Below are 255,068 nucleotides of genomic sequence, written 5' to 3'. Positions count from 1 at the left end.
ATTTAAGAAGCCTTAATAAAATTAAGTAGAAAATAAAGAACAAGAGGTCATTGAATGGGAGATACATGCTGCTCTTTCCTGTAACTGTACCTGCTTCATTCAGCGCCCTGATGATTCTTCTGACTACACATGAAATAGGAGAGTCCAAAATTGACAGTGAGGGGATGGTGCTGGAGCCCTGGCTTGCCCAATGATACAGAAGTCCCTTAGCTGCTCTCGACTTTTAAAATGGTTCGGCATGATGCCTTGACCTGAAGCTAATTCTGATGATACGGAAGTAGAAATGCCACATTCCTAGCGTTTGTCACCTACAACTTAAGTATCACAGGGAACACCTTGGGGAAATATCATTTCAGAATATGATGCCTTGGGCTGGCCCTGTGGTGTACTGGGTTAAGCCACTGCTCGTCAGCGTCTCATATGGACACAGGTTTGAATCTTGGTTGCTCCACTTCCAAGCCAGCTAAATGGTGCTAATGCACACGGGAAAGCAGTAGAAAATGGCTCAGGTGCTTGGGCCTCTGCACCCAGGTAGGAGACCCAGGTGAATCACTTGGCTCCTGATTTTGGCCTGACCCACCCCTGACCAGTGCAGCCATTTGGGGAATGAACCAATGGATGGAAAATCTCTCTCTTTCTCTCCTCTCCCCTTGTCTCCAACTCTCTCGTGGATTCGGACTTTTTTTTTTTTTTTTTTTTTTTTTTTTTTTTTACAGGCTGAGTTAGTAAGAGAGAGACAGAGAGAAAGGGCTTCCTTTTTCCATTGGTTCACCCCCCCAAATGGCTGCTACGGCTGGCGTGATGTGGCCGGCACGCCATGCCTATCCAAAGCCAGGAGCCAGGTGCTTCCTCCTGGTCTCCCATGTGGGTGCAAGGCCCAAGCACTTGGGCCATCCTCCACTGCCCTCCCGGGCCACAGCAGAGAGCTGGCCTGGAAGAGGAGCAGCTGGGACGGAATCTGGCGCCCCAACCGGGACTAGAACCCCGGGTGCCAGCGCTGCAGTCAGAGGATTAGCCTAGTGAGCCGTGGTGCCAGCCTGATTCTGACTTTTAAATGAATAAATAAATTTTAACAACAGCAGAAAAGAATATTACACCTCAACATCACAAGGACCACAGTATTTGCTTTTGGTGCAAGCTTTGTGGTGCCTCTTGGAATGTTCACCCCCTCTCACACAGACACACACAGAAACCAGTACATTTTATTTCCAGTTTCCTGCTAATGCATTTGGGAAGGCAATAGATGGTAGCCAAGTCCTTGGAACCCTGTCAACTTTGTGGAAGATCATTATGGAGAGCCTGGCCTTTATGGCCATTTGGGGAGTGAACCAGTGGATTGAAGATCTCTCTCTTTTTCTCTCTCCTGGTCTCCCGGTCTTCCTCTCTCATTGATTCTGACTTTCAAATAAATAAATAAATAAATAGATTTTAACAACAGCAAACAATGAATATTACCTCTCAACTACACATGGGCCACAATATTTGCTTCTGGGGCAAGCATTGTGGTGCCACTTGGAATGCCCACACACACAAACACACACACACACAAACAAACCAGTACTTTTTTCTGATCCAGTTTCTTGCTGTTGCATCCTTGGAAGGCAGTAGATGGTGGCCTATGTTCTAGGACCTTGTCACCCTTGTGGGAGACCAGTATGGAGATCCTGGCCTTTATGGCCATTTGGGGAGTGAACCAGCGGAGGGAAGATGTGTCTGTCTCTCACGCTCACTGTCTTTCAAATGAACAAATATTTAAATTAAAGAAGAGGCCAGCGCCGCGGCTCAATAGGCTAATCCTCCGCCTGCAGCGCCGCCGACACACTGGGTTCGGGGTGCCGGATTCTGTCCCGGTTGCCCCTCTTCCAGGCCAGCTCTCTGCTATAGCCCAGGAGTGCAGTGGAGGATGGCCCAAGTCCTGCACTGGCATGGGAGACCAGGAGAAGCACCTGGCTCCTGGCTTCGGATCAGCGCGGTGCGCCGGCTGCAGCGCCGGCCGCGGCAGCCATTGGAGGGTGAACCAACGGCAAAAAGGAAGACCTTTCTCTCTGTCTCTCTCTCTCTCACACTGCCCACTCTGCCTGTCAAGAAATTAATTGATTAATTAATTAAAAAAGAAAGAAAATAGGGTCCAGCTCTTCAGTACAGGGTGTTAAGCCACTGCCTGCAATACTGGCATCCCATATCGCAGCACCAGTTCAAGTCCTGGCTGCTGTGCTTCTGATCCAGCTCCTTGCTCGACAACTCAGAAAGCAATGGAAGATACGCAAGTGCTGGGACCCCTGCCATCCAACAGGGAGACCCAGATGGAGCTCTGAGTGCCTGACTGTGGGCTGCCCAGCCCTGAGCATTTCAGCCATTGAGGAGTGGACCAGCACGCAGAAGGAATTTCCCTCCCTCCCTCTCTCTCTGTCTCGCTCCTCTCTCTTTCTGCTTTTCAAATAAATATCATCAAAAACATGCCAAAAGCTGTATGTTTTTGAAAAATAAACAGTTTTTAGAAAGTTGACTGCTGGGGCTGGCACTGTGGCATAGCGAGTAAAGCCATTGTCTGTGGCGCCAGCGTCCTCTATGGGCAGAAGTTCAATTCTGGCCGCCCAATTTCCAATGCAGCTCTCTGCTAGGGCCTGGGAAAGCAGTAGAAGATGGCCCAAGTGCTTGGGTCCCTGCACTCATGTGAAAGACCCAGAAGAAGCTCAAGGCACCTGGCTTCGGATCAGTGGAGCTCTGGCCATGTGGCCATTTGGGGAGTGAACCAACGGATTGAAGACCTCTCTCTCCCTTTCTGCCTCTGCCTCTCTGTAACTCTGCCTTTCAAACAAATAAATTTTTTTATAAACAATTTAGAGTGAGAATGAGAGAGGGAGGAGGAAGACAGGTTGGAGTGTGGGCAGGAGGGAGGGAACTATAACAAGGTTCCTAAATCTGTGTATATGAAATACATGAACTTGTAAAACGTAAATAAAATTGAAAAAAGGGAAGAAAAATTATTGTTTCCAGCCCTTGTCTATAGTGTTGAGGAACAGAGGTTTTCTCCTTCTTACTTTTTGTTGGATTCCTTATTTAGTGGGGTGCTAAGCTTGTGATTATAAAATTAACTGAAAAATGTCATTATACACATTAAATGAAAAAGTTAAGAAAGGAGGATGGATGCCGGCTCTGTGGCACAGTTTGTTAATCCTCTGCCTGTGGCCCCTTAACCCATATGGGCGCCGGTTCTAGTCCCTACTGCCCCACTTCCAATGCAGCTCTCTGCTGTGGCCTGGGAAAGCAGTAGAAGATGGCCCAACTGCTTGGGCCCCTGTACCCACGTGGGAGACCAGAGAGAAGCACCTGGCTCCTGGCTTCGGATCGGTGCAGCTCTGGCCGTTGTGGCTGTCTAGGGAGTGAACCAACAGAAGGAAGACCTTTCTCTCTGTCTCTCCCTCTCACTGTCTGTAACTCTACCTCTCAAATAAATAAATAAAATCTTTAAAAAATAAACAGGAGGATGAATGGTGGGAGTGTGGGCGGGAGGGAGGGTTGGGTAGAAGTATCACTATTCCTCTAAATCTGTATATATAAAACATGTGAAATCTGTTTCCTTTATATAAATAAAAAATCAACAAAGTAGAGGGTGCTGGCACCGTGGCTTAGCAGGTAAAGCTGCTGCCTGTGATGCTGGCATTCCACAGGACACTGGTTCCAGTCAGGGCTGCTCTACCCCCAATCCAGCTCCCTGCTGATGCGCCTGGGCAAGCAGCAGAAGATGGCCCACATGCTTGAGCCCCTGCACCCACGTAGGAGGCCAGGATGCAGCTCCTGGCTCCTGCTTACGCCTGGCCTGAACCTAGCCATTGTGGCCATTTGGGAATGAACCAAGGGCTGGAAAATCTCTCTCTCTCTCTCTCTCTCTCTCTCTCTCTTTGTTATTATGCCTTTCAAATAAATAAAATAATAATAACAGTTTTTAGAAAGTTGACTGCTCCAGTGTGGCAGGCACTGTCCTTGGGCCTTTTAGGTCTGACTTTGTTAATCTCACTGTGAGAAGCGGTAAGGTTAGCAGGCAGTGAGCAAACACTCCTGGGGGACTCAGGAACCAGGTGTTTATGAAACCTGCCATTGCTGACTGGACAAAAATCATTGCCCCAAGAAAAGGAGAAGATTGATAGGGAGCACAATGGCTCACAGCCCCAGGTAACCGTGTGAGGACCTAGGCTCTGGCGTCACACCAGAACCCAGCACAGAGCTGAGGTCTCAGTGCCCAGCAACTGAGCAGACAGGCACCACCTGCCTTCCCTGGCCAGGTCGGCAAAGGCTCTCAGCCGTCACAGCTCACAAGGGTTGACATGGTAGCATTTGTTATCTGGTCAGGATCCTTGACTGCTGCACAACAGACATAGGAAAACAAAACGGACCCCTGACGAGCAAACTCTGTAGCAGAACTGATCGATTGACATGCACGCCTTATGGAAGCTCCCAACACTAGACCTGGGTGGACCCCTCCCTTGGTACCCCTCCTGGCAGGCAGGAGTCTCCATCTCTCAACAAAACTTTCACTTTGCTCACTGTGCTCTCTTAGTGTCCCTCGTATAAGTCTTTATCACCGTGAGACAAAGAACCAACTAACTCCAAGTTCCTGTCACATCCCTGGTGACTCTGATCATTATCAGAAGAGTGAGTAAGTGGACCGCTTCTACCTCTGCATTTTGGAAACCTCACTCTCCTTCATAGTCATTTTCTTTTCTTCTTTTTTTAAAGTAAGATTTTATTTATTTATTAAAAGGCAGAGGCTGGGAGACAGGGGTCATCCATCCACTGGTTTATTCCCCAGGTGGCTGCAATGGCCAGAGCTGTGCCGACCCGAAGCCAGGAGCAAGGAGCTCCATCTGGGACTTCCCCATGGGTGCAGGGGTCCAAGGACTTCGGCCGTCTTCTGCTTTCCCAGGCCAGAGCAGAGAGCTGGAATGGAAGCAGAGTAGCCAGGACTCCAACTGGTGCCGATATGGGATGCCGGCGCTGCAGGTGGAGTCTTTACCAGCCACGCCCCAGCGCCGGCCCCCATAGTCATTTTTCTTTAAGTATACCAGGCCCTGTCAACCAGTTAAAAGTGATTTCATGATTCTCACTGGGAAAAATTACTATCTTTCCCCTTCCTCTGCTTATTTAAGTCTTGGTAGCAAGGTCCATTGCCCTCTCTCCAAACATCGGATATTAGTTGCGGCTCTTTAATAAAAGCTCACTTCCAAATTCAGGCATATACGGGGCTGGCACTGTGGCGCAGCAGGTTAACACCCTGGTCTGAAGCGCCAGCATCCCATAAGGGCACTGGCTGTTGCGGCCAATTGAGGAGTGAACCATCGGATGGAAGACCTCTCTCTCTCTCTCTCTCTCTCTGCCTATCCTCTTACTGTGAATTCTGCCTTTCAAATAAATAAATAAGTCTTTTTAAAAATTCCGGCATATAAAATATGGCTCAAAGCTAGGGGTCACAAGACAACTGTTTCTATTCACTGAAGCCAGGAGGGTGATGCCAACAGGGCACCTGGTGCTGTTCCCAGTCCCTCAGACCTGGTGTTAGGAATCCCCAGACCACAAGCAAGGATGGTCTGAGCATGCGTATTAGCTCCTGTGGCCTCCTCCCTCACTATAGTGTTCAGGGCTCATCTGGTCCCACAGGTTGGAGCTTTGAGAGATGTTTCAAACTTAGGAGAAATAAAATCTTTGGGACACCATACAAAAAGAGTGATTTATTTTGAAAGTCAGAGTTACAGAGAGAAGGAGAGACAGAGATCTTCCATCTGCAGCTTTACTTCCCAGATGGCCGCAACAGCCAGTACTGGACCAAGCCGAAACCAGGAGCCAGGAGCTTCTTTTGGGTCTCCCTGAATGGTGGCAGCGGCCTAGGTACGGTCACCTTCCACTGCTTTCCCAGGCCACTAGCAGGGCTCTGGATCGGAAGTGGAGCTGCTGCGACTTGAATCAGCACCCATATGGGACACTGGTGTCACAAGTGGCCTAACCACTATGCCACAATGCTGGCCCCAATACCTTTGTTTTTAGTCTCTCATTACAGATGGGGAAATGTCATCTATAGCTGGCACCCCTTTGGGGTGCATTCTCAACTATTGGGATTCTTTTGACCCCCAGAACCTAAAGAAAAAACATCTTGCCTTTTCTTTTTTTTTTTTTTTTTGGTTGACAGTTTATTAAATACACTACATTTGTACCTTATTCTGTAGTTTTTTAAATTGTTCACACAGGGACTTAGTAAAAACAGACTTTATAGAAAATCATCCGCAAAACTCAAATGAAAATAAGAACGTACACACTGCACACGTACTAGATAAACGGAATTGACAGAACTTATTTCAAACTGTACAGGCGATCATGAAGTACTGACCATGGAATACAAGTTGGTTTGGTTTTCTTAAATCTTACACCAAACCACGACTTCAGAAGTGTTAATGTTGAAATGTGGACGCAAAAATGCCTAACAAAACTGTTTAATAGTGTTTGAGAAACAAGACCAAAAGTACTGTTTTTCTTTTATAGATTCTTTTCTAAATCCATTCTCTATGTACTCTCCATCCCATTCTGAGAATTAGGTGCAGATTGATGAGGCCAAAACTCAATTCTTTCTTAAAAAAAAACAACTTGAGCCTATTTACAAAACATGCAAAGGGAGCATTTTAAGTGTTACTGCAGAACTGCATGAAAGTGTGCACAGCTCAGTGACAGAATAGAATATACCTTTACTTCTACAAGTGCAGGTCCTTCCCACCTGTTTTCTAGAAGAAATACATTTCCAGGGCCTGGACTATAAAACGGCATACAATGCAAAGACAGAAACAAAGAAGTTTGTAAATCCTTTATATTTCCAGCTGTTGAGACATATTTTTGAGAGCTAAGGTTACCTCTAGCGGCGAAACCAGAGCCAACTATTAAGCAGCCAGAATGCTACAGTAATTGAATACATGACCATTTCTCTTTTAGCACGTTCTTTGTTTTCCTCTTCTAGAAGTTGTAGACGTCTATTTAGTTTGATAATCTGTCGTCTTAATGAAGCTGCATCTACAACAGTCATGTCTTCCGATGTTCCTTCAATGGTTGTATCTATGTTTGAAATGCCATACCTGACGTTGTCATGATGAGGATTAGAAGTGGCGGCAGCAGACCACCACGCAACACAGGTATGGAATCGTTCTGACCAGCTGTCCATTTTGGCGAACGGCATTTTCACTCATAGAGCGTTCTCGTTTTAGCCTGCCAACTGCACGGATTTCTTCATTTTGAGGGGTGGCAGGAGGTCTTTCTAAATCCAGAAAATCAAGTGGCCTTTCACTTAGCGTAAGTACACGGGGTGGTGTTTTTAGTGCCAGAGGTTTAAAGGGAGTTGACTGGATAAGGTCAAGATCTGCTGGTCTTGAAAAGGAAACATCTTCATTATTTCCTGCTACAACGATCCTTTCTGGAACCTGCATTATCACACTAGCATTTGGAGCTCCTTCTTGGAATCCCTGTTCCAGGTCAGCATTTGGTGGTGCTACTTTTAATTTTTCTGGGACCCTCATTCGCTGACTAATACCTTTGGTATATTCCATCTCATACTGAATTCGACTGATTTCTGCCATCTCAGCAGCAGTGGGAGAGGGAAATGCTGCCCCAGTCACTAAACGTGTACCAATGACTGCTTGCTATTTGGCACTATCTGCTTCTGTGCTTCATATTAACTCCTTAACTTGCTTCAATGTTCATATGCTGGTTAGAGCCACTTTTGTCCCCCTGGGCCCGCTGGAGGTCCCCGCACAGGGCCGCCGCCCGCCGGCTCCCGGGGCGCTCTCACAGGCCGTTGGCCGAGCGCACTGAGACGCCCGGGCAAAGCACCCGCGGAGCGGCCAGCGCCGAGCCCGGAGAAACATTTTGCCTTTTCTGTCCCACTAACTAGCCTGGTTGCAAACTAGAGGGTGGAGAGAGCTGGCCTCCTGAAGAATCTAGACATTTCACCCTGCCTCTGTCTCCACTTTCTGTGGTGATATGTTGTCGTCTCTGATCATTCCCCAAAGTTTAACTTAGAAATCCACTACCACAGAGCAGGCCCTGTGGCGCAGCGGGTAAAGCCGCTGCCTGCAGTGCCAGCATCACATATGGGCACCAGTTCACCTGGGTACTCTACTTCCTTTTGAGCTCTCTGCCCTGGCCTGGGAAAGCAGTCGAAGATGGCCCTTGGACCCCTGCACCTGTGAGGGAGACTTGGAAGAAGCTCCTGGCTCCCGGGTTTGGATTAGTCCATCTCCTGCTGTTGGGGCAAACTGGGGAGTGAAACAGCGGATGGAAGTTCTCTTTCTCCCTGCCTCTGCCTCTCTGTAACTCTGCCTTTCAAATAAATAAATCTTTTTTTCTTTTTTTTTAAAGAAATCCATTATCTGTTGTAGAGCTGACCTCTTGTGCTTGTAGAAGGGCCTGAAAGGTCCACTCTCCCCTGCACCTCAGCTGCAGCCTCTGTGGCTGGTTTATAACAATCTCACGCCTGATGAAGCCGGGATCATATGCTTCATGATAATCTGGTTACATTTTGGGGTCAAAGGAACTTCTTCCTTTGATCTAAGTAAGTAAGTAAATAAATAAATAAATAACTCACTGCCTTAAAAAACTTGCTTTGGACCTTCCCAGACTTGTTTTGTAGTTTGTTGAAACAGGTCTGGCCAGATGAGGATGAGTGACCAGAGACCCGTTTTTATAACCTGTATGATGTATTATGCAAAATTAAAAAAAAAACCCTAGTTTTTAAATCTATGAGAAAAAACATTAGTGCATTACTGCGACACTGCCTGGCCACCGTCCTCGCTGAGGTCAAATGAAGTTGGTCACTTACAGAGCTCTGGTTTATGTCAGTGTTTCCCAGCTTACAGTTGTTTTATTAAGAAAACAAGGTGGGAAGGTGGGGAAATTCTGTGTATACAAGCCTATGCTGTGACACCAAAGTGAGCTAATGCAGAGGGGTTCAAAACAGCATTGATCCGGGGCCAGTGCTGTGGCAATGCAGGTGAGGCCACTGCCTGTAGTGCCGGCATCCTGCATGGTCGCTGGTTCGAGTCCTGGCTGTTCCATTTCCTACCCAGCTCTCTGCTTGGCCTGAGAAGGCAGTGGAAGATGGCCCAGGTGCTTGGGCCCCTGCACCTACCTGGGAGACCCGAAGGAAGCTCCTGGCTCCTGGCTTCAGATAGGCCCAGCTCCGGCCTCTATGGCCATCTGGGAAGTGATCCAGCGGATGGAAGATCTCTCTCTACCTCTGCCTCTCTGTAACTCTGCCTTTCAAATAAATAAATCATTAAAAAATATAAAAATAAATTTTAAAATAATAAAAATTCAGGTAACACTGTAATGGTTATTGTGTTCTATGTATTAAGTACAAAGAGCTAGCCTATAGAGTTTTATTTGACAGGAAAATGATTGAAAGTGAGAGCTCTGTCTAATATGTCAGTCTCCTAAGGCATCTATATATAATGGCTAAGTATAAAATGGGTAGAGGTAAAAGAGATAATGCCACTTGCTACATTCCCAGGCACATTGATAAATGTCTCTAAATGCATACTTAAGTTATAGCAACTTAAATTCTATGGGAAAAGGACTACTTGGATTTATTAGCAAGCATGTTTTTTCAAAAGATTACTTTATTTATTTGAAAGGCAGAGTTCCAGAAAGGTAGATGCAGAGAGAGACAAAGAGAGAGAGATTTTCCATCCGCTGGTTCACTCCGTAATTGGCCACAACAGCTGTGCCCATTTGAAGTCAGGAGCCAGGATCTAGGAGCCAGGAGCCAGGAACTTCTTCCAGGTCACCCACACGGTGCTGGGGCCCAAGCACATGGGCCATCTTCCACTGCCTTCCCAGGCTATAGCAGAGAGCTGGATCAGAAGTGGAGTAGCTGGGACTTGAACCAGTGCCCATATGGGATGCCGGCACTGCAGGTGGCTGTTTTACTTGCTATGCCACTGTGCCGGCCCCAAGCAACATGTTTTTATAAATTGTCCATGTATGACAATAATTCAAGACTACTTAAAAACAATTAAAGGCTTAAGGAAGTTGCAAAGGTTTGAATCAGTCACAAAAGGTTTGAGAAAAATAAATCTGAAGGAGTATGTGTAATAATATATATTTTTTTCTTTTGACAGGCAGAGTGGATAGTGAGAGAGAGACAGAGAGAAAGGTCTTCCTTTTTGCCGTTGGTTCACCCTCCAATGGCCGCTGTGGCCGGCGCATCTCGCTGATCTGAAGCCAGGAGCCAGGTGCTTCTCCTGGTCTCCCATGCGGGTGCAGGGCCCAAGGACTTGGGCCATCCTCCACTGCCTTCCCGGGCCATAGCAGAGAGCTGGCCTGGAAGAGGGGCAACCGGGACAGAATCCGGCGCCCCGACCGGGACTAGAACCCAGTGTGCCGGCGCCACAAGGCAGAGGATTAGCCTGTTAAGCCACATTGCCGGCCATGTGTAATAATATTGACTACAGGGGCCAGCACTGTGGTGCAGCAGGCTAAAGCCCTGGCCTAAAGCGCCAGCATCCCATAAGGGCGCCGATTCTAGTCCCGGCTGCTCCTCTTCCCATCCAGCTCTCTGCTATGGCCTGGGAAAGCAGTAGAAGATGGCCCAAGACCTTGGGCCCCTGCACCCATGTGGGAGACCCAGAAGAAGCTCCTGGCTCCTGGCTTTGGATCGGCACAGCTCTGGCCGTTGCGGCCAACTGGGGAGTGAACGAGCAGATGGAAGACCTCTCTATCTCTACCTCTCTCTGTAACTCTGTCTTTCAAATAAATAAAATAAATCTTTAAAAAAACAATATTGACTATAAGTTTTTAAATACTATTAGCAGGGTTTTCAAAAACTTAACATTAATATAAAGGTACACTGATGTAAGATTAAAACCTCTGTCAAAATAATGAGGTATTTGCTGTAAGCTCTTTTATGCGCTGACATTGTTAAATTGTTTCAAATCAATGCGATGATTTTGTGCATTTTTTAAAGATTTTATGTATTTATTCGAGAGGTTGAATTATAAACAGTGAGAGGGAGAGACAGAGAAAGTTCTCCATTCTTTGGTTCACTACCCAAATAGCCACAACGTCCGGAGCTGAGCTGATCCAAAGCAAGGAGCCAGGAGCTTCCTCCGGGTCTCCCTCGAGAGTGCAGGGGCCCAAGGACTTGGGCCATTTTCTGCCTTCCCAGGTCACAATAGAGTGCTGGATTGGAAGTGGAGCAGCCGGGACTAGAACCGGTGCCCATAAGGGGTGCCAGCGCCACAGGTGGAGGATTAACCTGCTGCGCCACAGTGCTGGCCTCATGAACTAACTCTTAACAAGGAGACACAAAGTTAGTGTTTTATTAAGATAATCTTGGGGCCGGTGCTGCGGCATAGTGGGTAAAGCTGCTGCCTGCAGTGCCGGCATCCCATATGGGCGCAGTCCAAGAACCAGCTGCTCCACTTCTCATCCAGCTCTCTGCTATGGGGCCCCTGCACCCACGTGGGAGACCCAGAAGGAGCTCCTGACTCCTTGCTTTGGATCAGCGCAGCTCCTGTCATTGTGGCCAACTGGGGAGTGAACCAGCAGATGGAAGGCCCCTCTCTCTCTGCCTCTCCTTCTCTCTCTGTAACTCTATCAAATAAATAAATAAATCTTTTAAAAATCAAGATAATCTTTTATGTTCTCTATTGTTTTATCTTTTTTATGATTGTTGAAGAGAGTGGAGTCATTTTTTTAAAGACTTATTTATTTATTTGAAAGGGGGAGAGAGAGAGAGAGAGAGAGAGCTCTTCCATTTGCTAATTCACTCCCCAAATGGCTTCTCTGGCTGGGGTTAGGCCAGGCCATAGCCAGGAGCCAGGATCTTCCTCCAGGTCTCATGTGAGTGAAGAGTCCCAAGCACTTGAGCCATGTTCCACTGCTTTCTCAGGCACACTAGCAGGGAGCTGGATTGGTAGGAGAGCAGCCAGGACTCGAACCTGTGCCCATATGAGATAGTGGCACTACAGGTGGAGGCTTAACCCTCTATGCCATAGCACTGGCCCGAAAAGAGTGGAGTTTAAGAGTTAAAATGGTGGGGCCGGTGCTGTGGCATAGTGAGTAAAGCTGCCTCCTGCAGTGCCTGCATCCCTTATGGGCACCGGTTCAAGTCCTGGCTGCTCCGCTTCTGATCCAGCTCTCTGCTGTGGCCTGGGAAAGCAGCAGAAGATGGCCCAAGTGCTTGGGCCCCTGCACTCACGTGGGAGACCTGGAAGAAGCTCCTGGCTCCTGGGTCAGATGGGTCCAGTTCCAGCTGTTGCAGCCATTTGGGGAGTGAACCAGTGGGTGGAAGACCTCTTTCCCTCTCTGCCTCTACCTTTCAAATAAATAAATAAACCTTAAAAATAAAAACGTTAAAATTGTTTCTGAGGGGCCAGCTCTGTGACTTGTGGGTAAAAAGCTGCTGCCTACGGTGCCGGCATTCCATATGGGTACCAGTTCAAGTCCCGGCTGCTCTACCTCTGATCGAGCGCCCTGCTAATGGCCTGGGAAAGCAGCACAAGATGGCCCATGTTTTTGGCTCCTGGACCCACGTGGGAGACCCAGGTGAAGTTCCTGGCTCCTGGCTTCAGCATGGCCCAGCCTGGACCAGTGCGGTCATTTGGGGAGGGAACCTCCTGATGGCAGATCTCCTCTCCTCTCTTCTCCTCTCCTCTGCTTTCTTCTCCTCTGCTCTCCTCTCCTCTCCTCTCCTCTGTTTTTCCCTCTCAGTAATTCTGTCTTTAATAAAATTAATAAATCTTTAAAAAATTGTTTTGAATATGTACTTATTCTATTGACATAAATGTCCAAAAGTTATAACACTCTAATGATCTTATTTAATTCTTACCAATCATTATGATTATCTATCTATCGATAGATAGATAGATAGATAGATATACATAAAATACCCAGCTGCCTACAAGGTACAAATGTTTATAAAAAGGGAAAAGTGTCTAAAATCCTTCAAGTGCTTTCTTTTTTTTTTTTTTTTAAATTTTTTTTATTTTTTTTTTTTTGACAGGCAGAGTGGATAGTGAGAGAGAGAGACAGAGAGAAAGGTCTTCCTTTTTGCCATTGGTTCACCCTCCAATGGCCGCTGCAGCCAGCGCATCTCGCTGATCCGAAGCCAGGAGCCAGGTGCTTCTCCTGGTCTCCCATGCAGGTGCAGGGTTCAAGCACTTGGGCCATCCTCCACTGCCTTCCTGGGCCATAGCAGAGAGCTGGCCTGGAAGAGGGGCAACCGGGAAAGGATCGGTACCCCGACCGGGACTAGAACCCGGTGTGCCGGCGCCGCAAGGCAGAGGATTAGCCTGTTGAGCCACGGCGCCGGCCTCCTTCAAGTGCTTTCTAAAGTAATGTGTGGAGTGAACATAAGTGCCTCTTCTTGTCAATTAGTGAGGTTATACTTTATCATTTTAATCATGATTATTCAAAATGTTTTTTGTCAACCGCAGTTTTGTGTACCTTAAAATCACTTGCAATCAGATTGATGGAGAAAGACACTAACAAATGTTCTTTTTTTAAAAAAAAAATTATTTGGAATACAGAGTTATAGAGAAGCAGAGGGAGGGAGGGAGGGAGGGAGGGAGAGAGAGAGAGAGAGAGAGAGAGAGAGAGAGAGAGAGAGATCTTCCGTTCACTGGTTCACTCCTCAGATAGCCACAATGACCAGCACTGGGCCAGAAGCCAGGAGTGAGGGGCTCCATCTAGGTCTCCTATGTGGGTGGTAGGGGCCCAAAACTTTGTCCATTTTCTGATGCTTTCCCTGGGTCATTAGCAGGGAGCTGGATCAGGAATAGGACAGCTGGGACACGAATCTGCACTTATATGAGATACGGGCATCGATGAGGCAGCCTAACCTGCTACACCAAAACACTGCCCCACTCATTTAGACTCTTATTTTTTATTTTCATTTTTAAAATATGTATTTACTTATTTGAAAGTCAGAGAGTTGGGGCCAGCGCCGTGGCTCACTTGGCTAATCCTCCACCTGTGGCACCGGCATCCCATTGGGCGCTGGGTTCTAGGCTGGGCTGTTCCTCTTCCAGTCCAGCTCTCTGCTGTGGCCCGGGAGTGCAGTGGAGGATGGCCCAAGTGTTTGGGTTCCTGCACCTGCATGGGAGACCAGGAGGAAGCACCTGGCTCCTGGCTTCAGATCGGCTTGCTCTGGCCGTAGTGGCCATTTGGGGGGTGAACCAACGGAAGGAAGACCTTTCTCTCTCTCTCACTGTCTAACTCTGCCTGTCACATTAAAAAAAAAAAAAAGGCAGAGAGTTATGGATAGAAGAGGCAGAAAGAGAGAATGAGATAGACGTCTTCCAGCCGCTGGTTTGCTCCCCAAAAGACGCAACAGCTGGAGCTGGGCCAATCCAAAGCCCAGAGCCAGGAGCTTCTTCCAGGTCTCCCATGTGGAGGGGTCAAAGGACTTGAGCCATCTTCTGCTGCTTTCTCTGGCACATTAACACAAATTGGATCAGAAGTGGAGCAGCTGGGACTTCAACCAGCGCCCTACAGTGCCAGCTTTCCCAGTGCACTACAGCTGCTTTTAAATGTAATTGCTAATTGTTTCAAGCTGGCTAACCTTGAGAGCTTTCTACATTTGGTTACTGGGTAACCCTGTTCATTATTTTTAACAGCAAACTTGATTTGTTCTATTCTTATTGGCTTTACTATGTTTCCCTGTTTGAACTTTGTCCTTACTGCCTGTCAGAATGTTCTAGAAACACAATTCCCAGCAAAGTGATGCTGTGCTGGCACTTGGACAAGACAACTGGTGCCTAAAGAACAGATAGAGCTAAGCTTAAGAATGGCCTTGAAGTACAGTTGCCTAGGGATCACTTCTTTTAAAGAACTTTATTTATTTGAAAGGTAGAGTTACAGACAGAGAGGAGAGACACAGAGAGATCATCCATCTGCTGGTTCATAGCCAGAAGGCTACAACAGCCAGGGCTGGACCTGGCCAAAGGCAGGAGCCAGGAGCTTCATCCAGGTCTCCATCTGAGGCTCACATAGGATGCTGGCGATGCAGGTAGTGGATTAACCTACAAAGCCACAACAGAAGCCCATAGATTTATTGGGGCCAGTGCTGTGGCATGTTGGTAAAGCTGTCACCTATGGTACCAGTTCAAGTCCTGGCTGCTCCACTCCAATCCAGCTCCCTGCTAATGCACCTGGGAGAGTAGTGGGGCATGGTCCAAGTGCTTCGGCCCCTGCACCCATGTGGAGGACCCCAAAGAAGTTCCTGGCTCCTGGTTTCTGCCTGGCCCAGTTCTGGCTGTTACGGCCATTTGGGGAGTGAACCAGAAGATGGAAGACCTCTCTCTGTCAATCTATGGCTCTCCCTCACTCTGTGTGTCACTCTGCCTTTCTAACAAATACATACATTTTTAAAAATAATAGATTTACTTATTCACAAAACAGAGTGACAGAGAGAGGGAGAAAGATCTTCCATGAGGTGGTTCACTTCCCTAATGGATGCAACAGTTGAGCCTGGACCAGGCAGAAGCCAGGAGCCAAGAACTCCATCCGGGTCTCTCTCATGGATGGCAGGTGCTCAGCCACCTGGCCGATCATCTGCTGCATCCCAGGCATTACTAGCAGGGAGCTGGCTGGGACCTGGAGTAGCAAGGACTAGAACTGTGGCTCCAATATGGATGCAGACGTGCTAAGCACTTAGTCCACTTGGTTTAGCCCACTGGGCCATAAGGCCCATCCCTTCTTCTTTGACTTTGAGAAGTTTTGTGCCCTAGCTTTTCCATATTCTGACTTCCAGAGTGTATCTGTATGTGCAATTCCCAAAATTCTCTATTTTCTTCAACATTCAGTGAAAGTTGATTGGGCATTGGGGTACGAATCAACAATTAAAATATTGGGGCTAGCGCTGTGGTATAGGTGGTAAAGCTGCCGCTGCAGTGCCAGCATCCCATATGGGCGCTGGTTCCAGTTCTGGCTGCTCCACTTCCAATCCAGCTCTCTGCTATGATCTGGCAAAGCAGTGGGTGAAGGCCCAAGTCCTTATGCCCCTGCACCAGTGTGGGAGACGTGGAGGAAGTGGCCCAGCTCCAGCTGTTGCAGCCATTTAAGGTTTGAGCCAGTGGGTGGAAGACCTCTCTCTCTCTCTCTCTCTCTCTCTCTTTCTCTCTCTCTCTCCCTCTCTCTCTATTCCTCTGCCTTTCAAATAAATAAATCTTTAAAAAAACAAAAATAAAAAGTGCTTTAAGTAATATTGACACTAGTGCTTGTTTTACTGTCGTTTTAAAAATGATTTACTTGTTTGAAAGGCTGAGTTACAGAGAGACAGAAAAAGAGAGAGGTTCCATCTGCTGGCTCAGTCCCACATAGACCACAATGGCTGGTGCTGGGCCAGGCCAAAGCCATGAGCAAGGAGCCAAGATCATTAGGAGCCGTGGTGGAGGCAGTGACGTCGGGGTAGCAGAGGGAATCTGAGCAGGCAGAGGGGCATCAGGAGCAACATGATAGGCGTGGAGAGTATCTGGGGTGGGCATTGTGGCACAGCAGGCCACGCCAGCTCTCTACATCCCACCGCTCAGGGCAGGTCTTGCAGGGTCTTGCAGGTCTTGCAAGACAAGCTGGTCTTGCAGCCTAGCCACTCATGTACCCTTGAAGGCAGAGCAGTCCACCGCTCAGGGAGGGTCACCATCTTTGACTGAGTGGAGGGACTCACATGGAATGGTGAGGAAAGGAGGGGACACACACCTAGCCAGCCAGATCAGCGGAGTCAACACTGAGGACCGATGGGTGACAGACATGGCTGCCCCCTCGCCATGGCCCCCCACGGGCCTGTTTGATTCCTGGGGCTGTCTGATCCAGCCACCTTCTAATCCACCTGGGAAGCAATAAATGATGACCTAAGTGCTTGAGTCCCTGTCACCCAAGTGGGAGAGCTGGATGGAGTCTCTGTTCCTGTCTTAGGTCTGGCCCACCCTGGCCGTCCAAGGCACTAGGGGAATGAACGAGTAGATGGGAGAACTTTGTCTCTCGCTCACCCTCTCTGACTGCTCTGCCTTCCAAATAAAGAAATCTTTAAAAATAAGCTACCTTCCCGGATTCCAATCACCTGGTTCTTCAAACATCAGCCCACGGAAGGCAGGTGGCTATGGTAGAAAAGCAGTAGTAGAGGATCAAGTATATTGCTCTCAGACCTTGCTGGTCACTCTCAGAAAGATGGAGAAAAGGGTACCGCAAGAACAGGACATTCACTTTCTTAAAAGTGAGATAAGTGGAAAGGAACAGGGCTTGGAGCTCAAAGACAAGCTGGGGCTGGGTCGGTAGGGAGCCAGGATTGGCGGTCACCCCTCTAGGTGGTCTCTGCGCCTGTCCCCAGGGGATCCCGTGCAGCTCGGCCCCTCGCCTTCTGCTAGGGGACGTTTCCTGAGCGGGGCGCAGTGGGGGCAGGGGCGGAATCCTCGCCCCATGCTGCCCGCCCACCCGTGTCAGCCAGGGAGAGGGCACCGCGGAGGAGCAGGGGCCAGGTCCGCAGTCGGCTCCCGGGACAGCTGGTGGATGCAGACCCGCTCCCTGCCACAGGTCCACAGGGGCCGAGGGCCTGGAGGCGGCAGGGAGACGACCGCCATGGAAGACAGGGGCTCCAGGTCCCTGCTCCAGGGCGGCCCCGCCTCCCGCCCCCGGCTCCCTGCGTCCCAGTCACTCAGGCCTGGCCTTCTTTGCCCTATTGTTGGCTGGGCCAGGAATCCTCTGGTCGGGCAGGCAGGCAGGCGGGACAGTCCTGTCGTTATAATTAGAACACTCCTCAACAAACAAGGACTCCACCCCAGGCACCAACCCCAACCCCAACCCCACCCCTACCCTGGGATATCAGGCTGAGTCAGAACTCAACATTAGCATCCAGAAGGTTCTGTGAACCGTGTGCCAGCCCTGCCAAGGCCCGGGGCTGTGCCTGGTTTCTCCCGATTCTGCCTGCCAGCCTCTTCTGTAGGGAGGTGGGGGCTGGGCTAGGAGAAGCTGGAAGGGGGAGGGGGAGCCTGGGGGGGGGGCACACACCCAGGGGCTCAGGATGCTCATCTGGCCTGGCCTTTACTCCCGCCCCCTTCCTCTGTGTCTGTGCCTATGAAGGTAGCTTGGTGGGTATTATAGATAGCAGCCTGGGAGTGTAGGAGCTGAAAAGGATGAAGATTGGTAAAGAAAGTGATTTTTTACAAGGAACCGAGGCAACAAGGTCTGAAAGCTGAGCAGCCATTGCACCTGAAGTCACAGCTTTTCCTCTAGGAACTGCGAGATGGGCTTCACCCCTCTCCCTGGGGCTGCTCGGAGGAGTCCCCCCCCCCCCCATACACCAAGGGGGCACTTAGGTCGATAGCGCTGTTCCGCTCAGCTCCTGGGAGGATTTTCAGGAGCTGCAAGTCCAGAAAAGCCCCATCCACCATTCCCAGAAGATGAGAGAGGGAAGAAACAGGGACTCATTCGCACGCCCATGGGATCTGCAGTCTGTACGCACGGGCTCTCAGGGCTCTCCTAAGATGCCGCCCGACCACAGGTGTACTCCGCAGCAACCGTGAACATGCTCACGTTACTTAAGTGGCCAGGGCTGGCCAGGCCTATCCCAGGAGTTAGAAGCTCTATCTGGGTCTCCCACGTGGGTGGCAGGGCCCATGTACTTGAACTACCTTCCACCCTTATCCCAGGTGCATTAGCAGGGACCTGGATCAGAAGCTGAGCAGCCAGGAACCAAACAGGCGCTCACAAGAATGCCAGCATTCAGGCTGCTATGCCACAAACCAGGCCCATGTTTTTCTCCTTTTAAAGAATAAAACAAGCAAGTTAGTGAGCCGGTAAAACAGCACAAGGACGTGTGTGTCTATCACTGTGCTGGACTTACCTATCACCTGGGTGTCAAATCAGGTGCAGAACACCTTTGTTCTGCAGTGCTCAGCTGTGAGAATAAAAAGGTTGGACTGAATGGCCTGTGCCTAAAGATAATTTTTTAGATTCTGAGGACAATAATGCCATCGTCCTCGGGTGGTCCCAGCCTTGTGTCACAGCAGTAAGAATGACTAGGATGACGGCGGGGCCTGGGGGAGGCACAGATTATGGCCTAGCCGGTTAAACCACCATCTGAGATGCTGGCATCCCATATGGGCGCCAATTCAAGACCCAGCTGCTCCACTTCTAATCCAACTCCCTGTGATGACCTGGGAAAAGTATCAGAAGACGGCCCAAGTGCCTGGGCCCCTGCACCCACGTGGGAGACCTGGAAGAAGCTTCTGGCTCCTGGCTTCAGCCTGGCCCAGCCCTGGCCATTTCAGTGATTTGGGGGAGTGAACCACTGGATGGAAGATCTCTCTTTCCAGCTATCCCTCTCTCTCTATCTCTGTAACTTTGCTTTTCAAATAAAATAAATAAATCTTTTTTTAAAAATGGAATGACGGGGATGTCAGATGTGAGGTGTGACTCCCCCCCCAAAAAAAGGGGGAGGGGGGAGAGAGAGACGGAGTAAATTTCCTAGAGCATACTCTGAACAGGCAATATGGCACTGTCCTGTTAATTCCTGACGTCACCATCCTGGGAAACAGACATGAATTCTGCTTTGAGGTAAGCAGACGGAGACTGGCGTGTTTAGTGTGCAAGTTCTTGACTGGAAGAAGAGAAGCACAATGGCTTCAGAAGGAAGCAGAGTGCAGATGCAAACCCGGGCCTCGCACAGGTTTGTCCTTGCTGCTGGTACGGCCAGGGCTCCCACCTCACTGCAGCTTTTGCAATTTAGTTGTTCAGAAGGCAGCCTGCAGGCTTCATATTTTAACTCTTTTGCTTTCTTCTGGATAGGCTTAGAAATTTACCAGTTTTAAAATGAATAGAATCAGGGGCCATGTTGTGCTGTAGTGGGCTAAGCTGGCATCTCATATGGGCACCGGTTCAAGTCCAGGCTGCTCCTCTTCGATTTAGCTCCCTGCTATGGCCTGGGAAAGCATAGAAGATGGCCCAAGTGCTTGGGCCCCTGTATCCACGTGGGAGATCCTGAAGAATCTCCTGGCTCCTGGCTTCGGATCAACGCAGCTCCAGCTTTTTTGGCCATTTGGAGAGTGAACGAGAAGATGGAAGACCTCTCTCTCTGTCTCTCCTTCTCTCTCTGTGTTAATTTCAAATAAATGAATATATCTTTAAAAAATAAAAATAAAATGAATAGAATTAGGGCCGGCACTGTGACTTATTCGTTAAAGCCACTGCCTGCATTGCCGACATCCCATATGGGTGCCAGTTCTAGTCCCATTTACTCCACTTCCAATCCAGCTCTCTGCTAATGCACCTGGGGATGCAGTATAAGACGACCCAAGTCCTTGGGCCCCTGCAACCATGTGGGATATTCGGAAGAAGCTCCTGGCTCCTGGTTGGAATTGGCACAGCTCCAGCCATTGCGGCCAATTGGGGAGTGAACCATCAGATGGAAGATCTCTCTCTCTCTCTCTCTCTCTCTGCCTCTCCTTTAATCTCGGTATAACTCTTTCAGTAAATATAATAAATCTTTTAAAAATAAAAAATAAAACGAATAGAATGGAGAGGGAAACAGTATTGTTTGAGAAACTATTAAAAAAAAGGGGTGGGTGGGAGAAATAACGACCCTCTAACCCCAGGCCGAGGAAGGCTGCCTTCCCTGAGCTCACTCTGTGGAGACACTGTTCTTGCCTCCACACTCTGTCCACTCCCCGCTCCACTTTATTCGTTTGTTTCTTGTGTCTTTGTTTTAATTAGCAGGGAGCGAGATTGGAAGTGGAGCAGCCAAGACTCCAACTGGTGCCCATATGGATACTTTTTTTTAAAGATTTATTTATTTATTTATTTATTTGGAAGTCAGAGTTACGCAGAGAGGAGGGGCGGCAGAGAGGTGGGGGGTGTCTTCCATCTGCTGGTTCACTCCCCAGTTGCCCACAATGGCCAGAGCTGTGCCAATCCTCAGCCAGGAGCCAAGACTTCTAGGTCTCCCATGCAAGTGCAGGGGCCCAAGGATTTGGGTCATCTTCTACTGCCTTCCCAGGCCATAGCAGAGAGCTGGATGGCAAGTAGAACAGCCAGGAATCAAACCGGCGCACTTATGGAATGCTGGCAGCAGTTTTACCCACAGGGCCACAGCACAGGCCCCAGAGGATACTTTTTTTTTTTTTTTTTTTTTTTTTATTTGACAGGCAGAGTGGATAGTGAGAGAGAGACACAGAGAAAGGTCTTCCTTTTGCCATTGGTTCACCCTCCAATGGCCGCCACGGTAGAGTGCTGCGGCTGGTGCACCGCGCTTTTCTGATGGCAGGAGCCAGGTGCTTATCCTGGTCTGCCATGGCGTGCAGAGCCCAAATACTTGGGCCATCATCCACTGCACTCCCGGGCCACAGCAGAGAGCTGGCCTGGAAGAGGGGCAACCGGGACAGGATCGGTGCCCCGACCGGGACTAGAACCTGGTGTGCCGGCGCCGCAAGGCAGATGCTTAGCCTGTTGAGCCACGGCGCCGGCCCCCACAGGATACTTCTTCGCAGTGCCTGATAGCCCTCCAGCGTAGGAGAGCTGAGCTTCATTCCTTCCAACTATCACACCCAACAAAATTCTCATTCCATAATAACCAAATTAATTTCTCCCTGGGGTTCTCGTTGTCACCCTATATAGCAACCAAATCTGTCACTGGGCTTGTGCAGTGGGAACCCCTCAGTCTAAAAGGCAAAATCCAGACGACCCTCCTCCTGTCAAGAATAGGCGCAGAATATGTTCTATAGATGAGTGGCTTTCCAGGCCCAGCCGTGCAGAGAAACTACACAAACGTTAGGGTGGTAACAGTACTCAGATGCGTGGCCACAGTGTGTGACGACGGTCTGGTTCCCAGAGGACTCGCCCAGTGCAGGTTTTATGCCACCAGAGCAGTAGCAGCAGCAGCAGCAGGAGCAGAGCCTCATCGCCACACCTGCCTGCCAGGCAGCGGAGATGCGCTGGGTGCCGTTGGCTTTCAGACCAGCAGCGCAGTCTTCTAAACTGCAGGTGTGTGGAGCAGAGCGCAGAGAATTCAGAAGTGCCGGTGCTGGGGCTGATGGCCAGACTGCTCCCAGAGGGGGGGTCAGACTAAGGGTCTCCCAAGTGCTGACACGTGGCATTGCCAGTGAACAGGGGGGAATCCGCAGCCAGAGTCTGCATGGAGAAACGGAAAATTCCTCAGGCGTCACCCGTCTGTTAGAAGGTGATTCCCTGGGGAGCTGTGCCCTCGTCAAAGCACTGCCTGTCTGCTCCAGGGTGCCTGCACACACAGCAGAGGTATTTCTTGCAACATAGATAAGATCAGCAAATGAAGGAACACTAATAGAATACCATGGGTCCCACGAAGCAGTGTTCTCATGGTGGGCATGAGACACACAGGGAGAGAGAAAGTGTGTGTGTGCGAGTTTGAAAACGCCAAGGGGGAGAGCAGGCCTCCTGCGTCAAAAACTGCCCCCTCCCACTGTGCACAGACAGGCGGGTGCGGGACAGGTGTGTTTCTCAGGGGGCGAACTCAGCGCTATTATTTTAATGTCTTCAGGGGCCGAACAAGGAATCTTGCCTCCCATTAAAAGATGAAAGACAAAAGGGCAAAGCCCGTGACCAATGTAATTGTGGCTAAAACATGAAGGAGGTGCGGGGATGCAGGATAAAACCTCAGGGGATGAATTCAGTGCGGCCACACCTGAGGCTCTGCAGGAGACAGAGCTAGCATCTGGCGTCAGCCCCTTCAGCCTCACCCTGGCGGTTCCCTTCACCATTGCCCCTGCCAACAGCTGTGGTGCGTGGTTGGTGCTGTTAGGAAGCCGGAGCGGTCCGCCCCACGCTGCGAGCTCACCACTCTGCTACACTTGTCCTGAAAGTGGCTCACAGCTTAGGGCCCCGCAGGGACTCGCTGATCGAACTGGGACGACAGTTCAGAACCATGGTCCCAATCACCAAGCAGAGTGAAGCAGGAATTGAGGAGCAGGCAGAAAGGGGGAGGGGCTAACCGGACCCACGCTGAGGGGCGGGGGGGCGTGAAAGAACGCAAGAAACTCCCAAAGCCTTAAGTCTCCAGCATCCTGTGGAATTTTTTTTTTTCTCCTAACCTCCGGTCCAGTCCCAGGCAATGGGGAGCTACTGACACAGCGCTGCCCTCCCCCACCTCAGCGCTCCTCGACCTCCGACAGAGCCGCCCCCGCATCCTAACACCTGCTGTTCACGGGGTCCCGGGTCTTTTCTACTCCAGCATCCTGGCCCGACATTCCACACTGAAGTGAAAAACTGTCCGAAATTACACTGCACCGGTCCCTCCGGTTCCCACTTTAAAACTACGAGGAGAGCGCTCCGCGGGCAGGGGCCGGGTGCGGAGGGAGGGGCAGTGCGCCCCTCGGGCAGCGCCCCCCATCCGGACCCCGGGAAGGAGACCCGAAGGCGCCCCTTCCCCGACGCCCCCCACCCACAACGGGCCCTCAGAGCGTCCACAGCTCGCCGAGCGCCGTCTCCTGCGGGGAAGTCCCGCAGCCTCTGCGCTCTGGGAGTCCGCGCACCCGCGGAGCCCTCAGTCCCCCCTTAAACCACGGAACCGGTGTCAGGGCCGCAGCCGCAGCCGCCCCGCAGTTCCCGCGTTAACACTAAGAGGCCCGGGCACGGCCGCCACGCAGGCGGAGCCCACGGCCGCCTCCCGCCCCGCCGCGGCTCCCCCGCCCCGGGGCTCCGGGCCGCTCCAGCGACTCCCAGAAGCGTCTGGAAAGTTCCGCGGAGGGCGGGCGCCCCGGTCTCTAACGGGTGCCCGGGAGCCCGAGGGCGGGGCGCGAGCCGAACCCCCTGGAAGATTCCAGACCGGCGGCCGCCCCGAGCTCGCCGATTGGCCGAGGCGGCGGCAGGCGGGGCGCGGCCGCGACGGATAAAGGCGGCTGCGGGCGCCGGGGCGAACGGCAGAACCCGGGCGGCCCCCGACCGCGGCTGACTGCAGCGCACACGACCGCGACCCTGCTCGGCGGCCGGACCCCCAGGACCCCCAGCGCCAAGCCCGCGGCCCCGCAGCCTCCCAGGCCCACTCTGCGCGGCGCCGTCCGCCTCCAGCTCCCGGCAAGGACCCGGCTCGCAGCCGCCTTCCTCGCCCGCCGCCCCCAGACCCTCGGCTCGGTGCGCGGCCGAGAGCGCGCGGCAGCGCCATGGCCAAAGGCACGGCGATCGGCATCGACCTGGGCACGACCTACTCGTGCGTGGGCGTGTTCCAGCACGGCAAGGTGGAGATCATCGCCAACGACCAGGGCAACCGCACGACGCCCAGCTACGTGGCCTTCACCGACACGGAGCGGCTGATCGGCGACGCGGCCAAGAACCAGGTGGCGCTGAACCCGCAGAACACCGTGTTCGACGCGAAGCGGCTGATCGGCCGCAAGTTCGGCGACCCGGTGGTGCAGGCCGACATGAAGCACTGGCCGTTCCAGGTGGTGAGCGAGGGCGACAAGCCCAAGGTGCAGGTGAGCTACAAGGGCGAGAGCAAGGCGTTCTACCCGGAGGAGATCTCGTCCATGGTGCTGAGCAAGATGAAGGAGATCGCCGAGGCGTACCTGGGCCAGCCGGTGAGCAACGCGGTGATCACGGTGCCGGCCTACTTCAACGACTCGCAGCGGCAGGCCACGAAGGACGCGGGGGTGATCGCGGGGCTGAACGTGCTGCGCATCATCAACGAGCCCACGGCGGCCGCCATCGCCTACGGGCTGGACCGCAGCGGCAAGGGCGAGCGCAACGTGCTCATCTTCGACCTGGGCGGGGGCACGTTCGACGTGTCGGTGCTGACGATCGACGACGGCATCTTCGAGGTGAAGGCCACGGCGGGCGACACGCACCTGGGCGGCGAGGACTTCGACAACCGGCTGGTGGGCCACTTCGTGGAGGAGTTCAAGCGGAAGCACAAGAAGGACCTGAGCGGGAACAAGCGCGCGGTGCGGCGGCTGCGCACGGCGTGCGAGCGCGCCAAGAGGACCCTGTCGTCCAGCACGCAGGCCAACCTGGAGATCGACTCGCTGTTCGAGGGCATCGACTTCTACACGTCCATCACCAGGGCGCGGTTCGAGGAGCTGTGCTCGGACCTGTTCCGCGGCACGCTGGAGCCCGTGGAGAAGGCGCTGCGCGACGCCAAGCTGGACAAGGCGCAGATCCACGACGTGGTGCTGGTGGGCGGCTCCACGCGCATCCCCAAGGTGCAGAAGCTGCTGCAGGACTTCTTCCACGGGCGCGACCTCAACAAGAGCATCAACCCGGACGAGGCGGTGGCCTACGGGGCGGCGGTGCAGGCGGCCATCCTGATGGGCGACCAGTCGGAGAAGGTGCAGGACCTGCTGCTGCTCGACGTGGCGCCGCTGTCACTGGGGCTGGAGACGGCGGGCGGCGTGATGACGCCGCTGATCAAGCGCAACTCCACCATCCCCACCAAGCAGACGCAGGTGTTCACCACCTACTCGGACAACCAGCCCGGCGTGCTGATCCAGGTGTACGAGGGCGAGCGGGCCATGACGCGCGACAACAACCTGCTGGGGCGCTTCGAGCTCAGCGGCATCCCGCCGGCGCCGCGCGGCGTGCCGCAGATCGAGGTCACCTTCGACATCGACGCCAACGGCATCCTGCACGTCACGGCCACCGACAAGAGCACGGGCAAGGCCAACAAGATCACCATCACCAACGACAAGGGCCGCCTGAGCAAGGAGCAGATCGAGCGCATGGTGCAGGAGGCCGAGAAGTACAAGGCCGAGGACGAGGTGCAGCGCGAGCGCGTGGCGGCCAAGAACGCGCTCGAGTCCTACGCCTTCCACGTGAAGAGCGCCGTGGAGGACGACGGGCTCAAGGGCAAGATCAGCGAGGCGGACAAGCGGCGGGTGCTGGACAAGTGCCAGGAGGTCATCTCCTGGCTGGACGCCAACACCCTGGCCGACAAGGACGAGTTCGAGCACAAGCGGAAGGAGCTGGAGCAGGTGTGCAACCCGGTCATCAGCGGGCTCTACCAGGGTGCGGGCGGCCCCGGGGCCGGGGCCGGCGGGGGCTTCGGGGCTGCGGGCGCCAGGGGCGGCCCTGGGTCCGGGCCCACCATCGAGGAGGTCGATTAGGGGCCCTTGGTGGGTTCCCCACGTTTATTTTGAGAGGTGGCTGCGACTCCGGCCTTTCCGTTCCCTTGTATGCTGTTCTGCCTCAGCTCTGAGCTCCATGTGTTCTTCGCTACTGGGACTAGATTTCTCCTGTGCTGCTGAACTTACTGTGTCCAGTTTTATATGCAGAGACGGTGTATAGTCATATTTTTTGCATATTTGTACTAATGAAGCCAATTTCATTTGTTACTTGAAGGAAAATAAACCTCCATAAAATTTGAATGGTGTCTTGCTGGTGTCTTTATTTTATGTGGTCAGAAGGTGGTGACCAGTTAACTTATGGTGTGTGAAGCTGAAGGCCTCCTGCCTCAGGTCAGGACAGGGATCTGGACAAGTTAGGTTATGCTGCACTGTGATCCCTTTGTGGAAAACGTTAGCTGTTTGTGTGGGGAGGGAGGGAAACCCAACAACCCTTCTGTTCTGATTAGATTTGCCTAGTTGGGTTGACTGAAGGTGGATGTGCAGGTTGGAGGCATGTAAAAATGCCCTCCATACGAATTGGGTGGGTTTTCCTCTAGACATGGGCAAGTAGAAGAGTCAGTGGAGTCATGTTTCTCATTCCTGTAACTGTAGCTGATGGGTTAGAACCTTGATAACTGATCTGATTCAACATGAAGTAGAAAGAATGTCTGAAATTGGCAATGAAGAAATGAGGGCTCAAGCCCAATTATGAAGTGCCTGAACCACTGGATACCTAGTTCTTGTTTTAAAAATTGTTTGGTCTGATGCCTTGTTGTAAAATTAATTCTGGATGTATGCTGAAGTAGAAATATCATACACCTAGAAGTTGTCACCTACAATTTATGTACACCTTAGGAACACATCTCTTTAGAATATGAATCCTCAGCTGGCGCCACAGCTCCATAGGCTAATCCTCCGCCTGCGGCGCCGACACACCGGGTTCTAGTCCTGGTCAGGGTGCTGGATTCTGTCTCGGTTGCTCCTCTTCCAGTCCAGCTCTCTGCTATGCCCCAGGAGTGCAGTGGAAGATGGCCCAAGTCCTTGGGCCCTGCACCCACATGGGAGACCAGGAGAAGCATCTGGCTCCTGGCTTCGGATCAGCGCAGTGCGCTGGCCGCAGCGTGCCAGCCTCGTCGGCCATTGGAGGGTAAACCAACAGCAAAAAGGAAGACCTTTCTCTTTGTCTGTCTCTCTCTCACTAGCCACTCTGCCTGTCCAAAAAAAAATAATAAAAATTAAAAAAAAGAATATGATGCCTCAACAGCAAGGATTGTGCAGTTTGTGATGCTTGGCTGTCATACACACACACACACACACACACTTCCCAGAACTTCTGCTTCTTATCCAACTGCCTGCTAATGCATCCTTGGAGTCAGGGTTTTTTGGCCCAAATACTTGAGTCCCTGGCACCCAAAGAGGGAGACCAGGATGTAATTCCTAGCTCCTGGCTTCAGCCTGGGCAGACCTGGTTATTGTGGCATTTGCTCAGTGAACCAATGGATGTAAGTTAGCACATCTTCATCTCACTCTCTGTTATTCTGCCTTTCAAATAAATAACACTGTAAAAAAAGACTCCAGCATTTTACACAAGGGTTAAGCCATTGCCTGCAGGTCAGGCATCCCATATCACAGCACTAGTTGGAGTCCTGACTGCTCTTCTTCTGATCCAGCTCCTCGCTAATTTGCTTAGGAAAGCACCCAAAGATAGTCCAAGTGCTTGAGCCCCTGGCACCCACATGGGAGATCCTGATGGAACTCCAAGCTCCTGACTTTGGTATGGACCAGCCCTAGCCATTGCAGCCATTTGGGGAGTGAATCAGCAAATGGCAAATCTCTCTTTGTCTCTACCTCTCTGTCTCTGACACTCAACCTCTCAAGTAAATAAAATCTTAAGACATGTCAAAGGTATATATTTTAAAATTTTTAAAAAACATTTTAAAAGTTTGCACCAATGACAGGCAACAGGCAGTGTACTTGAGCCTGTTATGTGTTACTTTATTAATCCTCAGTATACCACACCTCCTTATATACTGCTCTCACAGGTGAATATACAGGGAGACTTAAAATTATTAGCTTAACTGAAGGCACTAAAAGTTAGAAAACAAACAAAACAAAACAAAAACCCACTGCTTATCCAACTCAGAATTTCTTGGAAGCTTTTTCCAAGTTCATAGGTTTTGTTGTGCATGCCTGGTAGTACATTATATTTCTTTTTTAAAAAATTTTTTATTTACTTATTTGAGAGGCAGAGTTACAGAGAGGCAAAGGCAAAGAGAGAGAGAGAGAGAGAGAGGGACATCTTCCAGCCTCTGGTTGAATCCCCAAATGGCTGCAACATCCAGAGCTGGGCCGATCCGAAGCCAGGAGCTTTCTCTGGGTCTCCTACACAGCTGCAGGGGACCAAGCACTTGGGTCATCTTCCTCTGCTTCCCCAGGCCACAGCAGAGAACTGGATTGAAAGTGGAGCATACAGGACTCGAATCTGCACCCACATAGGATGCCAGCACTGCAGACAGCAGTCTCACTTGTTACACCACAGCACGGGCCCCAGTACATTATATTTCTATCCTAGATTTTAACATCCAGTTATCTCTTTTGCCTATATTCTGCATAGTACTAAAAATGATGCCAAATAATAGTGATAATAAAAATTCAGCACAAACATTTGTTAATTTAGAAGAAATCCAAAATCCTGAACCAGTAAGAACTACACACAGACCTCCCGCCCATGTAATTCTTCACATTTTTAAAGTAAGAGTTTTGGGGTCTGGTGCTGTGTAAAGCTGCCACCTGCAGTGCTGGCATCCCATATTGGGCACTCATTTGAGTCCCAGCTGCTCCACTTCTGATCCAGCTCCCTGATAATGTGCCTGGGAAGGCATTGGAGGATGGCCCAAGTCCTTGGGCCCCTGCACCCATGTGGGCGATCTGGAAGAAGCTCCTGGCTCCTGGCTTTGGATAGGCCCAGCTCTGGTCATTTGGGGAGTGAACCAAAGATTTTCTCTCTCTCTCTCTTTCTCTCTCTCTCTCTCTCTTCCCCACCCCTGTCTAATAAATTAATTATTTAAAGGCTGAGTTACAGAGAGGCAGAGGCAGAGAGAGAGAGAGGTATTCTATCCGCTGGTTCACTCCCCAAATGGCTGCAATGGTCAGAGCAGGACCGATCCAAGGCCAGGAGCTGGACCGATCTGAAGCCAGGAGCCAGAAACTTCTTCCAGGTCTCCCATGAGGATTTTCAGTGAAGCAGCCAGGACTTGAACCGGCACCCATATAGGATGCTGGCACCGCAGGTGGAGGCTTAGCCCACTACGCCACAGCACCGGCCGCTTCTCCTATGGTTTGAAACAAATGGCATCACATCTCCACCTCCTGGCAGGTGGCCATGGTGATAAGGCTCTAAATCTTGGTGCTGCTGGGGTGGCAGAAAAAGATCTACTGGAAATGTCCTCCACGAATCAGACAGTCCTCTACACATAGTTGATCTACATTTTGTGTAAAGTTTCTCTCTTTGGCTTGGCCTGGAAATCCACCATCGATCTTCTATTTCTTCACAAGCAGAGGGTCATCTGAATTTTGTCTTTTAGACTGGATGCTTCCCAAGGCAGAAGCCCAGTGGCAGGTTTGATTACCCTCTAGGGTGACTGTAAGAACCCCAACAGCATTTTAATTAGATTATTACAGAAATAGATTTTTATTAGGTTTGGTGTATGGAAGGAATGAAGCTCATCGTTCATAAGCTGTGTGGGCTGTCAACTACATTTTTTAAAAATTTATTCATATGTATTTGAAAGGCAGAGTTACAGGGGGGTGGGGAGAGAGAGATCTTCTGTCTGTTGGTTCACTCTGCAAATAGCCACAAGTGCCAACGCTGGGCCAGGCCAAAGCCAAGAACATGGACTCTATCTGGGTCTTCCATGTGGGTGCAGGGGCCCAAGCACCCGGGCCATCTTTCATTGCTTTCCCAGGTGCATTGGCAGGGAGGGAGATCAGAAGTGGGGCAGCCAGGACTCAGGATGCAGCTTAACCCATTGCACCACAATGCTGGCCCCATGTCAAGTAGTTTTTTTCCCTAAATATTTGTTTATTTATTTGAAAGGCAGAGTTACAGAGAGGCAGAGAGAGAGACGGGGGGGGGGGCAGAGAGAGAGAGAGAGGTCTTCCATCTGCTGGTTCACTTCCCAGATGGCTACAACAGTCAGAGCTGCGCCAATCTGAAGCTAGGAGCCAGGAGCTTCTTCTGGGTCTCCCATGCAGATGCAGGGGCCCAAGGACCTGGGCCGTACTCTACTGCTTTCCCAGGCCACAGCAGAGAGCTGGATGAAAAGTGGAGCATTTGGGACTTGAATCGGCACCCATATAGGATGCTGACACTGTGGGTGGTGGCTTTACCCACTAAGGCACAGCGCCGGCCCCAACTCTATTAGTTTTTTTAAAAATTATTTATTTATTTATTTGAAAATCAGAGTTACACAGAGAGAGGAAGAGTCAGAGAGAGAAAGAGATATTCCATCTGCTCATTCACCACCACCCCATCCCCTCAATGGCCGCAGTGGCCAAGGCTGGGCCAGGTGGAAACCAGGAGTCAGGAGCTTCTCCCAGATCTCCCATGTGGGTGCAGGGGGTACAAGCACTTGAGTCATCTTCTTCTTCTTCTTCTTTTTTGCATTTTAAGTTTTTATTTAGCGAAAAAGATGCATAGGAGAGTGAGAGCTTTATCTGAGAGAGAGAGAGGGGTAAATTTGGGTTCATACTGAGTACCAGGAACCAGCCACATGGAGGAGCATCTAGGCCAGGAAGCCTGGGGTGGGTAGCCCAAAGCCACATGCCCTGGGGGTGCAGGTGAGCCTTCTTCTTGCTGCTTTCCCAGGCACATTAACAGGAACTGGATCAGAAGTGGAGCAGCTAGGGTTGCTCCACTTGGGATGCTGGCATTGCAGGTTGCGGCTTACCCTCTGTGCCACAGGCTGGCCACACACCCCAGTTATTCTTATTGCGGTGCATAAAAGGTTGGGGATTTAGAGTCAGAGCTGCAGTGCAGCAGGTTAAGTCACTGCCTGCAATGCCAGCATTCCGTGTGAATGCCTGTTTCAGTCCTGGCTTGCTCCACTTCTGATGCACCTTCCTGCTAATGCACCTGGGGATGCAGAGGAAGATGGCCCAATTGGTTGGGCCCCTGCCACCCACATGGGAGACTCAGATGGAATTCCAGGAAACTAGTTTGTGCCTCGTCCAGACCCGGCTGTTGTGGCCATTTGGGGAGTGAACCATCACTCTTTTTCTCTCCCCTCCCCCCAACTCTGACTTTCAAGCAAATAACTAAATCTTTTAAAAAGAAAAGGTTGGAGACCACTACCAGGAGCATAGAATTACCTTCAGCTGAACCTAAAAACTGTTGTAAGATCTTTAGGAGGCCATTCAGCCCAACCTTTCCATTTTCAAAGATGAGCATCAAGGATCAAAGAGGTTCTGAGGGGCTGGCACTGTGGCGTAGCTGGTAAAGCCACCATTTGCAGTGCCAGCATCCCACTGGGCACCAATTTGAGACCCAGCTACTCCACTTCCGATCCAGCTCTCTGCTATGGCCTGGGAAAGCAGTGGAAGATGGCTGAGGCCCTTGGGCCCCTGCACCCATGTGGGAGTCCTGGATGAATCTCCTGGCTCCTGGCTTTGGATTGGCACAGCTCTGGCCTTTGCAGCCAATTGGGGAATGAACCAGCAGATGGAAGACCTCTCTCTCACTCTCTCTCTCTCTCTTTCTCTCTCTCCCTCTCTGCCTCTCCTTCTCTCTCTATAATTCTGACTTTCAAAGTAAATAAATATATTTTTTTTTAAAGAGAGAGGTTCTGAAGCTTGATCAGGCCACCCAGATGACAGGTAAGCACAGGTTCAGTGAGGGGACCTACGTGTCCTCGCACTGTTTCACAGGCTCCCTAACCTGAGTGTTTCATTCTCTAAAAGGAGGAAAACAGGGACTGGGGTTGTGGCTCAGCTCCCATATGAGCACCATTGCAGTCCTGGCTGGTCTGCTTCTGAGCCAGCACCCTGCCAGTGCATCTCGGAAGGCAGCAGAAAACAGCCCAGAAGCTGACCATGTGGCACAGCAGGTTAAGCTGATGCCTGCAAGGGCAGGCATCCCGTATGGATACTGGTTCAAGTCTTGACTGCTCTACTTCTGATCCAGCCCTCTGCTAATGCACCTGGGAAAGCAGTGGAAGATGGCCCAAGTGCGTGGGTCCTGCCATCCACAGGGGAGACCTGGAAGAAGCTGCTGGCTCCTGACTTTGGTGTGGCCCAGTCCTGCCACTGCAGGCTTTTGGGGGAGAACCAGCTGATTGAAGATCTATTTCTCTCTTCTCTCTAAAACTGCCTAATAAAAAAGAAGAAAAAAAGTACCTGGGTGTGTGGGCCAGCCGCACCAGTCGAATGGAACCAGAGGGAGGGAGAGGGACCTAAAAGAGAGACAAGCGATCGCAGAGAATGGAGCCAAGACAACAAGGCTGATCAAGGCTCGTTTATATGTCTCGGTGGTATTTATACATTACCAGCACAAAGAAGCACAAAAGATAACAACACACGTAAGGAACTTATCAGGGCCTCCAGTGGCACAAATAATTTTAACAGAGCGTTCTTGATTATCATCCTCCTTCAGGATGGGAGTATGTGACTTTCTTATCCCCAGAACTCCACAAGCCAAGACTGGCCTTGATTTGTCCAAAGGCTGCCTACACCTGGGCCCTGCCACCCCCATGGGAGACTTGGATGAAGCTCCAGGCTCCTGGCTTCCACTTGGCCAAGGCCTCGTCCAGCTATGTCCATTGCAGCCATTTGGGGAGCAAACAGTGGATGAAAGTTCTCTCTTTTGCCGCTGTCTTTCCTACTCTTTTTATAAATCAGTAAATCTTTAGGAATAAATAAATAAGAGGAGGCAAACAAATGGACACAGAGGAAGGGGGCGGGAGTAAAGGCCAGGCCAGTGGAGCATCCTGAGCACCTAGGGTATGTGCCCCCCTAGGCTCCCTCCTCCCCACCTCCAGCTTCTCCTAGCCCAGCCCCCACCTCCCTACAGAACAGGCTGCTGCAGCCCCGGGCCTTGGCAAGGCTGGCACACGGTTCACAGAACCTTCTAGGTGCTAATGTTGAGTCCTGACTCAGCCTGATATCCCAGGGTAGGGGTGGGGTTGGGGTTGGGGTTGGTGCCTGGGGTGGAGTCTTTGTTTGTTGAGGAGTGTTCTAATTATAACGACAGGACTGTCCCGCCCACTCCTGGCACAGCCAACAATAGGGCAAAGCAGCCCAAGCCTGAGCGACTGGGACACAGGGGCCGGGGCGGGAGGCGGGGCCGCCGCGGAGCTGAGAGCATTTCCCAAGGGTTTTGCAAACCGAATTCAGGGAGGACTCGGACCCCAGAAAGCTTTGGGGCTCCTGAGCCCGATGAGGCGGGTAGCGGGGCGCGAGGAGGGAAGCCCCCGCGCCCGCAGCGAGCGCGCACCCTGCAGGATGGGAGCGGTGACCTGCAGCCCGCGCCTTCCGCGGGCTGCCGCCTCCCTGCCGCCTCCAGGCCCTCGGCACCTATGGACCTGTGGCTGGGAGCGGCTCTGCATCCCCGGGCTGCCCGGAAGCCGACTGTGGACCTGCCCCCTGCTCCCCCGCGGTGCCCTCTCCCTGGCCGACACGGGTGGGCGGGCAGCGCGGGGCGAGGATTCCGCCCCTGCTCCCACTGCGCCCCGCTCAGGAAACGTCCGTTTGGGTAGCGGTGCTAGGAGAAGGCGAGGGCCCGAGCTGCACGGGATCCCCCGGGGACAGGCGCAGAGACCACCCAGAGGGGTGACCGCCAATCCCGGCTCCCCACCGACCCAGCCCCAGCTTGTCTTTGAGCTCCAAGCTCTGTTTCTTTCCACTTCTCTCACTGTTAAGAAAGTGACCTTCGTGTTGTTCCGGTATCGTTTTCTCCATCTTTTTGAGGGTGACCAGCAACGTCTTGAAGCATATTCGTTACTAATAAAGCACTATTCTGGGCCCTATACAACTGATTTACTACAGTAGCCTCCTGGCTTCCGGGGGCTGTGGGAGTCGCGCCCCAGGTTGCGCTCTCCGCAGACTGGGCATTGGCTCTTGGCCGAAGCTCAGTTCGCGGGTTCCGCGTGTCGTGTTCATCTGTGGTTCCCGCGCGCCGTGGGTCGTCGTAGCCAATCCCCGAGCCGGGTGGCCACGCTACTATTCCAGGCGGTTCCCTCTCGCGTCAGTCGGGCTCCCAGGAACCAGAGACCACAGGGCGGGCCCTGGGACTCCACACCGGATTCCACAGGAGCCCCTGGCGGGGGGTGGCGGGGGACAGCGGTTGTGGACTCGGTCTCCCGCCAGCCTCCCCCTGCGAAGCGCACAGCGGCATGGCTGGGCACGGGCGCCTTCGGAGCAGGCCGGCGGCCGGCGGCGGGGTGGGGACGGGTGATGACGCCCTGAGGCGGGGTTTAGGCGGAGCGCTGAGGCAGCCTCCTCTATTCACGTTACAATGGGGGCGCTGCCTTTGACCTCATGGCCATTTTGGAGTCAGTGTAACTTGACTGGATCTGGCTCAAAAGTTGTAGAGCCGGGCGGGGTGGGGGGTGGGGGGACGCCACCTGAGCAGTTTGGATGTTTTGGGAGCCACCACTCACAGGGGCTCCATAACTTGAAATTTCCAAACTGGATCGAAGACGGAGAGACACTCGGTGAGCCGGGAGGGGCTGATTGGAATGGGATGGGAATGGTTAAGGCTTAGTAAGTCCTTGTTGGAAAAATTAATGACAATTTTGCTATTTGGGTTTAAGTCTGAGGTGTGGGGGTGTTGCCAATCAGGGAATGGAGGTCCTTTTTTATTTTTTAAAAAGATGTGTTTATTTATTTGAAAGGCAGCATTACAAAGAGAGATGGAGAGACAAAGAAAGAGAAAGAGATCTCTCTTCTGGTTCACTCCCCAAATGGCTGCAACACTTGGGACTGGGCCGGTCTGACGCCAGGAGTTTGCGTCGGGTCTCCCACATGCGTACAGGGGCCCAAGTACTTGGGCCATCCTCCGCTGCTTTCCCAAGAGCATTAACAGGGAGCTGGATCATAAGTGGAGCAGTCAGGACATGAACCAGCACCCAGATGGGATGCCCAGCTTCTCTGGCGACACCTTAACCCTCTCTCTACACCACAACTCCAGCCCCTGGAGGTCGTTTTTGGGGAAAAAAATTTATTAATTTTATTTGAAAGGCAGAGTGACAGAGAGAGGGACAGAGGGAGATAGAGCGAGCAAGCGAGAGCACTGGCATCCTCTGGTTCGCTCCCAAAATGCAGGCAGGTAGCCAGAAGCTCCACACAATCTCCTCCGTGGGTGACAGGAACCCAAGCTCTTGGGCCATCATTCCCTAGCTTTCCAGGTGCATTAGCAGGAAGCTGGATCTGAAGCCAAGGAGCTAGAACTCCAATGGGCTTTCTGAAATGGAATGTGGGGGCCCCAAGTACTACCTTATCCAGCTGAGCCACAATGCCCACTCCTACAAGGGTCCCTGTAAAGAACTCCAGGGTGACTCGGAGCTGCAAGAAACCAGGAGAGGACATGGGAAGATCCTAACCTCCCCTCCTGTTTTTTGTTTTTTTTTTTTTTTAAAGATGTATTTATTTATTTGAAAGGCAGAGTTACAGAGAGGCAGCGGCAAGGCAGAGGCAGAGAGAGAGAGAGGTCTTCCATCCACTGGTTCACTCCCCAAATAGCTACAATGGCTGGAGCTTGACCAATCTGAAACTAGGTGTCAGGAGATTCTTCTGGGTCTCCCACGAAGGTGCAGGGGCCCAAGTACCTGGGCCATCTTCTACCACTTTCCCAGGCCATAGCAGCGAGTAGTAGTGGAGCAGCCGGGACTCGAACCAGTGCCCATATGGGATGCTGGCATTGAAGGCAGCAGTTTTACCTGATATGCCACAGTGCCAGCACCCCCTCTTATTCTTTTTTTAAAAAGATTTATGTATTTGGGGCTGGTGCTGTGGCGCAACAGGGTTAAAGCCCTGACCTGAAGCGCCGGCATCCCATATGGGCACCAGTTCTAGTTCCAGCTGCTCCTCTTCCGATCCAGCTCTCTGCTGTGGCCTGGGATAGCAGTAGAAGATGGCCCAAGGCACCCATGTGGGAGACCCAGAGGAAACTCTTGGTTCCTGGCTTCGGATTTGTGCAGCTCCAGCCATTGCAGCCATCTGGGGAGTGAACCAGCAGATGGAAGACCTCTCTCTCTCTCTCTCTCTCTCTACATCTCTTTCTCCTCTCTGTGTAACTCTGACTTTCAAGTAAATAAATCAATCTTTTAAAAAAAAAATTATGGGGGCTGGTGCTGTGGCTCACTTGGTTAATCCTCCACCTGCAGTGCCAGTATCCCATATGGGTGCCGGGTTCTAGTCCCGTTTGCTCCTCTTCCAGTCCAGCTCTCTGCTGTGACCCAGAAAAGCAGTGAGGATGGCCCAAGTGCTTGGGCCCTGCACCCGCATGGGAGACCAGGATGAAGCACCCAGCTCCTGGCTTCAGATCGGCATAGCTCCGGCCATAGCAGCCATTTGGGGAGTGAACCAATGGAATGAAGACCTTTCTCTCTGTCTGTCTCTCTCTCTCTCACTGTCTAACTCTGTCAGAAAAAAATTATTTATTTATTTATTTATTTGAGAGAGAGAGAGAGAGAGATATTCCATCCACTGGTTCATTTCCCATGTGGGTAAAACAGATGGGCCCAGGCTGAAGCCAGGAGCCAGAAACTCGATCTTAGGTCTCCTACACGGGTGGCAGGAACTCAAATACTTGAGCCAGGTGCCAGTGTTGTGGTGTAGCAAGTCAAGCTATAGCCTCCAACACCAATATCCCATATGAGTGCTCGTTCAAGGCTCAGCTGCTCCACTTCCGATCTAGTTACCTGCTATTGTGCTTGGGAAAGCAGTGGCCCAAGGGCTTAGGCCTAGACCAGCCCTGACCATTTGTGGCCATTTGAAGAGTGAATCAGAAGACAGAAGACTGATATCTCTCTCTCTCTCTCTCTCTCTCTCTCTCTCTCTTTCTCTTTCTCTCTCTCTCTGTAAATCTACTTTTGAAATAAATAAAAATAAAGCTTTTTTTAAAGATTTATTTATTTATTTGAAAGTCAGAGTTACAGAGAGAGAGAGAGAGGTCTTCCATCCGAAGGTTTACTCACCAATTAGCCACAACAGCTGGAGCTGCGCCAATCCAAAGCCAGGAGCCAGGAACTTCTTCCAGGTCTCCCACGTGGGTGCAGAGGCCCAAGGACTTGGGCTATCTTCTACTGCTTTCCCAGGCCATAGCAGAGAGCTGGATCAGAAGTGGAGCAGCTGAGTCTCAAACCAGCGCCTGTATGGGATGCCGGCACTTCAGGCCAGGGCGTTAACCTACTGCACCACAGCGCTGGCTCCAAAATAAATTGTGTGTGTGTGTGTGTGTGTGTGTGAGAGAGAGAGAGAGAGAGAGAGAGAGAGAACCTAAGCCATCATAGGCTGCTTCCTAGGAGCATCAATAGGGCGATAATGGATCAAGAAGCCAAGTAGCCTGAACACTAACCATCACTCCTATATGGGAAGTGGGCATCCCAAGTGACACCTTCGCCCGCTGTGCCACAACAACTATGCCTTCAACCATTTCTTAATTTGTTATTGGCTCCAGAAAACTACAGGGTTCTTATTCCAGAAGAAGATAGAGAAACTGCCTGTAGTGCCTCACCTTTGTGGAGAACACTTGGGAGGGTTTGCTTGGATAACAGCTGCCATCTTCAGACTGGTCTGAATTCTCTCCCTATGAATACCAGGAACTGAAGAAGGCATTGGAACCGTAGTGTCTCGAGGAGATTAGAATGTAAAATAATCTTAGTTCAGCAGGAGGATAGGGTTCCACAATAAAATATATCGCAGACACAGGAGCAGGGTCATTGAATCGGGCTCCATGAGAAATTGAATACAATATTGCACCCACTTCCCTTCCACTCGCTTTGGGATTCTGTTGTGAAATCCAGACTCTTCATCTATATAACCCTGTTCTTAGCAGTACTGCTCACAGTAGCCAATAGGGTGGAAGCCACCCAGGTTTCCATTCATGGATGAATAAGCAGAATGTATATAAATATAATAAATATTATTTAGCCTTAAGAAGAAGCTGTGGGGTGGGCGTCGTTGCTCAGCTGATTAAGCATCTGTGGTGGGGGGGTGCCCACACCCAGGTAAGAGTGCCAGTTCAAGACTCAGCTACCTGTCTCTGATCCAGCTTTTTGCTAATTCACCTGGGAAAGCAGCACATCATCACCCAGGTACTTGGGCTCCTGCTACCCGTGTGGGAAACCCAGATAGGGTTCCCAGCTCCTGGCTTCAGTTTGGCCAGCCTTGGCTGTTGTGTGCATTTCGGGAGTGAATCAGTGGATGGAAGATCTCTCTTTCTCTCTACCTTTCAAATAAACAGATAAAAATTTTTTTTTAAAAAGATTTATTTAAAAAGATTTATTTATTTATTTGAAAGTCAGAGTTACATAGAGAGAGAAGGAGAGGCAGAGAGAGAAAGAGAGATCTTCCATCTGCTGGTTCACTCCCCAGATGGCCACAAGGGCCGGAGTTGCGCCAATCTGAAGCCAGGATCCAGAAGCCAGGAGCTTCTTCCGGGTCTCCCACATGAGTACAGGGGCCCAAGGACTTGGGCCATCTTCTACTGCTTTCCCAGGCCATAGCAGAGAGCTGGATCGGAAGTGGAGCAGCTGGGATGTGAACCGGCACCCATATGGGATGCCGGCACTGCAGGCGACGGCTTTACCCACTTTGCCACAGTGCCAGCTCCAGATAAATCTTTTAAAAAGAATGTTATGATACATTCTAATACCTGGATGAAATTTGAGAATGTTATACTGAGTGAAATTAAGCCAGGTCACAAGAGAACAAATATGTATAATTCCATTTATAAGAGGTACTAAGAGCAGTCACATTCATAGAGACAGAGGAATGGTGGTTTCCAGGGACGGGTCGGGGAGTTGGTGTTTAATGGATATAAAGTTTCAGTTTTGCAAGATGAAGAAAGTTCTGGAGATAAGTTGGACACCACTGTGATTGAACTTTGTACTTAAAAATGGCTAAGATGATAGTGGGCACTTGGCTCAGCATTGAGACGCTGGGAAGCCTGCATCCCGTATCAGAGTGCCTGGGTTTCACTCCTGGTTCAGCTTCCTCCTAATGTGCATCCTGGGAGGCAGCAGGTGATGGTTCAAGCACTTGCTTCCCTGCCACCCATATGGGAGACCTGGATGAAGTTCTGGGCTCCTGATTTTGGCCTGGCCCAATCAGGGCTCTCGTGGGCATTTCAGGAGTGAACCACTGGATGGAAGATCTCTCTCTGCCTGTCCCTCAGCCTTTCAAACAAATAAATAACTAAAATTCATTTTAAAAATTTAGGGAGTACTCTGCTAAAACAGTAACTCTTTTACTCCCACAGGGCTCGGAAAACCATGACTACTGCCAAGGGAATGGCCATAGGCATCGACCTGGGCACGACCTACTCGTGCGTGGGCGTGTTCCAGCACGGCAAGGTGGAGATCATCGCCAACGACCAGGGCAACCGCACGACGCCCAGCTACGTGGCCTTCACCGACACGGAGCGGCTGATCGGCGACGCGGCCAAGAACCAGGTAGCCATGAATCCCCAGAACACTGTCTTTGATGCCAAACGTCTAATTGGCAGGAAATTTAATGATCCTGTTGTGCAATCAGATATGAAGCTTTGGCCTTTTCAAGTGATCAATGAAGGGGGCAAGCCCAAGGTGCTGGTTTCCTATAAAGGGGAACAGAAAGCGTTCTACCCAGAAGAAATCTCTTCGATGGTGCTGACCAAGATGAAGGAGACTGCTGAGGCTTTTTTGGGCCACCCTGTCACCAATGCTGTGATCACGGTGCCGGCCTATTTCAACGACTCTCAACGCCAGGCCACCAAGGACGCAGGTGTGATTGCGGGGCTCAATGTGCTAAGAATCATCAATGAACCCACAGCTGCTGCCATTGCCTATGGTTTAGACAAAGCTGGTCAGGGCGAGCGACACGTCCTGATCTTCGACCTGGGCGGGGGCACGTTCGACGTGTCGGTGCTGACGATCGACGACGGCATCTTCGAGGTGAAGGCCACGGCCGGCGACACGCACCTGGGCGGCGAGGACTTCGACAACCGGCTGGTGGGCCACTTCGTGGAGGAGTTCAAGAGGAAACACAAGAAAGACATCAGTCAGAACAAGCGCGCGGTGCGGCGGCTGCGCACGGCGTGCGAGCGCGCCAAGAGGACCCTGTCGTCCAGCACGCAGGCCAACCTGGAGATCGATTCACTTTATGAGGGCATTGACTTCTACACGTCCATCACCAGGGCCCGGTTCGAAGAGTTGTGTGCAGACTTGTTTAGGGGTACCCTGGAGCCCGTGGAAAAAGCTCTTCGGGATGCCAAGATGGATAAGGCCAAAATCCATGACATTGTTTTAGTTGGGGGCTCCACGCGCATCCCCAAGGTGCAGAGACTGCTTCAGGACTACTTTAATGGCCGCGACCTCAACAAGAGCATCAACCCAGATGAAGCAGTAGCATATGGAGCTGCAGTGCAGGCAGCCATCCTGATGGGTGACAAGTCTGAAAAGGTACAGGACCTGCTTTTATTGGATGTGGCCCCACTGTCGCTGGGGCTGGAGACGGCGGGCGGCGTGATGACCGTCCTGATCAAGCGCAACTCCACCATCCCCACCAAGCAGACACAGGTGTTCACCACGTACTCGGACAACCAGCCCGGCGTGCTGATCCAGGTGTACGAGGGCGAGCGGGCCATGACGCGCGACAACAACCTGCTGGGGCGCTTCGAGCTGACCGGCATCCCTCCAGCCCCCAGAGGAGTTCCTCAAATCGAGGTGACCTTTGACATCGATGCCAACGGTATTCTGAATGTCACGGCCATGGACAAGAGCACGGGCAAGGCCAACAAGATCACCATCACCAACGACAAGGGCCGCCTGAGCAAGGAGGAGATCGAGCGCATGGTGCAGGAGGCCGAGAAGTACAAGGCCGAGGACGAGCGGCAGAGGGAGAAGATCGCAGCCAAGAACGCGCTGGAGTCCTACGCCTTCAACATGAAGAGCGCCGTGAGTGATGAAAGCTTGAAGGGCAAGATCAGCGAGGCTGATAAAAAGAAAATACTGGATAAATGCAATCAGGTCCTTGCATGGCTGGAGGCCAATCAACTGGCTGAGAAAGAAGAGTTTGATCATAAAAGAAAGGAATTGGAGCAGGTGTGCAACCCCATCATCACAAAACTCTACCAAGGAGGCTGCACTGGGCCTTCCTGTGCACCGGGGTACGCTGGAAGGCCTGCTACAGGTCCCACCATTGAAGAAGTGGATTAATCTTCTCTGAAACTGGATGGTTCTAGGGTGCCTCTTGGCGAATTTTCTTCCCCTCATCTTCAAACATTGTTGTGATTTTTTTTAATTGGACCTGAAATCAAGTTACCACCTCTTTGGGAGTCTCATATACTATCCTTTCACACTCCAATCTTCTGTTTTCTGACTCTGGAATGGACTCTTAGGAAAACCAGGCCCCTCTTTGAACCATTAATGAATTTTAGATGTCTGTTATTTATTTCTGGCCACCTTGACTTTCTTTTTCCTGTGTGGATGGTTATTTGTCACTCAGTAAATTTGCTCCCAAAGTAAATTACCTCTGCTATCTTTAAGCTATGAGTGTACCTTTGAAAGTAAGGAGAAAGAGTTCATGGAGAGAGTATGTGTTCTCTGATTGTGAGTGATTAAACTGGTACGGGCAAAATAAGTTGCATTTCCATGAGCTTATTGGTTAAAACATGTAATTTTTAAAAAAAAGATATATGTATTTATTTGAAAGGCAAAGTTACAGAGAGACAGATGCAGAGAGAAAGAGAGGCCTTTCATCCACTGATTCACTCCTCAAATGACTGCAACGGTCAGAACGGGGCTGATCTGAAGCCAGGAGCCAGGAGCTTCTTCCAGGTCTCCCACACGAGTGCAGGGGCCCAAGGACTTGGGCCATCTTCTACTTTCCCAGGTCACAGCAGAGAGCTGGATCGGAAGTGGAGCAGCCAGGACTCAAACCAGCACCCATATGCAATGCCAACACTGCGGGTGGCAGCTTTACCCACTACGCCATAGCATTGGCTCCAATATGTAATTTTTTAAAAAAAAGATTTATTCATTCATTTGAAAGGCAGAGTGACAGGAAGATGGATCTTGTATCTGCTAATTCCCTCCTCCAAATACCCACAACAGCATGGCTAGGCCAGCTGTTAGTTGGTATCCTGGAACTCCATCCAGGTCTCCCTCATGGGTAGTGGGGACCCAAGAACTTCAGCCATAGCAAGGTGTGCACCAGCGGGAAGCTGGATTGGAAGTAGAGCAGCTGGGAATCAAACCAGAAACTCTGATATGAGATGTTGGCGCCCAAGTGGTAGATCAACCTCAATGCTGCCCTATAAATAATTTTTGACCCTCAGGCATCTTTAACCCAGATGAAGTGGTTGCAAACTATACTTGCTGCTTAGAACCAGTTTTGGGCAGGTTTAGGTGTTTAAAATTCAGGGGCAAAACCAAGCCTGCTTAATATTCTGATGCTACCTATAGGTGTTACCTATATATAGGTGGGGGTCCAGGAGCTCTGTGTTCTGAGTCCATTTTTGCATCCAGAAAATATTTTAACAAACTCCTGACAAATGGGTACTTTTAATATGTGAGATGAAACATGAAGGATTTATGGTCTTACTCTGTGAAAAAAAAATATTCCCATGTATTATGTCATAATACTGCATGTTTATAAATACCTGGGGATCATGAGTACGGGAGACATGTTAAATGTGCCTTTGTGTCTCTGTGTTTGAATGGTAATGTTTAGAATTGAAATATTAAAATGAGATTTTTCAAAAATATTTATTTATTTATTTATTTAACTTGAATGGTAGAGTGAGAGAAAGAGAGAAAGCTTCCATCTGCAGATTTACTCCCCAGATGGTAACAACTGTCAGGGTGGCAGCCGAGCAGAAACCAGGGCTCTGGAACCCCACTGGGGTCAGAGCCCCAAGCACTTGGGCCATGATCTGATGCCTTCCCTGGCACATTAATGGGGAGCTGGACTAGAGGTGGAGCAGCCAGGACTCCAGGACGTCTGCTGATATACAAGCAGCGACCAGCTGCACCGCGATGCTCTGGCGAATGGGTCATCTCCATCCCAAGCCACAGTCTGTTTAGCTGTATTCAGTTTTTACTGGATAGGCCCAAGCAACAGAGTGTAAGAAATGTGGAGACTGAGGTTCGGTCTTCGAGGAAAAAAATCTATTGGGAACCTTTTATAACATCAAGATCCATGTTCAGGCTACCCTTGACCTTAGGGACTCACTATTTAACTTATCAAAGTGCAACATAGAAAAATGCACAAATTATAATGAATTTTCACCAACTCCCCAACAGTCCTCAATAAGAAGTGTGCGTAGGATGTGAACAAATTACGTTCCGGATGGCCGTCGGAGTTAAAAAAAACACAAAAAGCGTTGCCACTACAAGCGCCCGACATCTCCGAACCCGCGGGCCTCCACTCCGGCCCGCGCCTGCGCAGTAGGAGCCGTCCACCCCCGGAGGAAGTCCAACGGCAGAAGCCCCGCCCCTTTCCCGGCGGCCTCGTCCCCGCGCTCCCGCTCACCGGCCCTCCAGGAGCCACGAGCCACGAGCCCTTCGCGCGCTCCCCTTGCCTCCCCGGAGTTCTCCGCGCGCCTGCGCGACCGCGCCCCGCCCCACGCGCGGGCTCGTGTTCCGGTACCCGCCCGGCCTCCGGCCCGCGGCACCCGGCCCGCTCCCGCCCCGGCTGGTCTGCAGCCCTCGGCGCCAGCACCATGGTGGGTACCGTGACGTCACAAGTGGGCGCCCTCGGGGGACCCTGGCCTTGTGGGCCATTTAGGGCGTAGAGGGAGGTCCGAGCTTGGCGCCGCTGGGCTGGAGTTTGGTCCGAGGCTTTTCCCTCCATCCTTAGTTCCTGCGCCTCGGGTTCGGAGAGCGAGTGGGTTTCTCCGCCGCAGGAGGAAAACCCTCAGCAACTCCCAGAGACGGTCGGCGGGGACTGCGGGACACGGAAAAGCTGGATCCCTGGGAGCATTTCCCTGCCGCAGACCGGGCTTCGGGGGGCGTGGGTGGGGTAATCTGCCTTCTGCCGGAGGCGGGGACCGCGACCCCGGGAGAGGTGGCCGGGCATGGTAACGGGTGCAGGGCAGGTCTCTGGGACTTTACGCGAGGGGCCCAGTGGAGCGTGAGGAGTCGTTTGGGCTCCAGCCCTTGGCTCTGTAAAATGAGCATGTGTTGTGAAGTTTTGGGAACTTTGGGGCGGGGCATCCCTACGCCAAAATTTGCTCATACTGGCCTGGGATACCGCTCCCCACCGGGGTCCCTTCCCATGTGATGGTTTTCCCCCTCTTGCCCAATAGCTCTTCTACTCCTTCTTCAAGTCCCTTGTGGGCAAGGATGTGGTCGTGGAACTCAAGAATGATTTGAGGTAGGTGTCTGGGTGGGTGTGCCCGCGCCCTGGGGCCTCTTCAGTTTGAACTGGTGTTTGAAGGCTGGACATGGTGGGAGAGAGACAGAATACAGATTAGCCGGGGAGGTGAGCTGTGTGTGTCGCACACCTGTGTCACGTGAATGAAATGTGTTGAGAAGGAAGCTATTCTGAATAGCGTAGGTGGCATGATCTGCCTTTTGTTGGTGTAAAGAATGAAGAGTAGACGAATGCAGTCCCTTTTGTCTCACCTTGTTTTACATCTCTGGCCCCCTTATAGCATGGGCTGCTAATCATCTTTCAGGTCCTGGATTAAATGCTGTATCCTTGAAGAGACACTTCCTGGTACTTCCGACCGAGAAACCCCTCCATCCTAGTCTCTATTTTGTTCCTAGTGGGTGCTTCTCCAATTGTGGTTTAATAGAAATGTGTTTTCTGCTTGTGGCTTCTTTTTCTTTTTTTTTTTTATTTAAAAAATTTTTTTGATAGGCAGAGTGGACAGTGAGAGAAAGAGAGAAAGGTCTTCCTTTTCCGTTGGTTCACCCCCCTCCCAATGGCCGCTGCGGCCGGCGCACCCCGCTGATCCGAAGCCAGGAACCAGGTGCTTCTCCTGGTCTCCCATGGGGTGCAGGGCCCAAGCACTTGGGCCATCCTCCAGTGCCTTCCCGGGCCACAGCAGAGAGCTGGACTGGAAGAGGAGCAACCAGGACAGAATCCGGCACCCCGACTGTGACCAGAACCCGGTGTGCCGGCGCCGCAGGTGGAGGATTAGCCTATTGAGCAGCGGCACTGGCCTATGGCTTATTTTTCAAACAGGGCCACGACTATGCTTAAGGTTGCCACTGTGTACCTAATGCCCAGTATAGACCAGGTATATAGTAGGTGCTTAATGAAAGAAAGAAACTTCCTATCCACTAAGTACTGTTCTGAATACTTTGTTAATTCATATAATTCTTATAACACTGTTGTGTGATATACCCTATTTTTAAATACATATTTTTGAGGATTTGTTTATTTGAGAGGCAGAATTACCAGGGTGGGGGGTGTGGGAGAGAAATAGAGAGATTCACTCCCCAAATGGCCACAATGGCTAGAGCTGGGCGGATCTGAAACCAGCAGCCAGGAGTTGCTTCTGGGTCTCCCACATGGGTGCAGGGACCCAAGCACTTGGACCACCCTCCACCGCTTTCCCAGGCCATTAGCAGGGAGCTGGATTGGAAGTGAAGCAGCTAGGACTCAAACTGGTGCCCATATGGGATGCTGGCACCACAGGCGGAGGCTTAACCTAGTATCCCATAATGCCAGCCCCCTACCCTGTTTTTAAAGTTGTTATTATTTACTGATTTTTGTTTATTTGAAAGAGAGACAGATCTCCCATCTGCTGCTTCACCCCTTAAATACTTGCAACAGCCAGGGCTTAGTGGGCCAGGTCAAACCAGGAACTTGAAACTCAAGCCAGGTTTCCCACAAGGGCGGCAGGAGCCCAGCTTGAGCCACCACCTGCCTCCCAGGGTGTGCATTCACAGGAAGCTGGATCAGAAGCAGAGGCGCTGGACAGGCACCCTGATAGGCAGTTGTCCCAAGTGGCATCTGAGCCTCAGTGTCAGATGCCGCCTGCCCACAGCACACACATATCCTGTTGTTGCTGTTTTATACATCAAGAAACAAAGCTTACATAGGCTAAGAAACTTGCTCTCATCTACAAAACCAGTAAATGACACAGCCAGAACTGAAGTCTATTGCTGTCTGGCTTTTTTTTAATTAAAAAAAAAACAGGATCATACTCTCTTTGTTGTTGTGAACCCTGCTTTTTTTTTTTTTTTTTTTAAGGATTTATTTATTCATATTTGAGAGGCAGAGATACAGAGACAAGTGGAGAGGTGGAGAGAGAGAGAGCTTCCATCCACTAATTCACTCCCCAAATGGCTGCAATGGCCAGGGCTGGACCAGGCCTAAGCCAGGAGCTGGGAACTTTTTCTCCCACCTGGGCACTGAGGCCCAAGCACTTGGACCATCTTCTGCTGCTTTCCCAGGTGCATTAGCAGAGAGCTGGATTGGAGTGGAGCAGCCAGGACTTGAACTGGTACCCATAAGGGATGCCGGCACTGCAGGTGGAGGTCTAGCCTTCTAGACCACGGCACCAGCTCCAAAACTTGCTTTTCACATCACGGTATACTCTGGATATTTTCTATGTCAATGAACTTGATCTTTAGCATTTTTTTCAATTTTTTTTTTTTTTTTTTTTTTTTTGAGAGACAGATTCTTCATCTACTGGTGCCTCTATGCCTGTTCCAGGATTCAAAGCTGGGAACTGGGAACTCAATCCAGGTTTCCTGTGTGGGTGGCAGGGACCCAATTACTTGAGCTGCTTCTCAGAGTGTGTATTAGCAGAAAGCTTGAATCCGGAATGGAGCTGGGACTCAAGCCTGGGCACTTGGATGTCAGATGTGGGCATCTTAACCACAAGGCCAAATACCTACCCATGAGTGGCATCCGTGTTGGATGATGAACTAATTTAATCCAGACCCTGCTGTTGGTCACTTGGGCTATTTCCAATCATTTGTTTTTTCAAAAATGTCTTGAACATCCTCTATACATTTTTATCCTGATTTTTTTAATCCTTAAAATGGAATGCACGTTTAAAATGCTAACACTTTTTACACTATTATCTTCTGGAAAGATTGGGTCAATAAATGATTTCCTCAACAGTGTCTTCCACATTCCTATGTAAGAGTTTCTCGGGGAAGCACAGACATGGCAGAGAATGGTGGGGACAGGGCCTTGCCTTTGAGGACAGAGCTCCCATTTATGGCGCTGGCAGTGACATGGATGGCATATGGGTTGGGGCCACATTGTGAGTCGAGTGTGGAAACCAAAACCAGCCTTAGGCAGTTCTGTAAGATGACCCGTGTTTGATTTTTCTTCTTTCCTTCCTGGGCTTTCCAAATGGCAAGCCTAACTTGTGTTATAATCTGAGGCCCCAAAGCAGTGGAGCTGTCCAGTAGGTTGAGAGAAAAGGCTTTGCTTTCATGCTTGTTTTCAGACCTGAAGTGACACTGCTGAATGCAATTCCTGGGAGCTGTTTCACTCCTCCAGATGGCGGGGTGCTGTCAGAGATTTTTCAGCAGCCCGGGATGTGAGACAGCAGGTCTCATACTGGACCTCAGAGACAGAGACTTTTACAACAGAAATGCTGAAGCTATTTCTGGCAGGATATGGACATCTTGAAGACTGCCATTTATTAAGATCATTTAAAAAAATTTTTTTTAAAAATAATATAGAAAGCAATAAAAGAGCAATTGTTCTTTTTCTTGAATTTTTATGTATTACAAAGAGAGCTTCCATCTGCTGGTTCACTTCCAATGGTCATTGACAGCCTGGGAACTCAATCCAGGTCCCCCATGTGGGTGATAGGACCCCATTTATTTGAGACATCACCACTGTCTTCCAGGGTCCACATTAGCACGAAGCTAGAGTTGGGAGCCAGAGGCGGGTATTGAACCCAGGCACCTCACTGCGGGATGTGGGCATCTTAGCTGACGACAGCTAGGCTAACCACCTGCCCCAAAGAGCAGTTATTCTCCTAGGGGAAGAAAACCTATCGGCAACCTTTAGTGTAGCACACACGCACACACACACACAGACCATTATCCTGTTTCCTCCTTTGTTGTGTAATCCACACATCAGTGTTCTAAGGAACTTGGGATCTAGCAGAGGCATGCGTGAGGATTAAAATCCAGGTGGCCAGATGGGAGGCTGGCCTGGGCTGAAACGTGAAGTAGGACCTTGGTTTGTAGACAGCAAATTGGAGAGGGGCCAGCATTGTGCTGCAGTAGATTGAGTCACTGCCCGCACCACCCACAGCTCTGCTTCTGAGCCTGCTCCCTGCTGATGTGCCAGGGAAAACAGCAGAGGATGCCCAAGTACTTGGGCCCTGCTACTCACCTGGGAGACCCTGATGGAGTTCTGGGCTCCTAGTTTCTGCCTGGCTGTTGCAGCCAGTTGGGGAGTGAACCAGCTGATGGAAGATCTCTTTCTCTTGGTCTCTTCCCTCTCTGTCACTATGCCTTTCAAGTAAATTTTTCTTTAAAAAAAAAAAAAAAAGTCAAACTATAAAGAGAATTACAGAAATGTTCACAATTAGCACACCATGGGCTTTCACAGGACAAGGAGAGTAAAGTAGTACATCTCATACATTGGATTTGAGGTTGTTAAAATGTTGAAGACATGGACACTAGTTGGGAGAGGCATATGGTTTGGAGCACTGGTATTCTGATAATCTTCCTCATTAACATCTCAGGCTGGAGAACTGGGGAGGGGTGAGGCCGTCACTCATGCCTGCATCATTAAGAGCAGTGCCAGCTCCCTTTATCTACATACAGGACTCTGGTTCAAAGTGTTAATGTTTGAAAATAGCTGATAGTTCTGGGAGTCAGGCAGCTCTAGACTGAAGTCCCTGTTTATTTTTATTTTTTTAAGATTTATTTATTTGAAAGAGTTACAAAGAGGCAGAGGCCGAAAGAGAGGTCTTCAATCTGCTGGTTCACTCCCCAGTTGTTCGCAATGGCCGGAGCTGGGCTGATCCAAAGCCAGGAGCCAGAAGCTTCTTCCAAGTCTCCCATGCTGGTACAGAGGCCCAAGCACTTGGGCCATCCTTTGCTGCTTTTCCAGGCACGTGAGCAGAGAGCTGGATCGGAAGTAGAGCAACCAGGACTTGAACTGGTGCTCATATGGGATGCCAGCACTGCAGGCGGTGATTTTACTTGCTACACCACAGTGCCCCCTCATCCCCGTTTGTTCTAAACTTTGCCTAGGTACATAACTTCTCTGAGCCTCTAGGTGGTAGTATCTCCCTTGTGAGAGGCCTGTAAAAATGACAGGTGTGGAATGGGAATGTAGCTCACAAGCAGTAGCCATGAAGAATGGGTAGGTTTAGGGAGAGACAATGTGGGATCAAAAATAACTAAGCATTCTGGTGATTCTGTCTTTTCTACTCTAGGGCTTAGGAATGCCCGCTTTTCTGGCTTCCTCAAGTCCTTGACCACCCTGAACCATGTTCTCATCCCAGCTGTGAAGTCACCTCTGTATTGATTTGGGTACAAACTAATGTGGTTCTTCCCCTCCCTCTGCCCTTGACAGCATCTGTGGAACCCTCCATTCTGTGGATCAGGTGAGATACAGCAAGGGCTCCCAGTTGGTCCTGGGGAGAGGGGAGGGGGAGCTGAAGGGCTAGACAGTGCCATCTTGTCTCCAGGGTTAATGATGGTGGTTCATCTTCCTCTCCTAGTATCTCAACATCAAACTAACTGACATCAGTGTCACAGACCCTGAGAAATACCCTCACATGGTGAGTTGGGTTGGTGGAGAGGAAACACCTCCAAAGCAGGAGGCCCTGGGTGGATAGAGGACGTTGTAAAGGTGTTCTCACATGTGTCTGTCTTTGTCTAGCTGTCAGTGAAGAACTGCTTCATCCGGGGCTCCGTGGTGCGCTATGTACAGTTACCAGCAGATGAGGTTGACACACAGTTGCTACAGGATGCAGCCAGGAAGGAAGCCCTGCAGCAGAAGCAGTGATGGGGACCCCCCTCCCCCGCCCTCCTCCACTGGTGATCCATAGCCTGTGGCCCTGCCCGGACCATTCCCCACCGTACTTGAAGTGTTTTTTCTTATAATGATGGCTTTTTTTTTTTTTTTAAGGGGATGAGTAGACAAGAGGAATAGTGGGGAGCAGCTCTTCTGTGTTGAGAAGGGGAACACAGAAGGCTGGGAAACTAAAACCTTCCCAGTCCCCAGCACCTGCCTTTCTCACTCTTTCCCTGGAAATGGCAGGAGAGTCTCCCGGGTCTTCCCAGGAGAGCCTGGGATTCATTATGGGGATGGAAGGAGTCTGTCCCGCATCGGGAATAAAAGATGTGCAAAGCTGAGTTCTGGTTCCGTGTGTGTTTTCAGCAGAATACTGAGGTGATGGAAAGGGTGATGAAGTCATCCAAGCCCTGTCCCAGTCCAGCCGCTCGCCCTCCCAGCATTTTCTGTCCCCGTGTTCCCTGGATAAAACAGTTAATACCTCAGCCGCGCCAGCCCCCAGCTTCATGTTTACCCTCTGGCCCTTTGCGTATGTTGCACTGACTACTAGATTGCGTGCTGCCCTTCTTTTTTTTCTTTTTATTTATTTGAAAGGCAGAGTGACACAGATACAGGGATCTCCTGTTCACTGGTTCCATCTCAAATGAACAACAGCCAGGGCTGAGCCATGGCAAAACCAGAACTCAGAACTCCCATCTGGGGGACCAGCGCTGGGGCCTAGTGGGTAAAAGTCTGCCCATCTCATATGGGCGCTGGTTCAAGTCCCAGCTGCTCCACTTTGAATCCAGCTCCCTGCTATGGCCTGGAAAAGTAGGGGAGGATGGCCGAGGCCCATGGGCCCCTGAATCTACGTGGGAGACCCGGAAGAAGCTCCTGGGTCTTTGCTTTGGACCTGCTCAACCCTGGCCATTGCGGCTATTTAGGGAGTAAACCAGCAGATGGAAGATCTCTATCTCTCCCTCTAACTCTATTCTTCGAATAAATGAATCTTTAAAAAAAAAAAAAAAATGGGTCTCCCACGTGGGTCGCAGTGACCACTTGCTACTTGCCACCATGCACACTGGCAGGAAGCTAGAATTTGAATCAGAACCTGGACTTGAATTCAGACACTCCAATACGGAATGCAGGATGTGGGCGCCCCATGTGGTGTCTTAGCCTCCAGGCTCCAGGCCAAGCGTCCACCCCAGCCCTTCCATTAATTTGGCAACGTGAGATTCCAAAATGCATTTCACGTCGCCGTATTTCTGCTTTAATCCAGCCAACGCAGTACACACTTTCTCCGGGTATCTCGAAGATACCAACAAGTGACTTAGCTTGTGCCGTGGAGTGGTGACTGGGGATTAAGAAACTTATCCACTGTGCAACAGCGTCCAGTAGACGATTTCCAATATGCGACGCAGACGCGAACTCTTCCCCGCTCAGAAACAGCGGAAGCCCTGCAGCGTGACTCTGGTCGATGTGCAAATGAGGCTCCTTCCGTACTTAACGCCGGCTCTGGCCGCTCCCTCCGCGGCCGGTTCGCCGCTGCCCGCTGGGCGCCGCCCTCGCGGCCCGGCCCGAGGACCCGCGCGGGGTGCCCGCGGCGGCGCCTGACGGGAGCGCCGTCCCGGGGGGGCGTCCTCGCGCCCCGCGCCCCGCGCCCCGCGCTCCGTGCCGTTCCTCGGGAGCGCGGCGCGCGGCGCGTCCTCCGGGGCAGGGGCGGGCAGCGCGGGGCGGCGCGCGCACACGCAGGCGGGGCGCGGCCGCCCCCGCCAGGACCGGCGGGCCCGGAAACGCTCGCTGTCACAAAGGGGGGAACACGTGGGCGCCGACTGCCGGGCCGGCGGTCGCAGGGAGCCGGGGTCGCCTAGAGAGCCGCCCACCGTCTCCGAGGCCCGCCCGACTTCTCCGCCCCGGCCTCCCGGTTGGGGAGGGGGATTCCCGGCCCTGCCCGACCACCTCCCTCCAGTACGTACACGCGGCGCGAACCCGCGTCCACCGGACGCCGAACCACTACTGCGAACCCCCGCGCTCCCGGAGACCCCTGCGATCCTGGGGAGACCTCCGCCCCCTCTTCCCCCAGGCGGGGTCTCCTTGTCACTGTGAGAGCTAGCCCCTGGGCTCCCGGTCCTGGGCGTCTCGGGCGCCTGCGGCAAAGGAGCCCCCCGAGGGCCCCCTCTCCCTTCAGCATAGGGTCCCCTGCGTCCCTCAATCTACCCCCTCTCTCTTTCTCCCAGGTTTCGCCATCTCGTCTGGGAGCCGCATAACCATGTCCATCCTTTACGTCTCCCCTCACCCCGATGCTTTCCCCAGCCTCCGGGCCCTCATAGCTGCTCGCTATGGGGAGGCTGGAGAGGGGCCGGGATGGGGAGGAGCCCACCCCCGAATCTGTCTGCAGCCGCCCCCAACCAGTAGGACGCCCTTTCCCCCACCCCGCCTGCCTGCCCTGGAGCAGGGGCCCGGTGGGCTGTGGGTGTGGGGGGCCACAGCTGTGTCTCAGCTGCTGTGGCCAGCGGGCCTCGGGGGCTCTGGGGGCAGCCGGGCAGCTGTCCTCGTCCAACAGTGGGTCAGCTACGCCGACACGGAGCTAATACCGGCTGCCTGTGGGGCTACGCTGCCCGCCTTGGGACTGCGAAGCCCAGCTCAGGACCCCCAGGTGAGTGGGGAGGAGAGAGGAGGTCGAGGGGGAAATTGGAGATGGTTGTAATAGAGGCATCAGATACGGAAAAACGTTGATCAAGTCCCAGATTGTCACTGAGTGTGGTAGCCTTGGGCTGGCTTCTTAAACTCTGAGCCGGTTGCCTGATGTAATACCAGCCTCGCTGAGTTAATGCGATTAAAGGATGTGTCTGAGCACACAGTCCCGTGCCAGGCAGCTTCGAAGTTTCCAGGTAAAAGTTTGGTGAGTTGGATGAGAATAGATAGTGGTTACTGGGACTTGAGAGAAGCCTGGGTGAGGGAGAGGTGGCGGCTGCTGGAAGGAGATAAAGGAGAAATTAAATGAGGAGGAAGGGAGAGGAAAAACCCTACCGGCTATGTCTGTAAGTCCTTCCAGAGCAGGGCTGTGCCTACCTGCAGCTCCGCCTCCTGCCGCCGCAGTGTCTAGCACGTGGCAGGCCCGTGGTGTTTCTCGAATGAATGAATTTGTGACACAGACCCTGGCGTCATCGCCCTGTCTAAAAGAGTCTCTCTTTCCTAGAATTTCTTGTTCCCATCAGCCTGCTGTGTGTTTCTTTGTAAGAGTTGAGAAAGAGGGCTGTGTACTAGGTAGTTGCTCATGTATGGTCCTCCCTGTAAGATCGCAGGCAGGGCTCGGCCTGTCCACGTGGTCGCCTCATTCCGCAGACAGGCGCTGTATAAGAATTAAGCCCTGGACCTGGTGACTACTTTGCTGCCTCAGAGGATCTTTAACTTCTGTGCTTACTGTATCGCCCTGGCACATAGTACGTGTTCAATAGAGATTTGCTGGATCCGTCAGAAGTATTGATATGAGTGTGTGAGCGAAGGAGAGACTGACCTCAGAGGTGGTGATCTGCAGGAGTGGGTGTGGAGGGAGGCCTACCGGATCAGGTTGGGGGGTGGGCCAGGCCTGTCTCATCCCCTTCCCCTTCCCACAGGCTGCCCTGGGAGCCCTGGGCAGGGCCTTGAGCCCCTTGGAGGAGTGGCTCCGTCTGCACACCTACCTGGCTGGGGAGGCCCCCACGCTGGCTGACCTGGCGGCTGTCACAGCCCTGCTGCTGCCTTTCCGATATGTGAGTCGCTGGGGCCTGGGGAGGAACGGAGAGCCCCTCTCTGACCTTGCCGTAGGGTGGCTGAGATGGTGGTCACTCCCCGTGTTAGGTCCTGGACCCCTCGGCCCGCCAGATCTGGGGTAACGTGACCCGCTGGTTCCTCACGTGCATCCAGCAGCCAGAATTCCGCGCCGTGTTGGGAGAAGTGGTTCTGTACTCGGGGGCCAGGCCCTTCTCTCAGCAGCCAGGTGAGGGAGGACGGATGGGGGCTCCTCTGCGGCCGGGGCCTGCAGCTGCAACAGCCCGCGTGAAAGGCAGTAGCACTGTTACAGAGGGTCCCAGGGGGCTGAGTGTGACCTCCTGCGCCTCTCTCCAGGCCCTGAGGTGGCTGCACCCCCAAAGACAGCTGCTCAGCTCAAGAAAGAGGCAAAGAAGCGGGAGAAGCTAGAAAAATTCCAACAGAAGCAGAAAATGCAGCAGCAGCAGCCCCCGCCAGGGGAGGTGAGAGGCTCAGGGTGCAGCTGGAGGAGGTGGTGCCCGGGAGGGGTGGCTGATGGCCTGGACCTGTCGTATCTTCCCCCCCCTCCCCAACCCCCCCAGCAGAAGAAACCAAAACCGGAGAAGAAGGAGAAACGGGACCCTGGGGTCATCACCTATGACCTCCCAACCCCACCCGGAGAGAAGAAAGGTAACCCCACCCTCCAGCTGCTCCGTCCAAGCTTTTGCCCCTTCTTGCTCCGGCCTTGCGGCCTTGCGCACATCACGCTGCTGGGTGAGGGTTTCCGGCTCGTGATGGGCATGCTAGAAGCCTGTCCCCCTGCGGGCCCCGCCCCTTGCCCCTGCTCTCAGCTGCACACTGAGCCCTCCCCTCCGCCCCACAGACGTCAGTGGCACCATGCCTGACTCGTACAGCCCGCAGTACGTGGAGGCCGCCTGGTACCTTTGGTGGGAGCAACAGGGCTTCTTTAAGCCGGAGTATGGGGTGAGTGGGCGCGGGGCTCAGGGCGGGAGGGGAGGGGCTGGAGGATGCACTGCCTGGGGGCGGGGACTGAGGCCTCAGCGCGCTGTCCTCCGCTCTCAGCGTCCCAGCGTGTCCACGCCCAACCCCCGAGGGGTCTTCATGATGTGCATCCCACCCCCCAACGTGACGGGCTCCCTGCACCTGGGCCACGCGCTCACCAACGCCATCCAGGACTCCCTGACTCGATGGTGAGCTATGCGCGCCTGCCCTCGGGGCTCCCTTCTCTTCCCTGGCCAGACTCCGTGTGAGCTCAGCTCTGCCCCCTTGTGGCGCTTCGCTTCTCTTGCTCATTCCCCTCCTCTCAGTCCAGTAATCAAGGAATCCATCCAACACCCCCTTACAGATTCTCTCCTCCCTCTCCTTCTACTAAAAAATTAACAGATATTTATTTTATTTGAAAGGCAGAGAACCAGAGAAAGAGACAATGCCCTCCACAGCTGGGGCCCGGGTCAGGCCAAAACCAGGAGCTGGGAACTCCATCAGGGTCTCCCACAGGGGTGGCAGGGATCCAAGTACTTGAGCCCTCAGCTGCTGCCTCCCTGGTTGCACATTAGCAGGAAGCTGGGATCGAGAACAGAGCCAGGACTTGAACCCAGGCCCGGATGCTCCAAGTGGCACCTTCACTGCTACGCCAAATACGTGCCTCTGAAAAAATAGCAGTGTAACGAGAAATCTGTGGATGTGTCTTGTAAGAAACTGAGATTCAGGGCTCGTCGACCACTCCTGTAGGCTGATTCCCCCCACATTAGCCTTTGTTAGCACCTTGCTGTGTGTCTTTCTGTTTGCTCACATGTATGTATACCCATCGAAATTTAGCCTTCCTTTTCTTAAAAGACCAAGACCTCTGCCCCAGGGGGCCAGTGTTGCAAAACAGGTGAAGCCACTGCCTGTGATGCCGGCATCCCATATTGGAGTACCAGTTCTAGGCCTGGCTGGTGCTCCCTGTCAGATCCAACTCCCTGCCAACAAGCCTACGAAAGCAATGGAAGGTGGCACAAGTCCTGCACCCATGTAGGAGACCCCAGTGGAGTTCCTGGCTCCTGGTTTTGGCCAGGTCCTACCTTGGCTGTTGTGGCCACTTATAGAACTCTGTCTCCTCTCTCTCTCTCTCCTTCTCTCTCTCTCTCTCTCTCTGTCTCTCTGTCATTCTGATGCCCTGGCTTTCAAAGAAAGAAAGAAAAGCGAAATCCTCTACCCAAATTAGGTACTTGGAATGGGGGAGGGAGGTTTAGTTTTCTTTTTTTTTTTTAAGATTTATTTATTTATTTGAAAGAGTTACACAGAGAGAGGAGAGGCAGAGAGAGAGAGAGAGAGGTCTTTCATCCGTTGGTTCACTCCCCAAATGGCTGCAACAGCCAGATCTGTGCCAATCTGAAGCCAGGAGCCAGGAGCCTCCTCCAGGTCTCCCACACGGGTTCAGGGGCCCAAGGACTTGGGCCATCCTCTACTGCTTTCCCAGGCCATAGCAGACCTGGATCAGAAGTGGAGCAGCAGGGACACGAACTGGTGCCCTATGGGAGGCAGGCACTGTAGGCAGCTATGCCACAGTGCCAGCCCCTGGTTTTCTTTTTCTAACAGAAGGGACTCCTATCGTCGGCCCATTTTCTATTGATTCTTTGTTTTTCTTTTTTAATTGGTTTATTGGAGTGGTCATCACCTGTTCTGGACATTGTTTGTTGGCTTATATACATTTTCTCCTGCTGTTGGATTGTGTATTTTTGAATGTTTCTCCCTTTTATTGTTTTTTTTCTTACTGTTAATATTTTCATTAGTAACAACTGCAAAATCCAAATATTCTAGGTAACTCATTTGTTTTAAAAATTTTTTGTTTATTGCTTTTAATTTTATCTTACTTGAAAGGTAGAGAGACAGAAAAAGGTCTGTCCACTGGTTCACTTCCCAGATGCCTGCAACAGCCAGAGCTGGGCCAGCCTGAAGCCAGAAGCCTGCAACTCCATGTGGGTCTCCCACGTTAGAGGCAGGGCCAAGTACTTGAGCCAACATCTGCCTCCCTGGATGACATGAGCAGGAGGTTGGATCAGCAGGAAGCGGGATCAGAAGCAGAGTAGACAGAACATCCCTCCCTCCTCCCCTCTTTTCTTTCTCTTCCTTCCTTCCCTCTATCTTTCTCTCTCTCTCTCTTTTTTTTTTTTGACAGGCAGAGTTAGACAGTAAGAGAGAGACAGAGAGAAAGGTCTTCCTTCCGTTGTTTCACTCTCCAAATGGCCACTACGGCCAACGCACTGTGCCGATCCAAAGCCAGGGCCAGGTGCTTCCTCCTGGTCTCCCATGCAGGTGCAGGGCCTAAGCACTTGGGCCATGCTCCACTACACTCCCGGGCCACAGCAGAGAGCTGGCCTGGAAGAGGAGCAACCAGGACAGAATCCGGCACCCCAACCAGGACTAAATCGGGGTGCCGGCGCCGCAGGCGGAGGATTAGCCCAGTGAGCCGCGGTGTGGCCTCTCTCTTTTTTTTTAAAGATTTATTTACTTACTTGAAAGTCAGAATTACACAGAGAAAGGAAGAGAGGCAGAGAGAGGGAGAGAGAGGTCTTCCATCTGCTGGCTCCCTCCCCAATTGGCTGCAATGGCCAGAACTGGGCCAATCTGAAGCCAGGAGCCAGGAGCTTCTTCTGGATCTCCCATGTGGGTGCAGGGGCCCAAGGACTTGGGCCATCTTCTTCTTTCCCAGGCCATAGCAGCACCTCTGTCTCTTTAAGATTTATTTGTTTGAAAGGCAGCCCAGCGCACTGTCTGATCTCCCGTGCCCCCACAGGCACCGCATGCGCGGGGAGACCACGCTGTGGAACCCTGGCTGTGACCATGCAGGCATTGCCACGCAGGTGGTGGTGGAGAAGAAGCTGTGGCGAGAGCGGGGCCTGAGCCGGCACCAACTGGGCCGCGAGGCCTTTCTGCAGGAGGTCTGGAAGTGGAAGGAGGAGTGAGTACACGGCCCTGCCGCCCTGCCCCTCACCAGGAAAGACCGCAGGGTCGGACCCTCCTCCGGAGAGGGCCAGTGAGCCCCACCCTGCCCCATCAGCTGCCCTCCCCCCCAGTGCTGAGCCCTGCTCGTCTCCACCTGCAGGAAAGGCGACCGCATTTACCACCAGCTGAAGAAGCTCGGCAGCTCCTTGGATTGGGACCGAGCCTGCTTCACCATGGACCCTGTGCGTGGGAGGCGCCTCGGGGCTGGGGTGGGGGGCGCCAAGGCCCTGCTGCAGGAAAAGAGCCCACTCACTGACGGCGCTGGCGCTGGGCCCCCCATGGCAGGTTCTCTAGAGTCCCCGGCCCTGCTCCAGGAGCGGCCGAAGGCTCCTGACAACTCGCCGTCCTGCCTCCCTCACCCATGGGGCCTGAACTCCGTAGTGTTCCGCTCTAGCCCAGTAACTTCCCTGCCGTCTTGGGCATCATCAGATTGCCCTTGAACTTCCGGGGCAGGCATTGGGCCTTGTGGTTAAGACAGCCCTTCAGATGCTGGCGTCCCATAGCAGGCGTGCAGCTGGGGATCCCTGCTGCTCTGTGTCCCATCCAGCTCCCTGCCCTTGTACCTGGGAAGCAGCAGAGGATGGCCCAAGTCCCCGAGTCTCTGCCACCCACATGGGAGACCTGGATGGAGTTCCTGGCTCCTGGCTTAGCTTGGCCAAACCCCAGCTGTTGTGGGCATCTGGGAAGTGAAGTAGCCGATGGAAGGTCTCTCTCTATCTCTCTGCCTTTCAAATAAAGTAATTAAAAAGAAGAAGAAAAGTGCTTCTCCCCTCAGGGGGTCTGGCTGACCGGGGGATTCTGGAAGGCCAGGCCTCAGCGGGCCCTGCTGCCTTGGGTGTCTGTGCAGCTCCAGGCACCCACCCCCAGCCTGCTCACTTCCCCTCCCCCCCAGAAACTCTGCGAAGCTGTGACGGAGGCTTTCGTTCGGCTTCACGAGGAAGGAGTCATCTACCGCAGCACCCGGCTTGTCAACTGGTCCTGCACCCTGAACTCGGCCATCTCCGACATTGAGGTGCTCGCGCCCCACGGGCCTCCCCGGCCTCCACCGCATGCCGCCACCCGGCCCCTAGCCCCGGCCCCTTTCCTGAATGCCCCTCTTGCAGGTGGACAAGAAGGAGCTGACGGGTCGCACCCTGCTCCCCGTGCCTGGCTATAAGGAGAAGGTGGAGTTCGGGGTCCTTGTGTCCTTTGCCTACAAGGTCCAAGGCTCAGGTGGGAACCAGGGGCGCCAGGATCCTGGGCTGAGTGAGACGGGGGCACAGGCAGGGGCCAGGGCTGAGACCACAAGGCCTTCTGTCACCCCAGACAGTGACGAAGAGGTGGTGGTGGCGACGACTCGGATCGAGACGATGCTGGGCGATGTGGCTGTGGCTGTGCACCCTGAAGATTCCAGATACCAGGTGGGGGTGTGGGGACTGGGGTCCTCCGCTGAGAAGAAGCTCCGCTAGAAGCTCCTCCTCTGGGTCCTTTCCCGGCCCTGGCGTTGGAGCCATCCGTGGCCACTGCGGGAGTTTGGGTGTGGGGACGGTCAGGGCCCTGGGCGGGGAGGGGGCTCGGGCCCGCCCTCACGCAGTCTTGGTTGACCTCTGGCCCCAGCACCTGAAGGGGAAGAGCGTGAGGCACCCGTTCCTGTCACGGAGCCTGCCCATCGTCTTCGATGACTTTGTGGACATGGCGTTTGGCACAGGTGCGGAGCCCCGCGGGGCAGACCCCAGCCGTCCGGGCTGGCTCCCAGGGGGCTGTACAGGGAAGTGGGGCCGGGGAGGTGACCTTGGCACGTGGACGCCCCAGGTGCGGTGAAGATAACCCCTGCCCACGACCAGAATGACTACGAGGTGGGGCAGCGGCACGGGCTGGAGGCCATCAGCATCATGGACTCCCGAGGGGCCCTGGTCAACGTGCCCCCGCCTTTCCTGGTGAGACCCCTGAGGGGTGGGGCCGGGCCGAGGGAGATGCGGGTACCCAGGCGTTGCGTGACGGGCTTCCCGCCCGCCCAGGGCCTGCCCAGGTTTGAGGCCAGGAAGGCAGTGCTGGCTGCGCTGAAGGAGCAGGGACTGTTCCGTGGCGTCCAGGACAACCCCATGGTGGTGCCGCTTTGCAAGTGAGGCGCGGGGCTGGGAGGGCGGGTGGGGGGCAGCGTAGGGTGCTCGCCACTAAGCCTCCCTCTCCACTGCCCGCAGCCGCTCCAAGGACGTGGTGGAGCCTCTGCTGCGGCCACAGTGGTACGTGCGCTGCGGGGAGATGGCCCAGGCTGCCAGCGCTGCCGTGACCCGGGGTGACCTCCGCATCCTGCCCGAGGCCCATCAGCGGACGTGGCACGCCTGGATGGACAACATCCGGTGCGCGGGGCCCCTCGGTGGGCAGAGGGTGGCTGGGGAGGGCCCGGCGAGGCGCAGGCCTCCCTGATCCCCCCCCTCCTAGGGACTGGTGCATTTCCCGGCAGCTGTGGTGGGGCCACCGCATCCCGGCCTACTTCGTCACCGTCCATGACCCTGCGGTGCCCCCTGGGGAGGTGAGGCCCAGAGATGTCTGGGGGGCTGTGGGGTGGAGTGTCCCTGTCTGGGGAACAGGCAGGGCAAGTCAGACCCTCTCCATCTGTGGCAGGACCCCGACGGGCGGTACTGGGTGAGTGGGCGCAGCGAGGCAGAGGCCCGCGAGAAGGCGGCCAAGGAGTTTGGAGTGACGCCTGACAAGATCAGTCTGCAGCAAGGCAAGGCGGGGCCGGGGGCGGGCGGGGAGCAGAGCTGGGGCGCGGATCCTCGCTGCCCTCCCACTGACCTCTGACCTCCCTCAGATGAGGATGTATTGGACACCTGGTTCTCCTCCGGCCTCTTTCCCTTTTCCATCTTGGGCTGGCCCAACCAGGTGTGTTCCTGCGGCTGGGTGGGGGTTGGGGTCTGGAAGGCAGCCACTGGGCTCCCCTCACAGCCAGTCTCTCCCCAGTCGGAAGACCTGAGTGTGTTCTACCCGGGGACGCTACTGGAAACAGGCCACGACATCCTCTTCTTCTGGGTGGCCCGGATGGTCATGCTCGGCCTAAAGCTCACCGGCAGGCTGCCCTTCAGAGAGGTGTGGAGTCGGCTGAGCCCCAGTGCCCTCCTGTGCCACAGGATGGGGGGTCAGGGGGGCAGGGCGGGGCTGCGGTCCAGCCTGGGCCACCCGAGTGATCCCCGCCTTCTCAGAGGAAGGAGCTGCTGAGGACACGCCATGGGGGTTGGGGGAGGGGATGCAAACAGGTGCAGGCCCCTGGGGTGCGGGGCGCTGAGGCTGAGGGAGGGGACTCGGCCTCACCGGCTTCGATCCCCACCCCACAGGTCTACCTCCACGCCATCGTTCGAGACGCCCATGGCCGGAAGATGAGCAAGTCTCTCGGCAACGTCATTGACCCCCTGGACGTCATCCACGGAGTCTCCCTGCAGGTGGGGCTGGGTGCAGGGCCCGCTGAGAAGGCGTAGCTGGCGGTCAAGTGGGCTGCGGCCACGACCGCCTGACCGCTCCCCCTCCGCCCCCAGGGCCTCCATGAGCAGCTGCTGAACAGCAACCTGGATCCCAGCGAGGTGGAGAAGGCTAAGGAAGGGCAGGTAGGCGGCCGGGAGCGAGGGCTGAGCGCGAGCAGAGGGCGGCCCGGCTGGCTGAGGACACGGCCCCTCCTCCTACCCCCTTAGAAGGCGGACTTCCCGGCGGGGATTCCTGAGTGTGGCACCGACGCCCTCCGGTTTGGACTGTGCGCCTACACATCCCAAGGTATGGCCGCCAGAACTGCGGCATAGAGCCCTCTCCACCCGGGCCTCCGCTCGCCGTGGAGGGAGGCAGTGGTGAGGACGCCATTTCGCCCCAACGCAGGCCGCGACATCAACCTGGACGTGAACCGGATTCTGGGCTACCGCCATTTCTGCAACAAGCTCTGGAATGCCACCAAGTTCGCCCTCCGTGGCCTGGGGAAGGATTTTGTGCCCTCGCCCACCTCCCAGGTTGGCGCCGTCCATCCCCACCCCACCCCTGCCACTTGGGTGCAGGGCTGCACATAGCTGAGGGCGCAGACAGACACGGGGCCACAGTTACGGGGGAAGGGCAGGGCGTGTCCCCAAGGTGGCTGGAGGCCTGTTCCTGCGCCCTAGATGCCGTCCCGGCCCCCAGCAGGCTCCTGGCACCAGATTTTCCCATGGTTCCCGCCCCCGGTCGGGTCCAGCTCCTGCCCAGGGCACATGGGCCTCACCCACTGACACAGCCTGTCTCTCCAAGCCCGGGGGCCACGAGAGCCTGGTGGATCGCTGGATCCTCAGCCGGCTGGCGGAAGCCGTGAAACTCAGCAACCATGGTTTCCAGACCTACGACTTCCCAGCTGTCACCACCTCCCAGTATAGCTTCTGGCTCTATGAGCTCTGTGACGTCTACCTGGTGAGGAGGTGCTGCGGGGGAGGGGGCAGCCAGCCGGGCCCCTGCCCAGACCTCGCAGGTACCAGCAGGGCTGGAGGCTAGACCCTGGCCCTGAGGCCTGCGCTGCCCCGCCCCCAGGAGTGCCTGAAGCCCGTCCTGAACGGCGAGGACCAGGCGGCGGCTGAGTGTGCGCGCCAGACCCTCTACACCTGCCTGGACGTTGGCCTGCGGCTGCTGTCACCCTTCATGCCCTTTGTGACCGAGGAGCTGTTCCAGAGGCTGCCCCGACGGGCACCACAGGCCCCCCCCAGCCTCTGCGTCACCCCGTACCCCGAGCCCTCCGAGGTAGGGCTGAGCTCTGGACGGGGGGAGGGGGCTGCCGGCCCTCCACCTGGCCTCTCACCCCCCACTCTGCCCACAGTGCCCCTGGAAGGACCCTGAGGCGGAAGCCGCCCTCGAACTGGCACTCAGCATCACACGAGCTGTGCGGTCCCTGCGTGCCGACTACAACCTCACCCGCATCAGGCCCGACTGTGAGCCTCGGGCCCCCACGGCGCCCCCGCCCCACTGTCGTCTGTCTCCTTGGAGCCAGGCCTCAGCGTCCTCTCTCCCCGACAGGTTTTCTGGAAGTGGCTGACGAGGCCACGGGCACCCTGGCGTCGGCAGTGGCGGGCTACGTGCAGGCACTGGCCAGCGCGGGTGTGGTGGCCGTCCTGGCGCCGGGAGCTCCCACACCACAGGGCTGTGCCGTGGCCCTGGCCTCTGATCGCTGCTCCATCCACCTGCAGCTGCAGGGGCTGGTGGACCCGGCCCGGGAGCTGGGCAAGCTGCAGGCCAAGCGAGGCGAGGCCCAGCGTCAGGCCCAGCGGCTGCAGGAGCGCCGGGCCACCCCAGGCTACTCTGTCAAGGTGCCCCTTGAAGTCCAGGAGGCAGACGAAGCCAAGGTGTGTGGTGTGGCGAGGTGTCTCCCGCGCCGTCGGCTCCCTGCAGCATCAAGGCCTGCGCCTGAGGCTGGACAGCGCCCAGGCCTGGCTGAGGAATTCCCTGGACAGTGCAGGGCTCAAGGCCTTGAGCTGGGATCTCATAGTTCCGTCCCCTTACACATGCAGCCGGGAGTGGGGGCCCAGCCCGGGGTTGCACAGGTTGGAGATGAGGCAGACCTAGAATAGAATGAGATGAGCCACTGCCCAGCTGAACCGCCTGTGCCCACCCAGCTGCCCCAGGTCGGAGACCCCCCCCATGCCTGCCTGGGCTCCAGACCCATGTGCAGTCAGGGAGCCCCAGGTCTGGCACCTCCTGCAGCTGCAGCCACAGAGCTGGCCCGGGGGTGGCGGGCTCGGCTCGCCGTGTCCTCCGGGAGACCCTCTGCCTCCTGGGACCCCTCCAAGGAACCGCAGTGGGGTAGACTGTGCACACAAAGGGGAACAGTACCCAGGCTGCGAGCTGGCCTTGGTGGAGGTGGTTCCCCGCACGAGGCTCTCAAGCCCTCAGGGCGCACAGTGTTCGCACCCTTGACAAATGCAGGCTCAGTGACTCGCCCCAGAGCACCAGAGCAGTGGGGGGTGCACGTGGCTCTGAGGCCCCTCTGTCTGAGGACTGACCGCTCTGGGGGAGAAATGCAAGACCCAAGAGGCTGGGCCATGGTGGGAGAGAGCAGGTGCCGCTGGCGAGGCTAGAGAGAATGGGGTGGGGCGGGGCGGGGAGTGGCAAGGTGGCTACCACCTCCCCGCCCCCTAACTGCCTGCCTCCCGTGGTCCTCAGAGTCTTTCAGCTTTGGCCCTCACCCTCCTGAGTGCCAGGGTCTCTTCTCAGACCTGGGTCTTCACCTCCCTCCCCTTTCTCCACGCCAGCTCCAGCAGACAGAAGCAGAGCTCAGGAAGGTGGACGAGGCCATCACCCTGTTTCAGAAGATGCTGTGACCTGCCTGGCCTCAACCCACGACCCCCCAGTGGTGCGCCATGGGGATGGCAGCAATAAAATATTTTGCCACAGAGTCGTCTTTCGTCTGTGTATAGGCGGTGGACAGGCGGTGGGGCTGGGCTGGGTTCCTGAAACCTCAAGCTGCCTAATCTGAGCAAGCGGTCGGTCGGCCGAGGGCTAGAAGCCAGGCGCTGGGTCCCAGTGGGCAGAGGGGCACGTCTGGCTGGGTCCGTCCCTGGCGCCGTGCCAAGCCTGAGTCATGCTGCTCGCTCCCTCCCTCCCTCCTCCCCAGCTCGCCTCCCTCACCTCCGCACTGCGGCCGCGGGAGACCCGCCCTGGCACCGCTGTTGCCTGTGGCCCTGGGCAGGCATGAGCAGAGGGGCTGGGGCTCCCTGTCCTGCCTTGCTGCCGGCAGGGCCTCCCCCTGCACTGAAGCCCGGTTAATTATAACTCTGACCTCAGTGCCCTGTGACGCCAGGCTGGGGCCGGCCCTGCCCAGGACACCCAGCAACCAGGTAGGGGAGAGGCCTGAGAGCAACTTGGACTTCCTGTGTGTGGGGGGTGCCTGTGGGGCAGGGCTGTGAACTCTGCCAGGAAGGGGCGGTGGGCTGGGAAGGCAGGCCCTGGGGCGGGACCTCGCACGCCTCCTCTGGCAGGTGTTTGTCCTGGTTGTCCAGATGAGGCCCTCAGGTTGCCTGGGTGACTGAGGGGGCAGCACGGAAGCTGGGCTGGAGGAGATGAGACATTCAAGTGGCAGGAAGGGGCCAGAGCAGGTGCCCGTGGAGACAGCCACGCCTGCCCTGGAAGCGGCTGCTGCTTCCTCGTCCTTGGAGAGCTTTCTGTCTCCCAGATCCATGTCTCAGCCATGCTCCCCGGAAAGGCGCCCCTGTCCCACCTGGGCCCCTCGGGGCTGCTGCTGCTGCAGCTGCTGCTGTCCCCCACGGCTGCCTTCTTCCCCAACATCTGGAGCCTCCTGGCCGCGCCCGGCTCATTCACCCACCAGGACCTGACCGAGGAGGCTGCGCTCAACGTCACCCTACAGCTCTTCCTGGAGCAGCCGCCCCCGGGCAGGCCTCCCGTTCGTCTTGAGGATTTCCTGGTGAGCACCCCTGGGTTCCCATTCCCTGGGCCCCCTACCCTCTGAGGGCCCTGGATGTCAAGGGAAGGGCTGCCCACCTCCCCGCTGCAGCCCTGGGCCTGAAATTAAGAGTCCTCCTCCTCAGAAAGGTCTGGGGCCACCCCGCCCTTCGAGGGCCCAGCACCCTGCATGCACCCACACCCAGCCTTGGGTGCCAGTCGCCGAGGGCCTTCCCTGGAGCCCCTGTGTCACCCACCCATCTCCCCAGGGCCGAACCCTCCTCGCCGATGACCTTTTTGCTGCCTACTTTGGACCTGGGGCTCCTTCCCGGCGGTTCCGAGCAGCCTTAGGCGAGGTGGCTCGTGCCAACGCAGCCCAGGACTTCCTGCCAACTTCCAGGAACGACCCTGACCTGCACTTTGATGCCGAGAGGCTGGGCCAGGGACGCACTCGCCTTGTGGGAGCTCTGCGGGAGACCCTGGCGGCAGCCAGAGCCCTGGACTATGCCCTGGCTCGCCAGCGCCTTGGGGCCGCGCTCCACGCCCTGCAGGTGAGAGCCGCGTCGGGGCCTGCACGGCCAAGTCTCCCTCTCCTGGATGGAGGCTGGCTCGGCAGTGCCTTCTGAACCATGCCTCCCCTGCCCTCGAAAGGATCCAGGCCCCGTGCTAGCCCCCCACTTCCAAACTGGCTGAGGCACGGAAGCCGCAGAGAAGCAAGGGTCAGAGAGGGAGCTGTGAGGCGGGAGAGGTGAGGGCAGTGGCACGTCGTGGCCTTTGGCCGAGATGGGGTGGGGGGGTGCTGGGGCGGGTCCCACCTGGGCTTCTGAGCGATGGAGAGAGAGCAGTGGAAAGTTGGGGTGGCTGACGGCAGCAATGAGGGGAACCCCGAGGAGTGGGCCACCAGGGCTGGAGTCGTGGGAGCACTCAGCATGGCGCCTCGTTTCCCTCCTCTGCCCCCCCCCCTCCCCGGGCACCAGGATTTCTACAGTCACAGCAACTGGGTGGAACTGGGGGAGCAGCAGCCACACCCTCACCTCCTCTGGCCGTGGCGGGAGCTGCAGAGCCTGGCCCAAGGTACGGCCATGTCCCTGGGGCAGGGGGCCCCTCAGTCTGCTCAGCCCCCGTGTCACATCCTGAGGTCTCTTGAGAGGTGACCTCACTTCGGCTCCGAAGGCACCTTGAGGGCCTCGGGTCCCCAGACCGCAGGCCGGCCTTTGATCTGGCTTCCTCCCCGAGCTGGCTCCCGCAGGGTTTCCTCTTCCTCCCAACTGAACTATGACCCGGAAGCTGCTTCCCCCATTACAAATTCACTTCCTGTCTCCAGAGGGCATGACCCCCGCAGGCCTGGTCCCCCGACTTCCTGGGCTCTTTAACACTATCCCAGTGTGTCCAAGCCTCAGTCTTGCTGCCAGCCCAGGAACTCCAGGATCGAGCTCAGAAAGCACAGGTGGCCATGGTACCTCCGGGCTTTATCTTGTTCCGGGTGCGAGGAAAAGCGGAAGGAGTCTGGGTGACGGGGCAGAGGCGGGGTGGCAGAACCTTGCATTTTAGCCCCTGCCCTCTCTTGCCAGTGGGTGATCCTACGTGCTCTGACTGCGAGGAGCTGAGCTGTCCTGGGAACTTGCTGGGCGCCACACACCTCACCTCCGGCTACTTTGGAACTGATCCCCCCAAACCTCCAGGTACCAGATGGGAAAGTTCCCCAGAAATCAGAAGGGAAAGCCACGGCGTTTGATCACGTGCAGGCGTTCAGTCCCCTCGGCCCTTGTCCCGTTTGCTATGGCGTCACTTACTAGAACAAGGCGATGCCAGGAGTGCGGCAGGGGCATGACGGCCCCCGGGGAGACCACAGTCATTCGGGACGGGAGGCGCTTCTTGCTCAGCTGTTAGGATTGCTCTGTTGCCTGTGGGCAGCTTGGCGGGGGGGGGGGGGGGGGGGACTGGCTAGAGGAATCTGGGGACCCACTCCATGCTGTGGAGGGGTCTGTGGGTCCACCCCATGCTGTAGAGGGATCTGGGAGTCCACCCTGTGCTGTGGAGGGATCTGATGATCTAGCACATGCTGTGGGGAGACCTGGGGATTCACCCTGTGCTGCAGAGGGGTGTGGGAATCCACCTTGTGCCACAGAGGGATCTGGGGATCCACCCTGTGCTGTGGAGGGATCTGGAGATCCACTGTGCCCTGAGGAGGGATCTGGGGATTCACTCTGCTGTGGCAACTGACCCCTGCAGCTTTACTGTCGAGCTGCCCTCCACAAAGTGTCACCGCTCCCTGCTGCTCTGCTCAGGGGAGACCAGGTCAGCAGGGCCTCGCTTGCTCAGGAGGCGCTTGGGTTTTGCCCTCCACTTCCCAGACCCCTCTCCCCAACCCAGGCAAGTGTAGCCACGGAGGCCACTTCGACCAGAGCAGCTCACAGCCCCCCCGGGGAGGCATCAACAAAGACAGCACGTCGCCGGGCTTCTCCCCGCACCACACGCTGCACGCGCAGGCAGCACAGCTGGCCCTTCTCGCCTCCATCCAGGCCTTCAGCCTCCTGCGCAGCCGCCTGGGAGACAGCGGTTTCTCCAGGTGACTGGCCACCCGGGGGAGCCGAGAAGCCAGGGGGCTGGCAGAGGGGGCACAGACGCTTCACTGTGTCTCTGGCCCGCTCTCCAGGCTGCTGGACATCACCCCAGCCTCCGGCCTGAGCTTTGTGCTGGACACCACAGGCAGCATGGGTGAAGAGATCAACGCCGCCAAGATCCAGGCTCGCCACATCGCCGAGCGGCGGCGGGGGAGCCCCATGGAGCCGGCACACTACATACTAGTGCCTTTCCACGACCCAGGTAAGTGTGGTCTGACCAGAAGGGCGGAGGGGGCAGAGGCTTCTGGGGAGGAAGGAGGCTGGCCGGGCTCCGCCTCCGTATCGAAATGCGGCTGCTTCCACCGCCCTGAGTGAGCCTCTGCTGGGCTCCCGTGCGCAGGCAGGAAACAAGGCCGCAGGCAGGAAACAAGGCCGCTGCTCCCAGTGTTTCCAGAAGGGCAGCACTCTCCACCAGCTTGCCGCCTGGCCCGCACCCAGGCTCACCCCCTCAGCTTTCTTAGGCTTCTGCGCTAGGAAGTCCTTTTCAGTTCTGTCCTTCCCTGTGAGTTAAAATGAACACGGGGAGCTGTCTGATCCGGGCCTTTGGAGAGCGTCTGAGGTAGCTAGTTGCACTGTCCAAGACTACTTCAAAAAGTCAGGGTGGAGGGGAATGGAATTAACAGTCAAGCTTATTTTGGTGCAAAAGATTTGGAAATCCCTGGAGTTTTTCTTTTCAAATGACACCACTTTGCATGAACTTTTGGAAGATCCCTCATGTTTCTTTCCCAGCTGAATTAGAAGTCAGAAGATCTGGCCTGGGCCCACCAGTCTTACTGGGTGTTCTCAGGCTGGTCATAATCTCTCTGCTTCAATCTCACCATCTGTAAGTGGGTCAGTACCTGCCTTACCTTGCCTGTGTCCCAGAGTTGAACTGATGATCAGATAAAATGCTTCCTGGACTGCGACGTCCCTAACAGTAGGGCTTGAGTCTGTTGTGTCGGCGTAAATCTCACAGTGGCTGCCACTGAATGGCACTTACTATGTGTTTGATGAAGGTATGAATAAGTGAATAATGGAGGTTCGCCCTGCATCAAGGCCCTAAGGTTTACAGACTAGTGCATAGTTCTCCCGGCAAGCCTCTGAGGGTTGTCTTTCCTGATAAGGAAGCAGAGGCCCTGGCTGGTCTTCATGCACACACATGTGCTCAGTAAGGTTCATGCAGTACCACAGGAACTGGCACCATTTTGTTCAGGGAGTGCAGTCTCCCTTTCCCGCTAGGTGCACTAGCCTCACCCTGCCCCAACAAAGGTAAAGAACCATAGAAATAGAAGGGAACGTTGTTCCCCTCACTACTCGTTCCCACTACCCAAGCCCAGCAGGCCTCTCATCTGGGGAGGAGGCCCCAGGTGGGAACGACGGGAGCTCTTACCTCACTGTCGGCCTCCTTTTTCTCTTCCCAGGGTTCGGCCCAGTCTTTACAACCAGTGATCCTGACAGTTTCTGGAAACAGCTCAATGAGATCCACGCTTTAGGGGGTGGAGACGAGCCTGAGATGTGCCTGTCCGCGCTGGAGGTCTGGCCCCTCCCTTCCCCTTCCCTTCCCATCCCTCCCTTTCCTGGCCTATGAGGGGGAGCGTCACCACCAAGGAGCACGTCGCTACCAGGGGGAGCTTCACCACCAGGGGGCGCGTCACCACCAGGGAGCACGTCACTACCAGGGAGAGCTTCACCACCAGGGAGCACGTCACTACCAGGGAGCACGTCACCACCAGGGGGCGCGTCACCACCAGGGAGCACGTCACTACCAGGGGGAGCTTCACCACCCGGGGGCGCGTCACCACCAGGGGGCGCTCCACCCTCGGAGTGCAGTGCCGCCAGCTCCCGCTGGCTCCCGGGACCACCTGCCCTTCTGCTCAGTCCTCTTACCCCTTCCCCGGCCCCCGCCATTTGTCACTCCAGCCCTCTCCCTCCCTGCCAGCTGGCCCTGCTGCACACGCCTCCACTCTCGGACATCTTCGTCTTCACGGACGCCTCCCCCAAGGACGCCTTTCTCACCAACCGGGTGGAGTCGCTGACCCGCGAGCGGCGCTGCAGGGTGAGCACAGCTGACAGGAGAGCCGGGTCAGCCCCAGGGCCGGGGAGACCCTGTGAAACAGTCTGGGGACGAGCGGCCAGCGGCCTCGGCACGGGGCGGGAGAGGCAGACGTGGACTGCACCGTGGTCCGCGAGGGCGGGCCGCGATCCCCTGAGCCGCGCTGACCCAGCCCAGAAAAGAAGCGGGATCCAGTTGTCTGAGACCCAGCGTGGAAGATGGCGACAGCCCTAGGGCAGGGCAGAGGCCGGGGGCTGTGCCGGCGGGCAGAGGGCGGCCGACAGAGCTGACGCTCATCGCCCACTCTGGAGAGAGCCTGAGCCGACGGTCCTCGGGGACGAGTGCGCAGCCCGCGGACCCCCGGACCCCGGCCTCTTCTGGCCGCAGGTGACGTTCCTGGTGACCGAAGACCCGGCGCGGGTGCAGGGTCGAGCTCGCCGTGAGGTCCTGTCCCCTCTGCGCTTTGAGCCCTATGAAGCAGTGGCCCTGGCTTCAGGCGGAGAGGTGATCTTCACCAAGGACCAGCACATTCAGGACGTGGCGGCCATTGTTGAGGAGAGCACAGCGGCGCTGGTGAGGAAGCGCCCCGGGCGGCTGGCGCCCCCTGCTGGGGGCTGCGGGGTGGTGACGCCGCCGCCCGAGACAGGCAATGGCTCCCCGCCCGTGGGGCCGGCCAGAGGGGTGGGAAAGGAAGTGTCTCCTCCTCCGAGAGCCATAGCTGCTCACCTCCCTCGTTGCCCTTCCCTCTCAGTAACCCCCTCCCTCGCCTCCAGCTTTCCACCCTCAGGGCCATGTCTGCGTCATCGCTCTCTCGACTGTCGCCCTTCTGCATGCGTGCTCTCTTTCAGTCTCCTGGCTGTGTCCACACTTCATTCCATGTCTTACCTTCTCCCCCATTTCTTGGTCCCGCCCACCCGCAGGTGACTCTTCCACTGGAACCGCCTGCTGTGGTGCCTGGGAGGCCACTTGTGTTCAGTGTAGACGGGCTGCTCCGGAAAGTCACGGTCAGGATCCATGGGGAGGTCAGCAGCTTCCGGATCAGGAACCCTGAAGGTGCCTGCTTGTGTCTCACAGCGAGGCCAGAGTGGACGCTGCAGGGTGGGGAAGGGGAGGGGACGTCCCCAGGGAGGGAACTGGTTCACGAGACAAGCTCTTACCCCCCCGCACCAGGGGTCTTCCAGAGCCAGGAGGAAGGCACGGGCCCTCTAGGTCACACGCGCCGTTTTGGCCAGTTCTGGATAGTGACCGTGAATGACCCCCCACGGACAGGGGCCTGGGAGATCCAGGTCACGGCTGAGGGCACGCCGCCCCGGGTGCGAGTGCAAGGTGAGGAGGAAGATGTGCCTGGGAAGGGGAGGGGGAGGGGGTCAGTGCAGGCAGCAGGGAGCAGTGCCAGTCCTGGGGGATGGGGGGGTCTCTCACTGCCTTTGCCCTACCCCAGCCCAGACTTCCCTGGACTTCCTCTTCCACTTTGGGATCCCCGTAGAGGACGGGCCCCACCCTGGCCTCTACCCGCTTACCCAGCCGGTGGCAGGTATGTCTGCTCCCTGACCCCTCCCCCACTTCGTGAGTTTTATTCCTGTGTGTGTCCCCGTTACATGTACATGCATGTCTAACTTTGGGTTATAATTTACATGAAGGGCATTGCGTTTAAGATTACAGTGCAGTAGGTTTCACGTGATACACCCGTGTAACCATCACCCAGTTCAAGTGCCAGTTCAGTGCCCCACCCCTCCCTCCAGACCCTGCCCACCAGTAGCCCTGAGGTAACCCCCAACCCAAAAGCCAGCGCGTCTGTGCTCCACTGTGCGAATCTCACGCACTGCCCTCCCGGTCCCAGGCCTGCAGACTCAGCTGCTGGTAGAAGTGACGGGGCTGGGCTCCAGCAGCAATGCTGAGGGCGCTCGGCCACATTTCTCCCACGCGCTCCTTCGAGGGGTCCCCGAGGGCACGGAGCTGGGCAGCGTGCGCTTGGAGCCCGTGGGACCCCCACAGCGAGGGCTCCTGGCGGCCGCACTGCCGCCCACGCTGGCGTCCGCCGCCGGAGCCTTCTCTCTGGAGCTGGTGGGCCAGGACGGAGGGGGCCAGGGCCTGCGCAGGGCTGCCCCCCAGCCCTGCACTGTGGCGCCGGTCCTTTTGGAGGTGAGACAGGGCGGGGCGGGGAGGCGGGCAGGAGACAGCTGGAGCGGCCCCTCCCCTCACGGGCCCTTCTCCGCAGCTCAGTGGGCCCCCCGACCTCTTGGCTCCGGGTAGCAGAGCACCGCTCAGCCTCCGCGTCGCCAGCTTCTCGGGCCCTCAGGATCTAGATCTCAGGACATCTGTCTACCCCAGCTTCGCCCTCACCTCCAATCTCTCCAGGTGAACCCCACTACTCTACGCCCCGCCCTTGAGCCCTCCCGATTGGCCCTCAGAGTCTTCCCTGGGTGTACCCTGACGTCAGTATCCACGGGCCAGGGCTCGGCTGGGAGTGAACGAGTCTGCCTGGGGACGCCTGTGGCTGCAGATCCCAGACTCGGCACCCCCAGACTCCGTGGTGACCGTAACTGCGGCTGCAGTGAGAAGAGATGGCGGCCCAGGGTCCCCGACCCACGCCTTCCTCAGGCTCCTGGTGCAGGCCAGGGCCCCGCAGGTGAGGCGCGCTCCCTCCTGCATGCGGGGCAGGCTGAACTGGGGGCTAGCTCTAGCGCACCCTGACTCTCTCTCCTTCCCGCCAGGACCAGCTCGCTGCCGGGGCCCATTCGGCTGACGCTATCCGCCCCACGGCCACCCCTAGCTTTCATCCCTCCCCTTGGGGGGTTCAGGGCAGCACTGGGGGAGGGATAGCGGACAACCCCTGGTGGGGCACGATCGGAGGGCTGCTGCTCCTGCTAGGAGTGGTCTCCTGGTGACTCCGAAGCCCGGGGAGGGAGGGTCCCCAGCACTGCCCTGTTGCTCGCTAAGGTCCCATGGGCCTCGGGACCTTGCCTCTCGGCTGGGATGGAGATCTCCCCATGCACTTGGCCCTTTTCCTTCTTAAAAACCACAAGACTGGGGGGGAGAGCAATGGATGTTCCCACAATGCACTTTCCCTGACCCTCACAGGAACCAAACCAAAGACATTTTGGGGGAAAGCGGCTGCTTCTCTGTAGCATCTTTATTCCACCCACTTTTTCTGCTCTCCCAGGCTTAGGAAGAGGGGAGGATGTATGGGGAGGTGCCTAGGATTGGGAGTAAGGTAGAAGGGTGCCAGGAAGTGTGATAGAATTGTCTTTATTTTAAAGTCTAGAGCAGCTTCTATTTTATTTTTGTATTTCAAGTTGAAGGACAGTTTCAATAAACACATCTTCTCCCGAGGGCCTTTAAGGAAAGCTCATTCTTGCGCATCGTGTGGGGGCGGGGAGGGCCTGAGACCCCGCGGAGGTGACATGGGAGTTTTCAGGACGCTTCCCACGGAGATGTCTGAACTTCACCGCCCCGCGCCCTGAAGCCGTGCAGCAGAGTAAGGTGGCTCCGGCAATGACTCCTTCACGACCGAGGGACCGGGAGGAGGTTCAGACCCGGGTGGCAGCCCTCCGCCCCCGGGGACAGCGGGGCTGAGCCGTCTGCCCCGCGGACCGGTTGACTCCTCTCTGCTGCCTTGGCCACTCCTGCAGGGGGAGGCAGCGCTGGGCGTCTCTGCTCCTCCCTGTCTTTTCCTCCCCGTCCCCCCTCACCTCACCTGTGGCTGCCCCACGTTCTGCTTCCTTGGCCTTTCCTTCCAGTGCTGGGGGCCGCTGGAACCAGCCCTGTTCAGTGGACGTGGGGACAGCTGGGGACATTCGTTCTTTTCTGTTAAACCAGTGCTGACCTAACAACTCCCTTCCCGGGTCCCACGTCCCAGAAGCCCAACCTGAAAACAATAGACTCACCTTCTCCTGAATCAGATTCTGCAAACAGGTGTTCACTTTTTGAATCTGGGCTAACCGGGAGCCCTCAGGCTCCGAGTGTGAGTCTGTTAGAAAATCCTAAAGGACAAGGTGAAGGCTGGCAACGCCATGGGACCCTGGGGTCCTCTGCCACTCTGTCCCCACACGCTGCTCCTTTCCTCTTTCAGATCCCCTTATCCCAAAACCCTTCCAGGCATGTGCAAAACCCCAGTGCTGCCTACCTCCATCTCTCCATCCTCCTCAAATAGTGCCATGCCCCCTTTCCCCATCCGTTATGGACCCTTCCTCTCCATCCCTGCTCCGATGGAATAATCCAGGCCACTCCCCCACCGGAGGCAGAGATCAAATCCTACCCTGTCCAGCCGCAGGGAATGCAGGGCGGCCTCTCCCAGCCTAACACTGTGGCCTCCTGTCATTCCACTGCCTCCAATTCATAATCCCTGTCCATTAACCCTTCCATTGCCAGAGCAGTCTCCGGCAGTGTCCACACACTCTGGCTCATCCCCCCTTCCCACCCCCATTCGCACCTCACCAAGGGCCCCCAGATGCAGCTGCTGTCGCTGGGCCTCCCTCAGGCGGTCTTCAAACCAGGCCCGGCCTCGCTGCAGCAGCTGCAGCCCCTGCCACAGGGCGTCCTGCTGCCTTTCCAGAGCCCGCATCCTCTGCAGCTGGAGAGACAAGAGGCCGGGGCGGGCTCACTCTCCGATAGGGGCCAGGCCCAGGTCCTTCCCGCACCCCCTGCTGACTGCACTGTCTGGCCTCTGAGTGTCACCCCTGAATGGCCACTGGGGACCTGGAGGGCAAGTGGAAGCAGGGGAAGGTTGACAGGTCCTCAGAATGGGCTGGAAACGTGACCGGTCTAGAAGAGGGAGTCCCCTGGGCCCTCTCACTGGGCGCTGGGCTAGTACTCACCCAAAGGAAGAAGCTCCGGGCGCCTGGATCCTGGCGGCTGGTCTCCAGCGGCAGCAGCAGGACCGTGTAGGGAGCCTGCACCGGGGGCGGCCCACTAGGCCCCCAACTCCCCATGGCTCTGAGGTAGGAAGGGTGGAGGCCACTCCCACTGGTGTAGCGGGGCTGGTCCCTCCCCCTCCCCTTCTGCTTTGTATCCATCTGGCCTCTGGGGCTCCTTCCTGCTGTGCTGTCTGAGGCAGGGGTGAGATTCCCTTGGGACCCTCTAATCTGTGTTTGCTGGGCCTGTCTAAGGGGGCCTGTTCTCGTGAAATCCCCCTGGCCAGAAGCCCAGGGTCTGCCTTCTCCCCAGAGCCTCACTGTATTTTTCACGGCGCAGGGTGGGTCTCTCTGTGGACCCCTGTTCACTGTGGTGGCTGCTCTGTTTCAGTTGACCTAAGGACACAGTGACTTTCTCCAAAACAAACTTTATTCCTAATACAGAATAACTTCTAGGGAAGCAGAGAACTCTGGGTCTGAGGGGGATAAGGAAGCAGCATGGCAGCCCTTGGGTGCTGGGAAGGTGGGGCGGGCAGAGTAAGGCCACCCTGGGGTGCTGGGAAGGTGGGGCGGGCAGAGCAAGGCCACCCTGGGGTGCTGGGAGGTGGGGCGGGCAGAGCAAGGCCGCTCAGAGGATGCTGGCAGCGGCAGGCAGCACTTCCTGACTCATGAAAACATCCAAGTCCAGGCTGGGATCTTCCAAGTCCAGTTTCAGAAACTTATCCACTAACGTCTGGCAGCTGAGGGGGAGAGAGAACGCGGAGCTTTATGGGAGAACGGGCAACGGAGTCCCTGGGCAGAGGGAGCGGCTGTGGCACAGGAAGCCTGGGGCCCTGAAGATCTGGGGACTTCAGGAAGAGAGTGTGGGTCTTTGAAGGCAAAGTGCTGCGGGAGGGGCGGTGCCTGAGTCCCTGTGATGGGGAGAAGATGCCAGAGACAGCAGGCAGGGCCACAGACTCACTTTTTCATTTGGGTCTCCTTTTGCAGCTCCTTGACAGGCGTGATAGGTCTTCCTCTGCGGATCAAGTCGGAGACCTGGGAACAATGAGGAAGGTGGGAGAGGCGGGGGAGGGGGTGTGGAGAGAAGGGGAGACACGAGTTAGAACGTGGCGGGCCCAGACACCCATGCCCCATGAGGAGCAGGGACGATGGAGGGGAGTCCTGAGTGGAGGTGGAGGGGTACTCAGATCTCGGCACCTCCTTGCCACGAGCAACGAGCCTGTCGGGAAGCCCAGCCTGGGCCGCGGTGTGGGAGGCGTGGCTGGCGCTGGCGACACCTTTGCAAACCTGATAGAAGAAGACAAGGTCGTTGCCATCCTCACAGGTCTCCATGGTCTTAAAAGAGAAAGAGGACAGCGTGTCGTCAGTCACCCTGCTCCCTGTCCTAAAACCCTCGACCAGTCCCCGTGGGGAGTGAGCAAAGGGAAGGGACACGGTCCCGTGTTCAGGGAATCCCTGTTCTGGCAGCGGGGCCAATCTCCACCCCCGGGGCAAGCCCTCGGGGCCACGTGGGCTTAAACCCTCACCAAATACTGCACCAGGGGCCCCTGTGGCAGCAGCTGGAGCTGCATGAGGCTCAGAAAGTTGGTGGCTACAAAGATGTGGGGGCACCTGGGTCCCAGCGCCAGCCAGTGTTGCAGCACAGCAGCCAGAAGTGCGAGCCCGTCCACCTGCACAGAGTCCAGGGGTGAGCAGGAGCCCCAGGCCTCCCACACGCCCTCTGCACCTGCCCTGGCCTCTCCCTGGCTCCCACTCTGTTCCTTTTCTGCCCACACAGCCCTCGTTTCTTCCCAGGGCCCAGCCTCGCCCTCATGCTTGGGCACCCCCGTGTTTCCCTCCTTAGCTTCTCCTCTCACCGTGTTGGTTCCCTTTCCGAATTCGTCAATGAGGACCAGAGACCGCTCAGTGGCATTGTTCACTGCTTTCGCCACCTGCTGGGCATGAGGCGGACAAGGGAGAGCTTGGTTGGCCTGCTGGCCTGTGAGTAAGGCTGTTTCTGTTTGTGTCCACCCTCCTGCACTGCGAGTTCCTTCGTGGTGAGGCACACATTTTGTTCATCCTTTCATTGCCACCAATGCCCCGCAGGATGCCAGGGCTCAGCACTGTTGATGCCTTGCCTCCTCCAGTCTCTGACGTGGCTGCGCCCACCCGGGTACAGAGACACACGGAGGAAATGCCTTCCTGTACCAAGCCATTTTCAGGGGTCAAGTTCCTTCCCCAATGTCCCCTCCCCTGACCCCACCTCCTTTTGCTCCCTTTGACCTGGTTGAGGTCGATCATGAAGGTGGAGAGGCCAAGGGAGATGGATTCACAGCTATGAATTCGGGTGAAGATGGCATCCACAGGCCCAATTTCAGCCTCTTCTGCTGGCACAAAGCTGCCCACCAAGGCCATGAATGTGATCAAGCCTACCTGAATAAGAAAGGAGATCGGTGGGGGGTGGGGGGAGCGGTGGTGACAGCAGCGTTAGCATTGTGGCATGGCGGGTTAAGTTGCCACCATCGGAGTGCTGGTTTGGGCCCCGGCTGCTCCACTTCCCATCTAGCTTCTTGCTAATGCACCTAGGAAAGCAGCAGAAACTGGCCAAGGCGCTGGGCCCCTGCCATCCATGTGGCAGACCTGGATGGAGTTCCTGGTTCCTGGCTTCAGCCTGGCTGTTGCGGGCATTTGGGGAGTGAACCAGTCTTTCTGATTCTGCCTTTCAAACAAAAGTTAAAAGAGAGAAGAGACACGGATGGGGCCCGGCAGTGTGGACCGAGGGGAGTGAGGCTGACCCGAGGGCGTAAATAGCAGTTCAAAGACAGACAGTGAAACAGAAGTAGGAAAAGGGGATAGGACACGCAGCTGCCCTCTTCCCCAAATCCTGACCTTAGCGCCTTATATTCACCTTAGACCGGGTAAACAGGGACAGAGGAGTGGACTGAGGCACACTGAGGCACACGTGCCTGTCGGGGTGTGTGTGTGTGTGTGTGAAGGGAATCCAGGCCATGGGAAGGTCCATTAGGGCATGGGCCTTGCTCAGGCACACAGCGAGAAAGTGAGTGGAAAGAGCAGGGCCCCTGGTTGGCTGGCAGGAGGATGGAAAGGTTGGAAATGACGCCAGAGGCCCAGGCTGCAGGACTCCTCCTACCTGCTTGAGGAAAATGCTCTTCCCTGAGGAGTTGGGTCCAGTGATGACCTTGACCCTTTCTTTGTCCCCACCACATTCTACAGAGTTGGGCACGAAGGTTCGGGCACAGAGTTCCATCAGGGGATGTCTGCAGTGGGCAGAGAGACACCTCACATGGCCTACGGGTCCAGACAGATGGACCCCCCAGGAGATGGGGCCCTCATGTCTACACCTCCAGCCCTCTACTCTCACCTGCCATTCTGGATTCGGACCCCATGGAGCAGGGGTGAGTAACGGGGCCTCGAGTAGCCATAGTCCCGGGCAGCACTGGCAAGAGCCAGCAGGACGTCCAAGCGGGAGGCAAGGTCCAACACCCGGCTTAACACAGCAGCTCGCGCTAGCACCTGGCACTGCAGCTGATACATCAGCAGGGTCTCCTGATCTGCTTGGGGTGAGAGCAGAGGCTGGGAGTCAGGAAAGGAAAGGAAAGACAGAGGCCCACAGAGGGAGCTGGGAACAAGTGTACTGATGTGGGCTGAGGCCCCCAGACAGTCAGGGCAGACACGGAGCACGAGTGAGAGCAATGGCGAGCAGGAAGAGGAGGAGCCTGTTGGAAATTCCTCTCAGCTGCCTCCCTGCTCCAGCCTCTGGCTCTCACCCCGGATCTCGCAGTGCAGGTCCCCCAGCAACGTATCCAGCTCCTTGGTTCGGGCGCTACGGTAGTGCAGCTTCTCCTCGGAGAGGAACTGCGGACAAGGGTTCCGAGTGTGCGCCTGGCATCTCTTAGTCCTCCTCTCCTCTCCTGCCTTTCTAACCCCACCCCTGCCCCTCCTCCCTAACCCCTCTCCAGCTGTCTCGGAGCTGGTAAAGCTCCCAAAAGCCACAGAGGAGACATCCCAGTCGGGCACTGCTGATGCAGGGAGGCCTCGCCTCAGCTGCTGGCCCATTTTCCAGCCCCACAGTGGTGGGAGGGTCTTACCATGAAGTCCAGCCCCTCAATCTCAAAGTCACTGGCCTCCACCATGAAAGGCAGGCGGGGAATAGAAAGAAGGAAGCCAATCTGGGGAGAGAAAGAGGAGATAAAGCAGACGGTGAGCCACTGGGCACCTTCTCTCCCTGGAGGAAGCCCAGGGACCCCTCAGGGGCCTCCCTCGGTGCCTACAACCAAAAGGTGCTCATGTTGTTTTTTTCAATCTATCAGGGTGTCCTTCATAAGGCTAATATCTCCTCTAGAAGACTTCTGGGAACCACGCCCCCTCCTGCCCTCACCAGCGGGATGTAGATGACACTGCAGGAAGGAATTCGGGAGTCCAGGTTCTCCAGCTCCTTCCGGGCCACCTCCGTGAGGAAGCTAGGAAGCCCTACCAGCCTTCGTTTTTCTAGGGGGGTAAAGACACACGGATTTCACAAGTCAGGCCCCTGCCCTGACTGCTCTAGTGCCCCCCTCGCCCGCCCGCTGCGGTGACGACCACCTGCCGAGGATGGTGACCTGACAGTGGGTAGCCAGGTGTTCAGACCTGCAGGCCCCGCCACCCGCCCAGTACTCACTCTCATCAATTTCGGGATCTATGTTGGGGAGGACTGTGAAGCGATTTTCAGCAAGACTGCCCTCAAAGTCCACCTGAGGAGGCGAGAAGGCCAGTTTCTCCTTATCCAACGCGGTCTCTCTGTCCTGCCCCTCAGCTCGCCTTGGGCCCCAGCTCTCCCTGCAGCCTCGCTTTAACCCTAAAGCCCCTTCCTTGATGTTCTCCACCGTCCCGTCCCTAAGTCACCCAACTGAGCTCAGCATCTCCCTCGCTGCCTCATCTCCCCACTACAAACCCCAGTCCCTCTCTGTTCGCCAGCCCCATCTGCCTGCCCTGCCCCGCCCCGCCCTGCCCTGCCTCCACAGGTGCTCTGCCTCTTTCCTTCAACTCACCACTTTCCCAATGAGGCTGGCGATATGGTGCAAGTCATCCGAAAATTCTTGGGCAATGTCCCGAAAGAGCTGGATGGACTGGGGCAAGGAGCGGCAGGCATCTCTCAGGCCCAGGGCACTGTACACAGTCTGTAGGAGAAACGCACTGGAGCAGGCAGCCCACACCCAGGCTGGACGGGGCTGAAGGGACAGGAGTGGACTGAGAACAAAGACCAGTAGAGAAAAACAACAAAAACGGAGAGAAGCCTTCAAAGGCAAATAGAAATAGAGAAGAAATCACATCTCCAAGACTCTGTGCCAGGGACTGTGCTAAACACTGCAGCCACAAAGACAACTGAGATACAGGCTATGCCCCAGATGGGCTCACAGAAGACAAGCAGACTTAGAAATAAGGTAGGAGGGGACTGGTGCTGTGGTGGGCACCGCTTCACGTCCCAGCTGCTCCACTTCCAAGCCACTTCCCTGCTGATGTGCATGAGAGAGCAGCTGAAGATGGCCCAAGTGCTTGGGCCCCTGCCATTCACATGGAAGACCCAGATGGAATTCCAGGTTCCTGGCTACAGCCTGGACCCTTGCGGCCATTTGGGGAGTGAACCAGCAGGCAGGAGATGTCTTTCTGGCTCTGTCTCTCACTGTAACTATGCCTTTCAAGTAAATACATAAATCTTTTTTTTTTTTTTTTTTTTTTTTTTTTGACAATCAGAGTGGATAGTGAGAGAGAGACAGAGAGAAAGGTCTTCCTTTTTGCCATTGGTTCACCCTCCAATGGCCGCTGCGGCCGGCGCATCGCGCCAATCCGAAGCCAGGAGCCAGGCGCTTCTCCTGGTCTCCCATGCAGGTGCAGGGCCCAAGGACTTGGGCCATCCTCCACTGCCCTCCCAGGCCATAGCAGACAGCTGGCCTGGAAGAGGGGCAACCGGGACAGAATCCGGCGCCCCAACCGGGACTAGAACCCGGTGTGCCGGCGTTGCAAGGCAGAGGATTAGCCTGTTAAGCCACGGCGCTGGCCTAAATACATAAATCTTAAAAAATCAGGTGGGAGAGGCTTTGATAGATTTGTACAAACTCCCACCAGAGGAGTTGGTGCAGAGGAATAAAAAAGAGAAATAGTTATGAAAGGCAGGGGCAGAGTAATGGAGAGGGAGCAATGATGGCACTGGAGTAAGAGTGGATGACAGGACACGTGGGAGTCACTGAGAGTTAATTCCCTAGGGAGGGGCAGTGCCCTGAGGTGGCCGATGTAACCAGGGAGTGGACTGAAAGCAACGAGACCCAGAACACAGACTAAGTTGTAGAACTGTCTAAAATTACTACTCACCTTCAGAGAATACGCTAGCCTAGGCTGAGAGTATGGGACACCTTTGCAGAGAAAAGGACATGAGTTGGGTCTTGACTGAGGCTATTTCAAAGAAAGGCAGGCATTCTGGGTGAGGGTGAGAGCAGGGGCGAGGGAACCGAGGCAGGAGGAGGGGCGAACTCTTACTGACTGCTTACTCTGGGCCAGATAACTCTGTCCTCTCACGAACCAATGGCAAAAGGAAGACCTTTCTCTCTGTCTCTACTCTGCCTGTCAAAAAAAAAAAAAAAAAAAAAAAAAAAGCCCCAATTTCCAGAAGTGTAACCTGAAGCACAGAGAGCTGACAAAACCCTCAAAGTTTCACAGAGAACACATGGAAGAACTGAGATTTAAACTCAGGTGCCTGGCTTTCCCTACTCTGCTATACGCAGCCAGAGGCCTTCGATGCACAGCCTGGCCTCACTGAAGCACAGGGTAAATGTTAAGAAGCAGTGAGGGCCGGCGCCGTGGCTCAACAGGCTAATCCTCCGCCTAGCGGCACTGGCACCCCAGGTTCTAGTCCCAGTGGGGGCGCCGGATTCTGTCCCAGTTGCCCCTCTTCCAGGCCAGCTCTCTGCTGTGGCCCAGAAGTACAGTGGAGGATGGCCCAAGTGCTTGGGCCCTGCACCCCATGGGAGACCAGGAGAGGCACCTGGCTCCTGCCTTTGGATCAGCAGGTGCACCGACCGCAGCAGACATTGGGGGGTGAACCAACAGCAAAGGAAGACCTTTCTCTCTGTCTCTCTCTCTCACTGTCTACTCTGTCAAAAAAAAAAAAAAAAAAAAAGAAGAAGAAGAAGCAGTGAGGGGCCGGTACTGTGGCATCCGGGAGGGCAGCAGGTGCTAATTCAAGTACTTGGGTCCCAGATTAAGTTCCTGGACGCGGACTGTGTTCCTGGCTCCTAGCTTCAATCTGGCCTAGCTCAGGCTGTCACAGACATTTGAGGGATGAACTAAAGGATGGAAGATCTCTCTCGGTCTGCCTTTCAAATATTTAAAATTAAGTTAACTTTGGGGAGTAAAGGAGCAGATTTCTTTCTGTCTGCCTCTCTGCATTTCAAAAATATGATTAAAAGTCAACCAGGGGCCGGCATTGTGGTGTAGCAGGTAAAGCCACAGCCTGCCATACCAGCATCCCATATGGGCACTGGTTCGAGTCCCAGCTGCTCCACTTCCGATCCAGCTCTCTACCGTGGCCTGGGGAGGCAGTGGAAGATGGCCCAAGTCCTTGGGCTCCAGCACCCACATGGAAAACCCAGAAGAGGCTCCCAGCTCCTGGCTTCAGATCAGCACAGCTCCAGCCATTGTGGCCAATTGGGGAGTGAACCAGCGGATGAAAGACTCTCTCTGCCTCTCCTCCCCTAACTCTGACTTTCAAATAAATCTTTTTTTTTTTAAGTCAACCTATAAGAACTCCCAATAACTAAAGTTTCTGAGCAAAAATAAACAATGATGGCACTGACTGATAACAAAATACAAAAAATATTATGAGATGATTGCTTTATGGTTATGCAGGATATAACATTAGGGGAAGCTGGGTGAAAGGTTAGAACCTTCTGTAAAATTTTTGCAACTCTTCTTTAAGTCTTATGTTGTTACAAAAATTAAAAAGTTGGAGCCGCCACTTGCAGTGCCGGCATCCCATATGGGTGCCGGTTTGAGTCCCGGCTCTCCACTTCCGATCCAGCTCTCTGGCCTGGGAAAGCAATGGAGGATGGCCCACGTGCTTGGGCCCCTGTACCCTCGTGGGAGACCTGGAAGAAGCTCCTAGCTCCTGGCTTCAGATCGGCACAGCTCCAGCTGTTATGGCCATCTGGGGAGTGAACCAGCAGATAGAAGACCTCTCTCTCTCTCTCTGCCTTTCAAATAAATTTTTAAAAAAATAAAGTTAAGGGACTCGCGTTTGTTGCAACAGTCACATGTCAATTGGGATGCCCCCATCCTGTATCAAAGTGCCTAGATTAGTCCTAGCTCCACTTCCAATTCCAGCATCCTGCTATCGCACACCCTGGGAAGAGAAAAATGATGGCTTGAGTGCTTGGCTCTCTGCCACCGAGATGGGAGACCCAGATTGAGTTTCAGGATCCTGGCTCTTACAGATGTCTCTGTTTCTCTCTCTGCCTTTCAAACAAATAAAATGAAAATTTTTAAAAAGCTAAAACAGGAGTAGATGTTTAGACTAGTGATTAAGACATCACTTGGGAGCCCACAATCCCATATTAGAGTGCCTGGATTTGAGTCCTGGCTCCACTCCCAATTCCAGCTTCCTACCAATGTGCACCTCGGGAGGCAGCAGGTGATGGTGCAAGTAGTTAAGTTTCTGCCATCGATGTGGGAGACCTGGATTGGGTTCCCAGCTCTCAGCTTCAGCCCCAGCCCTGTTCCCGTCCTACCCCCGGCTGCTGCAGGCAATTAAGGAGTTCTCTCTGTTGCTATTTTTCCCTCTGTCTCTCTCAAATAAATTTACAAAGTTAAAACAACAGAAGGATATGTCTTTTAAAACTTATTTATTTATTTGAAGGGAGAGGGAGAGAATGAGAGACAGACATAAAGAGTTTTCTTTTTTTGACAGGCAGAGTGGACAGTGAGAGAGAGAGAGAGACAGAGAGAAAGGTCTTCCTTTGCTGTTGGTTCACCCTCCAATGGCCGCCGCAGCTGGCACGCTGCGGCTGGCACACCACACTGATCCGAAGCCAGGAGCCAGGTGCTTCTCCTGGTCTCCCATGGGGTACAGGGTCCAAGCACTTGGGCCATCCTCCACTGCACTCCCAGGCCACAGCAGAGAGCTGGCCTGGAAGAGGGGCAACCGGGACAGAATCCGGCACCCCGACCGGGACTAGAACCTGGGGTGCCGGCGCCGCTAGGCGGAGAATTAGTCTATTGAGCCACGGCGCCGGCCTAAGAGTTTTCATCTACTGGTCCACTCCCCAAATGCCTACAGCAGCCAAGGCTGGGTTGGGGTTGAGGCCAGCAGCTGGGAACTCAGCCCAGTTCTCCCACGTGGGGGGCAGGAATCCAGCTACTTTAGGATCACTGCTGACTCCAGAATCTGCATTAAGAGAAAACTGAAGTTGGAGCGGAAGCAAAGTTTTGAACCCAGGCTCCACTGTGGTACGTGAGCAGGCATCTCAACCAGTTTGCTAAGCCAAACACCAAGGAGAAGAATAAATCTTAAACTTCAGGAAAAAAAAAAAAAAAGGAAAAAGTTGTCTATAAGTGGTAAAAGGAGACTCCGGGATAGAAGTTAGAATTAGTTAAGTATATTTAACTTTGGAACTTTGTAAATATTTTACATAATAATAAAATTAACTTTTTAAAAGCTAAACCAGATGTGGTGGTCGTGGTACAGCAAGTTAAGCTGTCACTTGGCACACCTACATCCCATTCTGGAGTCACAGTTTACTAAGTCCCTACTGTACCACTTCTTTTGTTTTTTAATTTATTTGACAGATAGAGTTAGACAGTGAGAGAGAGAGAGAGAGAGAGAGAGAGAGAGAGAGGTCTTCCTTCCGTTGGTTCACCCCCCAAATGGCCGCCACGGCCAGAGCTATGCCGATCAGAAGCCAGGAGCCAGGTGCTTCCTCCTGGTCTCCCGTGCGGGTGCAGAGCCCAAGCACTTGAGTCATCCTCCACTGCCTTCCCGGGCCACAGCAGAGAGCTAGACTGGAAGAGGAGCAACCGGGACTAGAACCTGGTGCCCATATGGGATGCTGGCGCCTCAGGAGGAGGATTAACCAAGGGAGCCACAGCGCCAGCCCCATACTGTACCACTTCTGACCTAGTCCCCTCCTAATGTATCCTGGGAGGCAGAAGATGGTTCAAGTACTTGGGTCCCTGCCACTCACATGGGAGACTCAGATGGAGTTCTGGGCTCCTGGCTTCTGCCTGGGTCAGCCCTGGCTATTAAAGGCATTTGGGTACTGAACTGATAGATGGAAGGTTTCTCTCTGTGTCTGTCTCTCTTGTACAGCTCTGTCTTTCAAGTAGATGAAAATACATTCCAACAAAGCAATTCCAAAAATATTAAAAATAGAATGCAACAAATGAACATAAATGTATATCCAGGTAGTGATATAGCCACACAAGGAACTATTCGATGTGACTAAAATACAGTGAATGGACTGTCTATCCCTAGTGAGAACAAAAAGAGTTGCTGTGTTCTCCCTAAAAATACCTGACGTGCTTTTCAGTAATCACATAGTTGGTAGTAGTGCTGTTACTGCCTAAATGCTGTGGATGAAGTGTAAAAAAAAAAAAAAAAAGTAAATGAATGATATCCTAATTTTATCATTTCTAGTGTTACTGAGAACTACAGTTTTTAATATGGAAGAAAGGCAATATTGAGCAGGTAAGTAAAAGAAGGGGAAAAAATCCTGTGAATTCGAATTTAAATTGGTGGTATCAGAATCAATGTATCGTGTTTTCTTTCTTTCTTTTTTTTTAAGGAGTCCCTGGCTTGGCGGGGTGGGGAGAGGAAGTCCCTGGATCTGTCCACAGAAAAGACCTGAAAGCAATAAACAAAATACCCTCCAGCGCCCAGACCATAAGGCACTGAAACACCATATCCCTCTAAAAGGTTCCTGGGCTTCTTAGAGAAATATCTGATTCTGGATGAGAACCAGGAGATAGAAATGATGTATCTGGTACACCTCCTCAAACAAGAGAGGAAGCTAATTAAAGTCTACTGGGGTCATGTTTAAAGGACTCAGAAACCAACATAAAGAGGCTCCCATTGGCCAAAGATGGAGTAATTTGAATACTTATAAAGACTAAAAGTGCAACAGACCGAAACACAACTATAAGTCTGTGAGTGTGTAAGCGATACTAAAACAACAGCAAAAACCTCATTGGCTGCCTTGGAGGATGTTAAGGAACTGACTTACTATGTTGATAGCTGGTGAGGGTGAATGAAAAAAAAAAAATCAAGCAATTTTCTGTATTTCCATATGAAGTATGTCACTGGGGAACTAACAGTAGATGAGAGGAAATTTTTTCCTTACAGAAATGTCTGGCCAATAAATGAAGAAGGAATAACAGACCTAGAGTAACATGATCTCTGCAATGCCTAAAGAATGAACAGGCTGGAGTTGGGGTTGTGGCTTAGTGGGTAAAGCTGCCACCTGCAATGCTGGTATCCCAAATGGGTGCTGGTTCATATCCCGGCTCCTCCATTTCTGATGCAGCTCCCTGCTAATGGCCTGGGTACAGCAGCAGAAGACGGCCCAAGTGATTGGGCCCCTGCTACCCACATGGGAGACCTGGAAGAAGCTCCTGGCTCCTGGCTTCGGAGGCACAGCTCAGGCCGGGGCTGCCATCTGGGGAGTGAACCAGCAGATGGAAGACCTCTCTCTCTCTCTCTCTCTCTCAATATCTCTCTCTCTCTCTCTATTTCTTACTTTCTCTCTCTGTAACTCTTTCAAATAAGTAAATCTTAAAAAATATATTAGGCATTATGCTCCCCCACTTATGAAACAATACTGAAAAAATTAGCCTAAACCTAATCATGCTTCTAGATCTAACTACTAATTTATAGAAATTATAGAAGATAGGAAACATATTAAAAACATCAGGGGAATGTAACCAGCAAAATTCAGGCTAAGGACAAAAAAAAAAATTCAGCTTCTTCAATAAATAACTTGCAAGCGGGAAAGACAGAGAGGATGAGAGAGAGAGAGCGCACAAGCACATAGAGAAGGATCCCTTATCTGGGGCAAGTGCTGTGGCATAGTGGATAAAGCCACCACCTGCAGTGCCAGCATCCCATATGGGCGCTGGTTCAAATCCCAGCTGCTCCACTTCTGATCCAACTCTCTAATCTGGCCTGGGAAAGCAGTAGAAGATGGATCAAGTCTTTGGGCCCCTGCACTTGCATAGGAAGCCCAGAAAAAGCTCCTGGTTCCTGGCTTCAGAATGGCCCAGCTCCAGCTGTTGCAGCCATTTGGAGAGTGAACCAGCAGGTGGAAGACACCTCTCTGCCTCTGGTAACTATGCCCTTCAAATAAATAAATAAATCTTTTAAAAACAAAAAGCCAAAGATAACACCCCATCCATTACCATATGTCATTGTATCTGGATCCTAATTAAGTAAATTGTAATAAAGAAAATCTTGACATTTAAGAAATGATTAGAAATTTAAACATCATATATTTGATGATATTAAAGAATTATCTTGGTGCCAGAGTTGTGATTAGCTGGTTCAGCTGCCACCATATGGGTGCCTGCTCATGTCCTGGCTGTGACACTTCCTGCTAATGAGAAAAGCAGCAGAAGATGGCCCAAGTCCTTGGGCTTGTGTACTCATGTGGGAGACCTGGAAGAAGCTCCTGGCTTCAGCTTGGCCCAGCCCTGGCCTTTTAGGGAGTGAACCAGCAGATAGAAGACCTTTCTCTCTCTCTCTCTCTGTAACTTTTCCTTTCAAATAAATAAATCTTAAAAACATATATATAGGCCGGCGCCACGGCTCAATAGGCTAATCCTCCGCCTTATGGCACAGGCACACCGGGTTCTAGTCCCGGTCGGGGCACTGGATTCTGTCCCGGTTGCCCCTCTTCCAGGCCAGCTCTCTGCTGTGGCCTGGGAGTGCAATGGAGGATGGCCCAAGTGCTTGGGCCCTGCACCCCATGGGAGACCAGGAGAAGCACCTGGATCCTGCTTTCGGATCAGCGCGGTGCACTGGCCATGATGGCCATTGGAGGGTGAACCAATGGCAAAGGAAGACCTTTGTCTCTGTCTCTCTCTCTCATTGTCCACTCTGCCTGTCAAAAAAACAAAAACAAAAACATATATATAAAAGAATTTTTAGGTAAGGTAATGGCATTATACTTAGAAATCATTTCCTTTTATAAATCATACTGAAATGTCTATGGATGAAATTATATAATGACTGAGATTTGCTCCAAAATGATTCAAGGACAAATTAGAAGATACAGATGAAACAAGATGGTGGTAGGCATCTGACAGAGCAGTTAAGATGCAGCTTGGGGGGCTGGCACTGTGGCGCAGTGGGTTAATGCCCTGGCCTGAAGCGCCAGCATCCCATATGGCCGCCAGTTCTAGTCCTGGCTGCTCCACTTCCAATCCAACTCTGCTGTGGCCTGGGAAGGCAGTGGAAGATGGCCCAACTCCTTGGGCCCCTGCATCCACATGGGAGACCTGGAAGAGGCTCCTGGCTCCTGGCTTCGGATTGGTGCAGTTCCGGCCATTGTAGCCAATTGGGGAGTGAACCAGCGGATGGAAGACCCCTCTCTCTCTGCCTCTCCTCTCTCTGTGTAACTGACTTTCGAATACATAAATAAATAAATCTTAAAAAAAAAGAAAAAGAAAAAAAAAAAAGATGCAGCTTGGGACACCCACATCCCATATTAAGTGCTCGGGGGAGGGAGGCAGTTTGAGTCCCAGATCTTTCTTTTTTGAAAAAGATTTGTTTATTTGAAAGGCAGTTAGAGAGAGAGAGATATCAAGATCTTTCATCTGCTTGTTTAGTTTCCAAATGGCCACAAGAGCCAGGGCTGGCCAGGAGGAAGCTGAGAGCCTGGAACTCCATTCTGGTCTCCCATGTGGATGGCAGGAGCCCAAACACTTGTGCCATCTCCCACTTCTTTCCCAGGCAGAGTAAAGGGAGCTGAACAGGAAGCATCACCGAGATGCAGACTATGGCTTAAGCTGCTGTGCCACACATTACCCCCTTCCCCCGGCTTCTGACTCTGACCTCCTGTAAATGTGCAACCTCTGGGAGATCAGATGATAGCTCAAGTACTTGGGTCCCTGCCACCCACATGGGAAACCCAGATGGAATTCTGAGCTCCCCGCTTCAGCCTGGCCCAGCCCTGGCTGTTGTGAGCATTTGGGTGAGCACCAGAGTTTATAAGATTTCTATGTCTGTCTCTATCTCTCTTTCAAATAAACAAATAAAAATATTTAGAAAAAGAACAGCATGAATCAAAGTGTTGAAACTGTATGGTGGGTACATGGGGATTGGTTACATTATTCTCTAAATATTTTGACATTTTCCACAAGACAAATTTAAAAAAAAAAGTGGTGGAATAAAGTCAGACAGGGTGATCAGAGCACAGAGGGTCTCTGGAACAGGGGCTGAGGAGCTTAAGTTGGACTTCCGGGATTCAAGAAGGGAATTCTTACCTTGTAGAGAACATGCCAGTCATTGACCTTGGTGTTAGACAACTTCATGCGTTTCAGAATCAGCTAGACAAGGGGACAGCCACTGTTTTTCCCTTTTCTACCCAAAGGCCCCTCAAGAAGCCCACCATCCAGGGTTGGCCCTCAACCTCCTGCCCCCCTCCCAGGCTCACAGGGACATTCTTGATGTGACTCAGCAGCCGGTGCAGCATCTGAGCCATGTCCAGATTCTGAGGCAGCAGAAAAAACTGAATGACATCCAGACGGGAATTGAGTTCCCCCAAGTCCTGAGTTGGACGTGTGAACCACAGCCTAGAAGGGAAAGTTAGGGTGGAGGAACTAGAAATTACATCTTGTCTTGGCCGGCACCGTGGTTTAACAGGCTAATCCTCCGCCTTGCGGCGCCAGCACACCGGGTTCTAGTCCCGGTCAGGGTGCCACATTCTATCCCGGTTGCCCCTCTTTCAGGCCAGCTCTCTGCTATGGCCCGGGAAGGCAGTGGAGGATGGCCCAAGTCCTTGGGCCCTGCACCCGCAAGGGAGACCAAGAGAAGCACCTGGCTCCTGCCTTCGGATCAGCGCGATGCGCCGGCCATAGTGGCCATTGGAGGGTGAACCAACGGCAAAAAGGAAGACCTTTCTCTCTGTCTCTCTCTATCCACTCTGCCTGTCCAAAAAAAAAAAAAAAAAAAAATCTTGTCTCATTATTGTCTTGGTCTTAATTTGCCAAAATACACGTCTGGAGGTCCCTGGGGGTTGCGGCAATATGTATCAGTGACATATGATGTACTGGCAAGTGTGGTGTCCTGTCCGCCCAGGTGTATACAGGTAACTACTGAAGAGCACTGGATGTGAGCACAACTGTGTCTGTAGATCATGGTTTTGATAAGACCATATGTCATTCCATGTGGATATACTGACGGATTATCAATATTTTAGAGGGAGAGCAGTGTGTTGAGGTATTTGTGTGCCAACACTGCAGCTTGCTCTGTACTAAGTGGGCAAGGGTGAGTCATTATGAGTTTGCATATCTGTACTTAGCAGAGAAGGTGTCCCGGGTAATAGACAAATATTCGTCTTTTCACATTCTTCCTGTGAAAGTATACAGCTGTGCCACATGGCATGATAAGCCTCCAATTCATAATGGCCATCTCTACAGAGAAAGAAGTATTAGGAAGGGACCGTAAGGAGCATCAACAACGTCTTATTCTTAAATTGGCTGGTAAACATACAGAGGTTTATATTATCACCTTTTGGAGTGTTAAAAGTATTTTGTAAGAAATTAAATTAGTATACAGGCATAAATGTCTCATCTATGTTTGTCTAATTCTAGGTGGCCCTTCCTCCCTATATTTATGAATAATGTGAGACTGCAAAGATCTGAGCCCATAGATTGTTTTCTACATTAAAACAATCTACCAAGCATTCCATTTTACACAAGAGTCAATGTGTAAATGGGGTCAGCGCTGTGGCACAGCAGGTTAAAGTCACAGCCAGCAGCGCCAGCATACCTATGGGTGCCAGTTACAGTCCTGGCTACTCCACTTCTGATCCAGCTCCTTGCTAATGCACCTGGGAAAGCAGCAGAGGAGGGCCCAAGTCCTTAGGTCCCTGCACCCACATGGGAGACCAGGAAGAAGTTCCCGGCTCCTGGCTTCAAATCTGCTCAGCTCCAGCCGTTGTGGCCATTTTGGGAGTGAACCAGTGGATAGAAGACCTCTCTTTTTTTATTTATTATTTTTTGTTTTTTGACAGGCAGAGTGGACAGTGAGAGAGAGACAGGTCTTCCTTTGCCGTTGGTTCACCCTCCAATGGCCGCCATGGCTGGCGCGCTGCGGCCAGCGTGCTGCGGCCGGCGCACCACACTGATCCAAAGGCAGGAGCCAGGTGCTTCTCCTGGTCTCCCATGGGGTGCAGGGCCCAAGCACTTGGGCCATCCTCCACTGCACTCCCTGGCCACAGCAGAGAGCTGGCCTGGAAGAGGGGCAACTGGGACAGAATCCGGTGCCCCGACCGGGACTAGAACCCGGTGTGCTGGCGCAGCAAGGCGGAGGATTAGCCTATTGAGCTGCGGCGCCAGCCTATAAATTTAAGCAATGTAAGCACTTCTACGTAGAATGCAGGCCTCTTAAATGTTTTTTTGTTTGTTTGTTTGTTTGTTTTTTTGGAGGCAGGCAGAGTGGATAGTGAGAGAGACAGAGAGAAAGGTCTTCCTTTTTCCGTTGGTTCACCCCTCAATGGCTGCTGCGGCCGGCGCACCGCGCTGATCCGAAGCCAGGAGCCAGGTGCTTCTCCTGGTCTCCCATTCTCTGTCTTTACCTCTCTGTAACTCTGTCTTTCAAATAAATAAAATAGATCCTTGGGGAAAAAGAGAGTCAATATGTAGAGATGCTAGGGGCCTGATGGTGTGTATATCACATTGTAGTCTCTGGCCAGTTACTTTGGGTTATAATACCCCAGATCAGAATGAAGTTGGGGGGGGGGGAGGGCTGGCACTGTGGTGTAGTGGGAAAAGCCGCTGCCTGCAGTACTGGCATCCCATATGGGCACCGGTTCGAGTCCAGCTCTCTGTTATGGCCTGGGAAGGCAGTAGAGGATGGCCCAAGACCTTGGGCCCTTGCACCTGTATGGGAGACCTGGAAGAAGCTCCTGGCTCCTGGCTTTGGATCAGTGCAGCTCCAGCCTTACGGCCAACTGGGGAGTGAACCAGCAGATGAAAGACCTCTTTCTCTTTCTCTCTCTGCCTCTCCTGCTCTCTCTGTGTAACTCTTTCAAGTAAATAAATAAATCTTTAAAAAAAAAAAAAAAAAGAAAGAAAGAAAGGATGAAGTAGAGGACCCGGCTGGATTCAAGGGTGGGTTTTGGGAATCTCTGTTCCACTCCTTGACCACAGAAGGCTCCAGACACAGCAGTGGATTGACAACTGTGACTATGTATGTCCACTCTGGAGGGAAATGAGCATTTCTAAGCCGACTTTCTTATAAAACACCTGGGAATCTGACTCACCAGACTCTGCTACTGCCAGGAGAGACCGTGAATGACTCAAACTCGCTAATTTTACAGCTGAGGAAATGAAGCCCTCACAAGATAAGCAACTTGTCCTAAGTCATACTGCTACTGAGAAGTGTAGCTGGGTCCCAGCACTCAGGTCTCCAGCCAGCTAGGACAGAGCTCTTTAGAGAATATTGTGACATTCCGTCACCTTCTTCGTGCCCTGTCCTGCTTTAGGCCAGCTGGGTCCTCAGATCATCATTGAGGTTATGATTCTATGCCCTGCAGATCCCAGCTGGGGCATCCGCACTCCTCCCCACCTCTAACCCAGTTTTCAATTGCCTCGTTGAGACTAGAAACCTGCACACCGGATGCACTGAACAACCAGGTAGTTAAATTACTCTGCTGATTACCTGAAGAGGTCCTCAGAGACTGTCCCAAATTAACCCCTAGAAGATAGACACTGCAGAGCAGGTGAGGTGGGGAGATGACTGTGCATCTGTAGGCCTGCGAAAGCTTCCATTTTGAATTTCAGAGATGACATCACTGGTATGCTTGCATTCATATACTGTGTTCACTCACTCGAGCGCTTCAGTGTACAAGGCCATGTGACAGGCACTGGTATAGCAGCAATGGTCATGGGACAGAGTTCACTCTGTACGAGCAAACAGATTCACTCACTGCTGATTCTAACCTGATGTGGCAGTGCAACCAGAGAAACATAACCGAGCACTATGTGAGCACTAGGAAGGTGCAGGTCAATCTCCTCACAGGTATCTGTGAAAGAGTCACCAAAAAGACGACAGTTGGTTTACACCTCGAAAATCTAAGATTCTGACAGGTAGAGCACGGGGAAGGCTTTCCAGAAGGCACAGCATAAGCACAGGCGTGATGTGTTTCCATAGCGGCCAAGTGGCCCTAAAGACTACAATATGGAGTAGACCCAGCTGGAAAGGACTTGGGAAAAATCTGGAAAGGTGAGCCTAGAAATTACAACTGAGGTGAATGGGGGGGGGCCCTCAACATTCACCCTACAGGTATGGACAAGCCTCCTATTATTTTGTGTCTACCTAAGGTTTCCAAAAAGTGGAATGACATATTCAGACCTCTGAATACAAGTTACAGCAATGAAGGATAGATTGAGAAAAGGAGATCAGAAGCAAAGAGGCTGATTTAGAGGTGAATGCAACGTTCCAGGTTAGAAATGATAACAGCTGTGGGGCCAGTGTGGTGGCGCAGTAGGCCAAACCACCTCCTGTGACACAGGCATACATATGAGCGCCACTTCGGATCCAGCTCCCTGCTATTGGACCCAGGAAGACAGTGGCAGATGGCCTGAGTGCTTGGGTTCCTGCACCTACGGGGGGGACCCAGAAGGAGTACAGGCTCCTGTTTTCGGCCTAGCACAGCCCAGGCTGTTGTGGCCATTTGGAGAGTGAATCACCAGATGGACGATCTCTCTCTCACTTTTCCCTCTCTAACTTTGCCATTCAAATAACTACATTTCTCTTTAAAAAGAAAGGAAATGATGATAGCTAGAATTAGAGCAGTGAAAAGAGGGAGCTGGGGATGGCTGGGAGGACGGAACACATCGGCAGTGTGAAGAACTGGACGTGGGGCATGAAGGAGAAGCATCAGTCCAAGGTTCATAGCTCGGAAAGCTGTTCTGGCAACAGTGCCATCACAGGGGAGGGCCTGCAGGAAGAGGAGCAGTCTAATGAGCACCAGTTGGGAAGCTCTGAGTTGGAGCTGCCTGTGGAAATGGTGGGCATCGGTTACATACAATTAGCATTGCACATAATGGGGTTTGGAGCCAGACACATTGAAGGGTCATCAGAGATGTTAAAGATACTGTCATTAAATACATTATCATGTTATACTAGTAGTTTATGCGTCCTGCTGCTTATATGTGTGCAAGCCTGTGTATCTTGAGTGGATAAAAGTGTATCCGTGCTGACAACACAAAATGAGAATAATACCAGCCTCCACACGGGGTGAGTAAAGGGATTAAACCTATTCAGCCAGTGCTTGGTAAAGGGCAGTTGGTTTAGCTCTCCTGGGGGGCGGTGAGAGTCTGTGTACTGCTCTTGGTGGGTGACAGCATGTAGTGTGACGGGGACTCATGCAGCAGTGTGTGGCACTGCGGGAGACCCACTCACCTGAGCAGCTTCTCTCCCCACTTGCAGCGGCATCTGTTGAGGATTCCTGTGGTGGGCGAGGGCAGGGCATGAGCTTGTTAGAAGGCAGGGCAGGGAACAGAACGTGTGTGTCTAAGCTGAGACATCCAGGTCAGAGGTGCGAGCTGGCCTGGGGGGCAGGGCTGGAATCTGGAGCAGACACAGGACACAAAAGCAGTCCAAGCTGGCTCCTGGCCACAAAATCTGAGTCAGGATTGCTATACAGGGAGACAAGCACAGAAACATTCAGCCAGAAAAATAGGCAAATCAGGCCTGGTGAAGACTCACAAAGAGCCCAGCACATGTGCATACAAATGAGACACTGTCTCGGAGACATGCATAGGGAACGTGGATACTTGAAGCAACGCTCCGAAAACATCCTAAAGCCAGAGACAACCAATAGACTATGCAAATCAAAGACAGGCAATTACAGCTATAACTCTCCTCTATACCCAAGGCCTCCCAAAGTCCCTCACAGGTGCCAAGCAGAAACATTCATACAAACCCAGGGAATGAACACAGAACCAGTAAAGTAAGAGCTGAAAATGCCAGCGACACTGTACAGTTACAAGGCATGGGGGAAACACACAAGATCAGAGGGGAACAAAGTGGGTAAGGAAGCCGAATCAGGGTGGAAGAGGCATCTGGCAATAAGAGTAAGTGAGAGTACAGGGGCTGGGACACGTCTTTGGAGCCAATGCTTTACCGGCAGGCTGGTGCAGTGGGAGACGAGGCACGGGGCACACCTACCGAAGAGGCTGAGCCCCTCCTTCAGGCCACTGGCCACTTTGTACACCGAGGGATGAGACTCACTCTTAAAAATCTGTAGAACGCTGTCAGGGAGAAATGAAGGCGTCTGGGGCAACTTGGGTTTTTGACGGGAATGAGAACTGGGGACTAAGAAATGGAAGGGGGACTAGGGACATCCCCCTGAGACCGAGTCTGAGGTAAGTCACGGCGTCCTTCATCTTCTGTGACTCGGTTTCCCTTTAGAGCAGGGGTGGGGAGCCTTTGTTCTGGGTATTTACAACATCATTCACAGGCCATACAAAATGATTGACTTAAAATTAGCCTGCTGCAGATTTATTGAATTTCGAGTCCCGCCTGCAGTTGCCTCCACAGGGCCAGCCAGACCCAGTGATTTCGCCGGCCTTCTACGGCCCGCAGGCCGGACGTTCCCCACCCCTGCCAAATCACAGCAATACTTTGGTGCTTTTTTTACCCTCTTTCATTCGCCCTCCGCTTCCTTTTCCTTCAGGGAGAGAGATGTTAATAGCCCAGGATTAGGGAAACTAGAACCTCATTAGGATTATTAGAGCATTAAACTTAATCCTTCTCCCGCCCCAGAGCCCGCAGTCTGATTCCACCTTCTTACCTGTAAGTGTCTTGATCTATGCTTACCAGATGGGTCCTGGGGACAGAACACAAGCAGAAAGGACCACGGCTGGGGTATGGGAGGTCTGAGTTCATTCCAAAGCTCCACCCACCTTCCCACCCCTCTCAGAATATCCTCCAGAGCCTCACATTCCCTGGGTTCTCCCGTGTATCCCAGAGCACTTTACCCTCTGGGTTACTTGCCTGCACACACCCATTCCACCTTACTTTCCAGGCCTCCCACCTTACTTTGGTTAAGGTTAGGCTGAGTCACCTACAACACAAATTTCTTAAATGCCAGGATGGGGACATTGACATTATGGTCTTCCAGTTCAACCCCGATTCTTCTTCGGCTCAGGAATTTGAGCAGCCCTCCAAGTGCTCGAACCTGGGAAGCAAAATCACCAATGCAGTGGGGAGAAATTCTAATGTCTCAGAGGCTGGACAACACCAGGGAAAACTAGTATTTCCCAGGGCTAGGCCCATACCTTCCAGAACTCAACTCCAGGAATGGGGTGCTATGCCTTTCTCCAGCATACTGCATCCCAGCCCATCCCCCAGGACCCAGCTCACCAAGAGGAGGCAATCAAAGGGAATAATGGAGGAGAGGAAGAGGATTTTCTCAGTGGCAGTCATGGAGTCCGGCATGAAAGAGTAGTTTCCACAAAGGAGGCGTTGTTTGCTTATCTCTAAACCTATTTTGCAGACACAGCAGGAGAGAAAGGTCTTATAGCAAATTCTTTTTCACCCGTTTTAAGAATGAAACAAATAGGGGCCAGTGTTGTGGCATAGCCGGTTAGGCCTCCACCTGTGACACCAGCATTCCACACAGGCACCAGTTTGTATCCCAGCTGCTTCTCTTCTGACCCCGCTCTCTATTGATGGCCTGGGAAAGCAGTGGAAGATGGCCCACGTGCCAGGTCTCATGGGAGACCTGGAAGAAGCTCCAGGCTCCCAGCCTCAGCCTGGCCCAGCCCTGGCCATCATGGCCATTTGGGGAGTGAACCAGTGGATGGAAGATCTCTGTCTCTCCTCCTCTCTCTGAAAATCTGCCTTTCAAATAAATAAAAAATAAATCTTAAAAAAGAATGAGACAAATAAAAGAAAGATTTTGTGATTTCCCTAAGCTCACATGAACAGTTAATGAAAAGCTGAAGCAAGAACCAAAATTTCAGACCCTTAGTCTAATTCTTTTTATTCTATATATAATGTAAAGATATTTGGATGAAAGTACAACCTGAGAAAAAGAAATGGCTCAGGAAAGCAAGATATGTGTCTGGAATATAGGATCTTTGGTCATAAAGAGTATATTGGCTGGCGCCGCAGCTCAATAGGCTAATCCTCTGCCTGCGGCGCCAGCACACCGGGTTCTAGTCCTGGTCGGGGCGCCAGATTCTGTCCCGGTTGCCCCTCTTCCAGGCCAGCTCTCTGCTGTGGCCCGGGAGTGCAGTGGAGGATGGCCCAAGTGCTTGGGCCCTGCACCCCATGGGAGACCAGGAGAAGCACCTGGCTCCTGCCTTCGGATCAGCGCGGCGGTGCAAACGCACCAGCCACAGCGGCCATTGGAGGGTGAACCAACGGCAAAGGAAGACCTTTCTCTCTGTCTCTCTCTCTCTCTCACTGTCCACTCTGCCTGTCAAAAAAAAAAAAAAAGAGTATATTAACAGAGGAACTAATAACACTAACACTCTAACATCTAATTAGGATAGAACATCATTACTTGTCCTTTTTAGAAACCTGGGAAGGTTACAGAAGTATCTTATTGATCATTAGGGTCATTAAAGCAGTCGGTACCTGTTTTTTTTTTTTAATTAGAATCTTTTAAAGATTTATTTATTTATTTGAAAGGCAGAGTTACTGAGAGGGAGAGACAGAGAGAGCAATTTTCCATCCACTGGTTCATACCCCAAAAGCCTGCACTGGCCAGGGCTGGGCCAGGCTGAAGCCAGGAACCAGGAGCTTCATCCAGGTATCATACATGGGTGCAGGGACCAAGCACTTGGACCATCTGCTGCTGCTTTCCTAGGCATATTAGCAGGGAGCTAGTTCCAGAGTGGAGGAGCCCGGACTCAACAGACACCTATATGGGATGTCAGAGTAGCACCACAGAGCCGGCCTCAACCTTTACAAAAAAAAAGCAATAAATGCATTTGGCTTCAAAGGAAAATTTTCACTGTCAATACTCTTCCAGAGGTGGGTGTTTGGCCCAGCAGTTAAGACACCATTTGCATGAACTGCATTCCATACCAGTGTGCCCAGGTTTGAGTCTCGGCTCCACTTCCAATTTCAGCTTCCTAATGCACACCTTGGGAGGAGGCAGCAGATGATGACTCAAGTACTTGGGGGCCCTGTCACTCACATAGGAGATCCCAATTAATTTCCAGGTTGCTGTGTCTGGCCTGATCTATTCTAGGCAGTTGTAGACACCTGGGAAGTAAAACAATGGATAGAAGATCTCTCTCTCTCTCTCTCTCTCTCTCTCTCTCTGCCTTTCAAATAAAAATTTAAAAAGACAGTTTTCATCCTTTAAAAAAAATTCCAAAATTGTCTCCATTCCCTCTTCTCAGGGGAGGCCTTCATTCCTAAGACATGCCTAAGTGGAGGCTTTGAACTAAGTTGCAGATTACTAAAGGTACGCGAGCAGGAGAGATCTTGGGGAGACTAGTCACGGGACAGAGAAAGCACAAGTGTTTTGGACGAAATAAGGCTGAGGGGGGGGGGATCTCCAAGGATGCGGTGGAGTTAGGAGGAAGGTTCGGGACACTGAGATGGAGGACTGGCAAAGCAGAAAGAAGGAGATACCAAAATCCACACTTGGTAAATACACGATTTCAGGTCTCCTTGGCTCTCTGTGCTCCTGGGAGGCTGTGGGAAAGGAAGACAAGGGCCATCACCGCCTATCTCAGTCCTGCTTCTGTCCCAGCCTCCCCCTCCCCGAGCTGCAGCCTGCAGGAATATTCTACACCTCAGTCCTTCCCCATTCCCCCTCTGCCTCACCAAGTGCTTACCAAGCTTCCCCAGAAACTGAGTCATAGCCTCATCCTGTTTGGCACTTGTGACAACAGACCGTGGACTGACTTCATCCAGAACTTGGAAGGAAAGAAAAGAAATGAGTTAAAGGATTTTTATCCTTTGACCAAGCAGAAACCAATAGCTTTTCCCCTGTGCTGATCAAGAGGAAATCTATAGCTTTTCCCTTGTACTCAGATGTCACCCAAAAAAAATTTATTCCCTTCTTCTAATAGTAGGGAGTGTTCCATACATGAGAAGCAGTGGTAGAAGCCACTTTCAGAAAAGTACTAAGACTGGCAGGATGCTGGGAGGAAACAGAGGTGTCCTGGAGAGTCTCACTAGACATAACCCCAGCAGGTAGATATGACTGATTGGCCCGATTATACCTACAGCATCTGATTAATTGTAAATACCTAAAAAACATTTGTTGATAACAACTGAATCCCTAAAAACATCACAGGGAACCTCTTGGAGTCAACTATAAAAGATTCAATCAAGGGGCTGGCATTATGGTGCAGCGGTAAAGCCGCCGCCTGCTATACCAGCATCCCATATGCATGCTGGTTTGTGTCCCAGCTCCACTCCCATCTAGCTCCCTGTTAATGGTCTGGGAAAAACAACAGAAGATGGCCCAAATGCTTGGGCCCCTGCCACTCACATGGGAGACCTGGAGGAAGCACCTGTCCTGAGCCTCGCCCAGCCCTGGCCATTGCAGCCACCTGGGGAGTGAACCAGCGGATGGAAGAACTGTCTGGCTCACCCTCTCCTCTGTAACTGACTTTCAAGTACATAAATAAAAATAGATTCAGGAGGCAGTGCTATGGTATAGTAGGCTGGGCCTCCACCTGTGGTACTGGCATCCCATATGGGTGCCACTTTGTGCCCCAGCTGCTCCTCTTCTAATCCAGCTCCCTGCTGATGGCCTGGGAAAGTAGTGGAAGATGGCCCAAGTGCTTGGGCCTTGCATCCATGTGGAAGACTTAGAAGAAGCTCCTGGGTCCTGGTTTGGGATCGGCCCAACTCCAGCCATTGCAGCCATTTGGGGAGTGAATCAGTGGATGGAAGAACTTTCTTTCTGTCTTTCCTTCTCTCTGTCTGTAACTCTGATTCAAATAAATAAAATCCTTTTAAGATTTATTTTATTTATTTGAAAGAGTTAGAGAAAGAGGTAGAGACACAGAGAGAGAGGTCTTCCATCCACTGGATCACTCCCCAAATGACCGGAACAGCCAGAGCTGAGCTGATCTGAAGCCAGGAGCTTCTTCCGGGTCTCCCATGTGGGTACAAGGGCGCAAGGACTTGAGCCATCTTCCACTACTTTCCCAGGAGATAGCAGAGAGCTGGGTCAGAAGAGGAGCAGCCAGGACTCAAACCAGAGCCCATATGGGATGCCGGCGCTGCAGGCTGGGGCTTTTAACCCATTGCACCACAGTGCAGGCCCCAATAAACAAAATCTTCTAAAAAATATTCACTTCAGTAAGGTAAGGGCATATGAGTGAAGCACACATTCCAGTCCCAGAGAATAGAGAAATGATTCTGTCCCCACCTCTCTGCAGCAGCTTGAGGCTCTCATGGTCTGGGGCATCGGGCATGAAGTGGATAGTGGAGTCACTGGTGTCATAGTAGGCAATGCCCAAGTGTCCTGCATTCCACAGCACACACAGATGGATCTGTCCCGTGAGGAAGAAAGGAACCGATATGTGAGGCACTCATAAGTGCAGGGCATGCCTTAATCATTTTATCACATCTCCTGGTGGGGGGTGAGGGAGATGGTAAGTGACTTGCCCAGCTGTTCTCAATACCCCTTTATTTTAACACTGACTCCCATCAACTCCCTCCCTCCTGCTCCCCGCAGGCACCTCAGCCAGTTCCTCCTCCTCATCTTCCTCCTCGCCCTCCACCTCCTGGAGGCCTGGCACTGGGACAGCAGGGCTGGGGAAGCTTGCCGACGATGCCCCCAGTCCTGGTCCTTGAGGCGTCCTGCCTGGGATCACTCCTGTGGACGCCATGGGCTTGTAGGCTGTGGGGATGCAGAAAGCAAAGGCGAAGGTGGGTCACAAGCCCATGTCACCCACCAGAAATGCAGACCCGCTCGGAACCTGTGAAAGAGGGTGCAGGGCTGAGGGGTGTGGAGAGCCATGGTGCCAGCTACAGGGCATTTTCAGGGAGCGGTTTCTCAAGTATTTCTTTTTAAATGTTAAGAAAGAAAATGCCAGCATCCCACGTGGCTGCCGGCTGAGGCTGAGTCTGAGTCTCGCTGCTCCACTTCCGATCCAGCTCTCTGCTGTGGCCTGGGAAAGCAGAAGATGGCCCAAGAGCTTGGGCCCCTGCACCCACGTGGGAGACCCAGAGGAAGCTCCTGGCTCCTGGCTTCCGATAGGCACTGCTCCAGCCGTTGTGGCCAGTTGGGGAGTGAGCCAGACCTCCCCCCCTCTCTCTGACTCTCAAAAAAAAAAAAAAATCTTAACAAAAAGGGGGGAGGGAGGAAGAGTTCTTGAGTGCTGGTTCACTCCCCAAATGCCCACAACAGGCAGGGCTAGGCCAAGCTGAAGCCAGGAGCTTGGACTCCATCCAGGTCTCTCAAGTGGGTGAAAGGAACCCCACACTTGGACCTCGGATTGAGAGTGGAGTAGCCGGGCCAGAGCCCAAACCCCAGTGTGGGAGGGCGTCCTGGGCACAACCGCCACCCCTTCAAATATTTCTGTACAGGGGCAAACTCCTGCGCCCCACCCTCACTTCTGTCAGTGGAGGTGGAACTTCGGAGGGCGGAGGGAGGGTCCTGTGGGCCGAGCTGTGCACGTCTCCTCGCTCTCTCCGCCAACCACGCCCTGGGATCGCAGCCTCAAACTCTTGACTTTTCCTCCCCCGCCACTAGTCGGCAAGTCGCGGCGCGTTCCCGCCTTTTCCGTCACCTGAGTCAGGACGACAGGCCAGCAGCCAACCGCCACGAGCCTGAGGGAGGAGCGCACGGGCAAAACCGGGGATGCGCGCGCACACGTCCCGCCCGCCGAGCCGCTATTGGTTACAGGATTTCCGATCCCTCCTAGAGAATCCAATAGAGAGAGAGGAAGGAGTACCGCGTGGCCGAGTCTGGGCGCTGATTGGCCTATATGCATTCTGGGCGGTGCCCGAATATTCAAACTTCCCGCCCTCTGCCGTTGCTTAGCAGCCGGGCACCAGCCCTGGGTGTTTCTGGTCTTTGAGGAGCGAGGGGCGGAGCCGCCCGGAAACTCGGTAGCGGAGCTGGACGCTGGGCTCCGGAAGGGGTCTGGGGGCGCGATGAAGACGAGGAAGAGCAGGCTGACCTTAAAGGGCCAGGGCACCTTTTTTTTTTTTCTTGCGGGAAGTGGAGATAAAACATTAATTCAACCTGTGCCAACGATAACTCTAAGTTAATATTTGGAATCTCTGAATTAATATTTATAAAGCGCTTGGAACAGTGCCTAGCAACCAAGTAAGAGCTTCGTGAGTGTTTAAACAAGTGGTAATAAGGACTCCTATCTCAGCTCTACTCTGCCGGTTTCCTGCGTGCAGAGGTATGAGCACCTCAATAAGGACACTACAAAGGCCTAATTTGTTCTTTCAGGACCCCAAGAAGAGGTGGAGACATTCGAAATATACCGAATTTGGAAAAACAAGTAGATCTGATAAGAACACCTTCACTCCTACACACACTGCAAACACACACCCCTAAGGACAGAAGACAGTGGTTCATTCGTTCAACTATTTATTTAGTGCCTATTCTGGACTAAAAGTGATAAACTAAGAAGTCCCTGCTCCATGAAGCTTATTTTTTAGTGTTCGGGGTTGAGCAAAGGAGGGAGGAGGTGTGAAGAAGGAAGATATATACTTTTTTAAAAATCCCTTAAATACATCTTCCTCCTGGGTTTTGTTCTTGGTGCCCTGAGGAGATGCCACTCGAGAGGTTAGAAAGATGATAAGGGTGAGAAGACCTGGCTGTGCTGACCAGTGATCTCAAAATCCTCTCCAGCAAGATAAGTGGAGGAGCAGAGTTAAAGGGCTGGGTTAATGGTTACCACTGGCAAATTGTTGAGCAATGGAACTATGGAAACCTGGGGGAGGCTGGTGACAGCTCTGGGGAGTGCCAGGGAGGGACACACCCTCAATCTGGGGTGTGAAGAGATTAGGGACTGGTTTACCAAGTCATGGAAGAAAAGGGAGAATGAAAGAGCAGATACTGAGTTAGCACAAAAACAGAAGCAAGGAGAAGGGGGGGTTTCCTCTGACACAGGCCAGTGCAGCCCCTGGCCTCATTGAGGTCCCATTGAGACAGCGCTGGGTAGCTCCAGGAGAGGGCACCATTGCGTGTCACCTGGGAAATTCAGGCACACTACCTTGTGGGTAGCCATGTCAGCCAGCCAAGGTCAATATTGGTGGATCAAGGCAGCTGTGGCTACAGAGATGTAGAGAACAGAGAGGCAGGAGAGACTGCCAAACCTGTCTGAGCCTGAAGCTGTCCCCCATCACCCACAGTTTATCCCGGAGGGGAGATCTTTATGGGGCAGATTTGGCGGTCACTGCCTAATCAGAATAAGAGAGGACCCTGGGACTCCCCTGCCTGCAGGAGGGAGGGCCTGTGTGCAGATTTTGAGGGTAACCATGGAGAGAATTCACACACACACACACACATTCTCCATCCTTTTAGGCTGCTGGAATTCACAGGAGCAAACACCAAGTATGCCTTCTGTTTCTGAGAAGGCCAAGCTTTCCCCCAGGGAGGAGAAAACCCACAGAAGAGGAAGCCCAAGAGGAAACCACTAACTGCTGGCTTCCAGCAGTGCAGCACTCCACCCCACCCCACCCCACTCCTCGCCAGACTCCCTCCTTCTCTTTACGTTTCAAGGCCAGTTTGGCTTCCGCGTTCTTGCGTTCTCCCAGGTGTTTGTGGGACTGCAGGTTTTTTATCAGGCAGAAGGAGGTGAGGAAGAAAGAGAAGCGATGCTTGGACAGAAGGGAAACTCAGGACGAGGAGGAGGCTGGAATAGGTCTTGTTTAGGGATATATTCTAGGGCTTTTTTTTTTGTAGCAGGTTGTAAAGAGTTTGGTAGATCCTCCCCAATCAAGGTGATGGGGAGGGTGAGTGCTACCCTTCCTCTGTCATTCCTACTTCTTTTTGTGTCCCCAGGATGCCACTCACGTTGCTCTGTCTGATCTTTACTTTATTCCCATGATAGGACAAAATAGCACCGCACCTCCAGGATCAGTGCAGCTCCATCCTGGATAACCCCATGCATGCACCTCATGTCCCAGGCAGCCAGCCAGGGAGGAGAGGATGGGGGGCCCAGAAGGGGTCCCAGGATGGGGAGCAGAAGTGGGAGCACTAAAACTGGTGCAGGCCTCCCCTGCCTTGAAGCCTCATGGCTCAGCGCTCTGTGCCCTGGCTCAAGGCCTCCTGTCTCCCTTCCCGTCCTCTGCACCACCCTTCACTGTGCCCTACTCCCAATCCCACTGCCATTTCCAAGTTCTCCTCCCAGGCCACAGTCCTAGCAACCCAGACTCAGGACTGGCGCCCGGGAGGAATGCACAAGGAACGACCACCTTTCTGTCCTAAGATCCTGTCTCTGGCTCGTCAAGGGCATTCCCAAGCTGTTAGTGAGGGTGAAGTGGGATTGTCCGCTGATTAATGAAGCAGGGAAACTGAGGCAGGAAAAAAATGCCGTGTGTGTTCAGGAGAGGTCAGAGAAAGAGTTCCCAGGACCCTCTTCCTCCTCCCCATTTCCGATCTTTAGAAGGACCTCCCCTCTGGACCCACTCCCTAGGTCTCCCAGTCCCGCCCCCCTCCAGTCCCCTCCCCAGGTTCAGGGCGGGGCTGGCCGGTGAGTCAGCGGCTCTCTGATCCAGCTCAGGAGGGGACCGGGTTGGCAAAGCTGGGCGTGGGGTGCGCTGGGCCGTTGGGGAGGCTGTGTCTGGAGGGAGAGGATTTGATCAGGCTCGTGTGGCGCTGAAGGGACTGCCCTTGGTCTGAGGGAAGAGAAGCCCCGACCGTGAGACCGCCTTCCCTGGCCCCGGCCCCTCCCAGTTCCCCCAGCGACTGCTGCTTCCTGGTCCCCGACGCAACCATGGCTGAAGAGCAACCGCAGGTCGAACTGTTCGTGAAGGTAAAGAACACCTCCTCTCTCTGGGCCCCGGCCGAATTCCTGGAAGCCAACTCTCGGCTTTCCCCAGATCCAGCCCTGACTCTCCACCCCTTCCCTCCTCCACCCCTACCCCAAATTCCACGTGCAGTCTTTGTGGTGTGTGTGCGGAAGGAGAAGCCCATTAACTTGTGAGCGAGGAATGGGAGTTGTAGGATCAACCGTGCAAAGTTTGTCAAAGTGCAAGCTTCCAGCAGCTGGAAGAAGGCGAGGGAAAGGGAGAGTTCCCAGGAGTGAGACGGTGGGGAGGGGGCTGGGGGCCGGCAGGGCTTGAGAAGGGCAGCTAAGATCGGCAGGTGAGGGGATCCAGGAGGAGGTTGGCCTGGGAAGAACTGGTGGGGTGGAAAGAAAGGGAGAGGAGAGTGGGAGTGGAGTTCACGAGGCAGGGCTGGAAAGCAAGGTGTGACACGGAACAGCTACACGACTGGGGAAGCGCGGCAGAGGGGAGCCGGCGGCCAGGGGCTGAGTTCCGCAGGAGCTGCCCTGAGGTTAGGTAGGGAGAGCTGGGTCAGGACATTCCAGATATGGGAGTTGTTGGAGACTCGCCCCAACTCTGTCCACTCGGGGGGTTAGGATGAAGAGAGGTGGTCTCACGGCAACTGGGTGTCAACACCTTGCACAGCCTGGTCTGGGTCCGCCCCACTCCCCACCCCGCCCAGCCCCGCATTCTTTCCCGGCCTGGGACCTGAGGTCCGAGCTCCTCCCTCCCTCCTCCTCCCTGCTCTGCTCGGTGCCCATCGCCCCGTTGGCACCTTCTCCCCACCCTCCACTTTCCTGCCTCTCTCTCTGCTTCCCCCCTTTCGTTCGTCTCATCCTTGTGTGTTCCTGTTTCTCCCTCTGCTTTCGGCAGCCATTCCCTCTCCCTGGGCCCGCCCCCTTAGGTGTGGTCCCCACCTCACTCTCACCCTGGCCTCCGGGGCTCTTTTTCCTCCTGGGTGAGGCTGCCCCGCAGAGGTTCTGGCCCTGAGTCCTGTGTCAGGAAGATTATCCAGAGCCTGAGGAGACCCCTGGCAGGGGGACCTGGGGCTGGGGGCTGGAGGGGTGGAGGGGTGGCCTTAGCTGCTAAGGCCTCGGCCTCATAGGTCCCTGCCCCCACCACTTCCTTGTCAGGAAGGAAGCTGCTGAGGCCTGAGACACAGAGATGAATCACCCTCAGCCTCGGGGGAGGTGTCCCTGGGGGGATGAGATCACCACTTGCCAGTTCCAGGGCAGCCCCCCTGCAGGGTCCCCTACCCCTGAGGACCCAGCTGCCAGAAACTGCGTGGATGGAGGTGTCGTAAGCTGGAGTTCTGCCTTCTAATCTCGCCCCACTTCTCCTGTACTCAGTCAGACTCCATCTCATTATGGAATCCAGGAACCCGGGCAGCGAACCTACAACTCCGGCCTCACCCAAGCCCCACACTCTTGCCCCTGTAGAATTCTGATCCTCTGAGTTCTCTAAGACCTGTTCCCTGCTGCGTACCTCCCACCTGTCCTCAGCCTCTGGGCATCCAGAAGCCTGCCCCTGCCTTTGCCCTTGCCCTCACTTTGACCCTGGCCCAAAGGTGGAGAACCCAGTCTTCTGGGTAGAGCTCAGTGAAGTGTGTGTGTGTGTGTGTGTGATGGGGACACAGAAAACAGCCGATGTGGGTGGGGGCAGGAGATGCGGAGAGTGGCCCGGGGTTCAGTGGGGTGCACCAGGCCTAACCTTGGAGTGGGGGTTGCTTTTTCAGGCTGGCAGTGATGGGGCCAAGATCGGAAACTGCCCCTTCTCCCAGAGATTGTTCATGGTACTCTGGCTCAAGGGAGTCACCTTCAATGTCACCACCGTCGACACCAAGAGGTGGGTCCACTTCTGGTTCTCTTAACACCCCTTGTGTCCACCCGTGTGAGCACACACACCCTCACCCCCCAAACCTTTGCATCTTAAATTAACCCCCTCCTTCCTTCCATCCGGAGCCCCTTCTCTTCCTTTCTCCCTCCATTCCCCTCTCTGGTTCTCCCTGACCCTCTCCGTTCCTGTCTTGATGCCCGGTCCCTTCTCCAGGCGGACCGAGACCGTGCAGAAGCTGTGCCCAGGAGGGCAGCTCCCGTTCCTGCTGTACGGTACTGAAGTCCACACAGACACCAACAAGATAGAGGAATTTCTGGAGGCAGTGCTGTGCCCTCCCAGGTAAAGGGGGGCACCTTTGGGGGGGGGAGCTGGGAGACTGGGAAGCAGATGGCCGGAGGCTGGGAGAGCGGAGCTGGCTGAGGCTCTTCCCAGGAAGGGATCTTACCTGCTTTTTCCCATTGGCTTTCAGGTACCCAAAGCTGGCAGCTCTGAACCCTGAGTCCAACACGGCTGGGGTAGACATATTTGCCAAATTTTCTGCCTACATCAAGAATTCAAACCCAGCGCTCAATGACAGTGAGTCTTGTGGGTCAGCAGACCAAGTCCTAGGAGGAATGGAGAAGCCCCAGGCATTGGGATACAGCAGGGGCACCTGGGAGTTCAGATGTCAGGGAGGTGGAGCAGATATCGGCAGAACTCTCCCCTTCCTCCCTTGTCGGGCTACCCCTGCCTTTTCCTCCATTCTCCTTGGCTGAGGCTTTTAAAGGCCCTCGCATTTGTCCCTTAGCTTCTTTTGCGCTCCTGGGAACGTTAGTTGGCCCTTGGTCTATTTTTTCTGGCAGAATTGGGTTGTACTTAAGAACCATGACCCTAGATCCAGACTACTTGAATATGAGGGTGCTTCTAAAAGTTCATGGGAAAAATGGAACTGGAAGTTTATTTTGGTGCAAAAAATTGGTTGAAGTCCATGAAGAGTTTCTTCATGGTCTATATTGTCCACACTTGGTGAAGTACACCTGTAGGAATCCAAATAGCTGTGTGACTGTGAGGAATTCATGGAATCTCTCGGTAAAGCCACTTCTGGATGTATCAAATGAGGTGACAATACTTGTTCCCTGTGCTGAGCTGAGACTGAAGAGAGTTTTTTGTTTCTAAAGTTCTTAGAACAACCCGTAGAAAACTACATTAGCATTTGCTGTTTATCTCTGGGACTGTGCTGGGCGCCTCCTGATGTGCCGACCAAGCCTCCTGTCTTACACAGATCTGGAGAAGGGGCTCCTGAAAGCCTTGAAGATTTTAGACAATTACCTGACCTCCCCCCTCCCCGAAGAAGTGGATGAGACCAGTGCTGAAGATGAGGGTATCTCTCAGAGGAAGTTTCTGGATGGCAATGAGCTCACCCTGGCGGACTGTAACCTGTTGCCAAAGCTGCACATAGTACAGGTAGGTGGTCTTTGTGTCAGGAGGGGTGACTGCTGGGAAGGCTCTTTCATGAACTCCCACGTGAGCTTCCTGTGACAGCCACTCCAAAGCCGCCCATGGCAGACCCCACCCCAGAGGGAATTACATCCCATGATATGGGCCAGGCGTGCAGACAGGCTGAGAGGAACACAGCCCAGTATGACCCTCAAGAATGCTCTTCCAGTCTCTGTATCTCTGCCAAATCCCCAGATCAGACACAGCAGCCTTTTCCTAATGTCAAAGCTTTAACTTTGTAGCTTCCGTCTCCACTTCCTCTTGTGTGAGATGAAAACTGCTGCTTCCCATGTCATGGTCTTAAAGCTATGGTTTAGTTTGTGAAACATGGTCCATTGTCAGCCGGCCATACAGTGGTGTCAAGAACATCTGTGCACTAGGCAGTGACACGAAGATGTGTGGTGACTGGTCCTTGCCATCGAAGGACTGAAATCTAACATAAGATAATGAAACATTTGCACTAAAGTTAATACATGACTAAAAGTCAAGTGAAAAATAAAAAGTCACTGTGGGGGTTGAAGGGGATTTTATGGTATGTGAGTTCTTGTTTAAGGATCAGGAGACAAGCAGCATCATGGCCCGGGGTGGACTGGGAAAGGAGCTGGCTAGAATGGCCAGGATTCCAGCACATGAAGAGGTATTACAAAAGAGTGGGAGCTGCAAAAGCTGATTGGAGAGGATTCATGTGGGAGATAAGATTTGATAGGAAGAGAAGCCAGATGATGGAGATTCTTGAATGCCTGGGCAAGAAGGCTGGACTTTATCGTGTCGACCTTGGGAGAGGGAAAAGGCGACAGCGTGGCAGGCAATGTGGCCTTCCTGGGACTTACACTTTGGTCTCTCCCCTGCCCACCCCCAGGTGGTGTGTAAGAAATACCGGGGGTTCACCATCCCAGAGGTGTTCCGGGGAGTGCACCGGTACTTGAGCAACGCCTATGCTCGCGAAGAATTCGCCTCCACCTGTCCAGATGATGAAGAGATTGAACTGGCCTACGAGCAAGTGGCCAAGGCCCTGAAATAAGCCCCTGCTGGGGCTCCCTCACCAGCTTCCATCTTCTCCACGAAAGCCCTGGGTGGTTTCCACATTGCTACCCAATGGACACATTTCCAGAACGGCAGAGGATCCTGGAGCACTTGTGTGGGCTGGGGTGGGCAGGGCAATGAAGGGAAAGGAAGGAGACCTGGATGAGGTTTTTATTGTGGGTGGGGTGGGTAGGACAACCGTATTTCAGTAATAAAACCCAGAATGAAAATGTGCCGTTTTTACACAAAAGGGTTTTGGAGTGCGGGTGACATGGAGTGAGGGGTGGGAGCGGCGATCTTGAGGACAGAGCGGAGGTCAGGAATTAAGAAGGGGAGTGTTTGTGGTGGGGCTGCCATTTTCAGTCGGTTCACCGTAGCGTGCTGTGGTCCGTGCCGCTTTTGCAGCCCCGCCGCTAGGGCAGGCCGGAGCTGGGTGGGCCTGAGCTGTGCTCACCCGGGCGGTGCCGACTTCGGGGAAGGGGGGCGCCGTCCGGGTGGAGTGGGCGCGGCCTGGCGGGGCGGAATGGGCGTGGCCTGGGTGGCCCCGCCCCGTCCCGCTTAGACAATGCCCCGGAGCCGCCAGACCGCCGCGCCCCCACCCCATCGTAGCACAGGAGCTCGCCTACCCAGGGACCCCTCCAAAAGCCTGAACACCCAGGCCCCGTGGCTTCAAGACTAGGAGTCCCTTCACCAACTCTGTCCTCTGGGGGTGGGGCCCCAGCCGAGATCTCAGCGCGGTAGGAGTGGGGTTGGCCGCTGGCGTGAGTATGGGGTAGAGGATGTCCCCTGGACCATATGGGGGCTGGAGTCTGGGGGTGCCCGGCCCGTGCTAGCATCCGACCAAGTGCAAGGGGGGCCGGCATTTGGGTGCGGAGCTGGGCGGCTGGACTTGGGGGGGGGGGCGTCCTGGATCCTGGAGTGGCCCGCGCACCCCGGAACCACGCCCCGTCTCCCCGCCCCTCGTATTTCGTTTTAGACCTCTCCCAGTCCTCCGGGACTTGGTCTGGTTTACACTGGGTCGCGCTAGGGGCAGCGTGACCCGCCGGGGTGGAGAGAGGATGCTTAACTCCTTAGGCTCTAGTTCCTCCATCCCTGCGCCTCTCTCCCTTCCTCGTCCGGGCATCCAGCACTTCGGTCTCAGAGGCCCAGGCTCTCCCCCCCAGCTTTCTCCTTCTGTCCCATAACCCCTGTGGGTCGGTCCCCGGCCGGTCCTAGGGTCCCACCAGCTCGGAGCAGCTGAGGGTTAAGGGGGCGGGGCCGCTGCATTTTTGGGGAGTGAGCGCATCCTAGCGGCAGCCAAAGAGGGACGTCCGGCAGGGACCCTATAAAGCCCCTGAGCAGGGGCAACAGGTGTTCTGCAGCTTAGGGATCACGGGCTTGTTCCTCAGACTCTTTTTTAAAGAAGGCAACCTTCGAGAGTGTGGGGTGGAGTGAGGTCGACGGGAGAGGAAGGTCTGGAGGGGGTGGGGCGGGGTGGGAGGGGCGTCCGGCGATGGCGGGGGAACACCCGGGCCGCTCTTAACCACCCCTCTACACCCCTTTCCTGAGACTCTGTCTCTGCCTTTCTGTCACTTCTCCCAAACAGGTGACGCAGAAAAACAGAAGTCAGCACGACCGGACTGTGTGGATGGGATGGGAACGCCGGGGGAGGGGCTGGGTCGCTGCTCCCATGCCCTGATCCGGGGCGTCCCGGAGAGTCTGGCGGCCGGGGACAGTGCCGGGGCTGGCCTTCCGGCTCTGGACCTGGCCAAAGCTCAAAGAGAGCACGGGGTGCTGGGTGGTAAACTGAGGCAGCGACTGGGGCTGCAGCTGCTGGAACTGCCTCCCGAGGAGTCCCTGCCTCTGGGACCACTGCTCGGTGACACGGCCGTGATCCAAGGGGACACAGCCCTAATCACACGGCCCTGGAGCCCAGCCCGTAGGCCAGAGGTGAGCACCACGGCTCCGGCTCCGGCGTGGTAGGGGGAAGGGTGGGAGGAGCTGGATGTCAAGGATGCGGAAGAAGTGGGAGCTGGGGGTGTTGCCACCTCGCACTCTCCTCTGCCCTAAGGTTGATGGGGTCCGCAAAGCCCTCCAGGACCTAGGGCTCCGAATTGTGGAGATGGGGGACGAAAACGCGACCCTAGATGGCACCGACGTTCTCTTCACCGGTGAGGCTGCGGTGCTGGCACTCCTGGGTCTTGGCATAGGGGAGCAGAGTTTGGGAGCCTGGACTGCCTTGAGCCTTGTTTCCAACTCATTCTCACCCTCAAACTTCCGTGGCTTCTCCGGGCTCAGGCCGGGAGTTCTTCGTAGGCCTCTCCAAGTGGACCAATCACCGCGGAGCAGAGATAGTTGCGGACACCTTCCGGGTGAGGAGAGGGACCAAGCCGGGAGGGATCAGGCGGGAGTTGGAGGTGCCTAGGGGCCCTCTGGGAAGGGAGGGGCCCTCTTGTGCAGGTTGCGCCCCCTGAATACCTCCCCTTGTTTCCCCTAAGGACTTCGCTGTCTCCACTGTGCCTGTCGCGGGCCCCAGCCACCTGCGCGGCCTCTGTGGCATGGGAGGACCCCGCACAGTGGTGGCTGGAAGCAGTGACGCTGCCCAGAAGGCTGTCAGGGTGAGGAGGGGAGGACCCGGGGTGGAGTAGGGAAGGTAGGGATCTGGGAGGCTTAGGCGGATGAACTCCAACCCTTGTCCTCACCAAGCTGCCCATCTAATATAAGAATTGGCAAGTAAACAGGAAGTTACAACAGCAGGACAGGGAGCTAGGAGACCCCAGAACCGGGGCTATGCCAGGAACCTGCCCCTCTAGAGTTTCAGGAACAGCCCCACAGTGGCATCCAAGCTGTGTCTGGAAGGATGGATGGGACGGACAAAGTGGGGGCAGGGGGGAGGGAGAAGAAGGTTGCAGGTGGGTCCCGGGTGGACGTTAGCAGAGGTAACCTCGTAGCGTTAGCACAGTGTCCGACACATAGTAAGCTCTCCGCAGACAGATCCCTGTCCCCAGCCCTCACTTGCTGGGAGGGCAGGCAGGCTCATCTGGGGAGACCTCCGAAACCAGAACACTTCCTCTTTCCTCCCAGGCCATGGCCGCACTTACAGATCACCCATACGCCTCGCTGACCCTCCCAGATGACGCAGCTGCCGACTGTCTCTTTCTGCGACCTGGGTTGCCAGGTGCACCCCCTTTTCTCCTGCACCGAGGAGGTGGGGACCTGCCCAACAGCCAGGAGGTGAGGGAGGGCAAGAGTTCCTCCACCCTCAAAACCAACCAGAGGGAGTCACGGGCTTTCTTAGTGGGAGGGGGAGAGGGGGAGGGCTACCTTTTCTAGAAGGTGGGGTGGGGGCCTCTGAGGCCTGAGGCTCTGGCCTCAAGGTCTTCCTCTCCCTCTCCCATTCTTTGTCCCCCTGCAGGCACTGCAGAAGCTTTCTGATGTCACCCTGGTACCTGTGTCCTGCTCGGAACTGGAGAAGGCTGGGGCTGGGCTCAGCTCCCTCTGCCTGGTGCTCAGCACACGCCCCCACAGCTGAGGGCCTTGACCTTGGGGTCCTGGCAGGTCGGGGATGGGGCAGCATAGAGTGTAGAAGGGGGAAGAAGGTTAGGTAAAGGATGGTGAGTAGGTGGCAGTAGGGGGAGAGAACTCCAAGACTGGGGGGGAGGGCATAGTGTGGGAAAAAGGATGGGGCCACTGTGTGAGTCCTCTCTCTCAGAATCAATAAACTAGAATTGGCTTTTAGACTGGGCTGTGGCTTGTGTCTTACTGAGGGGCAAAGGGCAAACCAAACCTGAGGCTGGGGTCAGCGGTAGGGTACTGGGTACTTACTGACTCACTGCCCCACCCTGTCATAGGCACTGGGCACCCAGGGCACAAGATAGAGTTTCTGTTGCAGAAGCATAATCCACGGCAGAAAAGAAGCATATGGGTGGATCACTCCTTGAATTTATCTCAATAGCAGATGATTCAGAGGCTAGTGGATTACCAGTCCACCCTTATTTGGTAGAGAAGAAGAAATGATGTCTCCAGGGACAGTCCCTCTCATTTATTCATTTACTGAGGCTTAGCAGTGGTATCAGAAGGGTCAGTCTCCTCATCAGGGAGCTCACAGGGCATGGGAATGCCTTACACATGGAATACAGGTTGTGATGGAACAAGTCGCAAGAGGCTGTTTCTTTGAGAGAAATAAGGAAGTTCAAAGTGTACACAGTGTTGGGCAAGGAGGGGTTAGGGGCGCAGGAACGGCCCTCCAGAAGAAGGTGCACTGGAACTGAGTGCTGAGGATAAATAAGAATTAGCACGTCGGGCCGTGGAGAGAAGGGGAAGGGTCATCGGGCCAAAGGACTTGCATTAAGCAAAAGCACATTCTGGGGCTGAGGAGAGCGCCTCTAAGGTTGGCATGCTGTGTGCGTGTGAGGTGTCAGCGATAAGCCGGGAGACTGGACAAAGTGCACACCTTGGCCCAAAGCCAGGGCCCAAAGGGTCCCGAGAGAGAAATACTGCAGGCTGTCAGGAGAGAGTCCCACTTGGGGAGGATCCCCCAGCTCCAGGGAGGAAGCCCAGGATGGCTGGATGGCACGGTGGTTACGGGCAGCCCAGGAAGGCAACGCAGAGAGGACATTCAGATGCCAGTGCTGGACAGACGAGTGGAGACTTGACAGGGACATTGTAAAGGTGTGACTCCACGGTCACTGTGTGGGAGGGAGGCAGGGAGGGAGATCTATATGACTCCCAGTTTCTGGCTTGGGCAACTGGGTTGATCAGGCCAATGCATAGGAGGGTTAAGAAACTGGGTTGGGAGATGACAATGCGTTGGGTTGCCCATGCTGTGTGCGCAATGCCTGGGGCCAGCCAGGCTCCAGGGACAGTTTGGAAATCCCAGGTCTGAGATCTGAGCTGGACAGAGAAGAGTTCTTGGTATCACTTGAGAGGTGGGTGCTGTGAATGAGAACTTCCCAAAAGAGGGGGAAGGGAGAGAAAGCCTGGGGAGAATCTAGAAGGACGGGGAATACCTTGAGTGCATACAGTGCCAGGAAGAAAAAGTCCAGAAAGAGAATGCCCGAGCAGAGGAACCCAGAGTTTAAACAAGGGAGTCATCAAAGGCCAAGCCAGGAGAACGTGGAAAAATAAATATCTCCACCAGGACATCCTAGCAGCCTCACAGAGAGCAGATGGACAATTTCAGAGGATGAGCAATGAGGATAAAGCCAAGGAGAAGAAAATAGAAGAGGCAGGTGTACGGCTCTGGCTCAGAAAGCTTGATTGAGAAAAGCTTGATTGCGAAAACAAAAAAAGAAGCCGCTTGATTGAGAAGGGAGCTGGGAGTTGTTGATGCCTTAAGATGGGGAGATGGGCTTCGATCAGGTTTAGAGAGGACACTGGTGATGAAGGAGGCGCGGAAGTTACAGCAGAGATGGGAGTAAGTGAAGGAGCAAGGTCAAAGGCAAAGACAGCCTGGACCTTGGGTCTCCTGACTCCCAGTATAGCACTCGTTTCTCTCCCATGGTACTGACCTCTTCTAGTTGAGGGACCAAGAAGGGGAGGGGGGCTATGGAGGGCGAAGGACTCAGCTTGGGTGGGAGTTTCTCTTCAAACCACAACTGCATACACGGTGGAGGCATCCCCAGGGACCGTTGTGGACAGCCAGCGGGGCCTCCTGAGGGCCGAGTGGTCCAGGTCGGCGTAGAGCAGGCTCTGCAGGAGGTAGGGAGGAAGACCAGGGGTGGGGTGGTGTCTCAGCCCCCTGACTCCCTTGGAGTCCACTTTTCTTTCTTGGCCCACTTTCCTTAGGCACTCTGGCCAGTCCCCTTCCCATCCCCAATCCCTTACCGGCTCCTGGTCCAGGTCCCCTGGGCTGGTGGGCTCCTCCTCCTCCTGCTTTACTGGACTCTGGGGTTCCACTTTCACGAGTGGAGCTATGTGGTGGGGGGACAGAGCTGAAGGATGAGGAGAAAGGAACCAACTTGTCTGCTCCCAGGGAGGGCTCAAACTCGGAAATTGAAGGGTTGGGGAATACGCAGGTGGGAGAAGGAGAATGGGGTGGAGTTAGTCTCACCAAAACTGGGGAGTGGTCGAGGCGGATGCGGGGGCGAGCGCCTGTAAGGGACGTACAAGAGTCTCTGAGAGTCACCAATCTGGTCGCCCTGGTTCTCCTCGGCGCCAATGACAACCCAGGTACTGGCAGTCTCTGGGCGGCGAAACGACTTGGGCTCCACCCCCACAGATAGGCCCGCCCACGCGCCCATCTCGCTTCGCCGCTCCAGTCAGGCCTCCTCGCTCCCGAGTTCTGACCTCTCCTGCTCTCCAAACCTCGCCCAGGGCCCAGGGCTCCTGAGCGAGCTCTTAGCGAAGGTCTGGCCCTGCCCCTCCCACCTCTCTGCCACGCCCCATTAAGCCAAGCCCCGCCCCTCGTGCTCACCGGCGCCGCCACCAGACCACGCCCAACGCTGCCAGTCCCAGCAGCAGCCCAGCGCCCAGCAACGGAAACAGGAGCTGGGGATACACGGACCCTGGGGGAACAGCGTGGCGGGGAGGGATGCCGAGGTCAGGGGGACCATGACGGACCACTAGCGCTCTTGTTCAGGAAACCCCTGCGAATGTCCCCGGGCCTCCCTTGGGTGTGTGTCTGGGCTAAGTCCCCTTGTGTTCCCAGGCCTCCACCAACCGTGCGTAGGCCCCTGGGCCCTGCAGTTGGCACTGTCCCCCAGCACATGAAGCACCGTGCGGCTCTCGTCCTTGTGGTGGCCCTTGCAGAAAAAAGTGCCCGAGTCCCCTGTGCTCAAGAGCAGCTCCAGCCACCGGATCCCGGGATCCAGGGAGCGTAGGCGGCCGGCAAAGGGCTGGAGTGCAGGCACCGTGGGGATCCCGCCGGAAGAGGCCCAGAGGATTGGGCGGCGTCCTTTGGACAGGCCCCTGCAGGCGGGGAAGCTAGGTGCCCAAGCCCAGCGGACTGGGTGTGAGACCCCCGCGCAGGAGAGATTCACGCGATCACCAGGGCGGCCGTCCAGGGAACCTAGGGGAGGCCAGGGCACGGTAGTTACGGCAAGTCCACAGAGAGACCACCGCCAACCCTTTCTTCCCTCTTCCCCAGCACCCTCTTCCCTTTCACAACTTCCCCCGGGGGGAGTGCTTACCTGCTTTGTCCCCCTGTGCCCTGGGGAGCAGCAGAGCCAGCAGCTGCAGAACCAAGGCCATGGCTGGGTTGTGGTGGGACCAGGCAGCAAAGTGAATCAGCAGGGACACGGGGGTGGGGGGGGGGGAGCTGGGGAAGGAGGACGCCGGACGGACTGGGGACTCAGATAAGAGCCAGGGCACTGCCACCAGCTAGCGGGATCCAGTTAGGAATCCTCCCAGGCCAAGTCGGCCCTACAACAGCAGCACGTGTGCCTCCCCAACTCCTTCATTGTAGAAGTGCCAGGAACACCTGGAAGTCAGCTGTCTAACTTCCCCACCTGCTTAAGCTGAGCAATGTGGGCAAGTCACTTAACCTCTCTGGTCTGTTTTCTTTTCTATCAATGGGGTGAAAAACACCTGTTGCATAGGGCTTTGTGAGAACTAAATAAAGTATCCCAGGTAAAGTGCCTGAAACAATGGCTAATAGCTAGGAGCACTAATTAAGTGCTTGCCATTATCACTACTACTTCTGTTCTTATTTTAGCTTCCACCTCACCTGCCTGTGCCCACGCTGAACCTCCCCAGCTGCAGTGCCCTACCCAAGTCAGCAGGTTTTGATGGGGGAGGTGCATCTGAGCACGTGCCTATGCCCCACACCCAAGACTTCAGTGGCCCTCACTAGACCGCAGCTACCAAGGTCCTGCCAAGCCCAAGTGGAGCTAAGGTTCCTGAGAACCTGCAGCAAGCCTGAGGCAGCTCCTCCTCCTTAGTAGGCAGGCTGGCTGTCCTGGAAGGTGGCCCCAGTCCCCACTTCTGCTGCTGTGATGTCACAGAAGCCCGCCATGAAGTCACAAACCTTCCACCCTGTGGCTGAGCAGGAAATGGGGAAGGCCCAGTGGCGACAGAATTGATCTCTGTCGAGAGCCTATCCCTGATTCCTGCCAGCATGCACCTGCCAACACCCCCCAGGGGCCAAATCCGGCCTTCAACTTGGCCACATCTATTGTCCATTTCCCAGGAAGCAGCAGAGGCTGCCACCATGGCCGCTGAAAAGCACAAAGGCCTTTGATGATGTTCCTCCAGAGGACTGGGCCGTCAGGGATCCCAGGTGGGGTCAGGAGGGGTCTCGGCCTGAAGCTGGGAACCAAAATAAGAGTCCCTCGTGGCGCCTCCTCTCCCCCATCCCTCACTCCTATGCCCACTCCCTACCTAGACCTGCTCAGCCCTCCCCACCCCTTGTCATTTCCCCTGGTCAGCTATGTGTAAATGGGGAGGGAGGTGCTACCAGAGGCAGGGAAGGGAGGGGCCTTCAGGAGTATAAATTCCAAAAAGGCCACTCAACTCCCAGAGCCGGATCACCCCCAAAATCCATCCTGCCGGTTGCTGGAACAGCTGCCACTCTCAAGACCCTCACCATGAAAAGCCTGCTGCTGTTCACCCTGTCCGCTCTGCTCGGCTGGGTCTCAGGTGAGCACCTGGGGTTCCCAAGAACCTGGTTCACCTGTCAGGCCCTTTGTATCTTGCCCTACCTGTTTCCCTATGCCACCCCACTGCTCAGGTCCTCCAGCACCCCCAGCCCCAACCGGCCCAGCTTTTCTGTGCCTCCAGGACCAGGTCTCCCCATGACATGCTCTTGGCTCCATGTCTCAAGGACTCAGGTCTCCATCTGTCACTCTCCCGTCCAACCCCTAAGAAGGATCTAGTCTTCTCACCAGGGTTACTGTTCCTCACCCTGAAGTGCCCTCTTCTTGGAAACTCTGCTATCCAGTCCTCTGGGCAGCCCGTTCCAGGTCACTATTCTCCAGGATGTGGCTTGCTGGCCTTCTCGGATCAGCTGCTCTCAACAGGGTGTCCCCCTACAGACTGGGGCTCCTTCTGAGCCCCACCCGCCCCATCTACTCCATAGGGGATTGAGCTTCTAAGCCACTGCCCTTCCTACCTCCCTCCGCTCCTCCCTGGGTTGCAAGCTTTCTGGATGGCTCCAGTGACTGATTAGCACCTCCCAAGGAGCACAGGAGTGTTCCCGAGCCTTCTAGAAAGGGGACACCAGGAACACTCACCCAGAGTGATGTTGGCTTCACTGACTACACTCGGCAGGCTCCTTCAGCTTGGACTGACCTCCCCCACCCGCCCCCACCTCACCAAACCTTCCATGCCCCTAACCTTGACTTAGCTGAAGCAGGAGCATCCAAGTGTTACCTTCAGCACCCAAGCCGCTCTGCTTGGCTGAGGTGCTAAGACAGAATCTAGTGATCCATCTCCTAGATATTACGCCCTCCTGCCGGAGAGCTGGAATGAGAGGATTCCATTCAGGCCTGGTTCCTCTTCCCACGCTCTTGGCAGCCCTGACAGGTGAAGAACAAATTGCTCAAGGTACTCACAGGTGTGTTTTTTTATTTTATTTTATTTATTTATTTATTTATTTTGCCAGCCTCAAGTTCCAAGCCATTTCTGAAAGTGTTGTCCCCTCTATAGTTTAGATTTGTCATGTTTCTTCCTATTTCAGATCTCCGTCTTCTCTCCCGTTCTTCCCCTACGGCATCCTCACATTCCAGGGGACTTCCTGTGTTTTTGTTGTGAGCTGTGTCCCTCTTGACTCATCCACAAACCGGGTGGAGTGAGGGAAGATATTTAGGGTGCGGCCCTTTCAAAAAGCAACAGCTCCACCCTCACCTGCCGCCCACTTTCCACTTTCGCCGCATCACTCACCTGCTTTGTCTGTTTCAGGCTAAACAGGACCCAGCACCCACTTGATGTGCTCTTCTCTGACTTTCCCCCACCCCCGTGCTGCTCCCAGCTTAGCTTATCCCCCGGTGAGTCAGATACCCCATCACCCCAGTCTGGCTTTTGTCTCCCCAGCTGACATCCGCTGTCACTCCTGCTACAAGGTCCCTGTGCTGGGCTGTGTGGATCGGCAGTCCTGCCGCCTGGAGCCAGGACACCAATGCCTGACAACGAATGTGTACCTCGGTAACACCCCCTCCTTGAGTGGGGAGGGAGGGCAGGTGGAGACTCAGTGGGTGAGGTTGAGGCCCAACCGGGGCTTTGGTTGAGATGGAACAAGAGGCTCACAGCAGTGATAACATGTGACCTAAGATGATTCTTGTGCCGGGCACTAACCTATGTCTTTGGATGCATTGTTTCAACTCATCTTCATGACAGCCCTATGATGTGGGTGCTATTATCATAATGAGCAAACAGCCTCACAAGGAGATAGTAGCGAGCCCAAAGGCTTGCAGTCAGCAGGTAATAGAATCAGGATGTGCAGGCGTGGGACAAGGAAGTGCAGAAGGAAGATTACACTGAGAAGAGATAAGGACTAGAGTTAGGAAGGAACCAAGGCTGGGTGGGTGCCACGTGCCCCTCAGCTGATCTCCCTGTCCACTCTCCCCCGCCAGGAAAGATGTGGGTTTTCTCTAACCTGCGCTGTGGGACACCGGAAGAGCCGTGTCACGAGGCCATCAACCAAACCAACCATAAGCTGGGCCTGATCTACAACACCACCTGCTGCAGCAAAGACAATTGCAACAGCCTGGCCCCGCGGCCCACTGCGGCCCTGACCGTGGTCTTCCTCACCTCCTTGGCTGGACTCGGCCTCTGGCTGCTGCACTGAGACTCACTCCATGGCTGCCCCTCTCCCCATGTGCCTTAGTGCGAGCCTCTTGCCCTGAGTCTCCATAGCCCCTGGCTTCCCAGGCTGGTCTCTCCCTAGCTCCCTTTGTTCTGAAAAACATCTACCAGGCCTATCCCATTTCGTTAAAGACACAGGGCCCCAGAGTGCTTTCCCCATGCACCCCGTCCCCTCCACTCTGCTTTCCCAGAGTCCTCTCCCATTTCTCTCTGGACCACTCTAGCTCCTCCATTGGCCCCTAGAAGCACTCCGCAGTTGGCCTCCTGCGCTGGGGAGGGATTGGGATCTGGGCCTGAAATGGGGCTTCTGTCCTGTTCCCAGTGAAGCAGCCCAGGAAGGACCTGATGACCTCACGGTATGGGGCAGATCCTCCAAACTCTCGTTCCCATACGTTCCCCACCTCCATACTCACCATTTCCCATTTTGAGTAATAAACGTCTGTGTCTACCCAGTTGTGTATTTATTGTCAGGGGACCTAAGTGTCAGGCCCCCTCCCAGGAACTAACACGCTCGGTGCCCGGCCCTGACCCAAGAAGCCTTCATGGAGGTTCCCTGGGAGGCTGGGCTGGGGGGACGGTGGAACAGGTTTTTCAGGCCTCCTTCTTTCCTTACAGTCTGAGGGTGGCACACAGGCCCCAGTGTTGGGAAAACAACCCTTATCCTACAAGCAGGCCACACCCCTGATGTACTGCCAAGAAGGAGGTGCAGCCACGCTGGGGACTCCCCAGAGCTGGTTACTAAGGGGTCCACTGAGCAATTCTCCTCTCATAGTCCTTGCATTTCCCTTCTCAACTCAAAATCCTCCTGTCAGGAGGAGCAAACAGGGCAAAGGGGAACCAAGTCAGACAGCCAGGGTCACAGAGTCCTCGTGAGGCCCCTCAGTGGCCCCCACTGCTAAGGAAGATCCGCCTAGCATCAGGTCCTTCCACTGAGGGTAGATTCTGCATTGTCCTCTGGGGTCTGAGTGGTTGAGGACCGCACCACCGCGAGATGCTTGGAAAACCCCATGCTAGAAGCGGAATGCCCCCGCATTACTCCTTCAGCCCTCCCACCAACAAAAGATACATGGAATTTTCCATTCAGCTCTAGCGTGGATTTTAATGGCTCACAGAGGGAGTGCCTGAGCTGTTCAGTTCTCCCTCACTCCCCTGCTTGCTCACGCCATTCCCTGCCCCTACTCCCGCTACCCGCTCCACAGTCCCGGCAAGAGCCAGGCCAGGGTGGTGGCTACTGCAGCCCAGATGCATGCAGGAGCCACGGTGCTTGCCACGGCGCTGTTGCACAGGTCTCCGAAGCAGCAGTTCCTGTGGGTTTCATAGGTCACGTCTCCCACCGACTCCACTTCTACTTGATTGCAACGATGCACAGCCACGCAGGCCGGATGCTGATGGCCCAAGGTCATGGAGGCTGAGAGCAAGAATGAGACTAGGGTGTTGGACTCCTGGCTTCAGGGCTTGCATTCTGAGGCGGATGTGATTTCAAGGAACCCAAAGGGATTCTCTGCGCACCCCCCCCAAAAAAAAAAAAAACACCTCCCTGCAGTGTGGGGGGGGGAAGAAGGGAGGGAGGGAGGAGGGAGGGAATATCATTGTGTTCTTAGGATTTATCTACAAAGCACATTGAATCTTTAAAAAAAAACTAATTAAAAATTAAAATAAAATACATTTTAAAAAAGAAGAGAAATTGAAACAAGCCTCTGCCTGCAGCACTGGCATCCCAAATGGGTGCCGGTTTGAGCCCTGGTTGCTCCTCTTCCAATCCAGCTCTCTGCTTATAACCTGGGAAAGCAGTGGAAGATACTCCAAGTTCTTGTGCCCTTGCACCCTTGAGGGAGACCCGGAAGAAGCTCCTGGCTCCAGATTAGCCCAGCTACGACCATTATGGTCCTTTGAGGAGTGAACTATCAGATGGAAGACCTTTCTCTGTTTCTCCCTCTCTCTATCTGTAATTCTGCCTCTCAAATAAATAAAATCTTTAAAAAAAAAAAAAGACCTCTCTGAACCGAGTGATCACTTGTTGTGACTGACCTTGTGTGACAACCACTGATGTCCCTCAGGCACTGGGAAGGACATCACTTCTGTGGAATTCCTGCCTACAACAAGTGATTTCAGACTCATCGTGAGACAATATCCAAATCAAGGGACTTTCCATAAAATGACATAGCATACAAATAAAGAGTTTTTAAAGAACATAAAATAACTGGCCGGCACCGTGACTTAACAGGCTAATCCTCCGCCTTGTGGCGCCGGCACACCGGGTTCTAGTCCTGGTTGGTGTGCCGGATTCTATCCCGGTTGCCCCTCTTCCAGGCCAGCTCTCTGCTATGGCCCGGGAAGGCAGTGGAGGATGGCCCAAGTGCTTGGGCCCTGCACCCGCATGGGAGACCAGGGGAAGCACCTGGCTCCTGGCTTCGGATCAGCGCGATGCGCTGGCCGCAGCGGCCATTGGAGGGTGAACCAACGGCAAAAAGGAAGACCTTTCTCTCTGTCTCTCTCACTGTCCACTCTGCCTGTCAAATAAATAAATTAAAAAAAAAAAGAACATAAAATAACCTATCAGGGCTTTAAGACTGAGAACCTGCAGAGCATGGAGGAGACCAAGAACACGAGAACTAAACGCAGCGTGGGATCCTGGTCCGGGTTGTTGGCCAGGGAAAGGACTTGAGTGGAACAACTGGCTCCATCGAATAAAGCCAAAATTAGTTGATAGTATTGTACCAGTGTGACTTTCCAATTTTGATTATTGTAGGGTTACGGGAGAGGATGGCCTTAGGGGAAGCTGGGTGATGGATGTGCAGGAACTCTCTCTACTACTTTTGCAATTTTCTGTCAATCCAAAATTATTTCAAAAGTAGGGGAAAAAAACCACCCACCTCCCACCCCCCGATTCTTAGCTGATCCCTGACAGTCGAATTTTGGCTTCACATTTTGGTCCCTGCCTTCAAGGGACAGGGTTTTCTCAGATATGAATGAATGTGGCCTGAGAGATTTTGTTCTGGAGAGCACAGGGAGGGAGGTGCGAGCACTGGACTGTGGGCCATAGGGTGGCCCAGTGCCAGGAGCCAGAAGGAGGGCAGACTGCTCTGCTCCAGCAGCGACACCATCTGCCCAGGGCCAGACTGAGTCTGGAAGGTTCTGGAAGGAGTGGGGAGGGGTGGGGAGGCTGGAAGCAGGGAAGAGAGAGAAACTGAGGACTCACGGTTCCCAGATATCTTGACTTGTCCCAGGCCTGGTTGGGGTTTGCGGTCCAGGAAGCCACAGCGTTCGCCCTCGTCACAGGTGACTGTCACGGTCTCTTTGCAGGAGCTGCTGGGGCCGCTGCCGCTGCAGTGGTAGCATCGCATGCGGTTTCCTGGCAGGAGAGAGGAGGCGCTGGACCCGGGCCCTCAGGGAGGGGTTGGGAGTCGGCTGGCAGAGTGGGGGCGCCAGTCTGCGTGAGAGGGGCCTTGGCCACCTTCTTACCCAACGCTGCCCCCAGCAGGGTGCCAAGCAGGATCCACAGCAACTGGGGGTTCATGGTGTCTGCCTGTGTGAGCAGCACTTCTCCCTCCCGCCCTCCCCCCTCCTGGCCCTGCTCTGTCAGCCTTATATCCCCCTGGCCCTGGGCTTTATGGGGCTTATAAAAAGGGAGGAAAGAGTCCCCCCCCCCCCCCGGCAGGCACCAGGGGCCCCAATGGGGACTGGGAGGGGCCCCACGGATGCTCTCAGCACCCTCTGGACCACGCCTAGTCCTCCTGTGGGTCCTTGAGAGTCTTCCTTCTCCACTGTGTATCTGTGTGAGATTAGATTTTCTTCCTATTCTTCAACCTAAGCAACATATCCCATCGAACACACTGAATTCAGAAGCAGTTGTAAATAGCCAGCCATCTTCGATTAAACAGATTTGCAAAAATGTAAAGCTATGCCTTCTTCTCAAGGTGCTGTTGGGAAGCAATGATTACTTTTTACACAGCTATGGTCTGTCAATGTGATAGATGGGTTACTTTTATTTTTTAAGCCAACCAGTAAGTATCTATTCAACATATCCTGTTTAGATGCTTCATGTTGTGACTATTGATACAGTCCACATACAGAAAACTGTGGCGTCTTCAGTAATTTTTAGGAGTCTAAAGAGAGCCTGAAATCAAAGTTTTTGAGAACCACTGGGCACCTGTGTCTCCCGGTCCCACCCCCCCTCCCCCACCCCCAGACTTGCTGCTTCTGGAGCATTCCAGGCCTGATTCCCCAGCTGCAGCTCTCTTTTTCCCAACATCTGAAATCCCAGTATCCCAGACTCTCCCACACAGCCCCCCACCCCCCAATCCCTCCCCAAGCCTCCCCTCTGAGTCCCACCCCAGTGGAAGCGCATCCATCCTGCCAGACCCACCTGTGATTCATTCCGTCCTGCAAGGTAGTAAACCTGGGAGGGATAATTATGGAGCAGGAATGTTGAGGCTTGGGGGGGGGGGGGGGAGGAATCAAAGGGATCCAAAGCTGGGTGGGGTCCGCCTGTCACAGCTGGGCTTTGTATGTGGGGTGTGGGGGGTATTGCTGATTGTACATGCACAACACCCCGCTGTCTGGGTCAGGGCTGTGACCCTGACAGACACTCCACGCACCAAGGGGGAAAGGGAAAACAAAGACAGGGCGAGGAGTCAGAGCAGAGAACAGCTTGAGACGGGGAGGGAGGGGGAAGAGCTGGAGGGAAGGTGACAGACACTATTCGGGAGTGGCAGACGGTGCTTGGTGGCACAGACAAACTGGGAGAACCAAGAGGACCCTCGGGGCAAGGGCGCATTCAAGTTGGGGGCAGGCAGGCATCATGAGAGGGGAGGCAGAGCAGAAGCTGCCAGTCTGGTCTCAGTTCCGCCCCCCAGATTCACTCCCTAGGTGTGTTTGTTTACGGGTCCTCCCTGTTCGCTCCAGCTCTCAGGGTGCAGCTCATTCTCCCAGACTGCGGAGCCCTGAGCCAGCCATGGGCCCCACCAGCATCTTCCTCTGCGTCCTGTTCCTCTCTGGGGCACTGGGTAAGGGTGGACCCAGCAATCCTCAGGGGACAGGGAACTGGGGCCGGAGGGGAGGGGCTGGAAGAGGCCAGGAAGAAAACTGGGGGGCTCTCGGGAGACCAGGCCCTTGGGAACAGCCCCAGGCCAGCCCGAAAGGGAGGAAGAGGAGAAGTTACCTCTCACAGGCTTTTCAGAGCCACTGTCTCTTCCCTGCTGGCCCGTGCCGCCTCTGTCTCCCCATCCCTTATCTCACATCTTGCTTCTTTGCTGGGCTCCTCTGTCCAAGTCGTGTCCTATTTTCTTATCTGTCTCTGGGCCATCTACTTAACTTTTCACTTCCTCCCTCCTCCTCCTCCTCCTCCTCCTCCTCCCGCTGGCTCTGGCTTCTGCCACTCTGAATGCCCAGCTCCGATTCTCTTGGCTTCTGTTTATGTCCCGTGTGTCTCTCTCCATCCCTGCATCCCTCTCGCCTCTGCCCTTGTTTCTCTTCCTGCTTTGTCTCTCCTCCCTTCTCCCTGCCTCTTTTTCTGTCTGCCCTTCTCCCTCCATTCCATGGCTTCCCTCCCTCTCGGTGTGTCACTTCTCTCTGTGTATCCCTCTCCCAGACCTAGGCTCTGCCTCTTACGGGGAGTGTTTGCCTCTCCCCACTGCCCTGATCTCTGCTGCCCCAACAGGTCTCACCACTTCTCCTGCCCAGGGCCGGCTCCGCTGTTACACCTGCAGCTTCGCCAAACCCTGCTACCCTGTTCCCACCGAGTGTCGGGAGGGGGAAGCTTGTGGCATCAGCACTGGCACCTCAGGTGGGAGTCTGGCTCGGCGGCCCCTCTCCCTAACTCCCTAACTGCCTGCCTCCCCTCTGTCTTTCCTGCTGCCCCACCTCGGTTTTCTCTTCTTCCCCACAGATCAGAACGAGATCATCCAACGGAAGGGCTGCCTCCCACGGGCACAGTGCCTTCTGCCGGGCCGTGCCACCTACTGGTCACGCTCCTATATTCTGCGGCACGAGTGTTGTGAGCAGGACCTGTGCAACACGGCCACCAAGCCACAGGGGCTCCCCAGCCTCCTCCTCCTCCTCCCCCTGCTCCTCCTCGCGGCTGGCACCGCCTGGGGAGGCGTCTTCCTCCGCTAGCCCCACGTGGATCTGCAGCCTGCAAGCCAGGACTCCTCCACCATCAGCAGCGCCCTACAAACACCTGGACAGACACTCCTGAGACCTGCTCAAGAACCTGATTCCGGACAGAGACTTCAGACCCTTGAGCCCAACACCTTTGCAGACCCCTTCCAATATCTGATTCCTAAGACTCCAGTCCCTACAGGAACCTGCCTGGAACCCAGGCTCATAAAGAACACTTGTTCTGTATCTTTTGTCTTTTGGGATGTGTGTGTGTGTGTGTGTTTGTTTTAAAGATATTTATTTTATTATTAATTTTATTTTATTGAAAGGTAGAGTAACAAAGGAGGACAGACACATAGAGAAAATATCTTCTATCTGCTAGTTCTCTCCCCAAATGCCCACAACAAGCCAGGACTGGGGCCAGGAAGAAGCCAGGAGCCTGGAACTCCATCCAGGTCTCCCATATGGGTGGCAGGATGGCCAAGTACTTGGGCCATCCTCGGCTGCCTCCCAGGCACATCAGCAGGAAGCTGGATCAGAAGTGTGATGTAGCCAGGACTGCATCCAGGATGTGGGTATCACAAGCAGTGGCTTCACCTGCTGTGCCACAACACCTGCCCCCAATCTTTCGTCTTTTCTAAATGCCTGTTGCTGATGCCCCAGGTTCCAGGCAGGGCAGGCATTTCGACGGAGCTGGGGGTCCCAGGCAAGGAACTTGAAAGGGCACCAGGTATGGCGAGGACAGTCTCAATGGGGAAGATTAATCCGGTAGGTGGCAAACTCAGGGGGGAGGCCTTGAGAACCGCGAAGAGTATATTTCATAGCAGGGCCATCTGGGAGCCTGGGGATGGGCAATGTGTGCACTGCGCATGTGTGTGCGCCTGCGAACTAAGGGCAAACCACAGCTGTTGGCCGGTTGGGCTGTGATGCTGGACCCTGAGCCAGATGTTCGCTTTCCCTTCATTCTCCATCCGCGTTGTTAGGCTGCTCTGTCCTGTCAGAGCACAGCTGCATCGTGAAGGCTTAGGAGAAAGCGTTTCCCCGGTGAGGCCCAGGCGTGAGCCTCAACACAGAGGGGCACATGGCGGAGCTGCCTGGGAGGGTGTGGCTGGGAGTCCGGCTCGTTTCTGCCTGGGACCGGGGGAATGGCCACCTTGGGGGCACCAGTGGCCTTCCTTGCTTCATCAGCCCAGACTTGTCCACATTCCCCAGAGAGCTCGGCATAAGCCACCCCTCAGGAATCCCTCTGCCAGCCCCTGTGGGCACGCCCTCCGCGGGGATGGGGGTGGGAGATAGGGTGTGACCCCTGGGTGGCAGGGGAGGCAGGAGCTGCTCCTGTGCCCCGTGGTTAGACTCCACAAGGAGCGCCATAGGAAGTGTGTGTGCCCAGGATAAGGAGGGTGTGGGGGAGGGGCCCAGCCCTGACTCAGCTCCCTCTCCTTCCATCAGAGGCAGTCCTGGGGTCCCTGAAAAGTGCGTGTTTCCCTGTGCTTCTGTTCTCAGTGTGGAGGAACCTGGGCGGTGAGGGGCCGGGCGTCTGGCTTAATTTGGAGGCGAGCTGAGCCTTCTTGCCATTTTCTCTGTCCCCCGGTTCCACTTCGTGGTTCTATTTTCTCCCCTTGTCCGTCTTCTCCCTCCTACTGTGACTTGAGCCTCAGATTCCCCTCCCACCAGTTTCCCTCCATTGCTCGAATCTCTGGATTCCTCTGTCTCCTCCCTGCCCACTCCCTCCCTCCCCATCCTCACCAGCTGCCCCAGACTCCCTTCAATCCCATAGTCCTCTGGGCTCAGGGCCACCTCCCCCACCCCGGCTGCTACAAGTCAGGAGAGCACACTGTTTGTAGGTGGCATCATAGACTAATGTTCCTCCTTTCATTCACCCCAACCGATGCACGGCTCAGGGGCTGCTGGAGACCAGCTGGATGGTGAGGTCACCTCCTCCGCCCCTCTCCCCTTGACAAGGTTTTCAGGGAGACAGCAGGTCACACTTCCCAGCAGCAGATGTCACCAAGAATCACTTGATCTTGTGGGCCGGTGGGCTGTAGGGTTTACAAAGCAGGGAGACAGATAAATGATGCCTCTATTCTCCCCCTCCCCAGGAACTCATCCCCACCCCAGCATCAGCAGGCCCCCTCTCATTCCCCAGTCCCCTCGGGGATTTAAGCCTCTGCCCCCTCGTTTTTCCTCACCTGAGATGGGCCAAATGGATGTTCTCATAGACCTGGATTTCGGGTTTGAAGTGGGGAATCGGGACATCTGGGGAGAAGGAGCCACATGTGGAGGACCAAAGAGAAGTCCCCAATAACTCAGCACTGTGTCCCCTACCAGCCCCTCCCCAAGAGAAGAGCCGGCACAGAGCCCAAGCCCAGCCCTCTTCTGCCCTCTGGGAGGGACGGACTCACCTCTGCCTTGAGCTGTCCGGACCCTCCGCCTCCAGAGCAGGACGCTGAGGGCCAGGATGGCAAACCCCTGGCCCACTATGAGCAGCAGCATCAGGATGCGGGCCATGTCCCAGCCCGCAGAAGGGGCACAGAGGACGGGAGAGGCATCCACGAAGGCTATGGTGAGGGCAAAACAAGACAGGGAGGGAGGGAGGGAGGCAGTGAGGGGCTCCCTGTGCCCCAGAGGATTCCTCGTCCCACAGCAGGTTTCATGAACTTCCCTGCCCCGACATCCGCTCCCTCCCAGGCCCTCCCCAGCCACTTTGCCCCTCTCCAGGCCCCTCTCCCTGACCTCACAGCCCCTGCAGACACACGGACAACTAACGCCAGAGATCACCGGCCGTGACTGCACTGTCCCCTTCATGCCTTCACAGTAAGTCCCCTTCTCAAGACGAGACAAAATGCCTTCCCTCTGTTCACTCCTCCATTCACTCTCCGAGCCTTTGCTGGGTTCCATCAGCCCTGCAGCGTGTCAGGCAGGGAGAAGGCAGGGGATGCCCCTTCACTGGCCTCTGCTTCCTGAGTCTATGGCTCTCTGCCCCTCCTTCCTGCATTATAAACGGGTTATTCTATATCTTGGAGCATTCATTCCCTGTATAATGGCCTTACTATTGTAAATCAATTACATTTTTTCTCTTTCTGCCTTCACTGTCAATGGAGCCATTATAACAACAGTGCATACATCTTTTCTTCAAAAGACAACTCTTGGGGCCGGCACTGTGGCAGAGCGGGTAAAGCCACCTCCTGCAGTGCCAGCATCCCATATGGGTGCCGGTTCGAGTCTCAGCTGCTCCACTTCTGATCCAGCTCTCTGCTGTGGCCTAGGAAAGCAGTAGAAGATGGCCCAAGTCCTTGGACCCCTGCACCTGCGTGGGAGACCTGGAAGAAGCTCCTGGCTCCTGGCTTCGGATAGGCACAGCTCCAGCCATTGCAGCTATTTGGGGAGTGAATCAGTGGATGGAAGACTTCTCTCTCTCTCTCTGCCTCTCCTCTCTCTGTGTAATTCTTTCAAATAAATAAATAAATCTTAAAAAAAAAAAAAGACAACTCTTCCAGCAATAATTCTTATCATCTTCCTCTCTGCTATGGGAGAGTCCACAGAAATCACAGATCACTGTATTTTGAAACAAGATGGTGCACCAGGGCTGGAGCCGAGGCTCAACAGGCTAATCCTCCGCCTGCGGCGCTGGCACACCGGGTTCTAGTCCCAGTCGGGGCACCGGATTCTGTCCTGGTTGCCCCTCTTCCAGTCCAGCTCTCTGCTATGGCCCGGGAGTGCAGTGGAGGATGGCCCAAGTCCTTGGGCCCTGCACCCGCATGGGAAACCAGGAGAAGCACCTGGCTCCTGGCTTCGGATCAGTACGGTGTGCCGGCCGCAGCGGCCATTGGAGGGTGAACCAACAGTAAAGGAAGACCTTTCTCTCTGTTTCTCTCTCTCTCACTGTCCACTCTGCCTGTTAAAAAACAAAAACAAAAACAAAAAAACAAAAACGGTGCACCAGGCAATGGTCAACTCCACCAGAAGTCACTCCTGACCCGGCTCGATTTGCCTCCTATCCCACCTGCTTCCCTGACCAGCAGGTGGGAGATGTGCTGGGGGCAACAGCCCTGCCCACCTGCTCCCTCAGTTTACCTGCCAGGCTAAAGCTGACCCCTTTGTTCTGAGACACGAGGCAGCGGATGATTCTCGGTCTATGGCCCCTGGGTTCAGGAGGTCCCTCCCCGGGACACACCAAAAGCAGAGCAGCCCCCTCACTCCAGAAGGACTGAACACGGCCCCTCACGGGACCCTTCCCCTCCAGCCATGTTACAAAGTCCAGGCGTCTCGCAGGAAACACAGAACAGAGGAGGAGAGAGCAGAAGGACCCATCGGCAGCCCTTGCAGATAACTGGGATCCTGTTGGGAAGAGGGGGAGAGGGACAGCTTAGCTCTTGCCCTGGGCATCCCCCTCCCCCCCGCAGCCACTGCTCTGCACACCCCTGCTCACCTTTGAGCAAGGAGACATCATACACCCTCCAGTTCTGGTACTTGTAGCGCTGACCCAGCACTGCGCACCAGTACCTCCCAGCGTCTCCCTCCTGGGACCCCTCCAGCCAAAGAGAATAGTTGCCCAGCAGCTTGGCCCTGGATTCCCTTCCAGTTTTCCCAAGGCCAGCGATGGACTTGGTGATTTTGACTTTGACCACCATGGTGGTAGAGGAGCCTGCAGCAGAACTGTGGAACCAAGCCAGGAGTTCGTCCCCATGCAGGGTGGGCGGTGAGGGGCAGGGCAGCTCCAGGGCCTCCCCCAGGGTCACATAGACATCCCGGATGTTGTCTGTGGGGAGAGGGTTGTGTGAGGCCAGAGACCTCCATCAAACGGACATCCCCCCCCCCCCCCCCCCAGCCAACTCGACCTCCAGCCCCGGGCTTCCTCCCGCTCTGGGGTTCCCCAGCCCTGCCTTGGCTGGTGGGCACATTTCTCTAGTAACAGCTACAGGAAAAGCTTTCCTCCATGTGCCTCGGCCTCGGAGAGTGAGAGCATCGGGAGGGCAAAGGCTGGGATATTCGAAATGCCGGCATCTCTTCCAGCATTTACTCATTGGTTCTTGTTTTCTCCAGGAAACTCCACCCATCCTCCTTCCCTCTGGGGCTTCCCCAGCACTGGAGGTAAAGAGGGTTCAGGTGGGGTAAATGTATCTTCTTGACTCAGATGCCTTGCCCAGGCCTCAGGAGAAACAGCAGTCGTCCCTGTCCAACCTTGAAAATAGCTGAGGGGCCCCCTCCTCCTGCCGCTTACCTGCAGCAGCCTGGAAGGGCCAGTGTAGGAACAGGAGGAGGAACCAGACTGCCATGGCGAGAGCCTACCAAGGTCTCCTGCTCCCAGCCCCGGCGGCCCCAGGGAGGAAACGGGCCAGATAAAGGCCCTGGTCTGCAGTGACATGGCCTCTGGACAGGATGAGAAGAAGTGACCACCACTGTTCCTTCCTGGGGGGGAAAAGGACGTCGTCCAGGCTGCTTCAAAGACGACCTCCTCACCCCCCTGACTCCACTCCAGCTGAGAGACTCAAATCAAGATTTTCCATGGGCACCTGTTCGAGTCCCAGCTGCTCCCCTTCTGATCCAGCTCTCTGCTGTGGCCTGGGAAAGCAGTAGAAGATGGGCCAAGTCCTTGGGCCCCTGCACCCACGTGGGAGACCTCAAGAAAGCTCCTGGCTTCTGGCTTTGGATAAGCTCAGCTCTGGCCATTGTGGTCATTTGGGGAGTGAACCAGCAGAATGGAAGACTTTCTCTTTCTCTCTCTCTCTCTCTTTCTGGCACTACCTTTTTCTGTAACGCTTTCAAATAAATAAAATAAATCTTAAAAAAATTTTTTTTCCATGCCGAGAAGCCTGTGGAGAAAGTGCCCAGATGTAGAGAAAGTGCCCAGATGTTGGCCTCCTGTCAGTCTGGAAGCATATTCTGTCGTCTCTCTTCAGCCCCTAACAGATGTCAGCTGTCTTTGTGTTGGTAGAACCCAGCACAAGATGGTGTATACAGTCAGTACTCCATAAATGACTTGGAATGATGTTCCCTATGGTTGCCTGGCACAGACCTTCCAGAACCTTTGATGAGTGTATTAAGTTATTACTCAAGGAAGATAGCAGGTGCCCTGAGTATTCCGTGATTCATCCTTTAGCCCCTGGAAATATTGTTGTTGTTGTTGTTGTTATTATTATTATTATTGAAGAGAAAGATTTGGGGCTGGCATGGTGGTGCTGTGGTTAAAGCCACTGGCTGCAATGCCAGCGTCCCATATGGGTGCTGGTTAGAGACCCGGCTACTTCATTTTCTGTCTGGCTCCCTGCTATGGCCTGGGAAAGCAGCAGAAGATGGCTCAAGTGCTTGGGCCCCTGCACCCATGTGGGAGATCTGGAAGAAGCTCCTGGCTCCTGGCTTCAGCCTGGCCCAGGTCCGGCCGTTGTGGCCATTTGGGGTGTGAAACAGTGGGTGGAAGATCTTTCTCTGTCTCCTCCTTTTTCTGTGTAATTCTGACTTTCAAACAAATAAATGAATCTTTAAAAACAATAAGTAAATAAAAATTTAAAAACTCTCTCACTATCTAACTCTACCTGTCAAATAAAAAAAATTTAAAAAAGATTTTAAAAAATGTATGTTGAAAGTCAGAGTTACAGAGACAGAAGGAAAGACATGTCTTCATCCGCTGGTTCACTCCACAGATGGCTGCTACGGCCAGGGCTGAGCCAGGATGAAGCCAGAAGCCAGGAGCTTCACCGGAGTCTCCCACATGGGTGGAAGGAGCCCAGACATTTGGGTCATCTGCTGCTTTTCCCAGGCTACTAGCAGGGAGCTGGATTGGAAGTGGAGCAGCCGGGACGTGAGTGTCAGCATTGTAGGTGACAGGTTTATCCACTATGCCACAATGCCAGCTCTTGGAATGGCTCTTCTTTTTTTCAAAGATTTATTTATTTATTTGAAAGTCAGAGTTACACAGAGAGAGGAGAGGCAGAGAAAGAGAGAGGTCTTCCATCCGATGGTTCACTCTCCAATTGGCTGCAACGGCTGGAGCTGTGCCAATCCAAAGCCAGGAGCCAGGAGCCTCCTCTGGGTCTCCCACGCGAATGCAGGGGCCCAAGGACTTGGGCCATCCTCCACTGCTTTCCCAGGCCATAGCAGAGACCTGGATCAGAGGTAGAGCAGCCGGGTCTTGAACCAGTGCCCAGTGGGATGCCAGCACTTCAGGCCAGGGCGTTAACCCACTGCACCACAGTGCCAGCCCCTGGAATGGCTCTTAAGGCAGCTCTTCTTATAGTTCTGATAGTTTTCCATTAGTTATTTATTTATCTTAAAATTATGTTGATGAACTACTCCATACATAGCAAAGACTATAAATGATGTTCAACTGTGTAGTGGAGAAACAGGTATACTCATACAACGAAGCTCAGGACAGCAGTGAGAATGAACAAACTACACTGCAATGGCAGCAAGGCTGAATGTCACAAACCTAATCAGAATAAAGGAAGGCAGGTGTGAGGAATACGTATTGTAGTACCTCACTTACTAAAAAGTACAGAAATAGGGGCCGGTGTGTGGCACAGCAGGTAAAGCTGCCGTCTGCAGCGCCGGAATCCCATATAGCACTGGTTCACTTCCTGGCTGCTCTGCTTCGGATCCAGCTCCCTGCTAATGCTCCTGGGAAGGCAGCAGAAGATGGCCCAAGTGCTTGGGCCCCTGCACCTACATGGGAGACCCGGATGAAAATCCTGGCTCCTGGCTTCAGCCTGGTTCAACCCTGGCCATTGTGGCCACTTGAGGAGTGAACCAACAGATGGAAGATCTGTCTCTTCCCCTCTCTCTGAAACTCTTTCAAGTAAATAAATAACTCTCTAAAAATTAATGAAGTAAAAAGTACAAAAATAGGTAAAATCAATCTATGGTGTGAGAAATATGAATAATGGTTGCCCTTGTGTGTGTCTGGGGTTAGTAATGGTAGCCACTGGTTAGGAATCCTGGGAGAGCCTTCCAGATGTTACTATGATCTGTTCTTGTCTGTTTGTTTATTTATTTTTATTTGAAAGGCCAAGAGTTCCCCAAATGCCCACACACCTAGGGCTGGGCCAGGCAGAAGCCACGAGCCCAGAACGCAAACCAGAGTACTCTAGCCCTCATTTACTGTCGCCCAGAATGTGCACTGGCAGAAAATTGGATTGGAAGTGGATCCAGGACTTGAACCCAGGCACTCTGATATGGGATGCAAGTGGGTTTATTTACTTATTTATTTATTAGAGAGGCAGAGGCGGAAAGAAAGAGGAAAAGGGAGAGGGAGGAGGAGGGGGAGAGGGAGAGGGAGGGGGAGAGGAGGTGGGAGGGGAGGGGGAGATGTCTTCCATCCACTGACTCACTCTCCAGATAGCTGCAACAGCCGGAGTTTCGCAAATACGCTCAGAAGCCAGGAGCCAGGAGCTTCCTCCGGGTCTCCCACGCAGGTGCAAGGGCCCAAGGACTTGGGCCATCCTCCACTGCTTTCCCAGGCCACAGCAGAGAGCCAGATAGGAAGTGGAAGTGGAGCAGCCAGGACTTGAACCAGCGCTCATATGGGATACGGGCACTGCAGGTGGCGGCTTTACCCGCTACACACAGTGCCGGCCTCCACGATCTGTTCTTGATGTGGGTGCTGATTACACGGATGTATTGGATAGGTGTGCTTTTCCATATATGCGTTTACTTCAATAAAAAGCAAAAGAGCTTATATATTGTGTAAGTATAAGGTACAAAGAAAAATAGCCTGTACATGTATTAAGAAACAGAGTATTCCCATTTCAAAGCTCCTATATAGTGTGAAACCACTACTCTAAATTTGCTAGTTCTCCATTTGCTTTATCATTAAATTTCACGTGATTTTGAATTTCATACAATGATATCATATTCTGTGTATTCGTGTGTGGGTTTATTTTTCTGTTTTGAGATTTGTCCACACTTAAAAGTGGCCGCTTTCATTTAACAAGTATTCCATTCATCTTAACAATGCTGACTTTTCCTCTCCATGGTCATGGCGCAGCTCTCCAATTATTCAAGCCTTCGTTTCCTCTTTCAGTAACTTTTTATAGTTTCCCTCAAACCATCTCGCATTTCTTTCATGAAGTGCATTTCCAGATACCTTACGTTTTTTGCAGTTCTTGCTCCTAATCTGACCCAGCGTTTCCACTGTGGCTCGAGAGTCTGCCAACATTAAGGCATGGGGGGGACGATTCAACCACGCGTTATAACTTTAACTCTCCGCGTTCCAAACGCCTTCAACTAGTTTCTGACCATTGCCGTTCCCGTAGGTCCAACTGCGCGCTACCTTCTTAAGAAGCGCAGAAAATGTCTCAACTCGCCTCGAGGCGGAGCCGATACGTGCTGACGTCAAGGGCACGCAACCCCTCCGAGCCAGGAGGGCGGGGCCGGCAGGGGGACCTGCTGCCGGGAGAGCAGCGGCCCGAGCCGGGGCCATGGCGAAGCTGCTGAGCTGCGTCCTAGGCCCCCGGCTCTACAAAATCTACCGGGAGAGGGACTCTGAAAGGGCCCCGTCCAGCGCCCCTGAGACTCCAACTTCAGTCACTAACCCCCCTTCCAGCTCCTGGGTGAGTCGAGTGCCCCCCCTGGTTAAGAACATGGTACGGTCCAAACCCTTTACGGCCTTTGCTCCCTAGAAGCGCCCATTACTGGAACTGAGGGGAGTCTGCTTGTCAAGCCGGTTGTCTGAAAAGTCTGCGCTTTTTGTGCGTCCTAGATCCAAGTTATGCTTGTGGACTGGCCGCTTCTCCTCCTTATCGCTGTCTGAGGGCCGCTGTTCCATTCCACGGCCAGTCCTTGCTCTTTCCCCTCCGAGTCCCCCCACCCTGTGTGTCATGGTTCTTGCCGGTCCCAACTGAGTCCTGAGTGCTGGAGAGATCCTGGGAGCTGGCGGATTTTGCTGTCAAACTTCCAGTGGCTTCCTCGGTGCCTCTTGGTACCTCCCACGGCTCCGTTTTTTCTTCCCTTTGCCCTGGCCTTGAATTTCAAAATGACTTCTACATATCACACCTCCATGCACGGGCCTTCCCCTCACTCTCCCAGACCTGGGTGGAGACCCCCGGGGTCATGGCATTCATGAAAACTGGGGGGTGGGGATGGGGGTAGGCTGTTCCCCTAAATATTCTTTCCTCTTCTTATTGGTCGTCTCAGTTTGTGTGTACCAATGCCTACGAGCTAATCCTTAAACACATTCTGTTTCTTAATCATCCTGCTCTTATTTCTGGTGCCACTCTTTCCCTCTGAATGGTGTCTTTCTTCTTTAACCCCTCTCTCCCTCTATGCACACACCCACCTAAAACCGCTTGTGGAAAAGCCACAAAAGTCATCCAATGATGCTTTCACTTTTGCTTCTGAGTCTGGTATCCTGTGGCTGCTTTCATGGTGGGAAGTCAGGCTCCGAGTAGAGGGTGGGGCTGTGGGGCCAGGGGCGCCCCTAGGAGGATAGCTAAGGAGGCTGGAACCAGAGGACACACATCAGGGCTTCGGGAAGGGAGGAGGAGGGACCTGCCGATGGGCAGGGTCCTTAAGCGGGCCATCTGTTTTGACAGGATACGTACTATCAGCCCCGTGCCCTGGAGAAGCATGCCGACAGCATCCTGGCGCTGGTACGTCTGCCCTGGCATCTGGGACTCTGCGTCTCTGCAGGCCCAGCTGCCCTCTTGAGCTTCCTCCTGCCCAGCCTGGGGAAAGGCAGTGCCCCAGGGGGCAGGGGATTCTCTGGCTCTGTAGACTCCCCAACACAACGCACAGACATGTTATCAAGCACACACGCTTGGCACTCCCCTTGGGTACGTAGAACCGCTTTCCTGGGGCAGCCTGGGCCTTGAAGAAAACATGTTTACTCTTGGGACCATGTTTTTGCAGGCGCTGAGTCCTGCAGTCCCCAGTGACCTGTCCTGCCTGGCAACTAACCTCTCTGGCTGAAGCGACAGCTGTTCTCTCTGGCAGGGTTCCTGTGGGGATGTGTGTGCATCTCTCTGGGGACCAGTCCAGGGGGCTGTCCGGAGCAAGGCCGATGGAAGGGGCTTGATTAACCTGAGTCTGCAGAGAGCCTGGCTTTTTAAGTGTGATGGAATTATGACTAGAGATGATCCAAGGCAGGAGGCAGAACTTGTACCTTGTTTTCCCAGCCCCCGTTAGCTCCCAGCACACTCTACCTATCGACACGCACCCAGCACCCACTGTGTCTGTAACGCATGTGCAGAATAGATTCTCCTTCTGCCATCCCTTGAGTTACCCACCTTGCTCAGAGCCCAGGCCTGGAAATGCTGGCGCGGTGTGTGTGGTCGTGCGTGCCTGCGTATTGACTGCCTGTCCCCGTCTCTCTGCTGCAGGCTTCAGTCTTCTGGTCCATCTCTTATTACTCCTCTCCCTTCGCCTTCTTCTACCTGTACAGGAAAGGTCAGTGTGGTTTCAGAGGTGGTTGGGGCAGGATACGGGCAGGCTGTCGGCTTCGAGCCAAACCCCCTAAAGAGGAAGGGGGAACCTGTGAAGATGGCTTGGCTTCCCTCCTCTCCCAGGCATCTGCTTCCTCAGAGGGAGTGGCTGTCCCACAGAGAGGGCGTGGGGTGCGGGTGGGGACCACACTGCGAAAAGCAGCGGAGGACCCCGGAGAGAGCTCCCTACACCGGCCCTCTTCCCTCCCAGGTTACTTGAGTTTGTCCAAAGTGGTGCCGTTTTCCCACTATGCCGGGACCTTGCTGCTGCTCCTGGCAGGCGTGGCCTGCCTCCGAGGTAGGTGCCAAGGCTCAGATCTGTACATCGCCGGGTAACTATTAAATACCTGCTTCTGCAAATGAATACGGTGGTGGACCTTGAGGGGGAATAGCTGAGAATGGTCTAAAGTATGAACTTTCCCCTAAAGGGTGTGGGTCATCGCTATGAAAAAAGAAAATAGAAACGTTTGCTGTTACCTAGAAGACGCATATACACTACGACAGTTCTACACAGAGTTTCTGGAGAGACTCCTGCACATGTATAAACAGTACGAATTACAAGAATACAGCACACAACATTGTTTGTAATAGTCCTTGTTTTGAAAGATTTATTTATTTATTTGAAAGGCAGAGTTACAGAGAGGCAGAGAGAGGTCTCTGATCCAAAGCCAGGAGCCAGGAGCTTCCTCCGGGACTCCCACATGGGTGCAGAGGCCCAAGGACTTGGGCCATCTTCTACTGCTTTCCCAGCCACAGCAGAGAGCTGGATTGGAAGAAGAGTAGCTGAGACTCGAACCAGCGCTGATATGGGATGCCGGCACAGCAGGTGGTGGCTTAACCTACTACGCCACAACCCTGGCCCCTGTAATAATCGTAAACTGGACACAGCTCCAGTGGCCACAAATCTTAGGATGGATTAATACCTTATGTGGTGTAAGTCATAGAACAGTACACAGCAATGCAAATGAACTGTAGCCACGCCCAGCCATGCAGATGAGTCTCATGATTGGAATGCTGAAGAAGCTAACCACCAAGTAAATTATGCAGTCTGTGTTCAGTGACATCAAGTTCAATAAGGGATGCATGTGAATGTGGGAAAGCGCTAAAGAAAACAAGGGCATGGTTATTTCACAAGTCAGGAGCTGAGTTACCTGGTGGGGAGGGGTACAGGACAGGGAGACTCCTGGTGGGCGTGGCTTGGTGCTCTTTCTTGAAAGAACTGAATGCATGTTCTATGTACATATGTTGGATGTCCCCATTAATAAAATAAAGAGACAGAGCAAATCATTGGCCCCTAGTGGTGCATCTGAAGACAACCAGCTTAGGGAAGAGAGTGGTGGCTGAGGCTGGGGCTAAGTTGGGTCCAGTCAGGTGAGGGTCTTTTTTTTTTTTTTTTAAGATTTATTTATTTATTTGAAAGACAGTTACAGAGAGCGATAGAGACAAAGAGAAGTTTTCCATCCACTGGTCACTTTCCCAAATGGCTGCGATGGCCGAAACTGCCCTGATCCAGAGCCAAGAGCTTCTTCCAGGTCTCCCACGTGGGTGCAGGGGGCCCAAGGACTTGGGCCATCTTCCACTGCTTTCCCAGGGACATTAGCAGGGAGCTGGATCGGAAGTGGGGCAACCAGTTGAACTGGCATCCATATAGGTTGCTGGCACTGTAGGCCAGGGCTTAACCTGCTGCACCACAGCACCAGCCCCCAGGTGAGGGTCTCATGCCTGAGATGTTCTCTGCTGGTCTCTGCAGCTGGGCTCCCTCCTCAGCGGGAGGTCCTCCTGGACCACCCTGTGTAACAGCATCTCCTGCTACTCAGTTTTGTCTTAATTTATTTTTATTTGTTTTTAACTTTTACTTAGTAAATATAAATTTCCAAAGCACAGTTTATGGATTACAATGGCTCCCCCCCCCCATAATTTCCCTCCCACTCGCACCCCTCCCATCTCCTGCTCCCTCTCCCATTCCATTCACATCAAGATTCATTTTCAATTATCTTTATATACAGAAGATCGATTTAGTATATATTAAGTAAAGATTTCATCAGTTTGCACCCACACAGCAACACAAAGTGTAAAATACTGTTTCAGTATTAGTTATAGCATTACTTCACATTGAACAACACATTAAGGACAGATCCCACATGAGAAGTAAGTACACAGTGACTTCTGTTGTTGACTTAACAATTTGATACTCTTGTTTATGGTGTCAGTAATCTCCCTAGGCTCTAGTCATGAGTTGCCAAGGCTATGGAAACCTTTAGGGTTCGCCGACTTCGATCTTATTCCGACAGGGTCATAGTCAAAGTGGAAGTTCTCTCCTCCCTTCAGAGAAAGGTACCTCCTTCTTTGATGGCCCCATTCTTTCCACTGGGATCTCATTCACAGAGATCTTTCATTTAGGTCTTTTTTTTTTTTTTTCCCCAGAATGTCTTGGCTTTCCATGCCTACAATACTCTCATGGGCTCTTCAGCCAGATCCGAATGCCTTAAGGGCTGATTCTGAGGCCAGAGTGCTGTTTAGGACGTCTGCCATTCTATGAGTCTGCTGTGTATCCTGCTTCCCATGTTGGATCGTTCTCTCCCTTTTTGATTCTATCCGTTAGTATTAGCAGACACTAGTCTTGTTTGTGTGATCCCTATGACTCTTAGACCTATCAGTGTGATCAATTGTGAACTGAAATTGATCACTTGGACTAGTGAGATGGCATTGGTACATGCCACCTAATTTATTTTTATTTTTAATTAAAACACAGAAGAGGCCAGAAAACAAATATGAAAAAAGAACTAAAATCCTTGTCTCAGAATAGTTTTCGTCAATAAAATTGAGATAGCTCCGGCATTCCTGTTGGATCGCTGTGCTCGTTTGCTGTTTACAAGGACCACTTGCCTGAGTGTGTCTGGCTTTTCTCCATTTCTGAAGCCAATCAGTACTTCCCTCAGTTGATAAAGCTTTTTGAAAATCGTTGATTGGGGCTGGTGCTGTGGTACAGCAGGTTAAAGCCCCTGCCTGCAGCACTGGCATCCGATGTGAGTGCTGGTTCAGATCCCGGCTGCTCCTCTTCCAATCCAGCTCTCTGCTGTGGCCTGGGAAAGCAGTAGAAGATGGCCCAAGTGCTTGGGCCCCTGCACCCACGTGGGAGACCCTGAAGAAGCTCCTGGCTCCTGGCTTTGGCCTGGCCCAGCCCTGGTCATTGCAGCCGTTTAGGGAGTGAACCAGCAGATGAAAGACCTCTGTCTCTCTGTCTCTACCTCTCTCTATAACTATGCCTTTAAAATCAATAAAATAAACCTTAAAAAAGAAAACCATTGATCAGTACACACACAATTAACAACATATACACACTTTCTAGGGCTCCTCCCCGTCCCATGTTCCTGTTTCCCAAGAGTAACCATTGTCATGTGGTCTGGCTTTTTTCCTGGCCTTTTTTTTTCCTAAATTTTTGAGAGAACATTTAAATATAGTCAAAGGCTCAAAGCTCCACTAAATAAAGATTTTCCTGTCGAAAGAAAGAAAGAAAGAAAGAAAGAAAAGAAAGAAAGAAAGAAAGAAAGAAAGAAAGAAAGATTTCAACAAATAAAAAGTGAAAGAGCAGGAAAATAGGAGAGGACTTTAAATAACGATCAATGAAAAGATGTTCGACTTCACTCATATAAATGTAAAAATACTCACAAAATCACTAAAACTGTAATAGCATGTAATTTTTTTTTGACAGGCAGAGTTAGACAGTGAGAGAGAGAGACAGAAAGGTCTTCCTTCTGTTGGTTCACCCCCCAAATGGCCACTACAGCTAGAGCGCTGCGCCAATCCGAAGCCAGGAGCCAGGTGCTTCCTCCTGGTCTCCCAATAGCATGTAATTCTTAACAGTTTGACAAAGATTTCAAAGTTCGACAAAACACTGTACTTCCAGCAAAACTGATACACACAGAAATTTGGTTTTTAAATTTTTTTATTTTAGCTTTCATGTATAAGGGAGAATCCATCCATTATGAACTATCTACCTCATTTCAAGAAATCTAAGTTGCTATCAATTGTAAAATGAATATTACAAATTCCTGAGCTTTCACATGTTAAAAATATGCATTTTAGAATCTATGAAATATGGTAAGAATCTATTTGTAGTGTTCTGTGCATCTTTTTTTTTTAATATATTTATTTCTTTATTTGAAAGAATTACAGAGAGGGGATAAGAGAAAAGAGAGAGAGAGATCTTCATCTGCTGGATCACTCCCCAAATAGTTGCAACAGCCAGGGCTGGGCCAGACCAACGCCAGGAGCCTGGAACTCCATCTGGGTCTCCCACATGGGTGGCAGGGGCTGAAGTACTCGGGCCATCATCCACTGCTTTCCCAGGCCTATTAACAGGGATCTGGGTTGAAAGTGGAGCAGCCAGGACTTGAACATGGGATGCTGGTGACACAGGTAGTGGCTTTAACCTGCTGTGCCACGGCCCCATACACATCCCTGCAGCTTGCTTCATTCTCTCCTTAGCACATCGTTGTAGAATTCGAGTGCATTCTGCATTTATTTTCCTTGTAGCTCTTATGCCACTGTGACATTTTCTCCTTTGCTTGTTTATTATCTTTTCCCAGCTCCCCCAACACCCATTTTCCCCCCTCCACACACACACTCACACTCACACTCACACACACACATACACAGCAGAACACCAGCTCTCTGAGTGCCGCAGGCCACGTGCCTCTTTCTCCTGCTGAGTCTCCCATGGGTGGGAAGGTGCCTGGCAATGACACCTGCCGGGTCAGAGAGGAGAGAAGTTAGGACGAGACTCCTTAGCAGTGAAGGGGGAGCGGGGCCCTGCCTAGGGGTGAGCAATGGGGAGCAGGAGTCAGCAGGGAGGGAGCCCGTGTTTCAGAGAGGGAAGGAGGCAGGCCAGGAGCAGGCCAGGACTTGGCGGGCGGCAGGGCTGGGTGCAGGATCAGAGGAAGAAGAGCATCCCTCACTGGCGGGAGGGACGAGCAGTAGGGCCAGCGACGGTGCTGTCACACTGAGAACGCCAGCCCTCGGGCGAGGCAGAATCTTGATTATGTGTGAGGCAGCAAGTGGAAGGAGCCAGGGAGGGAAAGAACCGAAGTCAGAGCCGGACCTGGAGGAAAGAAGCGACACAGGCCGATGCCCTCACATTCCTGGCCCTCGCTGCCTGCTTCTCTCACTTTTCCTACCAGGACCTGCTCTTTGCCCATTTCAAATTCTTCCCCTGGGGGCCGGCATTGTAGAGTAGTGGGCTAAGCCTCCGCCTGCAATGCCAGCATCCCATATTGGCTCCAGTTAGTGTCCCACCTGCTCCTCTTCTGACCCAGCTCCCTGCTGATGGCCTGGGAAAGCAGTAGAAGATGGCCCAAGCGCTTGGACCCCTGCATCCACGTGGGAGACCCGGAAGAAGCTCCTGGCTCCTGGCTTCAGCCTGGCCCAGCCCCAGCCACTGTGGCCATTTGGGGAGTGAACCAGAGGATGGAAGATCTCTGTCTCTCTCTCCCTCTCTCTATAACTCTGCCTTTCAAATAAATAAACCTATTTATTTATTTAGGAGAGGTAGTTACAGAGAGAGAGAGAAAAAAGTCTTCCATCCACTGGTTCGCTTGCCAAATGTTCTCAACAGGTGGAACTGAGCAGTTCCAAAGCCAGGAGCCGGGAGCTTCTTCCAGTTCTCCCATGTCAATGCAGGGGCCCAAGCACTTGGGCCATCCTCTGCTGCTTTCCCAGGCCATCAGCAGGGAGATGGATCAGAAGTGGAGGAGCTGGGACTCAAACTGGCGCCCATATGGGATGCCAGCACTGCAGATGGTGGCTTTACCTGCTACACTACAATGCTTGCCCCAATAAATAAATCTTTTAAAAAAAAAGTTATTCCCCTAAAGCCTAGGCATCTGGCTTCCTGGGTTTTTTGTTTATTTGTTTTGTTTTGTTTTTGATTTTTGTCTTTTAACCCTGTTTCCTCCTCTCTGTGTGCCAGGCATTGGCCGCTGGACCAACCCCCAGTATCGACAGTTCATCACCATCTTGGAAGCCACACATCGGAATCAGTCTGCAGAAAACAAGGTGAGAGGTTTTAGAAAGGTGCCAGACTGTGTCTCGCTAGCAGCTGCCTCAGCCGCTCCCCCCACCCCGGTACCCGGCCCGGGTGTGTGCCAGGACAAGGAGGTGAGGCTGTGCCGCCCCCACACATTGTTGACACATTGTTGTATCCCTTTTCCCCTCCATCAGTGAACTGTCCACGCAAGGCATTTTTCCTCCCTACCACTTCCGATGGAATATGCTAGAAAAATCCCCCCAGCCCCCGCACTGCAGGCCGTCTCAGTGTCCAAGCACTGCAGCATTTCCTAGAAGGCAGTTTTCTACCAGGGTTTCCTATGGCAGCTCCGTCCTGTGAACGTTCCCTCTCACTGGATGCATCGAACACCACGCCGGCTTTGCGTGGGGATGGAACGAGATGGACAGGTGTGTCCACTCCTGGGCCCGGGAACACCACGTGGTGCCAGGAGGGAGAGAGCCAGGGCACAGCGTCCTTGGAGCTGTGCCAGGCCTGCCGGAGCTGGAGTGTGATTATCTTTGAATAGGGGCTTGGGGGCCCCATAAACTTCTTCCTGTTGTGAGAGGGGGTTTCCGGGATCAAACACCTGGGTCTGTCATCGCATGACTGGGTGCCGCACGGCACGGTTTATGGAACCGGGGAGAGACGTGTGCTACACTGCTGTCAGGCATCACACACACCCTGTCCAGCCGCAGGGGGGTGGGGGGGGGCGTTATTACCCTCATTGTGCGTCTGAGGAAGCTGAGGCAGAGCGGCTGTCACAGAGCACGGAGGCGGCTGAGTCTGAGCGGAAGCCTGTCTGAAATCCACTTTTCCTCGTTTTGTTTTTGTTTGCTTATTTATGTTTTTGTGCATTTTTCTATTGCTTCTTCTTAGTTATTTTTTTTAATGTCAAAAAAAAATTTTTTTAGCAGAAAATAAAAAATCGGCATCAAAATAGAGTGCCAGGTGGCACTGGCGGGCTGGGGAGGCGAGGCGGGAGGGATCCGGCAGAGCGTGAGGACGCAGCCCCTGTGCACCGACTCAGTGGGGTGACCAGAGACACAGAAGGGTGGCTGAGCCCGCAGCACTGGCCCATGGCTGCAGGAGTTGAGGGCAGGGAGGTGGCAGTGAGGATGGAGGGAGATTCAATCACGAGGAGACACCCCCCCCCCCCAAGCCGGAAAGAAGGCCACTGAGGCTGTGACTGTCCCCCTGTCACTCAACCTCAGGACTGGCAGTTGGATCTGCTGGGGCATTTCTGACCTCCAAGGCTGCACAGTATAAAAGACATGGGTAGGGAAGGGGGCGTGGCCCCTCCCTTGAGGGGCTCAGAAGCACCTCCAGCCACCCCTCCTAGGTTTGTTTGTTTGTTTGTTTTTAATATTTTTACTGGGGCTGGCATTTGGCACAGTATATTAAGTGGCCACCTGCAACACCGGCATCCCATATGAGTGCCAGTTTGTACACGCCACCTGTGATCCAACTCCCTGATAACATGCCTGGGAAAGCAGCGGAAGATGGCCCAAGTGCTTGGGCCCCTGCCACCCATATGGGAGACCCAGATGGAATTCCAGACTCCTGGCTTCACCCTGGCTCAGCCCTGGCCATCATGGCCTTTTGAGGAGTTAACCAGCAGATGGGAGATATCTTTCTGCCTCTCCTTCTCTCTCTGTAACTCTTTCTCTCTCTCTCTCTCTCTCTCTCTCTCTCTCTCTCTATATATATATATATATATATATATATAAAAGATTTATCTATTTAAGAGATTGAATTACACAGAGAGAGAGAGAGAGATCTCCCATCTGCTGGTTCACTCCCCAAATGGCCACATTGGCTGGGGCCAGGCCAATCTGAAGCCAGGAGCTAGGAGCTTCTTCTGGGTCTTCCATACAGATACAGGGGCCCAAATACTTGGGCCATCTTCCACTGTTTTCCCAGGCCATGAGCAGAGAGCTGGATTGGAAGAGAAGCAGCCAGGACACGAACCAGTGCCCATGTGGGATGCCAGCGCTGCAGGCAGAAGCTTAGCCTACTATGCCACAACGCTGGCCTCATAAATAAATATTTTTTAAAAAAACATGCAAGCTTTTACAGCCACACACATACACATATACTGAGCTGTGCCATGCTTAGTATTATGTCTTTTTTAAAACAAGGTTAAAAATAATTTTTATTTATTTATTTTCATTTGACTTAAAAGGCACAGAAGGAGAAACAGAGAGATCTAATTGCTGGTTCACTCCCCAAATGCCTGCAACAGCTAAAGCTGGGCCAAGCTGAAGCCAGGAGCCAGGAGCTCCACGCAGGCCTCCCACATGGGTGGCTGGCAGGGGCCCGAGGACTGCTGCCTCCCCCGGTGCACACTGGCAAGCAGCCGGGTGGGAAGTCGGGGAAGCGCTCCGATGTAAGCTGCAGATGTCCAGGCAGCATCTTAGCCACTGTGTCGAATGCCTACGCACAGTCTCGGGCTTCCCGGAGGAGCGCTGGGTCCCCGGTACAGGAGGGCAGCAGCCCAGTCCTCAGACCTGCCGGGGCGTCCTGTCCCGCCCCGCCCCGCCCCGCCCCGCCCAGCCGATGTTAAAAGCTCCCACCTGAGAACCAGAAGGGTGTTGACCTGTGCTTGGGCTCCCCGGGCCCCTGGGTGAGAGTGGTGCTGGGGGCCGCTGGGAGGGCCTAGCTCTCAGTTCCCCGTTTCCTCCCTTTGTCTCCCGCCCGCCACAGAGGCAGCTCGCCAACTACAACTTTGACTTCAGGAGCTGGCCAGTTGACTTCCACTGGGAAGAACCCAGCAGCCGGTGAGGCCCCTTCCTTTGGCCCATGCTCCCTTTGCAAGTGTCCCGGAGAGTCCCTGTCCCGCTCCTGGGTCCGGTACCTGCCTTCCAGCCCCACATCCCCTGGAGCCCCGGCACCCAGCTGGCCGCCCCTAACCCGACCTCCCTGCCTCTCCCCCTTCTTCAGGAAGGAGTCTCGAGGGGGCCCTTCCCGCCGGGGCGTGGCCCTGCTGCGCCCAGAGCCCCTGCACCGGGGGGCAGCCGACACCCTTCTCAACCGGGTGAAGAAGCTGCCTTGTCAGATCACCAGGTGGGAAACGGCTGGGGGAGAGGCGCGCCGGGGCCCACGGGGCTCCTGGACTCAAGGCACTTGTTGTGAATGAGCTGTCATCGATGGGACCTGGCTCGGAGAGGCCCCTAGTCTCGCGGGTCACGCATGCATGGAGTTGGGATGGGCACAAGCATCCGCCGACGCGGAAGCTCCGTCAGTGAGGCGGAGGGAGCGGTCGGGGGTGGGGGAGACACAGCCGCAGCTGAGGCAGGCTTTAGGGGACAGCCATGCCTCCACGGTGTCCCCTCTGCCCCTCCGTCGTCCCCCGGGCCCTTCCGTGCCTCAGTTTCTCCATCTATGAATAGGGTTGTTGAGGAGATTAAATAGAGCTCCCACGTTGCCCCACGGTAAAGCCTGACCAAATCGCAGTTGTGGGTGCTGATGACGTCAGAAGCACTACCGGGAACCCCCCATATCTCACAGCAGAGCAGGCGCTGGTCCAGAGGCGGGTTCCAGGCTCGCAGGGGGCCGTGCGAACAGTGGGTGCGCTGGGAATCCTACTTGAGGCTGAACCGGAAGTACTTGATCGTCTTTTCCAAGAACACCACTTGCCAGGTGTTCTGTCTAGCCGAGCACATCGTGCTGTGCATGCCCCGGGCAGCTCCTGGGTGGCGCATCACAGCGAGTGAAGCCGCCAGGTCCCCGGCCCCAGCAGAGCGTGGCCTAGTTTGGCGCCTTTCAAAGTACGGGGCTCAACTGGTTAGTGAACCCTGAAATCACCATAGTGAATTACAGCCGTCATATTTTAAAGTATTATTTACTTGGGGACTCTTAATAAGTTGTGTTTATACATTAAGAGAATCATACTTGATAATAACTTTGCTTCTATGCACTGACTATGGAAAGGATGGCGTCGTAAAGCTCCCAGAATTGCATTACCGATGGTCCCCGACCCAGGGTGCTTCCCCACTTTATGATGGTGTGAAACGGATAGGTGTTCAGTAGGAAGCATGCTTTGTATTTTGAGTGTGACTCCCCGGGCTGACAGTACGCCGTAGTGCTCGCTCGTGATGCCGGGCAGGGGCAGCGGCTGCAGCCCCCACAGAACCCCACCACCGCCAGGAAATCGCCATGTTGCTGCGCCGTGATGCCCCCCACGTCAGGTGTACTAGATGCCTTTTCGACTTAGGATACTTTCAGCTTCAGCTATCATACGCTGGGGAGCATCTGTAAATGTGTATCTTACACAGGTTGCAGTACGAAGTTTGAAAACCCCAGCCTGCTACATGTATTATTATTATTATTATTTTTGACAGGCAGAGTTAGACAGTGAGAGAGAGAGACAGAGAGAAAGGTCCTCCTTCCGTTGGTTCACCCCACAAATGGCCGCTGCGGCCGGTGCACTGCACGGAGCCAGGTGCTTCTTCCTGCTGTCCCGTGGGGTGCAGGGCCCAAGGACCTGGCCCATCCTCCACTGCACTCCAGGGCCACAGCAGAGAGCTGGCCTGGAAGAGGAGCAACCGGGACAGAACCAGTGCCCCAACCAGGACAGAATCCAGCACCCCAACCAGGACTAGAACCCGGTGTGCCAGCACCCAGGTGGAGGATTAGCCTATTGAGCCGCATCACCAGCCATTATTATTATTGTTATTAAGCTCTGAGAGGAAAGTGAAGCTGTGAGGATCAGGTACGAGGCAGGCTGCAGAGTCTATGAGTGCTAAGGCTGAGATGGTCCCCAGCCCCCTCTGGGGTTGGGGTCCATTAACCCGTGTTCCCCACAGCTACCTGGTGGCTCATACCCTGGGGCGCCGGATGCTGTATCCAGGTTCTGTGTACCTGCTCCAGAAAGCCCTCATGCCTGTGCTGCTGCAGGGCCAGGCCCGGCTGGTGGAAGAGGTGAGCCCATCCCCACCCCCCCAGCCCCGCTCGGAACCCCTGCCGGCCCTGCCTCCCTCGGGGAGGTGGTCTCCTGCCCTTCACAGCCTGGCCATTCCATCTCCCCCTCCCCTACTCAGTGTAACGGGCGCCGGGCAAAGCTGCTGGCCTGTGACGGCAACGAGATTGATACCATGTTTGTGGACCGGCGGGGAACAGAGGAGCCCCAAGGACAGAAGCTGGTGAGAGGGAGCCCAGAGGCGGAGTCTGGGGGGGGTATAGAGGTTCTGGGGACCCTGGCCCTGTGCACCCACACCTGGGGACAACGCCACCTGCTAGCGTCACCCTAAAGACCTCCTGGGTGTAGAATTAGCTCTGTGATAGGGAAAGAGATGAAGAAGTAGAAGGTGACATTCAGGGATCAAAAAAACCCTAATAGTCACCACTGAGACAGCACTTGCTGTGTGCAAGGCATCCTCACAGTAATCCTGTGAGAGGAATTTTTCTATTAGCCCATCTTACAGATGATGAAACTGAGGCACAGAACAACTTTCCCAAACCACACAGCAAGTGGCAGAGCTGCTATTGGAACCCAGAGTCTGCCTGGAGAGAGCAGGAAGCCAGGAGTGTGGGAAGCTGGGTCCAGTCCCAGCTCCGCCCGTCTGCTGTGAGAGTGCCTGCAAGTCCCACGGTCTGAGCTGCAGCCTGGGCCATCATGGAACTGGGGTTTATCTGACCATAAGACCGGAGCCCCAAGAGGGAGAAGGCCATTAGCACATCACACGACAGAAACTCACAGGAAAACATACCCGGAATCCCCCTCCCAAGAGATAGCCACTGAGGGGTTCCAAGGAGGAGGGGCACTGTGCAACAGCCAGCCGTCTCCTGCAGGGCCCCGTTGGCCTCTCTCTTCTGGACCCTCTGGGATGAGAAAGGTCTCTTCCCCTTAGAGAGGAAGCTGCCCTTGCCCCTGCCCTGCAAAGCCCTTGGCAGACCCCACCCCCACCCCCTCCCTCCCTGGGGGGCAGGGCTCAGTTCCTCCTACCCCTTCCTTTCCACCCCTTCCAGGTGATCTGCTGTGAGGGAAACGCAGGCTTCTACGAGGTGGGCTGCGTCTCTACACCCCTGGAAGGTAGGCCCGTGGGCTCAGCCCTCTAACCTCTGTCCCTGGGAATGGAATGTCCCCACCTGCCACACTGATAGGACCTCCTCGGGCCTCACCTGCACATGCTCTGGGTGAGGTTTGAGTCCGTCACCTGTGGAGAAAAGTCCACTTCTGGGAAGTGGCTCTGATAAGCCAACATTCCTTCCCAAGGCAGTGTCCCTAGCTGTCCTGTGCTCCTTGTTCAGTTCCACCACGCACACACACCAGTGCATGATCACCCATCCCCTCGCATCCAACTGTTGGAGGCATTCTGGGAAATTCTGGGAGGATTCTGGGAAAGCCAGGAGTTGCCTGGCTCTGAGCTGAGGGAAAAGGGGTCCTCGTGCTCTTTCTCCTGCCACGGCTGGGGAGAGCTGGGTGGGCCATGGACCCTCAGTCCCCCTCCTCCTCCTCCTCTATTACAGCTGGCTACTCAGTCCTGGGCTGGAATCATCCAGGCTTTGCTGGAAGCACGGTGAGCCCCTCTCCAGAATCCCGTTTCCTGGGCTGTCTCCCCCGGTCAGCCACGGAAGGGAAGAAAGGCTGTGTCTCCTTGTACTGGGGCCCCAGAGGCTGTGAAGGCACCATTGGGAGCCACGCCCCCTCACCCCAGGTGGGGTGGGGTGCTGATGGAGAGGAGGGGTCCATCTCGCTGTCAACGTCTGGAGAGGCCAGCCCCTCCCAGCACCATTTTCTCCACCATCTCTGTGTATTGTGGGTAGCCACAGAGAGGTCCGTGCTGGAGGGAGCGAGGTGCAGGTGGCTGGTGAGGGGGCTCTTTTGGCGTGGACTCTGACCCACCCCTGCTTTTGCCCTTCTCCCTGCAGGGGGTGCCGTTCCCACAGAACGAGGCCAACGCCATGGATGTGGTCATCCAATTTGCCATCCACCGCCTGGGTTTCCAGCCCCAGGACATCATCGTCTACGCCTGGTCCATCGGAGGCTTCACTGGTACCAGCCACCCTCCCACCCTTCGCGGACACACATTCGTGCCCCGTCTCCCCCTCCCTCATCACTGGTGGCTCCCAGTGGGGTGGAGGCACAAGGGAGAGGGAGGAAGTAGAATCCCTGGGCGGGCTGCGAGGAGGCATCCTGTTTATGTGCACTGTGCCTTTCCTCCCCCTCGTGCCTGATCCTTAGGAGTAGCAGACCAGGACCTGCGGGGTGGAGATCAGGGCAAATGAGTGCCTCCTCTGCCCGTTGTCTTCCACACACTCTGAGATTCTCTCTCCATCCTCTCCAGACAGTACCCTGGCCAGGGGAAGTAGGGGTTAAGGAGAAACCAGGAGATGACGTAGTAGGAGGGTCGGGGTCAGTCTGGGGTCCGTGGGAGTGGTGGGCAAGGGCCCCTCTCAGCCTTCATCCTTCCTCCCTGTCCTGGTCGCAGCCACGTGGGCAGCCATGTCCTACCCAGACATCAGTGCCGTGGTCCTGGACGCGTCCTTTGATGACCTCGTGCCCCTGGCCTTGAAAGTCATGCCGGACAGCTGGCGTGAGTGCAGCTCCCAGGCCTGGCCCCCACCCCACGCTCCGGGAAGGGTGGGCCCCAGGGTGCTGTCCTGGGCAGACGTGGTTCCCTTCTCCATGGGCGGACAAGAGGGCCCTGTTGCTGAGAGCAGAAAGGACTCCCTGGGCTTCAGCTTCCTCCCTCCACGAAGGGTGGGGACCTTTATCTTGGGCCGGGGCCCTGTCTCTGCTCCCCTTCACCTTTACAACCCACTCCAGGGGGCCTGGTGACCAGGACTGTGAGGCAGCACCTCAATTTAAACAACGCGGAGCAGCTGTGCAGGTGAGGGCAGGCCAGCGTCAGCACTTGATACCCTACAGCTTCCCGGGCTCCCGAGGCTGAGATCAGTAATAGAGAACAGGCTGGCAAGTGGCCACTGCCCACTGAGTGACCCTGCCACCGCCGCAGCTGGCCTAGCCCTTCCTGTGTCCCCCGAGTCCCTGGACGGTCTCATGATTGGAAGACCAAAGGGTTAATGCCTAGCACAACTGGGGCATCCCAAGAGCCAGACTTTGATCTCTGCCCATTTTTTAAAAAAGATTTTTTTATTTGAAAGGCAGGGATGGGGGGTGAGGGGGATAGAGAGATTTTCCAACTACTGATTCACTCCCCAAAAGGCTGCAATGGCTGGGGCTGTGGCAGGCAGAAGCCAGGAACCAGGAGCGTCTTCCAGGTCTCCCATGTGGGCGCAGGGGCTCCAGGACCTGGGACATCTTCTGCTGTTTTCCCAGACCATAAGCAGAGAGCTGGACAGGAAGTGGGGCAGCCGGGGCTCAAATCATGGGATGCCAGCACAGCAGGTGGTACCTTAACCCATTACGCCACACGCCAGACCCCTTGCCCATTCTTAAATGCTCTGACTGTCCCTTATGGCTGAAGGGCTGCCAGTGCAGGGGTGGGAAAGGGCCAGTTGTCGCCTGTCTCCCTCTGAGCTCCCCGTCCTCACTGCTGTGTTCTCCGAAGGTACCAGGGCCCTGTGCTACTGATCCGGAGAACCAAGGATGAGATCATCACCACCACGTGAGTGCTCCCCAGATCCCGGAGCTGGCTCTGGAGTTGCCCCTCCCACCTCTGCCCACCAGAAACCCAGGCATCCAGATCCTTCCCCCGCAACTTCCGGCCCCTCCGGGGTAATTCTTTTCACCTCCAGGGTTCCTGAGGACATCATGTCCAACCGAGGCAATGACCTCCTGCTGAAGCTCCTGCAGTATCGGTGAGAGCAGGAGGAGGGCAGGTGTGGGGGGAGGGTACACGCGGGTGTACTGACACCAGCCTCGGGAGGGAAGCAGCACGGCTCTTGACCCCCTGCCCGGCGCGCCCCCCGCAGGTACCCACGTGTGATGGCGGAGGAGGGCCTTCGAGTGGTGAGGCAGTGGCTGGAAGCCTCCTCACAGCTGGAGGAAGGTGCGAGGGGATGGTCAAAGCCTTGTGGGGTGGGGAGGGCGCCTGGCGGGGCCAGGTTGCTGACGGGCCCTCGTCTCTCTCCCTGACCAGCCTCAATATACAGCCGATGGGAGGTGGAAGAGGACTGGTGTGTGTCTGTGCTCCGCTCCTACCAGGCAGAACACGGGCCTGATTTCCCCTGGAGCGTGGGTAAGGGGCTCCTGGGGTAGGAGAGGGTGCGGAGGAGCCTGGGAAGGGGACGAATACCCAGGGGCATGGCCTGTGTTTGAGTGTCCCTCTCCACAGGGGAGGACATGAGTGCAGATGGACGGCGACAGCTGGCTTTGTTTCTGGTGAGCTCAGGAGGGGGAAGTAGGGAAGGGGGTCTGATTGGCCAGGGGTCCCAGACAGGACTTGGGGATGGGGGGGTCCCTCGTAAGTATTGAGAGCGGCTGCTTTTCTGGGGTGGGTGCTAGGTGCAGAGGAGGGTGGAAGTGGGGGGAGGGTCTGGCAGCTGCTGCGCCCTACACGGCTCTGCACCCCACTGCCCCATCCCTTCTTCACCAGGCTCGGAAACACCTACATAACTTTGAGGCCACACACTGCACCCCACTCCCGGCCCAGAACTTCCAGATGCCTTGGCACCTCTAGGGACCACCCCGGGACTCCTCCTGGCAGAATGGGATGAGAGGAGACTCCCGAGGAAGGACTCTCTTGCCCGCGGTTCTGTGTGTTCACGCTGCTGTTGCGAGTTCGTGGGAAGTGGAGGACCATCCCCCTTTGCCGCCGTCCCTCCTGCACGTGTCCCCTCATCCATGTGCCAGCACCTAATCTCTGACACACACCCTGCATTAAATGAATGGATTATTCAGGATAATTAATAAAAAGGTATTTTTTCTACTGTCTGGCTGGTTGCGTGACTTCCCAAGTGTCCAGGAAACCAGGGGCTGGTAGTGGGAAGAGCAGAGGCCCCAGAAGGCTGGGCCTGGGGAGACCCCCACTGCAGGCTCCATTGCTGTGTCCCCTTAGGCCTTCTGTTCTCCACCTGCACTGTCTGCACGCAGTGCGTCGGCGAGCCCTGCCTTCCCCGGCCTGGCCCATCTTCCCAGTGCAGGGTGGCTGCAGCCCCTCCCTGCCTCCCACCCAGTCCTTCCTGTGCACAGCGGCCGGCAGCAGGGGCCCACGGTTGCACACTCTTTGAGCTTTGTTTACAGAGTGCTTTCCAGCATCCGGCTTCGCCTACGCAGGTGCCACCCACCTGGTGTCATTATCAGGACCGCCAGCTTCCCTTGCTCAGCTCTTGTTCCCATGAGGAGTGAGCGAGAGCCTGCTCCCCATGCCCTGTGCCCTGAACCTTATCAGGCCAAGTCTCTCCGCAATTCAGCAAACAGAGTGTCGCCCAGGTACCAACACCTTATGTCCCCCCAGAGCCATATTTTGCCTTTTGGATGGTTCTGTTGGAACGAAATTGTTGGGCTGAGCCCGAGGAGGTTTGTTCCCCATAACTCCCAGCCTGTTTCTAACCCCTGGGCCTGTGGGACAGTGAGCCTCTCTTCCGCTCATCAATTTGTGGCCTGGCAGGCTTCTTCCCTTGGATGTTTTGTTCCGGATGAAACACTCCCAGGTTTACCACTTTTGGCCTATTATTTTGTGGGGTTTTTTTGTCTGTTTGTTTTGCTTTTGTTTTAAAATACTTCTTTTCAGGGCTGGTGCTGTGGCATAGAAGGTTAAGTCTCCGCCTGCAATGCTGGCATCCCATGTGGGCACCAGTTCAAGTCCTGGCTGCTCCACTTCTGATCCAGCTCTCTGCTGTGGCCTGGGAAGGCAGTGGTGGATGGCCCAAGTGTTTGGGCTCCTGCACCCACGTGGGAGACCCAGAAGAAGATCCTGGCTCCTGGCTTTGACCTGGCCCAGTCTTGGCTATTATGGCCATTTGGGGAGTGAACCAGCAGATGGAAGATTCTCTCTCTCTCTCTCTCTCTATCTCCTTCTGTCTCTACCTTTCAAATAAATAAATCTTAAAAAAAAAAAATACTTACTTTCACCTACTTGAAAGGTAAAGTGACAGAGAGAGAGAGGGAGAGAGAGATCTTCCATCTGCTGGTTCACTCTCTAAATGTCTGCCAGGAGCCAGGAGCTCCATCTGTCTCCCACTTTGGTGGCAGGGGCCCAAGCCTGAGCCATCATCTGCTGCCTTCCAGAATGCACTCTCAGGAAGCTGGATCAGAAGCAGAACAGCCTAGACTCACCCCAGCACGCTCATATGGGATGCAGCGGTCCCAAGTCTTGGTTTAACCTGCTGCACCACCGACTTTCTTAGGCCTGCTATTTTGAACAAGATGCTTAACATAGACAAAATAGTTGTGATGTCCTCCATAGCCTCTGGCTGATTTCTGTGTCTTGTTCAATGACAGCACTTCTGTAACCCTGGGACAGAGGCTGTGTCTGCCCTCAGCGACCCAGCAGCTCCTTCAGAGGGAGCATTCGAGTCTTCCCTGGAAAACCAGACCTAGCCGGTGATGAGGTTTAGAGAGGGGTGGTGACCACAGCTCGAGAGTGCTCCATCTTTAGCAAACAGCAGGTGCAGAACTGATACTGGTGCCTCTCTCCCCTGCCCCATCCCAGGGGGCAAACAGGATGAGAAGTGTCGAATCAAACCGTGGATTAGCTGTGTCATTCTGAATCCTGCCCTCGCCATTCCAAAAGGATAGCTAATCCCAGGTCTCCGTTCAGCTAAGACAATCTCCTTAAATGCAAGTGGGGGTACCTAGTCCTGCCTCCCACATCCTGGAGACTTTTGACCATGGCAATTAGGGACTCTGCTGGGCTGCCCCTATAGCCGCTCCCCCCGCCCCATCTTCCCACATATACAGTAGGGAACAGTGCCTGCTGGCGGCCCTTGAATATCCAAAGCAGATGGGAGAGAGGAGGCTCAACACGTGGATTCTGAAGCTTCCCACCCAGGGGCCTCAGACTACTCCCCATCTGATGAGGCTCAGAGAAGCTGTTTTCAGAACCACCCCCAACCCCAGAGTGGGAGCTGCTTCCAGTCCACTCCTCACTCTCCATAGCAGGGTTCCTGGGGAAGGATCAGCTGAGATGCAGACCCGCAGCTGCTGGGGCTCTGGACCCTACTCACTGGATACCCAGGCAAAGAAAGGGAAGTCAGAGCCTTGGTGGGAACCCTTGGGAAAATAGCTGGTCCTGGAAGCTGGGCCATGAATTACCCCACCCCATCACGCTGAGCCAGCTCTACCCGCTGCTACTCCCAGGGTGAGGTGCTGGGCTGTGTCTTTGGGTTGAAGGTTTGCTCCATGCCTCTCACAGAGGCATGCATTTCCCTAACAGCTGTCAGGGTCCCAGAGGGTGAAGGGCTCCAGAAGATGGGGGCCCGCATTTGGGGGATAGCCAAGTCCCCATCCATCCATCCATCCACCCAAACAAGCCATTCCCGCTCCCGCAGAACCCAGTCATCCGTCATTTCTCTTCATTTATACTGTATGGAGGTTAAGGACCCTCTCTGGTTTCTCTCCAGGAGCAGGCCTTGGCTTTCTCCCCGGCTGGGCCGTCATTACAATTCTGTCCCATTCCCCGAAGCGTGGCATTGTGTCGTCAGGCCCCGCCTCCTCTGTTTCGTCACTCAGCGGCCTACCCCCAGGTATTCCTTGTCGCGAGGGAGGGACCGCAGCACGGAAACCGTCAACCGCTGCTGTCACCACGGCGACAACCACACCGCTCCGCCTCTTCACCCTAGGAAAGCCTCCACGCAACCTGTCACCATGGAAACGCGCTCTCCGGGCTCCTCCGCGTGCCACAGCCTGGCCCTGGCTAGGGTACTGGGAGGAGTGAAATATACTAGGGTGGGATTAACCACCCTGAGACCACGACCACGGCAGCTCCGGAAAAAAGCCCCATTCGGCCCGCCGCAGCCCGCCCAGAATCCTGTGTCTGCTTCCCCCCCACCGCCTCCCGCGCCTGCGGTCGCTGTAAGCGCCCAGCATGTCCTCCCGGACCTCGGAGGGCAGCTCCTGCGGCGCCCAGGCCGGGCTCGTGAAGCTGTTACGTTCTAGAGCGGGGCTCAGGGGGCGCTGTGAGGGTCCCCTCCACCTCCCCTTGGCCCTCTTCACCTGCAGAGAAGCCCCGGTCCTCTGATTCTTTTTGCCTATCACTCTGCAGTCTTTGATCCAACCATTTCTGTGGGTGCCAGGCGCGCCTCCCTGGTTCTCCATCACGCTGGCTTTCCCCCAGTACAGTCTGTAAACTGTCGTTCCTTCCTAGGCTCTTAGAGGAGGCGCAATGTGCCTTTGTCGCCTGTCCCTCTTTCTGGGCAGGTGTCTCCTCTCCGTTTCTTCCTATCATCCCCCTCATCATCCCGAGATTGGGTGATTCTAGGATAGCCCGGGTGGTGGCAGGGACCCCGACTTCAGGGCCACACCCCGAATCCCCAGACGAGAAATTGGAGTTGTCATTCCTGGACACCGAGAGCCTCCCATAGCCCATTTCCTAAGTGTAAAATCCCCGAGTCCCTCGGAGTCTGCAACCGACCTGGCGAGGTGGGGGCGGGGGACAGCAGGTCTCCGGGGAGGACCTGGGCAGGGCGCCTGCAAGCCAAGCCCTGGGTGTCCGCTGGCGCCGGCCGCTTTGGTCCCGACGCCCGCCTCACGCTGCCCAAAGGAGCCGAGCGTGGGCGAGGACGCCCCCGCGTCCTCGGGGCGCAGCCAGGCGCAGAGAAGGAACTCGCCGCGCTGGAGCCTGTGGGCGCCGGAGACTAGACCCACTGACCCGGAGCTGAGCTTATGCCGGGAAGGAGAAAAAGGGGTGGCGTGGGAGAAGGCTCCAGGTCTCCGGAACCCCAAGAGGGCACCAGGCCAAGTACTGGTCGCTCAGGTTCGGGCGTCCTCGCTTTTGATGCCTGACAGTACCGCGTCTTTCCCATCTTGGAAGATGGTGCCACCAATCACCCTCCCTCACTCCATACAGTCCAGTTTTCCTTGGAAACGTAGTGCGTCTCGGGCTCCCTCACCTGGCTCAGTGGCCCGCCTCCCCTCTGCGAGACCTTGCCGCCATCTTGTGGCTACATTCAGGGGTAGCGTTCTCCTGGCCTCCACTCAACTTCATTCACCCTCCGAAGTGCAGCCGCTGCAGTATTGTACAAGAAACGTGATCCGGTGCTGCTGAAGTCCCTTTGACCCGTGCCTTCCACTTCCCAGCTGTTCTGGCCACACTCTGCCCCGCCCCCCCCTTACTGTCTTGTCACCCTAACAGCTTGTGTCCTGGGAGGTCACTGTTGGATCCCTGCCACCTGTTGCAGGGATTCAGCACGCACCGGCTGAGTGATTATGAAAGGAGTTCCCCCTCTTATTCCTCTGTTGCTGGGCCCCTGCCCCCACAAGCCAGGATGTTAGGCCCCAGAGCACTGTGGGTGAGGACACACTGCCCCTCCTCTGTCCACCCCAAACTGGTGTTGCCTCTGCTTCCTCTTGGCCAGCCTCTTTCCCACCAATATAAGCCCCAGCTTGTGGCTGGAGGGCAGTCATGCACTTGATGGCGGGCCCTGCAGGGGGCTGGCGTCTGGGGCTCTGGGGCCTCAGCTGCACCTCTCAAGGCCCGAATGTGATTCTCCTAACGGTGCTGATCATGATGAGCTTGATGTGTGGTAAGTGGCTCTAAGGGGTTGGAAGGGCCTCTTGGTCAGCTAAAAGGAGAAACCCACAGACACCAGATGTCTGGGCATATCTGCCCAGGATGCTCAGGCAAACCCATAGCCAGAAAGATTGGATGAGAGGGTTTGGTGGGAAAAGGCCTGGGGACTGCTGATGGACTGGTGCTCAATCGCCCTGAGGGAGATTTCTGGTGACCAGCCCACTCAGCAACAGTGGCCTGACTGGGGATCCGAAGGGTTTAGGATTTAGCATTTGCCTTTGCCTCATACCACATGCTTTGCTGGACCTGGGACACACAGCGTAGTCTAGGCCTAGGACCAGAGGAAGAGGGGGAGGGATGTGCACGTAGGTATGGAGGGACGCGGGGAATGGGAGATTTGGTGGATATATGAGTCTGGTATTGGTCAAACCAATGAAAATGTGGCCTTGGGCTGCTTGAAATCGCCTTTCTACTGAAGTGGAGATGTTCGAAAGAGTCCAGGAGGGTGGGAGACTGTGATGCCAGGGGACAGAGGACATGTTCTCACAGGGCCACCCAAAGCTGGAGTGGCTGCTTCAGGCTAACCTATGAATCTAGAGGTTTGTAGGGTGCTGAACACTTAGCTCTTCAAACACATTTTTGTTGGTTTTTGTTTGTTTTTTGACAGGCAGATTGTTTTTTTGTTTTTGACAGGCAGAGTGGATAGTGAGAGAGAAAGAGACAGAGAGAAAGGTCTTCCTTTTGCCGTTGGTTCACCCTCCAATGGCCACTGTGGCCGGCGCATCGCGCTGATCCAAAGCCAGGAGCCAGGTGCTTCTCCTGGTTTCCCATGCGGGTGCAGGGCCCAAGGACTTGGGCCATCCTCCACTGCCCTCCCGGGCCATAGCAGAGAGCTAGCTTGGAAGAGGGGCAACCGGGATAGAATCCGGTGCCCCGACCGGGACTAGAACCCGGTGTGCCGGCGCCGCAAGGCGGAGGATTAGCCTGTTAAGCCACAGCGCTGGCCAATGATGAATTCCTTACCCTGGACCAATAAGGGTAAAATATGGAGATTTTATAAAGTTTTATGTATTTTCTTTTGTTTGAAAGGCAGAGTGACACAAAACAGAGATCTTCCATCTGCTAGTGCACTTACCAAATGCCTGTCACACCAAAGCAAGGAGCCCAGTATTTTATCCAGGTCTCCCACATGGGGGCAGGGACCCTAAGAGGGGTATTAGCAGGAAGCTGGACTCTGAAGCACAGCTGAGGCACTCCAATGGGATGTGGGCGTTCCTGGTGGTGCTTGAATGGCTGTGCTACAATGCCTGTCCCTGGAGATTTTTAAACAGATTTCTTTATTTATTTGAAAGGCAGTTAAAGAGACAGAAGGAGAGAGAGAAACTTCCGTCTGCTGATTCACTCCCCAGTGGCCACAACAGCTGGGAATGGGCCAGGCTGAAGCCAAGAGCCAGGAGCTTCTTCTGGGTCTCCCACGTGGATGCAGGGGCCCAGGGACTTGGACCATCTTCCACTGCTTTCCCAGGTGCATTAGCAGAGAAGTGGATCGGAAGTGGAGCAACCAGGACTCGAACCAGCATCAGCACTGCAGATGGCAGCTTAACCAGCTGTGCCACAGTGCCAGCCCCTCCTCCCTGGAGATTTTTAATGAAGACTACAATCCCTATTAGATTGAACCAGAGGGCAGGGCCGACGCTGAGGCATAGTGAGTTAAGCTGCTGCTTGCTGTACCGGCATCCCATATGGGCGCCGGTTCAAGTACCAGTTGCTCTACTTCCGATCCAGCTTCTACTTCCGATCCAGCTCTCTGCTATGGCCTGGGAAAGCAGTGGAAGATGGCCCAAGTCCTTGGGCCCCTGCACCTGTGTGGGAGACCTGGAAGAAGCTCCTGGATCGTGGCTTTGGATTGGCACAGCCAGCTCCAGCTGTTCTAGCCATCTGGGGAGTAAACCAGCAAATGGAAAACCTCTCTCTCTCTGCCTCTCCTTCTCTATGTAACTGACCTTCAAATAAATAAATTAATAAATCTTAAAAAAAATATATGGCTTTAAAGAAATGTGGTTTCTGGAGGTGGGAACCGTAGGGTTGACCGGCCTGGAAACGGGCGGGCAGGGGCCTGGGGTCAGCACTTCTCTGTTCTAGGTAAGTGTGTTGCTGCCAACCAGGATTTGAAGCTCCCCAAGTACCTGCGCTGCTATCGCTGCCTCTTGGAAACCAAGGAGTTGGGGTGTCTTCTGGGATCTGACATCTGCCTCGCCGCAGTTGGCAGCAGCTGCGTCACTCTCCACATAAGGAACAGTAAGCTGCCCTGGCCCGTCCTCTCCAGAACTGAGCCGCCTAAGCTGCTTGTTCCCATGACGCTGAGACACTGTCTGCCACCTTTTTCTGTCTGTTCAGAGCCACTCCCTGGCCCCACTTCCACTCATTTCCCTCCTCCGCCCATAGCTGACTGCCTTCCGCCTCGCAGCACTCAGCCCTGGAGATCTCCAGATGCACTGACTGTCCCTGGAGTTTCTGTCCCCACTGCTTCTCCAGTCGCCTGCGCTGAGTTCTGCCTTTCTCTCCTTGACCCTTCATGGTTCATGTGCACCAGCGTTTGGTTCTTAGCTGCTTTCTCAATTCATACACACTCCTCAGAGGAGCCGAACTGCTTCCTTTGCTTTACCCAGCAGCCACCTGCTACTTCCTCCTGAATTGAGTGTTGCACAAAACCACTCTCCTGTCCAACTGCCCACTGGGTATCTGCTTCACTTTCAACTTGCTGAAAACTGACTAAATTCCCTTCTACATGCCTCCCCTTCTACCTAATCCCTCATCTTTTAAAGCAAAAACAGACCGCATACTATGTGCCAGACACTGTTCTAGACACAACTCTCAGAGGCAGGGATTATTATCCCCATTTAACAGGTAAAGAAGCAGATAGAAAGGTCAACGTGGCCCAAGCTTCAAAGGCTGAACCAAAATTCGTGGTGGCTCCAGAGATGGTGTTTTTGTAATATTCAAATCTATTTATATGTATTTGAAAGAGATTTTTGATTTGCTGGTTCACTCCCCAAATGCCAGCAACAGCTGTGTGGGGGGGAGCAGGGAGGGCGGCGGGGGCAGCCAGGAGCCTGAAGCCACCACTGCTACTTTTCAGGGTGCACACTAGCAGGAAGCTGGACCCGCAGAGTTGTCAGAACTCAAAACCAGACACTCTGAGATGTGGGAACCCCAGTGCCACCTTAACCACCGTACCAAACACCCTTCCACAGACGTGTGGTGCTTTTTCTAAAGATGTCCTTATTTGAAAAGCAGAGTAATGACAGTGGGGGAGGGGGAAGAGGTGGACAGGGTGATGGAGAGAGATCTTCCACCCACTGGTTCACTCCCCAAATGCCTGCGGCAGACTCGGCTGGGCAGGCAAATGCCAGGAACTCCACTGAGGGCCCCCACACTGGTGGCAGGGATCCAAGTACGTGAGCTATTTCTGCTGCCTCCCCGGGTGCACTAACAGGATTGGAAGTGGAGTAGCTAGGACTTACCAACACTTTGAAATGGGATGCAGCTTAACTGGCTGTTCCACAGTACCCACAGTACCACACAGTTTTTTTTTTTTGTTTTTTTTTTTTAACTCTTTTCAAAAGTGTTAGTATTTGAGCCATCACCTGCTGCCTCCCAGGGTGTGCATTAGCAGGAACCTACAATCGGAAGTGGAGGCAGTACTCAAACCCAGGTGCTCTGATATGAGATATGGGCATCCCAAGCAGTGTCTTAACCACTCCACCAAGTGCCATCCCTACTCTCTTAAGTAGGATAGCAGTAAACATCCATGTAGAGGAAGGGTATCTAGGGACATGGGCACAAAGATCCGCCGCATAGACATTTTATTTGACCTAAAAAATAAATGACAAATACTTCTGAAATCCAACTTCCAATACATTTCCCAATCTTTTTCTTTATAAATTTGTCTTTTAATTCCATTTACCCACTTTTTTTTTTTTTTTTTTAGAAACGATTTTATTTGAAAAATAGAGTTACAGAGAGAGGGCTAGACAGAGAGGACTTCCATCTGCTTGTTCACTCCCCAAATGGCAGCAATGACCAGGGATGGGCCAGGCTGGCACCAGGAGCTTCTTCCAGGTCTCCCATGTGGGTGCAGGAGCCCAAGCACCTGGACCATCTTCCGCTGCTTTCCCAGGCACATTAGCAGGGAGCTGGATTGGGAGTGAGCACTCAGGACTCGAACCAGCGCCCATATAGGATGCCAGCACTGCAGGCAGTGGCTTAACCCATTATGCCACAATGCCCAGCCCTATACACTTTTTTCTTAAAGATTTATTTATTTGAAAGACAGAATTAGAGAATCACCCATCTGCTGGTTCACTCCCCAAATAGCTGCAATGGCCAGAGCTGGGTCAACCCAAAGCAAGGAGTCAAGATCTTCTTCCAGATCTCCCATGTTGGTGCAGAGTACTTGGACATCCTCTGCTGCCTTTCCCAGGTACATTAGCAGGGAGCTAGATTGGAAGTGAAGCAGATTTCGGATTTGAATGTCCATATAGGGACTGGCATGGCAGGCAGCAGTTTTACTAGCTATGCTAGAATGCCAGCCCCTCCCGATCTTTTTCTTACAATAGTCCCCTAGTGCTGGCACCCCCCCTCCCCAACTTGGTTCCACAAGCCTCAATCCAGTCCCTCCCACCTGTTCCACTTCAAATGGCTTTTTCCCTCCAACCTTCCCTGGGAAACTGTAACAGAGATCCACAGATGGTGAAAGCCACCCCATCCAATTCCACAAATATTCTTTTTTTTTTTTTTTTTTTTTTTGAGGTCCAGGGCAGGGTGTGGGGGATGGTGACAAGTCTATGTGGAATAAGGATTTGAGGGCTCTGTTGGGGCCCCTCCCTAGGCAGCGGTTCCGACGTGATGGTGAGTGACTGCCGGAGTAAGGAGCAGCTGAGTGACTGTACACACACCCGCCCTTCTTCCGTTTTTGGCTTCTGGATATATGCTCAATGCTGCTTCCTGGATTTCTGCAATAACCCCCAAAACAGAGTAAAAATTTTACTCCAAGAATCCTAAAAACTGGAAGGAATGTCCTGCCGGCTGCCAGCCAACCTCCTGACTTTCCCCTGGGTTGCACCAGGACAACTTCCCATTCTTCATCCCACCCGCCTGCCTCCCTCAAGTCACCGGACCCAGTCCTTGACTCTTCTTGGCTGATGCCCCTCAGCATCCTTCCTCTCTCATGCCGCCCTCCCTCTCAGACTCCTTTGGCCCCAAGCCCCCAAGGACTTGCTCTAAAATAAATTGGCGTGCAAACTGTTTGGTTTCTCTCTCCTCTGGAGCGGGTGGAGGCTGAGGGAGGCAGGCCTGACTGTCCACAGGCACGAGGAGGTGCTGGAGGCCCGCCGATGACACTTGGGTTGGCTGACATGCTCAGAAGTGCTATGAGACCAGAGCTGGGTGGGGGCTGGAGGGAAGGTCCAGAGGGGTTTTAGAGGGAGGAGGGGGGCTGCACTGTAGCACAGCGGGTTAAAGCCCTGGCTGCTCCTCTTCCAATTCAGCTCTCTGCTGTGGCCTGGGAAAGTAGTAGAAGATGGCCCAAGTCCTTGGGCTCCTGCACCCACGTGGGAGACCCGGAAGAAGCTCCTGGCTCCTGGCTTCAGATCGGCACAGCTCCAGCCCTTGCGGCCAATTGGGGTGTGAACCAGTGGATGGAAGACCTCTCTCTACCTCTCTCTGTAACTCTTTCAAATAAACAAAATAAATCTTTCAAAAAGAAAAAGGAAGGAGGAGGGGCTGCAAAAGGACAAGGCCCTGATGAGGCCACTCTGGAAAAGAACCCTGTGGAACCGTGGTCTTTAATTCTAGGGTCACCTTCCCTCTTCAAGGACCCTGGCAAGTTAACTTGGGGTCTTGGACTCCTTATCCCTCTAATACTATAATCTCACCTGCTAGAGCTAAACAAATGTGTGTCATTCTTATACTGAGGTCAGAGGCTAAAGGGGAAAGGTAGACCCAGCAAGCTGAGGACAGAGGGTTGGTTCCTTTGTGCCTCCAGCTAGCTCATGACCTACAAATTAACATCAGTTTGGTGTCTTCTGCTAAAGCACAGTCCATTATCTATTAATACATGTGCAAAACATTGTATAGGTGTGAATACATGCTGTAAATACTTTCATCAAACTCATCTGAAGTGCTCCAAACCAGGACAATGGCTACTGCTGACCAGGAGTACATGGGAAGGGGCATAAGGGCAGCTTTGGGTGTTGGCCAAGGCCTTTAGCTTGGGAAGCTGGTTACAGATACTATATTCCCACCTGACAGATGACCAGTAAAGCTGAGATTGACACAATGGCAGAGGAGCTAGGATTGCTTTTTAGGGAAAGGTTTCTTGGGGCTGGGCACTTGTCTTAGTGACCAAGAAGCTGTACTTCCCATACAGGAGTGCCTGGGTTCAAGTCCCAGCTCTACTTCCAAGTCCAGCTTCCTGCTCATGTGCACAATGGGAGACAGTACAGGACCACCAAAGTACCGCTTCTTGCCTCCCATCTACTTGGGAGATGTAGACCGAGTTCCTGGCTCCTGTCCCCAAGGCCCTACTGTTGCAGCATTTGGGGAGTGAACCAGCAGTTGGGAACTGTCTCTCTGCCTTTCAAATAAATTAAGAAAAAGGTTCCACAACCCCAGTACTGGGATGTAAGACTCAGGGGGCAGACACCTGGCTACACTCAGCTGGAAGTCCTGACCCAGCTCAGAGCAGTTTATGCCCAGTGTCTACTGAATGTACAGAAAGGGTTGTTTCCATTACTCCTTTGTGTACGTGTTTCTAATTTTTTCAAAAGTAAAATATTAAAATGAAGAGCCGGGCCCAGCACTGTGGCATAGTGGGAAAAGCAGCCGCCTGCAATGCCCGCATCCCGTATGGGCACCAGTTCGAGTCCCAGTTGCTCCACTTCCAATCTAGCTCTCTGCTGTGGCCTGGGAAAGCAGTAAAAGATACCCTGGTCCTGGCTGGCACTGCGGCTCACTAGGCTAATCCTCCGCTTGTGGCGCCAGCACCCCAGGTCCTAGTCCCTTTTGGGGTGCCAAGTTCTATCCTGGTTGCTCCTCTTCCAATCCAGCTCTCTGCTGTGGCCCGGGAAGGCACTGGAGGATGGCCCAAGTGCTTGGGCCCTGTACCCGCATGGGAAACCAGGAGGAAGCACCTGGCTCCTGGCTTCAGACCGGTGCAGCACGCCAGCCGTAGCGGCCATTTGGGGGATGAACCAATGGAAGGAAGACCTTTCTAACTCTGTCAAAAAAAAAAGATACCCTGGTCCTTGGGCCCCCGCACCCATGTGGGAAGACCCGGAAGAAGCTCCTGGCTTCGGATCAGCACAGTTCCAGCCCTTGTGGCCAACTGGGGAGTAAACCAGCGGATGAAAAACCTCTCTCTCTTTGTCTTTTCTTCTCTGTGTAACTCTTTTCAAATAAATAAATCTTTAAGGAAAAAAAAATGAAGAGCCAACTATTATAGCCCCATCAATACTCTTTGCACCTCCTTCTTCAACCAGAACAGAGGGTTTCTAATCGCAAGATCCTTGAAAAGGCAGAAGTTCATGTCTCAGCACCACGTGATTCTGGAACATGATAGGTTCCTAAATCTTCCTGGTTTGAAAATAGCTTTTCTTTTCTTGTAGGTGATAAAACATGGTTGGGGCCAGCGCTGTGGCACAGCAAGTTAAAGCCCTAGCCTGAAGTGCTGGCATCCTATATGGGCGCCAGTTCTAGTACCAGCTGCTGTTCCGATCCAGCTCTCTGCTATGGCCTGGGATAGCAGTGGAAAATGGCCCAAGTCCTTGGGCCCCTGCATCCATGTGGGAGACCTGGAAGAAGCTCCTGGCTCCTGGCTTCAGATCGGCACAGCTCCAGCTGTTGCGGCCATTTGGGGAGTGAACCAGTGGGTGGAAGACCTGTCTCTACCTCTCTCTGTAACTCTTCCAAATAAATAAAATAAATCTTTTTTAAAAAAATGGCATCAACTGGGCTAAACTTTTTAGGTACTGTAGGCTGCTTTCAACTCTAGCTGAGCAGAGGGTTGGCTAGAACATTGGCTCTTCGAGGCAGAACAAGAGGCCACAAAAGCCGAGTCGAGTGGGTAGGGCTCAATCCCACACTTAATTAACCCTCTTTAACCTGTCTCCACCTGCCCACACCTGAATCAGAACCCATAAACAATGTGGCACAGATTTAGCCCAGGCCCAGTTTATTGTGGAGGAACAAGTGATATGGGGCACAGAAGAGCACCCTGTCTCCTCTTATGAGGTGCCCGTGGGTGTGGGTGATGAGCTTGCTGAGGTAAGATGGGGCTGAGGCAGCCAGAGACTGTGATAAAAGACAGAAGGCAAAAGGAGACCAGGAGGTGGAGACAGTGAGGCAGGGACACCAGACCGCAGAGTCAAGGAATCTACAGGCATCCACCCCTCATCCTTCTTGCTTCAAGTTCAGTCTGGCACTTGGGTCTTAGAGACAGAGCTAGATCTCAGTTGAAATGGCAGGTAATAAGATTGAGAGAGGAGGGGCAGATGATGGACATTCAGATGATGACAAAGGGATGAAAGAAAAGACTGTGCCTTTCTCTGGCCAGCCTGGGAAGACCCCATCCTTGAGATTCTTGTCTGGAAAAAAGAACACCACTAGGGCTCAGGAGAGGAAAAGAAATCAAAGCTACAGACACTGGAAATCTGAAGGAGGGAAGCCTAAGGGATCATAGTGACCAGAGAACACGAGTGTCCCCAGAGAGAGCAGTGCAGTGAGCTGGGGGTGTGAGGGAGACATGCTGGACCACAACAGGATCTGAGAGGGGCTATCAGGGTCCAGCACCGGGAAGAACCAGAAGTCCCGAACTGTTTAAGAACAAGTAGATGTGGCGCAGTTCAGCAGTGGACAGGCCCAGGTGCTGGCGCAGGGTGGCCAGGGGGTCCAGGCCTTCAGGCTCCTTCACAGCATGAAAGCGAGATTGAGGCAGTGAAAGGTTCAAGGCCTGGTAGAACTGCTGGATCTGCAAGTCAGACAGGGGCATGAGCCTGCTGTGGGGCTTGGCCAGGGAGCTCTGGAGCTGGGGGCTGGACCAGGAATTGCAGTAATCATACTGACAGCACTGGACCTGGTACCAGTAATCTGTTATATAGGTGCTGCGGAGTTCCTTGCAGCGGTAGGAATTGTGCTGTCCACAGCCACGGATGTTGAAGCGAGTCTTGCCATCTGGAGGAGAAGGTAATAACCCCTGCCAACAGCCTCCCAGTCATCCAACCTGGCACCCCCGCCACTGACGCCATTCCTTAGTCATACCCGATTTCTAGCCTGGACGCCTTCGGAAGAGGTCGGGTAACGAGCTCAGCTAACCCCCTAAACCCAAACCCTTCCCACCAAGATCTTCCTCTCTTATACCTCAGACCCCAGAAGCCCTCATCTGTGACAGGAGAGCAAGCCATGGACTGTCTCACCGGGAGCCCCTTCTTGGGACTTTACTCACAACTATGGATGGTGATCACCATGCACAGGGATGAGGTGCTTATGGTGCACTTCCCTGAGCCTGAAATGCATCCTACAGTGGGATCTTCTACGAGGCACAAGTGGCAGGTCCGCACTTCAGGAACAGGAGCTGGGAAATAGCAGGAAGGAGGGACAGGAACACGGGCTCACTCCCAAGTCCTCTGCCTGGCAGGAAGCCTGGGCACCCACAGCCCCACCTCCACCCCCTTTCTGGGCTCCCGGTCGTGGGCCTCACTTACGCTTTCCCACCGCGAAGCCCACCATGATCAGCACACCTACAAGGGCATGGACCCTCATCTTGGAATTCTGGGGACAGGAGCAGCTCCTGAGGAATGCCCCGAAAGCCCAGTTTCCTGCGACCATGCTCCTGGACCCTGAGCTGCAGGTGGTTTTGCCAAGCCGTCTGAGCGGCAGCTGCAGTTATAGTCCTGAGGCAGGAACAGGAAGTGACTGACTTGGCAGTGAAGACAGAATGTCCTGCCCACAAGGCCTGTTTGTGGGAACAGCGGCCTACACAGGGGAAAAATCTGGGCACCACCTGTGTCTTTACCCACTTGTCTACTTTGTCCTTAAAGAGCTACTCCCCATCTCCTCTAGGGTCCACAGATTAGCGTTTCTCTGGCGCCATCTGCTGTCCTCTCCACACAATAAGGCCGGTCCCCCCTCCACAAGATAAACTGGCTGGGGAATGAAGGTCCCATCCTTCTCAGATGAGCATGTCTCAGCTTGCCAGCAGAGGGCGCACCGACACCACAAGCAACAATTCTCTACACCTCCCTACCATGTGAAGTTGTTTATTACAGAACTTTAAAATAAAAACTGAACTATTACTGATTGAGCCCCTTTACACCACAGGGCAACCACAGTACCCAAAGAGAACATTGCTCTAGTCGTCAACACCTCCTTTTTCTAGGTCTTTTCTCATCTTGTACTGCCCCAAACTCAGTCTTAAGAATTCCACTCTGCTCTACACTGAAAACATGACCCAAATCCAGTGGGCACAAACCTGGGCTGGTTTTCAGCCCGGGGCGGGGGGGCTGGGCTATGAGGGCCTCTTGGGTCCAGCACACCACCTCTCTCCCTTCCCCAACACCAAGTACCACCAGACCAGCTCATGGCCTTTTCTTCCACTTTATTTCATATTCCCACCACAATAGTGACTCCTTTAATTTAAACTAAAAACCATAGAGGAAGGTTCCTGAAAGGGTGGCAGCAAAGGAATGGAGGTGTCAAAGACTGAAGGACAGGTGGGGTGGGGACTCAGCGAATCGTCTTGACTGGGCTCTTGAAGTTGCTGGCGGCTTGGAGCTGCAGCTGATAGGCCATCGGATGGATCTTGAAACCGTAGAGCCTGGGTGGGGCACAGGTCAGAGAGGCAGCAGGTGAGCCCCATCCTGGCCCTGCCAGTGGCCTGCATTCCCACCTCCCTACCACAGTTCTTCCACAGGTCTGCTTGATGCTAAAGGGCAATGGTTCCCAAACTTCTTCACGCATAAGTACTTGAAAAGGTATCTTAAGCAACCATTAAAATTCAAATTCTTCAAGTTATCTATCAGTACTAGTTTCAATTCAAAACTGAACTTTTCTTCCCCACTCCAGAGTAGATGAACGACAATCTAACTCTGACCATCTCCTAACAAAAGGTCAAGCACCTGACACGGGGACAGTAACAGCTGCTGTTTAAAATGGTGCTTCGAGTGCCACACACCATTCTAAACAATTCCTTTATCTAAAAACACTATCAGGCAGGTGCTGCTACCATCCCTGCTCTAAGAACGAGGAAGCTAAGACACAGGCTGTCAAATAACTTCCCCATAGTCCCTCAGCAGGAAGAAGCCCTGGCTCTGGAGCAGCTGGCCGCAGGACAGGGCCAGGCCCCGCCCACCCTTCTCTCTGGGGGATTCTGAGTCTTTCCTTTGACACCTGGTGACTCTGTCTGCTCCCCACCTGGGCACAAACTGGTTGGCGGGTCGCTTGGGCCGGTACTCGGGATGCACCATGAAGAGCATGTGAGGGAAACCAGTGCCGAAGTAGGCACCATCCGTGTGATGGTGCCTCGATGACTTGGGTGTGTACACGTCCATGCACTTGGGGCAGTAGAGCTTCACCATGGCCTCACCTGGGATGTCCGACAGGCCTGGGAGACAGCCAGACTCAGCAGGCCAGGCACCCGCAACACTGCCGAGTCCCCTGCCCCAGAACTCAGCTCCCGCCTTGCTGAGCCCAACTCCTTCCCAGAGGACTGCCGGATGGTGCCCCCTCTCCCTTCTTCAATACTCACCAATAGGAAGCATTGGCTGGTTCTCACAGTATACACGGGGACAGTAGCCAAAGTCTCCCTGCTGGTACTTTTCCAACTGAAGGGGGAAAAATGGAAGGGATTGGTGGGTGGGTATGAGGAGAAGCAGCAACCCCCACATAACTCTGTCCTCCACATTTCCTCCCTCTTCTCGGAGGTCCTTGTGCAGACCAAACGGGCCCACCAACTTTCCCCCCAGTTAGGGAGGCTAGTGATATCCAGGGCCATTTGCTGTCTGTTCTCTGAGGAAGAAGCAGTCCACAACTCTGACCAAGCTCACATCACCCTCCCTGAAGACACCCCCTCAGCAGGACGTCCAGAGAGGACTCAGTTTCCCGGCCCAAGCTCTGGGTTTTTCTCATCTGAGCTCAACTCCTTGACAGGGCGGCCAGGTTACTGCTCACTGTAGGAACCTATTGCCTCACAAGGAGTCACGCCGGCACAGAGAGGCCTCACCATCTGGGCGATGCCTCGGTTGGTGAGGATGTAGCGGGCATGGATCAATCCATAAAGCATCTCGGCCGCCTGCTCAATCAGGTCGCTCTGGTTGGGGTTGTCTTCCAGCTCTTCATCTGAAATATGGGCCAGCCACATGCAACCACTGGCGTTCCAGCTTTCCCAGGTGCCCCGCCCACCCCCAGGGCTGCTGGCTGCCCAGTTTGCCCAGCACCCATCCTTGAGCTTCACCCAATCCTCACGTGGGCATTTAACCTGGGCCTCTGCCCCTTCCACCAACCCAAGGCAGCCCGGCCTTCTCTCCACACCTCTTCAGCCTCTGCTCTCTTCTCTCCCTCCCAACTCCTTCCTTAGTACGTAAATACAAAGATGTCAACACAGAAGGTGGAACTCTAGACTGCAGGGTGCAAGGCAGGCAAAGAGGCAGTAAACAAGACCCGCGAGGAAACTCGCATAAGGAGGAGCGCTGCGCTACAAATTCAGAAAGTATGGGAGCAAGCGCTATCAGTCACAAAACTAGGCAAGAATTCATGGAGGGGGGCAAAAATGATGCAGGGACTTTGAGGTTAGGGGTGTCAGAGAACCAAAAGGAAGTTTAGAAATTCAAGAGGTAAATGGGGATTTGAAGAGAAAAACAAGCCCCCCCACACACATATGAACCCTGAGGGTGTCTCACCGGGTTCCAGGTCCAAGATCATGTCTAGAGCTTGTCGATAGTGAGGCACCTGCTCATTGAGGCCGGTAAGGTTAAATTTGTCCTGGATGTAGTCTTCATCCACCTGGTAGAACACGGAGGTCAAGAGGAAACTCCTACTGGGGTCCCCAGCTTCTAAGCTGGCCAAGGTCACCTAACTAACGCTTTGTTGGCCATACGGCTGTGTCTGGTCTGCCTGTTTCCTACTCCCAACTCAGCGTCAGTACTTCAGCCGCTGTCCCGAGTTCACACGCATGCCCCTCCCGTAGAAGCTCCGGCTTCTCTCCTCCAAGGACACGCAAGCACAGCAGTCTCCTTAGAGACACACTCAAGACTCCGTGTCTCTAGTCCTGTTCCTCATCTCTAGGAACCAGTTCTGTCCTCTCCTGAGGGAACAGCTGCTCTCTGAGGAAGGTGGAGGCTGAACAGCTTGGTTTCTGAAGGTGGTTAGAATTCCTTATGTCAACACAGAGCTTTGCCCGTTACAGAACATTTTAAGGTGCAGTATTCCAATTCTCCTAACAGCCCCCAGAGATAAGCACTACCAGTAGCATTCTAGTAATGAAAAAGCAAAGGAGAAAGGACATTTGGCACGGTGGTTCCTACATGGTTAGAGATAACCTGTGTCCCAAACTGGAATGCCCAGGTTCAAGTCCCAACTCCAATTCCAGCTTCTTGCTAATGCATACCCTGGAAGGTAGCAGGGTGATGGCACAAGTACTTGAGTCCCTGCCACCCACATGGGAAACCCAGGTAGGTTTTAGGATCTTTACTTCAGCCTGGCGTAGCCATAGCTGTCATGGAAATTTGGGACATGAACCAGTAGACGAAGATCTTTCACTTTCTCTGTTGCTCTACCTTCAGATACTTTAAGTACAATAAAAAATTAAAAAAAAAAAAAAAAGATGGTCTGACTAGTTCAATGTTATCCTGCTGGGGGTGCGGTGGGTGACAGAAATGGGACTTGGGCACCAGTCTTGCCACATCGCCACTGATTAGTGGGGGGTTACTAAGGGGACCCCTTCTTTCACGGGAAGGAGTTTCCACGGAATAAAGTGTGCAAAAGCTGAGGATACCCAACCTGAACGCATGGAACCACGAGTAGGAAGAACGAAAAGCACTCACCTCACAGAAGAATTCATTGCCACGGAGCCCACAAAACCAGGAAATCCAGGACACTTCCTCCGAGCTGCTCATCTTCACGTCAGCTGGAAACAGGAGTCAAGTCCAAGCTCTCCCTCCCCGGCTCTGGCACCTTCCCTCCTCCCACACACTGTCTTTCAGCCATGGAAGAATTTGGGGCCACCCCTTTTTTTTTTTTTCCAAAGGATCCCAGCCTCTGGGACAGGCTTCTCTAGCTCTTCTTATTTACACCTCGGCCCTTTTTCTCTGAATGAACTTAGAAATTCCTTGGCAGGAGCCCACAGGTACCGACCCAGCAGTCCCTACCTACATCCCCCACGCCCCCGACGGCCAGACCCCTCTCGCCTGTGTCAACTCTGGCAGAGTCCTCGGCTCGGGCTCCCTACCACCACAGGGCTCCGCAGGGCCCCGGCACCCTTCCCCAAGAATTAGAAGTTTATCTTTCCCAAGCAAGGACCCGACACCTCCTTTTCTCACGGCCGGGGGCGAGGGGCGGGCACCGCCAGGTACTCTTTCATGGAGTCCCCACAGCCTGCCTCCCCCTCGCCGGCCACCCTTCCCTCCCACGGTTACGGACCGGGTCACTTCCTTCCTCGCCCCCACCTCAAGGCGGGGAGACCCCATGTGCCGCTCCTTGGGACCGGGAACTCGCGGGGCAACCACTTCACACTCACCAGCTGGACGGGGAGCGGGACCGGGGTGGGGGAGGGGAACAGCTGCTTCCAAGGAACGACGGCGACCGCTACAGCGAAGGCCGCGGACCCGACCGCGGCAGGCGAAGTCGGGTGGGGGGAGTGGAAATCGGGGCGGGTGGGGAAGAGGGCAACGCGCAAGCGCCGAGGGGGCGACAGCCGCGGTGGACGCTGGGAGATGGAGTGCGCTAGGGAGAGAGACCGGCGAAGCGAGGGAAAAGCGAACTACGAATCCCAGGACAGCTCACTCACGACCCTGGTGTCGCGAGGCCCCCGAGGAAGTGGCTCGGGGCGGGGCACAGCGAGGCGCCACCGGAAGCGGAAGCCAAGTAAGACGTTCGGGGCCAGGAGCCTGGGAAATAGAGGCGATTGCTCACTGGACTGAGGGGCCGAGAGGGGGCGGGGGAAGAAGCGAGGCGAGTCGGGTCGCAGACGTTGCCCTCGAGGACCCTCAGTGAGCCCTGGCCAACCCTCCTAGTCCTTATCAAGTCGGGCACGGCCTTGCACAGGAGAGCCCCACGTTTTACCCTGAGCTCGGGCCTTCTGAGGCGGGAGGTACGGACGGGCTCCGTGCTGAGGGACCTGGTCGGGTGTGTCTGTCCTGAGTTGAGCGTTATTGACAACCAGGACGGCCCGGTGCGCTAACCTGAGGCGGCGCCGGCCATTCTGCTGCTTGTCCCCTTGCACTTCTCCATTTCCTCCTAGGGCTTGAATGGGGTCTTCAGCTGAGGGCTCTACGCGTGCCCTTCGAACCTGCTCCGAGTAATGGTGAGGGGGTAGTGTGGCGTTATTTCATTTCACAGCTTCTCGGCCTTCCACAGGTTTCCCTCCGTCTCAGGCACTTTCTTAAGCCAGAAGCTGGCTTCCCAGGTTCAGAAAATGAGCTTGGAGTGGGGGCCACGTTGAGGGAGGCGAAGGGCATTGTGGGGGCGTTATGTAAAAGCAGGACACCCCCCCCCCCAACCGACGGATCGTCCCGGGTCCTCGCGCCAAAGGGGCACGCGAGGCCCTGGGGGCATAAGCTGTTGAGAAGGTTCCAGGGCGGGAATCCGGACCCGGTGCTTTGCGCACGCCTGTGCGCCCAGGTGAGGTGGGGTGCTGTTTGGTTGCTGCTACGCATGCGTGCTTGTGCTGTGTGGCTATTTGTGCCAACGCTTTTGATTAGAATAGCGCCATTTTGCAGTACGGAAGCAACCCAGACTGCACCATCCCGAAGTCTTGAAGTCTTCCCGAGAAGCGTCATGATTTCGTGGCTTCCTTTGGGATGAGGAAACCCCAAAGTAGGATCCAGGAAGATTTAAAGGGTCAGGCTATTTTTCGTGATGGTGTGTCTTACGGGGTAGGAAAGTGGTATTGGAGAGGGGCTAATATTATTTGTTGTTGGGGGAAGGCGGAACTAAGACCTCAGGATGACTGCCTGGGAGTTTTTGTTATTAACCTTTAACAGTAGGCAAAGTGGGTTATCGTAGTGCTCTGTGTTTTCATCTAAGACCTAGTGCCATTAGGCTGTCACGTCCTAGATTGTAGGGTCAGTTTTGGAGGGACGAAGATGGTTTTGATTTTAAGGCTATTTTTCCTGTTGCCCACAGGTGCCTGGAGGTGGCTGTGGCCACTGCAAGGGCCACTAGGAAGTTGATTTGTCTGTCTCATCCTCCCCTGGCCCAGCCTCATTCTTTCAGTTCTTGGAAAGGCTATGTTCAAGCCCTCCCTCATCTCGTTCACCCCAGCCACTGACCCCAGTGACCTCTGGAAGGATGGGCAGCAGCAGCAGTCACAGCCTGAGGAGCCAGAGGCCGCCCTGGATGGGGCTACTGCCAGAGCTTTCTACGAGGCCCTCATCAGGGATGACAGCAGTGCCCTTGAGCCCAAGGCATCTCAACCTGAGCCTGCACTGGAAAGAAAGAGGAAGAGGAGAAGAACTATGAGGGAGACAGCAGCAGAAACAGGGTCTGCAGGAGCACCGGAAAGACATGGACAGTGGAGATCCCCTGAGGCCGAGGACAAGATGACGCAGCAGATCCTGAGGGCAGCCCAGGAGGGAAACCTGGCAGAACTGCGAAAGCTGTTGGAACCCCATGAGGCAGGGGGAGCTGGAGGGAATATCAACGCCCGGGATGCCTTCTGGTGGACTCCCCTGATGTGTGCTGCCCGGGCGGGCCAGGAGGCTGCTGTGCGCTATCTCCTGGGCCGTGGGGCTGCCTGGGTGGGTGTCTGTGAGCTGAGTGGCAGGGATGCTGCTCAGCTGGCTGAAGAAGCCGGCTTCTCCGAGGTGGCTCGCGTGGTCAGAGAGAGCCATGGAGAGACAAGAAGCACAGAGAACCGGTGAGAGGCCCATACCCACTTTCTGTTTGCTCTGCCCCTTATAGCCACTCCACAGCAGAGGCCCCAGAAAAGAACTGAAGGGGTCTCTCTGCATCCTCCAATGTAGGTTGATACGGTAGTGTAGTAGAGTGCTTACAAGCATGAGTTCCTGGATTTCTTTTATTTATTTATTTATTTATTTATTTATTTTTTGACAGGCAGAGTTAGAGAGACAGAGACAGAGAGAAAGGTCTTCCTTCCGTTGGTTCACCCCCCAAATGGCTGCTACAGCCGGCATGCTGCACCAATCCGAAGCCAGGAGCCGGGTGCTTCCTCCTGGTCTCCCATGTGAGTGCAGGGCCCAAGCACTTGGGCCATCCTCCACTGGCTTCCCAGGCCACAGCAGAGAGCTGGACTGGAAGAGGAGCAACCGGGACTAGAACCCGGGGTGCCAGCGCTGCAGGCAGAGGATTAGCCTAGTGAGCTGCGGCGCCGGCCTATATTTATTTAATTTAAAGATTTATTTATTTGAAAGAGTTACGCAGTGAGAGAGAGGTCTACCATCTGTTGGTTCACACCCCAACTGGCCGCAGCAGCTGGAGCTGTGCTGATCTGAAGCCAAGAACCAGGAGCGTCTTCTGGGTCTCCCACGCAGGTGCAGAGGCCCAAGGACTTGGGCCATCTTCTACTGCTTTCCCAGGCCATAGCAGAGAGCTGGATCAGAAATGGAGCATCTGGGACTCGAACCGGTGCCCATATGGGAAGCCAGCACTGCAGGCAGTGGCTTTACCTTCTGTGCCACAGCACCAGCCCAGAGTTTCCTGGATTTAAATCCTGATTTGGCTTACTTGCAAGTAATCTAATGTTCAAATGCCACCTCTTAGTTTTCTCGTCTGAGAAACAGGGTAATAACAGCACCCTTTTCACAGGGTTATGGTTAGGATTCAATGGGTTAACACGTGGGAAATGCTAGAAATCTATGTGAAGTGCTGGAACAGTGTATGCCACGCAATATGCAGTATATAAATATTAACTAACCAGGATTATTCCTCCCTTGCTAGGAACTTGTGAGGCCTAGATACCATCTCTTCTTGCAACCAGCTGGGTCCCTCACTGCTCCATGGGGAGGAAGGAAATTTGTTCCTTGGAAAAGCCGGAAAGATTCTGTTTTACCCCTCTGGGGCTTCAATAAAATTCCCTTCCCCACCCCTACCCCTTTCTCTTTCCCTTGCTTTTAACCCTTTTTCTTTTTTTACAGGTCCCACACCTCTTCTCCCCAGTACTGTGAGACCTGTGATGCCCATTTCCAAGACTCCAACCACCGCACATCTACTGCTCACCTGCTGTCATTGTCTAAGGATTGTCAGTCCCCCAACGTTGGCCTTGGGGTGCCCACCACCAGCCCAGGTTTCCAGCTGCTATTGCGGGGAGGCTGGGAGCCAGGAATGGGGCTGGGACCCCGAGGTGAGGGCCGAGCCAACCCCATCCCCACTGTCCTCAAGAGGGACCAGGAAGGATTAGGCTACAGATCACCACCCCAGCCCCGAGTCACACACTTCTCAGCTCGAGATACCCGGGCTGTGGCCGGAAGGATGAGAGGCCCTCGGGTGGCTACACTGAGCCGGAGGGAGGAGCGAAGGCAAGAGGAACGGGACAAAGCCTGGGAGCGGGAACTGAGAACATATATGAACCTTGAGTACTGACCTTGATCGAGCCTGGCCCTGGTCTGCTGCTGAAGTCTGAATTGGCCCCTGGCCTGGGCACTTTGACTTGACTTTCTGGGATCTGGCCAGGTACAGAACTTCAGTTTTTGATCAGTGGGCTGAGAGTTGAGAAATAAATTAAGCATCTCCATCTCTCTTGGTTTATTCAGTTTTCTGGAAGCTGTTGTGGGGAAGCCACACAGAAGTCTAGGGGGTCACCCATAAGTCTCAGCAGATCCAGAAGCCTTTCCAGGTAGCATGGTAGGTCACCTCACTGCCTGTCTGGGTTCACTTCCAGGATTTGGGCCCCCTGCTGGTGATGCCCCACCCATTCTTGCAAACACTTGACTCAAGAATTGCCAAGCTCCATGGCAAGACTTGCCTCCCTCAGGAAGGATCCTCTGACCACTTCAGCCAGTTGAGTCACTGATTTCACAAACAATAAGTTCATATACTATGTAAACAAATAGGGGCCAGTATTGTGGTGCAGCAGGTTAAGCTGCTTTTGACTGGCATCCCGTATTGGATTGCTAGTTCAAGTCCTAGCTACTCTGCTTTTTTTTTTTGACAGAGTTCGAGACAGAGAGACAGAAAGAAAGTTCTTCCTTCCGTTGGTTCACTCCCCAAAAGGCTGCTACAGCCGGCACTGCACCGATCCAAAGCCAGGAGCTTCTTCCTGGTCTCCCATGCAGGTGCAGGGCCCAAGCACTTGGGCCATCCTCCACTGCCCTCCCAGGCCACAGCAGAGAGCTGGACTGGAAGAGGAGCAACCAGGACTAGAACCTGGCACCCATATGGGATGCTAGCACCGCAAGCAGAGGATTAGCCAAGTGAGCCACAGCGCCGGCCCCTGGCTACTCTGCTTTTGGTCCAGCTTCCTGCTAATGTGCCTGGGAAGGCAGTACATGAAGACCCAAGTATTTGGGTCTGGTACCCATGTGGGAGACCAGGATGAAGTTCTTGTCTCCTGGCTTCAGTCTGGCCCAGACCTGGCTGTTGCACCCATTTGGAGCCAGCAGATGGAAGATCTCTCTCTTTTTTTTTTTTTTTTTTTTTTTTAACGTTTTATTTGAGAGGCAAAGTTACAGAGAGAGGGAGAAACAGAGAAAGGTCTTCCATCCGCTGGCTCACTCCCAAATGGCTGCAATGGCTGGAGCTGGGCCAATCTGAAGCCAGGAGCTTTTCCAGGTTTCCCATGTGGTTGCAGGGGCCCAAGCACTTGAGCCATCTTCCACTATTTTCCCAGGCCATAGCAGAGAGCTGGATTGAAAGAGGAGCAGAGCCAGTGCTGTGGCTCAACAGGCTAATCCTCTGCCTAGCGGCGCCGGCACACCAGGTTCTAGTCCCAGTTGGGGCGCCGGATTCTGTCCCTGTTGCCCCTCTTCCAGGCCAGCTCTCTGGTATGGCCCGGGAGTGCAGTGGAGGATGGCCCAAGTGCTTGGGCCCTGCACCCCATGGGAGACCAGGATAAGTGCCTGGCTCCTGCCTTCAGATCAGCGTGGCGGGCCGGCCGCGGCAGCCATTGGAGGGTGAACCAACAGCAAAGGAAGACCTTTCTCTCTGTCTCTCTCTCTCTCACTATCTACTCTGCCTGTCAAAAATTAAAAAGAAAAAGAAAAAAGAGGAGCAACCGGGGCACATACAGGATACAGGCACTTCAGGCAGTGGCTTTACCTGCTACGCCACAACACCGGCCCCATCTCCTCCTCTCACACTGCCTTTCAATTTTTTTTTTTTTAACAAAACAATACAAATATCAACAAGAAGTTCCCAGTTGGAGGGGGAGACCACTGTGTGACCACATACTATAATCCATGGTGATTGCTGCGCTCTCCACGCAGTGCTGTCCAACAATAAAAATTAAGATGACAGCAGCTAAGAAAGATAAAGACCTTGTGAACAAATCAGGGCAAGGCCAAAAGCTTTGCTGAGGTCCAGTGGCAGAATTCTGGACAAGCTAACCCAAGCGTGTTTGACAAAGCTACTTAGGACAGACTGCAAGGAAGTTCCTAACTCTACATCTGTACCCCCAGCTGTGGTCTCTTGAGGAAGAAGAGCAGCAACTTCCTGGCCAGGGCACCCTTAGGAAGTACATATCAAAACTGGTTTCAAAGCACAGAGCTCAAGTGATTAACACCAGAAATACATCAAAGGTAGAGATGGCCTAGCTGCTCATGAAGATGTGTGAACAGGCCCAACCAGTTGTACATCTGGGAAAAAAAATGAGTAAATCAGAAGTGTTTATACTAATGCCTGGTGGGAGGGGAAGTTGAGAAAGGTCCCCAGCCGCCTGAGGAGGTGATGAGAGTGGGTAGGCTCTTACTGGACAAAGCCTAAGATTTTCCAACCTGTATGCTGATGAGCTGGGACCTGGACTGTCTTCCCAAGTCTGGTAAATTGGGGTTCACCACTACCTGAAAGTTCCTAAGAACAGGAAGAGCATGCTTTTTATCTAGACTTTTCTTTCCCACACTCCCACATCCTCCCACAACCTTGGCTCCCTTGTCTTGGTCACCCAGGTGCGAGGCACATGAAGAGCTCGCTGTTGAATGCCTGCACGGAGGGCCAGGGAAAGGTTACTCGGATTGTAGGACTCCCCTTTCCTCTTCCGGAGATGCTTTTCATGAAGTCATGGACGCAAAATGGAGGAGTGGTGGGGGATGTGGGGAACTCCAGCGTAGGGGCTGCAGGGGGCGGTGAGTTTAAGGGAGCACTGGAGCCTGAGGGGTTGGGGGGCGAAAGTGAACTGGATTTACGCTCACTCTGGCTCTCGCTGCAGTCAGTAGGCTCTGCGCGCTGCGCCTTGGTGCGCAGTGACAGCGCAGGGCCAGAGGGGAGGTCGATCCACAGGGTCCGCCCCGAAAGCTGCGGGCTCCGCCCCCGCCTGTCCCTCCGGCCCCGGAGCAGCTGCTTCCGGGCTTTGCAGCTCCCGCGGCTCCGCGAGGCCGCGGCCCCGACGAAGCTGGGCCCAGGAGGCCGCCCGCCCCGCCCGCACAGTGTCCGGACGCCTGGGTCCCAGGTAGGCCCGCGCTTTGCCTCGCGGCTGGGATCTCCGAGGACACCGGCCTGACCTTGCAGAGGCCGCGGCTCCGCTGCGCGCTCGCGGGCCGGTCGGGCCACTTTGTAGGAATCATGGGCCCCTAAAGCAAGGGACAGACGCTGCCGGCGGGAGTTTTCTGTATCCGCCGTCCCACTGCCCAACAAAGAGACTTCCTATTCCTTGCGCTCCCTTAGGGCAGCAGTTTGAGACTTCAAGTCCAGTAGAACCTAGGACCACCGGCCACCTTCCTTCCTTCTTGGATGGAGCACTGCCTCCCCAGATTCTGGGGCACCTTGGGGCGTGGCCTTGGTGAGTGAAACTTGGGGAACCGCTGGGAAGGAAAGCTGGACGCACAGAGTATGCTGTGGGGGTGACCCAGGCCTTGTCAGGGCCTGAGACTCTTGGAATCCTGTGTGCCGGGCAGTAGTGAATGAGTCTGGGTGTGCGCACATCCCTTCCTTGCCTGAACACTGAAAAGGAAACAAGCCACTGCCATGCTTGAGGCTGCATGACCTCAGGGTGGCGAGGAGCCGCGTCAGAATTCAGAGCACAGATTCTCCCAGTGGACACTTGTTCTGAGCTTGAGAGACTGGCTTCCCCCTGAGAGTCTGAGCAGTGCTGAGAATCGCCTCCTCCCACCCGCCCCACACTTTGGAGGCTCCTTACACCCCAGCCATGTTCCTGCGACGGCTGAGTGGTTGGCTGCCTCGTCCCTGGGGCCGCCGGAAACCAGCAAAGCCTGACTCAACAGCCCCAGAACCCAGATGGGTGGATAGCTCTCCTGAGAATTCAGGGAGCGACTGGGACAGTGCCCCAGAAACCATGGGAGACGTGGGGCCTCCCAAGACCAAGGACTCAGGGACGCCGAGGCGCTCTGGAGCAGCACCAGAACCAAGCAGGGAGCCCCGAGCTGAGCAACTGGGGAGCAAAGGGATGGATTCCCTCCAGTGGAACAAGGTTGAGTCGGAGAGACTGGAAGCTGGAGGGGCTTTGGGAATGGATCCCGTGGATGCAGGTGGCGCCCGGAGACCTGAAGAGGAACTGAGTATTCCTGGGCCTGAAGCTGCAGTGGAGAAACCCAGCCGGCATCAGAAGCTGCTGGGCTGGCTACGGGGGGAAGCTGGCGGTCCCCCACGGTACCTGGGGGGCCCAGAGGAGTGTCTGCAGATCTCCACCAACCTGACCCTTCACCTGCTGGAGCTGCTGGCCTCGGCCCTGCTGGCACTGTGTTCACGGCCGTTGCGGGCAGCTTTGGACGCTCTGGGCTTGCGTGGACCACTGGGCCTCTGGCTACACGGGCTGCTGTCATTCGTGGCTGCCCTGCATGGGCTCCATGCTGTGCTGAGCCTACTTACCGCCCATCCTCTGCACTTTGCCTGTCTCTTTGGCCTCCTACAGGCCCTGGTGCTGGCTGTCAGCCTCCGGGAGCCCAGTGGAGATGAAGAGGCCACTGACTGGGAGGGTGAGAGGTCAGGGAGGAAGGGTGAAGAGCAAAGGGGAGACCCGGGAAAGGGGCTGTGACTGTGGGGTGGGGGCACAAGATAAAGACAGGGTGGCCTTTAGGATGGGGGTGTGTGTGACCCAGACTAAGCACAGGGACCTCAGGGATGGGAAAGAGACCTTGGAGTGCCAGGGCTCAGGGCCCCCTTCATACACAGGAGAGAACAGTGTCTATGGACACTGGGGGGATCACCCTTGGATTCACCAGCTATTGTTACTTTTTTGCTTTTACATTTCTCCCACCTGTTTTTCACCTCCACTTTTTAAAAGCAAAAAAAAAAAAAAAAAAAAGTGTGGTGGAGAATGAAGACTGAATGGTCTTTTCTACCTTCAAAAATCCCCAGAGGCAGGACAGATCTCTGCAGAAAGAGGCTGGGAAGCTGGCTGAGAGAACCAAGAGATCTCCTGGATCTTGTGATCTGAGCCAACTAAGGAAGAGTAGCACTGCTGGGCTGGGGGGGGTGGGGGTGGGGGGGCCTCGAGGGTCTGGACAAGGCCCATCTGGGACCCGATCTGGTACTCATGGAGCCAGAGGGAGAGGGGATAGTGCCAGCAGTACTGACAGGAAGGACAGCTCTGCCAGGCATTGTGGGGAGAGTGCTGGAGCTTGTCATCACCACTCACTGAGCAATAAATACCTGTGTCACACTAAATCCTAAATACACCACTACGAAGTGAGAGTGACCACGCCAGTATCCTTTCTGACGCCGTCCAGCTCCAGGGTTAGGTGGCAGAGGGTCCAGCGGGGGTACTGAAATGGAGGGCATGGGATTGGTGTGTACAGACATTCCAGAATGAGGTGAGGATTGAAACTTCGTCTTTATTATTCTTGAAAGGTCCTTGGGAATCTCCAGCTTCTCTCAGCTCCCATCAGACTGGTCTGGGGGCATGGATGTCAGTTACTGGACAGCTCGCAGGGCTCTGTGATGGGAGGAGGGAGAACATCAGGTGGGGGAGAGAACCGAGGTTGTGGGTAACGTGACTAGGGAGAACGTATTCTTCCATTGCCTTGCATCAAAGAAAGGGTCCTGAGACCTTGCCCCCTTCATGTCTGACCCTCTGCCCTTCTTACCCACTGCAAACTTGGAAACCTCTGAGTAACCCACAGCCCATCCTGGGAGCCACATCCCTCTGACGCCATCACAGCCTATGACAAATGGAGTTCTCAACGTAGTCACTCTGAAGGTGGCAGCCCTTGGCTGGTGTCTTCTGGCGATACCACAAGCCTGCCTCTTGCATCCAGCACCCCCAGCAGCCTTGGTGAGTCCCAGTCCTCTGTGCATCTTTAACCCCTCACCTTGCTTCCTGGGAGTCAGTAAGAAGGCTTTGGAGTCCAGGCAGGAGGTCAGGGACTGGAATTCCTCCACGCACTTCTCGGGAGGGTGTGGCGAACGATCTGCAAGGGCGGGGTGGGGCCAGGCCAGTCAAAGCCCCCGCCTTTCAGCACCGCCCCTGGCAAGGACCTCACGGCAGCACCCAGCCCTTCCTGGGAGGATGTCATAGGGCCCGGGGTGAGATGTTCTGCAAGTCCTCATTGCCCTCCGGCCCTTCCTGCCTTGCACCCCCACTCACTGTAGAACAGAAAGCGCTGGTAGCCCTGGCCCGTCTCTTTGAGCATGATTCCCCCTGGGCACGAGCTGGAGAAGAGCTCCGTCTTCATGTCGGGGCGGCCTGTCAGAGTGGGTGGAGGCAAGTGTGAGGAGGGAGAGTGCGAAACCGAGTCTAGGGGGCTGGGGGAGAGGGAGGGCTGGAGAGAACCAACCTTCAGTCCTGAGGTTTGTGTTCCCTTCAGTCAAGTGGTAGATCCACTTCCGGGGCACACAGAGTCCATTTTTTCTGCAGAAGTGGGCAGTGGCAGACAGGACCTTAGACTGAGTGTCACCTCAGCCATACAGTACCAGCCTCTACTTGTTCCACCTTATTCCTCCTGGAAATCTAGCTCCCTTTGGGTTTCATGCTAACAAGGCGTGTTTAGACCCATCTCTCTCCAGAAGGCACTGACAGAACTAGAGGATTCAGTGGGCCAAGAATACTGGCTATACTAGCCCCAAAGCCAGGCCCTGCTGGGCGCTCACGTTTCAGGCAGAGTGCACTCAGTGGTGCCTCTGTCTCCACCACTCACGTGCGGATGGTAGCACGAAGCTGGAGCTGCATAGGCGCAGAGCCTGCAGCCATGTTGAAGACAATGTTGTCCACAAGGTCAAAAGTCGCCAACTCCTCCTTGGTGGGAGCTGCCCCTGCAATAAAGTACCACTGGCCCAGGTGCGGCTCTGGAAACTGGAGAGACAATGAGGGAAGCAAAAGTTACTGAGGCCAGCACTGGAGCCAGCGGTTAGCAGAGCAAGACTTCAGGTGGAGGGACTGGCCGCCTCCCTCTGCCCAACTGGGGGTTGAATTCATGACAAAAAAAATTAAATGACTTCCTCCTCACCCCTCCCCAGTCAAGGCAGTTAACCACCCCCAAGTCAGCCGAGTCTCCACACTGATGGCCACTGGACTGGTATTTTTCTCCTTGCTTTCATCATTTCAACCCTCTTCCCTTTCCCAGTATGGCTTCTGGTGACTCTAGGTCACCCACTTAAGCCCCTCTAAACCACCACCAGAAGGTATCCCCCATTCTCAGTCCATACCTCCTTCCCATCCACTCCCAGAGTTGTCAGCTGACTGTGCTCCGGGCACTGGTAGATGGAGTTCAGAATGCCATAGAGGTAGAGCACGGCTGCCCAAATCCATTGGAACATCTTCAGGCAGGAGGGAGCTGCGGCTTTGTGACCAGAGCCTTAACTGCTCTCTCCACTGCTGGTGGCTCAGGCCACTTTGCTTTCAGCCCCCTTGCCTCGACCCTTGACCCCTTCACCTGCTAATGAGTAACTTCAACCTTGTTTTCCAGCCCAAGCCTGGATTACCTAGTGTTTGAGCCTTCCTCCCCCTCTTCTTCATACAGCCAGTCCACAATACAACCTGGTATGTCCAGGGTATCTCGCGAGTTATGGGAAGAGCCCAGTCCCACACATAGAAGCCCACAGTTTTTCAACCCATGCCTCAGCTGGATATTGGCTGTGTTGTGCAGCATGGAAAAGAGGCTTGACTGGGATTTTCATTCATTCACTTAGCTGTTTTCTGAGCCCCAGCTGTTTGCCAGGAACTAGCTAATCTGTGGGGATACAAAAATGACACATAGTTCCTGGCCTTGAAGTCAGTATAGGAAGAACTAGCTGTGTAAACAGATCACTGCAGTGCAACCTGATAAGTGCGAACAGGTATGGACCAGTTCCGCGGGCATGGTGGATTTCTCCCTGAAGTTTCTAACTGTGGACACAGGATGTATACATCTTGGAAGGAAAAGTTTCAGGACACACAAGTTCATTCACTCAATGTTTATTACTACAAGGAGGCTACACAATTTAGTGATTAAAGAGGATAGACCTTTTATGGCTGGCAGAGTGAATTCTAAACCCAATTCTTAGACCTCTCTTCTATTTGGGATAATTTTATTTAATCATCAACCTCACAGGATTGAAATAATGCATATGAAGTCCTTAGCGAAAACCAGAAAATGGTTAAGTCCAAAGTTAAATACTCAGTGTAACAGTAGTATGTGCAGACTACTTACTAGTTTCTGGTGGGTAATCTCTGAAACCATAGGCACTAAGGGAAGAATGGTGACGCTGTGGTCACTGGGTTGTGCTGAGGGAGGAACTGCTGTTGAATGACTAGGGCTCCATAGCCAGATTACTTACTACCCGCGGACTACGACAAAGATTTACTCTGGGACTTGAGGCTTGCTATGGACTTGTGATTTACTGTGTAAACAGATCACGGTTTAAAAAAATCAAAGCTAAATCCGAGCGAAGGGTATATGAGAGTTCATTTTACTAGTCTATTTTGGGGGTAATGCTTGAGATTTCTCATAAGAAAAATCTAAGATGTAACAATTTATTGGAGCAGTAAAGTCGAACTGGGCCCGTGTTTGTCACTTCCACCACCTAGGTTTGTCTAAGCGTACTCACCTATAAAACAGATGTTAATACCTATTTCCAAGGTCAAAACTTTAAAAAAAAAAATATGTAAAACGCTTATTATATTGGCTGGCACACTGACCAGGTGCTTATTTAAACTGAACCAGTCCTGGGATCTGGGTATAAACTACAAATCGCAGAAAGGCGTGGGGGAGAGGGGGCGCAGAGAAGCGGTAGTCCCCCCCCACCGCACCCCTGCGGTAGCCCCTCGCGGCCTTTCAATTCTCCAAGGTCAAGGTCTCCTCTTTCGGTCCAGTCGGGTTCCATCCGCGACAATTCTCAAACTCGGAAAACACTTAAAGTCCTGAAAGACAGCGGCAGGCTTAGCCTTCCTACAACATGGCGTGACTCCCTGGCCGCTCACTGCCCATGACGAACAAACACTACGTTCAGTCCGCAAAACGCCCCAACCGGCACAAGCGAGCTCTGGCCCAACGACGCAACCGCACGGAGAAACATCTCGCGAGCCGCCCCCAACAGCCTACGGCAAAGGTGACTTCCGGAGGCGCCGGAGCAAAGGTGCCGTGAGGACGACAGCGAGGCGGTAGGAGGCTTAGGTGCCTAGGACAATGCCGCCTAAAATTCTCCGCTTGCCAAGATTTTAACATAGGTTAACGGGGCAAAATCTCCAGGCTCCAAACTCTAAGGTCTACACGAACAGTTCGTAGTCTCTCTTGAGGCAGTCGCAGTCTCATCGGGCAATTTTTTTTCTTCAGGCATTTATAGTGGCCACCTCAACCCCCCCATCGCTGAAGCGCGCGCACAGGGGAAGTAACCACCGCCGGGGGAGGGTGGTGGGCGGAGCTTAAATGTGCACGCATGCGTAATGAGACTTAACGCAGGCGCAGTACGGTCCCCGGGCGACGGCGGCGGCGGCTCCTCGGGGTGCTCGGCTCCCTCCCATCTAGGCCGGCCCCGGCCCGTCTCGCCCCCAGCAACTCACTGTTTGGGGCTACGAACTTTCTCATCGTGCCCCACAAAAGTAACGCTTGGGGACCTGGGGGGAGCCGGAAGTACCGCCTCGTGATCCCCTAGATACTGTCGGGGAAACGGAAGTGACCGCCGGAGGCAGGTTGGGGGAGACCGGAAGTGACGGTACCGTGGGGAAGTCGGGGGCGGAGCCGAAGGGTGGTGGGGAGTGTATGTGTATGGTGTTTGGCTGTGGCTGTGTGTTGGTTGTGCTGCTCTCTTGGAACACCGAGGGAAGGCGGAAGTGGGGGGGCAGTCAGCTAGCCGGTCCAGCCCCCCGTGAGTGTCCGCCGTCTCGGGTCTGTAGTGATTTAGGCGGGTTCGATGGGCGTGGCGCGCGTGCGCGAAACCACTTTCTCCGCGGAGTCTGGCGCGACTCCCACTCTCGGGTTGGCCCAGGATTTGTCGACTTCTGGGACCCTTGTAGTGCCGTGACCGGTGATGACACGGGTCTCTGGTCCCATGCTTGCTTCCTTTCCCGTATCCTAAGCCGACTGGCCCGCCCTCATTGTGATTGGCATTGTGGAGCCCCTCCTACCTCCCCGTCCTTCGGCTCCCTGTGCTGTCGATCTGCCCTTTGTGTTTCTCTCGTTGCCCCGGAATCGGAAGGGGAATGGGGGCGGGTGTGAGTGTGTGTGCTTGTGCGGGAGAAACTTTTTAGGTATTGGGGCGGGGATTCAGTCCGGGGAGGCTTCCTGGATCTAAAATCAGCTCCGGGCGACTGCGGACCTTCCTCTCCCCCTTCCTTCTTAGAGAGGTGTCGGCCATGGAGCCCAGTGATAGTACCAGTCCCACTATGGAGGAGCCTGACAGCCTGGAGGTGCTGGTGAAGACCTTGGACTCTCAGACTCGGACCTTTATTGTGGGGGCCCAGGTGAGACCCCGATACTTCTGGAAGACATCTGTGGGCCCTTTGTCCCAGGGGCCCCTTAGACGGAGAAGAGCCTGATGTTCTAGTCCTCGAGTTCTCATTGATTTCTTTGTTCACTTTTCTAACCGTTGAGTGAGGCAGATTTTTGTTCTGCCTTCTTTCAACTTGGTGGAAGTCAGTGCAGAGAATAGGAAGGAGGAATCTGTACGCTGTCATCTTGTGTGGCCTCCAGCCCAAGGGGACAGCCTTTGGGAATGGACGTGATCCAGTGACCCCCAAACAAGTGTGTCTTTTATAAACAGAAATTGGTCACATGAGTGTATACTCTTTTTTTTTTTTCCCCTGTCTTCTCTCTCCCCTTTCTTTCTTTCTAAAGAGAGACAGAGCTCCCATCTGTTGTTTGCTTCCCCAGTGCCTGCAGTGGCTGAGACTGGGCAGGAGCTGAAAGCCAGGAACACTATCTAGTTCGTTGATCCATCGACTTTGCCTCCCAGGGTCTGTATTAGCAGGAAGCTGGAGCCAGGAGCCAGAGCTGGGTATTGACCAGCCACTCTGATATGGGATGTGGGCATCTTAATTGCTAGGCTAGATGCTTGCTGCGTATACTGTTTTTTAAGTGTGCGCATCAGAATTCATAATGAAAGTAGAGCTTTTGTAGACAAGCGAGTGGAATTACTGTATTTGCGGCATACTTTGAAACTCTGCTTAATGCTGTGGACACAGCTGTCTGTGCCTTTACTCCTGAAATAGCTAGAGACAGAATTGTGAGCAGACTGATCTGTAGTTTCATAAAATATTACATGTTATTAAGAAAATAATATAGGCCTTTGTGGTTAGATGTATGTAAACATTCTAGCACTTCCTAAGAGTGAGTTTTTTGGGTAGGAAAAATGTACTTAATTTCTTTTTTTCTTTCCTTCCTTCTTTCCTTTCTCTCTTTCTATTTTTCTCTCTTTCTTTCTTCCCTTTCTTTTTGCTACCTTTTCTTCTTGGCTAGTTTTCCCTCACTTGATTCCCTAACCCATCCTCCTTGCCATTGTTTCTGTCTTTGAGATTACAGGGTTGTCCTGGTATCATTTTGTGTTTGGGAAGGGGGTCACTGGTAGCACTGAGCACACCTTCCCTTGGGAACCAGGCAAAGAAGGAGAGAGGGAGATGTCAGTCGGCTTTCTTGTTTCTCATCCACATCTTCTCCTGGTCTGTGCCATGAGTGTCCTTGAGTTTACTGCTTCTGTTTTGAGTCAAGCTTTGCACGATAATTACCTCACATAGGAGACAGTTGGCTAGTGATCTATATGAGTTCTACCTCTCAGCTTCCCTAATGAGTGGTCCCTCTTCTGTACTTCCTCTGTCCGTTATCTGACTCCTGTGTGTGTCCTTTCTTCCTTGCAGATGAGTGTAAAGGAGTTTAAAGAGCATATCGCTGCCTCTGTCAGCATCCCCTCTGAGAAACAGCGGCTCATCTACCAGGGGCGAGTTCTGCAAGATGACAAGAAGCTCCAGGAATACAGTAAGGGGCGGGGAGGCACTGCAGAGGTAGAGGGTAGTGTTCAGAGGGATGAGCTGAGGCCATGGGTTTACCTCATCACACAACTATTTTGATGTATGTCTTTTTCTTTCTGCAGATGTTGGGGGAAAGGTTATCCATTTGGTGGAACGGGCTCCTCCTCAGACTCAGCTCCCTTCTGGGGCATCTTCTGGGACAGGGTCTGCCTCAGCCACCCATGGTGGGGGACCCCTGCCTGGTACTCGGGGGCCTGGGGCCACAGTTCATGACCGGAATGCCAACAGCTATGTCATGGTTGGAACCTTCAATCTTCCTGTAAGCTTGTGTTTTGCATGGCAGAGTTTTTGTGGGGAAGGGTAGTTTGGTTGGTTGTGGTATCAACAGGAGGCCCATCAGACGCATGTGTCAGTCTTCAGCTTGGAGGGCTCTGTGGTTTAGTGTTGGATTTGGACTCAGTCTTTGAGGAAAAGGGCTGGGGGAGGGGGGCTAGGCAATACATTGAAAGTGTGGAGGCTTTAGTGTTTGGCTTCTCCCAGAGCAACTTCCCTTACCCTTTCCCCAGAGTGACGGCTCTGCTGTGGATGTTCACATCAACATGGAACAGGCCCCGATTCAGGTATTGAGGGGCCTGGGAGGGTCAGAGAAGGGGATCTGGGAGAAGGAGGCCATGAAGTGGGGGAGGACCTGGCTGAGGAGATGACTGGGACCTGGTGTAGCAGGCAGTGGAGCTCATGGCTTCACCTCGGACCTGTCCTGATGATTCCTCTTTTATCGTAGAGTGAGCCCCGGGTACGGCTGGTGATGGCCCAGCACATGATCCGGGATATACAGACCTTACTGTCCCGGATGGAGGTACGTGGGCAAGTCTGGCTAGAGTCTCTTCAGGGGCATGACTGGCCACACCACAGGACTGTGCCTTCCTAATCTGGTCGCCTCTCTCTGCAATCTTTGTTCTTTGGGGTAGAAAAAGTATCTTTTTGAGACTGCCTTGACCCTGCCAGATCACTTGGTGGCTGGTATCTGGGGACTTTGTTTCAGTCTTGTCAGATAACTCTCACAGCATCTCTTTTGAATTGAAGAAGGATCCCACACTTTAATGTGTTTCCTTGATGTCCTAATTTTGTTAATTTGTGTTACGGTTGCAGCCTGTGGCCTTTCTCTCCCTCGTTGTAGAGATTAGGAAACCGCAGCCTCTGCTCTCTGTGATTCACTCAGCAAGCCTACAGATGCTTCTGTGCTGCCTGATTTGTCCCAGTGCTGCCCTGGCTGTTAGAGGCAGCCCAGAGCCCTGCCTTCAGGGCGCCTCGTCAGGGCGTTCTCCCCATGCAGACTCCTTTGGCCTGAGTGTTGTCTGCAGCAGTCTCATCCTGCTTTTGGTGTTCTGACTCGCCCCACCTTCAGTGTCGAGGAGGGCCCCAAGCACAGCACAGTCAGCCGCCCCCACAAACGCCGACTGTGGCCCAGGAGCCGGGAACCTTGAGCTCTCAGACAGCAGAAGCGGTTGAAAATGACTCGCCAGCTCGGGAGCCCATGGAGGCAGAAGAAGTGGAGGAGCGCACCCCAACCCAGAACCCAGAGCTTACCCCGCCTGGCCCAGCCCCAGCGGGCCCAGCACCTGCCGCGGAGACAAACACACCCAAGTGAGAGGAGGAGGGAACTCTAGGGGTTTGGGAGGTCCTGAATGAAGTGTGTGGACCAGGAAAGGTACAGTGGCAAGGGAAGCATTGCTTGGGCCTTACCCGTAGGGTTAGCATTGAGTGTAGGTAAGTGAAGTTAGGATTGATAGCTGAGCAAAAAGTACTGCTCTCTCCTGGGCAAGGGAATCCAAGTGATATGTCCTGAGCCTGATAAAATTCTCTGCCCTGAGTTCACACGGATCCCATCTCTCTCTCGTAGAGTCAGTTTCTTGTGGTTGCGGGTGCAGATTGTGGTGGGGATGGCAGGTGCAGTTCAGTGTCTTCCCCCAGTCCTCCCATGGGTGGGAGTAAAGAGCAGGCTGTGCTGGTCTGTGAAGGGGTCAGGCCCAGGGCAGACGGGCGGCTGCGGTCCCTGGTGCCTGGGAGGGCAGGAGTTGCAGGAAGCCTCAGCTCACTGCCCTTGGGTTACCCGCAGCCACCCTTCCCCTGCGGAGTACGTGGAGGTGCTGCAGGAGCTGCAGCGGCTGGAGAGCCGCCTCCAGCCTTTCCTGCAGCGCTACTACGAGGTCCTGGGCTCCGCCGCCAGCACGGACTACAACAACAACGTGAGTCCCTCCATGGCTCCGTCCCCTCCGGAAGCAGAACAGAGCAGACTGAGATACAGATAACACTCTCCCCTTGCACTAAAAACAAAACACCCAAAAAAATAGAAACAACCCAAAAACAAGAAAAAAACCCAAATTCTCTTTAGACGTGTAAATGGTCCTTTCCTTCCTTCGGGGGAAGGTGACTTTTTGCGGTATCTACTGCTTTCTCTCCCTTGCACTTCTGAGTTAATGATTTAGGAAGTTTATAAAGTAAGGAGATTCATGGGTGATGCCCTGTTGGTTCATTGTAGAGTTTATTTTAGCAGGGAGTTCTTTATGGGTGTGTGGTAGCATTTGTTTCCAAGGATACAAGTGAAGGTTTAGAGGGCATGATACTTTGAGAAGGCACAGCTTACTGGTCTAGTTAATGAGGAGGATTCCAGCTTGATACTTCCTGCTTTTATGTGTTTGTCCCCGGAACACAGCATGAGGGCCGAGAAGAGGACCAGCGGTTGATTAACTTGGTGGGGGAGAGTCTGCGACTGTTGGGCAACACCTTTGTGGCTCTGTCTGATCTGCGTTGCAATCTGGCCTGTGCACCCCCACGCCACCTACACGTGGTCCGACCCATGTCTCACTACACCACCCCCATGGTGCTCCAGCAGGCAGCCATTCCCATCCAGGTGGGTCACAAAGAGTGGGTCCGAGAGAATGGAGGGTGTAGGTGGAGTGATTAGGAAGGGAGGAGACTTTGGAAATGTAGTGATGAAGATGAGGAAGACTTCGGGGTATCTCATCAGGTGATCTGTCCTAGGTGCTTGTGTGTTTCTTATTCCCACCTGTTCCCCTGTTTCTTCCAGATTAATGTGGGGACTACTGTGACCATGACGGGGAATGGGACTCGTCCCCCCCCAGCTCCTAATGCAGAGGCACCTTCCTCTGGTCCCGGGCAGGCCTCGTCCCTGGCTCCGTCTTCTACCACTGTCGAGTCGTCCACGGAGGGGGCTTCCACACCAGGGCCAGCTCCCCAGCCAGCCACCAGTCACCCGAGGGTCATCCGAATTTCCCACCAGAGCGTGGAACCCGTAGTCATGATGCACATGAACATTCAAGGTGAGTTAGAGTCGGTCGCTGGCAGAGAAGAGCAGCATGGTGAAGGAGGTAGGCTTGGTGCTGAGGTATGAGGCGTGAGGCTGGGGAAGGGAGAGGCTGCTGTTGGCAGCGCTGGCAGAGGAGCCAGAGCAGCAGTTTTAAGCGTCGTGCGTGGGGCGGGGCAGGATGGGGTGCTGTGTCCTTGGTGATTTGTTGGTGTGGTGAAGGGAGCACCTGCTCCCTGTCTAGATGGAGAGAAAGGCAGGCATTCCGGCTGGGGAAGTGGGAGCCTGCAGGACAGCTGATCTCAGGAGGACGCCTTTAGGGCTTGGCCCCGCCTGTCTCAGGGCCACTCTCTCTGTCTCCCTGCCCAGATTCTGGCACACAGACCGGTGGTGTTCCGAGTGCTCCCACTGGCCCCCTAGGACCCCCTGGTCATGGCCAGACCCTGGGTAAGAGTGAGGGCATCAGAGCAGGTCGAGCTCTGGGTAGAGAAGGGGTAGGGCTGAATGGGTGGGTTAAAGGGGTCCAGGTTCAAGGTTACATCAGACCCGCCCCCCAGGCTCCACCCTCATCCAGCTGCCCTCCCTGCCCCCTGAGTTCATGCACGCCGTCGCCCACCAGATCACTCATCAGGCCATGGTGGCAGCTGTTGCCTCCGCGGCAGCAGGTAATGACCTGGAAGGGGAGGCCTGGGAGGTGGGGCATAGTCCATGATGGCGGGTGCTGTCAGCTAGTGGCCAAGGGCCCAGCCCTCAGCTCTCTTCGGTCTCTCTCTTCTGCCCCCCACAGGACAGCAGGTCCCAGGCTTCCCAACAGCTCCAACCCGGGTGGTGATTGCCCGGCCAACTCCTCCACAGGCTCGGCCTTCCCATCCTGGTGGGCCTCCAGTCTCCGCGGCTCTGGTGAGCAGGGATAGGGGAGTTGTTCCAGTGGGGAAAAGTTAGGGGAGAGAACCCCAAACTGGTGTGTGGGAAAGGTAGGGATAAAAATCTCCCCACTTCTCTCCCCAGCAGGGTGCTGGGCTGGGTACCAACGCCTCATTGGCCCAGATGGTGAGCGGCCTTGTGGGGCAGCTTCTCATGCAGCCTGTGCTTGTGGGTGAGTCCTCGCTCTTCGCACCCCACACTTCAGAGATCGCCGTGATTCCGAAGCCCGACACTGTCCGTGTTAACTGCTGATTCCATTTCTTCCCATGTCCTCTTGGTTCTCGCTGTCCTGTTAACACCTAATGAGGCTGCTGTGATGTCTGGATTTTCTTCAGATTTTGGTTTGCCTTTGATTCTTTACAGCTCAGGGGACCCCAGGAATGGCTCCACCTCCAGCTCCTGCCACTGCTTCAGCCAGTGCTGGCACCACCAACACAGCTACCACAGCTGGCCCTGCCCCGGGGGGGCCTGCCCAGCCTCCACCCCCTCAGCCTCCTGCAGCTGATCTGCAGTTCTCTCAGCTTCTGGGGAATTTGCTGGGGCCTGCAGGGCCAGGATCTGGAGGGCCTGGCGTGGCTTCTCCCACCATCACCGTGGCAATGCCTGGCGTCCCTGCCTTTCTCCAGGGCATGAGTGACTTCTTGCAGGTGAGTGGCTGGCTTGCCTTTCTCCTCACCTGTCCCGTGCCCCAGCCCAGCCAGGCAGTGGGGCTATGTTGCCGTTAGGTAGCTATTGGACCATTGCTTGCAGTTTTGTACCCAGAGAAGGGAGCTGGGACTTTATTGACTGAACTGCTCCCATTTTGGAGATGGGGGAAATAAGGCTTAGAGAAGAGAGAGACACTGTAGTGGCTAGTGTCCTGCTCTCTGGTCTAAACCATACAGCGGGAGAGGAGTTGCTTAGGCCAGCTCTGCTGTGGACTCCCTTGCCACGAGTGTTCTTTGCTAAGGAGTAAAGGTTAGAATACGTCCCCCTCTCTCCCCAGACCGCTGTCGGTGTCTGTGTCCTTACTCTCAGGTCTCAATTCATCATCTTTATTCTCTCTTTCCCAGGCAACACAGGCGGCCCCTCCACCCCCTCCACCACCTCCACCCCCACCCCCTGCCCCAGAGCAGCAGAGCACTCCCCCACCAGGGTCCCCTTCTGGTGGCACAGGGAGTCCTGGAGGCCTGAGTCCTGAGAGCCTTTCCCCGGAGTTCTTCACCTCCGTGGTGCAAGGCGTGCTGAGCTCCCTGCTCGGCTCTTTGGGAGCTCGCGCTGGCAGCAGTGAAAGTATTGCCGCCTTCATCCAACGCCTCAGTGGCTCCAGCAACATCTTTGAGCCTGGGGCTGATGGAGCCCTCGGTGAGGAAAAACGGGAGCCTTGGTCTTCTCTAGGAGGGGATAGCCAGGGAAGGGACAGCCGGGGGTAGGTAGATGGCTTTTGTTTAGGGAGGTTGCCAAGATGGGATGAGGCCTATGGGCTGGCTGGGGGTAAAGGCCTTTGCTAACGTCCGCCCCTGTCCGCAGGATTCTTTGGGGCTCTCCTCTCTCTTCTGTGCCAGAATTTCTCCATGGTGGACGTGGTAATGCTTCTCCATGGGCATTTCCAGCCACTGCAGCGGCTCCAGCCCCAGCTGCGATCCTTCTTCCACCAGCACTACCTGGGTGGCCAGGAGCCCACACCTGGTAACATCCGGGTAAATGAAGGCCCGGAGCCTTAGAAGCCTCCCCCTCCCCCCTTCATTACCTTTTTTCTGACCCTGTTCATGTGTCAGTTCACACCGTTGACTGTGCCAGCCCTAGACATGGACCTGTGGAGGGGGGAGGGGGTAGAAAAGGAAGTCTGAGACTGAGGCTTGGGACTGACCTCTGCTGTTCCCTCCATAGATGGCGACACACACATTGATCACAGGGCTAGAGGAATACGTGCGGGAGAGTTTTGTGAGTGACCCTTCTGTATTGCCTTCCTCTCCTGGGGTCAGGTCCGGACAGCTGATGTCCGTAGTGCCTTCTCCACTTCCGGTCTTTCAGGGTTCCTGATCTGGGGTCTTTGTCTTGTCCTGCAGTCTTTGGTGCAGGTTCAGCCTGGTGTGGACATCATCCGGACAAACCTGGAATTTCTTCAAGAGCAGTTTAATAGCATTGCTGCTCATGTGCTGCACTGCACAGGTCAGGGCCTGGCCAGGCAGGGGCTGGCTAGGTGTGGGTGCGTGGTATGTAGCGGGTGTGCAGCGCTGCCAGGTGCCAGCATCCTCTCCTTACATCTTGCCTGCAGACAGTGGATTTGGGGCCCGGTTGCTGGAGTTGTGTAACCAAGGCCTGTTTGAATGCCTGGCCCTGAACCTGCACTGCTTGGGGGGACAGCAGATGGAGCTGGCTGCTGTCATCAATGGCCGAATTGTAAGCACCATCCCACCCCAGCTCCCCAGCCATTTGTTTCTTGAGGTCTCCTTGCTGTGTATCTCGTAGTTCTCATTTTTCTTCTCCCAAGTACTATCCTGTACCCTAGATCTGATGTATTTTAAAAGCCGGCTGAGGGTTTTGTCTTCCCAGTCTGTTTTCTGCCCTTCAGCGCCGCATGTCGCGTGGAGTGAATCCGTCACTGGTGAGCTGGCTGACGACCATGATGGGCCTGCGGCTTCAGGTGGTGTTGGAGCACATGCCAGTGGGCCCCGATGCCATCCTCAGATATGTTCGCAGGATTGGTGATCCCCCTCAGGTAAGAGACACGGCGGGCTCTGGGGCCAGGGCGCTGGAGGGGGCTGGCGGGGTCTAAGAGGGCCTGTCGATGTTCTCCAACCTTATAGCCACTGCCTGAGGAGCCCATGGAAGTTCAAGGAGCAGAAAGAACGTCCCCAGAGCCTCAGGTAACAGAGAGGGGTGGAGAGGCCAGATGATGAGAACTGGGGGGCTGAGAGGGCAGGGCTGGGTCTCAGTTCTGAAGCCTGCCTCCTCCTGCCAGCGGGAGAATGCCTCCCCGGCTCCTGGAACCACAGCAGAAGAGGCCATGTCCCGAGGTCCGCCCCCTGCCCCTGAGGGGGGCTCCCAGGATGAACAGGATGGAGCCTCAGCTGAGACAGAACCCTGGGCCGCTGCTGTGCCCCCAGTAAGTGTCGGGAGGTGATCCAGGGAGCTGAGGCCACTGGGAATTGTGGGAGTTACTACTTTTGGATGTTTCCTTTCCCAGGAATGGGTTCCTATCATCCAGCAGGACATTCAGAGCCAGCGGAAGGTGAAACCGCAGCCCCCCCTGAGCGACGCCTACCTCAGTGGTATGCCTGCCAAGAGACGCAAGGTCAGTTTGCCTCTTCCCTGATGATCTTTGTCCAAGTTCCCCTCTCATGTTTAAAATCAAACTAGAGTTGGAAGGGGCTCTTCTAGTTCGAGAAACCTTTGGGACTCATTTTCTTGCTCATAGTTGTTGCATAAAACCACACAGGACTTGGCCTTGTTTGCTAGTAGTCTTGTCTTGGTCCCTGATTGTACTGTGTGACTAGTGCCCACTTTTCTTTAAGATGGCTTCCTTTTGCAGCCTACCTAGCTCTAAACTCCAGATGGCCTGACCCATTCTGCCCCTCTTGTTTTGAAGAGCAAGTTCAGCACATTCAAACCCTTTGACCAGAGCCAAACATTAGGCATTTCTGTTGTCCAAACCACATGTGTACTGTTTCCCTTCTCTCTGCTAGTGTGCAGACTCAGTGATTGACTCATGGAAGGGTGTGCTGGGTGGCGGCACTGGATCTGACGGTGATCCTCTTTTCCCTCCCAACTCCCTGTCCACCAGACGATGCAGGGTGAGGGCCCCCAGCTGCTTCTCTCAGAAGCTGTGAGCCGGGCAGCTAAGGCAGCCGGAGCTCGGCCCCTGACGAGCCCCGAGAGCCTGAGCCGGGACCTGGAGGCACCAGAGGTTCAGGAGAGCTACAGGCAGCAGGTGCCCCCACCTCGAAGCAGAATAGGGATGGTCCCGTGGGAGGGGTTGGGATAGGGCCCCTCTCCCCCTGGCCCCCTTTATAGACAATTGGTCAAAAGCATTCCCCCCACCCCACCCCGCCAGTGGCATCTGAGAACGCTCAGCAATGCCACATTGGACAGTGTATGTGTTGGGATGGGGGTGGGGGCTGCTGGGGGGAAAAGTGTTAACTCCTGAGGGATGGCCTCCTCTGTTTGCTGGGATCAGAGGAGCCTTGACAAGTGCTTCTCCAACCTACTTGTCTCTCTCTCTAGCTCCGGTCTGACATACAAAAACGGCTTCAGGAAGACCCCAACTACAGCCCCCAGCGCTTCCCAAATGCCCATCGGGCCTTTGCCGATGATCCCTAGCTCTTTGCTCTGTGGCCCTTCCTTACCAGGGGACCATCTCCCCCCTCTTCCTTCACAGTATTTAAGAAATAAAAGTCGGATTTTCCTGGCTCTCGTCTTTAAATTGTCTTCATTAAGCAGTTTTGAATATTCTTACTTCCCTGGGCAGGCATTTGACAGAGGCTAACTCCACTTGGACTGCCTGCATCCCACACTGGAGTGCCTGGTTTGAGTCCTGGCGCCCCACTCCTGATCCAGCTTCCTTCCCGTTAAAAGCACACCCCGGTAGGCAGCAGATGGTTCCACTGGCCACCCACAGGGTACCTGCAGGAAGTTCTGGGCTCCTGGGTTTTATCCTGGCCCAGCCTTGCCTGTTGTAGGCATTTGGGGAGTGAACCAGCAGCTGAATGATTTCTGCTTTTCAAATACAAGTGATTTCTTAGGGAGTACTACTCCCTAAACCCAGTCAAGTCCTCCATGAACATGTGTGCACTACTGTTATGTTTACGCAGCACAACACTGATAGAACGTTTTTATGCAAAAGCATTTTAACAGTTTTATTTGAAAGGCAGACAGGGAGAGATCTCTCATCCACTGGTTCACTGAACAAATGCCTGGAACAGCCAGAGCTGTGCCAAGCCAAAACCAGCTCTATGTAGGTTTCCTGAGATGGGTGGCAGGAACCCAAGGACTCGGGCCACCACCTGCTGCATCCCTTGAAGCTGTGTAGGAAATAGAGGTGTAAGTCCATCCCAGGGTGTGGGGATCCTTAGCTTCACGGTGGCTGCCCCTGAATAATCCCAGACACATTTTATGTACACACATGTGTTCGTGTAAGGAGTTCGGAGATGGAAGACATGTATCCTAAGTACATGCTAGAACAGAAAATGCTTTTCAATTCCTAAGCAGCTCGAGACCTTAGTATTTTAGCCTGCTAACTGGGATTCCCATGAAATCCAGCCATATCTGATGACACTTAACCAGTCTACCAAGGCTCAGGACAGCTATGAACAGGACTTCTCAGTCTTGTCAGTGGGACCAGAGGCATGGCAGCCAACGTTTTGCTGTCATCAACTGCAGTTATGCCCTCTCCCATCCATTCTAACTAGCTTATTGCAGGACCAACAATGTGACGTACCATCTGAAGGTCAAGTCACCAGCTCTGCAACTTCTACCCACAAGTCCTGCTAACACCCCACTACAGGAGCCGTCTGGGGACAATGGCTGACAGTCTGGAGGGGTTCCACCTTTCACCAAGACCCCAAATGACATGTGTAGGGAGCCATACTAGGGCCAGCCCAGCTATCAGCTGCATTCAGGCAACCACCTGACTTCCCAACTGGCCCAAGAAGATGGGCCCAGGTAAGCCCCAGCCCAAACTGCCAACCTTGAAGATCCAGTAACATGGTCACGTTTTTGAGGTAATTTGAAAGGAACACTTGACTAACAGTTCTGACTGAACCCACATACATGTCAACACCATGCTGTAAGACACCAACCCACCCATCCCTCCCCACAACTGTTTCTGGGATTTTTTTTTTAATCCTTTTATTATTCTTTTTTAACAAACGGCCCCAGGGATAGGGGACCAGGGGAAGGGGGAGGAGGGGAAGCGAGGCACCAGCCCCACAGCCCCTCCACACCCACCCCTTTCCCCTTTATATATTTATAATCTATATACAAGCCCCGGGGGTGGGGGGCAAGGGGAACTCCCTCAGTGGGGTGGGGGCAGCCCAGGCTCCTTGTCCCCTCGGGACCCAGGCTCCTCTGTCCTTCGGGAAGGCCCTTCTCGAGAAGGTGGCCCTGTCCGCTCCCAAGGCTTCGGCATCCAGCGCAGAGCATCCGGTGGGGAGGCCTAAGGGACAGTAGGTGTGGAGAGAGGCTTAGTGGGAGGTGCCAGGGATGGAAGGACAGGAAGTCAGGCAGACTTGGGGCCACAAGGGTCTCTTCTTCACCTGCTGGTAGAGGTCGATGCGCTGGGTGCGGAATACTCCGCTGTAGGTGGAAGGCGGGGCCTTGAGACGGGAATTGAGACCCGAGAAGGACCTAAGGGCAGACAAGTGTTTACGGCAAGCCTAGGACCTGACCTCTGGCCCCAGGTGGAGAGCCCGCAGGGAGGGAGGCCCTGCATGCCAATCCTCTTACCTTCCAGCTGGGGGAGGACGTGAGGACCCAGGTCCAAGGTTGCTGCTCAGTTTTCGATAATCCTGGAACGGCTTTAGTTCCACTGGGTGCAGCTGAAGGAGAAAAATTTGTGACAGCCCTGCTTCTCAACCCGTCTGTCTCGAGATCCCTATCCCTAACTTGTGGAGTTCCCTGGCACCGTGATTCATGTACCTTACCTCTGCTCGCCCCAAGCTAGCGGGGAAAGGCCTGGCAGGTGAAGGCAGCACCCGAGTAGCAGGAGCGGGTGGGGGCCGCACAGCTAGACTGGGGGGCTGCAGAGCAGGACCCACAGGTAACAGAGAAAGGGGAGGTGGGGCAGGAGGTGGCGCTGGCGGCAGGGAGCCGAAGTTCACCACAGGCAGCTGAGAGTCTACCATGGGTAGAAGCATCTGTAATACATTTGGGCGTGCGTGTTGGGGAAGGCGAGAAACGCCGGAAAACCAAGGGTAATCACAACAAAGTGAGAAGTAGAATGAAGGGAGAACGGGAAGAGAAGAGGTACCTGCTGGGCAGGGGCCCCTGAAGGAAGGAAGCCACTCTGGCCACCGGGCTGCAGAGGAGAGTAAAAATCCGAAGGGGATGGCAGATCCTGGCGCACCTATTGAGGAATGTGCAGAAATAGCAACTCCTCCCCCTCCTCCCAGAGTGCTCTCCCTCACCCCTAACTGCTAAACCCTAGCAGCACCTGCCCACCTCTTACCTGAAGCAAGGGTGGGTCGGGCAGGGGGCTCGGGCAGAAAGCTGGCGAGTAGAGGAAGGAGGGTGGTGGGTAGAGAACTCCTCCAGCTGGCAACTTGCCCAGCTCTGTTGCTTGCAGTGCTGAGAAATCCAGAAACTGGCCCTTGAGAGCTACCCCAGAGAGAAGTGCCGAGGGAGGGGCTGGGCCGGGGGGTAGGTATAGGGGCTGTGATCTAGAAGAAATGAAGGTGAACAGAGACGTTAGGAACCAGGCATTTACTCCTCTAGCCCGAGTAATGCCGCGATGTGCCATTCTGGCTTCCCTTTCCCCTGAAGTATCTCCATTCCCTTCTGAGGCCCAAGGGATCTCGTCTCACCTGTAAGGGTGCAGAGAGGGGGTCCCTGGGCGGAAGCCGCCGTTGTTGGGATGTAACTGAGAGTCCATGGCTCCGCCAGAGACCTGTGGGGCAAAAGAGCATGGCTGCAATAGCCCCACAGCCCCAGTTCCTCCAGTCTGGAAACCTAGCACTTCCCACCCACTGCAGTGAAAGCAAGGGGAAAACTAGAGTAAGAAAAAAAGAAACAAGGGGTCTGGAAACTTCCTAACACAGGAAGGCTTAGCAGGCAGAAAGTAGGACTCTTCACTCAGGGGGGTCACAGGATGGGAAGTGAGGCTCACCTGAGAGCTGGGAGGCCCGGGGCTGCTGTAGAAGACCTCAGGGTACAGACGCTGGCCTGAGGAGCTGGGCTCTGGGCCACAGTGCCCAGAAGCCAGGTTCTTGGATTGTGGCTCAGCCGAGGCAGAAGTACTGGGGAGAAGCTCCCAGTCTCGGGGTATTGGAATGGCCTGGGAAGGAGAGGCCTTGCTAAGGGAGATATCTGGCATCCTGGATGCCCAGGCCACTCCCAGCGATCTTCACCAGGAATCTTGAGCCTTGCTGAACTCTCATTCTCACACTCACCTCAGTGACGGATGTGGTTCGCTCCTTCTCTGCTCTTAAACTGTCTCTCACCGCTAGGCGCAAGTCTGAATCCTGTGGTCACGAGGCATGAAGATTGCCAGCTGAGCTTCAAGTCCTCCCTCCAGCCCTTCCCTTCTCTCCACCCAGCCCAGGACCCCCAGATCCAGCCCACAGCACACCTTGTCACTAGTGCCAAACTGGACTGGGGGGCCAGGTCGATGGGATGGCCGGAGAGGGCCAGGCTCCGGGCCTCGCTCTGTACGCTGAGATCGTTCTGTGCCAATGGGGCCAGGGGGCAGAGGCTGCTCCCGGGGCAGCTCCTGGGATAGGGAACATAATAAAGTAGGGATGGAGAAAGGAGAGGGGATCCCACATCAAGGAATCCCCGGAGCAGAGGCAGAGGAAAGGGGCAAAGGGAGGACAAGCAGGTGCTTAGAAACGTTCCTCTTAACCTTTCCTGGTCTTTTACCTTTCTGTCCCCATCGTGGGGGGCAGGTGGCCGTCTCCTAGGAGGTTCAGAGGGTTCAGAGCCAGGTGGACCCTCACCAGGAACAGCATTCAGGGGTGAGGGGCCTCCAGGCCGCTTGGGGGGTCCCTCTGCTGCCCCCTTGAGTCCTCCATCAGGGGAGCTTCGCTGGCTGCAGGGACCTGATGACACCTGAGAATCCCCACTCAGGTCCACCCCACTGTCAGACTGACTCATCTGAGAGGAGTGGAGAAGGAGCCGGTTAAGCCAGGGTAGAAAGCACCCCGATTCCTGACTGATTCCCACACGCAGACAAACTGAAGAGGCCGCTGTGTAGAACAGCCCGACGTGACCCAAAACAGGCAGGGACAGTTACGGCCAGTTCTCAACCAACTCCCAGCTCACGCGTCCCTCCCATGCTCACTCACCTCTGTGCCAGCCACATCTTCAAAAGGACTCAGGGGCTCCATCCAGGGCTCCATGGATCCAGGCCGGTAATTTTTTCGGCTAGTGGCTGGAGAGGGGAGCACCGACCAGGATACAGGAAGTGAGAGAAAACAGTTCTGAAGCCCATCTCACTCTTTCAGCCCTCCACCAGCCTCTCCCTTCCCTCAGCTTTACTCACCACTATGCAAACGGTTCCAGATGTGAGGAGTCAGAGCCTCTGTGCCTGTATCTCTGGATTCCCCCTGAGGGCCTGGGACCTCAGGCTTGGGGCCCAGAAATCCAGAGCTATGAGAAGGTGGCAAAGATTCCTAGAGATGACAAAGACCAGAGGCAAAACATGAATTAGGAGGGAAACATAGGAGGCTGGGACAAGGTGAGGAGGAGGGCCAACACGGACAGGAGACAAGCAGTGACTACCTGAAGTGAGGAAACCATGACAGCAATACACAGGGGAAATGGAGGAAACAATCAAGAACAAGAACCTTCCAAAGCGGAGCTCAGTGACACATGACCTCACACCCCAGCCCTTACCTCTTGTAGCAACTCTGGTTTCCTGGGAGGCCGCTCCCGCCGTTTGGAGGGGAAGGGATTAACCCCAGCAGAATCCCGGGGAGTCCCGCTCACTCCTCTCACCATCGGCCCTGGCTCCTCAAAGTGGGCATCTGGGGAAGAGGGGAAAGCTGTCAGCATCTGCCTTACCCCCCTCACTCCTACACCTCTCAGTGCTCCCCGCTCCCCTGCACTGCAGACACCCAGGAGGAGGGCCCCAGGCCACACTTCCCCTCCAGCACCTGACCTTCTCTGGGATGGAGACCTTCCCACCCAAACCCCCTCCAGCTTACCAGAACTGGCGTTGTTGCTGCTGGCCCTCTGGGGGTCGTATCGGGTTGGGGGCCGAGGAGAAGGGCCCTGAGGGGCTTGGGGAGGCCCAGGCTTGGGTCTTGGGTGCCCCCCTGCTGCAGTTACACTCCCTTGGCGACTGCTAAGCTGGGCCAGAGCCTGTTGGATGCCAGCAGGGTTGCTGTGGATAACTTGGTCCAGGCGGAAGACAGCAGAACTGCTGGGGGGTGGAGGCGGCAGGGGCAGCCCCGGAGGACGCTCCTCTGGAGGACGGCTGAGGAGAAACAACATTGGCCCCAGGGCTCACTAACTCGAGCCCCTGTCCCTTTAAGTCCAACTTCTCTCACAAACTCGATTCTCCGACTACAGGTGACTGTTTCTCCACACACAGCTCTATGGGGCGGAAGACGGAAGACAGGGACACACCTGCAGGCAGTATGCTGTCACTGCTTTGCTGCCGTCTCACCTATGCCTGAACTTCCTGTGCCTTCCTAACGGGCTCATGTGCCCTCACAGCCCAAGCTTCCTCACCCTCCGCGGTCTCCCTTCCCAGGCAGGTTTGGCCTAGTACGTCAAGACACCACCACTTGGAGCACCCGCACCACCATCAGAGTGCCCTGACTGGGGCCCTGCCCCTGAGCCAACCCAGCTTCCTGCCCATGTGCACCCTGGACTCCAGCAGTGGGGCCTGCCACCACCACAGCAGACCCGAGTCAGAGTTCTGGACTCCTGGCCCAATCCTGGCTCTTGTAGGTATTTAGGTATAGTTTTCTTTCAAATAACAGAATATTAACCTAACTGTTTACTTCTACCTACCTTCGGTTTTTGGGCGAGGGCCAGCTCCTTTTGTCCCCTCGTCCTGGGCCAGTCCTTCCCCCAGGACCCCCGCCACTGCCGCCACCGCCACCGCCGCCAGCCTTGCCCCCTGGGCCTGGGCGTCGGTTCTGCCGATCCATGCCTGGCCGCTGACTGGAAAAGCTGCGCTTGCTCAAGTCCTTGGCTCTCTGGCTCAGATCTCCACGGGACATGGTTGAAATACCTGGACCAGCTCCACCTCCGCTGCCCCCAGGAGCTCCCACAGCTTTGGGGGCCATCAGTGCTTGTGGGGGAGCCTCCTTGTCCCCTCGGCGCTCACTGGCAAAGTCGCTGCTCTCCGATGCAGTCTCCCATTCTTCATTGGCTTGGTCCGAGTTCTGGTTTGACAGATCGGGAGACTTGGCAGCTGCCCGGCGAGGCGGTGCGGGTGCGGCAACAGCTGGGAGTGGCTCCTCAGGTCCAGGAGTGGGGGCTGGGAGGGCTAGGGAAGAGGGCTTGCCCTCAGCCCCTCTGGCTGCATTCTCCCGTTCCTGCTTCAGCCTCCGAAAACGAGGCGGTTTATCTTGCTGCTGAGCCCTGCCATGGCGCCTCCTTCGGGGTCTTTCCCCATCTTCCACACCTATGCCTATGTTGCTGCCTGCACTGCCGCCTCCCCGCGCCACGGGAGACAGAGGCCCTGGAATCAGCTTCTCTTTCAAAGGCTCCTTGTTCGTCGGCAAAGGACCTGTTGGAGGTTTCTTGGGAGCCAAGGACTTGGTTGGAGGGCTCCAGCCTGGGCAAACAGGGGGAGGGGGCCGCCCTCCCCCGCGGCCCCGGCGAGACGGCACCCCTCTTGGCGTGAAGACTCGTCCACCCCGCGCAGTGGAGAAGCGAGCTGGGGCGGGTGAAGGGGGGGCCCCTGGTGGGGGGGGAGCCAGGGGCACCTGGGTGAGTACTCCCTCCTTGGGTGGTGGGGCCTCCTTGTCAGAAGGGGCCAGATCACTCTCATGGGTCTCACTGCCGGTTTCGGAGCCACGCTGTCGGCGGCGCTTGGGAATCTCTTCGTACTCTGAACCTTCGCTTCTTGTCTCACTGGCAGTGCGGCCTCGGGGAGCCGGGGGGTGGTTTGGTCCCCCTGCCCCACCTCCACGCCCATCTTCTCCGCGGAACTCTCGGTAACTGCGGAACTCTCGGCTTCGGGCTCCCCGGCCCCGCCCTCCATAGGTCCCCCGAAAACCCCTCCCTCTGGCAAAATACTCCCCTCGGCCCCGACCGCGGCAAGATGTAGGACCCACTCTTTCATAAGAATAGTCCCTCCGAAGCCTCGGTGCAGGGGAAAGATTCCCACCGGGTGGGGTCTCCTTGGGGCCCATCTTCCCCTTGGCTGTCTTGAGAGGGTCTGGTTTTGGGGCCTTAGGGGTCTCATCCCCCTGTTCAAGGGGCTTGGAAGGCACCTCTTCCACTTTTGCAGGTGGTGGTTTCTTTATAGGCCCTGCCCGGCGGGGAGGGGCCCCTGGCTCCTCTGGCGGCATGCCACGCCGACTGCTGCCTGGGCGGGGGCCCCAGCGGGTCTCAGTGCGGCTCTCTCTGCGTGGAGGTGGGGGGCCTTGGCCCCCACCCCCAACTCCACGGGCAGGCTTTCGACCTGCTTCAGGCCCTGTCAGCTGTGGAATCTCTTCCTTGGGGGATTCCTTCTTGGGTGCTGGAGCTTGTATCTTGGCTGCCTCCTCACTGCCTGGGGGCCAGGGGAGTGGACGGGGCCCTGGGGGAACTGGCTCTTCCAGAGAAAATCGAGAGATCGGGGGTCCAGGGGCTCCATTCTCAGGGAAGCCTGGATAATTGGCCAGATAGGGTGGAGGGGGAGGTGCTGGAGGAGTCTCGCTCCTGAAAAAGAAGACAGGAAAGAATGGAAATGCGCATCTCAGAATAAGGAAAATCAGAACTAAGAGGGGATCAAGAGTTCTTTATAATCAACTGGGCACACCTTTCCGAAATTTCTTAGCACAGCACTCACCTCACCCCCTTGTCATCCTCATCCGCAGCCTGGCGCAGTGGTGAGGTCAGCGGGCGAGGATCGGTGGGCGTAGTGGTAAAGACATCTCCTACCCAGGCCAATTTTGGATCCACTGGTGGAGTGCCCCGTTCCCGTAAAAGGGTGGGTGCATGGCGTTCGAATGGCTCTGAGCTTGAGCCCCCACTGTCTGAGCGCTCGCGGGGAACTAGGCCTGCGGAAACCGAAGAGTAAGAAAAACAACTCCTCCATCACAAGCACCCCAGCCCCCAAAAAGGTCTCCCCCTCTAGTCTTCCCTGTGGAGTCAGCTCCTCTGCCTCTTGTTGCCAGGAAATCTGGGCCTTGCCCAGGAAACAGGGATGCTCATGCTCAGCCTTCCTATGAAAGAATCAACTTCGACCCTACCAAATCAATCCTGGCCAACAAAGGACCACTGTTTATTTTTCTCTCCAATCCCACACTCACAACAAAACTATCTCAGTAGTGCTAAGACTAGTCCCACCTGGGTCCCATTAGTGACACCCTGACCCCACCGCCTAGGATTCAGGGCCTCCCTTGGCCGCTTACCAGAGGGGTGCACACCAGGAGGGTAGAAGTCCAGAGGGGGCCGGCCCTGGAGGAGCCGGGGGTCCATGTAAGGAGGAATCATCATCCAGCGGGGATCAAAGTTCATTGGCGGCATGGGTGGGGGTCGGCCCAGGGCACCTGGATACAGGGCCTTGGGGGGTGGGGGTGGAGCCTGTGGAGCCGGCACAGCCCCCAGGGTCACAGGCTGTGGTGGTGATGGGGGCACTGGGGCAGGCGTGGCAGAGCCCTGCTGCTGCTGCTGCTGCCACTGCTGCTGCTGCTGCTGCTGCTTCAGGAGCTGCTCCTGGGGAAGAGCAGACAGGGTGGAGGTCACCAAAGCCTGCAGCACCACGGAGCAGCACACAGACTCAGTGTACAACTCCGCCAGAAAGCCTGGGCGAGACGGCAACAAGCGCTGGACCTCACCTGCTGCTGCCGCTGGAAACGAGGTGGTAACGACTTCTGATATTTGGGATAGCCCAAACCCTGGCTGGGGGGCTGCCGGGCAGGACCAACCCCATCACTCTTGGGTTCCACCTTCGGGGCTGGGGGTGTGCTAGGAGGGGGAAGCTCTTCTGGTGGTTCAGGACCCTCTTTTGAAGGCAGCTGGGGTTCCACTAAAAAGATCAGAATGACATACTCCATCAACCAACAACCCCAGCAACTTCAGCCCTCACTGCTAGCTCCCTCTCAAAATCAGAGGTGCTCCACAGAGAATCTACTTCTAAAGCGCTACCCATTCAAACCCCTCAGGAGCCACTAACAGTGGTATTCACTTACAAACTACCGACACCAACACTCCTCAGTTTAGCTCCTTTCTAAGCCTACAGAAAGTGGTTTAAGACCCTTCTCTCTTTTCAGAGCCCCCTTTCCTCCTACTGATAGTCCAACAAACTACAACAAATGCCTTCTTCCTCGCTTACTCCGTCCTTCCCACCCTGCACCCCAAGCCAAGACCTGACACCACACCTGAGAATACCTCTCCCCTACTGCATACCTGGGCTGGCTTCGAAGCTGCCACTGCTGGTGCTACTGGTAGTGCCACCACCACTCACCAGAGTGGCAGCTGGAGCCACACCTGGACTGGGGGTGGACTGGGCAGGAGGGGTCTGCGCTGGCTCCTCAGGTTCTTTCTCTGGGGTTGGAGCTGGTGCTGGCGGAGGAGCTGGCGGTGTGGGTTCTTTGGGGACTGCAGGGGTTGCAGCTGCGACAGGAGGGGCAGCAGGGGGGGCAGCAGGCTCTGCTTTGAGCCTCTTGTCAGGTGCCCCAAACTTTTCATCGAGCCGCTTGAGTTTCTCCGCGCAGGCTGCCCGGCGCTCTTCCTGCATGCGGCGTTCCTCCTCTTCTCGCCGCCGCCGGGCCCGCTCCACCGCCAGGGAGATCTCAGATGAAGATTGTTTTCGCCGCTGCCGCCAGGCCTCATCCTCATCTTCAGGTGCTGGGGGCTTGCAGGGAGGGCCCCCACGATCCTGGCCAGGGACAGATCCGGCAAGATGAGCTGTCAGGCATTACACTTCCCACCACCTCTCGCACAGATCTAGCTAGCTGCAGTGTGCAAGCACCAGGCCTTGAGGCGGAGGGCCTCACGGGTGGGGACAAACTCACAACCCTGGGGTTTTTTTCTGTTCCCTCTCCTTTAGAGATCTAAAGGCCACCCTGTTCTTCCTCACTAGCATCCCAAATTTCTCTCTCTTCACACCCAGACTCCTCCAACACCAAGCATGTTCCCAAGACTTCCAGATACCCTGCAGCCCTACACTGCAGAGCCCATTTCAGACCCCACCTCCCCACCCCAGCTACCTCTGCTACCATCGCTTCCATCACTCAGCTGACACTAATCTCCCACAACTGACCCTGTCAACCCCTCATTTTAGACACTCACTGGGTAGTCCCCAGGGGGGCCCCAGTTCCCGGCGGGGCCCCGGTGAGGTGGGGGTGGGGGAGGCTTTGGGGTAGGAGGCCCCGGCTCTGTCTCTGTCGGCCTCGAGGTCTCTGCCCAGGCCGTCTTGGGAGGGGGCGGCTCGCTTCCAGGGGAGCTGCCCTTTTTGCCATCTGCTTCGGGGGGCCGTTCCTCACCAGCAGCTGACTGGGGATCCTTGCTGTGAGCAGATTAAAAGTGGAATTAAAACCCAGCTCCTCTGAAGAGTACATTACTGTGAGAAAAACTAAGCCCCTCCAATCCCAAGGGCCCTAACTCACTGGCCCTCAGCTCCCTCCTCATCAGAGTCTCGCCCATCTTCCTCATCGCTGAATTTGAGCTTTTCAGTGTAGTCGACCTCCTCATGGGCCCCTGAGGAGAAAAATTCAGAACAGTAACCCAAACATTCTATTCGGTCAAGTGTCTTCCTGAGACACAAAAACAACTGTCCAGAACCCCATGATGGGACGCACTACTAACGCCAACACCACCCCCCTCCAAAGTCTAGACACAGCAACTCTGATGCCTTTCACTCACCCCCAATATTTTGCCTGAACTTAAGTTCCTTTCAACCCTTCACTGGATGCTTTCCTCCCACACAAACCCTCCATTTCTTCCTTATCTGAGTTTTGTCTTTTAAAATCCAAATGTTGTTGCCTATTCACCTACCTGCCCAACCATCATCATTCTCCTGGTCCAACTGGTCAAACTCTTTGAGATTATCCTCTTTAAGAATAGAAGGCCGACCTACAGGTTCCACCAGGCGCATGGGCGGCCCTGAGCCTCGGGGGCCCGCCACACGGGGAAAACGGCTGTGTGCAGAAAAGCAAATGGCAGAGAAGAGAAACAAGACAACATGTTGTACAGCCCATGCAAGACTACGCCTCCTGGCTAGAAAGAAACCATTATCTCCCCAATAGGCTTGCCCTGCCCCCCAACCACAACCCAGATCTGGATCGCTCACCTGGGCCCATCAGGAGTAGGATATCGGTAAGGCCCCTGGGGTCCATAGGGCGGAGGGAACGGGAGATATGGGGGATACATCTGCAAAAGGGCCCAAGAGCAGGTGCTCAGAGGGGAGAGTCAAGCAGCCCGCTAGCGCTGCCAGCCTGCTATCATGTCCCATCTACCTAGATCACCTAGGTGCCTGCTTTTTAGCTCTAACAACCAAGTCCCAATTCCTATTCCCTAGCTTCCAGTGCAAACCCCTCCAAAACCAGACATCCAAACTCACAAAGGGCGGCATCATTCCGCGGTAGGGAGGGAACTGAGGTGGGCCCGAGGGCTGCAGCCCGCCCCGGGGATCATGACCATGATGAAGTTTGGAGTCCGGGCCCTCCAGCTCATCAGGGCCACGCCCACCTCCGTCCCTCCAGGTTGTAGAATCTATGTTTTGGAAAAAGCAGAGAGATTTATCAGTTGCTTCAGGGACAAGTGAACACAGTTCATGAAAACGTGCCAGAGGAAGGGGAATAAAAAACACTCTGAGAGGGAACAGGTACTGTCTAGTCCAAAGCCAGCCACTTACTTTGGGGGCGGAGGCTTGGTCCGGGCCCAGACGACTGTTCGCCAGACTCCCTTTCCTTGGCAGCCTTGTCCTGGTCGCCAGCCGCCTGCAGGGTCGGAAATTCCTCTCGAGAGAATCGTGACAGTAGGCTTGATGCCCTTCCACCTGTGAGGACGGGGGTGCAGAACGAGAGAGAAGTGCAGTACTGAGGACACATCACTAAAGTGCCAGGATGCATGCTTCAGACTCCGCCTCTATGGAGTAAGTGCTCATCCCCCGGACACAAGGTTAGTTCTGAGACCCCTCCACCCCCTCGTATAAAACCAAGAGAGACTTAAACTTGCTCATGTGTCCCACAACACTAAACATGGGAGCTAAGATTTAGCCAAAGAGGACTGAGGACCCTTTACCGAACAGAGAGTGCAGGGCGCCTGCCTCCCACGGTGCCCAGCACTCACCATCTCCATGTGCTCCATGGGTGACGCTGGCTTGCGCCCAGGACTTTACCCCGCTTGGAACCGAAGGAGTGTTCTGGGGAAGCAGAGAGGGGTTAAATGGTGATACAGGTGGAGGAGCTATGAGCCATTCTTCCTCCCAGCCTTCCAGTTCTCCAGGTACCTCGGGGGCTGCTGGGGGTCGTTTCGGCTGGTTGGAGGCAGGCGTCTGTGAAGCCGGCAGTGGCTGCGATTCCGGCGGCTGAGCGGTTGAGGCATCGGAACTGAGGGGATAGCATGACGCAAAGGTTATCTGGAGCCTAAAAAGCCCACCCCACTTCTCCAACTGGCGGTGGTAGGACTGGACCCTGACCCATCGCTACCAGTGACAAACATTCGGACAAAATACATCGTCACCCTGTAGAGGCTGCTGCTTCCTCACGCTTTCACTCCATCTAACAGAAAACTGAAGGTACCATTCTAGAATCATCTAAACCTGGGACGGGTAAAAAAAGGGCCTCCCTTTCTCTCTCTGGCTCTTAATGTGGACCAAGCCCACTCCAATTTACCCTGAAGTTCAAAGTTATAATACCATCACTCTAGGTGCCCCCAAGGCTGTCTACCTCTTGGGGTCGGACTGCTCCTGTTTGCTTGCCCATCCTGTTCCGTCTTTCGGCACTATTGAGACATTCGGGTCATTGCCTTTGTTCTCGGCTTTCAGGCTTGGAAGGTTGGCTGGGGGTGGCATACGCCGGGCAATGGCAACTTTCCCGAGACTCTGCAGGCCATGGCGAGGGGCAACTGGAGAAAAGGTGGAGAGATGGGTCAAAAATGCCTCACCTGAGAGATCTGACAGCCTCCCACACTAGGCCCAATTTAGACACCCTCAGTGTCTTATTACCGGAAGTCATCCCCTTCCCCTGCAGTTGATAAACTCTGAAACCCCTATCAGGAAGGATGAAATACATTACATCCAATGCTTCAATGTGGGATGGTTGGTTTTGAGCCTGCGGGGAGCAAGCTGGCTCCAGAACTTCCCCAAGTCCACATCGCTTTGCCTCCAATTCTTACGTGTCCAAAGACTGGGAACCACAGACACGCCTTTGTAGGAGGATAACTGGTGTTCACCCAGAGCCCAGTACCCCCTCCTGGACCCAAAGCCGGGAGATCTCCAGGGTCCCTCCAATCTTGTGGTATCTCTACTATAGCAATTCCCCAACAAAGAGCTCTCAAACATATGCCCCGTCCACGCCTAGCCTCCAAACATAGGAGCATCTTTGCAGGACCCTCACCAGCGGGTTTCTGGATCTCTAAGGACTTGCCCTTATACGTATCAAACAGGTTGAGCGAGGAATACTTCTTTCCATCCTTCCCCTTGGCAGTCGGCCCCGAGCGATCGGACATTGCGCTGGAAGCTCATTGAGTACGTTGGGTCCTGCAGGCTCCTCCCCCAAAACGTGCCGGAGCCTGTGGGCCAGACAAGTGTCTGTCTCTGCCCCCTTTACAGACGACTAGAAGCTCCCTCTCATTCTCATTAAGGACGCAGCCTGTGACCCTCTGGCATCTTCTCCTCCAGCCTATGTACTCCAGCCCCAGTCCCTCAGCTCCCACAAAGCCCAGCTGCCATGTTCCCTTTCCCCCATTTCTTGCCAAGGAAGCCAAATAAAAATCTAGTATCCTCCTAATATAAACACACCGCCCTTGGTGCCCATCCATAAAGGGTAGTGTTCTCTTCGTTACCCCCAGTCATCTCTTCTCTCTCGACCAAAATCATGTCAGAGACCTACAATAAAACAGGGCAGGCAAATCCAGCTCCCAGGAAAAAAGCAGAAGGAGGCAGGCACACAGTTCCATCATGTCAGGAGGAGCGCTTCATACAGCCCTACTGTTAGACACCAGCTCCCTAATCATGCCCCAGGGCCCTGTGCCCCAGGTTCCACCCCCAGCAGCCTTAAGTCCCATCTGGGAAGGTTTGCAGGAAGGTATGCTGGGAGTTTAAAGATTTTATGAGCTTGCTCAGTCAGACTAGGAGCTGGTGCCAGAGAAACCCTCATGAAACAAACAGTGGCTTACACAGACCCGGATTGCAGAAGCCCAAGTTTTGAAATAACCAATCTTTCTCTCAACTTGTTCCCATCTCAGCTCCTGGAAAAAACAATCCTGTCTCTATAGAAATTCTGGGTTCTCAGACACAGAATTGAGAAAAACAAAGCATTTCACAGATCCACCTCGACAGCACTCTGTAACCTCAGGCCTCACACCAGAACCAACTCCCATTTCCCTATCCTCGTTAAAAAAACTCCCCTCGCCGGTCATTCTTCCCCCAATTACCCCCTCGCCCCGAGCAGGCCAAAGCTCTCCATCCGGAGTCCATTCTAGAACGAGCATTCATTTCTGGGTAATAGTGTAAAGGAAACGAGGTGAGAAATGGTGGGAAGAAAGCAGGGAGATCCAGACAAGCCCAGGATGAAAGCTGAAATCGGGGAGAGAAGTTCACGGCTAGAGATGAGGCGATGGGGGCTCGCTTTGTAAATGTCTGAGGAGCTCTATCTGGGAACGTAAGCACAGGAGAAGGGAACAGGAGGGTGGAGGAGCGAATAGGCTGGTGCAAACAAGAGCGTAAGGAAGCAGGTGGGAAATACATGAGGCAGGAATGGCAGACAGGATGCAGGGCCCCACAAAAGTAAGGGGGCAGTGTCAAGAGACCCAGGAAGAAAAAGGGAGTCGCGGGAGAAAGGCGAGGACAAGGAACGAGGGAAATGAAACGGCAGGGGGAAGATCGAGGAATGCAGAAAGATGATGCTGGGTGAGAGCAGGGTCCCGGGGGGAGTGCCTCGACGCAGAGCGGTGCCAAGAAGGGGGAACCCTAGCGCCGGGAGATGCGAAGGGGCCCAACATGGAGGAAAAGAGACCTTCTGAGAGGACCCTCGGGCGCGGCCCACCCCAGGGAGGCGACCGAGGGGAAGCGGGTCAACAGATGGAGGCGAGGAGCCAGGAGCGCAGCGGAGGGTGGGGAAGCAGGGGCTCAGAGAGGGGGGTCGCGCCTTGAAGCCAGGGTCGTGGGTGGGCAAGGTTAGGCTGCAGACCCTGCGAGAGGAGCTGGAGCTGCGGGTCCCGGGGTAGAGGTCCCGGAGGGGGAGGGGCAGTCAGGCCCGGCAGCAGGAGGACAAAATGGCGGCGGCTAATGGCAGCTTCTCCTCCCCCCCGGCCCGCCACCGCCGCCGCCGCCGCCACTGCCGCCGTCGCCGCCGCCGCCAACACCGCTCCGCGCCGGAAAAGGGCGTCAGCGCTCGGCTCGCCCATACTTACCTGGCCGGGTGCGCAAGGGTTCGGGACCGGGGCTTAGGGGCTCCCCGGGGCGGGATGGCGGTGGGGCGGGGGCGGATGGCGGCGGATGGCGCCGGGTTCGGCTCCTCCCGTCTCCCTCGCTCACTCCGCGGCTGGGCTCCGACTAACGGCCCATCCGGGCAACCGCCGCCCCCGGGAGCGCCCCCCCACCTCCCGCCTCCCTTCGAGCCTGGACACGCCCCTCTATTTGCATAAAGGGCGGGGCGCTCTCTATCCTACCCCTCTTTACTTCCAAGACTATCCTTTTTAAAAAAAAGAGGCAGGGCGTGCAGAGCATGCAGAGGGTATTTGCATAAAGAGGAGGGACTTACAGACGCTGGGACGCCGGTTGGCTGAGGAGGCGGGCCACCGGCGTCGGCCGTTGAGACGTGCAGAGGGGGTGGGAATTCGACGCCGGTCGGCCGGGCGGTTGGGGCGCAGAATTTACACGACGAATGGTGGGAGAAAGAGGCGGGGCGTGCGTCGTGCGTTCGTGGAAATATGGGAGCGGAGACGTAGGGACGCTGAAAGTGGAAGGAAACGATACAGTGTTTTCAGCCGAGGAGACCCGGCGAGAAGACGGCGGCGGACGGGAGGGATTAGCTACCGGAGGCGGGGCTTACGTAGACCGGGGCAGAGTCCCAGCTCACGCGTCTTTACGCGAGAGGTGAAAACCCCGGAGGGGTGGGGCCTGTACTTACTAAATCACGTCATGCAAATGAGGTGGCTAGACAGGCCAGTGCCGGGGTCGGGGGGCGAATCATGGCACCCTCAGTGTAGACCTTCTCGGCCTAGTTTCATTTGTTTGCATTAATGTATGCAAATCATCGAACAAAAAATAGACTAGGAACAGCCCGTTCGTCAAAATATCGGCAACCAGTGACCTAAACGGACATTTTTATAACAGATTTCATGAGTAGACTTGTATTTGGTATTACTGGCTACTTGTATTCCCTTAACAACGGGTCAGTTCACGAAATGCACTCCTGCTTTCTCTCCTTTGTTGCTTATCAACAGAAGAATCCTCTGCTTCCGTCAGTCCTGGCCCCATCCAGCAAATCGTCTAACGACTAAGATGTGAAGGCACCAGAATGCCTTCACATAGAGGAATACAGCACAACATGCCTGGGGAGGGTTAGGAATGCTTCTAGAAAAACTCACTGACGGACTAGTTAGAGCCTAGCTAGGTTTGAGGAGCAAGTGTGCATCTCAGGCTCAGTGAACAAATGAGGAAAGGCGTGGGTTTGGGCATCAGCTCTGAGGGCAATGAAGGCAGAAGAATTAGCAGGAACCAGTTAAGAATTCTAACCTGAGGCTAAGATTCAGAGTGAATTTATTTCCCAAACTTTCAAAATGATTTCCTTCTCTCCCTAACCAGCTATGACACCCCTTTACACACACACACACCCTCCTTTGCAGCCATGTTTCTTGTGGGAGCTAGCCGTACTTTCTCTGAAGTTTTCTCCTTAGGCTCACTCTTAAACCCACTGCAGAGAAGACATCACATCCACCCTCTACCAAAGGACACGCTGTCTCAGTTTAAACAAGAGACCCACACCCCGTGCTGCAGTGGTTCTATCTCAACTCTCCTAATTCCAGCTCCCTGTTAACGCACGCTCTGGGAAGCAGCAGATGATGGTTCATATACTTGGGCCCCTGCTACCCAGGTGGGAACACCTAGGTTGGGTTCTAGACTCCTGGTTTCGACCTGATCCAGCCCTAGCTGTTCTCAACATTTGGGGAGTGAAACAGTAGATGGAAGATTTCTCTATCTCAAATAAAAATGAAATAGATTATTTTTAGAGTAGCACTTCTGTGTATTATGTGTATTTTACAAGTCTGGAGTTCAGGAGACAGGTCTGTGGTAAAGATATATATCTGCTAGTCAACAATGCCTAAGTGTTATTTTTTAAAAAGATTTATTTTTGTTTTAGGCCGGTGCCGTGGCTTAACAGGCTAATCCTCCGCCTTGTGGCACCGGCACACCGGGTTCTAGTCCCGGTCAGGGCGCCAGATTCTATCCCGGTTGCCCCTCTTCCAGGCCAGCTCTCTGCTATGGCCCGGGAAGGCAGTGGAGGATGGCCCAAGTCCTTGGGCCCTGCACCTGCATGGGAGACCAGGAGAAGCACCTGGCTCCTGGCTTCGGATCAGCACGATGCGCCGGCCGCGGCGGCCATTGGAGGGTGAACCAATGGCAAAAAGGAAGACCTTTCTCTCTATCTCTCTCTCTCACTATCCACTCTGCCTGTCAAAAAAAATTAAAAAAAAAAAAAACTGACTTATAAATAAATAAAAAATCTTTTAAAAAAAAAAGACTTATTTTTATTTTAAAGGCAGAGTGAAAGAGGAGAGAGAGCATGGCAGAGAGAGGTAGATCTTCCATTCATTGATTCACTCCCCAAGTGGCCATAGCAGCTGGGGCTGGGCCAGTCTGAAGCCAGGAGCCAGGAACTCAAATCCTGGTCTCCCACGTGAGTGCAGGGGCCCAAACACTTGGGTATCGTCTGCTGCTGTCCCAAGCGCATCAACGAAGAACTGAATTATAAGTGAAGCAGCCAGGACTAGAACCGAAGCTCTGATATGGGATGGCAGCATCACAAAGCTGGCTTAACCCATTGCACCAAAATGCTGCCCCTCCTCTTGGTGTTATTTCAGTTCATTGTGTCCAAAACGTTCATTTCCAGGCCCTCAGGATCTGCTCTACCCACACTCTTTGCCATCTTAGCTGATAGCAGTCTTGAAAATCTAGTTCAGGTGCTGGTGTTGTGGCACAGTGGATTAAGCCACTGCCAGCAATGCCAATGGTGGTTAGAGTCCCAGGTGCTCCACTTCTGATCTAATTCCCTGCTAATGCACCAGAGAAAGCAGTGAAAGATGGCCCAAGTGCTTGGAGCCCTGCATCCACATGGGAGGCCCAAATGAAATTCCAGGCTTCTGGCTTCAGCCTGGTCCAGCCTCTGTCTGGTTGCAGCTTTTTGGGGACTGAACCAGTAGATGGAAGATCTCTCTCTCTCCCACCCCCCTCTCTTTCTCCCCCCCTCTCTCTCCTTCCATTTCAAATAAATAAATCTCTTAAAAAAAAAAAGGCAAAAAACTAGTCGCTGTTGCACAGTGTGTAAAGCTACCTCCTATAGTGCCAGCATACCATATGGACACCCGTTCAAGTCCCAGCTGCTCCACTTCTAATCCATCTCTCTGCTATGACCTGGGAAAGCAGTAGAAGATGGCCCAAGTCCTTGGGCCCCTGCACCCGTGTGGGAGACCTGGAGGAAGCTCCTGGCTCCTGGCTCCGGATTGGCGCAGCTCTGGCCATTGCAGCCAATTGGGGAGTGAACCATCGGATGGAAGACTTTCTCTCTCTCTCTCTCTCTCCCCTCTCTGTGTAACTCTGAATTTCAAATAAATAAATAAATCAGAAAGAAAGGAAGGAAGGAAGGAAGGAAGGAAGGAAGGAAGGAAGGAAGGAAGGAAGGAAGGAAGAAAGAGAAGAGGGCTGGCGCCACGGCTCAACAGGCTAATCCTCTACCTTGCGGCGCCGGCACACCGGGTTCTAGTCCCGGTCGGGGCGCCGGATTCTATCCCGGTTGCCCCTCTTCCAGGCCAGCTCTCTGCTATGGCCCGGGAAGGCGGTGGAGGATGGCCCAAGTGCTTGGGCCCTGCACCTGCATGGGAGACCAGGAGAAGCACCTGGCTCCTGCCTTCAGATCAATGCAGTGCACCCGTCGCAGCATGCCGGCCGCAGCGGCCACTGGAGGGTGAACCAATGGCAAAAAGGAAGACCTTTCTCTCTCTCTCTCACTATCCACTCTGCCTGTCCAAAAAAAAAAAAAAGAGAGAGAGAGAGAGAGAGAAGAAACTATGGATCTCAAAAAATTTTTAAAAACTCAGGATTCTGAGGGTTTTTTTTTTTTTTTAGTTATTTGTACTAAGTTAGCCTATTTATTATTTTATTATTATTTAATTATTTATTTGAAAGAGAGATTTTCCATCCACTGGTTCACTCCCCAGATGCCCTTAGTGAAACCGAAGTCTGGAGCTCAAAACTCAATCTGAGTCTCCCATGTGGGTGACAGGGACTCAGGTACTTGAGCCTTCCCCTGCTGCCTCTCTGAGTGCACATTAACAGAGAACTGGATCCGAACAGAGGAACCAGACCTGAACTGAGCCCAGCACCAATGATATGGGATGGGTGTGGGAATCCCAAGCAGTGTCTTTGTTTTTTTTTTCTTAATACTAAAGTTGGTTTTAAATTTTTAAAAATATTTATGGGGCCGGTGCTGTAGCATAAAGGATTAAAGCCCTGGCCTGAAGGCATCCCATACGGCACTGGTTCTAGTCCCGGCTACTCCACTTCCAATCCAGCTCTCTGCTATGGCCTGGGAAAGAAGAAGATGGCCCAACCCCTTGAGTCCCTGCACCTGTGTGGACAACCTGGAAGAAGCTCCTGGCTCCTGGCTTTAGATTAGATTGGATCGGCGCAGCTCCGGCCATTGCGGCCACCTGGGGAGTGAACCAGTGGATGGAAGACCGCTCTCTCTCTCTCCTTCTCTGTAACTATGCTTTTCAGATAAATAAATAAATGAAAAGGGGATTGCACTTTAAAAATATTTATTTATTTATTTGAAAGGCAGAGGGAGAGACAGAGAATGAGAGAGCCCTTTCATCCACTGGTTCAACTCCTCAAATGCTCACAATGACCAGGCCTAGATCAGGCTGAAGCCAGGAGCCAGGAACTCCATCTAGGTCTCCCACATGGGTGGCAGGGGCCCAAGTATCTGGGCCACCTCCCGCTGCTTTCCCAGGCCCATGAGGATAAAGCTGCATTGGCGGTGGAGCAGCTGGGACTCAAACTGCTGCTCTGATGTGGGACGTCAGCATTGTACATAGTGACTTAACCCACTGCACTACAATTCTGGCCCCCAAGCAGCACTTAACCTAGGTAGGCTGGCTCCCTGCTGTCTGATTTTCTCTCTACCTTGTTTTTCTGCTGTCTTTTCCCTGTATCCCATTGACTCTTCCCCTGAGAAACTCACATGGCTCACCCTCGCATCTGGGAGTTGTCGCTCATTGTTAGTCACTTTCTCAGTGAGCCTTTTTGCGCCCACCTCCTACTTCTCTCACATCCTGAATCCTTTGATCCCTTGTCATCTGTTTTACTTTCCCTTTTTTCCATTCTACTTGTCAGTTGCTAATAGGTTGTATGTAAATTTTAAATTATTGTTTTTTGTCAATCTTCCTCCTCTACCAGTTTCCAAAATAGAATGAGATCTTCAAGGCCTCATTTTTTTCACTCTTCCATCCCTAGAAGCTAGACTAGGGACTGGCACAGAGTTGATGCCCATTAAATTATCGGTGAAATATTTTTATTAAAGTAGATATTACAGGGGCCAGCAGTGTGGCATAGAGGGTTAAGCCTCTTCAAGCAGTGCCGGCGTGCCAGTTTGAGTCCCAGCTGCTCTACTTCCAATATAGCTTCCTGTTGATGCACCTGGGAAAGCAGCGGAAGATGGCCCAAGTGCTTGGGCCCCTGCCATCCTCATGAGAGACTTGGAGGAAGCTCCTGGCTCCTGGTTTAAGCTTGGTCCAGCCCTGGCTGTTGTGGTCATTTAGGAAGTGAACCAGCAGATGGAAGATCTCTCTCTCTCTCTCTCTCTCTCTCTCTTTTTTCTCTGTGTCTATGCCTTTCAACTAAATAAATAAATCTAAAAAAGAAAATTTAAAAAAAAAAAGAAAAAAAAAGTATGTATTACATATACGCAGACACACATCCAGGGGTGAGAGATGTCCGTTTCCATGAGTTTTCACAAACTGTACAATGTATGTGACCAAAACCAGAAGCTTCACTAGCACTGCAGAAGCCGCCCTAGGGCTTTTTCTAGTCACTGCTCTTCCCCAAGGTTCACTGTGGCCCTAATTTTTAAAAAAGATTTATTTACTTTTATGAAAGACAGAGTGACAGAGAAAGGGTGGGGGAAAAGATATCTTCTATCTACTGGTTCATTCCCAAAATGGCCATGACAACCAGGGCTGGGCCAGGCCGAAGCCAGGGGCCTGGAACTCTGTCTGGATCTCCCGCATTGGTAGCAGGGGTCCAAGTACCTGGGCCACCATCTGCTGCTTTCCCACGCAGATTGGCAGGAAGCTGGATTGAACCTGCACTCGGATATGGAAGGCCAACCTTGCACGTGGGATCGCCACAATGCTAGCCCCTAACTTCGAACAACATAGATGAATCTCACTTGTTCTGTACTTCATACAAAGGACAGTTTCACAGAGAGGGTTCTTTTGGTGTCTTTCATCTTTTGTTCAACATTCTGAGATTGGCCAGATTGTTGTGTATAGTTGTGGCTTCTTCTGGTTGCTCTATAGTCGTAGAACATGGTGTGAATATAACCCACTTTATTTATCTTGAATGAATGACTTGGGCCCAAGATCCTTTCTATCATTCTTGGTGTCCAAGTGCTTGGTGATCATGTGAGGATTACATGAATTACCACATAGGCAAACATTTAGAATAATATCTTGTACATAGTGGGTTAGCTGTTAATTTCATTATATTCAGACACCTGACTCAGCTTTTCAGTGGTTGTTTTTGGGGCATCGAGTGATGGTCTCTTCCTCATCGGAAATCCTGTGCAGGTATTGTAACTGCTTAGCACTCCCTGCCCAGGCTGCCTCCCTGGCCTCGCTGTTGGGAAGGGGGCCTCCAGGGTCTGGGCCTGTCCTCAGGACATGAAGCAGATGAGCAAATCAGATTCCCTATTTCCAGGTGTGTGTGTGTGCATGTGTGAGTGTTTGTGCATGTGTGTGTGTGTGTGTGTGTCAAGAAATCTGAAATAGTGACCAGGGATTGGGAGTTGCTAGAGTTGACTTCTTAGACCCCAGGGAGGAGGAAAGCGAAATCCTCACCAAGGCTCCTGCTTTCTCTTCTATCATTTAGAAACCCCATGTCCCCAGTAGCCTCCCCAACCAATTCCTTTTTATGATATAAACACACTTTTAAAATATTTCCATGTGTTTTCTTTTTATTTAAAGATTTAGAGATTTCTTTTTAAAGATTTATTTGTTTGAGAGGTAGGGTTACAGAGAGAGGGAGAGACAGAGAAAGAGGTCTTCCATCCACTGGTTCATTCCCCCAGTGGCCGCAAGGCTGGAGCTGAGTCCATCTGAATCCAGGAGCCAGGAGCTTCTCCCTCGTGGGTGCAGCAGCCCAAGCACTTGAGCCATCTTCCACTGCCTTCCCAGGCCATAGCCAGAGAGCTGGATCAGAAGAGGAGCCGCCTGGACATGAACCGGCACCCATATGGAATGCTGGTGCTGCAGGCGGAGGCTTAGCCTACTACGCCACATTGCCTGCCCCCATAAACTCACTTTCTATAGCATATCCCCAAAAGGACCTTGGTCACTCATGAAACATTTAAATTATTGGGCTTTACAGCTTTGTCAATCCTTTACTTCATTAAATAACACCACCTCTTTCATGCACTCACTCGCAGTTGAAACATTCCTGAGGGCTTGTGCCAGTGGCAATGGCAATGGCAATGGCAATCCCCATTTTCAGAGGACAGCCTCAGCGAGGCTGCACAATTTGTCAAGGTCACAGCGCTTATAGCGGCAGAGACCACTGGTTCGAGGTCATCATCACTTCTTATGAAAGCTGCCGTGGGCCCAGGTGATAGTTTTTCGTCTGGACCTATCTTTTCCTCCTACCTAAATTCCTTGAGGCCAAGGCTGTTGTAAACATTGGGAATCCCCCTTGGTGCACACAGCCGGCAACGATAGGAGACACCGCTGGGAAAATGTGGACAAATTGCTCACTTGAGCAAGTCCTTGCTGCTCTTCTCTCCTCCCCAAACCCGGGGGGGAATCCCCAAATAAAAACCAAGCTGACTTGATCTGGAGTGGGAGCAGTATTTAATGCACTTTGACTCTGGCTCACAATTCTCTCTCCTTTTCCCATCGTGTGGTCATCCCAAGCCCCTTCAACCCCTGCCACACGATCAGGGCAACTCAGAGATGGCTTTCTTGGTTGGGGGACCAGTTGGCTTTTCCTGTTCTCTTGCTTTCTCCTCATACATCAGGATCCTGGTTGAGAGGGGGAAGAGACACGGGGCTCAGGGGGACACTTTTGTTAAGGGAGTACATCTTCACCTGCCAAGACAGCCCAGTAGGGAAGGGGTTGTGGGGGTGGAGGGAGAAAGAAGGGCAGGGATGGAGGTGCTGGGGGCGGTGGGACCACAGAGAGCCTTGGAAGAGTGCCTCTAAGGATGGAAGAACACATGCTGTATAGAGAGGGCCACTGGAGCCCTGGGCCCAGGGTGCAGCCGGGAAGGGGGCAGCAAGAAACAGGTGAGTGCAGTTGGAAGTGTGGCCTCACATTTTTAGGATGGCGGATCTCTTGCCCAACATCATCCTCAGAAAGTCAGAGTAGCTGAATGTCTCCCCGGAGCCACTGGACACCTCTCTGATTAATTTCTTTAGCTCTAGGTGAGTCTTGGGGACCCCCAGTTTCTCCAGCATTCTCTTAAGGGACATGATATCTGGAGGCAGAGGATGGGGAAGGGAGAGAGAGAGAGAGGAAGTTCCCGGCCCTCCCTCCCCTACTTTCACATTCCCCTTCCCCTTCCTCTGATTCTGGTAGGTGGTAGGGGACTTCCGCCTTCCTAGGTCTGCACACCGCCCCCAAACCACCCTTTCCTCACCAATATCTCCATGTCCATTCAGGTCGAATTCCATGTATTTCCCTGGGTGAGGAGTAAAAGCAGAGAGAGTGAGTGACAGAGGATGGGGGAAGGGACTGCTGACTCTGGCTTGGTCCCAGAGAAGATGTGGAAGGAAGGGGAGGGCCAGGCAGAGAAAGCGGGGTTGAGGGGAGCCCTGGTAAGGAGGAGGGCACTGGGGAGGGGGTTGCTGAGAGGGGCAAGCCAGGCAAAGGACCACGGCGGGGGACACTAGAGGCAGGCTACCCTCTTGCCCCGAGTCAGTTTGAGCCCTGTGCTGTCCCTGCTTTACTTGGGGAAGGAGCCCCGCTCCACCCCACCCCCAAAACTGCAGGTGCCCCTCACGCTTGAAGGCTTCCAGTTTGGAGGGCAGATCCTCATCAGTGCTGTATTTGGGATCTTCCAGGAATTGCTGTTGGAGGCAAGCCAGAGCAAGGGTCAGCCCCCGTCCCGTGCTCTGTCCCCCAGGCACTGGCCGCTCCCTTCTGCCTTCTACCTTATTGATCTCATCCAGTCCTTCTTCCTGCTGGGCCTTCAGCAGTCCAAAAGCTTTTCCTCCTGTGGGGATAGAAAGGTTAATCAACCCAGGGGGCCCAGCGCTGTGGCGTAGCAGGCTAAACCTCTGCCAGTGGCGGCGCTGGCATCCCATATGGGCACCGGTTCAAGTCCTGGCTACTTCTCTTCTGATACAGCTCTCTGCTAATGTGCCTGAGAAAGCAGTAGAAGATGGCCCAAGTCCTTGGGCCCCTGCACCCATGTGGGAGACCCAGAAGAAGCTCCTGGCTCCTGGCTTCGGATCAGCCTAGTTCCGGCCATTGCTGTTCTTTGGAGAGTGAACCAGTAGATAGAAGACCTCTCTGTCTCTCCCTCTGTCTGTCTGTAACTCTACCTCTCAAATAAATAAATAAATAAATAAAATCTTTTTAAAAAACAAAAAAACAAGGTAAATGAACCCTCACCCCTGCTTTCTTCTCCCCACCCCCACATGCAGTGGGACACCCGGTCCTACCATGTGGCCTCTCTAGCTGTCCACCTCCCTCCTCCCATCTGATGCCTCTGCCTAGCCCTCCTTCCCTACCCTGGAAATCCCTGGCTTGGCTCATAGCTCAGCAGATGCCGGGGGAGGTAGGGAAAGAGGCCGGGCTGGCAGTCAGATAGTCTCTCTGCCTCTCTCTAGTCAGACGCTCAGGGGCCTGCCTCCTGAACTTCCCCTTTCCCCCCCATTCCCGCCTCCTCTGCCCCTCCCCCAGGTCACGTCCCATCAGCTTCTGCGGACACTAGCACCCTGGGGGAAGATAGAAAGGGCAAAGAACATTCTGCAAAATCCCTCTTTGTGAGAGCCCCGGGTGTCTGTCGCAAAGGAGATCTTTTAATGGTCTTTTAGGAACCCAGGAGCATTTATTTTCAAGCGCAAGTGGCCTTTGACTAGGGTTTGTGTTTGGTCGGATGTCCCACGCCTGGACGCGCAGTGGAGGAAGGGCCAGTGAGCTGCCGTGCCCTGGGACTGGGAGCAGAGTGAATCTGCAGGCAGCTCCAGGAGGGTGGCGCCATGGGCTAGGGCCTGCAAAGGTGGAAGCCTCACTGTCAGCTTCCAGACAGGCCTTTGGGGAGTCGGAAATACTTGACGGGGGATTTTAATTGGTTGGCTTTAGGATGTGCAACGAAACCCTGTTGTCTTGGCTTCCTTTGAAATCTGGAGTAAAATCCACAGAGCTCAGGAGTTTGAGGATTTAAATAGACTCTTTGCAGGAACTGAAAGTGGTGCTGAAAGAGACAGTATTTGTAGATGTAAGAGGCAGGGAGGGGGCCGGTGCTGTGGCGTAGTGGGTAAAGCCACCGCCTGCAGTGCTGGCATCCCATACGGGCACTGGTTTGAGACCCGGCTGCTCCACTTCCCATCCAGCTCTCTGCTGTGGCCTAGGAAAAGCAGTAGAAGATGGCCCAAGTGCTAGGGCCACTGCACCCACATGGGAGACCTGGAAGAAGCTCCTGGCTCCTGGCTTACAGATTGGCACAACCCCGGCAGTTACAGCCACCTAGGGAGTGAAACAGTGGATGGAAGACCTCTCTCTCTGCCTCTGCCTCTGCCTCTCCTTCTCTCTCTATGTAACTCTGACTTTCAAATAAATAAATAAATCTTAAAAAAAAAAAAAAGAGGCAGGGAGGGAGCTACTGACTCACTCACAGGAAGGGGGTGTGTGTGGTGAGGGTGCTGTTTACCATGGGCTCACTGCAGTGGGTGCGTAGCTCTGATAATGAGCTCTCTGGGCATAACTTTGTTATCACTGTTTGGCTGGTCACTTTGGGGGAAGTAAGGACAGTGCATCCCCTTCACTGGGTGGTCCTTGTCCCACCTTCCTGCCCAGGGCTCCCTCCACCCCCGTGCCCTAGCATGGATGGAGACACCATACCTTCTCCCTTCCTCCCAAGTTTCTCCCTTGGCATCTGGGGGTTTTCACTTCTCACTGTCCTCTCCCTGACCCAGGCAGGTGTGGCAGACGCGGGAGAGGACATTGACTTCTTGAGTTCCCTTAATGGCAACTGCCCTCTCCCAGAGGGGCAGCTGCAACCATGTCCTCCCAGTGCTCTCAGTCCTGCTGTGCACGTTATGATTCAGGCATTCGGTCAACAAATATTTGTTTATTTTGTAAGTCAGAGCTACAGAGAGAGGGAGAGAGAGAGAGAGAGAGAGAGAGAGAGATCTTCCATGCTCTGATTTACTCTCCCAGATGACCCAGTGGCCAGCACTGGGCCAGGCTGAAGCCAAGAGCCAGGAGCTTCTTCCAGATCTGCCATGTGGGTGGCAGGGGCACAGGACTTGAGCCATCTTCCATTGCTTTTCCCAGGCCGTTAGCAGGGAGCTGGATTAGAAGTGGAGCAGTCGGGACTTGAACCGGTGCCCGTGTGGGATGCCAGTGTTGCAGGCAGCAGCTTTACCAGTTAAGCTACAATGCCAGTCTCAATCATTCTATAAATATTTATTGAGTGCTTACTCTATGCCAGGCATTCTTCAAGGCCCGCTGAACAAACAAATGAAAACTATTGTCCTCATGGTCTGTCTAACTGAGGAAGGCAATCATAATAAAGAGGTGTGTGAAAGGTAACATGTGCTGGGGCCGGCACTGTGGTGTAGCGGATAAGGCTGCTGCCTGTGGTGCCAGCATCCCATATGGTCACAAGTTCGAGACCCAGCTGTTCTACTTCTGAGCCAGCTCTCTACCATGGCCTGGGAAAGCAGTAGAAGATGGGCCAAGCCCTTGGGCCCCTGCACCTGTGTGGGAAGACCCAGAGGAAGCTCCTGGTTCCTGGCTTCAGATCGGCGCAGCTCCAGCCATTGCAGCCACCTGGGGAGTGAACCAGCAGATGGAAGACCTCTCTCTCTCTCTCTGCCTCTCCTCTCTCTGTGTAACTCTGACTTTCAAATAAATAAATAAATACATCTTTAAAAAAAAAAAAAAGAAAAGTAACGTGCTGATGGAGCAAGACAAGGTGGGGAAGGAGGAGTGGGTGCTGCAGGTGGAGTACAGGTTTAAGCATTTTAATTAATTAATTTATTTTCATAAGTAGGGCTGGGCCAAGCTGAAGCCAAGAGCCAGGAACTCCATCCTAGTCTCCCACGTGGGTGGCAGGGACCCAAGTCCTTGGGCCATCATCCACTGCCTTTCCAGGAGCCTCAGCAGGAAGCTGGATGGGAAGTGGAGTAGTTGGGACTGGGAATAACACTCCCGTGTGGGATGTGGGCACCCATTATTGCACTGCGATACCTATCCTCTCAAACCTCAGTTTATTGTTGTTTATTTTAAAAGATTTTTTATTTATTTATGTATTTGAAAGTCAGAGTTACACAAAGAGAGAAGGAGAGGCAGAGAGAGGGAGAGAGAGAGAAAGAGAGGTCTTCCATCTGCTGGTTCACTCCCTAGATGGCTGCAATGGCCGGAACTGTGCTGATCTGAAGCCAAGAGCCAGGAGCTTCTTCCGGGTCTCCCACATGGGTGCAGGGGCCCAAGGACTTGGGCCCTCTTCTACTGTTTTCCCAGGCCATAGCAGAGAGCTGGATCAGAAATGGAGCAGCAGGGACAGGAACTGGTGCCCGTATGGGATGCCGGCACTGCAGGCAACGGCTTTATTGGCTATGCCAAGTGCCGGCCCCTAAAATATCACTTTGGACACCAGCTCTGTGGGGGCGTCTCCTACACCAACCAGTTCTCCAGCTCTTGGTGGATCTGGATTGGGTCTGCTACAATCAAATTCATTTCTGATGCTATCGCCCACGCCCACCAGGCTGCCCTCACACTGGATGCCTGGGGTGAGCCCTTCTGACCACAGCTGTCAGTCTCCAAGTTTGATAATTCACTAGAAGGGCTCACAGAGCTCGGGAGCACTGTACTTGGGCACCTGGTTTCTTAGAAAGGATACAGCCCAGGACCAGCCAGGTGGAAGAGGTGCCCAGGACGAGGGAGGGTGGAGGGAGGGGCGTGTTGCTTCATGCCTTCTTGGTGGATGCCACCCTCCCAGCGCTGACGGGCAGCTGGACCCCATCCGTTTGGGTTTTTACGGAGCCCACATCCTGCAGGCACTGATTGGAAGTTGGGGGATGGGCCTGAAATTTCTAACCCTCTAATGATACGGTTGGTTCCCTTGGCAATGAGCCGCCCATCCTTAGGGGCTTTCCAGAAGTCACCTTATTACCATAAACCCAGGTGTGGTTGAAAGGGGATTGTTAATGAATAGTAAGACACTCTTCATCTTTATCACTTAGGAAATTCCAAGAGCTTTAGGAGCCTTGGCCAGGAGCTGGGACAGAGACCAAAATACATATTTCTCACTATCACCATCTCGTGTTGAGTGAAGCATTTCGGGCAGTGGGAGCAGCGTGTGCAATGGTCCTGAGGTGAAAGCAGTCTGGATATCTGGAGCGGCGGGGAGGTCTGTGCAGCTGAAGCTGGGTGCAGGTGAGGTCGGAGACACTGGCTTCTGTTCTGCCGGAGCTTCTGCCTCCCAGCCTGGTCTTCCCATGGAGGGTGGCTTGGCAGATTACCACAGTGGAACAGAGCTTAGAGGCTCAGAAAAACTTCCTGGGAAGGGGGCAGCTTTCCTGAGTGCTGGTCAAGTCTGGCTGCTCTGCTTCCGATCCAGCTTCCTGCTAATGCACCTGGGAAGGCAGCAGCAGATGGCCCAAGTGCTTGGGCCCCTGCCACCCATGTAGGAGAGCTGGATGGAGTTCCAGGCTCCTGGCTTCCGCCTGTAACAGCCCTGGCTGTAGCAGCCATCCGGGGAGATCTCTCTCTGTCTTGCCTCCTCTCTTTGTAAATCTGGCTTTCAAATTAAAAAAAAAAAAAAAAAAACTACCACATTCAAATATGAGTAACAAAAATGACCACAGCTTCTATATGATTAATTATGAGAAACGAGGTTAAAAAAGAGCAATATGGGGACCGGTGCTGTGGCATAGTGGGTAAAGCCACCGCCTGCGGCACTGGCATCCCATGTGGGCGCCAGTTCAAGTCTTGGCTGCTCCATTTCCCATCCAGCTCTCTGCTATGGCCTGGGAAAGCAGTAGAAGATGGCCCAAGTCCTTGGGCCCCTGCACCCATGTGGGAGACCCAGAAGAAGCTCCTGGCTCCTGGCATTGGATCAGCCCAGCTCCAGCCGTTGCAGCCATTTGGGGAATGAACCATCAGATGGAAAACTTCTCTCTCTTTCTCTCTGCCTGTGTAACTCTGCCTTTCAAATAAATAAATAAATCTTTTTCTTTTTTTTAAAAAAAAGAGCAATACAGCCTACCCAACAGATGATGATACACTAGAAAAATATTACCAAAAGCAGACGGAAATTATAGCCCAAAATCCCATCATGAGTTGAAAAGCAACAGAACTTAGCGTTTCAGCAGTGAGGGAATGCCACACGTGAGAAATGCAAGTGCTCAGGGAAGAGACAGCGGATTAAGAGAAGGCACGAATGAGAGGAGGAGGAAAGACGCAGTGCAACAATGCAAAGCCACTGCAAAACGAACATCATGGAGAAGGGAAACTTATAATAAATATCCCTAATTTTAAAAATTTATTTTTTATTTATTTGAGAGAGAGAGAGAGAGATCTTCCATCCACTGGTTTGCTCCCCAGCTGCCTCCAACAGCCAGGGCTGGGCCAGGATTTGAGGTTGAGCTGGTGACGGGAGGTCTCTGTCTTCCTGCCTCTCATGTAAAGCACAAATGTATATCCGTTGTGGCCGTGAATATGTGTTTGCTGTCTGTGCTGTTGTTCCTGTTTTCTACTTCATGCATGTTGAAAATTATCTTTGTTCTTTTCTGTGGTCTTTTTCTATTTTTTTTTTTGAGATTTTATTTATTTATTTGAGAAGTAGAGGTACAGACAATGAGAGGGAAAGACAGAAAGAAAGGTCTTCCATCCAGTGGTTCACTCCCTTAATGGCTACAGTGGGCCGGAGCTGCGCCGATCCGAAGCCAGGAGCCAGGAGCCTCTTCCGGATCTCCCACATGGGTGCAGGGGCCCAAGGTCTTGGGCCATCTTCTACTACTTTCCCAGGCCATAGCAGAGAGCTGGATTGGGAGAGGAGCAGCAGGGACTCAAACTGGATACAGGAGTCTGGGAAGTCTCAGGCCTGGTGGAGGAGGAGGTGAGATTCTGGAGTGGAACAGCTTTCTAGGGGACGTGAGCCAAGGCGTAGGTCACGTAGAGTCAGGGTGATGGTCGGAGGGGCCGGGGGAAGGTAACTGTGAAGGTAGGGCGTGGTGAGATGCGTCCAAGAATGCCCACAGCAGATTTACTCACAACAACAGCAACAGCAACAACCCCACACAGTACGGCGTCAGGTGAATGCGTAAGGAAGCCGCGGAATGCACACGTAAGAAAACACCGCTCAGCACTCGAAAGGAACAAGCTACTGATACATGCAGCAATGTCTGTGAATCTCACAGACATCACGTGGTGTGAAAGAAACCCAGGGCAAGAACATGTGCTATGTGATTCCATTGACATGAAGTTCAAGAACAGATTAAACTTGACTAGGCTACAGATCAGCGGTTGCTCCTGGGAGAGGGGAGGAACTGATCAACGAGGGACGTGGGGGAGTTTCTGGGGGTGATGGTAGTTATCTGTATCTCAACCGCAGTGTTGTTTACATGAATATATACATTCGCCAAGGGCCATCAAATCATAGTTTTAGGATGGACGTGTGGCGACAGTGCTGTGTGTAGGCAGGTAAAGTTGCTGCCTGCAATGCCAGCATTCTATATGAATACTGGTTCAAGTCCTGGCTGCTCCATTTTCCAGTCCAGCTCCTTGCTAATGCGCCTGGGAAAGCAGTGGAAGATGGCCCAAGTGCTTGGGCCCCCGCACTCATGTGGGAGACTCGGAAGAAACTCCTGGCTCCTGGCTTTGGATCAGCTCAGCTCTGGCCGTTGTGGCCATTTAGAGAGTGAACCAGCAGATGGAAACTCTCTCTCTCTCTCTCTCTCACTCACTCTTAAAAAAGAAACAAATATTTATTTAAAAATCTTTAATATTTCTTTAAAAATCTACACATCACATTGCAGATAATTATACCTCAATTTTAAAAATTGTCATTTATGTGAACATTAAGTCCATCGGGGAAGGGACAGAGGTTGAAAGAAGAGGAAGCTTGAGAATGAGGTGCCAGCCCTGATGGACACTAGGGAGATTGGACGATCACGGTGAGAGGGAGGGACCCAAGGCGGGGGTGTCAGGTGCTGCAAACCTCAGGGGAGAAGCTGTTGTCAGAGTTGAAGACGTCATGACCTGGGAGCCATTCTTTAGTTGAGAAACACTGACAAGTTCTTGGCCCGAGGAAAAGTTACCCCAGCCAACATCTTGAAGAGAAACCCGCAGCAGGGGCAGGACTGCGTGTGCTGGAGTTGCAGAGCCTCCTGTGCTGCTCTGAGCTCGGAGCTGGGAGCTTATTGTTCCCCATCGCTCCCCAGCAAGCCCAGAGATGACTGGTAAGGACTTTATACCAAGGGTGGTGGGTGTTTGGCACAGTGGTTAAAATGCCACCTGAGACAACCACATCCCACATCGGAATACCTGGGTCCTAGTCCCGGCTCCACTTCTGATCCCAGCTTCCTGCTATCGTGCACCCTGGGAGGCAGCAGATGATGGCTCGAGTCCTTGGCTCCCTGCCACCCCCATGGGAGACCCAGCCTGGGTGCCTGACTCCTGGGGTCAACCTGTCTCAGCCCAGTCTGTGGCAGATATTTGGGGAGGAACAAGTGAATAGAAGATCTTTGTCTCTGTCTCTGCCTTTCAAACAAACAAACAGATAAATAATTTTAAAAAGAAGACCAGAGACTGGTGCTTATCCACTAAAGAACTTTTCTTTCTTTTTATTTTTTTAAGATTGATTTATTGGGTCCAGTGCTGTGGAGCAGCAAGTTAAAGCCCCAGCCCACAGCATCGGCATCCCATATGAGCGCCAGTTCGAATCTGGCTGATCCACTTTTAATCCAGCTCTCTGTTATGGCCTGGGAAAGTGGTGGAAGAAGGCCCAAGTTCTTGGGCTCCTGTACCCACAAGGGAGACGTGGAGAAAGCTCCTGGCTCCTGGCTTCAGATCAGGCCATTGTGGTCATTTGGGGAGTGAACCAGCGGATGGAAGACTTCTCTCTCTGTCTCTGGCTCTACCTCTCTCTTTCAAATAAATAAAATAAAACCTTAAGAAAAAAAATAACAACAACAACAAAAAAAAAACACCAAAAACAATAACAAAACACAAAAAAGAAGAAAGAAAAAAGAAAGAAAAAAATAAAACCTTAAAAAAAAAGTTGGGCCCCTGTCACCCATGTGGGATTCTTGGTTGGAATTCCTGGCTCCAGGCTTTGGCCCTGGTCCAGCCTCAGCCGTTACAGGCATTTGGGGGAGTAAACCAGAGGGTAGGAGCTCTTTCTCAATCTGTCTCACTCTCTCTGCCTGTCTCTCTCTCTGTCTCTCTCTCTTTTTTTTTCTTTTTTTTTTTTTTTTGATAGGCAGAGTGGATAGTGAGAGAGAGAGAGACAGAGAGAAAGGTCTTCCTTTTGCCGTTGGTTCACCCTCCAATGGCCGCCGCGGCTGGCGCTGCGACCTGCGCATCGCGCTGATCCGATGGCAGGAGCCAGGTGCTTCTCCTGGTCTCCCATGGGGTGCAGGGCCCAAGGACTTGGGCCATCCTCCACTGCACTCCCTGGCCACAGCAGAGAGCTGGCCTGGAAGAGGGGCAACCGGGACAGGATCGGTGCCCCGACCGGGACTAGAACCCGGTGTGCCGGCGCCGCAAGGCGGAGGATTAGCCTAGTGAGCCGCGGCGCTGGCCTCTCTGTCTCTTAATTAAAAATAAAACTTAAATTTAAGAAGTTTATTTTGATGCAAAATTTTTTGAAACCCACACGTAGTTTTTCGTTGTATGCGTTTTCTCTGGATTTTTTTGGAGGACCCTTCATATTAGGATTTCTTCTAGAAGAAATAAAAACACAGCCATTGTCTTAAGTTTCGCTATGACAAATGGCTTGGATGTCCTAGGTGAAGATATGGGAGAGCAGGGCCTCTTCAAGTTTGGGCGCAGCGTCAGCACGGGTCAAACTGCACTGCGGAATGACCACACCTTGAGCACCTGGTGCAGTGGCATCTGGAGGCATCTGCTCCCACTGCACAGATGTGCAAATAGTGAAGCCAAGACTCCAGCTTAGGCTGGCTTGACTCCTAGGCCACGTTGGCCCGGGACCAGTAGGACCATGTGACCATGTGCACTGGGAAGGCCGACTTGTCTTCTCAGGCCTGCAGCCCACTCCGTGTCCCCACTGGGACTGATCTGTCCCCCCTCTCCAAACTGTGGACTTCTCACGGTTGAAAAAAAGATAATTTCTCCCACGTTGACTCTCTGGGGGTGGGGATAGGGTGTTACTAGGGGAGGCAAGGTGAGGGACAAGGTAGAAACTGGAATTGAGGTGGTGTGGAGAAAGCCTCCATCGGTGCCTCAGGCCCGCCCCACGCTCTGTGACCACCAGAGGGCACCCTTGCCTTGCCATGGCATCTCAGTTCCTCATTCAGGGGTGGGGAGCCTTTTTACTGCCAAGGGCCAATTGGGCCTTTTAAACATGATTTGTAGGCCATACAAAATTATCAACTTAAAAATTAGCCTGGGGGCGAGCTCTGTGCTGTATCGGGTAAAGCCGCTGCCTGAAGTGCTGGCATCCCATATGGGCACCAGCTCGAGTCCTGGCTGTTCCACTTCCAATCCAGCTCTCTGCTATGGTCTGAGAAAGCGGTGGAGGATGGCCCACGTGCTTGGGCATCTGCATCCATGTGGGCAACATGGAAGAAACTCCTGGCTCCTGGCTTTGGATCAGCACAGCTTTGGCCATGCAGCCATCTGGGGAGTGAACTAGCAGGTGGAAGACTTCTCTCTCTGCCTCTGCTGCTCTGTAATTCTGCCTTCCAAATAAATAAATCTTAAAAAAAAAAAAAATTAGCCTGCTGGGGCTGGCACTGTGGCCTGCTTCGGTACCATCCCATATGGGTACCAGTTCAAGTCCTGTCTGCTCCACTTCTGATCCCGCTCTCTGCTATGGCCTAGAAAAGTAGAGGAAGATGGTCCAAGTACTTGGGCCCTGCACCCATATGGGAGAGCCTGAGGAAGCTCCTGGCTCCTGATCAGCTCAGCTCCTGCCATTGCAGCCATTTGGGGAGTGATCCAGAGACTGAGAGACTTTTCTCTCTGTCTCTCGCTCTCACTGTCTGTAACTCTTCCTCTCAAATAAATATTTTTTTTAAAATTAGTGTGCCATAGATGCATTGAATTTCAAGTCCTACCTGTGGTTGCATTGGCAGGGCCAGGCCAAAGGATTTCGGCAGCCTTTTGTATGGCCCACAGGCCGGGCATTCCTACCTGCACCTGCCAGCCCCCTGGAAGATGGCCCTAGGGAGGGAGCACTCCACCGCAGGACAGTATGGGTCAGTTTGCCCCAGGGTGTATGGTACATGTGGCTGTCCAGAGAGGTTAAAAGATTGTTTAAAACCAGGTAATGAGTTCATGAGGGACCTGGCATCAGAACTCATCCTGACTAAAGCCAGCGTGCTCAGCCACGGTTACTGCTTCTCTGAAAGAAAGGTCCGCATCCCTGCTGTGGCGGGTGGCAGCAGGACAGTCTACACACATCATGAAACAGACCTAGAGGCACAGGAAAAGAAAAAGAAGTTCGAGGGTGGGAGTGTGGTGCTGCAGCTAAGAGGCTGCCAGGGACACCCACGTCCCATTCTGCAATGCCTGGGTCTGGTTCCCGGCTCCATTTCTGATCCAGCCTCCTGCTAATGTGCATCCCGGGAGGCAGCAGGTGAGGGCTCAAGGACCTGGGTCGCTGCCCTCCAACTGGGAACCTGGACTGAGTTTCTGGCTCCTGGCTTCAGCTTGACCTAGCCCAGCTGTTGGGGGTGCATTTGGGGAGGAAGCCAGCAGATAGAAGATCTCTCTCTCTTTCAAATAAAACTAAATTTCTAGGGGCCGGTGTTATGGGTTAAGCAGCCACCTGTGACACCACCATCCCGTTCGGGTGCCAGTTTGAGTCCCAGCTGCTCCATTCTGATGCAGCTCTCTGCTAATGGACCTGGGAGAGCAGCAGAGGCTAGTCCAAGTGTTTGGGCTGCTGTACCCACATGAGAGACCTGGAAGACACTTCTGGCTCCTGCCTTCAACCTGGCCCAGCCAAAGCCATTGTAGCTATTTGGGGAGTGAATCAGCAGATGAAAGAGCTCTCTATCTCTCCTTCTTTCTCTGTAACTCGGCCTTTCAAATCAATAAAATAAATCTTTAAAAAAATAAATTTCCCAAACCTCAAATAGTATTTTTTTTTTTTTTTGACAGGCAGAGTGGATAGTGAGAAAGAGAGACAGAGAGAAAGGTCTTCCTTTTTGCCGTTGGTTCACCCTCCAATGGCTGCTGCGGCCAGCGCATCTCGCTGATCCAAAGCCAGGAGCCAGGTGCTTCTCCTGGTCTCCCATGTGGGTGCAGGGCCCAAGCACTTGGGCCATCCTCCACTGCCTTCCCGGGCCATAGCAGAGAGCTGGCCTGGAAGAGGGGCAACTGGGATAGAATCCGGCGCCCCAACCGGGACTAGAACCCGGTGTGCCAGCGCCGCAAGGCAGAGGATTAGCCTGTTAAGCCATGGCGCCAGCCCCAAATAGTATTAATATGAAAATGGGATAGTATGTGGCAAGTCCCAGCTCCACCCACCGGGAAGTGGGCAGAAAACACAAGATCCAGGCAAAGGAACTGGTCCACATCAGTTGGATCCAACATGGCGTCCAGATTAGCCACTATCCAACCTCCAACTTCATTATCCCCTCATTAGAATACATTAGCATAGTAGAAACTGCCCTGACTCCAATGGGAGTGACCATACAAGGAGAGAAAACAGGTGGATCCCTAATTCCTGGAAGTTCCTGCCCTTCCCAGAAATAAGCGACTGTTCTGCTCAGATATTAATGCACATCTCCTGGAGCTCAGAAACGTAGAACCCTGGCTACAGCCGGCTGCTATGTCTGTGGAAAAGCCTGCTCTTTGCCACTTGCTTTAATAAAATTTCTTAAGAAAACTCTGCTGGCTTGCAGTTCTATCTTTCACCAAAACCAAAGACCCTCCCGAGGCTAGGGGGACGTACACAAGGGTCTTCAGGTGTCCTGTATGAAGAGCAGCCAGAGAGAGACGTGCACTGACGGGGGGTAGCGTGTTGCACAGTCCTTTCTGTGCTGTTATTTCCTGTAGGTGTGTGACACACATATAAGAGCACGTGGCACACACTTGTCCTAATCCCTCTGTGATTATGTGTAATGCAGTGGATTTTTCATTTGTGTTTGCAAAAATACATTTTTTAAAAAAATATTTATTTATTTGAGAGGTGGAGTTACAGATGGGGGGAAGAGAGAGAGAGAGAGAGAGACAGGTCTTCCCCAAATGGCTGCAATGCCAGAGCTGGGCTGATCTGAAGCCAAGAGCTTCTTGCGGAGCTGCACCAATCCGAAGCCAGGAGCCAGGAGCTTATTTCAGGTCTCCCATGTGGGTGCAGGGGCCCAAGGACTTGGGCCATCTTCTACTGCTTTCCCAGGCCATAGCAGAGAGCTGGATCAGATGTGGGGCAGCTGGGACTTGAACAGGCACCCATAGGGGATGCCAACACTGCAGGCAGCAGCTTTACCTGGTACTCTACAGTGCCAGCCCCCAAAATACATTAAAAAAAGATTTGTGGGGCCAGCACTGTGGCGTAGAGGGTAAAACCGCCACCTGCAGTGCCAACATCCCCTATGGGCGCTGCAACATCCCCTTGAGCCCCTGCACCCACATGGGATACCTGGAGGAAGCTCCTGGCTCCTGGCTTCGGATCAGCACAGTTCCAGCCATTGCAGTCATCTGGGGAGTGAACCAGTGCATGGAAGACCTCTCTCTCTCTCTTTCTGTCTCTCTCTCTCTCTTTCTCTCTCTCTCTCTCTCTCTCTCTGCCTCTCCTTCTCTCTCTGTGTAACTCTGACTTTCAAATAAACAAATCAATCTTATTTTAAAAAAGAGATTTGTTTATTTATTTGAAAGACAGAGTTACAGATAGAAAGGGACTAGGAGAGAGAAAGAGAGAGGGAGATGGCCAGGGCTGGACCAGGCTGAAGCCAGGAACCTGGAACTCCACCTGGGTCTCCCACATGGGTGGCAGGGGCCTAAGCTCTTGGGCCATCTTCTGCTGTGTTCATAGGCACATCAGCAGGGAGCTAGACTGGAAATGAAGCATGCTGGACTCTGCTCATATGCATGCCAGTGTCACAGGCAGTGACTTAACCCACTGTGCCACAAAAACAGAGCCTGGCTGGCACTGTGGCATAGTGAGTAAAGCCTCCACCTGCAGTGCTGGCATCCCATATAGGCGCCCGTTCAAGTCTTGGCTGCTCCACTTCCAATCCAGCTCCCTGCTATGGCCTGAGAGAATAGTAGAGATGGCCCAAATCCTTAGACCCCTGCACCCACGTGGGAGACCCTGAAGACGCTTCTGGGTCAGATCAGCCCAGTTCTGGCCATTGCAGCCATTTGGGGAGTGAACCAGCAGATGGAAGACTTCTCTTTCTGCCTCTGCCTCTCTGAACACTGCCTTTCAAATACATAAATAAAAATCTTAAAAAAAAAAAAAGCCAGCCCCTGTAAAAATGCATTTTATGGGTTAGCATTTGGCTCAGCAGTAAAGATGCCGCTTGGGATCGCACTGTCCCAGATCAGAGTGACTGGTTTGATTTCCGGCTCCATTTCCAATTGCAGCTTCCCGCTAATGTGTAGTCTGGGAGGCAGCAAATATGGCTCAAGTACTTTGGGTCCCTGCCACTCTGGGGGAGGCCTGGATGGAGTTCCATGCTCCTGACTTTGGTCTGGCCCACCTTGGGCTGTTGAGAGCATTTGAGGAGTGAACCAGAGGATGGAAGATCTCTGTCTCTCTGCTTTTCAAATAAAATGGCAATACATTTTAAAAATCTTTTAAATGCATTTCATGTAATAGGCACATTGTGGGTTCTCAAGAAAAGCTAGAGGGGGCCGGCGCCGTGGCTTAATGCTAATCCTCCGCCTTGTGGCGCCGGCACACCGGGTTCTAGTCCCGGTTGGGGCGCCGGATTCTATCCCAGTTGCCCCTCTTCCAGGCCAGCTCTCTGCTATGGCCCGGGAAGGCAGTGGAGGATGGCCCAAGTGCTTGGGCCCTGCACCCCATGGGAGACCAGGAGAAGCACCTGGCTCCTGGCTTCAGATCAGCGAGATACGCCGGCCACAGCGGCCATTGGAGGGTGAACCAACGGCAAAAAGGAAGACCTTCCTCTCTGTCTCTCTCTCTCTCACTATCCACTCTGCCTGTCAAAAAAAAAAAAAAAAGAAAAGCTAGAGGAATGGTGACTAAAATAGCAAGGGAATATGTCTTCTGGTGGGTTGTAAGTCCGTGTAGAAGGTTCTGGACAAAGCAGATCTCTGCTGCGTGTCTTTCTGTCGTGGAAATCAAATATGAGTAAGTCCAAACTTCATCAGCTGAGCTCACTCTTTTGCCAAATCACCCAAGTCAACACTATCAAAGCACAACAGGGTCCAGAAAAAGTCCCTGGAAGGTCACCCCTCTGCCTGCCATCAGCCTGCTTCTCCCATTCCCCTCATTACAGAAATCCTAGCGCAGCGCTAAGATTGAGGCGAGGAATGAGTGGAGCCAGGGCGAGGGGAAGTCGGTCGACTCTGGTCACACAGGGCTCTTGGAGGCTTGTTCTGGGTAATGAGCTGGACTTCTTGCACCTCAGAAGGCGGGAGAACCACATCCTGGCCTCACCTACCCACTCACCCACTCTTTCGGTATCAGCCACCTAAGCTGCACCCTGCCCCTCAGCCTTAGGACCCAGCCCACAAGCTGCCCTGCTTCCTAGTGTCCACAGAGCCGGGTGAGCAGCGCCCTTGCTCCTGGAAGCGTGCACTGATGCCCACCATCCCTGCAAGTCCTTGGCAAGTGTTGCGTGAGACCTGTTTGTAATAGGAAGTTCCCCAGCTCCACCTGCTGACCCCAGGCGTGATCACACCAAGACCTCACTGCGCAGCTCCCCCTCGCCGACAGGCACACCTGCCGACATGACCTGGATGCTGGTGCTCATCTTCGTCACGGCCCACCCAGGTGACAGGGCACTTGATTAAGACCGAAGGAGTGTGGGGCTGGTGGGGGGGGGGGTTGGAGGAGAGTGGACTTAGATGCACCAGGGGCGCAGGCATGCAGGAGGCTGGACACTGAGCTGTGAGGGAAGCGGTGGACTCCCCACTTTTCAGTCCCTTCATGTGCTCACCTGTTGCCAGGGTCACTACCCAGGTCCATCCCTGAGCCCTTTTCACAGCCACTTCCTCTTAGGATTAAAGGACCAGTGAAAGATGGCCAGGAAGAAGGAAGGGCTGGAGGAAGCGGCCTTTTTTTGTGCCTTTCTTTTCTTCTCTTTTCTTTTCTATGTGTGTGTGTGTGTGTCGCTTTTTTAAGGGATCTGTTTTAATTGATGTTCAATAAGTATTTTAAACCAGGCTTCTTAGCTAGGGTCTAGATAGATAATTAGGACTTTGGGAGATTTTTCTTTGTGAAACTGAAATTTGGATGTCAGAGTTACACAGAGAGAAAAGGAGAGGCAGAGAGAGAGAGAGAGAGGTGTCTTCCATCCACCTGTTCACTCCCCAGATGACAGCAACAGCCGGAGCCGTGCCGATCCAAAGCCAGGAGCCAGGAGCTTTTTTCTGGGTCTCCCATGTGGGTGCAGGGGCCCAAGGACTTGGGCCATCTTCCACTGCTTTGCCAGGCTGTAGAAGAGAGTTGGATCAGAAGTGGAACAGCCAGGACTCAAACCGGCGCCCATATGGGATGCCGGCACTGCATGACTGGCAAATTTCCCTAACTCAAGGATTTAGTGAGGGATTTTAATTAGTTTAATTCATAAATATGGATGTGCTAAATTGGGAATCTCCATGTGTGTTCCCTAGAGATTTACTTAATTATCTCTAACAAAAACTAATGTGGCAAAGATGGTTTACTCTAAATGCCATTTGTACCAAAATGATACCTGAAACAATGTAATTAAGGATATTAGTGGGGGCTGCGCTGCAACATAGCAGGTTAAAGTCCTGGCCTGTAACGTCTACATCCCATATGGGCACTGGTTCGAGTCTCAGCTGCTCTACTTCCAATCCAGTTCCTGCTAATGCACCTGGGAAGGCAGCTGAGGAGGGCCCAAATCCTTGGGACCCTGTACCCATGTGAGAGACCCAGAGGAAGCTCCTGGCTCCTGGCTTTGGATAGGCCCAGTCTGGCCATTGCAGCCATTTGGGAAGTGAAGCAGCAGATGGAAGACACCTCTCTCTCTCTCTCTCTCTCTCTCTCTCTCTCTCTCTCTCCCCCTTTCCCTAGCACTTTCAAATAAGTAAAATAAATTTTTAAATAAAAAGGATATTAGTTAGCTAGGCATCCATATTTCATGAATGAGCTTCAGTTTCATGTGGCAAGTTCAGGGTCAACAAGTTATTGGTGAACGTGCCTGGACGATGATGGGAAAGGGTGAGGGTGAGAGGTGATATGGGAGAGAGTATGAAGAGTGAGTTAATAAGCCTCGTTTAGAAATTACAGTGGTAGGGGCCGGTGCTGTAGTGTAGGGAGTAAAGCCGCCACCTGCAGTGCAGGCATCTCCTATGCTGTTCAAATCCCAGCTGCTCCACTTCAGGTCCAGCTCTCTGCTATGGCCTGGGAAAGCAGTGGAGGATGGCCCAAGTCCTTGGGCCCCTGCACCCACATGGGAGACCTGGAAGAAGCTCCTGGATCCTGGCTTCGGATTGGCCCAGCTCTGGCTGTTGCGGCCACTTGGGGAGTGAACCAATGGATGGAAGACCTCTCTCTCTCTCTCTCTCTGCCTCTCTGTAATTCTGCTTTCAAATAAATAAAGAAATTACAGTGGGAAAGAGGAAAGGGTTTCATGAGGCCTGCCGTGTGCTGGTCCCCAGGCACCCAACATGTGGGGACATCTGGATACCCCATGCTGAGCTCTCTTGCCTTCTCTCCTTGGGTAACGGGGGAGATGTTTCTCTGGGTCTTCTCTCTGCCCCCAGGATGCTGTACCCTCTGGGTATCCCAGCCCCCTGAGATTCACACCCAGGAGGGTGTTGCTACCATCCTGCCCTGCAGCTTCAACGCCTCCCGGGGGAGACCGGCCATTGGCTCCGTCACGTGGTACCGGGACAAGGTGGCTCCAGGGAAGGAAGTGAAGAACGAAACCCCAGAGTTCAGGGGCCGCCTGGGCCCCCTGGCCTCTTCCCGGTTCTTTTACGACCACCAGGCTGAGCTTTGTATCTGGCACACCTCGAGCCGTGATGCGGGCGTCTACGTCTGCAGCGTGGAGGTGCTGGGCCTGGGCGTCGGCACAGGGAATGGGACTCGGCTGGTGGTGGAGAGAGGTGAGGTCCGGGGCTGGGGGGGGGGGGGGGCGAGAATGTGTCTCTGGGAGGCAGGAACCCTCCCCAGCCTCGGCCACAGAGCCCCTTCCTCCTGCAGCCCCTCCTCCGCTAGAGGCCAGCACAGTCCTCTTCCTCCGGGCTGGATTCTACGCTCTCAGCTTTCTCTCTGTGGCCGTGGGCAGCACCCTCTATTACCAGGGCAAATGTGAGTCATGGGGCTGGGGCCATGGGGCAAGCCACAAGGGAGGGACAGAGGCCAGGAAGAAGAGCGCTTCTGGGCGGTGGCCCTGAGCGGCTCCCGTTGTCCCTCCCACCAGGCCACTGTCACCTGGGGACACATCGCCACTCTTGAACGGCCTCTGAGGAGTGATTCTAGACCCCTACCCCTCGCCGATCCCCAGCCCTCTTCAAGAGACCCCAATAAACCTGTCTCTGTCCAACCACTGACTCCCTCTTGTGAGTCTCGTGTGTTTTCTTCCCCATTGTCCAGATGCCCCAGGACGCCTCTCTTCAGGTCGCTGGCTCCTCACCCCCACCCCCTGCTTCCAAGTCCGACCTGGAGGGGAGACGCAGAGAGCTTCCCAACAGTGGTGCCCAGAGGCCCCTCCCACCTCCTCTCCCCGTCCAGGGGCTGAGGCTGGCGCTCCTGATCTGACAGCTCCTACTCCAGCCAGGCCCCCTAAACAGCCCCCCCCCCCACTCTTTTCTGGCCCGCAGGAGAGCCCAGGCCCTTCAACATCTTCCTTCACCCCATAAACCACCACTTGCCCCCAACTGGGGGTGGGTGGGCCAGCGATCGTGCTGAAGGGGGGGGGTGCTGGAGAGACGGACAGACAAGTCTGAGACACAGGTGACCGCACCACAGTCTTTACTGGGAGCACCACCGGGTGACGCTGGCCTCTGGCTGGGGCGAGGCAGGTGTCCTGGGCGCTCAGGTGGGCTTGTTTTTAGCAATGCAGGCGTAGTCAGCACTGGGGTCCTCCTTCATGCTTTCTCCTTCTCCGTGGGCCTGCTCCGTGCCCTCTGCACTCTGCACGGGCAGCCTCTGTAGAGACGCGTAGTGGAGCTCCGTCTCCCCCGAGCGCTGGACCTGGGGCCGGGGGCGGGCGGGAGGCGCTGATGGGAGGGTCTCGGGCGTGTCCGCCCTCAGACCCTTCCCTGGGATACCCGCCCCCCACCTCCCACCTCTCTTACCTCGCTGCCTTCGCCTTTTCTCTTTCTCCACCCCCACCCCACTTTCTCCTTTGCTCTCAGCCCCCCCCCCCCAGCCCCCTTGTCCCAGCCCTCTGCTGGGAGACGATCTTCTTCCGATCTTTCCCCGTTTCCCACTCGATCTTTCCCCGTTTCCCACTCGGGCTCTCTCCCACCCTGCCCCCTCCTAACCCCAGACTCACCCAGCTCCTCTCTAGCCGCTTCACTGGAAGAAAAACAGCAGCTCAGCCGGGGGCCTGCTCACCGCCCCCCTCTCCCGCGGGCCTTGCCCCACTTGCTGGACCCCCGCCCCCCGCGGTTCCCATGGCCAAGCCCCACCCCCGCCCCCGCCCCGGCCCCGCCTCTCCCTTTGGATGCTCTTCTCTCACCCCTCCCACGGCAACATGGAACATGGCTCACCTCTCCTAAGGAGCCGGCACAGACAGGCGGACAGAATGGTCCCGACCAGGAGCAGCAGCCCCAGCAGCCCCAAGGCCACGTAGAGCAAAGGGCACAGGTCTGTTGGGAAGAGGGATAGCGCTGGAGGGCCCACTGCTCTCTTCCCCTGAGCCCAGCCTTCTGGGTGGCGGGAGGCATCTCAAGTCTCCTCTCCAGCTGTTTTCAGACACAGGAAATTGTCCTCTCCAGATCCCCAGCCCAGCCCCTGTTATCTCCCCTCCTGCCCGAGGGCCCGCATCCCTCACCTGTATGCACATGAGCGCCTGACTGTTGCTCACCCCGCGAGCTCCCGCCACCAGCCCTGCTGCTGCCACTGAGCATCCGGGGAGGTCGTTTCCCACCTGCACAGGCTGCTCCCCGGAGGCCCTGGCAGCTGCTCAGGAGCCACACGTGCCCCTGTGCCCTCACTCCTCCCGGAGTCCCCACAGCCCGCCCTGCACAGGAGGGCGGACCCTTACTTACTCTTTGTACACCAGCTGTCACCCATGGCAAGCTGGCATGAGGCTGGCGGGGGACTGGCGACTGACCTGGCGGTCAGGAGACCCAGCGCCTGGGCTAACTGGCCTAGGGTTAGTCACGTGCCCCAAGTTCCTCATCTGCAGCCGGGCGGCCTCTGTTTCAAACATTCTTCTGGCTGAGGCGCTTTGCTGTGCAAACCCTGAGCTGGGTACTTCTTGGCCGTCGCTGCTCATCCCTGTAGCAGTGTAGGGTGCCGGGGTGCCTGTCTGCTAGCTAAGAAACCAGAAACTCAAGCCTTCACTGGGACTCGAACACCCAGCCCAGAAGCAGCAGAGCTGGCGTTCTAGGCTCCAGAACCCACCCCCTCCCCTCCACCCAGGCATTTTGGAGCGGCGTCTCCCGCACCAGGGAGTTCCAGGGGGCTGATGCTTGGGCTGATGGAGGGAGAGGAGCAGGGTGTGCAGTGGATGTGGGGCTTGGTGGAGGAGGGCAGCAGATGGGGTCCATTGACACCCAGGAGCTCCGGCTTTGCTCCCTCAGCCCCAGAGCGACACGGGAGAGCGGGGGCCCAGCATGTCTGGTGTGTGCGTGGGCGTGGAGAGCCTACGGCCCTGTAACTTCCCCTCAGGGACTTCCTGCCCTCCAACCACTGGTTCCTGTTTGAAGGCACTGAGGTCAGGGGCACTCCCTTCACCCCAGAACCAAATGAATCCCCTAGGGACGGAAGCAGAGACCCTGGCAGGAATGCTGGGGTGCGTGGCAGGTGGAGGGGAGAGACCGTGGTGCCCGTGTGGCCGGGAGAGCCACAGTGGACGGTTTGTCACCTGCAGGCAGCAGAAGCTGCACGGAGGATGCTTCTAGAGTCCCAGGAACCCCTAGCCTACGCGCTTCCTCGCTTCCGCTCAGCCTCTGCTGGCTCAGGGGTGGGGTCATCCTCCCCCCAGTGTCGCTGCTCACTCCCGGCTTACTCAGAGTTGTGGCTCACGGGCTGGGTGCATTCCAGACCCGCTCGCTCGGGCCATCTGAGCGGAGAGGAGTGTTGCCACCACGGACAGACGCTCCTGTCCCCCCTCCGGCTTTACCTTCTCCCCGGGCCTGGGCGCCTCCCCGGCGTCGTGAGGAGAGGAAGTGCGATGCTGAGGACTGGGGTTACAACACCTTTCCTTTCGGACTCCTGGGGCTGTCACTAGGCCTCCAATCCCCCTAGCTCGGCATCTTTTTGATCCTGCCAGTTGTCCAGATCAGAATGCCCACCTCTTCCCTGATTAACTCTCCCCCTGCCCTTTGCACGACATCAGCTGAGAGCTCAGGATCCTGGTGTAAGTGGATGGACAGCACCCCACCCCCACCCTGGCTCACATCAGATAGGGTACTTCGGTGAGTTAGGGTGATTAGCCTGGTGCTCTGCAGCTGTATCCATAGGGTGCTTGGCTGGAGAGTCAAAGGAAGCATGACTTAGATCTACATGAGCACTGCTGGTAGATTTAGAACAGAGTTGATGAGAAGTTAGTGCTGGGAAATAAGGTGTGGTTAACCCCCCCCCCCCCAGGACTTCCTGCAGGAGGCGGTATTCTGGTGTTAAGCACAGATCTAGGTAAGGGCAGTGGTCTGAGGCCCCCGGACAGACATCTGGGAGGCACCATGATGGAGAGGTAGACAGGTGCTGAGCACTGTACCCCACGTCCATGAGGAGGGGAGGACTGGAGAGCCCAGGTGGGGGCGATGGGTGAGCAGGAGATCTGGTGTCTGCTCCATAGGCGCTCGCACTTCCTTCTCTAAATGCAGTCTTCTGCTACTTCCTCCCCAGCCCCACACCACACCCCGCTCACTCTCCAGAACAGCAGGACACGATGTAGTTTAGGCTTTTTTATTTCTTTAACATTTTATTATTAAAAAGTTCGAGCGTAGATGAAAATTGGAAGAACAGCACGGTGAACATATCCTGGTCCCTTAGATTTTACGATGAGCGTTCGTGCATATTTGCTTTGTTGCGTATTTCAATCTCGTTCTTTTTTTTTTTTTTTTACAAGCATCAGTACTTTTCATCTCTCAGCTCTTGCATGCTGATCAGTAACGCAAATTCAGTACTTGTTTCCCCATTTCTTTTTTTACCCAAGGAAGACAAAATTTTCATACAGTGAAATGCACAAATCTGAAGTCAGGATTTTTTTTTTCTTAACTGTTTTGTGGTCAAGTCTCTGGAGCCAGATTGCTGGGCTGAAGCCTGACTCTGTCACTTGCTGTGTGACAAGTTTCCTTCCTTTTCTTTTTTTTTTTTTTTTTTTTTTTCAGAAATATTCATTCATTTGAAAGGCAGAGTTATAAAGAGAGAGAGGGAGGGAGGGACAGAGACCTGCCATCTGCTGGTTCACTCCCCAAATGCCTGCAACAAACAGGGCTGGGCCAGGAACTGCATCCAGGTCTCCCCCATGGACAGCGGGGCCCAAGTACCGGAGCCATTTCTGCCACCTCTCAGGTGCATTGGCAGGAGGCTGAATCAGAAGCAGAGCAGCAGGGACTGAACCAGCACTCAGATGTGGATGTGGCCCTCCAGGGGTGGCTTAACCTCCTGCGCCACAATGCTTGCCCCATCCACAAGTTTTGAAACCTCTCTCTGCCTGTTTCCTCTGAGGTTTTGTCAGAATGAAAAGAATTATGAAGTATGAAGTGTGGGTAGCGGTGAGTGGATAGCCCAGCCATTAAGATGCTCGTGTCTCACACTGCAGTCAACACCCAGCTCAGGCTCCTGACTCCAGCAGTGATGGCTCAAGTAAGTGAGTTCTGGATGGCATGCCTGGCTCCAGGCTTCAGCCCTGGCCCAGCTCTGGCCACGGGGGGCGTTCAGGGAGTGACCCAGAGGAAGAGACCCCTCTGTCTCTCATAAACACACACACACACACAAGCTATAGTATTTGCGGATCAGTAACAGGCAGATGCTGGGAGACTTTTGCATATCTTTGTATAATAATAACAGCGAAGGCACAAAGAGCTCTATTATTTTTATCCAAACACAGAGATGTCACTAAGAAAGGGGGATGAACTGAGACCACCTCCCACTCCTTTGGAGCTGGTCTCTCTTATCTCATCTACCACGCTGCCTACCTCTCTCACTCATTAGGTCCTTGTTGTGTTTTGCCCCGGCCTCCCTTCATTCGGGTTGTCATTCATCTATCCACAACTATTCAGTGAGCGCCTGTGATTGATGGTGGAGCTCTTGGAGACTGGGGCCTGCCTCGTGGTTTGCGTCTGTTCTTGCAGCGCGGGAGCTAATGCATTCCCATCCACCCTAGGTGCCTAGTATTGAGCCCGGAGCCCCCTTCAGCCTCCAACACTGTGAACTGGCTGAGCTGTGCCTTTCTCGCCCGGTGCTAGGGGGTTGGGGATGACAAAGGGATGAGAAAGGTGAGCCCAGCATGGCGGGGGTGGAGGGGGGCTTCTTCTTGGTGACCCAGACACCCAGCCCATCAACGTGCCAGTTCTTGCCCGCCTGCTCCAGCCTTGGACCTCAAGGAGGTGGGTGCAGCCCACTCTCCAGCACCCATCTCTGGAGTGGACAGCAAAAGGCACTCCACCTTGGAAGGCTGGAGTTCTCATTGCAGCCCTGCTGCTTGCTTTCTGCCAGCTGCTGTCCTGCCCCGAGTCCCCGTTTCCCTCCTCGCTAGCCCAGAAGCGTCTCTGAGTTCCCCTCCAGTTCTACCCTGAAAGCTCAACTCCTTCCTCACTTCAGAGAACCCAAGCATCACTGTGCCCCACCCCTGCTCTGGGTAAACAGGAAGCTGGGTGGGGGGGAGCCTCGTTGAGCCGGAAAGCCCCAGCCAGGTGTGTGGGTCCACAGGGAGGGGGTGACCCCACCCCGGAGGTATGAAAGCCCTCGGGTCCTGACCCTGGTTCAGAGTCTGCATGGGGGCACTGGAGTTGGAGGGCCGGGGTAGGAGGCCCCAGGGGAGGGGCTGCTTCCTGCTGGCTGTGGCAGGGGCCACTTCCCTGGTGACCCTGCTGCTGGCAGTGCCTATCACCGTCCTGGCTGTGCTGGCCCTGGTGCCGCCGGAGCAGGGAGGACTGGTGAGTGGTTGTAACAGGCCCCGGGGGCTGTGTCTTGCTGCTGTCCCGGCTGAGTGCTTGCTGTACCTGGGGTCAGTGCCTGTCTGGCTCAGCTGGGTAGAGCTGCCCCGTGTGTGTGGGGGTGTCATACCTTTCTCTTTGCCGTCTCTCTGATGTTTCTCTCATACCCTGTCCTGATGTCTCCAAGCCCCTGAGTGTGTGTCTCCTCTCCCGACGCCTGCCCAAGTGCACCTGCCTTGCTTGCATGCCCTTCTGGGGAATGTGCGTTTGGGGATAGCGTGGGAAACCCCAGGCCTGGAGCTGGGGTCTGTGTCGCGAGGGTGGGGTTGGCATCAGCTGAATCTGAACACTGGGCACTGTGACCCCACCCAACCAGGTACCAGAGACGACTGATCCTGGGGCACAGGCCCAACAAGGACCGGGTAAGAGCAAACCAACTCCTGTCCCCTGCTGGAGCCCCCACCCCACCCCAGGGACTCCCAGCTCCCACCCACAGCCAGGAGGCCAGACACCCATCCACCCGCCCTGCCGCTGCCCTCTGAAAGGGGACATGCAGCATGGGTAGGAGGGCTCCCTGACCCCAACCGAGCACTCTTTGTCCCTTGCAGGATTTCAGCAGCTGCGGGAGGAGGAGGAGGAGAAGGAGCCAGAAGCAGATCTCAGCTCCAGGCTGCCGGCTGCCCACCTCATAGGTAAAGCTCTCATAACCCCAGTGCCAGCCCTCCTCCCCCAGTTAGGGTCCCTCCGCTCTGTCACTCCAATGCCCGGGTTTCCCACCTACCCCACCACCTCCCGCCCCTCAAGTGCTCACCCTTCCAGCTTCCTCTCCCCTACCAGAGCCGCGCCCCACACCCAAAAGCCCCTCAAGTGCCCACCCTTCCAGCTTCCTCTCCCTTACCAGAGCCGCGCCCCACACCCAAAAGTCCCGCTGCATCCCCACCCCCCTCCCCGGGCCTAGATCGCTCCTCCTAGGCTCGGTTCCCACCGGCCCGTCTCCCCGCAGGCGCTTGGATGAAGGGGCAGGGGCTAGGCTGGGAGGCGAAGAAAGAAGAAGCGTTTCTGAGGAGCGGGACGCAGTTCTCGGGCACCGACGGGCTGGCGCTGCCGCAGGACGGTCTCTACTACCTCTACTGTCACGTCGGCTACCGGGGCCGGGCGCCCCCTGCCGGCGGGGCTCCCCGGGGCCGCGCGGTCGTGCTGCGCAGCTCGCTGTACCGGGCAGGGGGCGCCTACGGGCCGGGCGCTCCCCAGCTGCTGCTCGAGGGCGCCGAGACCGTGACCTCGGTCGTGGACTGGGACGGGAGGCGCGAGTACGGCCCCCTGTGGTACACGAGCGTGGGGTTCGGCGGCCTGGTGCAGCTCCGGAGAGGCGAGAGGGTGTACGTGAACATCAGTCACCCGGACATGGTGGACTACAGGAGAGGGAAGACCTCCTTCGGGGCCGTGATGGTGGGGTGAGGGCCGCCCCGACCCTGGGAAAACTGCTGGCCCCCAGCTCGGTGAGAACTACGCAGGAGGAGACTGCAAACTGATTTGGAGCGAGGTGGAAATAAAGAGTCTAAAACTCCATGCGGCTGTCTGGACGCTGAGGCGCTAACGTGTCTTAATCCAGGCGTTGGGTGAATGGTCTCAGAATTTTTCCTAACACCCAGAGAGTGTGGTCTTTGCTCCCAGCCATCCACCCCTGTCTGCACTGGCGGGCCCTAGCGTTAGTCTAACTGGAGGGCAGGAGGAAGGCGCTCTCCTCAAATCCAGAAGCCCCCGCAAGCATCCCGATGCCGAGGGCTACAGGGTCCCCTCCAGGTCAGGCACTGCACTCTTCATCGTGGGTCCCACCCAACGGTGGTCATTACTGGGGGCGGCAAGTCTCTCACCAAGGGGCCGCGGCAGCGTGAACCCCTAGTACGGCCGAGCAGTGAAGCACCCCCGCCCACAATCCGTCCTCTGCGGAGCAGTGGCCAGGCCTCCTGGGTCTGAAGCGGGAGGCTGAAGGAAGACAGCGGGCTCAGCTGTCTGAGCTGGGTGGGGAAGGGGAGGAGGCAGGGATGCCCCAGACATCAAGGGGTGCGGGAGGGGGAGAGGAAAAATCGGTGCCGCTGGGTCCTGTCCTCGGCGGGATGGAAAGCCCGCACCCGTGGGTCACACTGTGGGTCCCCTCTCCCCAAAGTGGGCAAGTGTGGGGACTCCTGGGGTGAGTAACAGCATGACTGGCCCACCCCATGACCAACTTCCAGCCTGCGGTTGCTACTAGGAGGCAGAGGAGGACCCAGGGCCCTATCTGGGTCACCTTGCGGGTCACAACACCCCCACGGCACACCACACAAAGTTGGTTTTCCCCTGCCTGGCAACCTCTGCGGAAGGAAAACCCAACTTCTGGGCCCAGTGGGGGCTCCCGCTCTCGGGGGCTCCGTGTCCAAGCTCCTATTTGTCTTCATCTCCGTGTCCAGCCTCCCTGCAAGAGAGGGGGTGACAAAGATCCCTTGCTCAGCACAGTAATCGGGTGCCTGTCTGGGTTGAGTTCCGGGCTCCTGACTTCAGCCTGACCCTAGCTGTTGCAGGCATTTGGGGAGTGATCAGAGGATGGAAGATTTCTCTCTTTCTCCTCTCTCCATAAATAAATAAGAATTTTAAAATAAAGACTTATTTTATTTCTTTGAAAGGCAGAGTTATAGAGAGTGAGAGGGAAAGATGGAGAGAGAGAGAGAGAGAGAGACCTTCCATCCTCTGGTTCCCTCTCTGAATGGCTGCAATGGTCTAGGTTGGGCCAGGCTGAAGCCAAGAGGCTGGAGCTGCATCTGAGTCTCTCATGTGGGTGCAGGGGCCCAAGCTCTTGGGCCACCATCTGCTGCTTTCTCAGATGCATTAGCAGGAAGCTTGATCAGAAGTGGAGCAGCCAGGATTCAAACCAGTGCCCATACTGGATGCCAATGTTGCAGGTGGCGACTTAACCCATTATGCCATAACACCAGCCCCAATATATTTTTTGAAAAGTCCAATTTTAGCTAAGAACACTGCTAAGTCAGTTTAGCAGGAACTCTCTGCCCCTCATTCTCCATACCTGATTTTTTTTTTTTTAATTTGAAAGAGACAACATACAGAGTGCTTTCTTTTTTTTTTTCTTTTTTTGACAGGCAGAGTGGATAGTGAGAGAGAGAGATAGAGAGAAAGGTCTTCCTTTTTGCCGTTGGTTCACCCTCCAATGGCCGCTGCGGTCAGCGCATCGTGCTGATCCGAAGCCAGGAGCCAGGTGCTTATCCTGGTCTCCCATGTGGGTGCAGGGCCCAAGGACTTGGGCCATCCTCCACTGCACTCCCGGGCCATAGCAGAGAGCTGGGCTGGAAGAGGGGCAACCGGGATGGAATCCGGCGCCCCAACCGGGACTAGAACCCGGTGTGCCGGCGCCGCAAGGCGGAGGATTAGCCTGTTGAGCCACGGCGCTGGCCAACAGAGTGCTTTCTCACCCTCTGGCTCACTGCTCAAAAACCCATAACAAGCCAGGAGTGGCCTGGAGCTGGGAACTCAATTCGGGTGTCCCGCAGGTAGCAAGGACACAACTACTTGAGCCCTTCGACTGCTGCCTCCCAGGGAGCAGGTTATCAGAAACCTGGAATTGGGAGCAGAGCAGGGGTCTGAACGCAGGCACTCTGATATGGGATAGGAGTATCCTGAGTGATATCTTCTTTAAAATTTTACTTTTAAAGATTTTATTTATTTATTTGAGAGGTTGAGTTACAGACAGTGAGAGGAAAAGAAAGGTCTTCCGTCCAATGGTTCACTCTCCAAATTGGCCGCAACAGCCAGAGCTACGCTGATCTGAAGCCAGGAGCCAGGAGCTTCTTCCTGGTCTCCCACATGGGTGCAGGGGCTGAAGGATCTGGGCCATCTACTACTGCTTTCCCAGGACACAGCAGAGAGCTGAATTGGAAGAGGGACAGCCAGGACTAGAACCGGCACCTATATGGGATGCCGGCGCTGCAGGCGGAGGATTAACCTACTGCGCCACAGCACTGCCCCCCCAGTGGTATCTTAACTGCTGCTCTAAATGCCTGCCCCATCATGCTTGATATCTGATCAAATCCTTCAGCCTCTGCCATTCCCCAAGCGATGTCTGAGCACCTTGGCCTGTCTTTGGCAAGGATCCTGCTTGGTGGGTTTAGTATAACCCCTTTACTGAGGTTTTTTCTTAGCTTTCCTCCATCCACGGACCCCTACCCTGCTCCTCGGCTATCAATTGCCCCATGCCCAGGCTGTTTTGGGGTGGAGCCTGATCTCTCGCCCCCAGAACAAGAGCCCGGGGCACTGGTCCCTGTACCCACCATGATGGGCCTGAGTAAAGCCTTTCTTACTTCAGTAAGGATCATTAACGTCTTCTTTACCAGGAGTGCTTTTCTCTTTCTGTTTCCCTCACTTCATCCATTCCACTCATCATCCGCCAAAAAGATCAGTGAGATTGAGCTGGCTCTGGGTCCTTCACCCACGTGTCATTCCTTGTTTCTTATGTAGTCTCTTGTATTCCACCCACCGAGGGGACAGAAGTGGATTGAAGAAAGGGAGCCAGAATTCACGCATTGTCTCCCATGCCAGGTGCGGAGCTCGGGGTCCCCTGTGTGTGTGTGTGTGTGGGGGGGGCGTTCCCAGCTCCCTTTGACAGCTTGCTCCCGCTGGTGCAGGTTGCGCAGTTAGGACAGGGCTGAGCGAGGGGCCTGGGACTCGGGGGTTTGGAGCCCAGACACCTGCATCTCTGGAAGTCCCTTGGCTGTGATTCAGGTGGCTGAGAATGTGGCGCCTCCCCAGCTCAGTCAGGCCACAGCAGCAGGAAAGAGCTGCAGGACTTTCCCAGCAGGGAGCGGAATTCCCAGACTGGGAAATTCCCGCGCCCCCAGGGAAAGGCAATTAGGTTCAGGCTCCTGCGTCCTGGGCAGGAGGGGATCTTTCTGTGTCTGTAGGGTCTCCTGGACCCCAAGAGTCTAAGGTCCCAAAGATCTCAAGTCCTGCGGAGAGAGGGCTTCAGGGAGTGGGCTCCCACCCCCAAGGAGAGGCAGATGCGGAACCAATTTCGGGAGACTATGGGGGCGGGGCATTTCGTCTACCGGTTAAGACACTTGTGTCAGACACCCAGCTGCCTGGGTTTGAGTCCCAGCTCCACTCCTGACTCCAACTTCCTGCTAATGCAGACCATGGGAAGCAGTGATGATGGACCAAGTAATTGGGTACTTGTCATCCAGATAGGAGACCTGAGTTGAATTCCTGACTTCTGGCTGCAGCCCATGGCAAGGCATTATGGGACAGGAACCAGTGGGTGGCTGCTCTCTCTTTACCCGTCTCTCTGCCTTTCAAATAACTAGAAGCAAGAAAGAAGGAAAAGAGAACACGTTTATTTTTTAAGGAGTCTTTATTTCTCGCCACTGACCAGTAGGGCGGTTACCAACACAACTCCCTTAGGGAGCAGAGGTTCAGTGATGTAGCGACGGGTCAGTCACCAAATCAGCATTAGTGAGACAACCTGATCGGATAAATATCTTCTTAAAAACATAAGCGAAGGGAGGCACAGGGGCCAGGAGGCCAGGCGGGATCGGCCCATGGTTCTGCTCTGTTTTCACGGAAAACGTGTGAGAACCAAGGCAGCTCCTACGCTGGGTACCCCAGGATGCGCTGAGCTTCCAAATAAATACATTCATCGGCAAATAAATAAATATTAAATAAATAATAAATAATCAATAATCACCAGTGCAACTATAAATAGAGGGGCCCTGCCCTGGGGGGGCGGGGCTCCACATCGCAGAGAAGAGTGTAGAAACATCTGAGGAGAGGAAGGCCTAGGTCTGGGTGACAACTTCTCTCAAGGGCTCTTCTAGAAGGTTCTGGCCAGAACCCACGGCTACGTGGTCCCCACATTCCAGATGTCCCGGGCTCAACCTGAGAATGGAATTCTGAAGGCCCCAGTGAGTTCTGGAAGCCTCAATTTGAATGCTTTGGTGTGGCCAGGGCCCTGACTGTCCAGGCCGTACACCACCACGGTCCAGGTTTCTAAATGGTGGTGTTAAAATTTCTGAGGTCTGATTCTGAGCCCCTCGTTTCTGTTTCTAAGCTAGAGGAGGATGAGAGGGGCTGAGGGCGCCCAGAGTGAGGCGGCTGGGGTGGGAGAGGGGGAGGGGTGGCGGTCAATCCCCTCACAGGGCAATGATCCCAAAGTAGACCTGCCCGGACTCGGCAAGGTCCAGGTACTCGGGCTGGTTGACCTCGGTGCTGAGCCGGTCACCCTTCTCCAGTTGGAAGACGCCGCCCAGGTAGATGGGCTCGTACCAGGCCATGGGCTCAGCCCCCTCGGGGGTCTCCCGGTGGCAGGGGCTCTTGATGGCAGAGAGGAGGTTGACCTTGTTTGGGTAGGAGACGGCGAAGCGGCTGACAGTGTGAGTGAGGAGCACGTAGGAGCGGCAGCCTTGACCCCTGAAGAGAACCTGGGAGTAGATGAGGTACAGCCCGTCGGCCGGCACCACCAGCTGGTTGTCCGTGAGCTTCATGCCGTTGGCCAGCAGGGCGTTCGCACGCTGGCTCAGCCACTGGAGCTGGCCCTCCACTTGTGGGTTTGCTGGAGAAAAAGAGAAGGGAGGGAGGGGTGAGTCAGGGTAACTGTGACGGTTCACCCTCCACATCCTGGGCCCCACGTTGTGCCTGCCCTCACATCCGGTTCCTGCTCCTCCGTGGGCCTTCCCACATCCCATCTAGCCGTGGGGTTCTCAGCGCCCCCTCTGTTCCTCCACCCTCCCCTTGAGCTCAGCAGGTGCGTCTCACGCCGTCTCCCACGTCTCAGCCCGGCTCAGCCCGGCTCAGCCCGGCTCAGCCCTCAGATCCCCTCCCTCCAAGTCCCGTGTGCTCCTTCGCGCCCCGAGACACCCATTCAGAGCTCTTACCTACTACGTGGGCTAGCGGCTTGTCACTCAGGGCCCGAGAAGCTGATCCTGAGAAGAAGAAAGTCAGAGCTGAGACCCCTCCCCTCGGGAGACGATATCCCCTCCCAAAACCCAGACTCTAATCCCACCCTTCGCTGCTTGCACCGCGGGACTACAGCTCCCCTCCCACTCAAACCCAGGACGGTAGGAGAAGCTGCAGACACTTACTGAGGGTGAACGTCTGGGCCAGAGGGTTGACTAGATGGAGGTTCTTTGGGAACTGCTGGGGGAAAAAAGGAGAGGATTAGCATTGGGGGAATCACGCTCAAAGGAGCAACAGGTAGCAGCTCAGCCAGCTTTTGCTCTGCTGTCTCTTCACCCATCCATTCATCAGGCTCCTTCCCGCCCTCCCTCCCTTCCTTCCCCCTAACAACTCTCCGGAGGTTCCTTCTGTGTACCAGACGCCCTGTCTTCACCCCTCTCCTCTCTGTCTCCGCGTCTCCCTCCGTATCTCGCATATCTCCCACATCTCTCTGTCTGCTTGCTCACTCATTCATTCATTCTTGCATGCATGCAGCCAAGGTCTAGTGAGCACCCTCCTCCTCCCCAACATCTCTCTCTGCCTCCCCATCTGGCCCCACGGTTTTCTGCCCCCGCCCCGGCAGCTAACTCATTCATTTCTGTCGGGGCCAACACGTACTCACCTCTTCCCCCTGAGGGCCGATCACCCCGAAGTGCAGCAGGCAGAAGAGCGTGGTGGCTCCGGCCACGAGCAGGAAAGAGAAGAGGCTGAGGCAGAGGCAGCGCTTGGAGCCCTGGGGCCCCCCTGCCTTCTTGGGGAGCGGCCCCTCCGCCAGCTCGACGTCCCGGATCATGCTCTCAGTGCTCATGGCGCTCTCTCCAGAGGGAGGTGGTGGAACCGGGGGCTGGTGCGTGAGAGAGGAAGAAGGCACACCGGCTGGCAGCTTGTCTGGCGGGGTGGCGTCTGGGAGTTACTGCCGGGGGAGCCTGGAGTTGCTGCTCTCCCTCCTAGCTGGTCCCCGTGTCCTCACTGAGGGAGCTTCTCTGGCTGGGTGTGCACACAGCTGCCTTTATAGCCCGCGGGTGAGAGGGGGGCGGGGAAAGGCTCTCATTCACCCAGCGGAAAACTTCCTTGGTGGAGAAACCCATGAGCTCATCTGGAGGAAGCGGTAGTGGGCTCTACACCTTCTCTCTCGGTTTCTTCTCCATCTCGGGGGGTGGGGGTGGGGCTTTGGAAAGTTGGGGACACCCAGGCATCAAGGATACTCCTCACCCTCCCCACCTGGATTTGGAGGTGAATGTCTTGAACCAGTTACCAGTGCGAGCAGAGCAGCCTGGAAGCTGGCTCCTGGTCGCCCCTGCCCCCACCACGCCTACTTTGGGGGACCATTCAGGGTGCCGTGTCCCTCTGATTTCCAGACAGGACTCCTGTGGGGGGTAGCACTTGAAGTAGGAGGGGCTTCAGAAAGTGGAGACCTTGAGCGGGAGAAACCTGGGCGGTGCTGGGTCTGAGACAGGTGTCTGGGTCCCCAGGGGGCAAAAGGCGCTGGGGGCAGGGTGCATGGGGTGTGCATGGGGCCCCTGGCAGGGCTGGGTGGAGGATAGCAGGGACAAGCCTGGGACAGCCCCAAAGGGAGGGAAATCAGCCCTGGGAATTCACGGCCCCACAGGGCACGGCTTCTCCTTTCATTCTGAACCCGGACCCCACTACT

The 255,068-nt window shown here is 54.3% G+C and overlaps 29 protein-coding genes, 1 long non-coding RNA gene and 1 other non-coding gene across 72 annotated transcripts; 17 read left to right on the top strand and 14 right to left on the bottom strand.

The window, feature by feature from the left end:
- Window positions 1-6,628: 6,628 nt before the first annotated feature.
- LOC133756820 (mitochondrial fission factor-like) lies at window positions 6,629-7,889 on the bottom strand. The gene is given in 2 exon segments (XM_062187418.1): window positions 6,629-7,136; window positions 7,138-7,889. Coding segments are annotated over 2 exon segments (714 nt in total). The 5' UTR covers window positions 7,611-7,889; the 3' UTR covers window positions 6,629-6,895.
- A 16,031-nt stretch (window positions 7,890-23,920) lies between these two features.
- On the top strand, window positions 23,921-26,183 carry LOC133755790 (heat shock 70 kDa protein 1B). The gene has a single exon (XM_062185868.1). It carries the CDS (start codon window positions 24,156-24,158, stop codon window positions 26,088-26,090), a length of 1,935 nt encoding a protein of 644 aa, XP_062041852.1. The 5' UTR covers window positions 23,921-24,155; the 3' UTR covers window positions 26,091-26,183.
- Window positions 26,184-39,580: 13,397 nt separating this feature from the next.
- Window positions 39,581-41,642, top strand: LOC133755789 (heat shock 70 kDa protein 1-like). Its single transcript, XM_062185867.1, has one exon. The coding sequence runs from the start codon at window positions 39,581-39,583 to the stop codon at window positions 41,501-41,503; it is 1,923 nt and encodes a 640-aa protein (XP_062041851.1). The 3' UTR covers window positions 41,504-41,642.
- Window positions 41,643-43,803: 2,161 nt separating this feature from the next.
- LSM2 (LSM2 homolog, U6 small nuclear RNA and mRNA degradation associated) lies at window positions 43,804-50,587 on the top strand. The gene is made up of 5 exons (XM_062185866.1): window positions 43,804-44,013; window positions 44,596-44,663; window positions 49,803-49,833; window positions 49,951-50,010; window positions 50,112-50,587. Exons 1-5 carry the CDS (start codon window positions 44,011-44,013, stop codon window positions 50,235-50,237), a joined length of 288 nt encoding a protein of 95 aa, XP_062041850.1. The 5' UTR covers window positions 43,804-44,010; the 3' UTR covers window positions 50,238-50,587.
- Window positions 50,588-52,043: 1,456 nt separating this feature from the next.
- VARS1 (valyl-tRNA synthetase 1) lies at window positions 52,044-64,326 on the top strand. 2 transcript variants are annotated; one of them, XM_062185865.1, is made up of 30 exons: window positions 52,044-52,193; window positions 52,463-52,881; window positions 53,843-53,977; window positions 54,066-54,204; window positions 54,333-54,457; window positions 54,560-54,644; window positions 54,838-54,938; window positions 55,038-55,165; window positions 57,754-57,918; window positions 58,063-58,144; window positions 58,855-58,974; window positions 59,066-59,174; window positions 59,268-59,362; window positions 59,559-59,649; window positions 59,754-59,878; window positions 59,960-60,063; window positions 60,143-60,301; window positions 60,384-60,474; window positions 60,567-60,672; window positions 60,757-60,827; window positions 60,906-61,031; window positions 61,277-61,381; window positions 61,475-61,543; window positions 61,628-61,706; window positions 61,806-61,933; window positions 62,205-62,360; window positions 62,478-62,684; window positions 62,761-62,872; window positions 62,958-63,283; window positions 64,190-64,326. In XM_062185865.1, exons 2-30 carry the CDS (start codon window positions 52,495-52,497, stop codon window positions 64,256-64,258), a joined length of 3,795 nt encoding a protein of 1,264 aa, XP_062041849.1. In that variant the 5' UTR covers window positions 52,044-52,193; window positions 52,463-52,494; the 3' UTR covers window positions 64,259-64,326. The 2 variants fall into 2 exon arrangements, with proteins under 2 accessions (XP_062041849.1, XP_062041847.1); XM_062185863.1 differs by having other exon boundaries at window positions 54,557-54,644.
- A 280-nt stretch (window positions 64,327-64,606) lies between these two features.
- Window positions 64,607-73,319, top strand: VWA7 (von Willebrand factor A domain containing 7). Its single transcript, XM_062185859.1, has 17 exons — window positions 64,607-64,774; window positions 65,110-65,358; window positions 65,606-65,887; window positions 66,314-66,410; window positions 66,908-67,018; window positions 67,710-67,905; window positions 67,993-68,162; window positions 69,361-69,473; window positions 69,879-69,995; window positions 70,380-70,565; window positions 70,913-71,045; window positions 71,163-71,318; window positions 71,434-71,526; window positions 71,833-72,134; window positions 72,211-72,350; window positions 72,447-72,621; window positions 72,707-73,319. Exons 2-17 carry the CDS (start codon window positions 65,125-65,127, stop codon window positions 72,878-72,880), a joined length of 2,679 nt encoding a protein of 892 aa, XP_062041843.1. The 5' UTR covers window positions 64,607-64,774; window positions 65,110-65,124; the 3' UTR covers window positions 72,881-73,319.
- SAPCD1 (suppressor APC domain containing 1) lies at window positions 73,314-74,923 on the bottom strand. 3 transcript variants are annotated; one of them, XM_062185861.1, is made up of 5 exons: window positions 74,810-74,923; window positions 74,425-74,565; window positions 73,880-73,975; window positions 73,690-73,779; window positions 73,314-73,618 (listed from the first exon to the last, which is right to left on the bottom strand). In XM_062185861.1, exons 1-5 carry the CDS (start codon window positions 74,921-74,923, stop codon window positions 73,523-73,525), a joined length of 537 nt encoding a protein of 178 aa, XP_062041845.1. In that variant the 3' UTR covers window positions 73,314-73,522. The 3 variants fall into 3 exon arrangements, with proteins under 3 accessions (XP_062041845.1, XP_062041844.1, XP_062041846.1); XM_062185860.1 differs by having other exon boundaries at window positions 73,690-73,756; XM_062185862.1 differs by lacking the exon at window positions 73,690-73,779.
- Window positions 74,924-75,266: 343 nt separating this feature from the next.
- MSH5 (mutS homolog 5) lies at window positions 75,267-101,853 on the bottom strand. 2 transcript variants are annotated; one of them, XM_062187415.1, is made up of 25 exons: window positions 101,810-101,853; window positions 100,757-100,917; window positions 100,444-100,567; window positions 98,894-98,974; window positions 98,688-98,750; window positions 96,459-96,580; window positions 96,164-96,273; window positions 95,887-95,922; window positions 95,262-95,344; window positions 94,494-94,539; window positions 89,518-89,656; window positions 89,348-89,410; window positions 79,873-80,001; window positions 79,503-79,575; window positions 79,224-79,333; window positions 78,934-79,014; window positions 78,613-78,700; window positions 78,207-78,396; window positions 77,976-78,102; window positions 77,108-77,257; window positions 76,702-76,776; window positions 76,372-76,515; window positions 76,043-76,180; window positions 75,807-75,880; window positions 75,267-75,585 (listed from the first exon to the last, which is right to left on the bottom strand). In XM_062187415.1, the coding sequence occupies exons 2-25, from the start codon at window positions 100,904-100,906 to the stop codon at window positions 75,474-75,476; spliced, it is 2,508 nt and encodes an 835-aa protein (XP_062043399.1). In that variant the 5' UTR covers window positions 100,907-100,917; window positions 101,810-101,853; the 3' UTR covers window positions 75,267-75,473. The 2 variants fall into 2 exon arrangements, with proteins under 2 accessions (XP_062043399.1, XP_062043401.1); XM_062187417.1 differs by lacking the exons at window positions 89,348-89,410; window positions 89,518-89,656; window positions 95,262-95,344.
- LOC133755783 (uncharacterized) lies at window positions 78,065-86,230 on the top strand. The gene is made up of 3 exons (XR_009865483.1): window positions 78,065-78,240; window positions 85,506-85,556; window positions 85,654-86,230. It is a non-coding gene; the product is annotated as an uncharacterized LOC133755783 (long non-coding RNA).
- Window positions 101,854-104,747: 2,894 nt separating the features above from the next.
- On the top strand, window positions 104,748-109,602 carry CLIC1 (chloride intracellular channel 1). The gene is made up of 6 exons (XM_062185858.1): window positions 104,748-105,016; window positions 106,765-106,874; window positions 107,079-107,204; window positions 107,335-107,441; window positions 108,127-108,308; window positions 109,201-109,602. The coding sequence occupies exons 1-6, from the start codon at window positions 104,978-104,980 to the stop codon at window positions 109,360-109,362; spliced, it is 726 nt and encodes a 241-aa protein (XP_062041842.1). The 5' UTR covers window positions 104,748-104,977; the 3' UTR covers window positions 109,363-109,602.
- Window positions 109,603-109,912: 310 nt separating this feature from the next.
- Window positions 109,913-113,070, top strand: DDAH2 (DDAH family member 2, ADMA-independent). 3 transcript variants are annotated; one of them, XM_062187413.1, is made up of 7 exons: window positions 109,913-110,101; window positions 110,950-111,293; window positions 111,415-111,514; window positions 111,642-111,715; window positions 111,842-111,961; window positions 112,428-112,577; window positions 112,759-113,070. In XM_062187413.1, exons 2-7 carry the CDS (start codon window positions 110,997-110,999, stop codon window positions 112,873-112,875), a joined length of 858 nt encoding a protein of 285 aa, XP_062043397.1. In that variant the 5' UTR covers window positions 109,913-110,101; window positions 110,950-110,996; the 3' UTR covers window positions 112,876-113,070. The 3 variants fall into 3 exon arrangements, with proteins under 3 accessions (XP_062043397.1, XP_062043396.1, XP_062043398.1); XM_062187412.1 differs by having other exon boundaries at window positions 109,913-110,125; XM_062187414.1 differs by lacking the exon at window positions 109,913-110,101 and adding an exon at window positions 110,304-110,816.
- Window positions 113,071-114,929: 1,859 nt separating this feature from the next.
- Window positions 114,930-116,534, bottom strand: MPIG6B (megakaryocyte and platelet inhibitory receptor G6b). 2 transcript variants are annotated; one of them, XM_062187410.1, is made up of 6 exons: window positions 116,474-116,534; window positions 116,005-116,352; window positions 115,759-115,849; window positions 115,396-115,436; window positions 115,170-115,255; window positions 114,930-115,034 (listed from the first exon to the last, which is right to left on the bottom strand). In XM_062187410.1, the coding sequence occupies exons 1-6, from the start codon at window positions 116,532-116,534 to the stop codon at window positions 114,930-114,932; spliced, it is 732 nt and encodes a 243-aa protein (XP_062043394.1). The 2 variants fall into 2 exon arrangements, with proteins under 2 accessions (XP_062043394.1, XP_062043395.1); XM_062187411.1 differs by lacking the exons at window positions 115,396-115,436; window positions 115,759-115,849.
- Window positions 116,535-117,868: 1,334 nt separating this feature from the next.
- On the top strand, window positions 117,869-120,066 carry LY6G6C (lymphocyte antigen 6 family member G6C). The gene is made up of 3 exons (XM_062187409.1): window positions 117,869-117,920; window positions 119,313-119,423; window positions 119,852-120,066. Exons 1-3 carry the CDS (start codon window positions 117,869-117,871, stop codon window positions 120,064-120,066), a joined length of 378 nt encoding a protein of 125 aa, XP_062043393.1.
- Window positions 120,067-121,267: 1,201 nt separating this feature from the next.
- LY6G6D (lymphocyte antigen 6 family member G6D) lies at window positions 121,268-123,600 on the bottom strand. The gene is made up of 3 exons (XM_062185857.1): window positions 123,546-123,600; window positions 123,283-123,435; window positions 121,268-121,491 (listed from the first exon to the last, which is right to left on the bottom strand). Exons 1-3 carry the CDS (start codon window positions 123,598-123,600, stop codon window positions 121,268-121,270), a joined length of 432 nt encoding a protein of 143 aa, XP_062041841.1.
- Window positions 123,601-125,037: 1,437 nt separating this feature from the next.
- On the top strand, window positions 125,038-126,197 carry LOC133756478 (lymphocyte antigen 6G6e-like). Its single transcript, XM_062187158.1, has 3 exons — window positions 125,038-125,089; window positions 125,743-125,868; window positions 125,971-126,197. Exons 1-3 carry the CDS (start codon window positions 125,038-125,040, stop codon window positions 126,195-126,197), a joined length of 405 nt encoding a protein of 134 aa, XP_062043142.1.
- A 1,950-nt stretch (window positions 126,198-128,147) lies between these two features.
- Window positions 128,148-131,458, bottom strand: LY6G6F (lymphocyte antigen 6 family member G6F). The gene is made up of 6 exons (XM_062185856.1): window positions 131,404-131,458; window positions 130,612-130,941; window positions 130,257-130,520; window positions 128,585-128,740; window positions 128,372-128,438; window positions 128,148-128,221 (listed from the first exon to the last, which is right to left on the bottom strand). Exons 1-6 carry the CDS (start codon window positions 131,456-131,458, stop codon window positions 128,197-128,199), a joined length of 897 nt encoding a protein of 298 aa, XP_062041840.1. The 3' UTR covers window positions 128,148-128,196.
- Window positions 131,459-135,545: 4,087 nt separating this feature from the next.
- On the top strand, window positions 135,546-153,478 carry ABHD16A (abhydrolase domain containing 16A, phospholipase). Its single transcript, XM_062185855.1, has 20 exons — window positions 135,546-135,727; window positions 136,709-136,765; window positions 137,495-137,561; window positions 137,808-137,894; window positions 143,565-143,650; window positions 146,346-146,419; window positions 146,583-146,705; window positions 148,448-148,562; window positions 148,682-148,783; window positions 149,610-149,673; window positions 150,111-150,160; window positions 150,513-150,636; window positions 151,073-151,177; window positions 151,411-151,474; window positions 152,156-152,212; window positions 152,343-152,405; window positions 152,520-152,596; window positions 152,687-152,785; window positions 152,882-152,928; window positions 153,143-153,478. The coding sequence occupies exons 1-20, from the start codon at window positions 135,596-135,598 to the stop codon at window positions 153,224-153,226; spliced, it is 1,677 nt and encodes a 558-aa protein (XP_062041839.1). The 5' UTR covers window positions 135,546-135,595; the 3' UTR covers window positions 153,227-153,478.
- Window positions 153,479-158,110: 4,632 nt separating this feature from the next.
- LY6G5C (lymphocyte antigen 6 family member G5C) lies at window positions 158,111-163,409 on the top strand. Its single transcript, XM_062187157.1, has 4 exons — window positions 158,111-158,231; window positions 160,361-160,516; window positions 163,110-163,255; window positions 163,347-163,409. The coding sequence occupies exons 1-4, from the start codon at window positions 158,111-158,113 to the stop codon at window positions 163,407-163,409; spliced, it is 486 nt and encodes a 161-aa protein (XP_062043141.1).
- A 3,036-nt stretch (window positions 163,410-166,445) lies between these two features.
- On the bottom strand, window positions 166,446-168,771 carry LY6G5B (lymphocyte antigen 6 family member G5B). The gene is made up of 3 exons (XM_062185854.1): window positions 167,980-168,771; window positions 167,721-167,849; window positions 166,446-167,449 (listed from the first exon to the last, which is right to left on the bottom strand). The coding sequence occupies exons 1-3, from the start codon at window positions 168,101-168,103 to the stop codon at window positions 167,055-167,057; spliced, it is 648 nt and encodes a 215-aa protein (XP_062041838.1). The 5' UTR covers window positions 168,104-168,771; the 3' UTR covers window positions 166,446-167,054.
- An 81-nt stretch (window positions 168,772-168,852) lies between these two features.
- On the bottom strand, window positions 168,853-173,138 carry CSNK2B (casein kinase 2 beta). The gene is made up of 7 exons (XM_062185853.1): window positions 173,007-173,138; window positions 172,315-172,397; window positions 171,172-171,274; window positions 170,496-170,611; window positions 170,022-170,097; window positions 169,688-169,877; window positions 168,853-169,091 (listed from the first exon to the last, which is right to left on the bottom strand). Exons 2-7 carry the CDS (start codon window positions 172,384-172,386, stop codon window positions 169,001-169,003), a joined length of 648 nt encoding a protein of 215 aa, XP_062041837.1. The 5' UTR covers window positions 172,387-172,397; window positions 173,007-173,138; the 3' UTR covers window positions 168,853-169,000.
- Window positions 173,139-173,331: 193 nt separating this feature from the next.
- Window positions 173,332-177,218, top strand: GPANK1 (G-patch domain and ankyrin repeats 1). 6 transcript variants are annotated; one of them, XM_062185849.1, is made up of 4 exons: window positions 173,363-173,579; window positions 173,730-174,109; window positions 174,614-175,346; window positions 176,584-177,218. In XM_062185849.1, the coding sequence occupies exons 3-4, from the start codon at window positions 174,718-174,720 to the stop codon at window positions 177,026-177,028; spliced, it is 1,074 nt and encodes a 357-aa protein (XP_062041833.1). In that variant the 5' UTR covers window positions 173,363-173,579; window positions 173,730-174,109; window positions 174,614-174,717; the 3' UTR covers window positions 177,029-177,218. The 6 variants fall into 6 exon arrangements, with proteins under 6 accessions (XP_062041835.1, XP_062041833.1, XP_062041832.1 ...); XM_062185848.1 differs by adding an exon at window positions 174,208-174,328 and having other exon boundaries at window positions 173,363-174,109; XM_062185851.1 differs by lacking the exons at window positions 173,363-173,579; window positions 173,730-174,109 and adding an exon at window positions 173,332-173,353.
- Window positions 177,219-179,965: 2,747 nt separating this feature from the next.
- Window positions 179,966-182,020, top strand: C3H6orf47 (chromosome 3 C6orf47 homolog). Its single transcript, XM_062185846.1, has one exon. It carries the CDS (start codon window positions 180,744-180,746, stop codon window positions 181,587-181,589), a length of 846 nt encoding a protein of 281 aa, XP_062041830.1. The 5' UTR covers window positions 179,966-180,743; the 3' UTR covers window positions 181,590-182,020.
- Window positions 182,021-182,368: 348 nt separating this feature from the next.
- APOM (apolipoprotein M) lies at window positions 182,369-184,399 on the bottom strand. The gene is made up of 6 exons (XM_062185845.1): window positions 184,199-184,399; window positions 183,691-183,845; window positions 183,331-183,404; window positions 183,141-183,239; window positions 182,866-182,964; window positions 182,369-182,489 (listed from the first exon to the last, which is right to left on the bottom strand). Exons 1-6 carry the CDS (start codon window positions 184,307-184,309, stop codon window positions 182,464-182,466), a joined length of 564 nt encoding a protein of 187 aa, XP_062041829.1. The 5' UTR covers window positions 184,310-184,399; the 3' UTR covers window positions 182,369-182,463.
- Window positions 184,400-186,430: 2,031 nt separating this feature from the next.
- Window positions 186,431-197,571, top strand: BAG6 (BAG cochaperone 6). 28 transcript variants are annotated; one of them, XM_062185816.1, is made up of 26 exons: window positions 186,431-186,655; window positions 187,310-187,430; window positions 188,820-188,937; window positions 189,053-189,249; window positions 189,497-189,550; window positions 189,712-189,786; window positions 190,336-190,574; window positions 191,047-191,176; window positions 191,644-191,841; window positions 192,019-192,271; window positions 192,625-192,702; window positions 192,813-192,920; window positions 193,043-193,155; window positions 193,264-193,351; window positions 193,543-193,826; window positions 194,232-194,523; window positions 194,689-194,858; window positions 195,049-195,102; window positions 195,228-195,330; window positions 195,437-195,561; window positions 195,734-195,880; window positions 195,969-196,028; window positions 196,124-196,267; window positions 196,349-196,456; window positions 196,946-197,092; window positions 197,386-197,571. In XM_062185816.1, exons 2-26 carry the CDS (start codon window positions 187,323-187,325, stop codon window positions 197,479-197,481), a joined length of 3,489 nt encoding a protein of 1,162 aa, XP_062041800.1. In that variant the 5' UTR covers window positions 186,431-186,655; window positions 187,310-187,322; the 3' UTR covers window positions 197,482-197,571. The 28 variants fall into 28 exon arrangements, with proteins under 28 accessions (XP_062041800.1, XP_062041804.1, XP_062041811.1 ...); XM_062185820.1 differs by having other exon boundaries at window positions 186,431-186,659; XM_062185827.1 differs by having other exon boundaries at window positions 186,431-186,682; window positions 192,112-192,271.
- A 1,414-nt stretch (window positions 197,572-198,985) lies between these two features.
- Window positions 198,986-214,148, bottom strand: PRRC2A (proline rich coiled-coil 2A). Of its 3 annotated transcripts, none has more exons than XM_062185812.1 (31): window positions 213,912-214,148; window positions 211,545-211,719; window positions 210,876-211,053; window positions 210,437-210,536; window positions 210,277-210,349; window positions 209,840-209,983; window positions 209,546-209,697; window positions 209,276-209,355; window positions 208,981-209,123; window positions 208,593-208,683; window positions 208,276-208,492; window positions 207,391-207,862; window positions 206,820-207,010; window positions 206,394-206,697; window positions 205,829-206,039; window positions 203,836-205,698; window positions 203,022-203,293; window positions 202,711-202,841; window positions 202,358-202,487; window positions 202,161-202,246; window positions 201,736-201,969; window positions 201,446-201,586; window positions 201,267-201,338; window positions 200,984-201,151; window positions 200,682-200,764; window positions 200,327-200,537; window positions 200,129-200,224; window positions 199,803-200,015; window positions 199,606-199,697; window positions 199,416-199,506; window positions 198,986-199,315 (listed from the first exon to the last, which is right to left on the bottom strand). In XM_062185812.1, the coding sequence occupies exons 2-31, from the start codon at window positions 211,654-211,656 to the stop codon at window positions 199,175-199,177; spliced, it is 6,492 nt and encodes a 2,163-aa protein (XP_062041796.1). In that variant the 5' UTR covers window positions 211,657-211,719; window positions 213,912-214,148; the 3' UTR covers window positions 198,986-199,174. The 3 variants fall into 3 exon arrangements, with proteins under 3 accessions (XP_062041796.1, XP_062041795.1, XP_062041797.1); XM_062185811.1 differs by lacking the exon at window positions 213,912-214,148 and adding an exon at window positions 213,562-213,668; XM_062185813.1 differs by lacking the exons at window positions 199,803-200,015; window positions 213,912-214,148 and adding an exon at window positions 213,562-213,668.
- On the bottom strand, window positions 211,235-211,366 carry LOC133757257 (small nucleolar RNA SNORA38). Its single transcript, XR_009865628.1, has one exon. It is a non-coding gene; the product is annotated as a small nucleolar RNA SNORA38 (small nucleolar RNA).
- A 7,328-nt stretch (window positions 214,149-221,476) lies between the features above and the next one.
- AIF1 (allograft inflammatory factor 1) lies at window positions 221,477-223,477 on the bottom strand. The gene is made up of 6 exons (XM_062187408.1): window positions 223,378-223,477; window positions 222,796-222,857; window positions 222,645-222,711; window positions 222,282-222,323; window positions 221,957-222,119; window positions 221,477-221,664 (listed from the first exon to the last, which is right to left on the bottom strand). Exons 1-6 carry the CDS (start codon window positions 223,400-223,402, stop codon window positions 221,580-221,582), a joined length of 444 nt encoding a protein of 147 aa, XP_062043392.1. The 5' UTR covers window positions 223,403-223,477; the 3' UTR covers window positions 221,477-221,579.
- A 14,451-nt stretch (window positions 223,478-237,928) lies between these two features.
- NCR3 (natural cytotoxicity triggering receptor 3) lies at window positions 237,929-240,626 on the top strand. Its single transcript, XM_062187406.1, has 4 exons — window positions 237,929-237,971; window positions 239,930-240,274; window positions 240,372-240,479; window positions 240,592-240,626. The coding sequence occupies exons 1-4, from the start codon at window positions 237,929-237,931 to the stop codon at window positions 240,624-240,626; spliced, it is 531 nt and encodes a 176-aa protein (XP_062043390.1).
- A 525-nt stretch (window positions 240,627-241,151) lies between these two features.
- Window positions 241,152-242,456, bottom strand: LST1 (leukocyte specific transcript 1). Its single transcript, XM_062187405.1, has 4 exons — window positions 242,387-242,456; window positions 241,886-241,984; window positions 241,669-241,691; window positions 241,152-241,364 (listed from the first exon to the last, which is right to left on the bottom strand). The coding sequence occupies exons 1-4, from the start codon at window positions 242,409-242,411 to the stop codon at window positions 241,206-241,208; spliced, it is 306 nt and encodes a 101-aa protein (XP_062043389.1). The 5' UTR covers window positions 242,412-242,456; the 3' UTR covers window positions 241,152-241,205.
- Window positions 242,457-246,283: 3,827 nt separating this feature from the next.
- On the top strand, window positions 246,284-247,981 carry LTB (lymphotoxin beta). The gene is made up of 4 exons (XM_062187404.1): window positions 246,284-246,445; window positions 246,822-246,867; window positions 247,054-247,137; window positions 247,449-247,981. Exons 1-4 carry the CDS (start codon window positions 246,284-246,286, stop codon window positions 247,901-247,903), a joined length of 747 nt encoding a protein of 248 aa, XP_062043388.1. The 3' UTR covers window positions 247,904-247,981.
- Window positions 247,982-252,615: 4,634 nt separating this feature from the next.
- On the bottom strand, window positions 252,616-254,343 carry TNF (tumor necrosis factor). The gene is made up of 4 exons (XM_062187403.1): window positions 254,040-254,343; window positions 253,564-253,618; window positions 253,357-253,404; window positions 252,616-253,034 (listed from the first exon to the last, which is right to left on the bottom strand). Exons 1-4 carry the CDS (start codon window positions 254,223-254,225, stop codon window positions 252,616-252,618), a joined length of 708 nt encoding a protein of 235 aa, XP_062043387.1. The 5' UTR covers window positions 254,226-254,343.
- Window positions 254,344-255,068: the final 725 nt, after the last annotated feature.

This window comes from Lepus europaeus, chromosome 3, assembly GCF_033115175.1.
Source record: "Lepus europaeus isolate LE1 chromosome 3, mLepTim1.pri, whole genome shotgun sequence".
NCBI classification, from domain to species: domain Eukaryota; kingdom Metazoa; phylum Chordata; class Mammalia; order Lagomorpha; family Leporidae; genus Lepus; species Lepus europaeus.
The sequence above is the reverse complement of the archived record's forward strand: the minus strand, read 5'-3'. Positions and strand labels throughout refer to the sequence as shown.

Bases quoted from the DNA above. Each gene is read 5' to 3' on its own strand.
- LOC133756478 (XM_062187158.1), top strand. From the start codon at position 125,038: ATGGGCCCCACCAGCATCTTCCTCTGCGTCCTGTTCCTCTCTGGGGCA. The intron at 125,090-125,742 runs GTAAGGGTGGAC...CTGCCCCAACAG, and splicing joins GTTCCTCTCTGGGGCACTGG to GTCTCACCACTTCTCCTGCC. The intron at 125,869-125,970 runs GTGGGAGTCTGG...TCTTCCCCACAG, and splicing joins CATCAGCACTGGCACCTCAG to ATCAGAACGAGATCATCCAA.
- LSM2 (XM_062185866.1), top strand. The intron at 44,664-49,802 runs GTAGGTGTCTGG...TGCCCTTGACAG, and splicing joins GAACTCAAGAATGATTTGAG to CATCTGTGGAACCCTCCATT. The intron at 49,834-49,950 runs GTGAGATACAGC...TTCCTCTCCTAG, and splicing joins CCCTCCATTCTGTGGATCAG to TATCTCAACATCAAACTAAC.
- C3H6orf47 (XM_062185846.1), top strand. From the start codon at position 180,744: ATGTTCCTGCGACGGCTGAGTGGTTGGCTGCCTCGTCCCTGGGGCCGC.
- LY6G5B (XM_062185854.1), bottom strand. From the start codon at position 168,103: ATGGTCGCAGGAAACTGGGCTTTCGGGGCATTCCTCAGGAGCTGCTCC. The intron at 167,850-167,979 runs GTAAGTGAGGCC...GCTATTTCCCAG, and splicing joins GGGCTTCGCGGTGGGAAAGC to CTCCTGTTCCTGAAGTGCGG. The intron at 167,450-167,720 runs GTGAGTAAAGTC...CTTCTCCTCCAG, and splicing joins GGTGATCACCATCCATAGTT to ATGGCAAGACTCGCTTCAAC.
- LST1 (XM_062187405.1), bottom strand. From the start codon at position 242,411: ATGGGTGACAGCTGGTGTACAAAGA. The intron at 241,985-242,386 runs GTAAGTAAGGGT...TCTTCCCAACAG, and splicing joins TGACAGCTGGTGTACAAAGA to ACCTGTGCCCTTTGCTCTAC. The intron at 241,692-241,885 runs GTGAGCCATGTT...TTTTTCTTCCAG, and splicing joins GTGCCGGCTCCTTAGGAGAG to TGAAGCGGCTAGAGAGGAGC.
- NCR3 (XM_062187406.1), top strand. From the start codon at position 237,929: ATGACCTGGATGCTGGTGCTCATCTTCGTCACGGCCCACCCAG. The intron at 240,275-240,371 runs GTGAGGTCCGGG...TTCCTCCTGCAG, and splicing joins TCGGCTGGTGGTGGAGAGAG to CCCCTCCTCCGCTAGAGGCC. The intron at 240,480-240,591 runs GTGAGTCATGGG...CCCTCCCACCAG, and splicing joins CCTCTATTACCAGGGCAAAT to GCCACTGTCACCTGGGGACA.
- VARS1 (XM_062185863.1), top strand. From the start codon at position 52,495: ATGTCCATCCTTTACGTCTCCCCTCACCCCGATGCTTTCCCCAGCCTC. The intron at 54,645-54,837 runs GTAACCCCACCC...TCCGCCCCACAG, and splicing joins CCCACCCGGAGAGAAGAAAG to ACGTCAGTGGCACCATGCCT. The intron at 60,475-60,566 runs GTGAGGCCCAGA...CATCTGTGGCAG, and splicing joins CTGCGGTGCCCCCTGGGGAG to GACCCCGACGGGCGGTACTG.
- PRRC2A (XM_062185812.1), bottom strand. From the start codon at position 211,656: ATGTCCGATCGCTCGGGGCCGACTGCCAAGGGGAAGGATGGAAAGAAG. The intron at 203,294-203,835 runs GTAGGTAGAAGT...GTTTCTCCTCAG, and splicing joins CCCTCGCCCAAAAACCGAAG to CCGTCCTCCAGAGGAGCGTC. The intron at 200,765-200,983 runs GTGAGCCTCACT...TTTGCCCCACAG, and splicing joins CCGGGCCTCCCAGCTCTCAG to GTCTCTGGCGGAGCCATGGA.
- LY6G6C (XM_062187409.1), top strand. From the start codon at position 117,869: ATGAAAAGCCTGCTGCTGTTCACCCTGTCCGCTCTGCTCGGCTGGGTC. The intron at 117,921-119,312 runs GTGAGCACCTGG...TTGTCTCCCCAG, and splicing joins TCTGCTCGGCTGGGTCTCAG to CTGACATCCGCTGTCACTCC. The intron at 119,424-119,851 runs GTAACACCCCCT...CTCCCCCGCCAG, and splicing joins GACAACGAATGTGTACCTCG to GAAAGATGTGGGTTTTCTCT.
- SAPCD1 (XM_062185860.1), bottom strand. From the start codon at position 74,923: ATGGGGAGTTGGGGGCCTAGTGGGCCGCCCCCGGTGCAGGCTCCCTAC. The intron at 74,566-74,809 runs GTGAGTACTAGC...TTGTCTCTCCAG, and splicing joins CCCGGAGCTTCTTCCTTTGG to CTGCAGAGGATGCGGGCTCT. The intron at 73,976-74,424 runs GTGCGAATGGGG...CTTGTCCTTTAG, and splicing joins ATCTGGGGGCCCTTGGTGAG to GATTTTCTAACAGACTCACA.
- TNF (XM_062187403.1), bottom strand. From the start codon at position 254,225: ATGAGCACTGAGAGCATGATCCGGGACGTCGAGCTGGCGGAGGGGCCG. The intron at 253,619-254,039 runs GTGAGTACGTGT...TTTTTCCCCCAG, and splicing joins TCGGCCCTCAGGGGGAAGAG to CAGTTCCCAAAGAACCTCCA. The intron at 253,035-253,356 runs GTAAGAGCTCTG...CTTTTTCTCCAG, and splicing joins GCCGCTAGCCCACGTAGTAG to CAAACCCACAAGTGGAGGGC.
- CSNK2B (XM_062185853.1), bottom strand. From the start codon at position 172,386: ATGAGCAGCTCGGAGGAAGTGTCCTGGATTTCCTGGTTTTGTGGGCTC. The intron at 170,612-171,171 runs GTGAGACACCCT...CCCATATTTCAG, and splicing joins GATCTTGGACCTGGAACCCG to ATGAAGAGCTGGAAGACAAC. The intron at 169,092-169,687 runs GTGGGGAGCAGA...TGCCCCACCCAG, and splicing joins GCCAACCAGTTTGTGCCCAG to GCTCTACGGTTTCAAGATCC.
- BAG6 (XM_062185816.1), top strand. From the start codon at position 187,323: ATGGAGCCCAGTGATAGTACCAGTCCCACTATGGAGGAGCCTGACAGC. The intron at 187,431-188,819 runs GTGAGACCCCGA...TCTTCCTTGCAG, and splicing joins CCTTTATTGTGGGGGCCCAG to ATGAGTGTAAAGGAGTTTAA. The intron at 195,103-195,227 runs GTGAGTGACCCT...CTTGTCCTGCAG, and splicing joins AATACGTGCGGGAGAGTTTT to TCTTTGGTGCAGGTTCAGCC.
- LY6G5C (XM_062187157.1), top strand. From the start codon at position 158,111: ATGCACTTGATGGCGGGCCCTGCAGGGGGCTGGCGTCTGGGGCTCTGG. The intron at 160,517-163,109 runs GTAAGCTGCCCT...GCCCCTCCCTAG, and splicing joins CACTCTCCACATAAGGAACA to GCAGCGGTTCCGACGTGATG. The intron at 163,256-163,346 runs GTAAAAATTTTA...GGGTTGCACCAG, and splicing joins GCAATAACCCCCAAAACAGA to GACAACTTCCCATTCTTCAT.
- LOC133755789 (XM_062185867.1), top strand. From the start codon at position 39,581: ATGACTACTGCCAAGGGAATGGCCATAGGCATCGACCTGGGCACGACC.
- ABHD16A (XM_062185855.1), top strand. From the start codon at position 135,596: ATGGCGAAGCTGCTGAGCTGCGTCCTAGGCCCCCGGCTCTACAAAATC. The intron at 151,178-151,410 runs GTGAGTGCAGCT...AACCCACTCCAG, and splicing joins AGTCATGCCGGACAGCTGGC to GGGGCCTGGTGACCAGGACT. The intron at 152,213-152,342 runs GTGAGTGCTCCC...TTTCACCTCCAG, and splicing joins GATGAGATCATCACCACCAC to GGTTCCTGAGGACATCATGT.
- GPANK1 (XM_062185851.1), top strand. From the start codon at position 174,718: ATGTTCAAGCCCTCCCTCATCTCGTTCACCCCAGCCACTGACCCCAGT. The intron at 175,347-176,583 runs GTGAGAGGCCCA...CTTTTTTTACAG, and splicing joins ACAAGAAGCACAGAGAACCG to GTCCCACACCTCTTCTCCCC.
- LTB (XM_062187404.1), top strand. From the start codon at position 246,284: ATGGGGGCACTGGAGTTGGAGGGCCGGGGTAGGAGGCCCCAGGGGAGG. The intron at 246,446-246,821 runs GTGAGTGGTTGT...CCACCCAACCAG, and splicing joins CGCCGGAGCAGGGAGGACTG to GTACCAGAGACGACTGATCC. The intron at 247,138-247,448 runs GTAAAGCTCTCA...GTCTCCCCGCAG, and splicing joins GCCGGCTGCCCACCTCATAG to GCGCTTGGATGAAGGGGCAG.
- MPIG6B (XM_062187410.1), bottom strand. From the start codon at position 116,534: ATGGCCTTGGTTCTGCAGCTGCTGGCTCTGCTGCTCCCCAGGGCACAG. The intron at 115,850-116,004 runs GTTGGTGGAGGC...CTGTTCCCCCAG, and splicing joins GGCCCAGGGGCCTACGCACG to GGTCCGTGTATCCCCAGCTC. The intron at 115,035-115,169 runs GTAAGGGATTGG...TACCTCCTGCAG, and splicing joins GGGACCTGGACCAGGAGCCG to AGCCTGCTCTACGCCGACCT.
- AIF1 (XM_062187408.1), bottom strand. From the start codon at position 223,402: ATGAGCCAAGCCAGGGATTTCCAGG. The intron at 222,324-222,644 runs GTGAGGGGCACC...CTCCTCACCCAG, and splicing joins CAAACTGGAAGCCTTCAAGC to GGAAATACATGGAATTCGAC. The intron at 221,665-221,956 runs GTGAGGCCACAC...CCTCTCAACCAG, and splicing joins AGATCCGCCATCCTAAAAAT to GATCCTGATGTATGAGGAGA.
- VWA7 (XM_062185859.1), top strand. From the start codon at position 65,125: ATGCTCCCCGGAAAGGCGCCCCTGTCCCACCTGGGCCCCTCGGGGCTG. The intron at 68,163-69,360 runs GTAAGTGTGGTC...TTCTCTTCCCAG, and splicing joins AGTGCCTTTCCACGACCCAG to GGTTCGGCCCAGTCTTTACA. The intron at 69,996-70,379 runs GTGAGCACAGCT...TTCTGGCCGCAG, and splicing joins CCCGCGAGCGGCGCTGCAGG to GTGACGTTCCTGGTGACCGA.
- CLIC1 (XM_062185858.1), top strand. From the start codon at position 104,978: ATGGCTGAAGAGCAACCGCAGGTCGAACTGTTCGTGAAG. The intron at 105,017-106,764 runs GTAAAGAACACC...TTGCTTTTTCAG, and splicing joins AGGTCGAACTGTTCGTGAAG to GCTGGCAGTGATGGGGCCAA. The intron at 107,442-108,126 runs GTGAGTCTTGTG...TGTCTTACACAG, and splicing joins AAACCCAGCGCTCAATGACA to ATCTGGAGAAGGGGCTCCTG.
- LY6G6F (XM_062185856.1), bottom strand. From the start codon at position 131,458: ATGGCAGTCTGGTTCCTCCTCCTGTTCCTACACTGGCCCTTCCAGGCT. The intron at 130,521-130,611 runs GTGAGCAGGGGT...TCTTCCCAACAG, and splicing joins TGATGTCTCCTTGCTCAAAG to GATCCCAGTTATCTGCAAGG. The intron at 128,222-128,371 runs GTGAGGAAAAAC...TAAACCCTACAG, and splicing joins ATCCATTTGGCCCATCTCAG to CCCACCGGCCCACAAGATCA.
- LOC133755790 (XM_062185868.1), top strand. From the start codon at position 24,156: ATGGCCAAAGGCACGGCGATCGGCATCGACCTGGGCACGACCTACTCG.
- LY6G6D (XM_062185857.1), bottom strand. From the start codon at position 123,600: ATGAACCCCCAGTTGCTGTGGATCCTGCTTGGCACCCTGCTGGGGGCA. The intron at 123,436-123,545 runs GTAAGAAGGTGG...CTCTCCTGCCAG, and splicing joins CCTGCTGGGGGCAGCGTTGG to GAAACCGCATGCGATGCTAC. The intron at 121,492-123,282 runs GTGAGTCCTCAG...TCTTGCTCTCAG, and splicing joins AGTCAAGATATCTGGGAACC to CCTCCATGACCTTGGGCCAT.
- APOM (XM_062185845.1), bottom strand. From the start codon at position 184,309: ATGTTCCAATGGATTTGGGCAGCCGTGCTCTACCTCTATGGCATTCTG. The intron at 183,846-184,198 runs GTATGGACTGAG...TTGTCTCTCCAG, and splicing joins TGGGAGTGGATGGGAAGGAG to TTTCCAGAGCCGCACCTGGG. The intron at 183,240-183,330 runs GTTGGTTCTCTC...CCACTCTGACAG, and splicing joins CACAAACCTCAGGACTGAAG to GCCGCCCCGACATGAAGACG.
- MSH5 (XM_062187415.1), bottom strand. From the start codon at position 100,906: ATGGCGTCCACAGGAGTGATCCCAGGCAGGACGCCTCAAGGACCAGGA. The intron at 95,923-96,163 runs GTAGGTGACTCA...TTCTGTCCCCAG, and splicing joins GCATTTAAGAAATTTGTGTT to GACCCATCTGGTAAGCATAG. The intron at 77,258-77,975 runs GTAGGAGGAGTC...TTTCTTATTCAG, and splicing joins AGAGCATTTTCCTCAAGCAG to GTAGGCTTGATCACATTCAT.
- DDAH2 (XM_062187413.1), top strand. From the start codon at position 110,997: ATGGGAACGCCGGGGGAGGGGCTGGGTCGCTGCTCCCATGCCCTGATC. The intron at 111,294-111,414 runs GTGAGCACCACG...CTCTGCCCTAAG, and splicing joins GCCCAGCCCGTAGGCCAGAG to GTTGATGGGGTCCGCAAAGC. The intron at 111,515-111,641 runs GTGAGGCTGCGG...CTCCGGGCTCAG, and splicing joins CACCGACGTTCTCTTCACCG to GCCGGGAGTTCTTCGTAGGC.